This window comes from Metopolophium dirhodum, chromosome 3, assembly GCF_019925205.1.
Source record: "Metopolophium dirhodum isolate CAU chromosome 3, ASM1992520v1, whole genome shotgun sequence".
NCBI classification, from domain to species: Eukaryota; Metazoa; Arthropoda; class Insecta; order Hemiptera; family Aphididae; genus Metopolophium; species Metopolophium dirhodum.
In genome coordinates this window covers 37,121,368-37,397,455 of record NC_083562.1, presented here as the reverse complement: position 1 = coordinate 37,397,455, position 276,088 = coordinate 37,121,368, and the positions used below count along the sequence as shown (strand labels likewise).

General features: G+C 29.6%; 9 protein-coding genes, 2 long non-coding RNA genes and 1 pseudogene across 16 annotated transcripts; 5 read left to right on the top strand and 7 right to left on the bottom strand.

The window, feature by feature from the left end:
- Positions 1–10,138: 10,138 nt before the first annotated feature.
- Positions 10,139–13,220, top strand: LOC132940443 (coiled-coil domain-containing protein 43). The gene is made up of 4 exons (XM_061008060.1): positions 10,139–10,599; positions 10,883–11,116; positions 11,961–12,109; positions 12,806–13,220. Exons 1-4 carry the CDS (start codon positions 10,438–10,440, stop codon positions 12,882–12,884), a joined length of 624 nt encoding a protein of 207 aa, XP_060864043.1. The 5' UTR covers positions 10,139–10,437; the 3' UTR covers positions 12,885–13,220.
- Positions 13,221–14,162: 942 nt separating this feature from the next.
- LOC132940442 (protein spire) lies at positions 14,163–33,271 on the bottom strand. Of its 2 annotated transcripts, XM_061008058.1 has the most exons (16): positions 32,409–33,271; positions 28,135–28,202; positions 26,732–26,849; positions 22,064–22,200; positions 20,849–21,037; positions 20,551–20,580; positions 19,966–20,217; positions 18,452–18,563; positions 18,238–18,309; positions 18,039–18,172; positions 17,850–17,958; positions 16,352–16,530; positions 15,345–15,464; positions 15,181–15,282; positions 14,893–15,098; positions 14,163–14,807 (listed from the first exon to the last, which is right to left on the bottom strand). In XM_061008058.1, exons 1-16 carry the CDS (start codon positions 32,671–32,673, stop codon positions 14,675–14,677), a joined length of 2,226 nt encoding a protein of 741 aa, XP_060864041.1. In that variant the 5' UTR covers positions 32,674–33,271; the 3' UTR covers positions 14,163–14,674. The 2 variants fall into 2 exon arrangements, with proteins under 2 accessions (XP_060864041.1, XP_060864042.1); XM_061008059.1 differs by lacking the exon at positions 20,551–20,580 and having other exon boundaries at positions 32,409–33,269.
- Positions 33,272–40,973: 7,702 nt separating this feature from the next.
- Positions 40,974–44,198, bottom strand: LOC132941770 (cytoplasmic 60S subunit biogenesis factor ZNF622). Of its 2 annotated transcripts, none has more exons than XM_061009929.1 (5): positions 44,110–44,198; positions 42,588–43,288; positions 42,336–42,519; positions 42,103–42,219; positions 40,974–41,195 (listed from the first exon to the last, which is right to left on the bottom strand). In XM_061009929.1, the coding sequence occupies exons 2-5, from the start codon at positions 43,282–43,284 to the stop codon at positions 41,084–41,086; spliced, it is 1,110 nt and encodes a 369-aa protein (XP_060865912.1). In that variant the 5' UTR covers positions 43,285–43,288; positions 44,110–44,198; the 3' UTR covers positions 40,974–41,083. The 2 variants fall into 2 exon arrangements, with proteins under 2 accessions (XP_060865912.1, XP_060865911.1); XM_061009928.1 differs by having other exon boundaries at positions 43,959–44,160.
- A 3,923-nt stretch (positions 44,199–48,121) lies between these two features.
- LOC132942156 (eukaryotic translation initiation factor 5) lies at positions 48,122–57,563 on the bottom strand. Of its 4 annotated transcripts, none has more exons than XM_061010466.1 (12): positions 57,011–57,563; positions 56,657–56,759; positions 51,666–51,780; positions 51,321–51,589; positions 51,153–51,256; positions 50,886–51,066; positions 50,666–50,823; positions 50,209–50,355; positions 49,353–49,496; positions 49,128–49,265; positions 48,871–49,056; positions 48,122–48,732 (listed from the first exon to the last, which is right to left on the bottom strand). In XM_061010466.1, exons 4-12 carry the CDS (start codon positions 51,475–51,477, stop codon positions 48,616–48,618), a joined length of 1,332 nt encoding a protein of 443 aa, XP_060866449.1. In that variant the 5' UTR covers positions 51,478–51,589; positions 51,666–51,780; positions 56,657–56,759; positions 57,011–57,563; the 3' UTR covers positions 48,122–48,615. The 4 variants fall into 4 exon arrangements, with proteins under 4 accessions (XP_060866449.1, XP_060866450.1, XP_060866452.1 ...); XM_061010467.1 differs by having other exon boundaries at positions 51,321–51,573; XM_061010469.1 differs by lacking the exons at positions 56,657–56,759; positions 57,011–57,563 and adding an exon at positions 52,289–52,552 and having other exon boundaries at positions 51,321–51,573.
- Positions 57,564–57,759: 196 nt separating this feature from the next.
- On the top strand, positions 57,760–65,575 carry LOC132942155 (putative lipid scramblase CLPTM1). Its single transcript, XM_061010465.1, has 11 exons — positions 57,760–58,146; positions 60,031–60,249; positions 60,333–60,500; positions 60,573–60,758; positions 60,926–61,043; positions 61,116–61,215; positions 61,276–61,526; positions 62,561–62,736; positions 62,816–63,062; positions 63,171–63,338; positions 64,919–65,575. Exons 1-11 carry the CDS (start codon positions 58,102–58,104, stop codon positions 65,110–65,112), a joined length of 1,872 nt encoding a protein of 623 aa, XP_060866448.1. The 5' UTR covers positions 57,760–58,101; the 3' UTR covers positions 65,113–65,575.
- A 7,611-nt stretch (positions 65,576–73,186) lies between these two features.
- LOC132942124 (uncharacterized) lies at positions 73,187–114,018 on the bottom strand. The gene is made up of 9 exons (XM_061010435.1): positions 113,528–114,018; positions 106,542–107,408; positions 105,805–106,357; positions 77,476–77,691; positions 76,299–76,754; positions 76,112–76,210; positions 75,290–75,480; positions 73,743–74,040; positions 73,187–73,667 (listed from the first exon to the last, which is right to left on the bottom strand). Exons 2-9 carry the CDS (start codon positions 107,354–107,356, stop codon positions 73,452–73,454), a joined length of 2,844 nt encoding a protein of 947 aa, XP_060866418.1. The 5' UTR covers positions 107,357–107,408; positions 113,528–114,018; the 3' UTR covers positions 73,187–73,451.
- Positions 85,438–87,118, top strand: LOC132941040 (uncharacterized). The gene is made up of 3 exons (XM_061008889.1): positions 85,438–85,672; positions 86,146–86,349; positions 86,940–87,118. Exons 1-3 carry the CDS (start codon positions 85,453–85,455, stop codon positions 86,948–86,950), a joined length of 435 nt encoding a protein of 144 aa, XP_060864872.1. The 5' UTR covers positions 85,438–85,452; the 3' UTR covers positions 86,951–87,118.
- Positions 90,046–102,351, bottom strand: LOC132942125 (uncharacterized). The gene is made up of 4 exons (XR_009664229.1): positions 102,337–102,351; positions 91,465–91,678; positions 90,743–90,946; positions 90,046–90,223 (listed from the first exon to the last, which is right to left on the bottom strand). It is a non-coding gene; the product is annotated as an uncharacterized LOC132942125 (long non-coding RNA).
- A 1,786-nt stretch (positions 114,019–115,804) lies between the features above and the next one.
- Positions 115,805–218,986, bottom strand: LOC132942123 (FERM and PDZ domain-containing protein 4). The gene is given in 22 exon segments (XM_061010434.1): positions 115,805–117,609; positions 120,014–120,166; positions 121,108–121,188; positions 121,190–121,288; positions 121,290–121,696; positions 122,303–122,516; positions 122,609–122,806; positions 122,897–123,230; positions 123,326–123,411; positions 123,501–123,637; positions 124,185–124,314; positions 124,381–124,485; positions 124,849–124,926; positions 125,012–125,231; positions 125,358–125,497; positions 125,586–125,705; positions 125,779–126,027; positions 126,359–126,472; positions 126,543–126,711; positions 149,707–149,850; positions 170,327–170,452; positions 218,286–218,986. Coding segments are annotated over 22 exon segments (3,780 nt in total). The 5' UTR covers positions 218,417–218,986; the 3' UTR covers positions 115,805–117,264.
- An 11,353-nt stretch (positions 218,987–230,339) lies between these two features.
- LOC132940917 (large ribosomal subunit protein mL37) lies at positions 230,340–231,819 on the bottom strand. The gene has a single exon (XM_061008723.1). The coding sequence runs from the start codon at positions 231,655–231,657 to the stop codon at positions 230,398–230,400; it is 1,260 nt and encodes a 419-aa protein (XP_060864706.1). The 5' UTR covers positions 231,658–231,819; the 3' UTR covers positions 230,340–230,397.
- Positions 231,820–239,330: 7,511 nt separating this feature from the next.
- LOC132941018 (uncharacterized) lies at positions 239,331–241,066 on the top strand. Its single transcript, XR_009664119.1, has 2 exons — positions 239,331–239,559; positions 240,601–241,066. It is a non-coding gene; the product is annotated as an uncharacterized LOC132941018 (long non-coding RNA).
- Positions 241,067–246,628: 5,562 nt separating this feature from the next.
- Positions 246,629–272,366, top strand: LOC132941635 (uncharacterized; annotated as a pseudogene).
- The last annotated feature ends 3,722 nt before the right edge of the window (positions 272,367–276,088 follow it).

The window sequence follows — 276,088 nt, the reverse complement described above, 5'->3', positions numbered from 1 at the left end:
CGCTGCACTGTCTCAAAATTATTTATGTTTCATATTTTTATATTGGTAATGAGTGTATAGATTGTAACAATCTCATCTGTATAAAAATCTGTTACGGATTCTTTATCGGAAGTTTCTATCTTCAAACGGACAGAGTAATAATAATTATATATTATGTATATACAAAATATAAATGTGGTTTAACACTGTTAGGTAGGTACTATACTCTGTTCACAAGCCGGGGTCCAACCAAAATCGGGTTTTCTGCTCATCCCCGCGAGACACTCTGCCATAGGTAAACCGGTATCGATAGCAGGGTGACGTGGGAGGATGCGCAGACCTGACATATTCTCTTATGGAACAAAGTTTATGACGTGTTATCAATTTAATATGAAATAACAAATAATATGATCAAGCTGTATTATATAAGACGTGTATCCTTCATTTTCGTTCTACGTAGTAGAGACGCTTGCATTGTTTCATTGTGATAAATTGTGATAATTTGATTAACTAGTGAAGCAAGTAAATAAAGTGACGAAAAAATGAAATTTTTAGAAAGTAAAAGGGGTGTTCTTTATAATAATTGTACGTACAATTATTTTTATATCGACCAACAAAAAAGACAAATCTACCCGTTGAGGATGTGTAACGTGATCCATAATTAAACACAGATAAAAATAATGCATTTGCTTTACCTAATAGGTGGAGAACATAACCATAACAAATATTATGATAAATCGAATATTTAACACCAAGTAGTAAACTCGGCGTTTAAACGAGAAAATCTTTAGAAGACCAAAAAATGTTATTAAAATAAATTGTTTGAAACGCTCTGGATAATGCTTAATGGCTTTATTAAACTTATTTTAAAACAATGTTTACCAAAATATTGAACGTAAAACAATGAGCAAGAATAACGGAATTATTTTGGTCGAAAAGAAGACGTGGGCCAAAGTAGTTGCGCCCTATTATCATCATAATAGTGCTGTAAAGGTATATGTATACCTACTAGGCTTAGCAGTGCACCACACAAACAGGTACAAATAGGTGTCAAATGACACCAAAATTAAATTAGGGGGTGATGGTGGTAAAGGTAAGAGGTGGGTCCGGGATGCTATTGTAGTGATTACAGCGATATGTAGCTAAACAAAATGAGTTGAACATAACGCCACTGGCACGTGAAGATGGTGAATATATAAGTAGGTAACTCTTGTATATTTTTATAGTTGTATGCGTATAATATACGTATTGCACGTCTATTGTATATACAACTATGTATTGTCCATCGTTCACGCCGTGCGTTTGTCTATCCCGATTAGTGTTCGTGTACTTTCGATGTATCAGATGTCGCGAGCTAGAGAAGAAGCGCATTGTGTAGGTACCCACGCGGCCATCCATTTACATATTATTGTATTATCACGACATTATGCGCTACCGCCTGTGTCGTATAATAATGTGTGCGCATGTGAAATATCACGTATCGCATTTTCGTCGAAAGGTCAATGAGGACCGTGCGTGTGCATGCTTGTATACGAGGTGCATACCTTTTAGAAATTTGGTTTCCATTCGGGAACCTTGCCAAAACCAAAGGGGAAAAAATAAAAAATAAACTGATAAAATACTTTAGGTGCCCTCGAGATTCGCCGTACCCGAAATAGAAAACGAATTGCACTTTTTGGCCGACCGATAGACCAGCGAGATTCTTTCTTTTTTTTCTTTTTTTTTCTTTCGTTCGTTTGGCAAACGGCGGATGAGTGTATATAACGCACAATAATACGCGTACGCACAACGACGCCGATGAACACGCCGCCGAACGAGGAATGAATGAGACTTATTTTTAAAACCATTGTTTAAAATGTATTTACAATTTCGTCCTCCCGCGTTTCAATCATCTCTTTGTCCCTTTTAAATTGAACGTATCTTCATCACCGAATAAGAGAGAGAAAAAAAATTAGGTACTTACTTATTTAAAATAGAATCGTTGACGCGCAACGCGTCGTCTTGGGTGTTCCGGCGAGAATTTTTTATTTTTTATCATACGGCCTGCACCACTACTATTTATATATATATATATGACATAGGTATCTAAACTATAAAACACAACGCCTGCAAGCAGATGCTAATTATTATAACATCGGGGATGATATTATATTTAAAGCACGCGGTCTGCGTGTTGACGGCACTTGAAACTACTAAATACGCTATACCGAAGTTAAAATATTAATATTATCAAACGCTATATAACATACCGCAAGAGTGTTCTGGTATTAGAGTCCACATATAGGTGGCACTTGGCCGAAAACACGGTTTATACTTTATAGCCACCTACCCCACTCCACAAACACACCGTACAACTATGAACTATACCTTAATTGTAAACTTACCATTAAATTAAAAAAATAACTGCATGTGACTAATACATATGTATACTTATGAATATCCTTTAATATAATCTATATATATGTAAGCCAAATACCACTCACTCATTCATCGTTACATCTTCACTGATCAAATCGATTAGGTACACCCTTTTTGGAACGGGTATCTCAGCTATAATATATAATATTATCGATCTTGTCCTGACTGACGAGTGACGACTCACTGACAGATCAACATAGAGCCCAAACAATGATAGCTTGAGACTTCAAATCATCACGGTACCTTCGTACCACCATATAAATGTGCACTAAAAAATAATTTTCCAAAATTGACAAGTGTTTGCACAAGTATTTTAAGATTTACAATGGTCGATGGAAATCAAAAAGTTTTTTTTGTTTATAATTATAATTGTTATCATTGGTTATACAGATTATAAATGAAATAATAGAACATTTTTAAATCTTGAACACCATTATACCGAATATTAAATAACGAATTGAACAAAGTTTGAATCGTAATATAGAGTAAGCATTTTTAACGGGCAACAAAGTGCACAGGGTCAACTGGTATATTCGAGTAAATATATACGAGTAAAATTATGGCTATTTCATTATAATATATAGATTATGATTTATGGATGACTATAGGTATATCTATAATCACGATAGGCCTATATATATAATATGTTGTATTGTTGTCGAGACATAACCATTTTAAATTTTAATGGGCTTATTGTAACCACACACTGATTTTGGCGTGTCAAATAAACACAAACGTTTTAAAAATTGTTAAAATAATTGTTGTTGTATAGGCGCTATATTTATCACATTTACCACTGGCCACTGGGAACTAGCAAACTTAAGTTTTATAATTAATATTTTATTTACGTAGGTATAGTATTCATTGATCATGCATTATAAACGTCTATAGTACTTATACACCATCAATCAATAAAATTACTAAAAAAAAGGTAATGTTAATATCTAACTATATTCAGAATTGTCCATAACAAATAAATTAATTTACTTAATATAAGTACCTATAAGCTTTTGGGCTTTAGGTTATACATAATGTTAGTATTAAAGTATTAATTGAATGGTGTTATTTCATGAAATTACCTATAGATATTTATATACTCTATTGCTCTAACCAGTCTATAAACAAATAAAACCGATTAGACAATTTCATGTATTACACAATATTTAACAAGGTGTTTATAATATTTATGAATTCCATATTATTGTTTAGTTACATTGTGATTTGTGATCACTGTGTACATCATTAAATGTCTTTAGGATAAGGTAATATTGCATAAACTTGTATAGTTGTATTATACCGTAATATAATTGTGATACACTCGGATAGTGGATACTCATATTTCTGTAGCCGTTTTATCATATTTCGAGTTTGTTGCAAAGGCGGCAGAGTTCGGATTTCGTATATTTTTGTCCCTCGTCATTACATACATTACATAATATGTACCTAGTTTTTTTTTAAGTTCATCGTCCATTTATATATAATTGAATGGACCATTAATCGATTTAATATGCGTTGTAAAATCGGTGTGTTGTGCAATTAAAAATGCCATCAAAATCTTTCTTGCATTCCTGCACTAATAAATATGAAATAATAAAATTATTAATCATAATTATAATTTTGATAAACATAGGTGGGTACTTACTTTATTTATAAAAAAATTTTAAAATGGTAAATATGTAAAAGTTAACTAACAAGTCTTGAGTTTTGGTATTTTATAAAGGGCGTTGGATGCGGCGATTTGCTGTCTTTGTCTAACACACGTGGAATATAAGAATAACGACCTATGCGACTGACAAAAATTAAGGTACTTCTAGTCGTTCGATTTAAAAAATGTAAAGATGTTTGAATTGGTAAACAAGTTTACTTTGCATCGGTCGAAGTACTTTTTCAATTGTAGCAATATTTTGATGACTAGTAGGTAGTAGGTACCTACATATAAGTATATAACTAAATATAATAGAACCGTCTTGTCGAGTATGGTCGTGTAATATTAAACATTTAATATTTAGGTAATTTCCTAAATATTATAGACAAGTATACTGAGGAACATGCAAATGCAGTAATAACAAAATAAGAAAATCGTTGGATGAGATGGGTTCCGTTATTTTACGACGTGACACGGAATACATCGACATTTAAACATCAGACGTTAATTTTTTTATCCTGATTACCTATTTTAAAAAGCATTTAGTATTTTCAATTTCTACTTCCCAAAAGTACTAACTATATAGATCAAATTATCTTCAAAAAACCTCCATCGAAGTCGATAATCAGAGGATTTTTTTCTACTTGAAAAATTGTTTTCAGACTTCAGACACAAAAATAAAAAATATCTTTGTAAAAACAATACATTAACCGCTTTGCTCAGAATCTTAAAATTACTATCATAATATGTATAAATCTAGATAATATTTCATTATCTAATCATTAAACCCGCGCCCTATTCGATATTTTCGAATGATTATTTTCACGACATCACGTAATCTGTATGATTATGTAAAACTAATCGGTGGAAGTACAAAAATTCTAGTCGACTTTGTAACTCAAAGTGCCATAATAGTTGTGTATGTGATAATAAATAAAGTAATATAATGCTATCATATGTGTCTAATATTACCTTTTAGTAATAATTAATTTAAATTAAACTATTAAAATAACTATAATTTAATAATAATCAATAATATTCATCAATCATCTCATTCATGTCAAACCACTTTTAGATAAAAAATATTAATTCTTCAGTAGGAGGTACCATATGGGATAATAGATTTAAAAACTATTAATGGGCTACTAATATTTGAAGCATTAAATATTTCAAGTTATTTTATGATTATTTAAGTACTCAGTAAGATGTTTAATATGATTTTTAATATATTCAATATTTAACCTACAGTGCCCAAATATAATTGGACAATGCTCAATTTCCTACTTTGCCGTGACATATATAAAAGATCACCTAAAAGTATAAATCTAGTGACAGAATAAATAAACAAATCGTAATACCAGAAACTATCCTCGTTAAAACATTAGGTATAATAATATTATATCAATACCTACCTAATAATAATAGTCTTTAGAAAAATTTAAGCGCTCAAAATTCTTCTAATATGCTGCGGGCCGACGAGAAAGATAAACATACTAGCTGGCTAGTAGGTAATACACGTCGTCGTCTGGGAGATTTTCTTGGAGATCGGTCTCTGCGTTGGAGTATTTGTATTTAGTTCAATATCAATTCTCAATCAAATCCTAACGTGCACGTACAAATCATCTTCACCCAAAATATAAAAATGGCAACTATAACTATTATAACATCGACCGCGACGCGGCAAACGTCATATTACTCGAAACCTTAGAAGACACCGTAGTCAACAAAATGGAAGCCACTTACGCTGACGAAAGCGACGAATACCTCGTGCGTCTAGGTACCCTTCTTCTGTCTGCCATTGATACGGGCGCAACTACTGCAAGTGGCGACGATCAGACCCCGGAGTCGGATGGACAAAATCCGATTCTTGGAGGCGCAGATGGGAAGGAGTGTGACGAAAACGTCGAGGAGTCTGTCTCCTTGCACTGCAGTGATGCAACGCCGAGCGGCGATGCGCTGTCGTCTGCAGCAGAGTCGGAGCTTGCACCGATCCCAGAGCTGACAGCACCGCTCGGCAACGACAACACGGTCCAAGAAGTGGACGATTCGAAAATTTCGGAAGCAGAAGAGGACCATTCCGTTTTGCTGGTGTACGTCGTCGTCGTCGTGTGGGGACGCGCCGTCCTCGGAGTCGGGGCCTGTCGATCCCACTCCGACTCCCGAGGGCGGTCCGCTCGACGACGTTTTGCGACCAGACGACGTGTTGGATGATGAGAACATCGAGCCGGCCAGGGGTATAGCCGTGAGGAATGGTTTTGTTGAGCTGGTCGGTCGGCTGGACCCGGCGGCAGCACTCGGAAACTGCGGTTAGGTCAGACGCTTTTTCCGCGGTCTGTGCTGATGCCGGTGAGAAGCCGTCCGCAGCTCGCCCCTGGGCCGAAGACGACGGACAGGATGACGGCGACAGAATGGGGGGGGGGGGGGGATGCGAGAAAGAGCACGGACGGTGCGCGGCGGTAAGTCACCCGCGCACGTTCTCCGACCACCCGCGGCGCGACGGGTTCGCTGGCGTAGCACGCTCGGTCGTCGTTGACGCGCGAGACCCTCTGGCGGCTCGGCGAGCGCCCGGCTGCGGTTACGGTCACGTGGAGCGGCGGCGACGGGAGACGGCGACGACACATCGGCTATAGCAGAGGTACCGTCGCGGGCAACGATTCCGCCCCGACGGTACACCGACTCGGTACGACGGCAGCGGCGGAGACTTCGGCACGGGGTGAGTGATATGGAGATTTGCGTGCTAGGAACAGCGGCGCCGGACTCGCGGAAACTTAACTGTTTCACAGGGTCTGGCGGCGCGCGACTTCACCGCGGCGGCGGAACGAAGACGCGGCCGAAGGGACAACGCCAGGGCGAAAATTACCGAGAGTCAAGGATCGCGCTGTAGTCCGCTGACCCTCGAATTTTCGCCCAGCGGTAATCCTACATCGGCCGCTTCGCTCGTCCCCACCGGTTCCGCAGCACAAAATCTCACTTCGCTCGCTCCGCGTGATCTTGGTCTTCGCCGTTCGTCGGCCGAGTCGTCGCGCACGACATCGCGCACTAGCCGCCGTCCGTCGCTGTTAACTGTGGTCGCTTCCGTGGCCGTCTCGGTCTGGCCTCGCCGGCTGGGCAAGGTCGTCAAGCGTCCGAGCAAACGTGCCAGCGACACTCGTCAACCCGCGGGACAGGTCGGAGAACGTGCAGAGGTGACCAGTGGCCAGCAACACTACATTTCTGCACCAAATCGCCATCTCGCATCTTCCCCCCCCCCTTGTTTATTGTCTCCTGTCCGTCGTATTTTTTTTTTCTTTAAATTTCATTAAATTATTTCAAATTGTTAATTGTTCACATATTATTGTAAATTTCTATTTTTTTCCTTTTATTATTACGAACATAATTTAATGTAAAATATTATATTTATAGCCAATGTGCTAATTTTTTTGAAAACTAATATTTATATATTTTCGTACTAATGTACTATTTTTGGTTTATAATTAATAAACATATTTTGATGTGAACAAAAAAATATCTTTTTTTTCGTTTTGTCGTGTGTATAATCAATTGTTACAGATTTAACGACTAAAAAATTCGTTAAAATATGTATTTTAAATTAAAAAAACTTGTTTGAACCATTAAACCCTCATGTATTATACGCGCATGAACCGATGTCATATTTTCTACATAATTATTGACTCGAGTTGTAATATCCTAATCCGTACAAAACTTGGTACCTATCTTTTGTACAAGGAAATCACTTTTTGACGGTATATGAGTTTTGACAGTTGTACAATAATATATTAATTATAAGCATAACTAAAAAAATAGGTGGTTTGACCTTTATCGATAGTGGAAAATGTAATACATTTCTGTAGCATGCATATATAACATAAATACATGATAATAATATGAATATATAGCGTCTACGCGAAGTGTCAATAATAATAATAATAATAGGATTGTATAATATTAAGTATAATCATTCATTGAAATGATGATATTTTAAATTTAATAAATTTGTCAATTTTTAATATTAAATAATATATTAAAAATATGCTTCGACAGGTGCAAAGTAAACTTGTATACCAATTCAAACATCTTTACATTTTTTAAATCGAACAACTAGAAGTACCTTAATTTTTTGTCAGTCACTTAGGTCGTTATGCCTATGTTCCACATGTGTTAGACAAAGACAGCAAATCTTCGCATCCAAAGCCCTTATAAGTAATCTCGAAACCTGAAATACCCAAATAATACTAAATAGAAAAAAATAGAAAAAATGTTCCAACAAAATGCGTGGCAAATAACGTAAAAGATCCGATTAGGTGTAGAATACCGGATTCCAGACTTTAATGGTAATTGAAATTACTAATTATAATTATTATGCACATAGGTATACCAATAATAATTTATTATATTATAGGTGCTCAAGTATAGACACAAAGTACACATCAAATTCGAGGAACTATACCGGCAGCTTATGTGTCAACAATATTATGAATTATGAATTATTTGGTATATATAATTTAAATTAATTGTAAACATTTACTTAAGGATAAAACATCAAAGATATAAAATTGTAAGCAAATAATTTAATTTATTCTTATTTACTGTTATTATACTTACATAGGAGTTAGGAGGTACGCTAGGAGGTACACTTGATCAAAAAACTAATGCTGAGTTTAAAACTTTAATTAATATATAAACATATACCTACGATTTCTACTTGGGTATAAATGGTACCTTCACAGCACCCACATATTAATAGTTACATGACTTTATAAATATTATTATTTTTGAGAGATATATTATATCGGAACATTAGGAAGTATCAACTATCCCTTAATGATCCTGTTCTAATTAAAAAATCTCAATGTATTTTGTCTGACAATATTATCGTCTTTTTCAATTCTTTTAACGGTCTAACATGAACACTACACATCGACTATAGGTATGTCCAAATTCGTCTACATAAAATATGGATATTAGTACGTAAATACTAAATAGTAAATAACATATTATTGTTAATAAAACCTCTACACAAAAACATCCCATTAAACATAAATCATCAATTTTGATTCTATTATAACTTTCATAAATATACCCGATGGTACTTCTACATAATATAGATTAAAATTATATAATATACTAATATTAGATATTATTATTAATTAATAATTATGATTATTATTTTTCTATATGTTATAATTAAAGCAATATTTTGCTATAGGTATGCTGGAATCTTTAAAATATTTTAATATTTGAACGGTAGTAAATACTAGTAATAAAAACAAACTTTAATTTAATGAATATTGATTGAGAATAGATGATTCACTAGCAGATACTCAACTATATTATAATATAGTTATACTGATGTAAGATCTATTTTTAATTTTTTAAGGGGCTTTATGTAGCCAAATTATGAAATATTCCAGACATTTTGAAAATAATTATAAAAGATAATATACATTATCTCTCTATAGTCTATATTATACTCTATTACTCTAATCATTTATGGAGAACCATTATAATATTAATGTAAACTTGTAGTCTATAGAACATAAGATATACTGTGGTGTAAGCGTGTAACAAAAATAAGTACCTATTGTAAAATAATACCAAAGAATCCTAATTTCAAATTATTTCTCATTCAACGTTAGCGCCATACTCAATTTTCAAATTCCTTATTATACTTATTATAACTCTATATTATTATTGCAATATCTTACTTTGGTTTATTGTGGAAAAACCTCTTAATAATATTAAGCCGTGTAGGTATGCGATGTATTCTTATTTTTTAAGGCAACAACACGTTTCCTATAATAGATAATATTATATGAGTTCCTCGTCCGTGCACTGCAGCTACAGCCTACAACTGCCTACTCGATTTCCATGATATATTATTAATTATTATACACCTTTTACAAACCATTGCTCTTTTATGAGGTACTTTTTATACAACTTATTTTTGCTGCATCCGCATTACGGAGGAACCATTCGACCATACCAATTACCAGCCAATAACCATCGGGGTAGAATTCGTTATGGTTGATGATGGCCCACGGCGCGTTATCTCGTCGTGATGTGATAACGGTATATTATTGTGATAACGGTTGAAGTTTGAACCGTGATAGTGGCAACGGGTTCGTCACAAACTTCGTGCTTCCAAAAATATTAGGTATATTATTATCTTCACGTCGAACAATCCGGCCTACACGCCGTCCGGTGGAGCTGCTCGATTCGGACCCGTTTTGTGCGTAGCAAATCTGGCCTCGTCGCAAAAATCAGGCACTTTCGGTCGCCCGTCGTAGAATTTTCAAAGGGCCGAAGCAACACGGGTTCGTCTGGCAGCACCTCGCAGGCGCCTTTTCGACCCGTGGTGGTAAAATTGGTCGTCCGTTCCGCGGACCTTAAGAGACATGTCGGCCCAGTGCACGAAGACGGCGTGGCTGTCGTCGAAACTCAAACAATTCGCGCTGGACGAGGAGATCTACTTGAACTACATCGAAAGCGTGTTGGACGGCGAAGAAGATCGATCCGAAAAAATCAGCGCACTGGAGGCGATTCTCGGAGAAGTGTTGGTAAGCGCCTTATAAGGTTTTTTCAGCCTATATTATATATTATGTTAAACCTATGTACCTAATTATTAATTATATACATTTTTAAATTTTTTGATCCACAGTTTAAAATCATAATAAAATGTGTATATTAGACTACGTACTGTACTTTTATAGGCAGACCTCATTATATTGGATGATAGCCAATATGCATTGTGACTTGCGTCAAAACAGAAATCTCGTTTTAAATGTGTAAAAACATTTAAATCATAGGTACAAAACTAATGTTATTTTTACTATTTCACAGAGCGAGAACGAAGTGAAAACCCAATGCATGGAAATAATTGACATGTATGACACACAAGACGACAGTGGCAATAATGAAATCAAAATACCCATAGAAGACACCGAAGAAACTTTGGTTAAAATGCTAGAAACAAATATAAGGACTGTTGTGACAGTTCCCATTAAACTAAATTCAGACGAGGAAGATTCTGATTTAGTTAAAATTAGAAAAAATATTTTAAGTCAATATGCACAGGTATGACTAGGGACTAGGGTTTCTGATTTTTAGGTTTTGCACATCATTATATAAAAAATTTTGAACAATTTGTTCAACACTGACTACCTAAATGAGAAAAAAAATGTTTATATTTTCAAGGGTTAGTGAGTATTTAGTGTCTAGAATATTTTTTAAACTGTGGGAAGCTATATTTACGTATATATTTTAATTTTGAGACTTACCTTTATTTTCATAATTTTTTCTTTTATGGTGCAATGAATTTTCGTTATATTTTTATAATTACTATCAATTTTTTGTTTTATAATTATTATTACATTTTTCTAGAATATTTAAAAAAAATGCATATTAAAGCATGTTTTGATCATTTTTACATACTATTCTCATTTTTAAGAGCTTATAAGAAGGATAGGACAGGGGCAGACTGGGCCTGTAAAAGCCTATTAACCTCCAATTATAGAAAGACCCACATTCAGGAGAATTCAGAAGAGCAATTATTATTTTTACCCTAAATATAACATAATTCCAATCGTAATAATTACACCAATAATATATTATTATCAAGGAGTATCAGAAATTACAGTTGAAAATAATAAAGGTTTAAGATGTGCTATCCTTAATTATGGTCCATCGGCATATATTAAATATTAATTAAGGACCTCGTGCCCCCATAGTACAAGGGCCTACTATTTTACAGGACAGTGGGCCAGTCCGCCACAATTAGATATTAATTTAATGTTTTGTCAGAAAATATTAGCATCATCTCTCAGTTTTTTTAACCTAAAAATCTGGACGCTAACTATTGTATTAACAATGTATTCAGACCTATTACATTAAATGTGTTATATTAATTTTTTTGTTTTAGAAAGAAGCAAATTCAGAGGAAGAAGAATGTGATGATTTAGACATAGAACATAATACCAATGCTAGTTCTGTATTAGCTTTAAAAAAAGAACAGAGGGAAAGAGCTAAAGAACAGAGTTTACGTAAAAAAGAAAAAGATAAAGAAGACAGGTAAAATTTAGATTTCATTATGTTAATGATGCAAAATTCTGGTAATGCTTTTCGTTACTTGAAAATCACATGGTCAATGGTTCAAACAGCTTTTGAAAGAGTTTATATATATATTTTTTTTTTTTTGGGTCTTAAGCATTGGCAACTGTGGCCATTAGCCTAGTTGATATTTTTGATTTTATGGTTATCGTCAGGCCTCCTGATTTGCCTTCCTCCTATCAACGTATAAGTCTCTCGCCCTTCTTTGCAAAAATGTTTGAAAGACTAAACCTAAACTGATCAATCTACAAACACAACTGTACCTGAGTTTTCTTATAATAAGGCAATTATAGTAATACACTAAGACCCAGTTACTGCTTCCCTAAATCTTCAAAATCACCTTCGCCTAGTGTTTAACTGGTACAATAAATGGCGAGTTAATGTAAACCAAACAAAATTCCAACACACTACCTTCATTCTTTGCCTTGCTCCCTGTCCTGAAGTCCCCTTAGCTGATACTCCTATCACATATTCCCATTGGGTCAAGTATCTAGGGCTAACCTTTGATCGGCTTCTCAGCATGTCGAATAGACATCATTTTTGTTGCACATATTCTTTATTTTAAGCCCAGTTTGTATATTTCTAATAACAAAAAAAAAAGTTGTTATCATCACTACATACAACCATGTTAATTACGATTGATATTACACTTTATAGAGAAAAACAAAAGCAATTGGTACAAGAAAAAAAAGATGCTAAGAAGAAAAAAGCTCAAAAAGTCGAGAGAAAGCGTTGAATTATTACAGTAACAAGAATTCTCCGCAGTTTTACAATACGTGTTTTTCCTTCTTATGTAATTAGAATTTAGTTGGCATCCAATGTCGACAACAATTGTATTGCCTTCACATTTTAAGTACTATGTTTGATTACTTAAAACAAAGTTGATATTATACATTTTGTATAACAGCTGTTTTTTTTAAAACCATGAGCGCCCAACTTATAGAGCTTTATATTAATATAATTATAATTATAATATAAGTTACTTAAGAGTTTATTGTATTTCTGTGGTAATTAATGTTAAATTGTACTAACATATGTATTAAATATTAATAAATAATAATTATTAAAATTAGTTCCTTTTTAATAGTTGACATTTTTTATAACTATTTCCTGTCTTTATTTCAAATTCTTAGTAATAGGTTGGTTAATTTAAGAAGGGAACCTTGCAGCAGTATGGTGGGCTCAAGCCAGCCTGTGAAAAGGAAGTTGACCAAGGTAGGAGTACACATCAGTCTAGAAGACCCCATAAAGAGAACCAGTTAAAAAAAAAAATTGTACGCCCACGGTCGCTTTGGACTGCACTAGCATTTGCTAGCGTAGGTTTTCTCCAATCCCCTAAGTGTGCCATGATTGCTGTATTTTTTTTCATAAACAATGCTGTATGGCAAGTCTTGTGAATACAATTCACCCCAGTGGTTCCAAAACTTAAATAACAAAAAAAGGTGGTTATATAATTTGTACACATTATAAATCTGTTTTAACACTGGTTAACTAAAAAATAATTAATTGTCAATCCAATAAGATTTATTGGAGACATCTAAACATTGTCTTTTGAAAATTTTAAGAGATTATTTTCCATCATTTTTCATTTATAAATGGTCAATGTAATCCTTAATACATAAATGTCTGGGTCGCCATAATGATGTTTTCTTGATAGTCACTAACCATTGACAAAAAAATGAATTGTGGGAGTCAATGATCTTTTTCCACACAGTAATTAATATTCATAGTTCACATAATATGTAATTTGTATGTTAGGCGTTAGCTATTGTTTAGAACAATTTTAAACTACTACAATACAGTTTATAAGTTAATGTATTATGAAACTTTGTTCTCTGTACAATCTCATTAGAAAATATTTTATAGATCTGTGACCTCATTTTTTTTATACATAAGTGTTTGTTAAGTGTTAGAACATGTCTTAAGACAAATGTATCAGATTTTGGAAATGTAGAGAATCTATCCAATGCCCAGAGTCCAAAACATTTTCTAATCAATTTCAAAAGAAAATAACTCAACTGTCAAAAAAATATATTGCAATACATAATAAGTTTAAAATTTTAAATTTCAACATCGATCTTTTCATTTACAATTACACTAATTAACATTTAAGATGAATATCTAGAGATGACAATCAGAGACAAATCTACTGAGATTCGGGGACAACTGCAGTAGCAATATCAAAATATAAATAGCAACAATAATCAAAATTATAACTAATTCTAAGACAAAAATATATAAATTATACATTATCAATTATTATTTTTACAATACAATTAAAATTATACAATAAATGTTTCATTTGTGCTACAATGGTGTTTATTAATTTAATTTCAATTAATTAAATACAACTATCAAATAGAAATGACTTTTAGTCATTGAATTAGGCGTTCAATACAATTATCATGAGTTATAGTAAATATTCACTAAGTAAATTAATACTACAATTCCAAATAATATTTAGCAATCAATCAACAATGGAATGTTAAGTGACAATGAAAGGAATACATATCAACGTGCAATTGACTAATAAACAGATGACAAGTCAAGTGTTAAATGGCGAAGTAAATTTGAGCGATTCACTCTAGACGTTTTGATTTCTTGCAGTACCATTGTCTTACAGTCCAGGCAGACGGCCATTTGTGCACTATATTTGGTGCTGAAACATCAAATATTTATTTATAAAAAAATTCAAAATTAGAGTTTATTTTCTGTAATGATGGATTTAAGTAAAAGGTTATTACCGAGTGATGTTTTGTGTAACTGTAGATGAACCATGGTAACTAGCAGACATACTGTTATTGGGACAACCAACTGTTGTTTTTTGAGGACTAGATGGAGCACTGCCCCAACTGCTCTTCGACCACCAAGGATTTTGTTCAGATATTGCTACATTTGGACTGAGTGCTACAACTGGGATTTGGGACAAATGATCAGTTGGCATACGCATCTATATTATAACAAATAGGTATTTAATATTTATTTTAAAATATAGTCAAAGATTCTGAATAATTTTATTTTAGATTTATTACCTTGGTACAACATTTTGAACACACTGTACGTTGGCACATTTTGCATTCCTGTCCCCAAGGTCCAAAAATTCCAAATCTGGTTTTCATGCATAAGAAGCATACCTACAACAAAGAAAATATTTATAAATCCATTTCAAACCTTTCTATACAAAATAAATATGTACTTTTCGATTTTCAACATCTTCTTTAAAATTTCCTTCAACTGGTAAACTTTCTATCTCTGCTTTGGTAAGCACACTACGAATATGTATAAGCTCTTGCAGAGTTAAGGTCAAACAATCACTCTATAAACATATTTATTAATTTAATTGATTAAAACAATTCAACATACTTAATTTACTACAATATAGGTAAATTAACATTTTGTAAATAAAGCATTATTTTCAAAAGTATTATATATTTATTATTTACTATTTGGTAAAAAAAATAATAGTTTCGGCCTGGGATATCTTTAGGTTACGCTAAAATAATTACAAATACAAATAAAAACTTAATATGTATTAATAATATATTAAATACATAATTTTTGTGTTAGATACATAATAAAAACTGAGATGAATATTATTTTTAAGTAGAAAATAATGAATATACAATATAATTTAACTTATCAATAAAGTTATGAAATTATGAAGAATTTCAACTGAACATAAAAACATTAAGTGGACCTCAAACCCGCATATTGTGTTGTCTCAGTCTTATAAACTTACAGCATAGCAAATTTGCTTCTTATTAGATTTTAACAATATTTGAGTAAATTAATCAATTTTAAAACTTTAAGTTAAGAATATTACTTCATCGTAGGTTTCTACTTTCTAAAGATATTTAAATTTGAAATTCATTTTAATACTAAAAGCTAACCACACACAATTTGTTTACTAGATCCAAATTTTCTATGTTGTACATTTGTTATTTTGTTAGACAGAGACACAACGTGCAGGTTAGGTGTCCTTTTAATACTGATAATAATTGTACTAAGAAAAACATTTAACTAATACCAGTTAAATACCAGTAATACTTGCAAATACCAGTTTAAAAGTATTATGATAAATACATTTTATAATATAGACTATGAAAATAATTTATCAATATGCATTTTGTTGTATAATAACTTTTGCCATCCACATATACTGAATTTAAACTTAATAAAGACATAAGGAGAGGAACCACTTACAGTAGGTAAAGTGTTTTTGTACATGGATTGTCGGCGAGATTGCTTCCATAATCCACCCATTGGTTTGATAAAAGACAGAGATGATTGATCAGCAATTGTATGCCTTCGTTGCTGTTTTCTTATAGCATGGATATTTTTATTGAATTTTGTTTCTGTAGGTCCATGTTTTTCTTCTCTTCCTACAACCAACAATATCAGTATCAAATAACAGTAAATTGTATTAATATGTTATGTTGCAAACAACAAAATATCAAATATTTATTTCAATTTACAATTGATCAATTAATACATTTTGCCATTTCCCAATTTATAAGTTATGTAAGTAGAACATTTATACATTCAACATTAATTGTTAAGTAAGCGGTTTACATTTAATCAAATAAATTAAAACGTGAATCATAGAAATAATTCATATTGCAAAATTAAATTGTTTTAACACTATAGAATATAACAGAATTCTGTAATAGAATTTGTACAACATTAAAAACATCTATGTTATTATTTATTGTTAATAATATGCAGATATTTTTTTAATTATGATAACAATCGTAACATGAATAAAAAACTAATTTGTTACAATTACATACATTATTTTGATTTATTAAGTATTATATAACAAAGGATTTTTATATACATAATAACAATGTGTTAAGAATGTAAGAAGAGTATTAGTATAAAGGTTAAATGTTATTGTGGCAAGCATAGAAAAAAACCTTAAGATTTATTTTAAGTATGATCAAGTAGACATTTACCCAAAAAGGTAATTTTTAATAAACTCACCTGGATTGTGTACACATAATTTTATACTATTCTGTTTAGAACATACATAACAGCTGGTCTTATAAATTTCAACAGAATGTTAAATTCTATAAAATAAAATTCTGTACCTAAATAAAATAATATTTACAAAAAAAAAAAAATCATAAACATAAATTACCAAGACAGATGAAGCAAGTGAAAGTGTTGATCGTGGTGCAGTCTAAATTATGAATGTGGATAGTAACTTAATTAGAAAAAAATAATCCTTAATTTCATATATCAATCACCTCATATTTATGTACAAAATATAATACAACAATTATAAATATTTTTTAAGATATGCATGAATAATTATTCAAGATTTAAATTGTAACAATATTTTTTTTTCTCGCTTGGAATTATAATTTGTAATATAATTTATTATTCAGACTGTTCGAAAGAAAAATTTAATTTTCATTTATTAATCAGTTTAAAATGTCTTATAATGTTGAAAATATGACTGGGTGGTACAGTGACAACCATAACACAAAATCACAATGGTTAAATGGTTTTAACATAAACAATAAAATGATGAAATAAAAAACAAAAACAAAGATTTAAATAAACATAAAAAAAAACTAGGAATGTTACAAGAACTTAAAGCAAGATAGATTATTTTAAGATATCACACAGGATGAGGTTGGTGACAATGTTTTTAATCGAAAGTGCAAATCACAGTTGTTGGGTTGGGAATCACTACCTTGAGTGGACACGCCCAAATATGTGGATTCTTCAGTTTTTTCCACTGTAGTAGTCTTAAATTTGTTATCTTCTTCATCGTCATCAAAATCGTCTTCAGAATCAGAACTCTGAAAATTTAGTGTGAAAAACACACATGAACAAAAAACAAATTCCAACAAAATAATGTGCTATTAATATATTAACATACCACTAAACGTGCTAATGCAGAAAAATCCACTTTTATAAGCTTGCGCTCTTTACTTGGATCAAGCATACTTTTTATCGATTGGTTTGGCATATATTCGTCTTCTGAATTGTTTATAGATGAATTGTCATAGTGAACTAAAAAAAATTTAAAAATGATTTGTTTAGAATCATTAAATTATTGAACAAATAAAATAAATTACTTTTTGATTTATTGGAACGGTTTGGAGGACTCGACATTGATCTTGATGATTTTATATTACGGAAAGGGCTTTCTAAAAACAGAATTGTAAATTAAAACTGAGCACATATAGAACAATACTGAATAATTCATGTACTAATAAATAACAGTATGATAAACAATGTTAAAAAATAACAAAAATGTATTACATTAATTTTAAAATTCAATGAGCTTACTGGTTAATGAAGTAGAACGCAACTTGACGTTTCCACTTTTTATACACTCCAATAGATGTTCCCTTGGTGAGAGTTTATCTTGTTGACGAGGAGCTAATTTTCTTGCAGCAGCCTGAAATAATCATTAATTCTCAAGTAAGTAATATAACAATTAACAACTTATAATTATTATTCATATGACAGAGTATATTGAAAAACATTTTAATTTATTATTAAACATAAATACTATTTGTAAATACAAATACGAGGGGAGTTATGTTAGGTTTATCAAAAGGATAAAACATTAAAACATTAAACTTATCTAGAGTTTTAATTACACTAAATTAAATTGAATAATTATTATTTGTTATATTCTTAAATAATAATATAGGCACTTTAAAAAATCAAAAATGTACATACATTTTAATTTTTCTGCAAATGAAATGTTTCACAATATAATATAAGAAACAAGGTTATTAGGTATAGTATATTTATAGTTAAGTTATATATTATATAATTTTACAATGACCATATTAACATTGATTAATTTTAGGAATGTTCTTGTAATAACTTCTAAATAAAAAGATTTAAAAAAAAACTTTAAATATCTATTAAAACAAGACCAGACACAACACTATTTACAAATGTAAATAAAATAGTGTTGTAAAAATATACGCAAAGGTTAACCAACATAAAATGCGCTGATATTGGGCAGGCGCCACACATAGTTGTTTAAACACGCAGGCAATATGCTGCATGTTGCGTTGATCAGCGGTTGAAACACGCTGTTCGGCACTACCGGTCTATTTTTGTTGTTACAATAATTCCGCGGTTTTACCGAGTTTCAACCATTGTGTGCCACAGTCCTTATTGAGTATTAATTTATATACAACTTCATGGAAATTAATTTATAACTATTTTAACAATATTCTATGGGTATAAAATACTTGACAATTGTCTAACATGCGATCTACCAAAATTGTAGGCTTATATAATATATAATAAACCACAGAAGCTCCATAATCTCACAGTAATAGGGAAATAAAGCATTTAAATCAGTGAATGTAAGCAAATTGTTTGCTGCACACAAATTTAATAAAACATTTGGAATTCGTTTTTAGGACATCTTAGTGAAATTTATTGTTTGTTACCTCCATTTGAATTTCTTTTTTAATGTTCCTCAATACTTCTTCAAGTTTTCCACTACATATAACAATATTTTTATTTTTGTATATTTGTATATATTATTTTTATTGCCTACCAAAATTCTTACTTTTTTTTTTAATAAACACATACAGTATAGTTTCACTGTATATTATGTATTTATATGTCTACATAAATATTCAATAGTTTTAGACATACCTAGTTAATAATTAAAAATGATAATATCACATAAAATCGGTATATCGATAGATCGCACATTAGACCCGTGCCAATTACTTTATTAGAATGCAATAAAATTCCTAATACATATTTTGATTACCTATATTATTATCTTATTTAGTAATTTCTAATAATTATTGAAATTTACTCACGCTTTTTAATGGCGGCCTTGATCTAATAAATTCAAGTATTGCATCATGAGCATCTCTTTGAATTCTGGCAGGAATTTCTGGAGGAGTAACTCTTTTTAAAGTATATCTTCTGGACCTTATGTCGTCCATTAACATTTCATAGGGAGTTAATGCATATTCAACAAATTCATCTCCAGTATGAGACCTTTGATCAACTTTTTTTAATTGCACACCACGTCGTAGTTCTCGTATTAATTGTATCCATAAACGTGCCTACACATTTTTTTTTTATAAATTATACTTTGATTGTTAAACATACACCATAAACACATATTATATATAATAAAAACTGTGATATAATAATTAATATTTGTATCATTATTATTTAATTTACAAAATATGATAGTAAAACTATTACAATATGTATCATAATATAAAAAAAAAATATCTCAACTAAAATGTAAGTTAAAATGTAGTACAGTTAAAATGATAAGTAAACTACAACATTCCTCATAAAAACCATTTTAACCTGTATAATTTATAAATCAAAATTATTTTTTTGAACTATAATAAAATGTAATTTGTTTTACTATAATCTAGACATACTTGTAAAATACTCCACTTTCTGCGGTTGGGCTAACAAAAAGTAACACAACAAATGTGTTAGTTTTGATGCCATAATAAATATAAACATTACAAACTTACAAATTCACTTCCTAAAGCCATAATGCAGTAGATAATATTCACAATTAAACATAATTATGTGAACACAAATATTAAGGATCAACGTTCTACTATTTAACATAGGCTAATAAAATTATAATTTTAAGATGACCATAAGAAATTAGTTAATTTATAAAAATCTACAAAAAATGAATATTCAATTCAGCACTTTATAGCTTACCCAATCACTGTAATCCAATGTACTTAATTCAGCTGAAGTAGAATTTCTGTGTCTTAAACTGACAGTTCCATCAGATAATTTATCTAAAAATGACGAAAGCTCTAAAGCCTCTGCCACTAATGCCCTGCATACTGCTTTATAATGAGTTTCAGAACCCAATCCTGACACACCTATATGTCTACTGCATTCCTAGAATAAACATGTTAACATTACCAAAAATATATACATAAAAGTAAGTAATATTACCTAACAATAGAGGTGCTGGATATACAATTTTATGAAGTTGGTATGGGATCGGAAAATATTAAAACCCAAGAGTATGGGATTTGGGATGAAGAAATTGTTTAGACATCTTTAATAAATTTATGAATTAACACAAAAATAGATATTCAATGAAGAAATTTGAGTGTATCAATATTTATCTGTTCAAAATCAAGTGTTTAAAAAGTAATATTATGTATGATATATCAGTTATACGTATAGACCAGAATCAACTCAGACCTTAATACAAATCAGAACAAACTACTATGTATTTATACATACATAAATGTTTGTCTTGAAAATATTGAATCTTAAATAATTAATAATAACTATTTACTATTTTTATAATTATTATGTATGTAAAGAAAATTTTTTATGAAATTGATAATAATATTATATCGTTTATGTATACTATATTAAAACAGATTTCCTAAAATTATATTTATTTTTAATTAACGTTGTACCAGCATGTGGTGTCTCTGTTTTACACACGGACGACATAGTACATATTTGTTCGCCAGTTTCAATAGTGTGCTGTTAGTTTTGATATTAGAGTTTATTTTAAACTAACTATAGTAAATTTACCTATTAATTATCAAAGTTTTAGGTAACAACAATACTTGTGTTCTCTCATTGGTTTTTTACGATATTTTAATTTTGAAGTGATTTATTAGCATTTTCAAATATTAATGTTTCACATACTCATAACTCACTTAAAAATTAAAATATCGTAAAAAACCAATGAGAGAACACAGATGTTGTTCCTTGAGGGGATTGGTGGCGGTAATTTAATAAGGGGTAGCGTATAGGCAATTCGATGTCTAATACTCGTTAAATACTCGACGTCCTCTCAAAGACCCCAAAAATCAGGAAGTTGTTATTTAACAAATTTCAAAATCCCGATCACCTTTAATAAAAATTAAATAACTATTATTAGTAAAAAAAAATATTTACCTCTAACACATCATCAAAAGTAGCAAAATTATTTCGTGATATTTCTTCACATTCGGCAGAATCTCTTTCAATTCCTTCATCATCAGTTTCACCTGATTGCCCATGGTCCATAGATTGAGCATGTAAACCATATTCAACTGAAATTTTAAGGTGTACATAATAATTATTAATATAAAACTAAAATAAGGACCCTATAAAAATTGATCTATAATTGATTGATAAAAAATATAAGTAAAACATAGAAATAGTTAATGATTAATTAAAAAATAAAAATTTTAAATGAGTCAGTCAACAAGAGAAATTAAAAATATTTAAATATTTCTAAATACATTTGACAGATAATATTTATTTAAATAAGCCTCATAGAGCGTTTCATTGTGTCAATTAACTTATTCGAGTCAAAATACCTTTTAGATTCTGAACGGAGCCATGAATGTATTTTTATTTTTTATTTTTTGTCAAAATTTGATTTTTAACTTTATGGGGAGGTTGCTTTCTGGTGGCAAATTGGATCTAATTATTAATTTGGGGAGTCAGAGGTGAAAAATTCCCAGAACTTATAATCAAGCAGGAAAAACTTACATTTTTACACAAAACCTCAAAAATGAATAACTTTTTACCAACATCTGTACCAAATATTCATATTAGCATTTACTAGACATGAAATAGTTTACAAAATACTTAGGACCATTTGTGTGCTATATATAGGTATTTAAAGTTACTTTGACCATTCTTTTATTTTTAATATTTTTCAAAAAATTAAAATTAGAAAATTACAATCAGAAATCTACAAAAGCAATAATTATAATTTATGATATTATTCATAGGTCTGAACTAAAAAAATTATTGTCTCTGTGTTTCTTATAAAATAGAGTTAGCCAATTTCAATAAATAATTTATGTCAATATTTTTATAGCTGGATAACAAATTTTCATCAAATATTCAAATAGTTATATATATTTTAAAGTTTTGGCCAAAATCAGGTAGAGTGAAAACAAATTTATCAAAGAAGATAATATTTTATGAAAGGTTTATTTTCGATAATATAAATATATATTAATTTTAGCGCAGAGATAATAAATATCATATAGTTAAATTAATTTCTATTTGAGCAAGTACTCAACTTCTCAACTTCAACAATAGTACAAGTACTCAACTCAACTAAAGTATTTAATACTCGAAAAGTCAAGCACTCAAATGATTTATTGGAAAAATAATTGTATAAAAGGTGACAAGTATAGCTCTGCTCTGTATATTAGGTGTCGTGTGGGTCACTATAATGGATGTAGTAAATTTGAATTCAATGATTTAAAATCACTGTATAAAAAACAATTCAGAGTGTCTGTCTATATTACTAAGTATATTTTATGATGTTATTGCTATTCAAGTGATTTGCATTTGTAAAACCCCATTGTGTGTACTAAATATAAAAATACATTTTAAAAATATTAAGTACCACAAATAATATTTTTAAATTTTTCACAAATTCACTAAAATCATTGTTGGTTAAAATATCTATAAAAACAACTGTGTGTATATACTATTAGATATTTTGGTTCTAGTAATATGAGAATCTTCATATTAAATTGTCAAATATTTTGACCCAATGGAAAAACTTATTCAACATTCATAGCAAAAATTAAAAAAAAATTAAATGTCTTAAATAGTTCAAAACGAGTCAGAATATTTCGAAAATTACATATAATATATATATATTATAAATGATTAAATAAAAATTTGGTGAAAACTTAATACCAAGCATCTTCAGCCATTCATTTTTGAATTAAAAGAAAATCGACCTAACGAGAAATAGTTAGATATGGGTGAATCCAGATGTCAAAAATTTGTTTTATGTCATTCTGATTCCAAATAAGCTAATTTATTTTTGCTTTTTGTTATGTAAATGCTTTTTTGGCTTTTTTACAATTAGGTATTCCATCCTTTATTATGCTATAGAAATAAAAATTTTTAATTTAATGAATAAGAAATGTAAAAATCAAGAATACAGACATTTAGTGGATTATTATTATTTTTATTCATAGGCTTGATTATTTAATGTATTAAACGTAATATTATCGTCGATAGCCTATTGACCTACAGATAGCCTGCTATATTAGCAAAATACAAGGTCGTTAAGACTTTTTTAAATTTAAATTCATTTTTCAATATTTTCATTCAATTTTATACCTGGTTTAAGTTAATTTTTGGTTGTTTTTTTTAAATGCCTTTTTTGTTATTAATTGTGCTTTAAAATCCGAGCCCTAAACGTCATGTATGTAAAATTGTCATATAAACATTTGGTGAAAATTTAAAGTATCTAAGGTTATTAATTTTTGAGGTACACCAAAAAAATTAAATTGGTTTTGTCAAAAACTGATTCAGTTTAAAAATCACTGTTTTTCCTTAATTTTTTTTTTGTTTTTTGCCTGTGGTTTTTAAAAATAATAAGAATTTTTACTTTTATCCCCCCTTCCCACCCAAAAACAAAAGTATCAACTAGATTTACTTTTACCAGAAAAGATTTTTATTGCCCCAAAAGGTGATGACAGACACACAGCAAAAAACACACATCATTGTAAAATCAATACATTCATTGCTAAGAATCTAAAATTACAAATATCAAATGTATAAGAAAATTGAATTAAGGTCATAATTTTGTGATGCTCGCAAATTGTCTAGTACTCTGAAAATTGGTACTCAAATTTTAGATTAGACTCAAAAAAACAAAAACCGACCCATTTATTCTATAAAATAAATATTGTTTTAATTAACAATATAAGGAAAATCAAATTTTTCATAACAGAAAACCTTAGAAAATAATAATATAAATGTGCTGTAATTTAGTTAAACCTTACACAACCAAAATTATTTATTAATAGGTAGTTTTATGTCAACTATAAAATATTGATGAATATATGATGTTTTGAAGGAAAAGAAAAATAATCATCATTGTAATGGACTACTTTTCGTGGAAAGTAGTGGCAATTTTAACATACTTCTTTAAAGTAGTCAGTACTAGGTTCTAACAACTGCTAGAATAAGTAGAAGTGGATAATAGTGAATGGAAAGTTTGTACATTTGAAATGCCATGGTTACATTTATCAGATCATCAACAATAAAAATTACCTTATTCATCACAGAAACTATTATAAGTAAAGTAAAACTTTTTTCAGTATACATTTAATTTTTTTTCTCGGTCAAAGAATTATTATTGATAATTTAAAAAAAAATTATAAGTATCATCTTATTGATACACCATGCATAGTTTGTGTAGTAGCTTACTTGAATATATTTTAGAATTTTAAAAAACAATAAATAACAAATATATTAATTACTAAAATATAAAAATTATGATACAACAGCTTGAATATATTTCAAGTACCTACTACATAAAATAAAATTATTATACAAACTCTAATTATCTAAATACCTTACATCAAACTAAATTAATTATAAGAAGATTATGTAAGTTTAAAGTGGTGTTTAACTATTATTATTTATTATACTTAAGTGACATAACATAAATTAAACTGTTTTAATGTTGATGAAAATCAACATTGACTTAAGAAATATAAAATTAAAAAATCTTATAAAAAACTATTTTGCAATCAACAACTCACTAAATTTGTAGTTATATACTTATTTAACAAAAATGAAATAATGACCTTCATAACATTTGTTTTGGTATATTTAGAAGTGATATCATTTCCAAATGTTATTAACAGAAGTCTTAAAATATTAATTTATTTTGCATACATAATTTGTTGTTTTTGTCATATTAATATGAAAATTTCAAACGTCATGTTTTGTTTGGATTCTGAGTTGAGCATTTTTATTTATGCATGATACAATAATTGTTTGTTAGTAAGAAAAGCTTGAAAATTTAATACAATCAAATACATGATAATATATTGTTCATACAGCAACTTTTTTAGTAAAGATTTTATATTTTTATAATTGAGGCTTAAAAATGAATTACTAGGTTCCATAAAAGTAATTCTTCAGAAATCTAAAAACCTCAAAAATATAAATGCCTATTTTTATTTTTAGTCATTTCAAGTTAAAACTTTAACGAAATATTATTAAATTATATTTTGTTGTAATTTCCAAAAGATTATTCGTATGGAGTCGTAACTTTATGCCACTAAGTATATTATTATGCGTATTATTAAGTATATTATTATAACACAATGAAATGTTCAAAATGATATAGATTAATTTTAAACTATTCACATAGGTTTATAGTTTGTTGGTAATTAATTACATATAAAAAATATGAAATTATTTTATAATTATTATTATATGCAATTTGTTTTTTCCAATAATTAGTTCAACTATATATATATATATAGATAGATAACATAATATCCTTCAAAATATAGGCAACTGACTATTGCTCAAAAATGTTGTTTATATACAATGATTTATCATTGCATTCAATTGAACACATCCATTACAATGACCTACTCAATGATAGAATACCATAGACACCGACTACACAATAGAGCAAGTTCCCTGATTTTTTTTAGACAAATTAATGTTTTGATAAATTACTTACCTATCAAAAAATATAAAACTCATACCTACCAATAAATTAATTAATAATTCTACTTATTTATTGTTAATTATGAAAATTTTTGTTATTAGTTAATATTACTATTTACTTACATGAAGCTATCATTCGTTTAATTAATGATTCCAACTCAGGATTTAATGACCTTTCTTCATCTTCATCAATTCCAAAATCTAGTACTTGAAAAACAATATATCCTAGACTGGCAATCACCTATGTAAATTAGTATTATGAAAGTATATGACAAAATATAATTTTTTTAATGTGACATTTTAAAAAATTTAATATTTATAATAATTTTATCTTATTTATAGATGTAGATACAGTAGATAATTTTTAACAAATTTAAAAATATCATATTGTGTTTTATACATTTTGAACAATTTTATTTACAACACAAATTGTATTCAACAAAATGTATTTAAAAAGAAAAAAATTAAAATATAGGTTATTATTAGTTTGAAGATTATATTTTAAATAAGGAAATATCCGAGTAAATATCTTAAGAAATATTGATATATTTTTCATCTAATTTTTATTTATTAATTTTAAGTCTAAATATTATACCTAAGTACAATTAATATAGATAATATAAAAGGGCTTTTAATTATTTTATGATATATTTAAGGTATAAAATTGACAATTTATTCTAATTTAAAAATAGAAAGTATATAGGAAATGAACTAAGGAAATGAACTCTAAAACTAAATAAAAACTATAAAAGGACTACCGTTACTAGTTGATTTAAAAAAAAAAAGAAATTATTTTAATTATTACCTACTCATTTTTATGTATTAAGAATTATGTTAATTTGTATAACAATACAATACAGTTCCCAGAATACTAAAATGAAAATGTAGGTATTTATAAAATAATAACCGACAAAACATTTTTGTGATTATACATTTTTAATAATACCTATTGAATTTAATATACAATGTACATAAATTTAATATACAATGTAGATACTGTACAGACTATAGAGTATTGTAAAATTAAATGTGTGTTAAAATAATATTTAACCAAATTACCTAAACTAGGCAAATATTTATTACATTAATATGTACAAATAAAATAAAGAATTTTCTAAAATTGACTTGATTGTTCGATATCTGTAACTACTAGATAAAATAAACAGAGCTAAGGGCTGTTCTTACAATGTCTGGTTAAGTTAACACTAAGCGGCCGATAACAGATTTTTTTATAGCTGAATTATACCGGTTAAGTGTCTGTTAACTTTAACCGGACATCGTGAGAACAGCATTAACTAATTATATTTTAAAAGAAACTTGAAAATTAATTTAATGGAACCACAATTAGTATATTTTTTAGTAATGTGTATTAGACAGGTAACAACTATTAGTCAACAATGATAGTCAACAATTTATCATACTAAATAGTCAATTAATTTAAATCTATAATTACTCGTAATCATAAATAATTATAAATTTGCTAATGCTACATAATAAAATATTAAAAATAGGTACTTAATACTTACATGATGTTGAAGTATATTTTTAGTATCATTTTCATTACTGAGTTTTTCAATATTTTCCAGAGATTCAGCTGAAACAAACATAAAAATGTATACTGATATAATTTTCTAGTTCTTAATTATACAAAAGTATTATTTAGTTTTTGTAACAGTGTAAATGATGTAGTAAGTAGTAGGTCAGGTGCATAAAAACGATAATTTTATTTAGAGAGAGGGAGTGTTTAATATCTTTATTACAAATTGATAGTTTTTTTTGGAATGCATTAAAATTTGTATAATTATATAATAAAAATTATTTAACCCGTATTGAAAGATCCCCCCTCTCCGCTCTTGGATATTCCACTATAGCAGGTCATAAATTAGATATGAATATCTAGGTAGGTACAATAGTTAATTTATCCAAGACTATTTAATAGCATTTTTGTATGTACCTAAGTATTTAAATACCTTAGCTATTGTTGAAACAATAGTTTTCCCAGACACTCTGAAATTAAGGACATCCAAGGCAATAAATAATAATGATATTAAGCGGTATACGGGTTGGACTATATATAGAATTATTTAAGATTTATAAATAATAGGTTTATTTGCAAGGAAAATGTGAATACCTAATATACCTAATTGAAATACTTGTATTATCCTTGGAAATAACTTATAGGGAATCAATACATAGGGGGCCAGATAATATATAATATCTCATATATAATAATATGAGAGGTATGTATGTCTAATTTTACTCTTTTTAGGTACTCATATTACAATATTACAATAAAAAGTAGATTAACCTCAAAACTAGGTAGCCAGGTTGGTATCTATCTATAGAATAATAAATAACAAATAGGTATATACGAGGGTATATATAACTTAAATATATTACTTCCATTATTAATTATAATACTTAATGACTAAAATACAATATATTATAACTTGTATAAGTTAATGACTTAGCTTTAAAAATGAAGATATTTAAAATTAATTCACGTACAAAAATAAATGATTTAGTAAACTACACTACGTAGCTGTCAAGTTCTTAAATATGAAAAAAAGTAAAAAGGAAATACAGACATACTAGGATGTACCTACAATGTTATGTTATGTACTTATGTATAATGCAATAAAATATCGTACTATTAACTTTAACAATAATATATTTTTATATATTGTATATTATACAATCATTAATAATACATCATGCTACAAACATAAAATTCATACCTTAATAAAATGAAGTACCTACTTAATTTATTACCAATTTAATTTTCCCCATTGACTTAAATATTGTATTATCTAGATAGATACTAAATAATAAGAATCTAGTTTCAAGACTAAACCTCAACATATCCTATTTTTACTGAAGGCACGGCGCTAGCATTCTTTTCCAGTGGTTACTGAGTAGAGCAGATACATTTTGTACATGGACTAGGGTTTCTTCAACAACTACATTGATTAGGTACTCAGATAAATAATTTCATTTATTTTAACATAACATAACATAGCTATATGTGTGCTACACATTATATATATTTCACTTTTTATAACATTTAGTAGTTTTTGTATGTATTCTAAGTTCTAAATAGATAATATGTAGGTTATGTAGGTACCTATGAACTTTTAAATGTTTAATATTAATACTACCTATAACCTAGGTATATGGCTATGAAATGCTTTTTTTTATTTGAATACGGAAATATATTATTAACACATACTTTAAACGATTACATTAACAATCAATTAACAATGATGTACAAATTTGCCAATTTTGTTGGGAAATTTTTCTGGGGGGGGGGGGGGGGGCTAAAATTGTTTCGGCAACATAAACCCTGATGATTAATATTTTAAACTAAAATAAGATTAAGAAACTGGGGGGGGGGGGGCTACTGATAAAACTGGGGTGGTTTAGCCCCCCCCCCCCCCCAAGGTATCAACCCCCTAATTACACCTATGGCTACTTTTAACTTTTGTTTCATAAATATATAGATTAAAATGATTGTATTTGGTATTGAGCAGATGAATTTGATTGACTGTATTATATTATATATATTATATAATACATGTATTCCGGTCCCCTCGATAATTTGAAATGTCTGTTGTGGGAGAGACACTCTACAATTCAAATTTTTTTCCACGAACCTCTATAATTTTAATTTTCATAAACGCGATTATATGTAAGTTCATATGTATGTACATATAAAGATTATGTACAATCTATTTGACGTACTCGTAATGAAACTAATAACGAACTAATAACTAAATAAATCGAAAACCTCTATAAATCAAATTTTTAACTCGGTTCCTTGAATTACGAATTATCGAGTGACTACTGTAAATATAAATTCATAAGACATACAACATTTTGTAATTCATAATTTTTAATTTGCACTTGTTTAATATTCTATAAAGTGTATTTATATTTTGATGTCAAGTTATATAATATTGACCTAGGTAATGCATTGCGGATAACCAATTAAAGGCTCTATTCAATCAAAATTAAAAGTTCATTATGCAGGTAACTACCTCTAAGGGCATACTGCTATGCCTACCTATATTTTTAAAAAGTTGAAATAAGTCTTTTACACTTTTATTAGTAATAATAAAAGAAAAATAGTAAAAGTAAAAAGTAAAAATAATTATTTTGTTATTTATTATTTTTTATAATAAAAATAGGCTATGAATAGGAGAAAAACATCTATCAAGTTACTTTTTAGGAAAATTTATGGAGGAGTTTCCGCCCCCTCCCTCCAAGATTTTTGGGTTAGTTACAACACAAGTACTTATACCTAATAAATTATTATTTAAGTTAAATCATATAAATTATAAGTACCTATATAGGTCTTTAACAATCTTTAGTAAATTCATAAGACATGGGTTTAAAACCAATTAGATAGAATGTTTTTACTACTAATACATACATTGCAAAATATATCTTATGTACCTACCTACCAAGTACCAACTTACGTAATTATTCGAATTTATTGTAACATGAATAAAAACTAATATAAAATAAATCAATGTCAATTTTTATGTACCTATGTACATAAAATACACATCTGACTAATATTACTTTTAAATTAATGTATTGTGATACAAAATTAACGATGTTTACTGCAAGATTTACATTATACAGTATGGTTTTTTTTTGGACGATAATAAAAATTTAGCGCACTTGTATAAATAAACAAATATATATTTAGGAAAAACAAAATGTTTCCTATGCTTGCTCTCATTACTCATTACTTACTCAATCGCTAGGTACTCTAACTACTTATACTATTTGAGTCAACTCTAAAATATTAGGTGGGTACTCGGGTGGGTAGGTACCACAACTGCTAAATAAATTTAGGAAAAAAAAGTTTTAATGACTTAGGCAATTTATAATTAAAACTATCTATATTAGATGTTTTACAGTTATTGAATAAGTATAAACCTTGCTATAAACACAGGTACATATAGGCGTGATTATCTGATTAACCGTGACTACATAGTTTTATCCTCGGTTTTATCACAGTAATACTTTGAAAACTAATTATTTACTTTAACTAAGTTTAGTTTATACCCCGCATTATACAGGTTAAGACAAACAAAAACATAACACATTTAAACAATGCATAATACAAATATGATATGTACCAACTAGCGTTTCTAAATTCAGAGGTTCAATTTTTTACCTGAATGTGTAGGTACCGTTACTTAATTGTAGTCCACAAAAGGTGCCCAATGCTCATATTATAACATCATGCAAAATAAAAAGGAATTTTTCTGATATTTAAATAAAAAATAAAGCCTGGGAGCAGAAATGGCCAAAACAAATGTGTTCTAGCCTAAAAGGATACAAATATTACATATTATCTTGAACGGTTATCTACAAGGTCCGGATCTCGGTACAGACACCAATGAATGTAACTTAGCTACAGCCCATCCAACCAAACTATAAATTTAAAATAACCCATAGGCGGCTTACATCTAAATCAATAAGAAATATTTCGGGGGGGCTAAATCACAGTCAAGGGGGATAAGCCCCCCTAGTTGTGCCACTGGTTGGTAAGTCTCCATGTAGGTAAGCGGTAAGCCTAAATAAATTCAAAATCAACTAGTTGATACAAACAATTTGAGTAAAAATATATGTAGGTAGGTACTTAACAATGTAGGTAGACACACTAATTAGAATTTGTAGTTTTAAAAACTAATGTGAACTGCCTTAATATATAAAATAAAAATTTCACCCGCAACATTAATTTTCATTTAAAATTAAAAATAGATAAACAGTTCACAAGACATACCTATTTCTTCAGTGTTCAATATGGTACTGGGGTGTATGAATCCATCCTTGTGGATACGGACTTCTTCCAGATTCTTGACCACTCGACACCTGTTTGGTTCACGTTCAAAGGCATTCTTGAAACACTTGGCACACTGATAGCACAGCGCCCACGCATGTTCCTCGCTGACAGGTGTATTGAACGACTTGATTATGTTGACGAGCGAAACACAATCATTGTTGTCCAACTTGCAGAGGTACGGCTTGAAATTGTTCGGCACGTCCATGTCTGTTACTCACATGGGACTGGTATAATCACAGGTTGACAAACGATCCTTCAGGAGCCGACGAGGAACACTGACGTCGGACGAGCGCGTCGCGGACATCAAGGGAGATCCGACGACGAATAATGAAACGGAAAAAAATTCTAGTCACAAAGTACGGACGCACTACCCCATAAACGATCGTGACGTTATTGAGGCCAGTACGGGCACGGAATCGTTTCGCAGAACGAGGGTTGACGAAAGTCGAACGGGATCGCGACCCGCGAAATCTCGTAATGACTTTGGGTAATAGGTTATAGACGTACGTGAGTCTCAAACAATAGGTATGCCACTTACGGGGTATAATTCTTTCGGAAACGAGAATTTCCCGAAACGACGACGCTAACGGTTTTAATAATATACCACTCAACAGTAGTTGCGTCTTGCGTTTGGAAGTCAGACGATCGCGCATACGCACACGACAAAAGTTTAAATTATGATGATAAAATTTAAAAAAACAGGAAAAATAGAATAGGCGAACGAAAAAGACGGACCTACGGCGATGGTTGCGGCGGTGGTAACTGGTAGACGGTAGTGTTGTCGGTGGCTGCGGTCGCGGTCAGTGTTTACTCTGGTGGAATTTTTTATTGTTATTAGAAAGGTTATTACGGTTCGGTGTTAACGGACGGGCGTGTGCCACCTGCACCGCCCACGACAACGACACAAGTCCGACGCTGAACTAAAAATATATTGTTTACCGGTCAGCCATCAATATTTTATTTTAATAGATTATTTTAATATATATATTGATATTTTTGAGCAATTCAATACTGTATGAAATAAACACGATATACGAACAATAATACAATATTGATTTCATGATCAGGAAACTTCTAGAATACAATTAATGGTGATGTTTGTATTTTTAATATATTTATGCTAAAATAATATTCTGCTGTCCGGGCCACCGGCAGCGGCGTACGCAGGGGTAGGGTTCTAGGGTTCTGACCCCCCCTCCCCTGAAATTTCTCTTTTCTACAAAAAAGTCTTATTTACCACCATATTGATACACACAGATCAATTGTTGGTAATTTTTAATAGATATAAAATAAATTGTTGAATATGACAAAGACGTCGATGATAATCATGGTTTCAGTTTTTTTTTTTGACTGATTTAGAACATTGCTAAACGTCTGCCATAATCGATGGTGCATCATCGTCCATCGATTATAACCACGTTTTTTATGGCCCGAGGTGGCTCTATAGATGACCAAACAATAATATTTGTTATATAAAAACTTTTAAGAAAAAGATAATATTTATTTTTTACTCAGGTAAGACCCTAACCGAACCAAAATCCTGCGTACGCTACTGGCCACCGGGAAATTTGATTAATCCTTCGCATTTACCTATAAAACCTAAAACCATACTACGACTTTCATCAATTTTTTGGCCAACGTTCAATAATTTTAAATTAATACAATTAATTGATTGACTATTATGGTTATATTGAAAAATGTTGTACATGTACCTCGCCGGCAGTTAACCTTGTGGTTATATTGCATTTATAAACGTAATATCTACGTGACTACGTCTTTAAAATAAAATATATTAAATGTTGACAAATGTTGCAAAATATACCTATTATACACAATACAGTAGGTAGATAGGTATTTAATTCATAATTATAAAATATGCTTAAATAAAAAACAAAATATTTTGCTTCGTGTTTTTAAATAATTGATACAATTTATGGTTTTCTTAGTGTTATTCTATACAATATATATTATATTATATTAAATAATAATAATAGTATTTAATATTTAAAATTGTAGGAATCTAGTATAGTGACCGTATATTATGTTAGTTAGTATCATACCAAATAATTGTATACAACAGTCAACAATCGAACTAAAGTAAAATGGAAAGTATATAGGTACTTTTAACTTAATTTTTCCCAAAAATAGTTGACATTTAACTTAAAATGAACAATTTCATATTATTAAATAAATGCATAACTGTAGAAAAGTTTAAAATTTCCTAGAGGACCATCTGTAGACCAGCTGTTTTGATGCCTATCCTGGCTACTACCAACGACATACGACTTACCCATATCATATCTACACTCTACGCATTATATATTTTATATAGGTAGTATCCATAATATTATACTATAGCTAGGCAATGCATCATTTCCAATTAAACAATATTATTGGCATAGTCCGATACTCCGATAGTAGTATGGGTATAGTATAGCCAGCTGCGCTGTGCGGGTACGTGGGTATTATGGCCTTATGGTATAGCCGGTATAGGTATTGATGGTAAACAAGGTCTTACACAATGTTTGAAATGTTATTCTTAATTCCCTACGCAAGTGCCTACTAGAACAATATTTATTTTAATTAATATAAAAAACGTAGGTGGAAAAAAACATAATTGTAGTAAAACTAATAGGTAGGCACCTATAATAAATTAAGTACCTACAATTTAGTTTCGCGGAACACTGTTATATACGTGCAATTTTGTATTTTCTCGTTATCACATAATAAATAATAGTTACGTATTATAACTTAAATTATAAATTATGTTAATTATAATTGTGAATAAGGATTAGTGATTGCCGCTTGGTGTTGTGGAAAAAAGGGGAACATTTGTAGGATGTTTTTAGTTTTAATTATTATTGTGATGCACTGACGCACTTTTATTTATTAACATAATATATTATTATAAAATAAGTATTAAGTACAAAAACACAGTATAAAAAGAAAGTAACAAAATATATTAAATAATAACATAGTATTAACACTATATTATATAGGTACTTAAGTATACAATTTGAATGAAATTATTGCGAAACCTTATAAATATTAAATATAATTTAAATTTTTGTGTAAAAACTCGTAAAGATGACATAGTCGGAACTAATGGGGGCATGGGATCTCCCGGGTTAAGCCATTCTCAAAATATTAATAATTAGCTTCCCCCAATGTTTTTCATGTCTTTTCTAATATTTTTTTATTTTTTTTATGACTTGATTTGCTATTGAGTACCTGTTGATACGTTAATAGTTATACAATGTGTGATATACTGATATAAATGTATACTTATATTTATATAACTAATTTATAGTAATTTACTAATGAGACAATATAACGTGTCAAATCATCGATGCGAACTTCAGTCTTCAATGGTTCAAAATCGTTTCAACTATCATTTTTTTATCATCAATATTTAAACACATTTACCAAACAGAAATAATCATGAATACGTTATTAAAAAAATAATAAATAACTAAAAAATTCGAAAATTTTCAAAACCCAACAATAATAGCTTAAAATCGTGTAAATATTTTGAAAATTTCATTGTAATAGGTACAGATGTATAATTTTATTAAGACGTAAAATATTAATTATATTATACATATACCTATTTATATGAGCTATTTTTTAGGAATGTAATAATTCGGAATACCAATGAAACTAAAACATAATATTTTAGTATTATTTATTTATAATTTATATGCTTACCTATGTAATGTTTTTTTATTTTTTAACAAAAGTATAGTTACAATTTATGTAATATTATTTTATACAATAGGTACCTAAGTAAATTTGGTATAGTTTAAAATATACAACAACGTGAAAAACGTGAGGAGAGAGGCCCACTTGTGTGGAAACCCCCATAAGTAATATAGATACTATATTATAGCATTATAGCCATACAATATGTTAGTATAAGCTAAATTTATTTTTTTTTAAAAATGTAAACTTTATATATACCTATTTATTTTTGCCAATTAATTTATTGTAATATTTATTTATCTATTTTTGTTTCTTTCTTTAATGTTCATTTTATGTATTATTATCAAGGACTTATAGGTCCGTTAAATTATTTATAAATAAATAAATATATATATTTAAACATTATTACTCATTAATTATAACATCTCTAACTCGAATGTGTATTGATTTAAATGACAAAAAGCTCTTATAGTTTAATATTTTACTAGAAATGGATTGTTCATTGAACTGATTCAAAATTTTAGATAGAACGGAACCTAACCCAAAGAAAAGTGGTTTCTCGCAAAACCGAAGACAATACAATATAATATAAATATATAATAATATTATATTATAGGCCATCATTCATTATAATCATCATACATATTAGTATATTTATATGCATGGATTACCTACATATATACATATTATATAAGTTTATGACACCATATTACGTCCATCGGGTGCTACCATTGAGTATACATAGATAGTATATTATCCTACCCAATGGTACTACCCATATTTTAATATCATATAAATATAACATAATATTACAGTATTAGGTACACATACAAGTATCGGTACCCAGTAAAATATAGTATCCAATAGAATAATAATTTAATGCGGTCCGGAAAACGTTCCGTCTCGATAGGGCCGCTTATTACACGCGTGCTTGGTGCGAGCGTAATTATTATGTAACGCGCTGGTGCATTTTATTATTAAACTCGATTCATAATAATATTAACATGTAACGACCAAATTGTGCGATAATATTATGCGGTTATGCAAATATCGAATACCGCCTACCTACGCTCGCAGTCGGCGCACATACCGCAGTAATATTATGAGCGTTGTCGTTATAATAATATTATAGCCGTCACTCGTCGTCACCTACTTGTTAGTCGTTGTGTGGGTGGTGGGGTGGTATTATAGGTGTGACCGACCGCGAGTGGTGTGGCGTAAACACGTAACAGCGGAATGTCGATCGCGGCGTGGAAGAGAACGACTGACTACTATCCGACGACGGTTGGACAAAAACAATTATTCAACGGCGAGCTTACATAACAAATACATATAAATATACATTATTTAATAATAATAGGCAATATCTAAATAAACAATTAAGAGTATTCGTGAACAATATGTCGATGTACCAATCCTTAGATAAACATGTATACTTAGCTCTTCAAAACCTTTTTTTTTTCTGGATAAAATAGATTTTTTACAATCTGTAATATTTATATACAATACTACAATAAGTAAATTTGATAGCTGATATACCTAAGGTACATAACATGAAATGGCGTGAGGAGGCTGGAGGGAAGCCCAACAGTGTGGATACCCTCTGACTTGGGGTAGATCTCTACAAGACTTACCTATTCGATAATGATAAAGAAAAAAGTTTCACAACAACAGCGTTAAAACCGTTTGACAATAGTTATTGTGAATGGAAATTGATAAATCATCCCTATAATTTTACTTATATTAATTATAATATATTAATATTAACAATGAAGGTAATAAAGTTAGGATTATTCTTTGTATGCTGACGGCATTTAGTACATCATCAAATATAACAACATCACAAGAATTCAAGAACATTATAATATTGTTTTTATAGCTTCAGTTTCAGTTGGTAATCAAACTGGTTTTAAATTTTGAGCAGAACCGGTGGGTTTACAATCATGAATTATTATTATGTGTTGTTATTTTTTTTGTTCGCTTGTTACGAATTGAGTGAGTATGACGTCATTTTTAGGAACAATTAAAGCTTATTTTGAATCTTCAACTTTAAGGGTCACTTGATACTTTCAGCAGAACATTGGATCGTTTGTACCTTAGAGTTTGGATGATTAAAAGTAAACCTTTCAGTACTTTTTTAAACAATCAGAAAAAACGGAACTTTTATATTTTATTTTAACAAAATCATATTTTGTTTTGTAATTTTAGAATGAATAACTGTGTAGAGTGTAGACTTGAGATTTTCCCCATATTTTCATAATAGCATTTTCTTAACATATATAGTATTCAAAATGTCTTGGCCTTTTTTGTATGATATTTATATGGACATTTGATATTTTCAACTTTTTTTAGTACAATCTATTTCGATTTATGTATAATGCATAGATATAATATATAATAGAAGAAACTCTGAGGTAGTGAGAACAACAATATCATCGACACAAGAACACTGTGGACTGTGGAGCATTGGCTTAAGCCTACTCTTAATAAAGTTTTTTTTTTTATAGCAATATAATGTATAGCAATATAAAAATACTGTAAATATATAGTCACAATTTGTTTATACTTATTTAGTCATTTAAAGTTTAAACTTGACGATATTGGAAAGATATTTAACGCGATCACTACAGATGACTCCTTAAACAGCCATTTCTACATTTATTTTCTATTACCTACCTATAATACTAGTTATTACCTACCTAGTTTTATTTCAGTCTGCAGACGTCAGCGTTAGGTTTTAATCTTTTTTTCTTCGCCAGCGTTGTTCAGTGATTATTACTATAGGTCTGTACCTATATATTATGTGTGTGTGAAATTTATATCGCAATTTTTTTATTTTTAGGCCTAGACTAATAGGCATGTAAAAATACATGATTTAAATAATTCAAAATTTGAACTTTTACCAACACTAGTATTTTATCTTAAGGCTTACCAAAATACCAAATCTCGTTTGTAGAAGTCCAAACTACAAAAATCATTCGGGGTTTGACCAAACTCTTTCCTGTATCCTAGATTTTACTGAAATCTAATGTCCGAAAGATTTACCAGTAAATCCTAGATTTCACGCACGGTATTCGTACTTTTACCGTAACATATATTTTACAAATTGATGCGTAACGAGTGTTTTAAAATAAAAAAATATTTTCCGTAAGGATTTAAAACTTTTTTTCACTTCATATTTATATATTGTAATTGTATATTACTAATTATATAACATACGCGAGTATGTTCTCGAACATTCTCGTAGACCGCCATCCGCCATGTACGATGTACATAATAATTAATGTTACAATTTACAAAACTACATTAGTATATTAAATAAAAAACCAATCACTATGCCAGACAGCTACTTTTGATAGTGAACACACATATAAATCAGAGTGACAACAAATACACAATAATATTATGTCGATATCCCAAACATAATATCATATTATGCAGAAATAACTAAAAATAACGTGTTTAAATTAATAAGTAAAAATGTGGACAAGTGGCGGGTATATTGCTCTGCTGTGCTATTTAAACAGACATATAGTATAATAATATGTTGAATCTTGAGTGGGTCACTGTAATAAGTGTAATTACTAATTAATATGTTAAATTATCATTGCACCTATACGAAAAACGATTCTGAGCGAAGATGGTCTATCAGCATAGGCGTAGCGTGAGTGCGTGATAAATTTATATAACCTAACCTAACCTTTTTTCTTTTAGGGCGCTACAGTCTACTATGTTTCTGGTACACAACATAATATTATATTCTAAAAATTTAGGTAAATAAAAAAAAATTACGAAATGAGGGGGGGGGCTTAACAAAATTCCAGTGGGGCAATAACCTCCTAATTACCCCCCCTCCCACATTCTATGCTGATATAATATTAAATATACTATGATGATACCTATACTATTTTTTTTATAGTTTATTTTATGATATATTATTGCTAATAATTAATAAAGTATAGGTAATTTATTTTACTATTATAGTAATAAAATAGGTTGAATACACATTACATTTGAAAATGTCATAAATCATAATTGTGTGTATAAAATATAATATTTAATTGATTCTTAATTTGAACAGAATATAGATAATATTGATTTGTACATTGTATACTAACATCAATAATTATAATATTATAGTATTCGCAAGAGTATTCTTCACTCTCAGTAACTCGGTGATCATCCACCCCCAAGTAAAATATAATTGCATAAGTAAAATCCTAGTGCTTTAATCAAAAAAAAAAAATGTATAGTGTGATGATACCCGAAAGGTTATGCATTTTAATTACACACAAATTAAACATACAATGAATACCTACTTAATTTAATCATACAGATTAAACATTATAATTTTTAGTAGGTAATCTATGCCAGGGGTGGCAAACAGGTCAATCACAATATGTGTTCAAGTTGAACGCAACTCCCTTTCACATTATCTTCATTTTTTTCCGATAAATAATCAAATATATTAAAATAAGTACTGTGTAAAACTGTGAAATTAAACATTATTGATACTTATTTATATTCTAAATAAATGAAATGTAACATGCATGTATATAAAATATATTTTTATTTATTGACAACCTTGTTTTTTTTTTTCAATCGCGACAAACTGGAAAAACTCAGTTGATCACAAGTATGTTAAGGTTGGCCCCCCTGATCTACGCTACATGACTTTCGTCCAGTTATCATAGTATGTTTTGTCTTGAACATTTATTAAATACTGAAAGTTTACTCTTAAATATGTCTACCAAAGCATTTAAATGGAAGGGTATAAACAATTAAATTAAATTAAAGCTATAATAATTAATTGTGGTTAATTTATTTAAAAATTAGCATATAAAAATAATATTTTAATGCTATTTATAAAAAACCAACTTCTATTAAGTATTTTGAAAAATATAAAATCAAATCTAAAAATTGACTTGCTGGCGGAAATGCTTTTGGAACTTGTTGGCTTTAACTCCTAATTGCATGTACATTTTTGTTTGGACTTGCTTCATAACTTTCAAATCTCTGGCTTTCCTGTAAAAACATATAAATATAATTTTATGAAATAAATTGAAACCAATTGTAATGTCTTAAAATTTAGGAGAATATTCCCTAAACTAGTTGAGAAATAGAATGTCAAATTATAGTCTAAATTGCGGTACCTATTTTTCTACCTCACCACTGTGTTCCATACAAACAATGTGGCACTGTGGTTTATATGTCACCATAATTACACCAAACAGTTGAAAATATTTAACTACTTTACTGTATGGCTAAGTATAGGTTAAGTATAAATTAATTTGGAAAATAAAAATATAATTTTTAATATATCATTACTTTTAAGTTACACACAGAAAGCAAAAATTGTATCATTAGTTTTATTTAAAACTGTAATCATGATTTTCTTATTAATGTATAAGACTAATAATTGAAAAATATATATTTATTATTTTGTTAAAATATACTGCAGTTGGCTGTGTTTTTAGGAAAAATATAAAGTTTAGTTAATGATAGTATATTCTGACTTTGGCGACTAGTTAATGTATGCCAAGTTAATTGCCAACATTGATGCGTGTGTCACGAATGAGTATAATTTATAAATTGTATTGGGATTTATTTTTAATAGGTGAATATTAACGGCCATCATTAACAAGTCAACTATACTTAAACCTAAGTAATTTTTATTATTTCAAAAATTGTTTGTTCTAATAAAAATTATTATTTTTAAGTTCATTGATATTTTAGTTGAAAAACAAATATTAAAAATTGCTTTAATTGACATATAATAAATAAGTTAATAAATATAAATCAGTCTAAAATAACGAAAAAAACTAGTTTTATCAGGCAATCCAGGTTCTAAATACAATATTTTTTGTATTATGACAGTAGTTAAAATTGCCTTTATTTGACTAGCTGTATTTTAATTGAAATCAATTTTTACCTAGCAGCAGCAGCAGGGAAAGTTCCTGTCCATCCAATATGTCTGTAATGATTGATTACTTTGTTCAGCTTTGTTTCCTTCATGGCTTCCCAATCGTGATTTGGATTCAAATTTTGCCTAAAATAAATGAATAATAATTTATTTTATTTTATCAATATTCTATAAAAAAGACTAATATATGGTGATATATATTGATCAACATGTGAACATTTATTTTATTCCCTTATCTGTACCTGTAGTATCGCATTAATGATCGTTTTCCAATTCTAGCTCCAGAAGGAAGAATTAATTGAGAGGTAACATCTTCTATAATACGATAATCATCTACAGGTGTGTCTGCTGGATAACTCGATGAATAGTCATAAAAGTCTGAGTATTCAAGTAATGCTTCACCTTCATGAATCATTTTAGTATGACCTAAAATTATTTAAAATAAAATTGTATTATTTGCCTTGTTATAAGACCTTATTATTTTGCAAAAGTACCTTTATCAATCATGTGTGCTTGTGCAGACTCTATCGAATGGAAATTTTTTCCAGAATCATTACACCATAAGCACATAAATCCTTGACATACCTTTTCGCCTAAATATACCAATAATCCTTTCATATCAACCAGATACTCAACATCAGGTATGAAAAATGAATGAACGTCAGACATGTGTTTAATATTTTGCAATAAGTTTTCACTGCCCTGAGGGCAGAATAAACATATATTGTTGACTATGGGATTGTTTTCGCTGACTACTTCACCCCATTCTTCATCATCATCTACATCCTCATACTCATCATCACTCTCTTCAACAGGTTTATTTTCAACTGGTTTAACTATTTTCTTGGCAGCTGGTATACCAATATCTTTATGTTCATTGTCTGATTGCAACGCTAAAGTTTTATGCTGTTTAGAAGATAAGTGGCTATCGAAGGACTTTTGCGAATTATAGGATTTCCTACAAATGGTGCAATAAATCGAGCTCTTAGCATTTTCTTCATTTTCCTTGATCTGTTGACTCAGTATTCTGGATTCAAATGTGGGACGGTCAACAGGAAGAAGATTAATGATTTTTCTTTTCAGATTATAACGATGCCAGTCTGTTTTATAGTGTACACGATGTGCATCACCAGTTTCAAACACAATTTGACATGTAACACATGTCAATGCCCCTTGGTACGGGGAACTCATTTTTCTAAAAACAAAAAAATTAACAATCATAAATAGTTCAAATACATTAGGTATAACGCAATAAAAAAAAATTATGTTGTTTAAAACAAGTTTTGAAGTACTAATATAATACTGTGCTAACTGTTTAATAATATAGTCAAAGGCACTGTATTAACAATTTAGACACAAGCACGTAGATTTAATCAAATATTCTAAAGATATAAAATTTAAAAAAAGTAAATTAGGGTCATCTATTTCATTAATATTTTTACGTGACATAAGATCATACTTCCATTAACAGAAGCCTTATACAGTTGACCAATATGTAATTTTGGAATTATAAGTGTACCTAGGTACTAATAGTTATACCGACAGTGACAACAGGTCATTGGAAAAAAATTATTTGGTCACAGTCCTCCTTTGTAATTACCTATGGGCTATAGAACATCAAGATTTTAACACATAAAAATGTATAAGAACTAAGAAGTATTTAATACTTATTATCTACGATTAAGACATTAAAACAGATGACGGATGTCGAGCTTTTGTTCATCCGACCTACATTGAGCACGTCCATTAGTGCTATTATACAGGAAACGTTAAAAAATAATATATTCTTCTAATAATTATTGACAATTTGTGTTGGACGCGAGCGTTTCCAAGCAGGAGTCTGAACACGATCAAGAATCACTTACTTCAGTAATTAATTAACAGACGTTCAGCGATGTACAACGATAAATTAGATAATTAAAACTTTATCAACAATATTATAAGTAAAGCTCACGAATCCAATTATAAACTTATGATACGTCAATATAAGCATACAAGTCGATAGGCACAACCTACCTTAATGGCTTAATAATTCTACACGTGAAAAACTTATAAGTAATTATTACTATATTCAATATATTGACTAATGTTATCACAAAGTGCAAAGCCAGTTAACCAATAGATAACAGTATAAGAACCGAACTCGATCTGAAAAAAATACGTACACAGTAACACCAATATCGAAAAGAAGAGAAAGACTGACATTTCGTTTCCGTACAGCCTGCAACTACAGCTGTCGTATCGTCGATGAAAGAAACCCGCGAAATACACGCGTGTTTTTTTATACCAAAACTAAAGATATATAACTCAAGTATGTCTTGGTTCGTGACTAAAATATTATATTGTTAGCCCCCACGAAATAAGTACCTCTTGCAGTAAGTTTGTCAATATTATACGGGCCCTGAGCCTGGACCCGGCCCTGGCCACCGGCATTGTTGATATTTTAAGTACTCAGTGTCTCTGCAAAAGTATATTTCGACTTATGATTGATGCATTTTTTAAGACTAGTAATATTTTGAATGAGTATATGACTATAAATTGTAGTATAGTATTGGAATTATTGAAGTGTGTCTTATAACAGTGATTATCTATATTAAATACGTGATGAATAAATTATTTTTAATTTTTAATTAGGGTCTGGAATAGTGTTATCGTTGATTAAAAACACTATTGTTTATAATTTATTACAATTAATGATAGAAATATCAAATATGGCCTAGGATATAGTGGATACCGACATACCGTTCTGCTTTACATTTTAAGTGTCAAATTAGAATTCAATATTTCAATTATATTATATCATTGTATACAAAAGACGATCCTGAGCGAAAAAGATCTATCAGCGATCAGCCTATATAGGTATTACCATTGATTATTAATACTAGTATTTATAATAATATAATTAATACGGTATTACTAAGTGCATTTTATGATATGATTACTATTTACTAAGTTAAGTTATTTTACTATTAATAATACAGTACCGGTAAGTTGGTTGAACTAATTATTGAAAACATTGCATTTATGTGTATGAAATATAATAATATACTTGAAAAGTTGCACTGGAAGAGTCGATGTTTACGCGAACGCGTTGGTATGTTTTCATATTATCTTAGGGTTTAAATTTATTTTTAGACTTAAATTAAATATTTATTGTCACGCCACCATGGGCAATCTGACCTAGAAGCAATAAGCATATAACTACATTAAATACATTAATCTGAAAAGCTACAATTCGCGAGTCCGAACAATCCAAACCCCGTCTTCATTTCACCGCGACAAGCTTAATATGTACCTTATTTGCCTATACTATACGCCGGGTAACACCTTAGGTTTGCGAGAGGTATATAATATAATATTATTATTTATTAATCTTTATAGTTATTATTATATTATATACAGTATACGCCTCATATTTATTGGTGATTACACCTATTTTAGAGTAGTGTCAGTAGTATATATTTATTTTATTATATTATGTCTAGCCGTCTATGATCACCGGTGGCAAGGTGATAGAATGCATTTTAAAAATTAAAAATATAAAAGTAAATATTATCAAATAATATTGTAGTAGAAATTGGAAACTTTTTTATCCAACAAAATGAAGTTTCATTGACATTTATAAAAAACAAAACAAAAAAATTGAAAATTGAAAATGACCGTAAACAACTCAAAGCTAGTCAAAGTATTTTGAAAACTGTATCAAGTATATGAATTGATAAAATAAACGTATGCTGTAAATTTCAAGTATTTACAGTTATTCGTTTTTGAATTACAAGAAAATAAGAAAATCTCTTCAAGAGAAATCAAGTGAATATCCTATGTTGTAAAAATTTGAAGTTCAAACGCACATAAGGATTTAATTTGATTCTTCGGTAGACATTTTTTTTTTGTTGATAAAGATAGGTTAACTTTTATAGTCTAACTTAAGAGGAATTTTGTATTAAATGTTCAAATATTAGATTTAAAAATAATAATTTTTATGAATTTCTAACCCAAAATAATTTGCACATTTTCGTGATTTTATCTTTTTATCAAAGTCGAACTTTAAAAGCGCAAATAAAAAAATGTGACTGTATTTTTAATATTTTCAACTACTCACCATTATAACAATATATTAGGAGCTTTGTATTACATTTTCAAGCGATTTGACCCAATAACGAACACAATTTTATTGACATTTATAGGGAAAAAAACTTAAAATAATGTCCGTTAATATATCAACACAAGTCAAAATATTTTTTAAATTGTATGATGTATAGAAAATGATAATATAAACATTAACTACTGGGAATTTTGACCCCCTAGAGTACCAACTAGATTCAATTTCCTATCAGAAGAGATACTGTTAAAGAAAATTTAAGCATTTTAACTGACCTAAGAGGCGATGACAGAGACAACTTGAAACCATCCAATTTTAAATAACTTGAAGATTAAATGTATATTGCAATATTCATATAATGCATGCATAGCCGAACCAACTTTCTGTTGATAACTATAATAATTAGGTACCCAGATCTCAAACTTAAAGGTAAGCATGTTATCTGAGTTTAAGTGTCTGCAGGATTTAATGATATTGAAATATTTAAAGTGTGTTATGAGCATAGATATGTACAAGAACCAAGGTGTATTGATACACCTTGACAACTAGATAGCCGTCTTTATACTACAGTTGTGACCAATGTTGAAATCGGCCGCCATTTACATTTATTTTTATACATATATATTTATCTATACATATTATATACTATGATAATATTATTATTTTGTAAACATTGTCTGCTTTGTAAACGGCGGCCGACTTCGATGACAAGAAGGAGACGGCTATCCACAGATATCTGTGCGGCTATCTAGTTGTTGTATATATCTATGGTTTTGAGTATTATTAAATTGAAATTCTTATCACCATTATCTTGGACAGGGGGTCAAAATGGGTTTGAACCCGGGTTATCCGCAAAAAATTGTACCCGGTTTTGAATACGAAACTCAAAACCCGCAAAAAATTATACCCGATTTCGACACGGAACTCGAAATATTTTAACCCGTTTTGACATCCTGAATTCTTGGATAACAAATTACGAAAAAATTTCGTAAAATATAGTTTTAAAAACTCAGATGATATTCATGTTTGATAATAATAGAGCAAGTCATTGCTTAACTTAACCTAATGCTATTTGTTTTGTACTTCCTAAATATATAACATGTCAATATGTCATATATTCTTAGGTCACATTGGAGATTTAAAAAATTTTCCAATTCGTTGTATTTAATAAATACACTAGATCTCCGAGCTAGCGGGGAGAACCCTGGACCCTCCCTCACGAGTCACCATGTTAGCTCAAAGTGGGTAACAAATTCGGAAAGTGAGTCGATTGAATTATAAAAGTCATGTCTGCACCCGACCTGGTCCATTCGTCATTTTTTTATATAACTATATAATATTGACAATGACTGCTATTAGTGATGAAAAAAAAATAATTTATATAAATTAGTTTATTTTTTGTGAACACCGATCACACTGTGTTGCCAATTAAATTAGGAACTTTTAATTTTTACCTACCCGGTCCAAAGAAAAATACTGCGATCCCACCCATAACCAACTCGCAATATTTTTATTATGGCACACAGCCTGGCCTATGCTGATCTCTTCTGTATACACAATACACAAGTTTTTCTTTCGGATACTTAATTAATTAATTTAATACCACCATATGATCACGCATATGTAAATGCAAAAATTACTTTTGATTATTCTAGGATCTACATTCTACAGCAACCGATTACAATAACATTTGGAAATACTCAGAAAGGCTGATGACATAGATATGTAAGGAAATTAATATGTCTACGGCTGATGAATGATGATGGCTATCATTATACATTATCATCTATGATGGTTGGGCATCTAGACACGTTGTTATTCTACTATCAACTAAATACAGTAATGTCGTTTTAAAATATTTTGTTTTCTAAGTTTAATAGAAGTTATTTTACATTGTAAGATGATGATGACCAAATAAAAATAACATTATTATGTAGTAACTTCATCTGTATTGAATCAAAATATGTTTAAGTATTTGAAACATATATCCATGTTGTACAAATATGTTGTGCTGATTAGTGTTACAATATAATTTTCAGTGTCTGGGAAGTAAAAATTAAAATAAAGTCACATAATTAATTTTTAATTACTGGAAATCTTTATTAGAATGGCTACTGTAATTTAATACATTTTTAGCTTGTGGCATCATTCACTTGTATAATAGTGAATAGCAACTTAGTAAAACATATTTGAAGTAACCTACCAATTATAAATAAATAATAATAAAAAAAAAAAACAAAGGATACAAAGAAGTATTTTAAATGTTACCTAATATTCATATATATTGTAAATTAGAATCTGGTAAATGAAATGTTTAACATTAATTAGTTGGTTCTGCAGTGTATATTTGATTATAGAATATTGTAAACTAAATTTATTTGGATAATTAAATTTTGCATGTTCTGTCCACTAAGATATTTTTAGATGGCATCAATATCAACATCATCTTCATTATCATCAGCATTGGATTTGACAGCAACTGGCAGTACGGGTTTTGCTTTTAATGTGCTAGTATGCACACGGTCATTATATTCAATCTGAAAAAAAGTAATTTCAATAAATGACAAATAACAGGGTTTGATAAAATGAAAATCGTTCATTAACAATATCAATAAAACAAAAATTCAAATAAAATATATGAAACTTGTGCTAAATTTAAATAATAAATGTTTTACCTCTACATCATCATCACTGTCATCTCCGCTCTCTTCTTCTTCTTCAGCTTCACGTAACCATGTAATGAACTGATTAGCATAGTTATGTATTTCCTGGCTAAGTTCTTTAGAGACATATTTCTTGCTAATCTTACTAGCCCAGTCTAATAATATAGACTCCTCCAAAATGTCGGCATCGTAGAATAGCTAAACATTAGAAATAAATAAACAATTGATCAATTCAAAAATAATAGTGAAATTGGGTAGAAAAAAAATACCTTTAGTATAGCAGAAACTTTTGGCAACAAACTACTTTTATGGAGTCCAATCACTTGTTCTATTCCTCCCAAAAGATATCGTTGAGCCTTTTGATCCTCATGACAAAAACGTAAGAACAAGACACGATGTTTTTTCAACTAAAACCAAAAACAACAATGATATTAATCTGTACATAAAAATTTATGATTGTTATTAAGACTTCATAATATTATTTGCTTATGTACCTGCAAATGGATTTTATCATCAAACAATAGTTCAGCTAACACTAATGTAGCTTTGCTCTTTACTTCTAAGCGCTCAGCTTCAGCCACAATTTCTTTGATTGTAACTGAATCTGAAATTAAACCGGAATCACGTGCTTTTTGAACCTGTAAAATATGTATCGTATTTATTATGTTGTAATAGGTATAATATATTTATAAACACAATAAACTAAACTTTTAAACTCAATTAATGTTATTCGGCTTTTTTTTTTTTAAACATTAATAAGAAATATAACAGATATAAACACCGATATCACAAATTGTAGGTCATTATTTATAAAAGAAAAATGTGTGGCCATATTAAGAATGACCAATTGTTATTGGCTATGCATATCGTTTTTATAATTGGGGCATTTGTAGTGAAATTGGTCCGAAACACTGGTAACTATTAAGAACCTTGTTGCCTTGGACACAAATGCAAAGTCAACAATGTGCATCAATGTTTTTAATCAATCTAAGAATAATATATTTTTTTTCTAATTGATAATATCATCATGACATTCACCATTAAAAATTGCAATATACATTTATTTGGTATAGATATAGATATTAGATAAAAATTGTTAGTTTCTATAAATTGTCACCATTAATTGTGCTTATATTTATAATGCAAAGAGTAGCCTAAATTTTCAGGTGTCATTTTGTTTACTTTTTAAGTGCAAAACAGATTGGCTATTATAATATTTATTACTTCTTCTAAAAATATCTATTATCACCAAATTACATTTAATTATTAAATTACTGTTAAAATATTAGCCACTAACATTGTCAGTTTAATGGGTAATATTAATTTTATATTTAACTACTAAATTATTACCTTGTTGTAAAATATATCCATTCTTTCTTTTTCAGTCTTATCTGTATCTTCATCAATGGTTAATCCTTTAGCTCCGTCAGTTAAATCTTGCATACGAGCTCTAACTGCGGCTTCAGATACATCAACAGCCCAATTATCATTACTGTCCTAAATTTATCAAAAATGAAACGTGTTAATAGTAAAAATATACTTCACACGTTCAATATCACGTTGTTTATATTTTGAAATGGTATTAATAATAACACAGATGGTCTCAGTAAATTATAATATTTGATTGGCCATTCAGTTAATATTTATCAACTAGAAACAGCTTGGTTTGTTTTCTTAGCATTTTTATATGCATAAGCACATTATGATACAAAATATTAACGCGGCTTTGGCTGGCCAGGTACGACATATTATTATGATGTACATGTGAATATCAATGTGCTAAATTATAAAGAATTTTAAAGCTTACGTCTTCAGCTAATTTTCCTGGAGCTTCAACAATCAATTCTGAATTGTTGTCTTCTGGAGAACTAGACCTGCCTCCTTCACCGTTTTTGCCACCATTCTTAGAACGCTTGTTACGTTTTCCTTCAGTTAAAGATGATCCTTGAGCTGCTGGATTTAAATCTATAATTTAAGAGTTTAATATGAGAATGATTGCACAGATGTATAAAACCAAAAATCCTTACTTGGTGGATTCTTCAATATGTAGGCATTCAGTTTATGATTAGATTCCAAAGAGCCATAGTAACCACAAGCTTTACAACCCTGATGTATTGTTCCCTTTCTAGTACTGATCATCAATTCAGTTTCAGGATTATCACACTCTGGACATAATACATACTTCCGAATAAAACCATCCAAAAGATCCTTAAAATAATAATTTAGTTAACACAAAATTGTAATGATTAAATATTATAAAAATATGATTTAAGTAATTTAAATTGTACACTTACTTGAAGTTTGCCAGCATCATGAGCTCCATTTACAATAAATCTATCATGTTTAAAGTCAAATTGAGTTTGTGCACCTAATTCACAGCCAAAGAACTTAGTTGGATCTGATAAAATAATAAAAAAAAGTTCAATAGTGTTTATGAGTTAAAAGTTTTGGTTTTAAATTACATGTAGCCGGTCTTCCAATAGCTTTAGCTACTTCAGCCATATTGACAATTACGGTTTTGATGCCATTACCCTTGCCTTCGACTTTAGCCATAAGTCTAGGCATTTTATATCGATAGAATGCATCACTGACATTCCGATTAACGTTTAAGCTACCCATGATTGCAGCTGTATTGTTCCTATATTAAGTGTAACCCGTCACGTTTCCCTGAATGGTTGCGATTTCCTGTGTCGGTTGCAGCAGTATTTTGATGTCCTGTTCCAACAAATTTCTATAAAAATAAGACATTTAAAAAGTAAAATTTTGTTTCAATTTTCCTTCTTAAATGACTATTTTAAAATATTTACCGAAAACTAAAACCTTGGTATTTTAAAGAAATCATGCACCTTGTAGCTGGGCCAATGAATGGCTCTATGAGCTTTTTACAACTCCCAGACCTTGCTCTGGATAATGATGGCGATACTGGAAAAAAATAATTCCTTCATTATTAAATGAAAAATTAATAATTTAACATTTTATAAATAATAATTGTTACTATGTTTTTACACGGAAAAAATACTTATAATAGGTTAAACAAATATAATTGTTGTTTACAATATTTTTTTTAACAACAAACAATTTTTAAGCCATCATATTTTTTTCAAAAAGAAAAAACCCGAAATAAACAACATATTAGTGAATTATTTAGTGTATTATCCATACCCTTCATGTCCATTCATCCAATTTCTATTATATTTTACAGGTATATAAGGTTTAAGAATAAATAAGTAGGTATGTATTTTTTTATTTATCAAGATTCATAAATAAATAAAATATATTTAAAAAAAAAATAATAGATAATAGATATTAACTCAGATTTATTACGATCATAGTCTGCAACTTTCGACAGTTCATAATACGAAAACATCAAAACTGCACAGTAAAAATCGACTTCTGACCATCAGTACTTAGGGCACACACACACACTCACCTATACGAGATAGCACCACCATATGTTTACGAGAGGTTTTCGGTAATATAATGTTTAAACAGTGAATCGGTTTCAGACGTCTGAAATCTATTTTGATTTGCGACAGTTTAAATTATCGGAGACGACAAAAACGGTCGCGGTTACGAATTTTTATTTTTATAATTTACGAACGAAAAAGGCGAGCCACGGTGCACGACGAAAGACGACGACAGACAGACTAACTAACCGGAGAGTGTGCACCGTGCGGCGTAAAATCAATATACCTACTGGTGGTCTGGAGGAGGCCCGAGCCAGTGACAACTCGCGGTTCGTGGGCATGCCCGAACACGCCGCCGAGCGTCGTTTTGTCCAGGTCAATAAATTACCAGTGTGGGTCTGACTTCTGTCTAATGGGTACTACACTACACGTCTACACCCAACACTATTTACTCGCACGTTTCAGTAGAGACATTTCAAAAAAAGATAATAATTATATATTTATATGCGCCGTGTTCCTAATTTTTTTACTGCTTAACTCGGTAGATAAGATTTCGATCATATTCATCAGAATTTGAGAAAGTTTCCAATTTTATATGCCGGAGAATTCGTATTAACGAACAAATCCGGAATTAAAAAACAGATAAGCTTTGCCCGCGTCTGTTGTTAACTTCTTATTTTAGGAAAAGGGTACCTATTGCAGAGCACTCAGGTGTGTTAGAAACGAGTTGCATTTTAAAATTCAGCCAACGAGTTCAGTGGAAATTTAGTATGAATAATCAATAATTGAAAATACGATTTATTTAAAATAATATAAGATACACGGTGAAATTATAACTATAAATAATGAATTGGTTCAACTCCTAGAGGGTTTTCTGCGGAAAATAAACTCTAAATGCAAAACTTTTAGCATTTAATAAATTGTTTTACGAAAATTGCAGTTGTATTAAAAAAACGAATATTTAAACAATGCAGAATACTTTACAACAGCAAATAATCCAAAAATGAATTATTAATAATATATTATATCGTTTTTTTTTTTTTTTTTTTCTTAAGTATTATATATATATTTTAGTTCTGATCAATATTAAATAAAACCTGTTTTCAAGTTTAGTCAAATTTACACTACACTAATTACTAAATTATTCTTTACAATTAAAATTGCAAATGTTTTTTTTTTAATGTTTTGGTCAGCATAGATTATTCTATTTTTAAATGCCCGTAGAGTAAAAAGGTTTAGACCCCAACACTACAACATTAGTAGATGTGTATGCCGTATAGACAAACATTTTAACTACAAATAACAGTTAAATCTGTCATAAATAACTCAATTGGTATCGGTATGTTTGGTGCTTGTTTATATTCACAAGTGATTGTGTTATCATATACACACACTTTAAGTTAGAATCCACTAACGTCAAGTAAATGAAAGTGTTTATGAGTAAGGATTAAAAAATGTAAATTATTTACAAATGAATATGAAGATATGAGTACTGTCTATGTTTCATTTTAATTTTATCAGACCACTCAATTTAAATTATTATCATTGACAATCATATTAGCATTACCTATTAAAAGGATGTCAGTGCACCATTTGTTTTCTCTCTCTGACCCACAGGCAACATAGAAAATGTATGTTTAGCAGAACCAACTCTGTTGTTACTATTAATATTTAAGTGAATTCACCTCTCTAATTATCAAACTTTAAGCTAAAAACATAACTTGTGTCTCTACATTGGCTTTTTTTAAGATCTTTAAATTTTTATAAGCATTTTTAAATTGTAATAATTTACACGCTCATAACATACATAAAAATTAAAATATTGTAAAATAGGTATTTTAAAACAATTACTTATGATTATTTTTAAAGAAATCAACATTATTAAATTTAAAATCTTGGGAAAATATACACTATAATTATAGATGGTATAAATATATAACATCGACACAACAGTAATTACTGAGATAAGGTAATTTTTCTTAAGAATCAAATAGTTGTACAACTATTAAAGCTGTACAATTTCTATAAGTAAAACTCAGGAATTTAGTACCTGATCATGAATTATATTGTTATATCTTAAAACATATTTGCTATCTGAATTGTTATCTTAACATTCTAAACTATAAATGTATATCACTAATTTATATAATGTGCACTAGTAACTAAGAACCTGTGGGCAATTTTTTTTTTTAAAATAAAGTTAAATAGGTTATTATTTATTTTTAAATTTTGTATATTAATATTAAACTTTGTTAATACATTTATTGAAATCTATGAAAGACAAAAGGTACTTAGCAGAAACAGAATTCATGCATTCATAACAAGAAAAATAAAATCATACATTTTAGTCAGAATATTGACTGGTTTCATATTTAAATAATATCCTTGGGATAGAATAGATGGTCCATATAATTTCATTAATTTATTATTAGTAAGATTTACCTATGCTTATAATTTATTAATAACATACAATTATAAATAATTGATAAATTAAAAACCATAATATTGATGTTTATCCTACAACATAATATGCAAAATGTATAGGTAAGTGGTTAAGATTTATAACTTCTTTTAGAACTCATTAGTTAATTCAATTCTCGAGAAAGCTACCATATTGCAAGAAAATAAAATTGAATACTAAAATAAATATCATTAAAATTTGTCAAACTTCTTTCTTACTCGAATATGATTAAGTGAATAGGTAAAATATTTGTCAAACTGCATTGTTTAAAAATTAAACTAGTACCATTATATCACAAAAATATATTTTAATTGTAAGAAGTACTTAAGGCTATAGTATAATATAAACTCTATGGACTCAATTAAATATAATTTTTAAATTGTATGCCTAATTCAATATTAGGTACCTAGTTTAAATAGATAGTATTATTTTTAATTTTTTACTCTAATGTAATAATAACCATTAAAAACGCATTTGAATAGTTTTTTTTTACAGTATACAAATTATCATACTTTTGTTGTTTTATTTGATATACCTACTAATATTTTCATAACACTAAGGAAATACATTTCTTAATTAATATCAAACAATATTGTTTTTGTGTTAGGATTTATTATCAAAATAAAGATAATTATTTATTCAGGCAATCTAAGCAATATTTATATAAGCCATCAAATCAGTAATAATATAACCTATGACCTAATCAACCTAATGGCTAAAATTGCAACTATACCTACCTATAGTTAATCCATAAAAAATGATAATTACAACACTTCAAATCACACCTCAATATGGCTTAATGTTATATAAAACATGGATGAATTGATACCTAAGTATTTTCTAATTACCAAATCAAAATTTAAATATTCAATAGTAATAATACACTTAATACATAATTTGATGTGGATTATGTAGGTATATACTAGATACCATACTATTTTGTAGATGACTAGGTTATTATAATATTATCTGTGATAATTGAGCTGTATGTGGTTTCAGAAATACATTGGATGTTGGATCCCTTTAGTAGGTAATTAATGATACATTCTCAAATAATAAAATAGGTATAATACAAGTTAATGGGAAAATCATTGTTAAAAGCTATAAAGTGCTTATTATTATATTCTACAAATATAAAACGTATAATTAATATGCAGTGGGTAGTACAATTGAATAGTGGCAATTTAAATTAAAATATTGTAATTGCATCAAGTACCTATCAAAAAGTTATTTTAAATTACTAACACTGCAATGGAACTAATAATAGATAATAATTAGTACCTCAATTAGTACTTAGTAGCCTACCTGCCTTATACCTATTAACACTGACACAGTGTATAATATTATATTAAAACGTTAACTACCTATATAATATCAGGCGCTATAGTATTTTAAATTTAATATAAATTAGTAAATACGGGCTGGTTTGATTGAAGTGGGAAAATGTCACAGTGGACATGATATTAGGTAGGTACGATCGATTAGAAAGAGTGAAATGTGCCCTGGACGAAATGCATTCAAATTGGTTGAAAGTTAACCTCATAAATTTCGATCGAGTATTCCAATCGGCGATAGTGCCAGGAGGAATCAGGATTCAGGGGGAAAGGGAATATTGGCAAATCAACGTCTAGCGCGAAAGGAATAAGCTCCAAAACGATTGTACTGCTCTAGTCGATTTTTGGGGAAAGAATGCGTGAAACATATGGTCGCTGAGCAATAATTCGTAATTTGACCTCTATTGGCCCGTATTTATAGAACACGTTGGGCACACGGGATTTCAAGGTTATTATCGTCGAAATTCTAGTGACACGTCGTAGATAATGAGGAAACTTGAGGACGGACTTGCACTGCATCAGAACTTGGGGGGCAATCGTTCATTAATATTAATCACGAGTATTAATGACACGTGTGTGTCGCGTCGTCTGCTTACCCGTGTCGAGAAACTTCATATAAATGGTGTCGCCCTTCTGGGACGCGGGACTGACGGTGAAATTATTAGCGAATGTCGTTCGCTTCCGTCGACTTGGCCAAAGCTGTAACACAAAACAACAGAGTACACGTATTACAAACCATTATGTAGAACACAACGACCGGAAAACCCGTGGAAAACACCGGCGCCCCACACTATAAATACAACATATTTTATAGATAAGTCACTCGCGTCAATTCCTGTATCGATAATCGATTTATCGTCGGGATCGATGCGTGCAACTACTCGCACACGAAGTTGTCTAATTACAATGTTAAATACGGGCAATTAATAAAACGGTTTGTGCAAACTCACATCGGCGTCTTTGACAAGTCTCCAGACACGTCGCGTTCTTGTCGCGGGAACCGTGTCGTCGGCTGTATTGCTGCTGTTGCGGGACGCCGCAATGTTGCGATATTCGAATCGGTCGGACGGACGGCGAAATGGAAATGAGAAAAACTCGCGATGACGACGGGACCGCGTCTGATCGATGTGGTTCGTCCGGCGCGCGCGCACTAAAAAGCAGACTTCGGGACGAGCGTCGTGCCTACTTGTGGAGCGTTGGTGGCGAGTTGCGACCTGCGACCGAGCCACCGAGTGCGCGAAACGGATTGCGTTGCTCTATGGCTTACTGCGGGGGCGCGGGGTGGGGGCGGAAAATGACTTCTTTATCTATGGTGCGTAATGCACGACGAGGAATTCCGTGGAAGATTGGAACGGAAAACTTGAAACGCCGAAAACGATTGTTAATATGAAAGAAGAATAATTATTGTAAAAATAATATTATGCTGATTAACGTACGAAAAAGAATAGTCCAAGATCGATCCATACAGAACGCCGTCTGCAGAGGCGGGGTTAGGAAATTGCGAAAACGAGTTACGTGCCCACTACGTAGTCGTACGCGGTACGGTGGCGTGACCACGACGAAGGAAACGGCGCCGCCAACGCGACGGGCCCCGGGGCCTATGGCTAGGTTGGTCACTCTGCAGCCCCGCCGGGTTGCTCTTATCAACCGCGGACCCCCTTCTCACTGTAATACCGGATGTGGTATCTACGGTACGGGTCACGTACTTATAGTAGCAGTCGCCCCGATTATATTATAGGGGGATAAAAAACAAATCGTACGACCGACTACCGACCGAAGACCGAACACTTATGACACACACACGCACACGTACGCGCGTACCGCATTAACTATTATTGGATTTCGGTTTTTTTTTTTCGTTTCGTTTCGTCTGATAGGAAGACGTCTCGCGTGTGCGCGCCCTGCTCGCCGGACGTGATAATTCGCAGTTCCGCCAGCAAGCGGCACGACGTCGCGTACCGCTCGTCACATCCGCCGTTGATGGTGTTCTGTTGGCCGTCCATAATAATTATTGACACAGCTAACGTCTGAGGCGCACATCATGGCCGAAGTGGCCAGGAGAAACGAGGCGCCGCCGGGTGACGGGGTGAGACAAGTACCTATACCTAGTAAATAGTGTTAAAATATTTTGTTTCTGGTGAATGGGCATCGCAACAAAGGTCGCCGTTGTCCCGGTTTTTGACGGGAAGTCCGGCTTTTCCAGCGGGACCAGACGCGCGCACGGTTTCCGACCGTTTGATGGGTGCACCCGCGTGCGGCCAACGCCTTTTAAGCGGGTTCTTGATTTTCCGAAACGTTATTTTTCCGCATTCGACGCATCGATAAACTGCATATTATTGTCGTTTTCATACACCGAGTGTACCTAATTATGTGATCCTAATTTATCGATGCCGTGTTTGCGTCTTTTTCTTTGAATTAAAGAAATGTAAAAATGAATTATTTCGTTCTAGTAATTAGGGTCAGGCAACGAAACGAAAGTTTTCGCATCGCATATTATTTTTATGTAGCCGAGTATTTCTATAATAGGTACCTATAATAAATCTTTATCTTTTAGCTACAGAATGTTCAAAAAAAAAATGTTGATAACATTTAATTGATATGATAAAACGGATTTTTTAAATATAAAATATAGCTTGTTCTAAATAATATATTATAATTGTCTTAGATAATGTCTAATTCTGAATTCACTCAATTTAACTGATTTATTGAAATAATATATTATATTTTTTCCTAATGCTGCTATTTTGATAGCTCTTAATAGATAAATTGGTGAATTATGGCCATTTACCATAAAAAAACCTATACATATTCAAAACAAAAGGTACCTTAAAAATATTAAAATATAACTTCACTGTATCTTCCTAGTTCCCATTATTTAAACTATTAATTAGGTACTGTCATAAACTCATAAGTGATCAAATTTTCTATCACATAAAATCTTACTTATTTCATTTTTTACTGAAATTAGTATTTTCTAGACATGATATAGATACGTAGACAGTTTAAATAATATTTAGGCTCATTTTGTGGTATTTTATATTTGTAGACGTTTAAAATGTTTACAAAAAAATATTTAAACAAAAAAACACCATTTTAGGTATTCAGGTATTTGCTGTAACTTGAATAGTAGACGGTACCTATTATTTGTAGGATCTTGAAGCTTTTCATCATAACATAGGTATTATATTATCATTAACTATACATAGATATACAATAATATTTTCAAAATATTCATAATAATTTTGTATAGCGTGAACTATGTTATTCATAGCATCTACGATACGTCAGTAATTCCCAAAGTACTTCCTGTCAATTTGTAAGTTAATAATACCTAGTAATATTTAACGAAATAATACCTATTATAATTATTATTATATAGGTACCTAATATTATAATATGATATCTGTTTTTGGCAAAATAGTTTTCCCTGCCGTATTACTTATAGCAACATAAATACTAGGGATGGGCCGATACTAAAACCTATACTCGATATCAGTGGTATCGGTATAAGTTATTTTTTGAAACCAATAGTTGAACTGATACTACAAAAAAAAAACCAAATCAATCAGCATAATTGCATTGATTATTAATTTATAAATGTATAATCAATGAAAAATTACAAAAATTTGTACTATATCGGTTATCAGTTATAGCTGATATTGGTTGGTAGTATTGGTTATCTTTTAATATCAGTTCATGGCTTGTGTTTTCAAATATATCGGTTATCGATAGCATATATCAGAAAATCGGATATGGGTTAGTCATAAAATATCCTTATAAATATAGGCTTGTATTTTCAGGTTTCCTTCGAGAATTGTTTTTTGTACACAATTGTTGATTAATTTGTGTATTTAAATTTACTTTTATTTACTATGAATTGAAAATGTACCATGATTTTTTATAGTAAATTATCAACAATTGATATTAAGTTGATTTGTAAAATGTAATACTTATTATTGTATTGTTCAAGGCTGGTAATGTGGAACCGGCGCAAGGCGATCAACCACAACCCCAACAAGGACGGTTTAACATGTTCTTTGGAGTTGTAAAAACATTAATTGTTCGATCATTAATTATCTACTTCATTACATCAATGTTTAAAAAGTCCTCAAATGTACCTCCTGATGGTGTTGCACCAGTTGCTGATTCCATTCCAAATGTCAATTATTTTGAGTTTGGTACTAAATTTGTACGTACTTTATGATTATTATTTATTTAAACATTTTTGGTACCTAATAGATATCACACTAATAAAATATAATATATTTTCAGGATATGTATGTGTATTTATCAGAAGACTACATTAAGACTATAATAGATGATAATCTCGATGATAATGAACTTGTTTGGAAAAAAACAGATTTAGAATATGGAGACTGGTCTTCAGGACCTAATAATGATGGTACTTATACTATTCAAACATCTTTCATTCCATCACGGGTAACTGATACATGATACTAATTGCTTGTTAGATTAGATTATATTATAAATGTAACTTTTTTTGTTTTTTAGAATTTACAAAATAACGGATCAATTTATTTACATGTGTACTTCATTAAAAAGAATGCAAATTTAAGAAAACATGAAATTTTCATTGTTCATGCCATCAAACAATTAAATAAGTTTAAAAAAGTCAAATTCTTAAAAACCCATAACTTACTTACTGGTGAAACATCTGCCACTCCAGAACAAATTGAAGTAAGTGAAATTATTTTTAAAGTTTTTTGTCAAATTGATAATTTTTTTTTTTTAATGTTTTGGGTAATAGTTTGTTATATTAAAGAGACTATAAAAAATCTAGAGTAAAAACTAATTATTATTACTAAGAAGTTTTTCTAAATTTATTTTTTATTCTTATGTTTTAGAAAGCTGAAAAGTTTGAGACTGAAATAATATCACATTGGCATCCTAATCTTACAATTTGTTTAGTAACTGATCAAACAAACTGGACTAAAGGATCTCTCCCTGAGCCATTTTCTGAATGTAAGTTAACATATAATCAAGTAATTTCACCTATTAAATAGCAATATCTTAATTACATTATTTAAAATATAGATCTAGAATTCATGCCAAACAATCGATATAAGCCAATGGTGTTTTTTAATGATTTCTGGAACATGCTTAGAGACTATCAACCAATCAATAAAACTGTGAAGTAAATAAAAATAGTTTTTAATTAATTGCAAAATTAAGGTTGTGTTTATTAATGTTGCAGAAATTTGGATTTAACACTAACATTCCAACCATTATCATTATTTAAATGGCAAATGTATTCGGCTCAGACTATGCGAAGCAAATGGACTGCTGGATTTTTAGGTGATACTTTTGCCACAGATGCTAATGAAGATGATCAAGATCAAGATTCATTAAAAGAAGCATTGTTAGAAACGTCACCATATATTTTGGCAGCTACAATCATTGTATCAATATTGCATAGTGTTTTTGAGTTGTTGGCTTTCAAAAACGGTAATTTATTTATTTATTTAAAACTAAAAATATGTATTATCTATTACACATTGTGGTCATGGTTTCTCGTTCCCCAATAACTCTTATATTATTTAGTATAGAAAACCACTTTGCTCACTAGTGGCAAAGTGTTAATAAGCTGCTGAGTGCCTGCCTACTAATGTTAAATTCACTTACCATTAAATTATCAAATTTGCTTATTGTACTTAACATTGTACAGATTGTAAATATTTAAAATATAAAATTTAAAAAAAAAACCGTATGTTACACTATTATTAAAAGAATAATTGAATAAGCCATTTATTTTTAAAGTACAATATAAACCTAAAAGTGAGTTTCAAATTTACCAAGTTTTATAATAACTAATTAGTAACTATATTATTGTAATGTTATATTTTTCATTAAAGGCAAATTGTAACAATAAAATTTAAATATTTTAAAATTCGATCAATACCACCTCTGCTATACGATATATGCTATAATTTGTGGTCTCGATGCAAAGATTTGGGATTATGCATCATGACAAAATATGTATTAATTAATAATATATATTATAACATCTCAATCTTATCCAAGGCTATTGTTAATAATAACTAATACCTAAGCTATTTTAATGTATTGTCCACTTTCTTATGACCACATCTTGCAATATTACCTCTGCATTTGTCCATAATAAAAACAAAATATTATTTATATTTATTATTTTATACTTGTAGAAGATTGCCATGTTTAATGTTTATAGTTTATACATTATAAGAATTACATTTTATTTTTTTTTGTTATTTTTATGTTACGATGGAGTCTTCTACCAATATGATAAAATAAATATTTAGCAACGGTGTACATGATTATTCATATGAAAACAAATTCCAGAGTAAATTTAAAGTATTGGCCTCTTATTTAGACTGTTTGTCCTTATTTTTCGGATATTTTTTTCTTATTTGTCTACCTGTACCTATACACCGCACATACTACATAAATAATATATTTTGAATAAGTTAAACTAATTTTATTATTATTTAAATATTTTATAGATATTCAATTTTGGAAGGAACGTAAGTCGTTGGAAGGTTTATCTGTACGTGCAGTATTTTTTAATGTGTTTCAATCTGTCATTGTACTTTTGTATGTGCTTGATAATGATACAAACACAATCATTCGCATCAGTTGTTTTGTCGGGCTGGGTATTGAATGCTGGAAAATTAACAAGGTAAAATAAATAAATTACTCAAATACCTAAATATTTTTTGAATTTAAATTGATAGTTCACTAAATTCCATATGTTTTAGGTGTTGGACATAAGCGTTGATCGGCAAACACGGTATTTAGGTATTATTCCAAAACTTATATTTAAGGAAAAGGGGTCCTATGCTGAATCAAGTACAAAGGAATACGATCGAGCAGCATTTAAATACTTATCATGGGTACTATTTCCTCTACTTGCTGCATATGCAATTTATTCACTCGTCTATGAAGAACATAAAGGATGGTACTCTTGGGTACTCAACATGTTGTACGGTTTTCTTCTTATGTTTGGTAAGCATTATTTGTTTTACTTTGTCTTTAAAATTAGTTGAATATACATTATTTTTAACTCAGTTAGGTATCATATTATTTTGTGATAAATCCATAATATTTTTGCAGGTTTCATTACAATGACTCCACAATTGTTCATTAACTATAAGCTCAAGTCTGTGGCGCATCTTCCGTGGAGAATGATGTCTTATAAGTGTTTAAATACATTCATTGATGATATATTTGCATTTGTTATTAAAATGCCAACAATGTACCGTTTAGGCTGTTTTAGAGATGGTAAGTAAAATTCTTGAAACTACTATAACATCTTCTCTAATTTCACAACACTCATCCTTGTGCTGCATCTACTTTTATCTATTTGTATATTATGTCATTTATTTTTAAACTAACACTCAACTTAACTCAGTACTAACTATATTGCAATTCTACTCTGTATTTGAATTTCTTCTCCTGTATTGATGGGTACCTGTCAAGGATTCACCCTTCTTCTCCACTTGGCCAACACAAAATTGGAATGTTTGGTATGTTGTATGTTTTATAAAATGGAACAACACATATTGTTGATATGGCATCCTGTCTAATTTGATATAATAACAGCTGCAGCATGCTTCCTAATTTCATATGAGGTCATCATATATTTTATCACAATAATATTTAAACTACAGCTAAATTTCTATATTATACAGGGTGATTTATAAAGCGTAAAACACTCATTATCTCAAAAAGTATTAATGTTTTTGAAAATATTTTTTTACATAGTTTCAAGTTGTTAAGAAGACTATGTTTTTATTAAAAAATTATATTTTTAAATATTTTTTATCTATATAATTTTTTAAGTTTTTTACTTTTTTGAATGACAGCATAGAGTTTTAAGTTCATATTCCAAAGCAGAATATTTTTCTAAGTATTTTGATTCATAAAAATCTAATTTAGGGCGAGTAGTCTATGAGGTATAAGCATGGTACAAACGTGTGTCCACTACTCTGCTTGTCTAAACCTTAAATACATATAACTCATAAACTACTCGTCCTAAATTCGATATTAATGTATTAAAATACTTAGAAAAATTTTCTGCTTTGGAAAATGAAATTAAAACTGTCAATGCTGTCATTCAAAAAAGTAAAAAACTTAAAAAATAATAAGGATAAAAAATATTTTCAAAAACCTTAATACTTTTTGAGATAATGAGTGTTTTACGCTTAATAAATCACCCTGTACACTCATGCACACGCACCATAGGACAATGTAATGAATCTTTACATTACTATCTTTAAAACTAAAAATAATAATTTGGATTTAACAACTTAAATTATTCTAATACTTAGTTTTATACATTTGTTCAATCTCCATTTGAATTCGGATCATCTGATTCATATTACTATATAGATGTTTGGAAACAATTCAGACTTCAAAATAAAGTAGAAAAAGTACAAATACATTCCTTTGTATTATAGCATATTACTGAGATTGGACATCAGTATATTATAGTTTCATAAGTTTCATTTAAATGTAAATGTAGTAATGATGTTTCTTTATGTACGACTATAAACTATTAAATGGAATTTTTGAGAGTAAATTGATTGCAAATATATAATTTAATGGATTGCAAATCATCACTTGAAATTTGTATAGATTCTATATCAAATCTCAAGTTCAAAGTAGCCCCATATAGTGTTTAAAATTGTTTTATTGGCAATAAGGTGAAATTAAAGCATTGTTAATGTATTATAGGATTATAATGTTAATTAATATTTTTTTAATTCATGTTTATTTCTATATTAACTCTACCCTTCCTCTCCTGAGGGTATAAAAATTAATTAATCATAAAATAAATAACAATTTTTTTTTTGTTTTAGATATTGTATTTTTCATATTTTTGTATCAAAGATGGATATATAGAGTAGATCCGACTAGAGTAAATGAATTTGGATACGCTGCCGAGCCAGTTGAAGAACAGCCACAAGCTATTGAAGACAAGCTACAAGCCATTGAAGAAAAACCACAAGCAGTTGAAAAAGAGAAACCAGAAGATGATAAAAAGAATGATTAATACTTCTCAATCAACATTTTTAACAGTCAGTAGATGTATTTTGTTTCAATTTTTTTTTTTAAATATTTAAAATACCAAAACAAAATTATAAACATATATCAATTTACATAAAGTACTGCTTTAGTAATTTAATAATTTACAAAGATTGTTCAACTATTATTGTAATAAGATAGTAAGTTTGTATGGATAAATTAAGTTTCTTTTATTTTTTGTTATTTTAATTTTTGTTAAAGGGTGTGGCACCTAATTTTTAAAATAATATTTAAGATAAATGAAGTGCAAGTTAAAATATTTTGTTTTGTGTTTTGTATTGTTATGTATAAGGCTTGAGTGTTCATGCCTTTGCACACTTCAGTATAGCTATTAAAAACTTATCATGCATTGTATGAATGACAAATATGTTAATTAACCTATCAGGAATTTAATATGTTTTGTGTTACATACAAGTCTTCTCTTCATTAAACCAATACACTTTTCTTTTATGATAACCTTGGTCTGTTAAAATTTCTTCAATATATTTAGACCTTAATTATATAAAATACAACTGTTCAAATTAGCTTGTATGTGTTTACCTTAATTATTTTTGCATGATATTAAACCATATTATGGTAAAGAAAATACTAAAAGTCGTTTTTGAAGTGCAATATAAATAAAGAGTATGTCGAGGTATATGCATACTTCTTAACTGTTTTTAAATGCATGAACATCCATGTCCTAGAAAACAATTATAATTATTAAGGTTTTGTTGTAAAATTAGTTAGATTATCAAGACAAATTTGGTAAAACTTATTTAAAAGATTGATTAATTTTAGTAAGGATTTTAGTACTATATTCCGTTATAATATACTAAACATAATTTTAGACAACGTCCAGTTCTAGTTATGAAAATATAAAATGACACTCGATTACCAAATTACTAGTTAAATTTTAATTCTTTGATTACATGCTATTTTTGTGTTGTATTAGAACATTTTCTTGAGAGTTATATTAATCTAGCATTTTTAAATGAACAGTTGTTTTTGTAAAATATTGGATTTCATATTTTATATACCGAATTAAATTCTTTAAAATTAAATTTATTTAAATTTTAAATTTTGATTTTTTACTCAATATGATTTTATGAAGTATATGAATTAGTAAATTTAATATGTAGTACTAGCATCAAACTATAACATTAATAACGGATCATCTATTTGTAGTTCATAAAATGAATTACGCCAAATAGATCTGTTGTTGTTTATATAATTATTCCATTGACTTATAAATATTGCTCGCAAATAATTCATACATACAAAAACTAATTTTGTTTTTAAATAAAAAAAATAATATTGTAATAATTGTGAATATATTTTATATCTTTCAACGTTTTAAATGTTAAAGTTTTAAACTGAGTGATTTGTACTATACATTTATTCCAAATATTTATACAGTATTAAATAAACATTACAATAATTTTATATCTAAACATGTTATATTATTAAACATAAATTAATAATTATATTTGTGATATATTACTTTAAAATAAACTTATAATATTCTTAACAATTGTTTACTGTGTGTTATTTATTTTGTTTAAATATTTTTTATTCTAAATGTTTTTATTTTAGGTATGTATTAAAAAAATATATTCTATATTTATTTATTAAATTGAATAAAACTAAATGACTGTAGGTACTTTGAGATGATCCGTTTCGTGATAGAATATTCTCGAGTTATGATCATCTTAACTTTTATGTTTTATCTCTTGAAAGACAACTCTTCTTCATTATCAGTACCTTTGGTTTATAATTGTATAAAGCCAGTACTTGGTAAGTACTAGTTTAGTTAATGCCAACACAGAAAATGTCCCCCTGCAATTATGTAGTTATATCTCTTGAATTTTTGATTATACAATTTATACTGTATGTCTGTATGATGTACTTTACAAAGACTTTAGTTGATAAATTCCAGATAAATTATTTAATATTTTAAAACATATAATATTTTAATATAAAAGTATGACAAATTATACATACTATTATATATTATTGGTCTTTGTAGATACCAATGAATCGTCGTGCCCTTCATAATACATTTGTATTATTTTATTTTATTTCTCTACGGTATTCTCAACAGAATATTTCACTGAGTACGACGGCTAAACAATTAAGGTAGGTATAGGTACTCCATATACATATTGCATACGGTATTTCTGTTATATTATCTTGTATCATTAATATTTTACTATTAGAATTTTACCAAACATTATTCTTGAATTATCCAACAAGTGAATTTCACACGTACCTACCTATACAGCATACATGGAATAAATACCAACTTTTTATATTTTATATTTTTTTTCGGTATTACACGTTAGAAAGTACCTATATAATATTTTGAAATAATTAAATTGATTTGAACATCGAAAATACAAGAGGTATTATAAGCGGCGGATGTTACCTAAACCTGAGTGGTGGGTGAATACTTTCTGGGAGAGTGTCAACAAAACCAGTAGGTACCCTTTTATATTACAAAAATAGTGTATCTATTTATTTGTTGTGAATCATCAGTGAAACTATTGTCTATCATAATATGAAATTTTTATTTAAAAAAAAACTCAATGCCTGAACAACAGTCACGGCAAACATAAATACAATCAAAAAATTGTCCGTCTATATGAGTGTATGTGTCTAACTGTCTATTGACTATTGAGTGCCGCCTACATATTATTATTATATTCTGACTTGGTAGGTATTCTTGAAATTCAATCGTCACAAGAAGGACAAAAAAGAATGCATTTTTCGTGTGTAGGACAATTTTAATATTACCTATATTTTGGCCTGAACTAGTAAAAATGTCCAATTATGCCTATGGCTCGAATATTATTGTGTCCATTTCGCTTTCCAGTTTCGACGGGTCTCAAATTTCACGTACCTACGTGAAAGCATAGGCAGGCCCTTATGTTCTTTTTTTATTTTAATGTCCAACTCATGGATAATATAATACATTATAATTAGGGTTAGGATTTATATACTCTAAAAAACTATTAAATATTCCCTAAAAAATATGCTGATATGTTGTAAAAATTACTTAAATATGCTCCAAAAAGTTGGTATATGCCTTATAATTTATAATATACAAAGTGATACACTTTAATGTAAGACATTCGTTTTTTTTTTATATGTATTTTTACATAATTGTGCCTTTGTCGTTAAAGTGTTCACTATTTTTATCGTTATTTTTTTTAAATGTTTACTTTTTTTATAATAAAATGACATTTTTAACTCCTTATTCCAAAGCAAAATATTTGTTAGAGTTCTTTCATGTATAAAAATAGAATTTTGAACGGGTAGTTTATGAGTTATAACTTATACAAGTAGGTATTTTAAGTTTAGATGAGTGGAAAGTCTGCAAAAAGTACCCAGCTTAAAGTTGGTCTACCACTCTGCTCGTCAAAACTTTAAATAGGTAGGTACCTATACTTGTAAATTATAAGTTATATGTTATATCCTATAGGTAAGTTATAACTGATAAACTATTTGTCTGAAATTAGATTTTTATTGATCAAAACACTGAATAATGTTCTGTTTCGGAAAATAAAATTAAAAACGTATGTTGTCATTGAAAATAGTTTATATTAAAAAAAAAAAAAAAACGATAACGATAAAAATCCTAATTTTTTTCCAAAAACATTGTTTTGTAACGATTTATAATTTATTGTGTAAAAGAAATGTTTTCAATAATTTTTTTGTTCTGAAATAATAACAGTGACCCGCACGTAAATAATTTAATCACCCCGTCACAGTTGCTGTTAACAACTCATCAAATTAAGTTATTGACATACGAAAATAGTCAAAAAACTTCAAGGGAAATTTTCGAATATTTTCATAAAAGATAGAAAAATAATTTTCACCTTCTATTTTTTGGAATATAGACCGGATGAACCCGATATTTCCTTACTTTAGGAGTAGGAATAGTGTCGGTTCATCTACCGGCAGCCTCCGGTTCAGTGCCGTGGCAAACAGTAATTTCTGAGGCAAATTGCCTCTGAGATTTTTCTTAAATAGATGGGTGGCCGGTGGGTGGTAGCCGGTGGGTCCCCTAGTAAATGTAATATGATATACTCAGTACATGTACCTAGTAAATAACGATCTGAAATGTAATTAGTTATATTATATTAATGAATTATTATGCATACTTGGGATGTTTGTAACTTGCCTCTGGAAAATGTTTAGTTCGCCACGCCACTGCACATATTATCTATATTCAAAAGTAAATCAATTATCACACACGATTAAGCTGTAACAATCTGTAACTGTATACTTGACGAAAACCCATATCACACTGACCTATGACACTGACCTGCAGTGACATAAATAAGGAACTATAATTTGTAAGTAATTGTTTTATTCTGCCGCATCCCGCGAAAACGCATCGTGTGCACCGCCGATCGTAGTAGATTATGCTCAAGTCCGGTACTAGGGATTCAGCGGCGTGACGATGATTGCCGTCCGAGGCATCGGCCATCGGATATTATAGTGACGGGCGGTTATAGCTGAGTCCCTGGTACCGGATTTCGCCCAACAGACCAATCATCGATTCCGGCGACTAACCGTAATGATTCGTCCACATTTCGACATATTTTCGGTCACCCCGGGCAGCCGGGTGGCGTCTATAGTCTATACCTCCGTTTACCGAAAGTATAATTTTGTAATACATTAATTTTACTAAACGCAGCGGCGACATATTATCTATACTCGGGGATTTTTTTTAAGGTGTGTGAATTACTGAAATTATCAATGCTCGTTATAGTAATCACTCATTACTCTGCAACGATTATACTTTTTTATTTGGTCTCCATATATACATATAGGGTACAAGAATTATAGTCAGCTTCATAAGTACAACAAATCAGGAAATTACCTACCTTCATATTAATATCATGCTTTACGTGGAAAAAAGTTTGCAAATTTAATGTAGGTATTACCTATGTAATAATTAATGTGATAAAATAATGTCAACTTATCTTGCAGATAATATTTGGTGAGTAAAACGTAGTACCTACAAGAATTTAAAATAATGTCTTGTTAAAATATATTATGCTAGGGGTCTAGGAATAAATATTACAATTTTAAATATATATTAATCTGTGAAGACCCCGCCACCCGAAAGCGTTGTATCCGTCTTCTACAAACGAGTGACATAGTATAGCAAATTATACGTTTTCAATTTTCCTATTTAACTCTTGTTATTTTTAATATTTGAGTGAATCGACCTAATATGAAATAGAAATAAGAATTTTAGTGAATCTTATAGACTATTTTTTATATTCTAATTTTAAAATTGTAAATTGTTTGTACCGACATTCATAATCAAACCGGGTGCATATATGGTCATATAGGTGCAACCAGCCATCCAACAATATCAACGGTTCATTTTTAACTTACTATACAATATTGGTTACAAAATAAGTTAAGTTGATTATGTTACGGAACACAAATGTTATAAGAATAAACATAACAGATTTAAAATTAATATGTATTATAATTAATTGGTAGGTAACCTCTAGGAGGTATATAGATATAGATACCCTGTGTGCAAAATCTAGTTACATATCTATCACATAACAGTCGCACTGTGAAGTGAGAAGTTTATCATTTTTTCTCAGTGACCACTCAGTGACAACTCACAGACGCTTAACGCCCGGTTTTGTGAAGTTCATCTATGTGATGTCTCAAAAAGTATATAGAAGTACCATCACAATGTAACTACTATGTGATATCTATGTTAAGTGTTAGGGAATGCATTTTTATAATTCAAATGCTTATTGCAGATGTCACATTGATATCTCATTATGTGCAATTAGTCATCTATGGAACGTTACACCACTTAAATTACTATTAATAATTCAGTGAAAAAATTCAAAAAGTACGTTCGGACTTTGTACGATTTTATTGTACAAATGACCACAATTTATTTCCGCCGATCCGGGAATCGATCTTGCTATCCTAACCTACCTAGCCACAAGCCTAACCTACCGGGACACTACTGAGTTAATGACTATAGTCGAACCTCGTCTATTTAAATTGTTTCAAATTGCAATGATAATTTGTGCATTTCATATTATAGGTACCAGCTCTAAAATCAACGGTTGTGAGTTACATTCCCTTCAGTGGTATACGCAGTACGTAGGAGTTTTAAATTTGAAGTGGGAGAATAAAATTAGGTTTTAAATAACTAAGTGAACATACTATATTATATGATATATGAATGCACCTTGCTTATAAGACTAATAAAATCAATAATCATAAATTATTGATAATGTATTAGGTAGGTAGGTGAAATAGATGAAATGACACACAAAATTAGTATTATGCTTGGCCTCTCACAATGCTTACACCGTACTACCGTAGTAGGTACTCTTAAACCAATATAATATACTCTTGATGTAAGTACCTCGTATCTATGGCTTATAAAAGCAGAGTAAAGTACGGCCACATACACTACTAGATATTATACGTATAACATTGAATTTAATGTAGAAAATTTAAATAAACATTATTTAAAACAAATAATACCTTTATTAAATCTTAAAAACAATATATCAATATAAATTATTTAGATATTGAAATATATAATATGATGAACAAAGAATACAAAATAAATTCAATAGTACCTAAATATCATATTATACAAGTTATTACAGTTTATTGTTTAATGTTTATTATATAAAATATACATTAAATTAAAATATAGGTAATAACATTATGTAGTATGCAACAATGCCATAGCTATTGACTTATTATTACTAATTGGAAAAGAAAAACACTTGTACTTTATTGATTCTATATCAATTGATATTAAAGGAGGTTTTGGGATTATATCATGTATATAGTACATTTTAATTATATCTGATGAAATAGGATTTTGAAACATAGGAAATATGTTATATTTGATTGCTTCAATTTTAATTATACCGTTTGAGAATTGAATGATATTTATTACTTTTACTATGCCATGGTCTTTTATGTAAACAAAATTATCTTTTAAATTTGTTGAATTTAGTACATAGTTGTTTAAGATAATTTCTTTATAGTAAGTTTCATCAATTGATCTATTAACTAGAGGGTCATAATTTATTTCATTTTTTAGAATTGGATAGTTGGGTGCAATTGTGGAAGTATCAATATCAATGTGTTCCATTATACGATTATAGGTGTCTTCTAGTGGAAACCTAGCATTTTTACAACTCTTTTTTAAAAACTGTAAATAGTTTTCATATTTAAATGCAGAAAATGTATCTAAACTCCCATGCATCATAACAAAATCAGCAACATGAATTAAGCCATGTACATTGTAGCTTACATATTCTTCTCCATAATGTGTAGAATATTCACTAACAAAACGTTCAATTAACATTTTAGCAACATTGTTATAGGTATAGCATGTTTTAGGAGAAATTAACAGTCTGATTGCGCAACTTAATATCATAAAATGTTTGTACAGACTGTTTTTCAATCTTCCTTTTAGAACTATTGGCCCTGTGTAAATGAGAAAAGTTCTAAACTCAGTAGCTTTCCAATATTCGTGTATATTTTATGATATTATATAATTATACGTCATGTATGATATAATATGTAATGTTAATTTTTCTAATATTATTTAAACTATTAATAGTTTTTCGATAAAAACCCGGTGGATTCATAAATATCACATTATATTAAAATTATATATATATAATATATATATGTATGTATATATATATTATATATACACTGAGTTAGAATTTCACATATTAAAAGTCGTTGTAACTTCTTTGTGAAGTTACATATTCATATTATAATTAACTATTGATACCAATTAATAACTTCTACCAAACTATACTTATTGTATTCACATATACCAATTGTTGTGCGACGTAATATAGATATCGCAATATAATAATTTTTTCTCTAAATCTATATGATGGCACATAGATGTTACGGTGTGATGTCACTTTTGAGAACAAAAACAGACATCACATAGATTTCATTATCATCTTATTGCACGTAGGGTACATAAAAACACATAATTAAGATTGCTCACAGTCGTACTATACAAAATGTTTTGGAAAAGGTTGTAACTTGTTTAATTTAATTGTATCTTATAGTTTACTGAATTATATTAATTGATTGATTTAGGTTTGAAACATTTATTTTTTTTAACAAAGCAAATACAATTTTTGGGCCAATCGATAAAATATTTGATTTTAGAAAACAACATCGAAAAACGAGATTTAGGTAATTACTTGAGAAAAAACTATTGTTTGCCTACTTTTTATTGAGCTTTGGAGAAAACGCAAAGAAGTATCGACTATGAGTTTATTTTAATAGTTCTTTACGTTTTCTTTGGAGCTCTTTAATAGTAATTTCTCTTGTTATTATATCGCGTTTTTCGATGTTGATTTGTTTTCTCAATCTATCCATTTGTTCTTCGATTTGGATTAACACTCGTCTGTACATTCGTTCTTTTTCCAATATTTCATTTCTCAGTTCGGTTAACTGGTCTGCCAATTGATTATTCTTTTTCATTGTTGACTAATAAAAACAAAATAAATTATTATAGAAATTACCACAAGACAAGAACCTATACAGTAGGTTTTTAAATATTACTTTTAATTTCAGATGCGACATGTTTATCTCGTTTAAAATAACTGTTATGAATGATTCTGTCGAATCATCGTTAGAATTTTCAGCCGCACACAAACTGTCTTTAAAAGCCTTTTCTTTGTTGTAAGCATCGATAACTTCTTGGGCAACATGCCATTCCCAATGTGCTTCTTTATACTTCATCATATTTTCCAAAATAGAAGCTCCCAAGTCATCGAACATTTCATCTAATAACTTACAATATTTACGAGAGATATTGTTTAATGTCTTTTTCTTTTGGTTCATTAACACACAAAAATATCTAAAAAAATATAGAACAGTCATTAAAGCTTTTTAATAATTCAAGTGAGTTTGGACATATCAGAGTTTGGAGTTTCAAACTTCACTAGAAATTCAGATATGTCATAGAAATGTTATTGCTTTATTACTTAGGTATAGTTTGATCGGTATACAACCGTCAAAAATCAAATTAGAATTGACACAATATTATGTATGTTTTGGTACAAAATTATAATCGTGTGCTCAGTATTTTAGATTCTGAGCGAAGCGATGAATGTATTCATTTTACAATGATGTGTGTTTTTTTTGTGTCTGTCATCACCTTTTAGGACAGTAAAAGTGCTTGGATTTTCTTCAACAGTAACTTTTCTGATAGGAAAGTGAATCTAGTTGGTACTTTGGGGGGTCAAAAGTAAAAATTAGTCAGTAGTTTTCAAACGCGACGTGAAAAACAAAAGAAAAATTAAGGAAAAACGGGAATTTTTACGCAAAATATGTTTTCGAGAAAATCGATTTTGGTTTTTGGTGTAACTCTAAAAAAAATGACCGTAGGTACATGAAATGTTGACTGAACGTTTATATTAGCATATTCTATACACCATAACATTTTCCAATTATTTTGAGCTGTTTACGGACATTTTCAGTTTCCATTTTTTTTAGTTTTTTTTTCTATAAATATCAATAAAATTTTATCTGTTTAAAAAGCTTGAAAATTTAATAGAAGGCTCCTAATATATCGTTCTAATAGCAGTAGAAAAATATTAAAAATACATAAGCACAATTTTTTTTTTTTAAGCATTTAAAGTTTAAATTTTGACAACATTTATCAAATTTATAATTTATTAATTATTTTGTAGTTAAAAATGTATAAAATGTTTGACTTTTATGGCTAAGGATTGAAAATTTAAATGAAGGCTCCACGTAAATAGGTTATATATAAATTACTTTATTCACAATAATATCATCAAATATACTTGGTAATATCATAGGCTGACTGACAGTTTTCGCTCAGAATCGTTTTTCTTATACAATGATATTATATCATTGAATTCAAATTTAACAGTGACCCACTTGTAACCTACTATACAGCAGAGCGACATCCACTTACCCACCTTTTTATCATGTGTAATCAATTATCATTAAAAATTTATAGATCTTAAGATTATCTACATTTTACATAAAACAAAAAACAGTGTTGTACAATTAATGATCAGAAATTAGATTATCATGCATACAACATTTACACTGTAAAATTTTATGTAGGTACTTACTTTGGTAAAAAATATTGCGGATATTGATACGACAGTATATTTATATACTTAGTTTCGGGTCGTTGTTGGTGTAATTCATTCCAAAGAGCGGAGGATATAAAGTCATAACAACACTTCGATGGTAATGGATCCATAGGCGAAATCGTCGAGAACTTCCACGCGGTTTCCAGATTGTCAGTCCGTTTCTCTATCTAAAATACAATATTGGAAATGTGTAGGTATTTATCCTTATTTGATATAAACGTAGGTAAATCTCGCTGTAAATTAAGCGGTCTTAGCTCAGTTTATTGTATCTTTATACGAAGAAAAATTAATTTTCAACTACCAAAAAATCCAAAATAATAATTGGAAAACTATGTCAATGACCAGTGGAAATATAACGCATTATATTTAATTAACTTATAATATGGCCTTATTTTGATAGGTACCAAAGGTAATATTATAATATTCAATGAAACAGTTATAAATAGTAATACATAATTTGGACTAACTATTTTTCTTTATAATTTCATTAACACGTGTAAAATAATATAATCAATAATTATGTGAAACTTCAAACTACTTATAAATTAAATACTTTTAAAATTTAATTTAGTACATAATATAGGTAGAGGTACTTATCTAAACTTTGATATTTTATTTAAAATATGTTCTATTTTCATGTATACAATATTCTTAAAAAGCAGTGACTGCCATTCAAATATACCTATCAAGGTCAACCCCCAGTTTACTTTGGTTGGTTAAAAAATATTGATTTTAATCTTTAGGTAATTAATATATAATTTATAGGTAGGTACTAAAGACACGAATGTATATTCTTACTTCACATATTACAGATTTGATTTGCTTTTTCAATATGGAAAGCAACTTGATTCTATTAAATACTTGGAGATCAGTCATACCAATAGCTTTCAAGTCGACCTATTTAATCGGATACATATTTTTATAAACATTAAATGGTTGTTGGTTTTACTTGGTCATATTTTAAAATATCGTTATCGTCACTTACCACGAGGTATTCAAGTAACTTATTTATGAACGGATGAGAACATTTTCGGATCACACACGTATCTGCTTCAGCCACCATTTCTTGTTGGACGCTTTCGTACAGCGTTTTGTAGAAATCATAAAATTCGTTTCTCAGACATATTGATTTCCTGTTGTTCAAAACCATCCACACCTGTTTGGCGTCCGTCTCATCGTACACCAAACATTCTAGCTCGACATCTGTCTTAACTTCTTCAACCCTCAAATTAAATGGCACCGGTGTACATATCGGCTTGCCATTGCAGTCCAGCCATTGTGGTTCAACTCCATCGCCCATTGTAATAGCTATGTAACCAAACACACCACCACTATTCGGCAAAGTGCGGATAGCCACATAGGTTCGATTGTCAGAAGAAACCAAATTTTCAAATTCAGTAACTACCATGTCACGGTTTTCGGGTTCAGGTTCCTCGTCCAACTGTAATATCGACACAGTTTCTTAATAATATTGTTATAAGTGTGCCTATACAATTATTATACTAGACGTATATTTGCAAGTGTATATTATAGCCATATTGACTTTTAATTCAAATAAAAATAAACGATTAATGTAACAACTAACAAGTGGTCCGTATAAAATATTATAATAGATCCCAGTTTATGTCCACCCATTATAATATGTTTGCAGTAGGTACCTATTGCCAGTGTACGCGATTATAATAATGTAATAGGTAACGTAAAACCGGGTGAATAGAAACACTTTTGAACTTTGAAGTATCATACAAACTTTTCTATTGGTGCTTTATAGATTATCAATACATCAAAATACTGGTCTTTTCGAATACTTTATCTTATGTTCAGTCAAAATATTTGTATTATTAACAGATTATTTTATATAATTTTTTAAATGCTCAATTTCTGATTTTTGGATAATGGTGTCAATAGAAACATGTATATTTTTATTCAACGAACCAAGAGGTAAATAGAAATATAATTTGATAAAAATGCACTATTTTCTTATTAATGTTTGGCTATCATAGAGGAACAATAAAATAATAATCCTTGATTATTTTAAAACGGCACTATAGTTGATAATTATTGATTATGTGCATTAAAAATACCGTTTCTGATCACCCGGTTTTACGGTACTCTATATTATTATGGCCGTATTCATAAAAGTATAATATTATAATAGGTACTTCGCCTTCTCCTTTTTCCAAGGACGAGTTTTGATTCAACACGGTCTTCAACCAATCGACGAGCTCGGCGTAAGCTCGGCAGGACGGTCTCTCGTTGAACGGAGTACGCAGTTTGCTACTTTCGATGTCCATCAGCATTTGACTTAGCGCCATGTTCCGGATACGAGCCGAGTCCAAGTCGTCGTGTAAATTCTCGAGGATCATAAATAGCCATTCCTGCGCGTAGGTCAATGTTAACTAATGTTATAGTCCGTTTAATACGTAATAATAAATATTGCATTAAATTGTTTTGAACAGATTATTTCAAACGACGGGTACATAGTTAAGTAATTAATTGTTTTCGTGTTCACCTTATTCCTAGTTAAATTGTTTTACTTACAATACGATCTATCTTTTTATGAAATTGTTATGATTAAAAATATAAATTCGATCTACCTGCACGATTGTTTTCTCCTCCGATTCTTCTATGTGGTTATAAGAGTCCTCAAGATGTGATATGTACACCAGAAGATCTTGAGAAAGAATATTTAATTTTTGTTCGTCTATGGCCGTCATGTTTAAAATTTTGTATAGGTTAATATCATGAAATTATAATTTTTATAATTTTTATTTAAAACTAGACGTCTTGAATATTACTATGGTAACAAACTTACACAAGCAAGTTGGAAATCTACATGCAGCCATGTATTATACAATGACTTTTTTCACCAACTACTGAGAAATTCTACGAATTTTATAATAATGATCTATAAATACAGGTGTACTATAACATAATATTGACTATATGGAATACCAACTTGGAAAAGATATGTTGATATAACTAATATAAATATACCTACTATTATAAATATAATATGGTGGACATGTTTTTTCCACTCTCAAATAAGATGTAAGTATAAAAACCACGTTAATTATTCAATGGTTTTGTTCTATTATATAACGGCTGTAACGTAAACTATCTCATTTTTTTATTGAATGAATACTTTCATACAAAACATTACCATTTACAACATACCATAGACCCATAGACATAATATAAACTAATATGCAGCATGTACCTATACATTACAAATTAAGTATCTATATCACAAATTCATAATATGTATGGTGCCCCTCTATATTAAAACAATCAGGAACGCCACTAGCCCCTTTTTTTATAACTATACTACACCAAATGCACGTGTGTGTTAGTTATTAGTGTAACTCAGCTGTTATAGGAGTTGCATATTTTTCGATATCTTTTTTATTTATTACAGACTAAGCTAGAAACTCATACTACACAATGACGAAATTAAAAACAACAAATTTACAATGCATGTTTAACGAATTTTGTCAATTTTAGGGAAAAAAAGTATAGTCCTGCAATTATTTGCTTGTATAATATAGGTCTTTATTGTTTTCTAAAAAATACTTACCTTATGTATTTTATACTCAATTTTATTACAGTACAGGTATTTTATTTTTCTAAAGATTTATACAAAGTAGCAAAAAACAAATTTTTCCACTATATCAACATTAATGATATCGTTATGATTTTTTATGGCCTGCAGGTATACGGTATGACGACGTATGATCGAGATAACTATCATTATATTTTTGTCCATTTAGTTTTTCATTGAAATTCATTCATAATATTATAGTTATTTAATATTTTCAATAAAACAAAAAATAATATTTAATAATATACTACTATAATACTAGCAAATAGTAATACAATAAAACCTATACAATAATATACACTGTTGTGTAAATTATAATTAATAAATACAATATTTTTTTATCGAGTTTTGGATAATTCAGTTATTTATCCATTTAATGCAAATTTTATTTATATATTTTAGATTCGTATGTGTTTATTTTATTGCTTTTAACTTCTATAACTTCCGAGTCCTAGTTATATTATATATATTAATTGGTAATAGCTAATAGTAGTTAATATTATTCGATTATAGTGAGGTAGAGAAGATATAGATTTCATATTCATCGAACATCGTATGCGGTTACCATACGGCACATATTCACACCTAGTTCTTAGGGTCTTAGCATAGGTGCCACTAGAACTAAATTTAAGGGGTGCTAAAATTATGTTTACTAACCCACACCCCCCAAACATAAATTTAAAAATCACAAATAACAATGTTTTGTTAAAACTTCAACATTATTACCTATTTAATTGTACCTAAATATTGCATTACTAAGTAAACAATAAATAATTGTCTCATTATAACAATATAATATTTTACAAGTTAAGCCGAGTTCACACTACACCGTGTCGTGTAAAATAATCACGGTTACCACAGTTACCAAACGATACCGCATAGTTGAATATATTCCCCCCATTACCTACAACCAATATAACAAAATACAAATAACATACGTTTGATATTGGCTTATAAGAATATAATGTATTATTTTAAACCTATTTTCCTTGTTTTTGTGCTATAGGTACTTATCCAACACTGATTCTGTTTTTATATTAATTGCAACACCCTTATTAATTTTAAAATGGACGAGTCAGTAAACCATTGCTATAACATACTCGTCCTCAACCAATTTTCAATTCATTGCATATAGTTACTCGAAGAACTGCGTTCAAATGTTACAGAATTTATTGGAATTGTAACTGCAACTGTAAATAATTTGCAGTGTATGTTAGAAAAGACCTTTTTTTAGTTGTTTTTTTTAAATAAAAACGTCAAAAAAAAAAGTAATCGCTCTTTTCTCACATTATTTTTGGTGTTTATTATAATAGTGGCCAGCATCCCCTGCAAGCACGCCACCCTCTACCTGCGCTTATACTATAGGAGATATATTTACACGAGTTCTGAATTAAAATTCAACGATTGCAATGAAAAAAATACAGCCCACGGATTCTTTGTCATGCCGGTTGAATTTCACGTAAGTAACTATGGTTTTTATAAATTAAAATTAAAAAAATAATAAAATATTGTTTGACGATTTCAAATATTGTGTAATCATTAGTGTGACTGGTGTGACGAATATTTTTAATATTTTAATCGATCGCATTGCAACTTACAAGTATTCGTCACATATTCACATCTTGAAAGTTATTAAATTCATATTTTATAGAGTCAGTTTAAATATCTACCTATAATGTTATTTCCTATAGACAAACATACATGTTTAGTAAATATTATTAACAAGCGTTATTATAATATTGCACTATTATGTGTATTTATTTTTGACCCTAAATAGTGAAGACGACACCTATATCGCTTTCGCAACCATAAATGACGAATAATTTTAAATTATACTCGCCAAACAAGTTCTTCGATTTTTCAAGTTGAAACGACTGTGACATTATTGCCTATACAAAAAGTGAAATGAGAATAGTCATCGATAAAACCGTGCGGCGTTCGCTGATCGAGAGGCACATCATATTATTTTCAATTTATTGCACAATGATAATAGAATAGAGAAACTGCAATTCTATCAAAATAACTACCTATTTTAGAAGCACTGTGAAATGATACACCTTTAATCACCTATGCAATGTCCATGAAATCAAAATATGTACTTTATAACTTTCAAAATATGTTGACTCTTTTTGAGTTACCTATTGATAGACATTTGGAATTTTCAATTATTAAATTTTTTTTATTTACACATTTTGATAAACATTTTCATTTAGTCGAAAAGCTTGAAAATATTATTACAGGTTTCTTCATAAGTTGTTCAGTTTAAAAATTTGTAATTGCAAGAATTTTTTTTGAAAAATGAATGTTATTATCATAATATTGGTTGTGGCCCTCCACGAAACGGTTGAAACAGCACATTGAAAAACATCTATAGGGAGGCTTCAACCCCCTCCTTCCCAATATATTATATCACCCTACGCCTATGGTATTACCTGCAGATATGTGATTTTATAAAACGTATCAGTGTAAATATCAGCGTTGGGCAAAAACACTATGATTAATGGCTTAAGTTTTTAATGTTTACATTATTTAGGTAGGTACGTGTGTGCCTTTAGCGTAGGCAGAGTTTAATTTCAGGATGTGCCTATACAGTATTAATATAAGCCTCTCATTTAATTGGATTCTCTCCTAATAAGTCAGGTAACGTTAAAAATAACTTTGTAAGTACGTATAGGAATTAATTTCCCAAATAAAAAATAATAAAACTGTGTTTGTTTTGATGTAGGTATTAACAAAACTAATAACGCACATAAAATTATAAAAATATTTGCTCAAAACGACAAAAGTTTAATATTAGTTATGCACTTAAACAAGAAAAATCGTCAAAACATTATGCAAAAATGTGCGTATCTACAAATGATATATTTACATTAGTGAGACCATGAAACGATGTATTATATGAATTTATGTTTTGACTATATTATAAGACTATAAATTGTATGTGCTGAAAAAAATAAGATAATATATTAAGTTCTCAGCCTCAATTCTAGGTTTAGTGTTCACGTTTGCATTGTCTGTTATTTTTATATTTGGTTTTTCTTGTCCGTATGTAGGTTTTTATTTTTTCGATAAGACTATAAACATTTTCGAAACCAACTTTTTACATAAATTAGCCACAAGCAACTCAATGTCACTCGAATCGTAATTTATTCTCGGTATACTTTATACAAACGCAATAGAGAAGAAAAACATAGGTATATTTTTAAATGCAATAATAGCGAATAATAAATAATAATTTAATTTTCACATAATATTATATAATAATTGACAATATTGCACCACCAATCGCAATATAATAATATTTTATCGATCGTTTCTATCGATCTGTCCTATATCTGCAACACGGACACCCATATCCCGCGTTTATGGTATAAAAAACATTCTGACAAAAAAAACCGAAGAATCTTATACCAGCGAACCTATAGTACTTTATCACACCGAATCGATTGAATGTTTACAGTTGTACCCGCGATGCAGCTGTATACGGTATATCTATACAAACAGGTAGGTAAAGGTACTATATAGCCTATAGGTATATTAATATATTATTATGCCTACTTTACGACTGTATAATGGGTAGGCACGCGTATTTTATGACATTCGCGTGTACAGAACGTAATAAATTTCACGACCTACACAATACGACGTACCGATATATAGGCGCATAATATATTGAAAACGTTTGAGTGAAGTGACAAAAACGTTATTTAATTTTATAATATAATATAGGTATATTTTTAAACGATTATAGTATAAATTAAATTGTATGCCAAGTACATTATACGCAAGCATTATGGGACTCGTCCTCGGCGCCTACATTTCGCTGGTATATAAGTCTTGCTGGGCAGTCACCCGAGGACACGGTCGTAAAATAGCGTCTACACATCTCATACGCACATAAGTATATTATATAGGTATATATATATTACTGTAATAATATATTATGTGCAATTTATAGTTCCACGGATGACTTCGAAATGTCAACGAGCAATAATGTTTGTCCAAGTCCTGCAAACGGAATCGAAACGCACAAGGACGTCCGGTGCAGGATTTTTGCGTTTCCGAAATCGTCGCGGCACCTACGACATCGTCGTCGTCGTCGTCGTCGTCGTCGTCGCCGCCGACGTATAACAATATATTGTATTAATGTAATTATACGCATTATTATGCTAGTTACGTGATAGACCATGATGGGTGTTGTTTATAGCATGCGCGTATAATACGGACTAGGTCGACTAGGTCGAACTGGCACACAGAAATGTAGTTTTTTAAAGTATTTTATATACCTATACATATTATAATAATATTACTCTACAGGGTGTGTGTCGGACTGCAAAGTATAGGTGCGCGCCACGAGGTAAAGGTACCAGCTATACCGCATAATATTAATGCCAATAGGATATCAACACAAAAGTTTATTCGATTTGCGTTCACCGGTATAGACATATTATGAGTATAGACGTGCAATGGATAGAGGAAAAAGGGAAATTAATTAATTAACTCGCCGCAGGTATTTGGCGACTGGCGAACGGGGGAGTACTTGAGTAAAGCGGACTATTCACTGCCAAAACCAAATACGTTTCCACCATTGGTGATCATGCCGCGGACTGTTCTATATTATACTGAAAACAAAAAATGAATTATCACAATGTAATCAACTGATCATTATTTGAAAATTGGAGAATGCTGTATTGATTTTACTAACCAATCGATTCCATAAAAATTATTATTCTCACATATTAATTGATTAAGTAAGTTGATTGGAGTGTATTACACTATGTCAGTGGTTATCCGGAAGCTACTGTTTTCTTTTGACGCTACAACTACTTCCCTAAAAAACATTAGCTGATTACAATTTTTTTTTTATATACCGTGCTAGGTACTTCATACGCTATTGGTATAATGTATTAATGTAATGCGTTATTTTTTCTCTAGGTACATTTTTTTTTTAAAAATCGTCTTGACTAATTCACTTATTTATTGAGTATACTATCGGTTTATTCTCATTACTATTTCAGACGGCAGCCTTGTTTAGTGTACTTATGTATGATGTATGCCATGTATTTTCATAAAAATATTAAAAACTTGAAAAAAATAAAAAATTTGAAAAATGGCGAGGTCGGTATACCTACTAGCCCCTAATCACTGAATAAGATATGACTAGTTGGATAGTGGGCTAAATGGCTGAAGCATTTAAGTCAAGGCCGAAATCAGATCAAATGCTGTCATTTTCCCTCAAGACTCCGAGGCTTTTTTGTAATTTTTATATTAAACTATCAATAATTTATGGTTGTAGTGGTTGCAAACATTTGCATGGTTGGAGGGACTTATAGTCCTATTTCCGAGATTCAGTGGGCTTAGCCCCATGACTCAGAGTAGTAGGCGGAGTCGTAAACAAAGTGTAAGTATTCATATAAATACAATAATATTTTATTTATTTATTTAATTATTTAAAGGGTATAATGCCCAACAGAACCGTAAGATAGTATTGAGTTTACACAGTAATAGCAATTAAATAATACAAAACAGTTAAATAATTAATTACAAAAAAAAAAAAAATACATGAATTATCAATATAACAGATATTTAAAAAATACCCTATGTTGAACCTTTGCATAGTACATATTATCATCAAGATCGGTTCAGCGGCTGAGGAGCCCATAAGTCACAAACATCCTCAGGCTGAAATCAGGCTGAATAGTGAATATGTACCTATGTATAAAATTAAGATAATCTCGGCATCTAAGCCATTGGCTGAAAATAATATTTATTTTGGTTTTACAAGTAGTTACCTATATAAAACTCATATATAATATTGGAGTTACATTAAACGGAATTTTTAAATCTATTATTTCTAATTTTTTTTTATTTGAATAAAAATGTACAATTTGTATTTATTTAACACAATAAGTAAATGAAATAGTATTATGGTAATACTATATTATACATAAATAATATCTACATGATAAAAAATATAACAATAATAAAAAAAAATAATCATAATAAATAAAAAATATTTCCTTGACTTGGTGAATGGAATTTCGTCAATTTCGCAGTTTATTTGGAAAAGTAAGAGATATTGAACTGATTTAAGTTGTAATTATTGAATATCAGTCTTTTATCTGGTTTAATAACTGTGGTAGATTCCAGTTTTGATTGTACCTATTCTTTATTGTTAATTTTAATGTCCAGGCTCTATAGGATGACTAAATACCCATTTCAAAATGATCTTACACAATAATATGTAATATTATTCTATACAATTTGTATTATAGAATAATATTATACATTTTAAAGTTCTTGTGAAATGGTTATTTCTACCGTAAACATTAAAATTAACAACTTGGAGTGGATAATATTTATGGATTAGGTACCTATATTTCGTTTTGAGATAGTCATAGGTGCATATTGGTATACGATCTAGTATACCTAGTTATTATAAAATATAAATTAACAACACCGTCGTGCGAATATAAATTTCACGAAAAAATATCGAAATAATGTCGTTCGAAATCCAGTTTGTCGTTTATTTTTCAAAATGCGCAGTTCCAGCGCCGAGGTGATCGTCTTTACTCGCAACGCGTCTCTTTTAAAACAAACCACTACGGCACAAGCGTATAAATACGGGTCCAAGTCCGATGGATCCGGCACAACGCAATCAGCATCCACACTCGATCGCTCAAAACGGTCTTCAGTACTTCACTATTTGAAAAAAAACATCACAACATCCAAACGTCAACATGTCCGGAAAACTCGTCGTAAGTATATCATAACATAATGTAAACGCGAATTCTAACTTTTAAGTTTACACAAACCTCTGTCACTGCGAAATACTCGTTTTTTTAAGCTCACGTTATTTAGTAATATAAATATATTATGTATTTGACATAGTTATGGATTGTAGGCGCCGATGAAGAATATATATATATATACATAGAGGCGGCTTAACCTATACGAATGTTACTAAAATGTCCTATACACTGTTTTGAACTGTTAAATCATTGATTATAAATAGGTACTTACTATTATAATTAATGGTTAAATCTAGTACCTCCTATACCATAACTATAACTTAGAGACATATAGAGTTCATTTATTATATTTGATACATGGTTACACGCGCTTTCAAACTATTATTATTTAATATTTATAGAACATTTATTAATATGGATATAATATTATGTTATATGCTTATCATCGTCAATTACCGATTTGTTTAATTTGCTTTTAGATCTTTTTCTTGGTTGCCGTTGCTCTGGCTTTCATCGGTTCCGCCGCCGCCCAATACGTCGTCTACCCTGCGGAATCAGCCATCACTCCCTACTACCACCCCTACGGATACACCTACCCCTTGACTTACAACTACAGATTCGGTGGCTACCCATACCTCTTGCGTCGTTGATTTACACAGCCGATGTCACTTCCTTTCTAATCGGTGAGTAGGTATATATTATTTAAACGGAAATACTACCTAATTATTAACACTATATGTATATATCTCGCATATCCATTATATACTGCTTAAACTAGCGCCCTGTAATGGTTTATCTAATGAATTGTATTCGTAAAACTTTATTTCATGTTCCGATTGAATAGAATTACTAGGTACTATAAAAAAGTTATTAGGTAATCCACACAGTTTAACTCGTTTAAGACTTGTTCATATTATAATCATATTATACTAATTATAGCAATTACAGTACAGTCGCTACTTACTAATGCAGTATATACTTGTAATGTTATAAGATCCTTTATTCATTTTTTATGAACGTTAGAAGTTAGAAAATAGTATTATTCTATTAATTGTATTATATTATAGGTATTTATGAATTTAAAGTGGTCATTTTTTTCTACTCTGGATGTGCGATTGGACATTTTAATATTAAATACCTAGTTATGTGTCGCTCTTAATTATAATATTAAAAAAAAAAAAATCTTTATAGCAGAATTAGTTTTAATTTTATATATTAATATTAAAATATATACGTAGTATAAGTTTATTATAAAAACGGTTTCTGTTTTCAGATATGCCTTGAAGAAGAACGTACAGACTTCACACTAAATTATGTCTGAACAATATGTAAAACCTTTTATTTATTTGGTAAAAAAAAAAATGTAATTTATTTTGAATATTTATATTCATCTCAATCATAATAATTTATACACTTCATATTGAAATAAAAAAATATTTATACAAAACTGTACATACTCTTGTTGTTTTTATTTATGCTCTATATATTCTTGTACAGCATTATCACGCCACAGAATGTTTTCGACATTTGTTTTAAAAATATAACACCGTATATACTAAAAGGGACATTTTACTATGTGCCGCAGTCACATCCTAAAGAGGGGCATTATATAGCTAAGGGTTATAACCGAGTATTTGGGATGAGACGTGATGGATCTATACCCGTCGGCTATATTATTATATTTTAATAACATTATATCGAATGGCCATGTTCTAAGTATCTTTTATTTTCTTACGTCTAGACACATCATTTTCAGGGGTTTTTATTTTGTTTGAGAAAAAAGGTTGTTCTCGGAAGTATGGTCTTTGTGGAACAATATACGTGTATAAATATAAACTCGGCACGTGAGCCGTGATTACCTTTGTTTTGTATGAAAAAAAAAATAGTGAACTCGGTCCTCCACTAGCTGGTAATTAAAACGTCGATTGTCATTTAACCCTCCACTATATTTGTTTTCAATTCCATCCATACGCATAAGTATATTTTACAATACTCTCCTCATCCATGGTCGACACCCAAATATATTTCAGATGTATTACAATTTACAACTCACAAGGATTACAGAAATTACGGAAACCCAGAAACCGACAAAACCTATACTCAAAAACCGTTTTAACGAGCTATTTCAATATAAATTGACTAGAAAAAAAGTATTAATAGAAATGAAAAAAAAAAAAAAATTGCTGGTTTATGACCAGCGTAACTTCCTCTGAGACGTAGTAATGCTGAATAATTGTCAAAAATAAAAACAGTATAGGTACCTATTATGTTCAATGTATAATAGATGTCACGTATCAATACGAAACGTATATATAATATATATCCTTATATATATATAATATATATCTCGAATAAAATCCGGGTCCGGGTCCGCATGTGTACGTCTTTGAATTCATACTAACCAAAATATCGGAGTGGAGTTTACAATTATTGACCTTATTTTTACTACTATTGTGTTGCCGGTCAGAGTTTACAATAGCACCGAAATGTATACAATTCGTGTAGGTATATTCGTTGCACTCGTTACCCCGCAGAGAGACAAAATAAAATAACAACTGACCGTCGAAATACTCGCAGAACAGTGTTGATGTTGAACATAAATTCAAGTCTTTGTTTATAATAAATACGGATTGAAAAAATGAAAAAAAATACTCATTTCTTTATGTGCAAAGTTATTTACTACGGTTGAAATTTTCTCCGGTGGTGCGCTTGTTTTTCTGTACATTTTGTTGGTCAAGTTTTCAAGAAAAAACTTCAGCATTTTATAAACTGTAAATAATTAACAAAAAAAAAAAAAAAAGGAAACGTAAAACCACTAGGTGTCTCTAATGTGAGACGTACTCTACCATGTCATTATTCACTCTTAGTTTCTAATTCTCCCATGATTTTGTACACATATGTATGGATTGTAATATTTTCAAAACAGTCATATTTAAAAAAAAAAAAAAATTTTCAACTTTGGTTTACTAATTCACTGTACCAAATATTATAAGTATGTACCTATATGTACGCATATATTATTATCGATTCAATACCTGGGTAGTAGGTATTCATAATATATTATAGTAATTATGAGTATAATTAGAACATTGTGTTTCAGAAATGGATTATTTTAAAAATGTATAATAAGATAAAATAAAGACCATTTCTTTAGTTTAGCAAATAAGGACGTATAGGTATTTTGTATTCAAATAATAACGACCTGGACGACAGTTCAAAAGAAAATTTGAATTCAGAGTACTATAATATGCCTATAATATACCTACTACCTATATAATATTATGTACATTATAGTCTTAAACAATTTAATTTTAGTATCGGAAACCAATACAATGGCATATAATATTATCATTGCCCAAATAGGTTTTTATTTTTTAATGGCAATCATCAACTAAATAATAAATAAATAATATATAGGCGAGACTGTGAGAAACTTCTAAAAACTATAAAACGCATCGAAGTAGTGTAAATTTAATCGTTTTACATAAAAATACCTTTATTTAACCTTGTTATGTTTAACATTAGATTGAATTGTCATTTTCACGTAAAAATATTATTATCTAGTGAATCTTAAAAGTTTTTTTTTTGTATTTTAATTTTAAAGGGAGTTATGCTAATTTTAAAATGTACAAGCAATTTAAGACTTTTAAATAATCAATGTGGTCGTTTTTCGCGATATTATAATAATTATAGGTATACAGTATTATAAAATGAAAAAAAATAATATATATTTATAAGATAAATTCAGCTGCGTCAGCCGCAGTTGGATAACAAATATTATACTAATGTATTAAATGTATAATCTATTTACATATTTATACAGATTTACGGTCGTTTTATAATATTTTTCTTCACCTAAACCCTCGCTATTAACAAATATGGTTATAATATTATTATGTCTTATCGAATTCATCTAAATTTTATGCAGTTTTATACAAACGAGGCATGATATTATTATAATATTGTGTCACTCGTCTCGACGCGTCCTGCAGGCTGAAGCAGGAATATCTTTTTATATTTGGCCCCCTGCAAGAGACAGATCTAAATATTATGTATGTATTATGGGTAGGTACTTACAATATGTATATGGGTTACTGTGGCGAGAAGTCGGATCGATAAATAAATGATAAAATTTACGAATTTATTGTCACGTCCACACGTTATTGTGTTATTATAGCACTCTGCAGCGTGTACAAAATCTAATTAACGTCTCATTCCAAATACTCTGTTAAAACACTTAGCTACAATGCCCCTTTTTAGGCTGTGGCTGTGGCACATGGTAAAATGTACCTTAGTATATAATAAAGTGTCGAGAACATTCTGCAACGTGATAATACTATACAATAATATAGAGCATAAATAAAAACAACAAGAGTATGTACAGTTTTGTATAAATATATTTGTATTTCAATATGAAGTGTATATATTATTATTATTGAGATGAATATAAATATTCAAAATAAATTACATTTTTTTTTTAGCAAATAAATGAAAGGTTTTACACATCGTTTAAACATCTTTTAGTGTGAAGTCTGTACGTTCTTCTTCAAGGCGTATCTGAAAGCAGAAACCGTTTTTATAATAAACCTATACTACGCATATATTTTGATATTTATGTACAAAATTAAAACTAATCCCAACTTGTTTTTTAATATTATAATTTAGAGCAACAAACAACTATTTAAAATTAAAATGTATATTCGCTCATCCACAATGGGAAAAAATGACCATTTTCAGTTCTTAAGAACCTATAATACAATTAATAGAATAATACTATGTTCTAACGTATACATAAAAAATGAATATAGGAACTTATAAGATTATAAGTATATATACTGTAATAGTGAGTAGTGACTGCACCTCAATTGCTATAATTAGTATACTATGAATATAATATGAACGAGTATAGTACCTAGTTATTCTATTCAATCGGAACATGAAATAAAGTTTCACGAATACAATTAATTATAGAAACCATTGCAGGGTGCTACTTCAAGCAGCTAGTATAATAAATATACGAGATATATATAGTGTTAATAATTAGGTAGTATTTCCGTTTAAATAATACCTACTCACCGATTAGAAAGGAAGCGACATCGGCTGTGTAAATCAACGACGCAAGAGGTATGGGTAGCCACCGAATCTGTAGTTGTAAGTCAAGGGGTAGGTGTATCCGTAGGGGTGGTAGTAGGAAGTGATGGCTGATTCCGCAGGGTAGACGACGTATTGGGCGGCGGCGGAACCGATGAAAGCCAGAGCAACGGCAACCAAGAAAAAGATCTAAAAGCAAATTAAACAAATCGGTAATTGACGATGATAAGCATATAACATAATATTGTATCTATATTAATAAATGTTCAATAAATATGAAATAATAATAGTTTGAAAGCGCGTGTAACCATATATCAAATATAATAAATGTACTCTATATGTCTCTAAATTATAGTTATGGTAAAGGAGGTACTAGATTTGACCATAAATTATAATAGTAAGTACTTATTTATAATCAATGATTTAACAGTTCAAAACCGTGTAAGCCAAACCACATACGTTACGAGAAATGTATAACATAATATTACAAGTTATCCATTCGTATAGGTCAAGCTGCCTCTATGTATATATTATTATATATTATATATATATTCTTCATCGGCGCCTACCATGCATGACTATAACACATAATATATTTATATTACTATATAACGTGAGCTTAAAAAAACGAGTATTTCGCAGTGACAGAGGTTTGTGTAAACTTATAAGTTAGAATTCGCGTTTACATTATGTTATGATATACTTACGACGAGTTTTCCGGACATGTTGACGTTTGGTTGTTGTGAGGTTTTTTTTCAAATAGTGAAGTACTGAAGACCGTTTTGAGCGATCGAGTGTGGATGCTGATTGCGTTGTGCCGGATCCATCGGGCTTGGGCCTGTATTTATACGCTTATGCCGTAGTGGTTTGTTTTGAAGGAGACGCGTTGCGAGTATAAAGACGATCACCTCGGCGCTGGAACTGCGCATTTTGAAAAATAAACGACAAACTGGATTTCGAACGACTTTATTTCGATATTTTTTCGTGAAATTTATATTCGCACGACGGTGTTATTAATTTATATTTTATAATAACTAGGTCTACTAGATCGTATACCAATATGCACCTATGCGACTATCTCAAAACGAAATACAGGTACCTATTCCATAATTAATATTTTCCACTCCAAGTTGTTAACAATTGTAATGTCAACGGTAAAAATAACCGTTTCACAAAAATTCTAAAATGTATAATATTATTCTATAAAAAAAATTGTATAAAAAAATATTACATATTATTGTGTATGATCATTTGAAATGGCTATTTATCCACCCTGGAGCCTGGACATTAAAGTTAACAATAAAGAAAACAATATCAAAACTGAAATCCACCACAGTTATTGAACCAAATAAAATCCCGATGTTCAATTAATTACAACTGTAATCAGTTCAATATCTCCATTATAACTACTGGTATACATAGTTAAAAAATGAAAAAATAAAATATATTTATAAAATAAATTCAACTGCGTCCGCCGCAGTTGGATAACAAATATTATACTAATGTATTAAATGTATAATCTATTTACATATTTATACAGATTTACGGTCGTTTCATAATATTTTTCTTCGCCTAAATCCTCGCTATTATAAACAAATGGTTATAATGTTATTATGTCTTATCGAATTCATCTATATCTTATGCAGTTTTATACGAACGAGGCATGATATTGTTATAATATTGTGTCGCTCGTCTCGACGTGTCCTGCAGGCTGAAGCAGGAATATCTTATTATATTTGCCCCGCTTCAATATCCTGCAGCAATCGTTCCTAAATCCTTTCACGGGACAGACCTAAATATTATGTATGTACTATGGGCAGGTCTTATCCACTTACAATATGTACGGGTTATTGTGGCCGTCCGTGTGGGATATAGTGGCGAAAAGTCGGAACGATAAACAAATAATAAAATGTATGAATTTATTGTCACGTCCAGACGTTACCGTGTTATTATAGCACTCTGAATCGTGTATAAAAGGTCATCGGATGTATTAATAATAATAATAATGGTCATAAAATATTACCACCTGTCGACCGGTTTTTTTAGGCTTTTTTTTTTTAGTAAGCCTGCGATTCTAGCCGGTAGCCGTTCTTGGTGTCGTTTTGCGACACAAACATTATAGATACTAAATACACACTTACACACTATATTTTTTACATTGCAGAGACATCGCATACATATTAATATAATATTATTATAATTTATAATACGAACCCGTTTACCTATACAGAAGACGAAGCGTGTAAGGGGTAACCGAGTTTGCGGTTATGCCGTAATTATTATAAGTTTTTTTTTTATTGTTCCCTCGACCTTCTTGTATCATCACGGGCCATCGTTGTTTGCAGTGTGTATATTAAGATGCAGTGTCTTACATAAATAGTTGTGTCATTATCATCATCCCAATAATTTATCCACAGATGTTGTCATGTTGAGTAAACAGAATTTTTTTCTACAAATAATATATGAATTCAAACAGATGTCGGTACTTATATAGTTTTTGAAATTCGACATAAAAATATCAATAAATCAATTTTACAAGCATATTATTATCTCGTAATAGCATTTTTAGACTATCGGTTTTGACTAGTCGACCATAATAATACACTAATCGGTGTAAAGGATCTTTTTAAGTTCAGAATCAGTTGTAAAATAATTTTAATAATTGTAATATGTTATGCGCGGAACAGTTTTATATTTCAACGTTGTTTCTGTATTTAAATATTTTATATATTATAGTGTGTTGTATACAGTGTTGGGAAAAGATAACCAAAAAATCATCTGGATAAGATAACAGATAATTCATACAAAATGTATCTAGATAAAGATAAAAATACACATACATTTATTTAAGATAAAAAAAATGATTTTTTTTTTTTAAATTTTATTATAAATAATGTAATTTATTAGTAATTACTAATTCGATAATATTTATTAATTGATAAATCCTTAATGTCTTTTCTCAACTAAAATAATTTACAATTTTAATTTTTAACACAACTTGAATAACAATAAAATAACAAAATAAAACTGACAATATTTCAGTAAACATTTCTTTTATTAACTATAATAATATTGGAATTTGGAATCACTACCTACTCGGTTCCCGTAAATTATTGGCTATTTCAGTATTTAAAATCATTCTTATTATTATTCTATTTATCTAGATAAATTACCACAGATAACCATTACATTTATCTAGATGAGATAATTAGATGATTTAGTTATTTTTTATCTAGATCAGACAATTGAAGAAATAATTTTATCTAGATGATTCCCAACACTGGTTGTGTACCAAGATCAACTCTACCCACCCGCACTACCGTACTATAGCAATCGCGATGTCACGGCGGTCAATTTATTATAATATGTACTGGTCCACACACGTCTATATAATATCACGTGTTGGCCGACATTGCCAGTTGTATTATACATACTGATATAATATCATTATTATAAGATATAGTTTATTATATCATATTGTTGTCACTCGAGTCCAATATAGGGGCTGCTACGACCAGACATCACTGCGCCAGCCATGTATAGTACCTATATATTATGTAAGGCCTCTATATCGCAACAGTGATCCCTGTAGAGCACACCCTGAAGTGGCGACCACACAAACATTTCCAATTGCAGGGCTTATATATATGTGTATACGTGTTTTATACAACCGTCTTCACGTTTTTACACGGTGAAAAAAACCGTGTGGGAGGGGGGGGGGGGTGTACACATCCCCTCATGTGTGTGTACGTCACGGTACACCACACCATCAAGACGACCATCGTATAAAAATTGCCCACTCGTATTTATATGGCTCTCATTAATATATATTATAGCGTGATGTGTCGGTGAATGATGCGGTGGACCTATGTTTGTGGGTCGATACATCTTGCTGAGTGCGTTGCAGACTTATGTTGTTAACTGTTTGTTAAACGGCACTCGTTTCGAGGTAAATATTAATAATGTATACTTTATTTTAAAGTTTTTGAAACTCCCCACTCCCATAGCTTTTCTCACGGCAGAATTTCAAACAGTTTTATAGTTGTTTATATTTAAATTTGTTTTTGTTTTGATTTGCTAAGTATTAGCCTTTGCCTTATTTTTAATCAAATAATCAATATTGATAACAATAAATTATGCAAACTAATTTAATATGATCTATACACTATTTAAAATTTAAAGTGTGAATACGGAGGTTCTCCTATAAGAGCCGAGCAACTCCCTCTCTCGTGTATTCATTACTCGTAATATATATACAATAATATATTATTGTTATTTTTTGTCATTATTTATCAAATTTACCTATTCCCGAGCTATTATAAGTATGTGTTGTAAATATTCTCTACATTATAATATGAAGAATTACAGTGTAGATTAATCATATTATAATCTATAAAATTCCCATAGCCCAGTATACAGTTATTTACAGATTTACATGTATATATTGACATATTGTACACAATATAGGTTAGCCTATTGCTTGCACGTCTCTTCCCACAAGGCGCGCATTGCTCAAGACGAGCCAAACCTAACCTAACCCGGTTTCAGTCGGTCTTGCTCTTGAAAATTACCTTCTATTTCGTTGTATGGCGAATGTACGACGACGCACATTACGGGAGCCGGCCATGACGTGTTTATCATAGCAAATGGGACGACGGACATGCAAACAAATTTCCTGCGGGTGCGACGCAATTTTCTGATCTCCGTCGAACGCGGCTGTCTGCGCGACGCACACACAGACTTACATCGACAGTACAGTAGATTATACAATATATTACTATTACGATGCGTACCCCCCCCCCCCCCCCCACATACGTAATATCTTGTATATGCGCAGCGTACAACACTTCGATATAATATGTATCGCACACGATACACAGTTACTAGTGATATAATTATAGTAATAGATTATAGATTATAGTAATATTATCATGCACCACAAACGCGTACTACCACAATAAATAATATGCACGGCACAGACGTATAATGCGTATCGGTTTTCGTTCGAATCGTCTCACGCCACAATACCGTAATAATCACAATAATATACACATACGCACACCACCGCCGCCGCCATGGGTTATTTATTAGATTTCATACATTTCGTCGTCGTCGTCGTCGTCGTCCCCCCTCCCCCCCCAGGCGACCGCATATACATACATAATATATATATTATGGGACAACATGTGCGCGGTGTACACACGACGTCGTCGTCGTCGTCGTATATTATATTATTATCACATTATATTATGTACGCGGTGGGTTCGCAGGGTTCGGACACACGTGCGATTCCTCCTCGGCCGCATACGCATCCGTGTACAGATAATTTCCACACCCTATACACCACCCATCACCCGCACAATGCACTCCGATGGGTGGTTTCGGCAAACGCGGAAACGGGTTTACCGCGCCGCAAAGGGTCTCGCCGGGACCTATTGACACAGTTTTTCTGCGGACCCTTTTTCCGCAACCGCACCCCCCTTTCCCCGCCCCCACCCCCCGCACCGTCACCACCGACCGACCGACACACACACACACACACACAATACGACGACGACAATGCGAATACTTTAATAATAATATATATATCACATATATTTTATACCATTATCGGTCGTTGGGTATAGTCATTCGGTCATTGTGTCGGCCGAATAATGCGCGCGCGACGACCTGCCCCGCTCCGGACGAGGACGCGCATCGCATTATATTATATTATACCCACACAATATGTACACACACATTTATAATAATATATACGCTCATAAATATATAAGTGTATATACACAAAAATATACTTTATATACGAGGTACCAGCTACGATTCGGCGAGCAAAACACGTTCTAAATGTCAACCCTTTTCGCTGCGACTGCGACTGCAAACACTGTGCGCGGCCAAAGCACCTGTTTCTCAGCTGCTGCCCCGTCGTCGGCGACCGCCCGCGCGAAACACCCCACCGCACTTCGCTCACCCCGTCGCCATTACATTATATTATTATAATATGTATATTTTTTTTTCGCAAACAATTTAGGACCGTCCTGGGCAAATATCCTGCAACACCGGGCGTATTCGATACATGTACCTATATACGCATTGTACACAATAATAATATATAATACAACGCTCGTGTGTGCATGTGTGTGGGTGTGTGTGTGCGTGAACGCGGAATTCGACGAATCGAGGTTTCCTGATGGTACGCGTACGGGCAAATATATAAAACGCGGAGTGATGGTTTTTTCTTTTGAAAAAAATTGTTTTGTTTTTTTTTTTTTTTTTTTATAATTACGGTCGAAGTAACGAGAAGTCGTTAGAATAATATTATATAGTATTACAAGCCCGTCATATGCCTAGGGGTCAGGTTACCAATAGGATACAACGCGAGTTATAGAACGAGATTATTACTATAGGTACATATATAGTGAGTACACTGCCCTACTAAGCCAAAGTGCTATAAAAACCAATATATATATATGTATATGTATTAGTTTTGAGAAAAATGTAGTTTTGTATTTTTCATTTTATTATGCCTTTGTCCAGTATAAAACACAATATTATCCACCTTTATAGTTTTTTTTTTTGACGAGAAACGCAATGAAATAATAATTTAAAAGTATTATTCGCTTATAGTTTTACGAATAAAAGTTGCTTTTATGTTATTAGTTGGCAATATAAGCTGTTTATACTTACCAAGGATAAACGCAATAAGTAAATTTCGCGTTCGCGACAACCGTAAATATAATACGGACAAATAATAAACAGAACAAAAATGACAATACTATTTTATCTTAACATATATTAGACAATAATAAAATAACTAACTTTATACTGCAAATTATAATGAATATTACAATTATTAGAAGAGACTAATAATATAATATATTGCGGTTACTTCGAAAAAAAATGTTTAAATGTTAGGTAATAATACCGTAATACTTGGGTAGAGCATGGAACTATTCAACTTTGAAAGTGTTATGCGAAAACGCCGTACCTGTACAAACATATTTACGGCGTTTATGCTTAGTAAGTATGTAAGATGCGTTCTTACTATTAGTACTTCTAATTTTTTTTTTTTGTTACCAGCTAAGGCGTCATCAAAGAACGATGAAATTTTGTTTATAGCTTATTCCATGTTATTTCATATGTATTTTTTCTACAAACATTGTGTTAAATTGATAAACCTATCAGATTCCGCACCTGTATCCAACTCATTTTTAAAATTTTTTTCGTGTTAAAACACCTTAGCCGCAACAGACGCGTATTATAGTAGTGAGATTACACACTCCAGTTTGTTGTATTATAATATTGCAGTGTATACGACCGAAGCCACGTTGTATTATTTTAAAAAAGAAATCTACGTGCAATTTACTGACCGAGCCCTAAAATCCGTCGGGTAGGTAGGTAGATAATTGTGAGGACCCCATCGCTGCCGTCCTGCATATTATACACTATGCGAGGTATAGAATTCTTGGCAGTCTCTCGAGATGCCGAGTATAGTCGACCGCCTCCCCTGCACATGTGTTCGTTTCGAACCTTCGGGTCACCCGCACCGAAAACCGTCCGAAATTCCGTCCATTGTCTGGCGAGGGATGTTGCTGCAGTTGCGTCGATTTCTTTTTACGCCGAGCATGATATACGGGGTTGTGTTTTCGTAATTTGTTGACTTGTGAATACCGACAATGGCGCGAACAAATCGGGCACAGTATATTATTATGTACACGGTAAGACTATATTTTATAATATAGTACGAATTTATTATAACACGAATATTTTTTTATACAGCACATACCACGTATAGGTCGTATGGTATGGTGCACATAAACGCCGCAGTAATTTATGGACCGTTTATATACACGATGTAGGTACGCGAGCGCATAAGGAAATCGTCGTCATAATAATAATAACAATACGCGTATTCGATAAAACCAATATTTATGAAATAATACTTGATAATGCACCGACGCCCCCGCTGTGTCCGGGCTCGTTGTTGTACTCGTGACTTGTTTTACCAACGTCGGGGATGATGCCATTGTCGATTTAAAAATATTTTCCGAAGACATTTTACGTTTTTTTTTCCATCCCGCACCCCTATATTATTGTGCATGTTACTTGTGGCGTTTTATTATACTATTATTATAAAGGTTTGACTGGTTTGAGCGTAGCGGTATACCAGTCGTTAGATCCAAATAATATTCAATTGCAGTAGGTATACATTATGATTTATGGGTTTAAGTATGTATTGTATAGTTTTAAACTGACAATGCGTTTATCTGCAGACTGCATCTATAATATAATATATTCTAAGCGCACCACTGATGAATTGATTTTACGATGTGTAGTATTTTTTTCTGATGTGTATCTGACATCGCCTATAGGATCAGTAAAAAGTTTAAATTTTAAACTTTGAGGGTTGTTTCTGGTAATGAATTGGATCTAGTTGGTACTTCGGAAGTAAAATATTCACAGTGTCTACTTTTCAAATTAATCGGGAAAAACTAAAAAAAAAAAATTACCTACGTAAAATCTGTTTTTGACAGTCGATTTTGTTTTTTGTTGCAATTAAAAAAAAAACAACCTTAAAGCCTTAAAATTTTCATCAAATATTTGTATATTAGCATTTTCTAGACACGATTTAATTTTAAAAATATTTAGATTCTTTTTGAGCTATTTATACAATTGGCTTTTTTTCTCTTTCGATTTGTTCTTATATTTATTTCCAAGCTTGAAAATGTAATACTTGAAAGATGATACCAACTCATAAGTTGTTCTTACAGAGACTAAAATAAAATAAAATAAAACACGAAGATCAAAGTTAGAATTTAATTCGTACTTTGTAGACATAGGACATACAACCTCTTATGAAGTTAATATAGTCTTAACTATTTTGAAAACATTGAATATTTGAATGAAAAATAAAGATTTCCCGTGATTTCGCCGTAATTTAAATAATATTAATCACAGGAGCATGTACTATTTCACTATCAATTAAATTATAAATAATATAACATGAATTAAATAATAATATTGATAGTTAACTATATCATATTATTGTAATATATAATATTGTACCTATATGTACGATGTTTTTGGTAAAAATTAGTTTGACCTACTATACGTATTACTAACGGACAATTCAACAACTAATTGAAATAGAAAACAAATTATAAATTATACTTGGAAATAGTGGCTTACATACCGCATTTCTATATAGAGAATCGTTTTTCGTGTGTTCAATAATATTTAGCGTTAAATTCAAATTCAACGCAGTGGTCGCAGAGGGAAGTGATAATAATGCTGTCATAATAAATTATAGAATTGCGACCAGTCTCTAATGACGAGGATCATTGGAGGAAGCCTACTATATTATAGAGCATTCGCATGTACGGCATACACGTGTGAATACATTCTGATGTGTGATCACAAATTCACAACTAGCCAATGGTCATAATATAATATTTATTATTTACATACGGGGATGGGAATATAGTGTTGTTTGCTCGTAATAAACAATTTAACGATCCTTTACGCGTTTGGGAAAATTAAAAAAATTATAATAATAATTGATTCGATCGACCCGAACAGTTTACGCACAGTGCAGTTTGCCAGCTGTGTACGAATACGATTATAATATTATAACATACACGCGCGTTTACAATAATATTTAATTCCAAACGATGTACACAAATCATAATTTGGTTAAAACCAGTGACTTTTCATATCCGCCAAACCGTGATGGTAATATCATTATAATAAATATTACGCGCGTGCGAAAAACGCGTCATGTCGTGAAATTATTAATTCAAATATCTACAAAATGAATATTTACTGCGCGTGATACGTATTTAATTGTATTATATTATTTACACTGTGCGTTGCAGTTTTGTGTTTCTGCTAATGTAATATTATTGTGATTCGATTTGGCAGGACGCGCATACAACTATCATAATATAGTTGCTCCAAGTCGATAAAACTGCGCGGAAATCCAATTAAATCTCAACGAACAATTATATTGTTGCACGACGAACAGTATAACGCTGCAAAGTCAACATATCGAAAGTATTTAAGAATATAATATTTGATACAAATAATATTATTTATTATAACATAATAATTATGTTCAATGTCAGTTTTTTATCCGTACAACTTATATATATAACCATTCGATATAATAATACCCATCGCTCGCTGTATATACCTCTTCTCACCCCATCGAGACAAATAATTAAAACCTTTGGGCCGAAGACGCGGAATTCCCATCATAAAAACACCTAGACGATAACCATCTAAGAATATATTTGATACAAATAATATTATATATATTATTATAATATCGGTGGAAGACATGAGCGCCAAATTGAGATAAGAAAAAAAAAGTTGTATCACACGAAAGTGCCAAAATCATATGGTACGGAAGCGGCAAAATCATAGATACCTGTGTGTGCCACGAACCACAGTTAATAGATACCTATTAAATTTATATTATATTTTAACAATTTATAATTGACAATTTTTGATAAGATCGAAAAATTCAACCTATTTATTAAAATTATAATTTATTCATTTCAATTATATTTATTGGACATATTTTCTATAAGATCGACATTTTTAAATAACTACTTATATGAAATAGTAATTTTGGCGCAAATGATATGTCATTTTTGTACCTTTGGAGCTTATGTCATCTGCAGTCTATATAATATTATGTTCAATGTTGGTTTTTTATCCATTAAAACCTATATACATAACCATTATACCCATCGCTTGCCGTACCTCTTCTCGCCCCATCGAGACAAATATTAAAACATTTGGGTCGAAGACGGCGAAATTCCCATAAAAAGACCTCGCGACGATAATTTTGCACCAGGTCGCACCATGTTCGCGAATACAATGTACGTTTTTAACAGTCATCGCGCGGTCATTGTCGTCGCCGAGGCCGACGAAACTCAAAATTTCGGCGAACAACGACTCACCCTCCACTGACACACACACACACACACATACACACAATCACGTGCGAATATATTCACGATTTATATTCTTGATGTACACGTACGATAAAGCGTGTGTCGACGGGGATCGAACCGTCTCGAGTTGAGATGAGATCGATCTCCGTCCGCGCACACAAAAGAGTAAAGACCCAAAAATATTTGCCGCTTTTAGCGCACTTGACCGACCACCGCGCACCGCTTCAATATAAATGTAAAATAATAATATAATATATATTATTATTATTATTATTATTGTTATTTTGCTGTGTGTGTGTGTGTGTGTGTATAGTCCACTGACCATTGTCTCGTGGGAAGAGCAGGGGGTTATGGAGGTACATCGTACATATTATTATATTATTATAATACGTATACCGGAGATGCTGCAGCAGAGCGTTTCGAAAATCATTCCGCAACGTAAATAATATCATTTATGTATATATTATAGACTCACAGGTATACTACTCGACAGAATAATATAATATAATATATATAGTTCAAAGTACGCGGGAGAGGGGTGGTAGCGAAGGGGGCAAATAATAATTATTCGTATAAATTTAATACGTCCATTACGTCCTAGTAATAATATTAATAACTTACCCGCCGTAAACCGTGGTTGCCGATGACTATAATGACGTTTCGTTAAAATATATTAATTATTATTATTGATTAGGGTGGCTCATTACACACTAGATAATAACAGGCACGAACATTTAAGACGATCGCTCGTAATATTATTTTAGATCGATATTTCAAAAACTACGGACAACTTTATCGGATGGCTTATAATCACTGGATTTGAAATGAATTCTTTCAGTGCCGGACTGGGAGAATGAACCAGACCGGGGAAATCGCAGTTCGAGCAACTTTATTATTTGGCAACCATCCAAGTACCGTCACTTTTTTAATTGTGGGCACCTACATTTTTATTTTAAATCCTAGATTCTTACAAAGTGTCTTCGCTGGAAGGCTTCTTAAATCCGTCCTTTCCTCAAGCCACTTATTCTATTATCTATTTTACTTATTGTTCATTTTTATTGTAACAGATTGTAAATAAAAATTATAAAAAAAAAAAAAAATCCTTGATTCTCAGCAGTGCAATTCCCAGCACAATTCAGTTTCAAAGTAATTTGGGGAAAAAAATGTATGGAAAATTTGTATTTTTAGATAAATCCAGATTTCGACAGATTTTGTTTATTCGTTGTAACTCATCAATTAATAACTATATAGAAACTTGATTATTTTCACAAATATATTTATATTTAAATCAACAATAAATTATAGCAATTTAACATAATATCCTAGAAATTATGTAATTTATAAAATATTTTGATAATTTTCTTGTGCAATTTATAGACATTGAAATGATAGATTTTTTTAGATTTTTTGTATTTTCAAAAATAAAAATTTTTGTTTTAATTATTGTAGTTCAAAAAAGTATTTTCCCAATTAAAACACTATGAGTATATTCTAATTTGAAATCTATAATTGAATAAAAGTCCCTATTTTCGAAAAATATATAGGTACTACAGGTACTCATTATCAAGGCTCCGAAGCTGTAGAAGTTGCATATTATTCTATATGCTTCCGATTTATAGCTGTCCAAACTGGAAATTTAAGCTATACAATGGTGAGTTTAAAAATATAAAATTTAAAATGCATATTTTGTAAAGTATTTCGTCTATCTTAGAGAAAAAGTGCATGTTTAATATTTTCTTTCTTAACCTGTGTACCTATTTTAAATAATATTAAAAAAGAAACTCAATATTATTTAACGTAGGTATTTATTGTTATCGTCGCAGTTGACAATTAATTTAACGACAACGGCACGCGTTTAGTCTCTAAATATCTCTAATAATTTTTAAACTATTTTTTCAGTTCAATAAAAAATGTCTATTTGTGCCAACCACTTTTCCACCATATTTTAAATATAATAAATAAATTTGAATATATTTTGTTTTTGTGCGTATTTATAACAACATAAGATGTCAAATGTTTATGCATATTTATAAAGTTGTTTTGCTTATTTAACATTTTTTCATGCGCATATTTTACAAATTGTTCGTGCATATTTTGCATTTTTTTTGCTTCTATTACTTCCGAGCCTTACTTATCATATTATACATACAGACTATGCTTATACCTACCAGTTATGCCCCTAAGTATTTGCTGTAAAAAATGAACGGATATCGTTTGAAATCATCAAAATATAATATTATAGACATATACACAACGACGCCTAATTTATTAATCCAACATAATATGTATTTTGATTGTAATTTAACGAGTTTACAAGCAATTTATTTAATTATATCAAAACCGCTTAGCGTGGCAGCATTCATATAGTATTGTACTTGTACATTTTATACATGTATATTGTTCATATAGTATATTATTATGGTATTATCGCTTGTGATCGTGCGAAATTTTACCAACGGAAACTGCATCAAGAATAGCATATTATTATATTATTACAATAATGGTGATAATATCGTTTGAATAGGTTTTTGGTGTAAATAGCGATCGTTAATGAATATTATAAGTATATATTGTATCTATTTCGAGTGTGCTAAAACTACAGTTTATACACCCCAATATTAAGGATGTACCTACCGTACAAAAATGCCCATTATGGGATAGGTATTATAGGACCTATAGGTACATCCATAGTTCGTATAATAATAATACATGCGGTAGCTTACAAAATAAATAGTCCGTTTTAAAATCCAATTTGGGCAAATGCCACGTCCGTTCCCGTGCTGGATTTCGGGAGGACATTTTTTTTTTTTTTTTGTATACACGACAGTAGTATATTATAATGACACAAAATAACTCGGTCAACAGGCTGCTGCAGAAGTGTGCGCGTGTATAGCTTGAAACTCTATTATTCGGGGATCCTGTGCATTGAACATTAAGCGTGTGTTTAATATAATAATATTGTTTGCACAGGGTATTTTAGCACCGGAAATTTTAATAACGTACATGGGTATTATAATAGTGTCGTCGTCGTCGTCGTCGTCGTTAGAGAATAGGTCTGGCGATCGCATTATTATTGTATTATTATAATAATGCGTACGCCACTGTTATACTAAATGAATAGGTCGTAGTGTCGCACCTACCTCAATTTGAGTCGCGGGCACGGTCAAGTCGCCAAGAGCACATTTATCATTCGTATAACGCACGTCTTAAATACATCGCGCATAGAATAGACACAATTGAACAAAAACTTAGAACGTTAACACTGTCTCTGCAGCAGTATAATATATTATTATTGTGTATATTGACTATATTATATTATATTGGCGAAATGCACAGTCCTTAAAAATACCCTTCCGGCTTCCGCACAAAAGGCGTCGAAATAGTTTTCGTTATAAAGGAACGTTGGAGTGTACAATGTAGACAACACATTATACGGACAAAATAGAATTAATGTATTAAAGAGAAATTATATTGGCATCTGAAAACATCATAAAATCGTATACAAAATTCAAAAAAGTGCTTAGAAACCCATTATATTATATGTAAAATACCCGAAAAGTATATATAAGTACCCATATGAAAATATAAAATTTATAAAATAAATGTATATTTTAATATAATATAATCCTAAAATAGCCTATGATAGTCCTAAGACTAAATTCGCACTTATATCTAAAAAAAAACCATACATTGCAGAATGTTCGGTATACAAGTATGGATAAATATAATATATCAAAAATAATAATAATCAAATAAAGACCCACGACAGTCGTTTTTAAATCTAAATTGAAAAAAAAAACAAAAAAAAAAAAAAAAACGTCTAAATAGTGTGACAAAACATCAATCTTATAATCTCTTGATACTAAAAATAAGGTTTGAAAATCTATACGGAAAAAAACTCAAAAGTCACATTCGTTGTCGTCGGAAGCCTACAGATAGCCTACAGTTGTCTACAGCTCATATACTAATAAATAATATATTATTATATTATAAGTACATGCATAGCCATCGGCAATATACCTCCTACTCGGCAAGTATATTACTGTTGGCCTTTAGCAGCCGTCTCTTGATTTCCTTCATCTCACTCACCTTCTTGGTCAGGTACATGACGCTGATCTGGTTTTCGATGTACTTCTGCCTCTTGGCGTCCCTCGACCGTTTAGCCGCCTCGTTGTTCTTCTGCCGCTTCATGACGTACGACTGGTCGTACTGCTGCTGCCCGTGCGTCAACCCGTGGTCGTCGTCGTTGTTGTTGCTGCTGCTGCTGCTGTTGTTGTTGTTGTTGTTGTTGTTGTTGTTGGACCGCCTCATTTTCTCGAAGTTCCTCGGCGGCCCCAAGCTCTCTATGTACCGGTGACGGAACGACAAGAAGTCCGAATGTCTGTATATGGCTGCCACCTCCTCGGGGTCCACGACGTCCATGTCGTCCGTTGCGCGCGCATTGATGCGGCGGCGGTGCTCTCGGTCAAGGTCCCGCTGCTGTTGGTGATGGTGATGGAAAAGATGATGGTCGTCAGTAGTCGTCGTGCACGTGGTCGTTGACTCAGGCGACGGACAGTCAGACCGGCTGGCGCTGATGTCTGCGCCTCCGTACGCCCCACCGGTAACTCTGCCGTCGAGCATCCTGTCGTAGTAAGGGTAACTGCGGAAAGCACGAAAAAAATTTACAATTAATATTAATGTATTATTGTCGGACGTAAACAAACTCAAAAACAATATGATAACAAGATCATTTTTGAGGGTGGGACGATTTATGTCCTAAAGAACATAAACAAATACCAGTAATACATTATATTATGATTAAGTGTTGATAACGATTGTCGTACCCGAAACCGTAGGCTGGCTTGGAAAAGCTGCAGTCGAATCCGCCGAACGGGAAGTGGTTGGACTCGGACGAGGACGGCGACGACGTGGCCGTGTACACTGGGCTGCCGGACAACATCAACGCAGGGTCAAGCGGGAGACCGCCGTACGCGGCTTGCAGCTGGAGCGTTTGCTTGTGGAGTTTCTGCTGCTGTTCCTGGTTGTGTTGTTGCTGCATCTGCAGCTGCAACTGGAGCTGCTGCTGCAGCTGGATATGATGCTGCTGTTGCATGTGCAGTTGTTGCTGCTGGTGTTGGATGCTGTTGTGATGGTGAAACTGAGTGGCCGCAGACGTCGGAAGAACTGGCAGGAACGGGTTGTACTCGGGGACGGCTGTGGACGAGATCATGTGCCGGTAAGCGGCAGCGTCGGCATACATCCCATTCAGTGGCGCCAAGTGTTCAGTGGCCATCATGGGCGACGACGAGTCCGGTGCCCAGTAGACCTTGCGTTGCGGCTGCGGCTTCGTTGGTGACAGTGGTGGCGATGATTTGACCACCGGCACCTTCGGCGAAAGCACCACCACTGAAGCACGTTGAGCGACATGCGACGGCGGTGGCGGCAGCGGCAATGCTCTTCCGGCGCTCAAGTCCAGTGGCGTCGATTTAACGCCGTTCTGAGCGCTCGACTCGGCCGGCGGCGCGTCCTCCGTCAATTTCGCCGGACCATCGCGTTCCGCCTTCGCTTCCGAGTTGGCGCAGTTGTCGTCCTTTTTCACGGTCAAGTCCAGCGGTACCGCGTCCGTCGCGGGTTCGTCCAATTCCATTGGCACGCTCATCGCTTTTTCCGTCCAAAGATGATGCGAGTGGTTGTTGTATAACCTGCAGCTGCTGTAAAAATAAAATTGACGTTATAATGACAAACCTAAGACATGGTTCGCTCTAGAGTCGGAGAACGTTCTGACGACGGAGAATAAAATATCGTCACTGCTTATCGTGTATAAACCATATTATTTAATACGCGTTCGAATAGTGAAATCCACGGTCGGTGGTCTGCATGTGTATAATATAAAATATAGATTAATATCGACCATTCAGTTCCAAATAATGTATGTAAAAACTCGTTAACTGTAATATAATATAGGTACCGTATCTAATGTTCTTTTTTTCAAAAATAATTTCAATTCAAGAACGAAAAATTTTTTTCGACAGTTATCGCTGCAGTCCTATTCAACTGGGTGGTCGACTTCACGTTATTAAATATCTAAATAAATGCTATTATGCGTATGAATTATAGACATGTGCGGTCGATCGTCTGCTGCAGCGGCGATGTAGCACGGACACGAAATGTGTTGATAATTTACGCACCACCGACGATTTTACAAAAATACAACGACCTAGGGGCAACCACGGTCGTGTGGCGGTCTTCGCCGAATAACCAGCTCCGATTGGCGGGTGAACCCTTTGAGCGCGAGGGCGTGGGACCAATGGGACGACGGTCACTTCGGTCTGCGTGTGGTCCTCCACATGTGTGTCAATAACTCCCTGACGGACGGCGTAAGTACGCATCGCCGTCACGGATTACCGTCGACCTCGATTTTGGAATATTATATTTTAGTTTTTTTTCCTGGGTCGTCTATTTTGATGAAATTCAAACGAAATTCGATCATCATGTTTGGAACCAAAAGTGACTATTTTACATGTTATTATTACTATATCATACACGTGGTTTAAATGATCCGAAAACGAGGAAAATATGGTTAGACATTTTTTATCAAGCAGAGCAATCTCGGAATTCCGACACGTCGTTAGTTATAATAATTATATGTGATTTTTTATATGAGTGATGGCCGCAGGCATATATCATCGAACTTTCGGACAGAACAACCGATTATTACAAGACAACACTGCATTACTAATTACGACTACATTATGACAAAGGTAATAACGTGTTTAAAAAAAAAAAAATTGTTAATTAATATTTATAATTTTGTAATATATAATAAATATTATAGTAATAATAAATTGATGTATAGGATTTTAAAATGTGATCGCTATTGTAACAATAAAAAAAATATAACATTTTAAATAATTACATAGCGCGTGTACGTGGTTTGGTAGTGCCAAACGCGTATCAGATAATCTAGTTATCGTCGGACAACGATGATGGAAACTAAAAATTGTTAATTATAAAATGTAAATTCAAAAGCAAAAGTTTATGGCACGTGTGCTCTTCCCTTGTAATAAATTTGTGTAACCTGGTGGTGGGGGTGGGTGTCCGCGTAGAGCGTAGTCAAAGGGATGAATAATTCCGAGATCCCCTTGCAAATACGCCACTGACTGACGTTATGCGTACAGGAATTTAATCTGGCGCAAAGTTAATTCGCATAGACGAAAAATAAAAAAAGGAAAAACCAGAGAGAAATGTCGACTGACATAAAAACTAAAACGTTACACTAAAGCGTTTCGGAAAATCCGACCTCGCGGGTTCGTGTTCACCGCACGTATAATGTATGAACAAATATTTGACCGTTTACAAAATGTATACCTTTACCCACCATGTCGGTATTGTTTAAATTAATAACGATAACAATAATAATTATTGTGTTCAATAAATAATTCGGCTCCCATTCGTACGCAGCCGCCGTTTCGTATTTTATATATTTGCACGGGCGTGTATCGTCGCATCACTCGGCGGCAGGTCGATCGGTGCGGTACATATTGTGTTTACTCCCGAAAATCTGATTCCGTTTTTTTATGTAAGTACCTATAATATGCTACCCTACAGCTACCCCGCGCCCGTAAAATTTCATAATATTGTCAGAGGGTTTCGAATGTACTGCAACGACGACAAAACGAGTATAAAATTCCAGGGATCGCTATTTGAAAATAAATTACGGTGATGTTATGTTCCCAACTGCATTAAATATTTTTGCGCGCGCTATTAATGTATACAAATATAATATATTAAGCCATTCTAAATTCTTTGCGTTCTCCGACCGCTGTCGACAGCATATTTTGTTTATATTGTAACTATATACTAGGTAGGTACTAACGAGTGGCGCAAACGGGTCAAAAACCTAAGAGGGACGAAATAATTCATTCGCCAAAATCGAAACCTAAGGTACACAAGAGTTCATAAAAAAAAGTGCTACAACTTGTTTGAAAATAATAATGTGATGATAATCTTATGATCATAATATTCGCGAAATAATATTGATTGCGTTATTTTTTCAACCCTGATAATGCAGCGATGATGTCTACAATATATTATTTTACGGAGAAACGTAAAAAATAAACAATTACTTATAACATACAATAATTTGAGGATATCTTATAAAATATGTAAGTATATAATAAATATATAAGTATTTAAATGTATCGCATTCTTTTCTTATTTTAGAAGATTTCCCGCAGTTGGCATACCAGCAGTGTATTACATTTATCTAGAAGAGATGATATTAGATGATTTAATTATTTTCATGAGATTTTTTTCTAGATAATACCCAACACTGCATATTATCAGTGAACGGATAATTGAAAAATATTTGCCCCGATATGATTGCAGGGGGAAATTACTCTTCCTCGACAATTGTGCCACAGCTATGACAGGTAGTGGGTACTGATTAGGTACATTTTTAGTAACTACGATGGCCCAAAAGCGTGTTAAAAATAATATTGTGCCGGACACTGCAGCCAGCAGCAGGTGGGTAGGTATACCGTCCAGCGATGTCTGAAGACGATATCGAATTGCCTCGCATAATCGAATTTAATTATTAAATACTAGTCGTTATAATATTATATGACTCGTGAACCCGCACGTGCCGTACGCCGATAAAAGTTGACATGTTGTGTCATTACTAATAATGGGGTTTTTTTTATACGAACAGCTGAACGTGAATCGGTAAGTTGTTGCGTATTAAACACAATAACATTATTATCGTTGGTAAATATTATCATTGTAACAATAATGACATTTTTTGAAATAATATTTTTACCAAAGGTCGATATTGAAACAGTCTGATAACTGCTAACAGTACGTGAGCGAATATACTATTCTATATAATAGGTACCAATAATACATTTCGACGACATAATGATAGTATCTAGACTAGGACAGCGTGGCTGCTGCTGCTGGTTCACACGAGAGCAGATAGAACAAAGGATAAATATAATTGATATAAGTTACCAATTTCACTCGAGTGGCTAAAACACAAATCATGTATTCTAATAATAATACATAATGTAATATGTATGCGAACGAATAACCGCTGTGTTGTTCTATCGGGATGGAAAAATAATAACTTAGGGTCGTCGTCACTGCAGTTGGATCGAACTCGCGACAAATAAATAATTTACATATACTTTCGGTATTGGCTATATGCCTATATGGCTATATATATATGTGTGTGTCCCTGTATACAGGATGGTTCAAAAAGTCTGCTCACCTCCTTTTCTGCTTCAATGATGCGGTTATTCAAATTATGATTTTTATGGTTCTCAAATAAGTACTCTGCTCAAAGACCATACTTTAAAAGCTTAAAATATTTAAAAGAAAATATTTTCTTGACATTATTATTTTGTACTACTTAAAAGATGTGTACCTAAACTATTTAGCAGATGATTTATCTGAATATTTTTATGCGTCAAAATTAAAATTTGAACCAATAGTTTTTTAATTATTTAACTTTCTGTACACTAAGGATGATAGATCCATATGATAATGGATTTGAAAGATATAGGTGCTATAACGGTGATTTGAGAATTATGGTAATTAATATTAAACTATCAACATGCATCTGGTCTTAAATCTTTATATCTGTTTTATATTTTTGTAAAACCATATTTAAAGTTTATTAATCTTATTATAAACATTTTAATAAGTTAGAAACTATACGTTCGAATTTTGAAACGAGGTACATTAACATTTTTGAGAAAAAAATTATCCACTAAATAATTTATAGTTAAAAGAGGGGTTCTCATTTAAAAACAGAAGTTTGTATCGTCACAGCACACACTCCCTAAGCAGTATAAAAAAATCTCAACAATTTAAAAAAAAAAGGTCGTTATATTAATTTAAAAATTCTAAAAATCAGAATCTGAATAAATTAGAGGGAACATGGGGGTGAATATGCTTGGAGAATCACCCTGTACTTAACACACTATACAGGCACATACATATCGACGACCGTCGCGTGGGTGTACTGCAGCAATCCGGATATAACGTGATGGGCAATTTGTTATTATTTCCTAAAAGATTTATGTGACGACGTTTGCGATAAATTTAACCACGATCGGGGCGACGGAATCCGACTTTAAATCTTTTTTTCGACCCGGAAAAGGTCACAAATGTTTAATACATAATAGTTTAAATGCATATTATAATATGCGTATAGCGTATATGAATCATATATTATGTCACGCTCTTACGAATCGGTTGTTTTAGATTATTTTTTTTTATGTATGATGTCTACGTCTACGTCCGAAGTTAATATTTTTAATTTCACTGATAGCGTTTTATTTCGTCTCATAAATCAAAGATTTTAGTTTGGATACATTAAAAAAAAATTAAGGAAAACCGAGAATTTTTACGCAAAGCCAGTAGGTATTCGACAAAATCGATTTTGGTTTCTGGGTGTAAGTCAAAAACGAATAACTGTAGACACTTGACCTTTTTTTGACAAATATTTATATTAGCATTTTCTATACGTGACGACTTTTACATAATTTTTTGACTCTTTTTTAAACTATATATAGTCATATAGGCATTTTACATTTTTGATTATTTTTTTTCTATAAATCTTGATAAAAGAATTTCCATTACCTACAAAAACTTTAAAATCTTATAAGTTCCTCATAAGTTGTTCATATACCAATTGAAAATATGAAATTACATGTCACAATAATATATTTATAAGAATCCAAAATTAGCAGTTTTCAGAAAATTCGTCATAACGCGAAAATTTGCCGATTATTTTATAATCAAAAATTCATACATAATAGTCCATCAATACATAACCATCCTCAGACCATAATAATATATAATATGTCTATAATACGTATCAACATAGCAGTGTACGACGTTGAAGTCTCCGCGTCCCGCCAGTATAATAGATATTAGTCAAATTAGTTATTTAAAAGTATGTCTATATTCGCGTTATGTATTCACGTTAACCAAAATAAATATTCAACATTTAGCTAAAGGCGGAGATGTATGATTTCACATTTTGTGGTGTTATTCGACTTCGGTCAAAAGTGACTGGGAATATAGACTCCATGGTATAAAACAATGCGTTAGGTATTACGTTAAGTTATATTAATTTTGTTGTTAAAAAAAAAAAAACGTAGATGTTAAGTTAATAGAGTTGAGGTGCGGTTAGTTGTCGGCAATACCAATTATTGCTATGCGCCTACTGTAGAAGTTTAATGCGATGTGGCTTATAAAAGGATTAATACTCGACGAAAAAATGATAATAAATATTCGTAAAGATATTTCAGCTTGCATTGAAATGTTTATTTTGACTTTTGAATAATAATAATAATAATAATAATAAAAGGGGATATGGTAAAATAATTGTTTCCTAACATACAGTAGGTCCAGTATAATAATATGATACCCTCCGAAAGTACGGTGATTCGGTGAAAAACGATATAATATTATGATCAACTGGTGATTGCAATTTATATGAGAGCTATCCATAATTATATTACTTATCTATAATACTTGAAATCAACGATAGCTAAAAATATATTTTATAACAAATCAATAAGGCTAAACAAAATTATGATCGTGACTATGATTGGGCTTTTAATCATAGAATATCGCTACGAACTTCACTATAACTATAGTTTCTATCGCGGTCTAATGTTGTATTTATGTTCACATTAAGTAGGTGTAGGTACTATATTATGGGTACCGGCCGCACACCATCTCAATGTAAATGCGTAAAATAAAAACACCGCGGCGGTGCGCGAGTGCAGATAAAATAATTATTATATTACAGTCTTACCGGGCGACGCAAAGTCGGAGTCGGAGCGTTTGAAAGGGTTTTTTTTGACGGCGAGCGTTGCGCAGAATGTAGCCGAATGGACGAAGCAAAGCCGGTGTCGTTTAAAAGGCGTACAGTCGATGTCGTCGTGCAGACAGCTGAAGATCTGGTCGCGCGCACTGCCCGTCGAGGTGTCGAACCGATGTGGAGACCGGAGAAGGTTAGGACTGCTGCAGCGTGTACCACCGATATGACGCCGCCGATAATGCGGCGATCTCGGGCCTTTCGGCCGACACGTGTGGAGGGTGGTGGGTGGTGGGTGGTGGAAGGGACGGCGGCGGCGGTGGCGTTACCAGCGGCGAACCGGAGCAGTGATGGCCATCGGTCGAGATCTGTATAATGTATAATATACGTTACTCTGTAAGTCGGCACGTACGTCTATAGGCGAACGAAACGTGTTTCGAAACCCCGACCACCCCCCCGCCGCGCCGCCCGAACGACCCACGCCCCGACCGCCCCGCGTCGGAGTGACAGAGACGCGTAGACACACCCGGACAATACATGGGTCGGTACACACATACGTTCCGTGGTATCGACGATCAAAATTTTTTGTCACGTATAATATATAATTTAATAATATGAACAATGTACGTTTTTCGTGCTGGCCAGACGAGTGGCTGCGACTTCCAGCAATAGCACAATGGCCGATTGCCGCGAACCCATATTGTCGTTTGCGAATTTCCGCACAGGTATTGGAAATCGGTTTTCGGCGAAAAACCCGTTTCGACCTGTAAAATCCCATTTCGGTTTTTTTCCCACCAGATCCGCAGACACCGTTTACCGTGTACCTGTTTTTATTGTAGTACTGTCCTTTTTCGTAAAATAATAACGTTGCGGTTGAGGGGGGGGGGGGGCACAAGACGCGCACAACAATAATGAGAGGATAACGAGAATTTTTAAAAATCGAAATAAGAGACGCGGGACGGTGATCGAATGACATTTCAAAACGCACACGTGGGAACCCAAAAGTCATCATGGCCGAAGGGTTCGTTTTGGGCCAACGTGCGCACGCACGACAAATACGGACGATAATGTGAGCGCACGAATTGTCCAACTGTCCAACTGTGCGAAAACTTTTCCGGTGCGCTTCGGTCGGTGACAATACGAACGGACGGCATTAATTAATTTTTTTTAGTTTGCGCCGTATGGTCTGCGAAATTAAAATTGTTGTTACCCAGCAACTTAAATTCGCGGCGGTCGCATATTATATTATAGTCATAATGGTTGCAAATATTATCACACTGCGTTAACGTGAGACGATTATTATATTATGTTAAAATAAGTACTGATAATGCGGTACACACATTGTTATTGTTTCGGTTTCGATTTTTAAACCATTATCGTAAAATTGTATACGGCCGTGTGTGATCGATTACAATAATTATTTTTTTTTTTTTTTTTATTATGAGTAAGGCTTCAACAGCTGAGGTTATTAGCCTGGTTGGGTTTTTGTACTTTAGTGTTGTCGGTAGGGGGAGGAACACGTGTGTGTTGGGTTTGGCAGATTTTTAATTGGGCACCCGTAGGTATCTGCCATGCCCGGGTGGGGGACGGCGGCACTTGATTCTCCGGACACCGTGACTTGCCCGAAGAAAAATGCCGTTCCTGGCCGAGAATCGAACCCGGATCGGCTGCGTCGCTCGGCCACTCCGTCCCCACACAATAATTATTATTTCGTTTTTTACAACAATATTATGATTATATTCTAATAAAAATATTATTATCATCGTGCGCAATCGAACGATTATTATCAATAATAATGAAAAGATTTTAAAACGAATCCGTTTTTTTATTGTTGCCTGTTACAAGTGCGAAGTGAACACAATATTACGGCAGGGGTGCAAATACGGTAGCAAATACGTGGTATACCGGTACCTTCGATAATCCCGGATCGTCGTAGGTATCCGCGGTATGATCGAAATACAGTTTATTTTTTTCGCATTATTTCGATTTCAACAATATAATACTTCTGTTTGTATTTAGACTGCGAACTCGACAGAGTGCAACGTGAACCCACGTGGTCGTATACGAATGGACAAAATAAACGCACGTGCGGAGAGATAATTTTTTACAAATTAGGCGAGTCGAGTTTTCTCCGTGCATGTGTAATTTATGTCATTATTGACGTATTTCAATCAACAAGTCACCTATTCATTGCGTCTGTAAACATCGTGTAAATCGTTATATTATACCTATTTGGAGTAACACAAATAAAATAATCATAGTTTATGTTTTATTATTATATATTATTTTTCATCGAAAACCTGTTTTTAATCAAATACATTTTACAATTTTGTTCTCCGGTAAAATATGAAAATACATAAAAAAATCGTTTGTTTTTGGAAATAATAATAATAATATAATAAACAAATACAAATCCATACAGTTCGTGACATATTATGATAAAGGTTAAAACACTATGTCAATGTCAAAAAAAAAAAAAAAAAAATGAATGCTCTACGTACCGAAATTATACATAATATACAATTTAAAAATTGGTACGAGATGGTACATTGTGTAACGCATTGAAATAATATAAACAACAAAATAAACATTATAGGTACTCACAATAATTATGGAATGGAAAAATTAACAACGGCGTTAGCATTAAAAGAAAAAAAATCGATTAATTTAAATTTTAAATTTTATTAATATTTCTAAGTCTATATTATATATTATTATTATTTATTACTATGATATAATATATATTATATATATAATATATCGTTAATTTTTTTCACGTGAAATCGAACTATTTCCGTACTGTATTATTAAGTGCACTGCGAAAATATTAATTATTTTGATTAATTGACATGCCATTTATTTAACGTGGGATTAAAACTAGACATTTTTTTATTATTTTTAAAAAACAACCTTATTTACGTTTTTTTTACAAATCATATTATATAATATATTATCATTATGTGTCATGCGTATATTCGAAAAACGAACAGACCGAATTATATTCTAAAATTTGACTAGATTTAATGCTACAATTTTACAACAATAATGATAATGACAATTGATAATAATAATAAAAAAGAAACAAATAAAAACAATAATAATAATAATAATAATAATAAAAAATAAAAACATGTAGAGATACTATAAGATAATTCTCGGCGGGTACGACGACTGCGCGACGTACCCTAACCGACGGTACCCGTAAACCTGGATGCCCTATTTAATGTAATATTATTATATTTGGTCTTGGAAATCCAACGAACGGATTGAGTGCATATAAATCGATAACAATATATTACCATAATATAACAATAATAATATATCATATTATATTATAAATTATAATATATTGTTGGATGTATCGATGATCGATAGTACCTAAACGGACATAACGGCGATGTATTCTCGTGATCTGGCGCACGTACGACGATCATATACTGACATTATTATAATATGCTATTCAACCTAATGCGTAACCTATATATAGATATTATATTGTAATTAAAACGATTTTTTGGCTTCGACTTACACGTTAATAATAAAAAACAAACAAACAAACTCGAGGCTCGTCCTACCTAAAAATTATATTATGTACATAAAAAAATGAACCAATCGGATGAAAATTTCCCTCCTCGGCCGTTTTCCGGTTTTCCGTTGTACGCCGACGAGACTACGGCGGACACTCGTCGCATCGACACCTAGTCGGGACCCGCGGCCCCGACCGACGTTCGCCGTCATGGCGAGAACACCCGGAGGCTGCGCAAAAGTTTCGCCAGCACGTTGGCCAGGCCCTCGGCGTGCCTGGTGAGCGTTTCCGTGCACACGTCCGTGTCCACGAGGAGGCCGTGGAACGTGCGCAGAACGTCGGCCACCTTGAGTATGAGGTTGCGGGTCTGCAGCGGCGACGACGTGTGCCTGGTCATGTTGCCGCTGAGCACGGTCATCCGGCGCAGTTGCGTGACGCACTGCGACAGGTTCGCCTGGAACTCGGCGCTCTTCGGGTTCATGTAGCACCGGATCAGGATCTTCGAGGACGTCACCAGCTGCCTGGCTTCTTGGCACAGTATGTCCTTGGCTTCCTGTATTTGGGCCGCGCGCAAAAAAGAAATTAATGCCATGCCATGTTATAAGCACACTATCGTGTGCTGTTCGAGTTTGTGTCGGGGAGGAGAACCTTCCCCCTCTGCCAACCCGACCGCACCCTCTCCTGCACCCACCCACCCATCGGCTTCCAACTTTGGAGATTGCGTGTAAAAGGTATATAGTGCGTCTTATGCCTCGCCACCTGACCTGCAACTAATACACCGGCTCACTGATCGAGAGCTTGCCGCGATAAATGTCTTGGCGAACGTCCACAAACGCTTTTAGATGTCCCGAGTCACATATATATTTTACGCTCTACCGCGGTCCATATAACATTATGTGTAGGTGCTGTACACCTAGCTTATTGTACATGTATATACATACTGAAATTTAATTAATTTTTTTACACCTATAATGAGTTCGATTGTGTTTGATCGTTTCTAGCCACGGATATTATAGTACTTTATAATGATATGTAATTAGTTAATGTAATTTCTCATCGAGTTCCAAGGCTTAGGGATAAAAAAACGTACTATAAATTGTTATAAATCAAAAACAGTACTGTTACGCCATTTTGGTGTAATTATACACGGGGACTTGTCCAAATAATAAAGACAACATGTATCAACTCGACTGAAATCGGATTAAATTGACTCGTCGAGTTCATATTTCACACGATAACACAAAAGTGTCCCCCGACCCTATAGTCGTGTAACTCGCTGCGTTATAATTACAACAACTTTTTCGTTCGCTAATGACGCCAATCGTATTCTGTGTTTTTACCAACACCTACCTACCTATACATCGGATGTGGGCGGACGGGGACATAACAACAGTGCGACTTTATTATTATATTAAAAGTTTCGCGCAGTGCGGGCTCGATGATTGCCTAGAAAATTTGAAACTCGCGAGTGATGCGACACGAGCAAAACTTTCGAGCGGAATAACACGTAGGTAATGAAGTTATCACGCTGCAATAGGTGTGTACAGGCAGAGTGCTGGGTGACATAACCACTCGCACACATTTCGTGTAATATTATGAATAATGTAATATGTTTAGGCACTACAACCGCATACCGCTATTGTTATACACAGCTCGCTATTAACAAATCGAATGTGTGTACCTACCTGATGGAAATATTATCGTCAGCTCTTAAATAAAATACAAACATTATTGAAAACGGACACGTTTGGTTTTAGATTCTATAACCAAATACCCAACTGTTTTCAGTTTTACAATAATTTTTATTATTTAACAACTTTTCGACTAGAAAAGTCTCGTTCCAATTTTCAGTAAACATTTTACCCAATCGGTACTTTTCAGAGGTAGTTTTTCGATATTATCAACAAATGCGTAGCATTGTGAAATTACTGTTTGAAATAACTATCAGGGAAATTACGGGAAACGTGAAAACTTAATTTTGATCAATATACGAGTTTTTGTTATCTTTTCAAAATTCCGAAAATAAATGATTGTGAAATTCTGAAATTTACACAGAATAATAATACGTAATTTAGTACTGTACATTTACAGTTTTAAAATTATATTTAAAATGTTGTGATTTTTATTCACTAAATAATATTTATTCCTTCATTAATTGCAGATATCATGGTTTTATTATGCTATATCATAATAGACACATTGAATAAATAACTATGACATTAATAATTATATGTATATTACACCCACGATCAAAATGTTATTGTTTTATTGAACGCAATGAATTGAAATTGCTTTTAAGAGTACGTCACACCCGCATATTATGTTGTTTTACACACGTGCGACATAGACAAAACGTGTTTACGCAGTCTGAGTAGAACTCGCCTAATTTTTGGTGTTAAAACAAAAACACCTATCACAAAATTAAAAGACGATAATATTTTGATGGGCGAGTCGGTGAGTTTTTTAAAAAAAGAATTAATCCTTGAAAAGTTAAAGGTATTTTAAAAACGTTGAAATTTTTGCTATTTCTAAGCGATATTATATCGAACGTAATATCTGGTATAATGGAATTAAACGCGACGACAAGCCTTCAGAAATATTGTCACAATTCAATTTTATAATGGGTATTTTTACTCTAGAATTCAAATCGACCGAGTTCTACTCGGACTGCGTAAACACGTTTCGTCTATGTCGTACGTGTCTGCGTAATTACATAATACATAAATTACAATGACCTAGTCAACGACGAGTATAGGTTAACACTAACCTATACTTTCTCGAACTTACAGTAGATAGCAAGTTTCACGGTTTTTTTTCATTTTCATTTTTCGGTATAATAGGCGAGATATCATTTTCCGAAATCGTATTAGACTGAGAAAAAAATTACCGACACGCACGCCGAGATTGGATATAATATATAACCTAAAATATGATAGGTGCATAATGTGATTTGTTACCTGGAACTTGGTCTCATCCAGATGCGTGCCGCCTCCTTGAGCTTGGGCCGTGTTACACTGTTCGCCGAACTCGTTCAGTCTGCCCGTCAGTTCGTTGATGACAGCCACCGCGTCCCTGTTGGTCGAATAGCAACCGTTCCGCATCAGCGTTTCCTGTATTGCACAACATTTATTATGATATTATATTATTACAGGGGGTAACACAAAAAAAATCTCGGAAAGTATATTATTTACAGTCAGCTGTGAACCAAAATAAGGACTAAGTGTACGGGATCATAGCAAAAACTTTTTCAAAAAAACCACACAATTACGAAAGTAACCAAAATACTACTTCTTATTCACAAAGCCTTAATGTAAGCATAAATCGCATAATATAGTCGTTCTAAAATAATTTTGGATTCCTTATTGTCTTATCTTACTTAGATCAACAAGTTTGGACATTCAACTATCAAAATTTGACTTAAATAATGTAAACGTTTCCAAACCTATTACAACTAGTTATTCTTTTTCAGATAAATAAATTGGAAAAGTTGTCCGTAGGATCTTAAATAAACATAAATATTAAGACGTTCAGATACGTTTTCAATATCGAAATGCAAGAAATGTTTGATTTTAATATTTATAAGGATTTCATATTATGTAATAGAAGATTCTTCGTAAGTCGATCTTACTGGAATTAAATTAAAAAGTTTAACGTAAATTCACGTGCTCATATTTTAATAACTTATGTGGGGGGCAATTGTGCGCATACAGGTAGCGATTTTGCCTAAAAACACGATGTTTCCTAATAATCGGGGAACAGATACCTAATAAAAATCGTATGAGTTGCGTCTGCAACATTGGCGCAACTGAGGGGGGGGGGGGGTTGCAAGGTAAACCTGGAGCTTAAGCACCCCCTAGTTCAAATGCCTAGTTGCGCCAATGGTCCGCAACCTAAAAATGTGACATAATATACGAATTGTCGACATAAATATAACATATTAATATACTAAAACCAAACTTCTAAATCAACATTCTAAAAACCAACGAATAGCAATAATTGGCCTGGATTCAAAATTATAGATATTTATTATATTATGCATATAGCTACAAACCTGCGACGGCATCGGCGGCAGCGGCGGTTTTGTCGACAGCGTCGAGTCCACCCTGGGCGGGACCTTGGGTTTGACGCGGGGGTAGCGTCATGTTCTGAGCCCGGGTGGGCAGGCACGGTGGCTGTGAGTCCGGGCTCCGCTGTCTGGGCCTCGAACAGCACGAGAAACCGGGCAGCGTTTTTCTCACTGGTGGCCGCGCACGGACCGTCCGGCGTGGTGGCCGCGCTGACGGACGTCCCAGGGGCAGGGGTCCTCGTCTGGCTGACGCTTCGGCGGCGGCGGTCGTCCGTCTCGTCACCGGAGTCTGATCGTCGGTGTTGGTGTTGGTGCGGGTGTTCGGCGACGCCGTCCGCGGCCGTCGACATCAATACCGATGGCGGTACCACCGCTTTGGGAGGGGGTGGTGGTATTATGAACGACGATATCTCTTCGGACGTTAACACCACATTGGATCGCTTCTCTTCCGGCCGCCCGTCACCGGAAGTCTGTAGCAAGGGCGGTGGTGGTATGGTCATCGTGGCCAAGAACGACTCTAGGTCCAGGCTCATGAGATTCGTGTGGTTTTTGAACCCGTTATCCAGTACAGAGTCTATATAAAATAGAAAAAGCCACTTAGTACGAACTTAATTCGAGAGAGTATACCAGGGGATCTATTTAACGTACGGCATTCATTATTTCAAAAACTAAATAAACGTTTTTGAAAATATTTGTTTTGCTTAATTTCAATAGTCATTAAAAAACAAAATTATTTTCTAAAAAAATATATTTTTACCAGTTTTATCGTTATTCCGTACACTACACGCTCTGGCGTAATGCCACCTTTGCGGCCACATAACAAAAATGATGTACCTATCTTTATACGAGTGCTATTAATGGAAAAATACGATAGATATACAAATGTATTGTATTATATACCTACCCTACTTCGACGTAAGAACGCGTATAGAAGTTATTACGTAATATACATTTTCGTAATATTGTTATAATACGTGCTGACCAATACAGCAGTTTAAATTATATTGAAATATGTCTGACACATAATATAGCGTTTGTCTTCTAAGTTCCAAACGGTAAAAAAATTTTACAAATTTAGAAAGTAAACTTTTTTCACATTTTAGAAACTATGAAGTAGTTCATCACCAAATGTGCCTACAATACCTTGTACTATCATAATTTATAACCCACATACATGTACCTAAAAATCGATCCGCGTTTTGCTGGTGGTCGTAGTCCGCGAACAGCGTCGGCGGCAGACTGCACTGACTGCCAGAGTTGGAACCGTTCGTCTGGTTGATCTTCGCCTCTTCAATAGGTGGCGGTATTAACGTCAAGTCTATCAAGTCCGGTTCCAAGTACAAACTGCTCCTGGGCAACGACCGGTTGTCCTCTTGCAGGTTTTTCCACAGTTCCTGCGGTCACGATGATAATATTACATATCAATACACATCACGTCTAAGTGCCACTTAGCACACTCCGTCCATCGACCCGAGCAGTCACTCACCTGCAGGGCTTCGTGTCCCGAACTCGCGGCCAGCCCTTCCGGACTGTGCAGCCCGAAACTCATGTCAGAGTCCCTGTTGGAATTCCGCTCGCGGTGCGAAGGGCTGGTCGACGGCGTGTTGATGGACTCCGTGTCGCTCTCTAGATCTCCTAAGTTCAACGCTTGGACTGCGGCGGTGATGCTGTCCTCAGTGCCCTTCTATAATATAAATGTACACACACACAATCAAAAACGGAGACAATGATGGCTATAATATAAGACTTGGATCGACCGAAATATTTTACGCACTTGAGCTAATAAAAGTAGCGAATCGCTGTGTTTCAGCTGTCCCAGGTTGGTCGGAGGCGGTGGCAACGACACCGAACCGTCGGACGATATGTGAGAACCGTCCGAGTCGCTGGATTCGCGCTGATGTCTGTTCAGATATTGTTCCGAGTTTTCCACCAACTCTTGCATCTCGGCCACTCTCCTCAGCACCTCTTCGTTATGGGTGTCTACAAAGGTATTGTCGCTTTCCAATATTTCCATGGAAACCACGCTTTGAACGTCGATTCCCGATTTCTCTTTTATATCGCCGTTCGATTTGTACCCTAAATGACCGTTTTGATGTTTTTTCAAAGACCTATACGAAAAACGATATTATCATATTATTAGGTGGCATTGGTACGCATGTTTACCTATAAATTTGTCTCAAAAACTAAACGAATAAACACTTACATTGTATTCATGTTGTTGTCTACATTTCCGTTTTGCATACCAGTCCATATTGTTCTATTTAAAGATCCGTAATCATTGGGTTTGAGCTAAAAGTAATTATGGTTTAAACTTCTAATCATATACCATAAATATATATATATATATATATATATATAGATATTATATGTATACCGACCATTTCGTGTTTGAACGGAGTGTACATTGGACAAAAAGAAAAATTAGTCAATTTTTCTTGTTCCTTGGCGTACATGGTCGATGGGCCGTAACTCCAAAGTGATGGTTTCACAACATGATGAGAATAGTATTGGGGTGCTAAAAAAATAATAATAATTATTAAGTTAATTTTACTGACGCACGGTTACAATAGTCGGTTTTTTGGGATAGTAAAATGCATAATATATGTATATAAAAAAAAATTATATGGTTTTTCAGGTTATTTGATTTTAAGTGTGTATGATGTAGATACAATAGATACTAGTTATAAGATATAGGCGTATAGGTGACGTTTCCTACAAAATAAATTGCTATACTTATTAAATAGGTTTACACTTCTACTTATACTTCCACATTGACAAATTATATACTAATACATAATTATTATTAATCCTATATTAATGAATAATTCTTATATTTTATATAGGATCTAATATCACGTATTAGCAAAGCAAACATCATATCTAACACAGGAAATTGCAAAATAGATTTTACCAAAATACCTATATTCTAATAATATTTAATTATTTCGATGTGACTCTTTTCAGTACAATTCGAACAAAATGACACTTACTATTATAGGAACAAAATATAGGCATATTAAATAAAAATAATATGTAATAGTAAAACAGTTATTATTGCTTACCGCTATCCGTGTGTAATAAATCGCCTTCCCGGTCGATTGGCAAATTCATAGTCATCAAAAGTTTAAAATAGCCTTTTAAAACAAGTATAAATTCGTCGGTATCGCGGTCCTCCATACAAAAACTGACTTCCTAAAGGAATATTCATTCAACATTAATACCGAAATGATAAAGTTTTTCAATAGCTATTGTGTTTACCTTTTGTACTGTGTTTTGTAAATACAACGTCACCGTACTTGAAATTTGATCGTCTTTTTGTACTTTTACCATCGTTACTTGTTCAATATCTGCCAGAGGCACTGGCTGTATAAGGAAAATCAATAATATTCAGTAAATAAAGGCGATAATTTCGCGAAAGTTTATAAACTAATCCTTATTTCCACTTAACATCGATCGAACAATACGTAGAAATAAATGTAATTTTGTTCATATTGAGCAAAAACTGTTCCGGAACTCCGTCGCAAAAATTACAATACAACTTTGGTCTATATATTATATTATATTATATTATTAACGCGTATATCTCAGTTTATATTTTATACAGATACAGATACGAATAAAAGTATGCCAAGCGAAGCGAGGAGAATACTATTCTTTATTGATGGCCGACATATTTTTTTTTTTGTACGCAGACGATAGAAATTTATTAAATTATGAGACGCTTACCATACTGTTGCGGAGTCCCACGATCTGACTAATTCCCATTTTAGGGCTGACTAGAATCACCGTTTCCAAGTTGCAATCCTGCGGCGGCATACACAATACACCATTATCATTAATTTTATATTAAAATTGAATTCGCCCGATTCATTGTAAATGCGGCACTTACGCGGACGTTGGTGGAGAAACATTTTGCGCCGTAACTGGGCAATTCGGAAATTATGGTCAAGTAGTAAAGTTTCGCCTGTAACGCCGTAAGTGTTTTGTAATTGGTACCCGTCATTGTTTGGTTGAGTTTCAACAAATGTGTTAGTAGCTTCCGCAATTCCTTCCGTTTCATCGACTCCATGAGCGATATGGGCACAAACTTTTCTAATCCAAACTCCCGTCTACATAATATATTATTAATTTGTAACTACACATAATTGAAAGAATTGCATTGGATTTAACTTTTTTTTTTAAATTTAATTTATTGATGATTCATCTATATTAACATTATAGAACTATGTACTTACTCGATAGCTTTGACCGTGACCTTACAATAGGGGATATTATTGGCCATAGCATGTTGGTGGATATGTAACGCGGCTAACCGCAGAGCTATGTCGTACTTGAGTTCCGGCGCATAGCGTTCTTGAACCACGTCATTACAACACTTGAGAGTAAAGGAAAAAAAAAATGATATCAGTCACGAGGAGAGCGATCTCGAGTATTATACATCAATTGGATTGGGTGAAACTTACTTGTAAGTACAAGTACTCAAATGCGTTCAGATCTTTTTGAGCCAAATCGCAAGCGTCTCTGGGCACGAACGCCACTCGGAATAAACATCTGAGATTATGGGAGCCTGGCCTCGACGCAACCTTTTGACACGAAATTATCGGTGTATTCAAATTGAAATATATGTAAATAATATAAAATAATTGAGACGCTTACCCTGGCCAAAGTGTGTTCGGGGTCCAGTAACGTGAGCTTATGTCTACGGAGGCTTTTGACTTGTTCGAGAACCAACGCGAAGTGCTCCCCGGCCTTAATGCATAGTTTGTTTTGCAACGAAGCCACGACATCCTTTACTTTGGTCGTGGAGTCGTATTTGAATGATTTGGTCTGTCCGTTTTCCAGGAACACTTTGAGCACATTAGGTAACAAGGCTATGTTCGGGTCACCTCCGCTGAACGCAGACACCTTCATAATAATAATACAATATTATATATTAGTATATTACATTATGTTAAATTATGTATATAAACGGTTTTGTACGTTTTCGATAATATCACTGCACCACCGCTTTTATACATGAAATACGTATTGCAAAACGTAATATAATGGGTAGGGTACATATATATATATAGGTACCACGCCTATAAGTCATCCGTAAGTAATACGATTATAATAATATTATTATTATATTATTGTCGATCGATTTATTCAAAACGCGACTATACCGGATTTCACATTATAATCTGTGTGTATAAACTTAACGTTAAATTATACTATTGTAGCGATTGTAACTCACCGGGCATAATGGAGAACCGTTTACGAGAACTCCTTCCGCAAAACGCACCCTAGATGGATTAGATTTGAGTTTGGCTTTTTTTGCTGAACTCAACAAAGCCGACTTTCTGGCCGACTGCAATAAAATATAAATAGTAATTACCATTTGCCGTTTGTACACGGTAAAAATTGTGATAAAAACTCACATTGTCGAGCGGAGGCTGACACACCAGTAAAGTGATTGTCTCGTTACAAGACCTCACCAGTTGTATTACGTAATCCCTAAGACCATTTTGAACATCTTCGTCGTTTATCTGAAGAATTTGATCACCAGGTAAAAGTTTAGTATCACTAGGTCCTCCCTCAGTAACGAACCTGTAAACAAAAAAAAAAAAAATAGTAAGTATACATATTATAGTTCACTATTAATTTATAATGCAGTTAAATAAAATCAAACATAATAACAATAAGTAGGTTAGTAGGAGTTCAACATGAAATTAAAAACATGATTGAAATATTATAAAATGTCAAAATGGATAATATTATAGTATAATACTTTTTCGATTACATTGAATTCAATGTGTTTTTAATTTTAGTATGAAGAACTGTCTAACCTATTGCAGGGTAACAACTACCTATCGAATATCAAAAAATGATATATTATAATTAACAATATGGGTATGAATAATTATTTGAACATTTTTAAAATTAGAAATCAATTTTTTATTCCGGTATAAATGATAATGTAATAGACGAAACCAATACTTATTAAATTTGATTTAATAATATTATGAAAAGTCGTGTCTGTTTAAAAGTAAGCATAGAATATTATATACCTAATAAGATTTCACGCATTAAAATTCCGATCAGCTATCGCAAAAAAAAAAAGCAAAATAATTAAACGAAATTCGAGCTGTATATTTAAATTTCGAGTTGTCTCATAAATAATGTATAGGCACGCTTGTCCGAATTGATAAATATTTTTCAATGAAATACGTTTTTAAAATTAAAATCCTCCGATTGGACTTGCAGAAATGCACTGCCTATATTACAATATAGAAACAAACGGATAACAATATTATACAAAATCGACGCAAAAAGATGACGTAAAATACCTCCAACAATATATATCACGCACACATATTAATATATTGTATAAAATATATAAAATAAATGTATGATATTATAGTCATATACTCCTGCACACCTATGGTTTCATGTATAAGTGACTAAGTACATTATCAATTATTATTATTATCTCATATTATGAGTAACACACGGTCCTCAGCAGGCGGGGACGTATATCTTATGCACGTTTGGATGTTAGGCACCTATAATAGTATAATATTATTATGTTCTATGGTCTCCATAATTTTCCGAACCTAGCAAATTATTTTTTATATTCACAAAGCGTCGTCGCAATCGCCTGCAGGCGGGCAGCAATTTATATGTAAAGAGAACAGCGACAACAACAACAATAATAGTAATGATTACAATAAAAATATGACGTGTACAACAGGTGTTTTGGACATTTTAACGATTGGATTTATGACTTAGATATATAATAATAAGAATACCCAATACATATATAATATTATACATATAACATATTATAATATATATAATTTCAGCACAACAATATACGGTCGGGACCATATTTGTACGTGTTTAAATGGAAAACGTCACTGCAATAGTATTAACACCGTTTTTCTTCGGTCGAGAGCGTTTTCGCTTGTGTCGTGTTCGCGTTTGGTAAATTAATTGTTGTTCCTGCAATTGTGGATTCTCGAAAACGACTCCAACAGTTGTTCTGAATTGGATATTTATTAAAACGTGCGTATTCATATAATACGAAGGTATTACGGTATTACACATTGCAGAGTGGTGTGCGTTTGTGCGGAAGGTGGCCGCCACGAGCGGGGAAATCTATACATGCGTCGGAAAACTTTTTCATTTTATGAATATTAATAATATTATATTTTGTCACAATTTTGGCGCACATTATACCTATTTTTTCGTAAAAGTTTATTGCGCTGTTGTACTATCATCGATCATTAGACTTATTTACACCTATTCGATATACCTATATTCTCATAACATCTGAATAATGATGATACACTTTTCAAAACAAAAATATTGATTTAATTTTGCAAAATTCGTTAAAATTATTTAAAAAAAATATAAACTGTTGTCCGTAATGAATACAGTTATTTTTATTTTTAACACCAATCAACCAGCTATTACCTATTTATTTTTCGTATATTTTCTGTAACGGGCATTTTGAAATTTTCACCGAACGTTGTCTAAAATATCCCTTACTGGAACGTGGTATGAGTGCCGAGCAGTTGTGTTAAGTATTCGAATAAAAAAATGAAATTTTCGAATGAAAAGTATTTTAAATTACTTTTTAATTAGTGTATTTTAAATACTCTCAAAATATGTATTGTATTTTTAAATTTGTATTTTATCCCAAAATACTAAATACTTTTTTCTTTTTACCGTCGTAGGTATTTCAACAAACGATATTTTTGTTTCATATATTACAACTTAAATATTAGTCTGAAAATAAAATTTTAGAAATTCATAATGCTTTTAAGAATTTTTAAGATTTCATTAAATACGCGCAGATGACACAATACCTAAAATGCATATCTACCTTGCTCAAGTTTAACTGGGCAATATAATATTAGGTACCCATGTGACATCTGGAATTATTGAACTATTGAAATAATGTACCTACCAATCTGTTAATTATTTAATTAAAATATTAATTAATAATTTTAAGTATACAATAATTGTGATAAACGCACAGAACTACAAACATTTTAACAAAAAAGTACTTGTAAAGTATTTTTAATACTTTAAAAATGTATCTATTTGTATTTATATTCAAATACTTTTTAAAGACAGTATTCGAATATGTATTTAAAATATAAATTACACCAAATATTTAAATAAGTAGGTATTCTAAATACATTTGAAAAATATTTTTGTATAATTAATTTCTAAACAAAAACGAGGATATCGCCATATCGGCCCCGGAATAATGAAGTATCATGTAATTTACTAATGAAACACCGAGTTGAAAATATTCAAATATATTATCGGCTATCACCTATATAATATATATTATTTTTTTAATTATTTTAGAATAACGTCAAAAAAGAAAATAGTACAGTATAATAAAAAAATAAAAAAATTGTAATGATAGGTATAGGAATTAGTAGATTATTTTTTTATTTTCATTTATCTTCATTTTATTTTAGTGTAATTAAATTATAATACAATAATAATAATAATATTAAGAGTTGATGCGTATACCAACTGAGCTAAGCTCAATATTACTATACACATTATAAAATTTACAAAATCATTTTGACCTCAACTTGCTTTCAGGATCATAAAATAAATCGAATTCTTTTATTTTATTGCAAGAGGACAATAATCTATTGAGTGGTGGGTGACTTTAGTCCATAATTTCAACGGTGTGTCGGTGTATAGAACTAGCAGGTAGCAGAGCGGATACTTTAGCACATTAATTGGTACCAACTATCAAGGTCAATCTATTTTATTGTTTAGAAGATTATAAGTCCATAGTATGTCAATAAATTGTCTTCTTAACTCTACATTTTTAAATTTGAATTCACTAGCAATATACTCTAATCGTTCATCCTGTCTGTCCTGCAGCTTCCATCGTATAGGGCAGGTATATAAAATGTATTTTAATACGTTCAAGTTTTTCAACTAAACCTAACTAATATGGGTTCCAAATCATGGAACCAATTCACATTATAAGTTATTATTATTATATACTTCCAATACTATAATGTCAAATGTTTTCCTATATCTATACAATACACAAACTATATAAAATATATTACATTATTATAATATTATGCTGCATACAGCATACCAGGTTATAGCTGGTACAAATAATTTTTAACACAATAAAAAAGTATTTGATTTTCATTAAAATATGATAAGTTGGCTAAAGTATATAATAATATCGTTTTTTGTATACGTTTTGCTTATATTATTACTTTACAGTGGGTAGGTAATTTACGTTGAAATTAATTGAATAGGTTAGGTAGTCAGTTTTAACCGTCTCTAATCGATTTTTTCGTTATTTTAACAAACTTTTATAATTAAACTGCATAGTCAATTACAGTCTCTAATATTTATTATTTAGCATATACATCACGCCATCACGGTTATATTTATCTATGTATATAGGTATTATGTTATTATGTGCCTTTCAAAAATATCGTTTTTAATCGTAGGAAGAATATAACCCGAACGGCACACGTATTACATTTTTATATCGGACATCACTACATTATTTTATAATTTTTTTATTCAAGAGAAAAATAACCCTCGATATCGTGGTCAATTTTTTTTTATATTTTTGCATAATTAGTGTTTCTGACATTTTTTTTTTTAATAAATAAATAAATCGTTTATAATATTATTAATAGTAAAAGCATTGATTATAAATATTAGCAATATTATAATCAATGGTAGTAGTAATAATGACAAATGTACAAAGTTTATACATTATATTAATTTATCCAATCCGGTTTGCTGGAAGAAGGATAAGACGTTAGATATTGGTAAATTATTATGTAGGATTGATTAAATCGCAACAAATAACAAAAGTTACGGAAATAAAAATTAAACGATACCACCTTGTAGAATCAACCAAATTTCATAATATTTTTTTTTAATTGCTAGAGGGAAATATTTTACAGCCCGCATCGATCTCTGATTTTCAATATTTTATTCTCGAACTTTATAATAAGTCTAAAATCTTGTGTTTTGCAGATACTGTCAGAACGAGTTTGAAAACATTGCTACGGTGTTATATTATGTGCGTAGATAGCGAAAAAAGTGTGCGATACAATTAATCCTATTTTGTAATATTTTTATCTTTATTTTTTCGTTTGAATAATATAATAGTCGTGTTATTATTATTAATATTACGTTTTTATGCTATTTAATTATCGACTTTTGTAATATTTTTGTCGTGTTCTTTTCTTTTAAAGCATATTATAGTTATGTTATTATTATTATTATTATTATTAATTTTACGTTATTTATATTATTATCGAACGCTGAAAGTCTGCGATGAATTACCAACACGTTATTGTGTTTAACCCCCGACATCCGATGTTATCAATTTGTTTTAAAATATTTACGGTATGGTTTATCATTAATAATGATTTTCGTTTTGACAGAAAACAGTTGCTAAACGATTTTAGAAATTAATTGCTAGACCACATCGTACTTATACAATATATGCAGATAGTGTTGGTACAGATAATATAAGTATATACAAATTATACGTAGGCTACTTGTAAAAAAATGAAAAATTGGCTTTATCAAAATATGAACGATTATATTAAAAAAAATCATTTCTAATAAATTATTAATTTTTCTCTGGCTCTCAATTAATTTACACGGAATAAAAACATGTATATAATTTCTAGTGAAATGATTAATGTTTTCATACTTTAACAACAAAATCAATTTTTATCTCGGCAAGCCTCATATTTTTGGTATTATTTGACAAATATTTCAGTAGATTGTAATTTTCTTTCTCGTCTATTAGAATTTAAAACAAAACGAACGTTGAATCGTATTTCGACGCGTACGATGTAGATAAATAAATACCTTTATACATACACGGCTTTCGACTTTCGGTGACACATCGAATTTATTGACCAATTTCGTTGGTCCCGGCAGGTAATATATATTACCTAATCTACATTAGATTACTTTTCGGTACCTATGTTCATAATGATGACATATACCGGATATATCGGTTAAAGTGACCAAACGTCAATATGTATATCCAATTTATATTGTATGCATAATGTAAAATTGTAAATGTCGGTTAAAATATACATTTGGACATTGTGTCTCACGACCCGCGTGATCGTAAGTTTTAGCATATCATATTATTATTATGTATGTATCGTATAATATAAATATAGCTATAAAGGCGTCCGCGGCAGATTTAAAAACAAACATTATATTTTAGTAACGTATATATTATGGACTATGGAGACTTACATAATATAGAGCCAAAATAGAGGTATGATTTCCTCTACCTATAAATTTTCAATAATATTCTAAACAATCAATAATTTAGTTTGTTGCGAAGAATAAGTATGGTTACAGTTCTCGCCCCGTCGCCATAAAAACGTCAAAACTAACGACGATGTATATACGGCGCGCGCGTTTAATACTTGCGCCGAACTGGGTCAATCACAAATTGACATTCGGTTATTTACGGCCGTGTAAGCTATTATTTTGTCTACGAAATGTACACACTTGCACTCGCACGCATGCACTGACGCGTACAAAAATAATATAGATCCTTTTGTGCAAATCGAATTGGACACGGGGTATATACGGGGAAAAAAAAAATCCGAATCGTACACACGGGCAGAAGAATTTTTTTGACAACCGAGTGTGTGTTGTGGACCGTGTGTGTTTTCCAATTTTTTTTTTTTCATTATTATTTGGTAGAAACCATATAGTATATATAATAAAGATGATAATAATAATAATAATAATAATAACAATAGAAAATCTCTATTTTATCTCGCATGTCTTGTAGACGACTACCTGCTCGATCTCCTCAGCGTGGGGAGGGGGACGACCCCATTGTAAACACACAGTGCGTACACACCACACACACACGACTTATATATTCTTCTTATTATTCTTATTATTATTAGTAAATCTGACCGTCTACAGCACGTTGAGAGACGACGATATATTATGTCGTCGGGCCGATCGGCGGATTAGCCGCAGGATACAAACATAAATATCCCGCGGGTAAAAACACTACCTACTATAATATTATAATAATAATATATAGGTATACCATACATCATTTTAAAAAAAAAAATAATAATATTATATTATTTTAACCTTAAATCATAATATCATAATTGTAATTTGTACCTATATACAAATACAAGAAACATAATATTCTTTAATGCTTTATTGAATAAATTAAATAATAATGCTATATAGGTAATTATGTATATATAGGTACTCGAAGCCCAAAGGTCGATGAAACGTAAGTATAAGTACGTCTACAAATTATTATTCTATTATATAATATTTGACGTAGGTCAGTGTGTAGTAAATATCGCGCAATCACGTTTAACGGTACACTGACTTTGATGAGGTTTTTTTTCCATCTATAAATGTATATATATATGTAGTTATTAGTTACTCATGGATCAGGTCTTATAAGAATGGGATGATCGCCTTAGAACCCAAGGGGCTGGTGATATGGACAATTTTGGAAATGATTGTGTTTTATTTGTTTGTTATATGCTATATAATATGATTATTGTATCCATTAATATATATTTATAATTTTAGACTGGAGAACGAAAGTTTTTATCCTTTTCTAGTAAAATTAGAAAGAAAATAGCTAAACTCTAGCAGATATTTTAATTTTTATTTGTTTTGAGACAATTATTACCTACAATTGTTTTGTAAAATTAAATATTCGTCGCATAATAATATTATAATATTAGGTAAAATGTGGTATTATCTTCTACAAATATCGATATTATGATTTATAATCCTATTCTGCATACGGGGGTTCGTCACGCAATTTTCTACAAAAAGTATTATCCGATTAATATATATTAGTATGTATCTATGTGGACGAATCACTGGTATACTTAATACTTACCAGGGTTATACAGCAATTAGAAACTATACCGTGTATTTGCACCCGCGGAGATTATACACGCATATTATAGTCATCTATGATAGAGCCCGTTGTATTCACGTACCGCGGGCATAACTCGCTATGTATATTATCATAATAATACATCACGCCAACGTGTGTGGACGTGATCGTATTATAATACCTACGCATATTGTACACCTATATAGATTGAATCCCCGTCGTCGAGAGATCAAAAACACCGTATTAATAAAACATTTGGAATAGAAATAGATAGGTACACGGCGGCGGGTAATTGTTGGAGGTGGTGGTCGAACACGACATGAGGTAGACGGTGCGGAATACATATAACTATTGAAACTTTGCGAGACGTTCCCTAGAACTATAATATTATGTAGGCGGTTACGTTTTTTAAGAGGAAAATCAAAAAATACGAATTCTGGTTTCGTATCGAATTCGTACCTACGTCAGTCGTTCTGTGCAATTTATTGATTGAAGGCGTATGTATCTACTATCTAGGGAAGTTATAACTTATGGGTAGGTTCTTCATGTTTTAATATTTTATGCATCATCGTTCTGTAGTCTGTACCCATATAATAGGTTTACGCCAGCATATCGCGAGATTGTCTAATATTATCCGCGAACTGAATATTTAAACGAAATATTATATTATGCTTCTATTATTCTTTATTATACCGAACTATACTAATTTGACGTACCTATGTATTATTTGGTTTATACTACAATACCACATTGCTACCTATAAATTATACTATATACCATTATACATAAATATTTGGACGTCATGCATTATATTATTCAATTATTGATTGTCGGGGCAATTAAATCCGTATCCCGGTATCCGCTGTTACCATAACCTATACAAGGCTACAACTATTATAGTTGACGAGCGGCCACCCACTATTATACATAATACATTATAATATGATAATCAATGAACGTATCGAAAATTGGACTAACTTGATATTATAAATTATCATAATTTCCGTATTAACTACAAAACCGTATAAATAGTATAATATTACTATCGGAGAGCTAAAATGTCATTAAAATGTTAGATGAAATCGAAATTTAATCTCGTGATATTAACATAATACATATTACATACCTACATAATGTCGTATTAAAGATTTAAAGGTGCATACTGCATAGTTTACTCATAACGCCGACTTCGGTTTTGTGTACCATAATTGTATTATAGCTAGACGACCATGAAGACTAGCACGGAAAAGACAAATGCATGCATTTAATAAATGTAAGAATAATATCAGGCAACCGAAAAAGAATAACAATAGTTATTATGGCTTCAATAAGTATGATAAAGTTAAATTTTTTAATAAAACAATAATATTATAACGAGGACCTACCAGGTCATACGGGTCAAGTCACCCATATAATATAGATACAAACACACTGCAGGTTCTTCAGCATTAAACTGTACAAAATTTATCAAAATATATCCTTTCCCTCCAGGAATAAATGTCCAAGTTCACACTAACTTTAGAAAAATTCCAATGAACAGAATAATAATTGACAGAATAATTTCTTCGCCGTTCAATAACATCAGAAATATTATTTTAGGTACGAATAACTACCACGCACATGACCATCACGCAAAATTTACATCCAGGCCTATATACGGTTTAAAATCATAGTAACGATAAAAAAAAACTAAAATACACGTCTAAATTACTTTAAACTTTTTGGTGGAAACCTGCGACTTGAAACAAAATATTAATAATAAAAACAAAGTAATGCAATATGGTGGCGAGCACATATTACACTGCGCACACCCTGCGCGTACGACGGTTGGAATCACTCACATTTTATTCATGTCGGCGGAGAATATTAATATTCTGAGTAAGAATGTAAATTTTTTTATAGATACATATTTTTCACGTCTCGGCTCATTTGCCCATTATATAGAATATTATTTTTGGTTAACTCGTATAGGTATAACATTAATAATGGCGTATGATAATAAAACTTATGTTAGGCACTATATGTAGATATTTCTTTTGTATGAATATACATATTTTCTTATTGAATGTAATAACTCTATACCTATACAGATTGAAAAATATTATATTTGTCTTATAATAATAATAATAATAGTAATAATAATAAAGTATTCAAAGTTTAGATGAGCGGTGAGTAGTGGACCTGCATTTTGCGTGGTACTCCTGTGCCTGCAATCCCCTCCGCACATCTAAACTTTAAAAACTTATAAGTTTATATCTTATTAACTACTCGTTCGAATTTTTATATAATACAATTCTCAGAAAAATATTATGCTTCGGAGTAGGAAATTAAAAATGTATGTCGTCCATTCAATAAAGTGAAAAACTTAAAAATAATAATAATGGTAGAAAGAGGTAAGCATTATTTTTTTTTTTTTTTACCGAAATTTCGTGGTATAGTATAATGAATTCGAATTATGTTAATAAAATAATTTCAAAAACGATGGGAACCTAATATAAATTTTAAAAGATACACCTAGTGTTAATAATGTTAAAAGTATCACTCTCTGTTGTTCTTTTTTTTTGTTTTTTATTGATCTAAGCCGAGCAACTATGCCCATTAGCTGTTTGTAGGGGGGGGGGGATGGTGGTACAGTTGGTTTAGAACACGTGCGTGTACGTGTGGCAACGATTTGTCACTAATAACCCGTGTGGTCACCCATCCGGGAACTAATGACACCGGTCGGTGCTTGCACTCAGAACAGTCGTTTTTTTTTACTGACTGATAGCGACCACCACCAAGCCACACTCAATATTGTTCTATATGACAATATTACACATATATAAGTGTTATTTTGATATAAATATTTTTTATAAATCATATTTGTGATTGTAATGCTTTCCGTCATATTATACAAATCGTCTAAATAATAGAAACGTTTAAAATGATAGATTGCTTTTCATATATTTACGATGTGACGGGGGAAAGTAGGCATTTTCAGAGAGTTATGTAAACTTTATTATGTTTCCCATTGTTTAACACTTGAATTTAAACCCTACAGGGTATAGACACTCCACTGGAAATACTGTGGCTATATTGTCCGATCGCCATGTATATATTATTATATTATTATTAGGAACTCATACACACTGTTTTTGTTTCAAACAAACTATATGTACTATAGTTACTAGCACAAAACGTTTGTATGTTTAGAACCGTTTCGATCAAATTGTCCGAAACGATATGTACATAATATATTAATATACTTTGAATCTTTGAAAGTATAACAATAATATTGATATCAAATTAGCGCAATAAATCACGCTATGATATTATAGGGGTAGACATTATTAATTAATAATTATTCATCAACAATTTCGTTTTTGTTTTAGAACGATATTGGTGTAATATGACTTGACAAAAAGCGTTCCACAGACCACTGCAGTTTTTGTATTAAAAAAGCTAAAATTATTATTTTATTTAAAATTAAAAAAAAATTAATATTTGTCATTGCTATATTTCCTATGATTATACCATACAGGTTAGGCTAGTACACAAAAACAATTTTGAACCCCTAAACCCCCCTTGTGTAAGCGCCTGATACAGGTACTTATATCCTGCAGTATTTCTTGTTGGTTTAGGACACATAGTTTTTCTAAACTTTTTTACTCACAAAGAAATATCAAGTTATCCATACTCAAGTTATTTTTTCGATATATTATATTTTAATATTTACTATCAATCTAAATAAATTGTGTTAATTTTTCTCAGTTAAAATATACACCTAATGTCGGATAAGGAAAATTGATTATACGTAGGTACTATAATAATTAATAAAACATAAAAAGAATTTAATATAGTACCTATAAATTAATGTTTTTTTTTATATTCGCTCATTTGTTATAAGTTTACATGTAATATAAAATGGTTCAAACGCTAAGCTAAATAATCTCGACAAAAAATGACTTCAAAGTGATTAATTTAAATTGTATTCTGAGATATTTCGAATTCGTATTTTATCCTTCAAAGTAAAATTATATTAAATCTACATGATTCTGGATTAAGCTAATCAAAATAAGTAAACATAGCACGAATAAGAGATCTATTATGCTTTAAATAAAGCTAACACGTATGTATATTAATAGTTATTTATAGTTATTAAGTTGATGTAGGCTAAAAACCTTTGTAGTACTCATTGCTGCATTTTACCTATATAAAAAAAGCTAATACAATATTATGCGTTACTATTTATGATAATGGGTAGGTATATAATAAGTACCTATGTAAATTAATATTATTTAATGTTGCATTTTTTTTCTTTCGTATTTTAAAGGATTTTAATTATAATTAAATACGGGGGACCGTTTTACAAAAAGGAGTAAACGAGATAAAATAATAATCTCTAAAATAAACATACCTGTAAAAAACATGACTAATATTTTACATAAATATAGGTAGTAGCCGGTACTTTTCAATGCGAAAATGTACACTTAAATATAATGTATATATTATACAATAGTGAATGAATAAAATATGTACAAAGCGTAAGACAGATAAAACGATGCTGAAAGTGTATCTCCAATATTAATTATTAATAGCTTTATATTTGAACATAATTTGTAGTATATATATATATATATATACATATTGGCTAACAAATGCGATAATAAAAATCTAGCACCACGCTGTTGGACGTGCATACTTTAAACTATATAAAGTGATAAATACGCTCCATTTCCCTCTCTCTTTCTCATCGTAAACCTCAGTATTATACTATTATACACAAACGATAGTAATTATTAGAAGCAAGTCTCCATGATTGCATTAATACAATTATTACCGTATAGAAGATCAAAACGTTATAATATTATAATAGCGTATGTCCATACATTATAGGTAGTTAATAATTGATGTGTGCAAACGACACCGATGCGACGGTCGCAGTGGCGTCAACTACCTACATAAAATAGATAGGTTGAGGTAGGTAACTAGACATATTATTATACTGTACGATATATATACCTACCTATGGTGTATAACAGTCGTTGACGATATAAATTTAAAATCTAATTATAGTCTGCCAGATTTGAAATTTTAGAAGTGCAATACGCGCTCCTTTGTCGGTCGAAAATGGAAAATGCTCGAATTTCCCCTGAGTAACCGTCATAATATTGCACTTAACAAATACACGCACGTTATGCCCACACACACGCGTGAATAAATATATATATATATGTACATAGAACTCGAAGAAAAATCGCTTCAAGCAAACATAAGTGTGATACCGCGCGATACTAGCCACTTATATATACATAAGACATAGGTACCAAATAATTCAAAATATAATTTTCTTCAATATTGTTCTCGAACGCAGTGGTATAACCACGATTATAATGTACCTGTGTAATATATTTTGTATGTGTGCATATAACCTACTATATTAAATTCATCCAAGTGTACATCAGACGGACTTCGCGGTATATACCTACTGTATGTATGTTTTACTGCCATTACCTATATCGATTTTTAAATTATTATTATTATTATTACTACGACAACGTAAAAGGAAAATAAAATACATAAAAGTACAAAAATAAAAAAACAACTTATTATTAGGTACTATATATATATCATATTGTATAAAATATTAAAATGTGACTATTGGAGAAGGATTGTGTTTTTTCCGAACGAAAGAAAATTCGTTTTAAAGTAAAATATTTTTTCTTTGCGTCCGGGAGTAGGTACCTACTTGAACATTTTTTTTTCCTACGTTCAATTTTTTACTTTACCGCACACGGGTAACGGGATAGTAGTATTTACTTTTTATTCGTGTAGACTGTAGACTTATAAACCCGCCATGTTTATTCAAATATCCGGTATTAAAAATAATGCAGAATTTAATGCAGCTTGGAAAAATAAAACGCAATAATTTCATGAGCAAACGATTGTATAACTACTGTTTAAAAATTGCAATTAATTTCTTTTTCGTACATTTATATGAAAAATATAAATGTACCTACGACTCAGGTGTCCATGTGTCAAGATTATACTGACGAAATAAGCGACAATAAATTTAAATGGGATAAATATTATTTTTATTTTTGCATATAAGTAAGTAGAATATAATTTGCTCGGGTGTGCATTAACTACAGAAATGGCGTTAATAATCTGAGATTTTATATAATATTGTAGGACTGTTTGTTCGCTTTTAAAAAAAATCGACTTTGCTTCATTCGCTGTAGATTTAGGTGTTCAAATATTATAACATCAAATTATTGTACATTTTTTTTTATACCATTCCTGAAGGTTTTATTTAATTTCCTCTAGACATAACAAGTAACGAAACTCAGAACTAAGCTCTTCGATGTGAAAAGTAAACGTATAAATCTTTTATGCCTAAGCTCCTCGTCGCTGTGTGCGGTTAACATAAATAACGTAATTCATAGATCAAACTATTGTATGTACCAATGACGTTTCCGGAACGATGCAAATCGAAGTTGTACGTGATACACAGCGTATTATAGCTTTTGTTTAGATTAAATTATTATATACAAAATAACGCGTACATTACAATATATTATACAAATGCACTATGCGCAACAAGAGTGGTATTCAAACATGAAACAATAATGATAAAACGAAATGATGGTAAGCTAAATTTCGTTATTGAAATTCCGCTGAATGCAAACATAATATTTTCCATTAAGATATATGGACATATGGTTTATACATATTTATGAGCACCTTTACGCTTCACGGTATGTAGTGCTTATTTTGTATAAAAAAAAATTGTGATCCATACTCCTTAATCGTGTATCTATATATATTATGTATCTATATATATATATCTATATATTATATGTATATAAATATGCGTGTGTGTACAATACTGGTATCAAATATTTGACATCCGTTTTTATTTTTTATTTTTGTTAAGTGACGTTTTCAATGAAAATAACTGGAATGCACGAAGGAGAAAAAATAACAAGAAAAGTCAGTAAACCAATCACAATGTAATCATATAATCTCGAAAAATTGTAAAGGTTCATAGAACGTCTGTTGTTGATAGTCATAAACAAGTATAGGTACCTAAGTTCAAATAAAATCGTTATTTACAAAACGGTATATAGAAATGTGAAATAGCGTATGCCATCGGCCATTGGGATTTTATACTTTCCTCTTGTCCTAAATAAAAACATGTTACATAAAAGTATAAAACCGTTGATTGTATTGAGCACGGCAAATTTTCAATATTATAATAATAATTAATGCATCGTAAAATGGATAATAATGTATGACAATAATATCTAAAGTTAGGTAGGTACCTATGTTGAATTTAATTTAATTTTGTTTTGATCCATATACAAGTACAGTGGAGAAATCAAGTTTTTAAATGAAAACGAACCTCAATCCTCGTTTTGAAATTATAATTAATTGTTTGTTTAAATAATGTCATTGTAATTGATTAACAGAAGGCATATATTTTCACGCCCATAATATACCTAAACTAAATATTATTGAACACGGCAAGGTCGTCTCTCGTCATGTCTGTGAAGTCATGACGATAATAATTTTAATGATTGCGTTTTATATTAATTTATGAAAGCAGATTTAATGAGTATAACAATATGTTGACGATATCTATATTGACAGTATATAAGTATATTTTATATCCCGAGTGGATAATTATGGACAGTTATAATATTATATATTTTATACTTCATTGAAGATTATTTAGAAAAGCTTCTTAAAATGTTTAGAAATAATATAAATTAACAATAGTACAATAAATTGGTTTAATTATTTATTTTCATTCACAATATTATACAAAATATTATAAATATAAACCTTATTTTAATTTGTAACTATACAAATGTAACTATAGAGGTTAGTTAAGAGAAAATTAATGTTAAAGCTAAACAATATATTGTAAATAGAATTATTAGAAAATACTTTGTTTATAATAATCCAAATTAAACACAAAATACAAAGTCTACTACTTATATTGAAATAGTGTTCAGCTAGCTAGGTATTCATTTTTCTCGATTTGTAAATTACTATGTGATTTAAATACTATAATAATATGTTTCCTGACGTGTCTACTTACGACTCACAATGTTATGGCGTATATGTTTACTGTTTAATAGGCATTTTTTTGTCGTTTCCTAAACGACCAATGCAAATATACATCCTACAAGGTTAACCAATTACGGGTCGTAAATCAGAAATGGGTCCGTACACGTCAACAACTTACTGCCTAGGGAATATATTTTTCGTTCGAGTTTTTTGTTTTTCGACAAATTATCTGTGGCAAAATGTATTATTCAATGTCATGTCTATGGCATAACTCGCGTGCTCCACAGAAGCATTTAAACACACATGATATGCATTATGCATATTATAAAGGTACACACAAATTGAAAAATGGCTCTATCTGGGTTTGTTGTTAATTTAAGACAACAAAATCAAATCAAATATTAAAATGACGTAATCGGATGTCTTTTACGACAATTGTATATACGTTTTTAAGTTCCGTAGGTCTCTAGCACTTCATATTTTAATCGTTTGGTAAAATATGACTTTAAAATTACCAACAATAACAGCAGCTGCTGCTGCTGTTAGGAATGGAATAAATGGAGCAGGCGAACTTAATGATTCACAGAAAGCTTAACGAAGTGGAAATATAATATCTATTATACTGTACGTAATATTTTGTATATTTATTTTATTTCTTTCCATCGTTCAGTTATTTTTTTCAATAACAACAACATTCCATTTTATTGAAAATACAGTATCCTATCATTTGTTTTAATATATTTTGTTCGGCTCATATAACATTATAAATTTATATATTGGTTTTTCAACACCTAATTCATTTGAAGAACTGTCTCCCTTGTAACTTTATAGTGGGAGCAAATAGTTATCGTCTATAGCCCTCCCTCCGCTTTAAGGTCCAATTCATTGTACATTTAATACAACACATCTTTTTTTAAAGTATTAGTTTGTTTAACTTTATAAAGTTATCAGTTAATATATTTAACTCTAAAAGTTTAAAGTTGTTATGGAAAAAAATATGAACTTAACTCAGTGAAAATATAATAAATTGGTTTTTTTTTTTAACTGTCACCCGGCTCACACATTACAGTACATTGATCAACGATCATTGATTCATTGTTCCACTTTAAAATTGTATGGATATTAATTCATCCTACTATTTCTTCTTATTAAACGCACTGTAATGGTTTAGGGCAATTAGGCAATTATAAGTTTGTATATCTACTAAGTAATTGTATTATTTATTTGTTAAAAATTATTGTCTACGCTCAGAATCGTTTTTCTAATACAAAGATATTATATCATTGAATTCAAGTTAAATACAATCCATTATACATTGACTCACTTGTAACCTACTGTACAGCAGAGTGACATCCACTTACCCGCTTTTTTTTAATTTGACGTAACGACGCGTACCTAATATTTTTCAAATTAACAAAAAAAAGTAAAAGGTAAACAATTACAATGGGAATTCATATAGTTGAGTTATTTAGTTGATTAAGGAATTAACTTACTAATTAAGTTTAAAAGCTTAAAAAAAATAAATTTTTAACTTGTTAATGCTCAGATTTCCACGTAAATAAATTCAAAGCTACAGGTACCTATCCACAATATTATAATACGGACAGCACTAATTTGATAAATTTACACTAATGTTACAATTCTATAAAATTCAAGGACCGCTTTTCGAGTGTTTATATTTAAAGATTTATCATTTGAGGGGTAAACACTAAAACACTAAATGGGCATAACTTCCTCTCTCACAATAATTTTACTTTTTAAACACAATAGGTAAAAGGTATTTTTATATTTTATATTTTTATTCTCCCAAAAATTACTGATGGTTGACATGAAACGCATTATCTAAGTCTAAGACACTATTCAACACTGTGACTGTGTCGGTATTTTTACTTTGACTAAGACGCCCATCGAAAGAAATATTATACATGAAATGGAGCTGAATGGGTTCACAGTTCACACAGCTATTAAGTTTAAAGTAAATTAAAGAAATTGGATTTTTTTTTTACAAAGTTTAATTTTAGACTTTATAGTCTCCGAGTACTAGTGTTGGAACCAGGAAATCATTAAGAAATAACAGCTAGGTTAAAAAAAATGAGGCGCCGAGATAGAAATAAAGTTAATGATTATTATTACGATAAATGTCATTGCGAAGACTGTAGTGGCTGAGACTCATTATTGTAAGGTAAATAAAATGTTACCAATAGAAATTTGTAACTTTACAATATAGTATATTATTGAATAGTATCTAACATTTTATTTGATTTTAACGTGCCGTAAAAGTCCCTGAGAGTTCAAAAGGTTTCTGCTGAGAACTGCAGAGTGCAGACGTTTGCCGCACTTTTTTTTAAATCAAAATTAATGCATAATGGCATTACGTTTTTTTTATTTTATATTTAACAGATGATTTTTTTGTCGTTGTTGTTTCAAGCGTTACTCGAGACATTTTGTCAAGCGTTTGTACGAAACAAAAAAAAAAAACGTAAATTCTACCTCGGCGCGAGTGTGGTTTTGTATATTTAACAAGGTAAAAGAACGGCAGTGTATATATACGCGCCGCGAATGTTCGAAATCGAAATTCTTGCGGAAACTAAAGTCATTACTCTCCGGTGAGAAAATGTCGATATATATGTACACATATATAGGTACAATAAACATTCATACAAATATACATACAAACACCTATATATTACATAGGATGTACACGTATATAGGCGGGTACGCGGCGCGTTGAGATATATGTGCGTTGTATGTATAGATAAAGCCGAACAAATGTATTCGAAACCTTTACGAAGACTTTTACAAACCATTAACGTGTACCGACGTTTTCCATTTGAAAAAAATATAAATTATTTACGTTTAACGTGAACAGTAATACCGTTCGACCGTTATAATAATATTATATACGCGACGACGACACACGCACCTCGGATGCAAGTATTAATACTATCTCCACAATACCTCTCTATTCTCTATACGTATATATAGTGCACGCCGGGCGACAATAATATTATTGTAATGTATATAAAAACAAAGACCTCAGTCACCCCGCGATATTATTATAGATATCAGCTCGACTAAATACGAGGGACGCGAATTTCAGTGTCGGTGTGTGTGTGTGTTGGGGCGGGGGGGGGGGGCACCACCCTCGCGGGACGGCGCATTGCGAAGTGTGCGACGACATTCTTTTTTATTCGAAATTAATATTTTCGCGCTCGCCTAAACACACAACCTCCATAATATGACGAATAAAAACGACGAATTGATTAATACACACAATATACCTACCTATCATCTATATGGGTAGTTTTGTGTTTAATCGAAAACGATTTGCGACAGCCCCGCACCCTTTAAAACGTTCGTGCGGGGTGCGTATTTTGGATCTGTGCGCCCGAAATAATATAATTTATGCGTCGTTTGCTTATCGCGGCGGTGGATTAAAATATTATAATAATAATACGTCATTATCATGGTAATGCGCATTATATAACTGTCATATAATTTGCGCGTTTTTGCAAGAGCCACGCAGCAATAATTTCACCCCGCAGTGAAAATTCCATAAAATATGTACACGAGAATATTTTTCAAATATTGTTTGCACAGTATATTATAACATCTTTGTGCGCATATTATAATAGTGCATACTACTACAGTCGTATAATAAGTAATAACCGTCAGTACTATAATATATAAGTATGCATATATTTAATATACGTTTATTATTATTATTATTTGTATTATGCAAAAATCGCACAATCTGCATTACTTTACTTAGGATATTATTATTATACGCCCTTACACAAAGCAGGTGGTATATATAAATATTACGTCGCAAAAACTGTCTGTATAAAATACGTACGTTTTAAATTAATTAGATTATATAATATAAACCTATATACATTTTAATTATTTAATTTTTTATGTAGCGTTTTGAAATTAAAATTCGAGTGAAGTTTTTATACAAAAACGTTGTTGACAACCAATTAAATATCGAGTACAATTTTAAACCTTTGACAAATAGTATTTTGTTTTTATAATTATCTAGCTATATATTATAATATTATGTACCTACAATTATGTAATATAGGTAATTGCAGTTCTAATTTATTATTTATTTCACTTAAATTAATTAAATAAGTTGATTATCAATAGTGTTATATATTATAGTTTATTGATGACGTTCTTGTTTAATAAAATGTTATTCTGCGCATCAAGTCAATAATTGTATTATTTACAGTAATTTATACTGCAGCGTGTGCGTATGTGTATTTTTATTTTATACATTTTTAAACAGCAATAATACGATTTTGGAATGTGTGCGAGACATAAGTATACCTACGAATAATACAACTTAGGTATTTATATATAACGACGCATACCCTATAAGACAATAAAATCAAAATCTTGTTTCACGGATTTCGTGCACATCAAAAATTATCTCCCTCATCCGATTATTGTAGTTTTTTTAGTTTTATATATAATGACTATCTGGAAAGTGTATATAGAAAACTTATAGTTACCTAATATAGTAATATGTATATATTATACTCTCTCAGTTTAATCCGTCCATTACACGCCTTATAAGAGTTTCGGAGAGATAAGATTCGTATATATATATATAAAGGACGACGCACTGTAGAATAGAACGCACTTAAATCCTTTTGTTTCGAGTTTATAGACGTTTCTATGGAAATGATAACAAAAAACAATAATAGTAATAATAATAACAATAATAATAACTAATAAGAGGTCGTTGCTGCAGCGAGTATGATGGCGTTTTTGTGCAGACCGTCTCGATAAAATGTTATTACATCGACGAACGATGATGTACGCGAAAGCAATCGTAATAAGATATCATCTGTTCCATTCGTTATGTACGTTATAGTACTTATACTATTATATAGTATTATAGGTACTCTACAGACTACAAGGGTACGGCTATATTTATAATTGATATGTATAGCTACACGTTTTTCGACTGAGAGTTCGGATCAGCGCACAATAATAATAAATTATAATAAAAATATTGATATTCCCTTCTGTACCTTCCCCTCCTCCCCCCCCCCTCGTTATTATAAGCACCGCGTTGAAGCCGATTAGTTTGGCGTTTATAATATATTATCGTCATGTTGTTCAATTATTTTCGTTACCTATAACGTGAATAATAATTTTTTGTTATAATCCAATATAATAATTATTATTATGTCCGCTTTATTCACGTGCGACCACGGCGGTCGGCGACCCTTCGGGACGACCAGCGATGTGCAATCACGTGTGTATATTATACTATTACAGACACGTACGAGTGAGAGAGAGAGAGAGAGAGAGAGAGAGAGAGAGATAGAGGACTCGTGTGTGGCTGATAACCAGGCAGTGTGCAAACGCGGAACGTCGCGGAAAGCAAAAATATAAATCGGTCTTCAGGGATACTGTCAAAGCACGCTCCTCTCGCCGGGAACGTCTGCGGAATCGAGATAATGAAAGTAGGGGTAGGTAGACAGGTATAGTAGTTAGGTAGGTCCGTATTATTGGTGGGTCGGAGTATAATAATACGTCTGGGGCGTAGAAATTTGTGCGCGTATGTGTGGTTGTGTGTTGGGGGGTGATTACGGTTGTCATGATGGGGGTGTGGGGTGACAAATCGAGTCAAAAAGAAACCCCGAGAAAAATGCGAAGACACACGCGACCTTTCAGGAAAAATTATGTTCTGCTTTGGATATGATAAAAAATAAAAATAAATAAACCGAAGGTTTTTGACGTACGTTCGAGACGCGTGGTGAGATGGAGCCCAATCCATATAATATATTATCATATATACGCTATGCTCATCTATCGTATATAAATCGTTGTGCATACCTCATTGTTTATTTTTCTTATATTATTGTATTATTATTTTTTCTTCATAAAGTCAATTATTATTATTATTATTATTATTCTAATTTATACATATATATAGATAATATGTATGTATAGTGTATACAGTATACACACATATTATGCACGCAAAGGCGCATGCGGTAGGTGGATGGTGCGGCGGGTAGACGACGTTTCGTGATCGTAGAGTGAAATGTCCATAAAAAAACACACGTACATCGTGGTCGAGCTACACCTCGCACCTCGCACACACGATGAAACTGTATTTATATTTTATGATACAAACGCACATCAATGCACGATACGACGACGTGCATCTTATTTGTCGTCGTTATAAACGGTCGGATGGATTTTTCGTTATGATAATATAACATTCGCGTGCGTATTATGTACCGAACGCATGGAGGTAAATATGTTGCGTGTCGCGTAAGAGGAGGTATGTACATAATACTGCACACGCCTATAATACGAGGGAACTAGAAAACGCATTAGGACCGAGATGACTGGTTATTTGTACGTGACGGGCGAGAGAGGAAAATCGTGTGCTGACGGGAAATCCGAAGATGAATTGAACGTCGCCGAGACCGTTGAAGTGAAAAAAAAAAAAAATCCCGAGGAACTAGTCTTCCTGCGTAGTAAGGTTTCTCCAGTGTGTCTCGTCACTTTAATGGATGTGTGAAATTTAAATTCAATGATAAACAATAATATTGTGTGTACGAAACAACGACGGTCGTAACAGATGGAGGTGGGTGAGTCTGCTGCAGGGATTATCATCTATTTCTTCTGTCTATACTATTATTATAGTATTTTCTCGTTTCAGTAAGTTGAAATAATTGTTGCCAAAATATCAGGTACAACACTTATCGATCAATACCATAAAATGGTATGAATGGGGTAGTCCGTAATAAAATAGCTTAAAACTAGACTAAATATTTGAACATATACCAATGTACAGAATTATTTGAAATGAATCATTGTCGAAGCTTTACATCTGATTCCCTAGGTCACCTGATCTCTATACTACTTCTTTTGGGGATATGTTAAAGATACTGTGTGCGTACTACCATCATCATCAATACTAGAAAGGAGCTATAAAACTAGTGAAGCTAATCACAACGGACATGCATGGAATGAATTTGAGTTCCGATTAGATGTTGTTCTTATTGTGACCCAGGGAAGACACATATAAGGGTACCAGTAAATATTTATTTAATATTATTATTTTATTTAATGTATATAATATTACTTCTATAATTAGATAAATTCTATAATATTCTCTAAACCTAAAAACTGAAAATATATAAGCATTTAAAATTAGATGAATAGTAATATACATATACGTATCTAAGAAATAGTGGATAGTTTCATGTTTTTACGATAACTTTTTTTTTTTATAACATCGAAATATATGAAGCAGTTAGAGAAAAAAATGTTATTTTTCGTTTAAGTGTCTAATTATGTCATAATTTAAAAATCAAAAGCGCTAGAAAAAAAAAATACCCCTAAATATTTTCCAATAATTATACAGAAAATACTAATATAAATATTTGGTCATGTCAACATGTTTAATGCCATAATCCATAAATATTTGTTTTAGATTTTATCAAATTCTACGTTACAAGTATATAATAGTGCACAGATACATCTATTAATTAACTATCTATAAGTATTAAAAGTAGGTAGGTACCTATAGTAATCTAGTAACTGAATATAAACTGACTTACCTGACTATAACGGGTTTTTCACTGCCAGCTACAAATCCAAATCCTAGTTCGGAATGTCTTTTTAAAGTAACCAGTCTAGGTTTTGGGCTCTCCTCCACCAAATCGTTTCTGGGATCTTCGTAGCTGGTGGTTTTTGTGATATGGCTAGTGGATGAAAAAAAGTAATGTATTAGTACAACAGTAAAAATGCATATTATTATTATGTTATTATTTAGTTTGATAGATGAAAAATCGTCAAAACAGTAAAGGTCAAGCAACAAAGGTCGAGGTATCTAATGTATTAATCGACAATAATATTATAAACACAATTAATACATTTATATTTTATTACATAGTATAGTATTATACTATTATATTATAGGTACAAGGTACATTCATTTGAGGCATTAAAACATAAAACAAAAAAACGTTCACATCAAACATTTTAGATTTAAATTTGATTTTGTTTACAGTTCTAATGATACAACGCATCAACATAATTGCTAGTAATATATATATTAATTCTAATACATATTAATGAGCTAATAATGAAAGATAAATATTTTTTCATTTATATTTAAATTTTCAACTTAGCTTTTTTTATTAAACAAAACGATAAGTACCAAAAGAAAAATTACAACTTTATAGTTTTAATGACTTTTTAGTTGTTATAAAATATAACACTTCAATAAAAGCTAAGTATAAAAACATTGATTTTATAATAAAAAATATATTATAAAATCAATGGTAAAAATAAGTGAAATGAAAAAAAAAATAATATAATTCGATTTCAAAATCATACATAAATAATATTATAATTTAACTATTTAGATTGGTTTTGGATAACTTAACAAGATCAGTTGAAAGTTAAAACCAAATGGATTTATAATTTAAGTAAAATTTAATTTGTGAGTGAAGGAATAAATAAAAAAATATATTATGTAAATTCAAATATTATAAATGATCGAGGAAAAATAAAATTAATATTGATGAAACCATTTTAACAGTTTTATAAGCCACTATAATTATATTATACAAGCTAGGTACTTGAAGTGCTATACTCCCGTGTTTTTCTTAGTTGTCAATATTTAAGTGTCAACTGTTGAGTACCTACTCTGAATTATAGAACTATACGAAAATAATAAGACAATAGAAGAAATTTCCAAAATTGCTGAACAGAACTGCGAACAATAATATCTTGGTAAATAATCATAAATCATATACATATAAATAAGCAGAATATGTAATATTTCAAAGACAAATGTAAAAAGATCTGTCGGAGAAAAGAATGATTTAATATGCTTTACTTATATTATGTTTATTTGACGATAGGAGCGACGAAAATAAAGTTCAAAAATAATACAGAAAAATATCAACAAATGAAACAGAATGATGGCCATGTACAAATCATTTTGCAAAAGTGTTGGCTGGGACCCGGGAGTGCACAATAATAGAATCAAGATTTTCGTGTAAAAGCCCCTAGTCTAAGAAAAATGTGCCCGATTTTTCTTTGACATTTTCCACACATTTTCAGCATTATTTCAAATGTTGCGAAAGTCGCAAACACTTTATTTAGTAAATCTTTGAACGTCTAACCGTACGACTATTGCAATGCAAGTGTGCTACACTGCTATAATATATACGCTTAGCTACCTGTGAAATATAAATGATTTTATTGTTTTTTTATTTTCTTAAGCTATTACGATTACTCGTAAATCAACGGATTTCATTTTTATTATGATATAATTATTCACATTTATAATTAATATATTTACTGAGACGAATATCATTTTTTGTTTTACCTGATGGTTTACCAAAAGTATACTTAATTAATAATAATTAAAACTAATGATTAAAAATGTTACCTAAATAAAATTGTTATTAAATTATTTTTTGAGGAACTTTCTACAAGGGTTATTTGGTATAAAATCACAAATTCTAAACTATACTTCAAGAAATGAGGTGAATATTAAGACGTGTAAAAATCCTCATCCAATTTGGGAAAACTTTCAGAATCAAAATGCGTTATTAATAATATTATTATAACCAAACTATATACGATATTAAAATATAAATATAATACGATTATGTACAAACTATTATGTGTGTGGGTTGAACTCTGAATAAAGTTTATTAAAAATGCTTAATTAAACCCCGGCAATTTATTTTTCAAATTAAATTTTTTTTCAAATACCTACGTATAAAATACATTATGGTAGATATAATATTATTTAATGATTCCCACCCATAATGCAGTGTTTGGCAATTAGGATTACGTGTAAGATGAATCTATAATAACGGTTAAATAATGAAGCGCGATGAAACCAGTCAACCTAACCAACTAACCCATATATATCATAATATTATGTATTATATACCAAGCTGATAGGTATATAAAGGAATTATAAGTATCAAGTATAGGTAGGATACCTATTCTGAATTTGATGATTCCACACAACGAGAGTAGATGTGAATTCGATTTGGTAATTATTTTCTTTGACACATCCACCGTGGTATACAAATTTACAATGGTATTTTAGTATCTATTCAACGTTTTTATTATTATTCTTAATCCGCAGCTGTTTACACTCAACACACAATAATACACGAGACAATATTATACTATAACGTCCAAATAACCATAATAATAGTGTTGTATGGGTACCCATTATTTATTCTCATTCCTTAAATAGGTCTCATATACAGCATCTCATTCACTCATTCCGATAAGTCATGAAATACCTATAAGGTATATCGTGTATGATACAAGTACCTATATTTAAATATGCCCAAAATTATATATCAGCATATTATGTGTGTAACATTTCTGTCTACAGATCAAAATAGTTTGTGATATGGTCATATAGCCGACTTATCATTCAAGTCTATAAGATGATATATTGATATTGAACATTGAAAACGTGAAGGTACTATAATTCACTCGGGTGCCTATGTATCAGGTATATAATATTTTAATGTAACTATCAAATTTGTATGTGTACACATTTTACAAAATGTAAGTATTTATCGAAGACATGTATCTCGATTAATATACAAAATCCGTTACATTGTGATTATACAATATTTTGAATTATAAAGTAAAAATATATAACGGACGATTTTAAATTATTTGAACATTTCTTATAATACCGTCAATATTAATACTTATGTAGGTATATTCGATACAATGATGATACCTATATAAGGGCTATACGTTTTGTAATATATGTATCTATTTATCTTTCGTTATTAATATAATTCGAATTCTTTGAATTTATCTCTATTTCATATAGGTAATCATATTATAAAACAATACACTCCAGTTATTTTAAATCATTAGAATACTACTATACAGATTAAAGGTACCTACTATAAATACGTGCATTATTCACTTAAAACCACTATCCTCAGCCAGGGACGGATTGGGATATTATAATCATATAAACTCGGCCCGGGAAATCTGTACGCATGCTGGCCTTTTATGAAAACCTCAGCGCAAACGTTTGATCGTGTATATTAGAACCTTATGGCTTGTAACGATATTTATGTAAATACCAAACAGTCAATACCTAAACACTTGCATTATTGAATACAATAACGAATTGTCAAGTTGTTCAACAATTTTGTTTAGTTTGTTTATGAATCGAATCCGATCTCAATCTTGTCCCTTTCACCGAACAACGATACCATAACTATATTAACTAAACTAATTTCTATAGATAAACATGTGTCGTGTGTGGCTCTTTCTGTAAACAGTATAAAGTTATAACCTAAACTAATAATAACATAGTATGTATACGGTGTATATAATATAATATTATAATATTATGTATTTATATTTATTTACTAATTCCTACATTTCCTACCAATAATACCTATCCGTATCAATATTATATTATAATGTGTCTATTATCTATAGGTATATTTTATATAAGAGGTTCTTCATAATTAATTATGTGATTTTTCGTTACAAATCAAAGATATTTTAAGCTCAAAGGCAACATAGTATATCATTATATATTATAATATTATGAAAGATTATATCATATTCAGCCATTTTAAAATTACATGGTTCAGAACATTATTATGTTTATATTTAAAAATAATTTTTAACGTCAACCCTTTTAAATTATAAAGTCAAAGAAAAATATTATTGACAATAGTTAATTCGGTAGTTTGTAATATTATGTAGGTGATAAGGTCAATTTTTTTAACGACTTTTGTATAAAATCATTATATATCTTAAAGAAAAATTTACATTTAATAAAAACCATAATTTAAATACCTCAATCATCATAATATATTACAAATATATTTATAAAAAAAAAACAAATTTTGTCTCGGGCAACACCGAGCTAGATAGCTAGGTAGTATGCTATAGAAATCATACATACAGGATGATTTAACAAACATGCTCACCCCAACTTTTCTTTTAGTAGATTTGTAATATTTATTTAAAGTTTGATTTTATAAGAATTTTTAAGCATACAAAAAGACTTAATTTTCAAATACTTGGATATATTTTACAATATAAACAGTATCCTACTATGTCGATAAAATAAATACTTTTATTTTTCAAATGAAACCCTTTCAGTAAATTGTAAACAGATTTTTTTTAAAATTACTAATGTAGGTACCTAATTATGAGTATAATATACATCGAAATTTGAACGAGTAGTTTCAGGATTATTAAACTTTATGTACCTACCTATTATGGATAATGACACATGATTTTAAGTTTAAGGCATGGGAGCCATGATGATATCAAAATTATAATAATTATTATTAAATATCAATATATTAGGATTAAATGTTTGTAAAAATTGTATGAGCATAATAAGACGTATACACTATACATATACTGGACTGGATATTACATAATATTATATTTTATTTATTTTTATGTACAATCGTTATTGAGGATTATTATTACTATATGTACTATAGGAATAATAATTCTCAATAACCATACGTTTAAATTTTGACATAGATGCATCAACATTTAAAAAAAAAATCACGTACATAATATTTTACATTAAAAATAGGTGGTTCTTATTTGAAAAAAAAAAGAAGTTTGTATCGCCATGGTAAACTCACTAAATGTTATAAAAACCAAAGTATCTAACACATTTATATACTTAAGAGTTCCAAAAATCAGAATTTTGATAAATACATCATTGAAGGATAAACGAGGGATGACTGATGAGCATGCATGTCAATCACTCTGCGTGTATAATATATGTATTTTTTTTAATCATAGCTATATATAACTTTTATGTTATATTAAATATTTTTCTTTAGATAAAATGTAAAATTTTAACCCCAAGCTCATATTATATTTAAAGAGAAAGAAAGAGAGAGAGAGAGAGATACCTATAACAAAAATGCAACTTTTAATTATTATTAGTATTATCTTTTAAAGGTAGGTAACATAAAATAATATATAAAATAAATATGTTGAAAATGAGAAAAAATTGTATGATGATAATTAAAAAAGTATATGTTTATGCATTTGTTGGTGTGTGTGTATGTATTATTCATAATGTGAAACATATTATAATAGGTACCTATTACAAAATATGTCATTAAAAATAATTGAAAAACAAATAAAAAATATTATTAAAATACTTTAATAAGTATACAAAATATACGAAGAAAAGACGATTTATGTTATTATATTTGGTTGAAAAACGAGATGCCAAAAACACACGTCACTATAAAGTATGTAAAGGATTTTAAATCCTTTTGAAGTAATTTTTTACTAAGTTAAGTTTTAAATATTATAATATTACTTCTATAACCTAAGTATAAAATCTAAAAATATGTGATTATTTTATACACGTACCTATTGAACCAAAACTTTTAATATTATACTTTTATATTACCTAGATAAAACAAAAAGTACATGCAACTATAATTTAATAATTGTTATAATTATTAATGTCATATGTTGATACAACGTTGTTTTTTATAAACTATTCTGTTTTAAAATACTGTAATCATTGACGGGATAATGTTCAATTATTATCATTTATATTTCATATATTTTTTTTTACACAATTAATTGTTTTAACAACTGCCGCAGTCGTTGGTTAAATGGTAGTACCTAATTGTTATTTTGTTATAATTGTTTTTTAACTACTATATAGTTTACATTTTTTTCATAAAAGCTTTTAAGATTAAGATAAGCCAATCACAGACGTACACAAATAAACGAACAAATTAATTATAATAAGCACTTTTATTAAACCTTTGACGTCTAGTGGCGATCGAGTCACACGATTACCACCTGGCTCTAACACTGGTGGTCAGTGGTAATCGATTCACACGATCACCACCCACAGACCCCCTTTTTGTCTTCACATATTACTTATATATCAATTTTACTATCAAAGCACTATCGGTAATATCGATATTAAGTTTAACCTAGTTACATTTTACTTATTGACTATGCATAAAATTATACTAATTGTTGTTTTATTATATAATTGTTATCTTAACCTAATTTGTTGGAATGCATGTTTTATGTTTTATATTTTATACATATCGTATACCTAGGTAGTTAATTTTTATATGATCGGTTACATAGTATATATCTTGATGTATCATACCTACCTATTAAAATTGAAAACATTTAAAAATGTAAGTATTAATAGTATACATAGTAAAATACGTGATACGTATAGATAGTAACGTATTATAGAAACTAGTATACTATACCTAAATATGTTACCTTTTTTTCGGCTGGCAAGAAATTACTTCTGCAATTAAATATTATCCATTTATATGAAACATATTTTAATGGATTAACGCTCTTATCGTATCCACCAGAAAACAGCAACGAAAAAAAAAATACAAAATCTGTTCTCATTAACCTAATATATTATTGTATATATTATAAAAATGTAGTTCTAAACATACCTAAGTGATATGTTTGTACACGAAACTTATTTTGAAGATTAGTCGAAGAAAAGAAACACAGTTACCGATGACATCGTTTATATCTATGGGCGTATGATTTGAAGTTTGATTTAATATAAAAGTAGGTCACAAGGAAATCGCGTTTGGTTTTTACGAACCATACATTGTATAAGAAATATCGTTGAGAAAAAGAGAGATCCTTTTACCGAAACAAACTCGTTTACTGGTGATCAGCTGCGTGAAACTTTCAGGTTCTAAAAGTTTACCACGCGCTTTGTAAAGAGGATATTTTTGTATTGGAAAAGTAACTATTTAAGGTCTCTATTCTCCAAGTTCAAAATTTTAAAAATGTAATTTTCTTTTATATTTAAGATTTCCTGAAGTTATATTCAATTTGTAAGAATTTAAAAGACTAAGTTTTGAATTCAAATATTTTTAAATAATTATTCACATTGATATAGTTAGATATTAATGTTCAACGCGATGATGATAAGTTGTATTTTTTTTTTTGATCTTAAGCCCGGCATCTATGGCCTTTAGCTGTATTGGATGTGTACGTTTTTTTTAATGTCGGTAGGGGGGGGGGGGACACGTGTGTGTTGGGTTTGGCAGAGTTTTTAATTGGGCACCCGTAGGTATCTGCCATGCCCGGGTGGGGGATGATGGCGGCACTTGTTCTCCGGACACCGTGACTTGCCCGAAGAAAAATGCCACCCGTGACCAAGGAATCGATCCGGTATCGGTTGCGTCGCAATCGATGCCTTAGACCGCTCGGACACTCCGTCCCCCAAGTTGTATTTTCTATTGAGGTTTAATAGATTATTAATAAAAAGTAAATTGTTACTATTCAAATTGATATACAATTGAAAGGATCCGTTTGAGGCGTTATATTAACCCGTCAAACCGTTCACATAAAAATAAAATAAAATAAAGCGTCTTCCCGAAAAGTTTCCGTATTTTATATTATTTAAGTTTAGAACAATACAATGAGTATTTATACTCTTGGAAATCTTTTTGTATTACCGAGGTAAAGTTTTATAATTAAAAACGTAGAAACATAACTATATTTTCCACCACCGACGACGACGCTAAGTATTTAAATTTATTATGATATTATAGAATCTAAGTAATAAGACTAATTGTTTCGTTACAAAGTTTAAATAACAATAATAATATCAACAAAAAAATATATACATATATATATAAATGTATAATGTATATTCATAAATTCGCAGTGGATAATTAAATGTAACTGCGCTGGTTAAATTCTACGCAGTCTCGACAAATAACGATCTCATTTTCACCACGAATTTCTGGTAAAACAACAAAAATTCGTTTGAAATCGACTTTCAAAATATTATGCATAACAATATTGTAACATACCATTCTCGATTGTGCTGCAAAAATATGCGTATACACAATACTCCGCGCCGGTAGCTCAAGTGCTCAACATTTTATGTGGAGGTATAATATGTACCTATTATCGGTGGGCGACCCAGTTTTTGTTAATACAATTATTACGGTCGTATTATAAACACATCACGAGAAAATATTATTGTACATGGATACCAAAGCGGTATCGTATACCGTTGTAAATATTTAACGAACATAAATACCAAAACGGTTGAAATCCCGACCGTGATACCCGTGGCCGATGCGCGGGTAACTCACGGACGAGAGATACAATTATTTATCGGTGGATTTTTTCATTTAAATATAAGTACTTCAAAAGCGGTTTTCAAATTCATAATGTAGTACGTTAACGAATATGACAATATACGCATAAACAATGATGACTATAGTCTATAATTGCGTATCTGCCACGTCTTTCATGCAGTCTCCGTTTATGCATATTACGGTCAACGTGGCATAATATAAGTTATAATTATTGATATATTTTGTATTAGCATAATATACATTATATGTATATTTTATATATAGAGGCGTCCATATAGACTTGGCAGTTTCGCGTGTGCATCGTCATCCTTTGCATTCTAGGCAGTTTTCTGACTTTTTTTCGAACACAAGTCCTGGGTTATGACACGCACTGCACTTTTTAACCTGTTTGTCGTAGTCATCAATTTTCACACGTAATTATCATTAATGTCTCTGAATAATATATAATTATAATATATTTCCGTGTTTCTCATTTACAACTGATGCGTCATCATTGCAAGCGTGTTATGTCATTAATTAAAATTAAATATACAGTACGTTTAAAACCTAATGCCTGCAAATCCTCGCAAATGAAAATAATTTGTGACGATTTATAAAATATTGTACTGTGACAAAATTTACCATTGACGTAGGAAATCGATAATTGGCAACAATTTAAGAAAATAATTAAACCCGATTCAAGGCTTCATATTATGAATCATGATATTCAAGTATAAGCATAATATGTGATTCAACTCAAACGGTATAATACAATATATATATACAATACGCCCATCGCCACAGTATACCCATCTGGTCATCTATCACGATTAAATTAATTATTTGCATATCTTAAATCGTGGTATTTACCCGAACAATATAGGAGTATATCCTATTTATTATAATATACTGGAAGATGCATATTATGTTAACACTCATTATTATCTCGAAAGAATAACGATTGTAAAAATAATTTTTTTACATAGTTTAATATTCATTATACAAAACATCATTTTTGAAGAAAAATTATATTTTTATTATTATTATTATAGATATAATTGTTGAAGTTTTTACTTTTAGATTTTGAGCGGAGCGAAAGAATGTATTGGTTTTACAATAATGATGTGGTTTTATTTCTGTCTGTTAGCAACATTTCGGATAGTAAGCATGCTTCGATTTTTGAGATCAACGTCTTTTCTGATAGAAAAATGAACCTAGTTGGTACTTTAGAGAGGCCAAAATTGAAAATTCCAAGTAGTTTTAGAAAGCGTAGAGAAAAACTACCAACAAATTATGAAAAACCGCTAAAGATAAGATTTTAATTTCTAACGATTTGTTTATCACCATAGCAACGAATAAAAAATAATAATATTATAAGAATTCGCCAACCGCTTAGAATCATTTTTCGTATACAATGGTTTATCATTGTATTCAAATATAACACATCCATTACAATTTACAACTACTGTACAGCAGAGCGGTACCCACGTGTCCGCCTTTTTTTCAATTGCAATATACATTTTTTATTTCATATTCCAAAGGAGAAAACGTTGTTCTGAGAATGTTGATACATTTAAATCGAATTTAGAACGTGTATAGTTAATTACTTAAATCCATTTTAGAGCTAATAGTCAAAACGTTTTGTAATAATGAGAGTGTTACTGCCGTTTAAATAATCACCCTTATAAAGCCATTGACGTAGTATTACGGTAATACGTACCTACCTACCTATATATTATAACAGCGTACCTACGTCGCAGTGTTTAAAAAGTTTTTACCACTATAGTCCTGCAGGACTTTCGCAGGAGCGAATGCGTATTTGATACTCGCCCGGCGCGGCGGCGCACTCGTATAATAAAATTCACCGTTCTTAAAATCATTGTAAAGTTTTTACCAATCGTTTCCCCCGACAAATACAAAATACGACTGTTTCGACGTTCCGGTTTCCGCTGTCAAACGCAAATCCGCGATTACCGTTAAATGTCATTTTGTTTAACACAATAACACGCGAATAAATCCACCACAGCGGCTTTATAATTAGTGCCGGGGTGTACATTATATACATTGTATATACATACCCTCCTGTATGATATTATAATATACATTAGATATACATATATAATACACGTGAACGTGAACGTGCACTGCAAAAGAGTCGTCCCTCTACAAAAGCATATTATTACTATATTATATGAATACGCGGGTAAATGAAAAAAAAAAATGATATTCCGGTCGTGCCTTTATTTTTTTGAACAACTTCCGTTTCCAAATTTAAATTAAACCGTTCGGTCGGTGTGCCGTATTATAGTCCCTTGCACAGTTTACGCGCGCGGGTCCCCACCACCTGCAGCACTCGTCCATATGGATTATGATGGTTGTTTTCGGAAAATAATATACGCACATGCACATAAGGACCCCGAGCAAGGAAGAATGAGAGAGGGGGGGCGAGAAAGTGTGTGTGTGTGCGAGCGAGAGAGAGACGAGACGGAACTCATTAAAAAAAAAAACCCGCTTGTACCTAATGCTATGTGGTAAAGTGGACGGAAAATTGTGCCCAGCTGCACGCGGCGTCATGAATGTTTGATTACGCGAGGCGTATATACACAAAACGCGGCATAATATTTATATACGTGGTGCGACTATATTATAAAAATATTGTATATTTTATATAGCTGTATAGTCGACTGTCGTAAGAAATTAATGAATGACTATACATGAAACTATACATATTAATATATATTAATTATATATAAATTATAAATACATCTCATATATAAGGCCGCGTGACGCCACGGATATACAAGGTGTAACAGAAAGACCTGACCAAAAAAATGATGCTACTTAAACGTATGACAAAAATTGTTACAACTACATGATTAGTAAATAATTTAAGCAATATACTCTTGTCAGCAAATTCCCAAAAAAAAATATTTTGAAAAAGTTATTTTATTTAATCAAAAAAATAAACTATTTGAATTAGATAAATATTTTTACTATGAAAATTGTTCTTATAATCAAATTCACAAAATGGCTATTTTGAATATATCCAAAAAATTTAAATCAAATTTATAATTTTTTATTTTCAGTGTTAAAAAATAACAATAATTTTTTGTATAATATATGTGTAGCGCAAGTGACTATAAATTGTATATATATAAAAAAAATTTTTTAATATTGATTAGATCTGTTACACCTTGTATATATGTATATATATGAATATATGTGGGGGTATGAAAAGAGGGCAGAGACGGTTTGGAAAGTGTGATGCTTTTTCTCCGTCGATTTTTGCGGTCGACTATATTATTATTATTATTAGGTGCTTATATATATATTATGTTCTATATATATATATAATAATATATAGGTATACGCGTTGTATTATGATATTCTTTGGTGCGTATAATATACACCACGCTATACCACCACTCACCATGGCCAAACTGTAATCGATAGTTTACGACTTTGGAAAATATTACGAAAGGGTTGTTTGCGATGTTGTGGTTGGAGGGGTGGAAGAAATACAAATTGAAAAAATAACGCCGAACGATACGATACGCAATCATTAAATTTGAAGACGTCAAAGGTTCATGCGTGTGCAGAGGTTGAGCTATTATAGAGCTTTAATTTTTAAGTGGTTCGGGTGGCGTCAAGAAAACAGGGTAGGTTCTTATCCGCACCAGCCTAGGTTGAAATGTTTTGAACTCATTTTACTCTCGAGTACCAACATATTTTCTTATGTTTTTGATTTTTACTCCACCGATAGGGCTGTTTACAAGTTTTGAACCACCGTCGTTCTACCCGAAACCGACTGTAGGTGTACGAAACAAAAACAACATAGTCGCACTCCGCTCAAATTTATTGATATGTTTTCGGCCATTCCACGTTAGGCCAAAACATAATATAACCATATAAGTACGCTTCTTCCACAACGATTCGGTACTTTGGTATTAGCTTAAAACTATATACAGAAATAATTAATTTTTAATATACCGTCTGACGATTTTGGGAAAACCTTAGACCACGAGACCATCATCCGCTTGAGCCAGTTATATTGTTGGTCAAAGGATTTACGAACGATGATTTCCGAGAACGATAAGTTGAGGGGGGAGATAATACCTACGGATTAAATCTCGGATGGCCACGAAGTATAGTTAGAAGTCATAAGGCATGCGTGATAATATATAATTACTCAACGTATATACAAAAATATGCTACTTATGTGCGTGTGAGCTATATTTTATAGTGTATTGACTATAATCGACTATTAATGTATATAGGTATTCGAAAATTATAACGTAACATGTCAGAAACCGATTTTTTTTTAAATCACCACCTAATTTTTCTTTTATGAACATAAAAAATATGTACATAATATGGGAAATCCAATAATTCAACTCGAGTGGAAAATAAAGTTTGGCCTCGAAAACAATAACCCACGTGGTCCATTATGTCGCGTAAATAACGGCTCGCCGACACGCGCGCAATGCGAATCAATATTGACATATTGTACAGCTATGGCTGGTATACCTATATGTCGTTTTACATACTTTGATTTTTTTTTTTTTTATTATTATTTAATGGGAATTGTAACTTTTTTCGGGCCGGTGAAAATCGTAAAAGCCTGTACACGCCACACATATCCTCCACTCGTACCCAGCAAACCGCTTTATGCACGATAATGTATTATCGTTATATCACCGAGCGTGTCACGTCGCCGTCGTTTCAATAAAATATTATAAAATATGTAATATATATGCACGTCGAGTAGTACTCTGGACCGATATATTCGTCTGCGGATGCAATATCGGTGTATTTATATTAATAACGACGACGACGACGATGACGATGATAATAATAATAATATTAATAATAGTAAATAATATAATATTAACATCTGTGTGTGCCGGGTTCTGAGAAATAATAATATAACGTCAAAATAATAACGATAATTTGGTTTCTATATCGATCGCGGTTCTGCTCGGTTGGAAACAACTGTATAAGTACCTATACCAATATACCCATTTGGCCATTTATAATGTTATGGCGAGGCTCGAATAATCAAACGGCACGTTATGACGTGTCCTGACCCCTTTTTAAGTAATAGACCAACGACATCGGCGGTTACTAAACATAATATCATATTATATAAACTTAGTAACAATAAAAAGAGTGTAACCCACCCATTCATTGGATTTTATTTTTGTCTGAATATGTCGCAAATATTATTTATAGTCTGTTTTTATATGATTGTAAGACCTATAGTATATTATTATTATACGGATAATGCAGGTACTTATCGAATACGCTAAATAAAAGTAGACATAAAATAGTACCCCAATATAATACAACAATGATTATAAATTTAAAAAACATTTTTATCTATCGTTAAATTTTATATAGGGCGCTTCACTTTCATTATATATGATTACTTATATACATATAAAATTACTGAATCAAAAGTAAAAAGTATAATATAATATGAACGTAAATATTATATATTATATTATAAAATAAATATAAAGAATCATTTCTGTTGGAAATGTAAAAATCATTATATAATAAAAAAATAATATTAAACTCCCTAGGGTCCTATATTTTCCTACTGCAGTCGCCTTAATAAAACTAAATTAAAATTTATTATATTTAGTCTCACGTGGTGCTCATTGACATTTAATAAATTCATTAAAAACACTCCAATCGCTTGACACGGTCGTATTCGATTTTATTTTTATTTTTGCTGACTCTTATATTATGTTCCCCTTCCTCTGAACGAATACAGTGTGTACGTTTCTTTATTATTATTAAATATACAGGAAGCAATATGTAGTAGAGCTGTGAGAATGTGCGGAAGGGGGGGGGGGACGAACATCGTACTTGTCCGTCACCTCTGCATGCTTCAGTATAGTGTATTGCCTTTATATATATATATCAAAGGAGTCGAAGAGAGTACAAAAAATACAAATTATAATATAGAAATCGATTGATAAAAATATGTAACTATATTATATTATGTATTGTGTATTATTTGTATAAAAGTATACCTACATTACGTATTTAAGTATTTTGTTCTACAGTAGGTTTAATTATTATAAAAAGTTAATTAATTTTATCAGAAAACATATTGTCTATTTCTAATTAAGCACTTTATACCTATATATATAAAAAAATATTATTACGACTTGATTCATCGATGATGTATCTACCTATACTCTATAGGTCTCTGTCTCTGTCTGAGCAGACAGTTTTCTATACGAGGACGAATTAATACAATACACGCAAGATTTGTCGTTTGGTGAGTGGTGTACCGGCACATAATAATATGTACAATACTACAATGTACATCATACGGGAAACATATATAGCACACGCGTTACATATTATAATCAATACCGTTTTGCTGTATTTTTTTTTTATACAACAGGGGGTAAAATTGACCTGTTATTAAAGCATCAAATTTTTAAACAAAGACAAAAAATATAATTATGCGTCATTGCCATCGATTTTTCGTTTTAATATTTTAAAATACCTATGTATTTTTTACCACTTTTGTGCGCGCAGCCGTGCTAAAAACATTATCACGAGCGTTATTAAAAAATACTGATTTTCGGTAGAACTCTATAATATGATATAAATATCTAAATATATATATTTAAAAAAATATTGCACTATTATATAGTGCAGTTTAAAATAATTATAGAAGATTAGGTTAAGACCCGCTGCTGTGGCACGTCCACGAGCGGATATAGTCGCGGTTTACTGCAATATTTTCGACTGGACATTTTTTTAAAAAATTGTATGTACTCGAATATAATCAAGATTCAAGAGTATACCTATATAAAATTTCAAGAATTTATGACGTAGCGTCTCGAATACAAGTAATCGTATATTATAATGTATACAACGGTTTTTACACTTTATATGTACACAAATATACACAATAGTCAATAACACGAGACTTATTGTAAAGGATTTGTTTTGAACTTATGAAGTACACTATAGCTATTACATAATGCATTGTCTTTACGCGTTGCACAACTATTTATACACAACGGCGCGCTTAAGTATAGGCCTGTACGGAAATGGACTTAATTTAATGCATCCTTTGGGCACATTATTGCTAAATGAGCTTTATTGTCTACATCTCAACGACTTTGTAAAATATTCCGAAACTTGCAGGCTGGCCTGCACCCCGTGAACATATTATATGGAGTTTCAACGTCTACGCTGTTTTCAGCTGTATTCTGGCTATTGATCAATTATATAATAATATTATGATTAGAAATTCTAAATTATTTCAATATCTTGTTTGTGTAAATATCGAAAATCGTTGAATAATACATTGCTGTACAAAATTCAAGTAAACAGGTAGGACTGTACGGAAATGGCCTTAATTTAATGCATCCTAGGCACATTATTGCAAAATGAGCTTTGTCTACATCTCAACGACTTTGTAGAATATTCCGGAACTTGTGGGCTGGCCACCCCGTGAACATAATATTATTAACGGAGTTTCAACCTCTACGCTGTTTTCAGCTGTATTCTGGCTACTGATCAATTATATAATATTATGATTAGAAATTCTAGTTTATTTCAATTTATCTTGTTTGTGTAAATATCAAAAATCATTGAATAATACATAACTGTACAAAATTTAAGTTAACAAGCCCTGTAGGTATATATCATGAGATAATTCAGCGGGTTATTGTTTCGTGTTTGTACAAAATGCAGTATTGTGATTGTTCAACAATGTGGACAAGGAACGTGAAATATATAACGGTTTATTTCTTTTGAAACGCTATCCCGTAAACACGAATCCTAAATATTATGTTCGTTTTACCGATGAAAAAATCACTTAATACACATTATTACAGGTATGTGCCTTAGAATTATTTAAAATAGCCGGAAAGACTAACTGCCTTCAAGTGCGAAAACTCGTTACTCGTTAGTTATATGTCAAATACATATTATGCACATTCATAATGATTTACAATAATTATTATTAGTCTTAAATATAGTAATACGATACGTATTTAAATAGATACATATATTATTTTATTTACAATTCAGCATAATAAATTACCATAATATAGTAATATACTTGATTGTTATTTTGCCATTAAAAATAATAATATTACCTTCGTTTCGAAACGAAAATATGGTTCGATAACAGTATAAGTAATAATTGTATTTGTATTTTTGCATAAATATTATCTAAAAGTAATGGATGATATATGCCGGTAAACTCGTCAAATAAAAAAAATACTTTGACCTTTGATGAATAAATAGCTCTTTAATCCCCCCAACAGTACGAGGGTGAAATATTATTACGCTTTATTGTTTGTCTTCCATACTATATATACACTATACATATTATATAGGTTAATTTTACATCGCATGTCTCAAATTATGCAATTTTAATTGCATGTGAATTCATAAGCGATTTTACGAAAATCCACTACATACCGTGTTCAATTAAAACAGACTTCAACGACTAAACACGGATAAAAACTGATGAATATGAGAGAACATTAAATTCTTTTAACTCCCATATACAGTGTTTGTTGTGTAATATTTTTTCACATTATATAACATTTTACTACAATAATATACCTCTACTATGCACAATAAGTATAACATTTTAAGAGGAATATTGATAATGGATATAATAGTGAATATAAATTATGAATGGAGAAAAATAAGAAAAAATATCAAATGGTGTCACTTCGTAGGTATATGATATATAACTATGCTGACTCAGTGGAAAAAGCTCTAAATACAAAATGTCTCACAATAAAACCTCGTTTGATACGAATCGTAAATCATAATGCGGTTGTTTCAATAATTATAATAGTTGACTTTACACATTTCTAACACACGTTTAATTAGGCGAGTGACTGGAAATGTTCTTAAATTACTTAAAATACTTGCGAAATAAGTCATCATAACATAGTATGTCTATATAATAACAGTATATTAAGGATAAATAATAAAACAAGTTTCAAATTATTTACTATTTCTGTCACGTGATCTCCGTGTATATACCTACGCGTAATGCGTACTGTAACAGCTGACTTGGTAAAGAACTCTCGCATTGGGTACATATAATTATTAATACAATATATACGCATTATAATATTATACATTTAGTTATAGAAAAACACACACACGCACATCATATATTGTTATAAGCACAGTGATAATAATATTATATGGATGTACACGTAAAGAAGGCGCGTTAGTTAGGCAATTCAACGACATCACGGTATTGGGAACATTACAACACAGTTGAAAGAAAACGAAACGATTTTTTATAAATGAATAGTCTGTAGTGTTGTTAATGCTATGTTTACTGTTATTTATATTAGTCCATCACTCGGACAATTACATTAAAACAATTCCATACCTTCGATCGAATTGGTTTTTAAACGGATTACACAAGATATCTGGAAAACGATTACAAGTGTATAATATAATATAGTGTAACGATGATAGTACCTATCATGAATCCTGCAGCACGTGTAGATATCCCATAAATCGCGTACCTATAACAACTACTTTATACGGAGTTTTCAACCTCGGGTTTTTCGAGGAATGCACGGTAATCATTTGAATGAACATAAATTGAATAACGGAGTTTTGGTCATAGGTAATTAAATATTATAACAGTTCACGTATTTATGATCATTCAAAAATAGTTGTAGAACATTATGCATATTATTTTACTTCCCGCATAGACCCAATAGTATCTATTTATACTTTTAAAAATTAGATTTATAGTTACTGACTGAATTTATAAATCTGCAAAGATTTATATCAATTAACGTTGGGAAACATGTCGGGCCGTCGGGTATGAATATTTAGAACGTGATATATCGACTTGATGAATAAACACCTCCGCAAACGCCACCTGACCTGAATATTAGCAAGATGAATGTGTTAATGTTCGCACACAAATATTTCTTCTGCCTATCAACCATTTCATGGATAAATATTAATGGACAGTATATTTTTCATTTTCACTTTAAAAAATAGTCTACGCGTGCTAATATTTTTTATAATTTTAATATTTTTTTAAAAATATTAGAATATTAATTAAATTATTTTATTTTTAAATAATATATTTAACTTCAATCTAATAGTTCTAATAAAAACATAGTTATGGACGAACAATTGAGAAAAATTGTGTAGTTTTCAAACCAAATGTAATTACGTACCTATTTATAATATTAAAAAAAAGAGAAATTAATATTGGCAAAATAAAATCACATGTTTATGAAAACTATTGAAAAGACTAGATTGTGGCTAGACAATGTGGCACAAAATGCATAATATATTTATCTACAACTATTTTGGTAGTATCACATTATTGTATTTGAACACGGTTGGTATCTATTGCAGGTGTAACATAATATAAAATGCAATTTATATTAATTTCCAAACAATGATTTATGGTCAATTCTTGTTTTATGTACGGAAGTTATTAGTTATAGCTTTTAATTTTTACATTATAATTGAATTAATTAAATATGTAGATTAAAACTTTGGATATGAATTTATAAAGTATAAATATTATTGAAACAATGTACTATACTACAATAGTATCACGAGTAAAATAATAAATATACTATGCACAATTGCTAAAAAAAAAACCTAATAAGATAGGTATGATTATTTATATACAAAAAAATAATAAAATACGATACGATCGTTACTGTTTTTTGTCGGTGGAAAATTGTTTTTTTTTTTCCACGTGTACTTTTTATCGATTTTATTAGGGCACGACCTCGTAATAATTTAGGACAACGATACCATATATCTACATATATTATTATAATATAATGTGAAAATAAATAATAATAATATATTGAGCAAAGCGTACACATTGTTCTCGACGATTTTTATATAATATAGTTTATACGCAAAGTTAACGCGTTCGACGCGCAGCAATTATTCCGTAACATTTTTTTTTATTTTGTACTGTAGAATTAATGATGATATTATGAATAGGAAGATAAAAAAAATTACACTGTCGACTTTTCGGCGTACGATAAATTCCGTTCACTAATTATCGTTATATCGAACCGTTCAAACGACCTACTCACGAACGCTGTGGCAGATTGATTGGAGTTAGTAATATTATTATTATTGTCTATATACGTCTTCGTTTAGTACAACTATAACGTCATATACTATTATTATGTACCATGTACATATTTTGTATAGAACGTTTCGTACAGATATGGTGGTACGGACCATTTCGTAAATCTGTCGTTACGAACTTAACCTCCCAGGGAGCAACAGTCACTGTGTAAAATACGTCGGCATAGTAGAAGTAAGGAATTTTTTTTATGAAACGGTCACCAAAGAGACTATGCGGATTTATCGACGGTTCAGCGTAACTATCAAGATCGTAACCGGCTAAAAACAATTTCGAGGGATCGAGTTATCAATATTTCTTATCAATTTTTATCGCATTTATTCGTACGAGTTATATTTAGTTCAAAACGCGTTTTTAAAAACAAATTCTCCGATCGACTTCACCGTGCACGAAAGGTGCAGGTTGTGGTAATCGTCGATAGTCCATAATCGATCTGTATACAAAATGAGTAGGAAAATATAGACTTTTAGTCTCCGTGACTCGACCTAGATATAATAGTAACTGAAGGGTCAAGGGGGCAAAGGACTGATATGTAATACTGCGTATCACTCCAAAAAATCCTTCCCCAACGAAAAGGGTTGTTTCGCACTTGTTACCTATCCTGCTTGTAATAATAACAGGTCACGACGGTTATTTATTTTTACGCCGGTGGGTTGTTGAAAAAGGTAATATTTTTTTAGCGCTTGTATGATTATTGTTTACATTGGTTCGTTTGATGGGTTTGCGTTTGGATCACCTTTTTCGTTTATAGTACGGACTTCCGGGCCTATATTATATGCCAACCTAACATATTATACCTATATATACCTATGTATATATTATTATGGCCGAGAACCTTGCAGGTCAGCAACGGACAAATGTTTCGTTATGATAATAATATGGTATGTATAATAATATTATGCTCACTTGATAAAATAAGGTCTTCCATCGCCGTCAAGCGCCTGTTCCCAGCCGTAAGGCAAAGACTTGGCACCGGGATCTTTGGGCCACGCTTCTACGGGCGGCAACCAAGATGCCGTTTGTGTGACGTGACTGTAAAAACGAAAAAATCAAATTAAAATAATTACATTTCACCACTATTAAGTTTTGACCGGTGATTTCGATCACCGTACAGAATTCCGAACACCTTCGTAAATAATAATGGTACCTAAGTGTTACAGAAGCTGCACGAAACGTATTATTATTATTATTACTATTATTATAAATGCACCACGACTATATTATACTATGGCGTAATATTATATAATATCTAAATATTACATAGGTATATGTATAACGGGAACTTGACTATGACGTGTTGTCTATGCAGGGTGTAACAGATAGAACTGACTTTTTGAATAACTTTTGTTCTAAGCAAAATTTAAAATTTTTTTTTATATATAATGTATAGTCACTTGCGCAATATATTATATATTATACATAAATTAATTTTTATTTTTTAACACTGAAAATTAAAAAATAAAAATTTGATTTAAATTTTTTTTGATATTTTCAAAATAGCCAATTTTTGAATCTGATTATAAGGACAATTTTGATAGTAAAAGCATTTATCTAAGTCAAGTAGATAATTTTCTATAATTTTTTTTTAGATTAAATGAATTTGGAACGTAATAACTTTTTTCAAAATATTTTTTTGGGGAATTTGCTAACATTAGTATATTTTTTAAATTATTTACTTATCATATAATTTTAACAATTTTTGTCATAGTCCTTTTGTTACACCTTGTATATCGTTTGAATATTATATTATATATTATTTATAATCGTCGTTTGTTCAATTTCCGTGAAACGCATCCACAAATCCTAGAGGTCGTCCCAAAAGTTCAACGTCAATATTTGCTTAAAGTTAATTAATTGGGTTATCCAATTTATCTGGCTGTTTATGGAAAGTTTCGAAATAATGTACCTTTTAATCGTAATACACGTCGCGTTCTAGGGTTCTGCGTTATTTTTTGTATAATATATTTTATAGTGTTTTTCTTATTAGATGTTTTTAAAATGTTTTAGTCAAACATTAACAACAAGTATCAACAAAACTTATATAATTTAACAAAATCAACACAAACGTTTGATTTGTTTAATCTATTACATATATATTTGTCCGGCCCATGCAGACTTAAGTTTGTTCGGTGTTCTATAATTTAGTACCGATAGCCGAAACACTGAGTTAATGTATCAGATAATATAAGAATAGTATTATTGCTTATTAAATAAGTAGGTCAGACAAAATTAAAATGTATATTTCTAATGTAAATATGGATAAATATAGACTAATATAAAGACAACAACAAATTGTATACAACGTATAATAATAATATTAATTAAGAAAAAACAGAAAAAATAATAATACGAGTACCTATTATAATAATGATAGACAAACACAATTTAATCCTCTGCAATCATCGTACACCAAAATGTAAATTAATATTAATTAGTAGTTTAATATTTAATTACATTTTTTCATAATATCATGTTTTGATATAAACTTAAATATTGAACCATTAATTAATTAAAACATTGTTTTTTATAAAACATTTACGTTAGTAATTAGGTAATAATATAAGTATAGTATATTTGTATGAATTTTATGAATTACACTATATAATATGCATTAAATATATATTTACGAATATTAAACCAGAGACCTGAGATTTGCCATGTTTACATTAAATATTATGATCTACAAAAGTACAAACACTACGCCCCTCGGCTCTTGATTTAAACATTGAATTGAATCTTGATACTTACAAGAATATTAAATGTGTAATTAGAAGCGTTATAATGAATTATCACAATGACACGCTGACGAAATTTTAATTAAATATTTGACATCAAACGTGTTGACAAGATAATACTTTTAAATAGTAAACCCAAAGCACGTACACTTTAGAAAATATACGTTTGTCGAAAAACATTTTCATTTCGTCTTTTCTGCCAAATGAATAATACCTATGCGGTAGTCGCGTATGTTAAATAAACATAAGAATAGTTTTTTTTCTCTGTTGTGTTTTGTACTATTGTAAATAGGTACATACCAATATATTGTACCTATGTATCGTAGTTATTATATATATATATAGAAAAAAACCCGTTTACGATTGTGCTGTGTAATTCTCTTACATGATGAATGATGATAAATGATAGTACGTACCTAAATAACGTAACGTTTTGACTTAATCGCGTATATACCAGCCCAATACCTAAATATGTGCCTATTATGATTATTTTCTTGCGTTATTCTTGATATTATTCACAATAATTCCGAATACAGATTACAATAATAATTATTTACGGCCATGTACGTACCTACAGTATAATATCGAAACGATATGGTATTGCGTGCGATTTAAAAACGGAATCGTTTCGAGGGTTTCACGTCCGCCGTTTGGCCTGAACATTTCGAAATCGTAAAATACAACGCCGACAACGATTTCGGTCGATTCACGAGATCGTCTGCGATTATTATCACTAAGGCTATACTGCTAATTGCTATGGTGTTACAATATAGGTATTATATGCCCCGGCATGCGTTTTCCGAATCGATTCTGCGCCGACCGGCAGAAAAAAAAATCATAAAACAATATTATTATTTTAATATCGTGTGATACGCTGCACGCAATGGTTGAATTGGAAAAAAATTACAAGGGGGATGCGCAAAAGTGTAAAAAAAAAAATATGCGTATATATATGTTAAAAATATATTTCTTATCGATTATGATAATATGATTAGAAGGGGTAAGTACCTACGCATAAATATTTTCTAAAATGAAGAGGGACTCCCCCCCACCCCCACGTCGAGCCCATTTGAGCACTGGCTGCACGTAAGTATTATATATATTCTACAAGAGCCGCATCCGTGCAGTGGGCCCCGCAGCATTTTAAGTCCGGGGAAAAACTTTGAAGCGATGCACAACACCGTTTTATTGATCGCACACGCACCACGGCGGTGACATTACTATGCAAATGTGTGCAATTTACCTTTGAAAATTACTATTAAAATGTCGTTATACGCGCGAGAGGAGACTACGATGGCCTCGCCGACATACGAGTACCGTAATATTGTAATATTATAGGTAAGTACAGCAGAATGTACGCGAGAGTGCTGACGACGACGCATATAGGCCATATCCAGATTTCGGCAGAAAAGGGGCGAAAAAGAGTAATTGGGTATATTATGTATAGGTATTAGGTATAGGTACTTCTGCCGTAAGCACTCCGAGAAAGACACAGCGACTGATATATATATTACAATATTATAATAGTTTATGCGGATCGCATATGATATATAGTAAAGAATAAATTATTAATTTTACTTGTATAAATCAGCGAACCTATACTATATCTGCGGCAAGTACGTATTTTCTGTCTTCTTCGGTTTCGATATTTATATTAAAATGTCTTTCATTTATAAATGAATAACATATAATATTTCATATAGATATATGGAGTTACTGATCGCGATTCCAACCACACAATAATGCTTTCAACCACAAGTCATATATTATTATATATTGTACAAAATATATTATGAAATTTTAAACGTGATTTAAGATTATAATAATGTTATAATATTATAATACTGCAGGCAAATTTGTTTTACAGAAGACGTTGTAAGTACATACAATAAATTCCATTTACAATACGACGTAATTTTCCCTTAATGCGAAGAGTCCCGTGTATTTTTTATTGCATTAAAATACCTATGTATTTTATTTCCAAATTATTTCACGTTGAACTGTATATAAAGAGCCCATTTCCTTTCAGATAGTATTTAATCGTTATTTCCGTAGTCGAAGTTATTAAATACGAATAATAGCTTTTATGTGCTTCGGCTGATCGTTTATGATGCCAACGCTTATAAATTATAATATTATACGTCTTCTCCCCTCTGGATAATTATTGTTTCGCCCTTATTCATCCGGATTATTCGTATTATAAGACATTTTAGACATTGTTGCGCGCCATGTCAAATTAAACGAACAATTATTATATTGTACAATATTTAACTTTCTCTATAAATATTAGTACCTAACGAGTTAACATTTTATGTATCGCCTGACTCGTGCGGAATATAATATTATTGTTATAAATGCACAATAAAAATTAATACATACGACTTTATTATATATTATATTATGTTATGGTATGTTACTCACGTAGAAGCCCCGACAACGATAATATTAAAGACGACGCCGGGGTGGCTATTATTGTCACGTTGTTATAAAAGTCGTACATCATATTATAATATATGACTCGCGATCGACACGTCAAAATTGAAAAATTCCTATTATTCTTCGAGGCGATCGCAAAAGAAAAAGGCGGAAAGTATAGGTAACCGCTAGGATTTAGGTACAGCTTAGGAGTCGAGTGTACCTCGTCATAGATTAATAGCTCTGTAATGGATTTGTTAAATTTGAATTCGACGATAAATCATCGTATACGATGAAAAATAATGTTCTGGGTGAATTTTTTGGTGTTCAAAATTATTTTAAAAATAATATTGACATTTTATTAACTTCAAATGTTCGTATTATTTTGTTAGTATTTCCCGATCATTTTAAAAAGTACTTAGAATTTTCATTGTTGACCTCTTAAAAGTACCGACTAGATCTAATTTGCTACTAGAAACCTCTCCATTGAAGTTGATGATCAGAGCATTTTTTCTAGACTAGAAAGAGTGTCATCTGACACACAAAAAAACAACACATCATTGTAAAATCAATACATTCATTGTAGCGAAGTGCTCAGAATCTAATATATATATATATATATATCTAATGTATTCGGAAAAATTATATGGCTCGTATTGGACTCCAAATAAATGGATTCAGTGTTGTTCGATACATACATTTTATGTTTAAAAACACATAATTAGACCTACTAAATTGTAATTCCTTATTAACACGTAAGACTAAACCATTACCCAAGTCAAGTAAAACAAAATTATGAATTGAATACAAGATTATTCATAAGTTGTAACTATTGCAACTAAAAATAGAGTTGAGAGTAAATCCAAAATAATTCTTCATGAGCGTTTAAATTTAGAATTTTAACAAATTTCGTAAAAACGCGAACATTTTCAAATTATTTTCTAGTTTATAATGCATAAAATCTTTAATATTTATACCTAAGATTTTAAAATTTAATACTAGGTTCCTCGTACGTTTTTATAACTGAAATATAAAAAAAAATTGAGCATAAGTCTAAAAATATTTTTTATGAACGTCTAAAGTATATACATTTTGTCGAAATTAGACACACGTAAAATATCCATTTCTCATTAAACGATTTTAGTTTATTTTGTCGTAATTCAAAAATATTTTTCGTGGGGATTGAAACTTTAAAGTTTACCTATTGGCTACTATTATATTTTATGTATAGTGTATAAAATGTCACAATAACATGTTCAATATATTATTTAGATTAATTTTATGCTATTATACCTATTTATACCACGAACATATTCACATCGTTCTACGGATGACTCCCCAAAGTTAACAACAACAAAATATAATATTATGATGTAGATAATATTATATGGGTACTATTGTAATAATTAAATACCTATTAATGATTTTATACATATAATGTTTTTGGGAAAATTCATTCAACTTACCTACCGTAATATCCAATATAGGTATACTAAATACTAATAGCACCTATAATAGTAAAATAAATGTCTACAATAGCAATATATTATATAAGCTGACAGACCGTCTTCGTTCAGAATCTATTTTCGTATTAATGATAGTAATAATATGACATAGTTATCATTGAATTTAAATTTAACAAAATTATAGTGACTTATACTCAATGACTCACTCGACACCTTCAACGGTACAGTAGGACGGTTACTTACTTTTTTCAATATTATATGTAAATATAAATATATAATTATATTTATACAAATAAATAAGAACTACATATGAATGAAAATAAAAACATATATAGGTATACCCATTGGTATTTAGTTAAATTATAATAATGTGGAAAACTAATGAATAATTCAATCTGCAGCGGTACAATTTGATGAAATATTAAAAACAATACGCATAGGTATTATAATATTAACAAAAAAATAAATGTGCGTTTTAATCAGCTTTAGAAACTATATTAACACAAAAGATTTCCACAAACAAATGAACACATAATTAGGTATTCGAATCTGAAAACGGAGTAAATTATTTAACTGTTCTGAAATTAAAAGACCATATAAATCGTTTGTACAATATAAATGATGCAATGTTATTATAATTTTAAAAAGAAATATTTCAATGCTGCACTTTTGATTACGAACGACTATAGTGTTCTGCACCTACCTAAATCTTTAATTTTGGTGTTTTGTTTTTGTCAGCAAATTGAGTGGAAATCTCTTTCACGCTGAACCCAAAGTACAACAATATAAAGGTACATTTCACCCCAACATCGCTGAGTGCAACTGACCAAAAAACAGCCTTAATTATTGTAGTTTAATGCCAAACTCTTATTTAAATCGATGAATATACGCCATACGTTTCGTAGTTTTAATTTAATTTTTAATAGGGTATTTAAAATTGCGTCACGTTTAGAACCAAAATATATTCCGGTCTGGAAACCCGATGGATCTTTGCCAGATAGACCTTTCGTTATTATTATTCCTGTTTGTTTTTTAATTTTTTCAGACAAGGCGCCAATTTCCACGCAGGCCTTTATTTACGGTCAGTTTATCCGTCTACTGCTTAATAATAATTTATTACCACTAGTTGCTATTTTTTTCAATCTCTCTCCTCGGCAGTAAAAAAAAAAAAATTGGTTCGCTTCCAGATGATCTAAATATTTCGTTTTATTAACCAGTAGTGCAGTAGTTACCGGAATAATGAGTACGAAAAGCGACGGTGGCGGGCAGGCAAGGTCTATCCAAAAAAATTGGCACTGACAAAAATAGCCAAAAGCCTATTGGTAACGACGTATTCATTTGTTATGGTAATTATTATTGTAAAAAAAAATATTTTGACAGCTTGCTGTTTTCTCAATTGTTTATAAACCATTATATTAATGTTATGGCGGTATAATCGTTGATTTACGATTTTATCGAAACTAACGTTGTCGTTTTCACTTTGTCGGAAGTTGTTTTACTTAATTTAAAAGATAACCACAACAAAATCAATTAAATTAATTTGGTGAATATAAACTTTGTTGATCAATGGAATTTAAATTATCTGTCACAAGAACAACAAATACGCATAATCACTCATCTGTATGTAAATTACATAGGTATTATATTTATATTATCTATATATATAAGCCAAATACCACTCACTCACTCACTCATTCATTGCTACACCTCAAACACTACAAAATGTACGAAATTAAAATTTGGAATAGAACCCATCTAATGATCTATAGATGTACAATAAGGAAGGATTTTCCTATATTCGCATTTTAAAGAAGTGGTCAAACGGGGATCTTCAGATTCACGGTGGAAATTGAAACCTTTTAACCAACTGAACATACACAAATATCGATATTATTATTATTTGTATCAATTAAATTTTGATTTACCCGAATGTAAAACTTTAATATTGTGATGTTGCCTAACACGATATAATAATAATAATGATAAATTAATGTATTTCTGTTAGCTAATATTAATAATTATTATCTAAATTCTAATCCAAAATATTATTATTGTGTATTTTAAAATATAAATACAAAACACCATTAAAGAATTGATCAAACAGGGATATTTGTTTTAAACGGTGGAAATTAAAATTCTCTTGTGTTTATAAATGGTTGTCTTTGGTTGCAGATTATAATTAAATTGTAATAGTAGAAATCGGTATTATTATTTTTTGTTGTATATAAATGGTTGGCATTGTTTACTCGGGCAGATCAGGTATACAAGCATGCAACAAATTGTCACACTTACCATGGCCTCGAATAAAGAAACTAAATATCTTAAAATCAAATGTTTTAACTGTGTGTAGTAGTTTATATACATATAAAAACTACTTAATTGAATTTGACGAAAATCTCAGAGATTATTTTTAGAGATGCCAGAAAAGTTTAGACAGTAAATAGTTTAACCACGTTAAAAAATACACCAAGTGTTAAAACCAATCCGCAACTTGCGGTTGCTCATTTAGGTTGAATTATTTCACAAAGCTGGGTTATACACTGTCACACCGGAGTCCGTGAACGGAGGTACCTATACTAAAACTGATATACATTTAAACCGAGATGCACACATATATATCGTAGGTATTATATATAGAAATAGGATATGTCACAAAAAAAAACATCACACGGGCGAAAGCGGGATAATCAGTTAGTACAGTTAGTATTATTACCTATATAATATACAGAAACCTTTAAGTCCAGCCTCGTTAGTATTATTAAGAATCATAATTATTTCAGCACTCGGATTTTAAAACACAAACTATTTACATAAGGACTTTTTTATTATTTTTTTTATTTAAAAAAAAAATTGTATATTTACAATTTGTAATATTTTATATAAATGTAGGTACCTACAAGTAATTTTGATAAACATAAATACTCAAATGTAACTTAATTGCCTATTTATATATTAAAGTAGACGGAAATTAAAAATATATACGAAAACTTTTTTTACTCGTTATACGCGTAAGCGTAATAATAAATAAAAGTATGAAACACTTGTTATGAAAAATGTATAGATAAACAGAAATTTGATGGTAAAATATATTCTCTCCACGTGAGTTATCGTAGAATAGTTTGAATCACTGAAAGGTATATTATAGGTACCTATACTATTAAGTATAATATACTATATTCGAATAAACGGTAATGCTGCCTATGCCAAAACTTAAATCAAACAAATCTCGGGGACTAATCTGTGTCGTTGGAAAGTAAGTAAACTATAACACGTGGATTCAGGGTTATCGTTTCATATTTCGATCCTTTGTCGCTCGGATGCGTCATTTGATTTTCGTATGTCGTACGAGTAGGTAGGTACTATATATAATATAATATATACACATGACATACACTATATACAGCCACTAAAGGTATTTATATCTGCAGAGAAATAGTGAGAGAGTAGGTGAGAGAGAGGGAGAGAGAGAGAGAGAGAGAGAGAAAGGATTATTCGTGGAGCCTTGGAGGTATCATATTATTATGATAATATTATACATAGTAGGTATTTTAGTTTGCCGGGAATTTTAGAACAACTGCAGTGTGGTATCAAAACACACACACAACGTTCTCTCTCTCATTCTCTCTCTTCTATATGTGTGTGTGTGTGTGTGCGTGGCATGTCCACACTCCACAGAAGACTTACAGTCAAAAAGCATTCCGCAGACGACGAAGTCGTATAAAATCACGCAGCACACGCATTCCAACCGTAACCAAATAAACGCGTAGTGACGGACGAGAGGGTGAAAAAAACCACGGCACAGTGCAAATAACAACACATATATTATATATAAATATATATTATTTATAAGTGTGTGTAAGACGCACGCGCGAGGGTTGGCGTGTGTGAGTGTGTGTGTGTGGGTTGTTTTTGTTTTAATTATATATTTTATACGGAGTTCGAATTCGCGGATATCGCTCTGACTCGTCATCAGCCACCACAGTGTTGAAACTATTCATTCCGTCGGCGGCACCAATTAGGGGTGCAAATAACGTTTTCGTCGCGTTCCTCCCAAAGACTGGTGGTGGTAGCGAAACGGCTCATCTTGTTGCCGTGGCAACCAGAGAGCTTCAGCGTCATCGCCCGCGGAGGGGAAAACGCGTCAGCCGCCGCTATGTGTACAGTGTACGCTCCAGGGTAGCGGCGATATCGGAAGAATCGGTGGTGGCGGCGATTGGCCGAGGAGAGAATATTGTGGTCGAATTTAGCCATCTGCGGCGACTTAACCTTACCACCACCCGACGTTATGCACCTATATATTTGCGTTTAATGAACAAGCCGAGGCAAGCAGTATTCGGTGGATTATGCGGATCCGTGACAATCACGCGCGAGAAACACATTTTTGAAACGATCGACTCGTTGTTGTCGCATCAATTCAGCGTAGGATAAACGAAACGAATCGGAGTGAAAATATAATAATATCGGTTATTATATCGAATATTATTTTTTTTCATGAGTTATGATGGTTACATAAGACTTCGATTTGTGATTATTTATAATATAACATTTTTATACCTTTTCTCTACACAGTTAACTCGACCTATCATTGTTGCTCTTACCACGCAGACACTGAACACCACGATAATATTATTTTGTTCACGGTTTCTAAAATTCTAAAGTATCTCTGGTATATATACCTACGCTCTGTTGACCGACACGAATGTCCATCACTGCCATGTGGGTATACACTGTTATAAGTTAAATCGATGAACTATATTATACATAAAATATGACGTATACACCCCATTTTTTCAAACATCACGCACGTGCCTCACGGTGAGGCGAAAATCATGGTGATATATCAATACATTATAAATTCTCGATGGACACGATTTGTGACACGCAGCAGTTTGGAATTTTTTATATAATATGAAAGTATTACCACCTATTATTATCGTCGATGTGATTTAGGTAGGTAGTATAAACCTATAATACAATATAATAATTATGTGACAACTACAACTGGCAATGTAAAAGTAAGTTGTAGAATATACCTATAGGTCTTAGACATACACTATAATATTAGGTACTGTTGAGCACTCCACAATAATATACATACCTAATATTAATTATACTCGATGTATAATACATGATTTTCTGATTTTTTTTCTGGATTTTTTTTGAAATATAATAGTAGTTTCAATCTCAAAAAATCTATTTTTCAGGCTTTTCGAGATTAAAATGTTCATGGTCGTGTGTAAAATGTTGTTTTAGTAATAAATCAGTTCGTTGTTTACTTTTTAAGTAGGTACCTATTATACATACATCTTATATACTACCTCCCTAAATTAAATTCTGTTTTCTAAAAATGTAAAAGAATATTTACCTCGAAATATGAAAATAAAGTTGTGTTTTCATTATGTAGATTCGAAAGATATGGTAACGACTATTTTTATTGCGATCTCATTTTGAGGAAAAGAGATTGACGTAACAATAAATGAATAGTGATGCGACTCTCAAAGAGTCTATTATTTATAAGCCAGAAGTTAAAATATAAATTATAAATAGTAAATACGACTTAATTTATGTTGATTTCAAAATCAGTAATCCGCGTTGGCTTGAAATTATATGCTCAAAATTTGCGTTTTCATTAATATTCAGAATTTCCAATTAAAGGAATCTCGAATTTTATTATAACAATAATATGTACCCAACGTCCCAAACTTCAAAGAAGTTGTATAACTTTGTATTGTTTACCTCGTATATCGTTCTTAGCTATAACTTAAATGAAATAATAAAGCAATAAAATACAAATATTCATTTTATTAGTGTTTATTGATAACTTTTTATATTTACAACGATTCGTAAAATTAAAATAATAATTGATTCTATATACCCATACAAACTAAAAATCAATATAGGTTAATTCATTTATTTAGTAAATATCAATACTTCCAAAAAGAAGAAAAAAAAACTCTTAATAACGGAGCATATTCGATATTTTATTATAATTATTAAAAATAAATGTTAAATTTTTTATGGTTTGAAGAAAATGGTTTAATTAAACTCAAAAATAACATAGCGTTTTCAGTAAACGTACTACTAAATTTTAATATACTGAATTTTCGATTTAACTATAATTAATATGATATATTATAGTATTATTAGTGATAGGTAGCTCCTTTAATTTAAAAAAATAGTTTGTTTAATAGGCAAGTATCTAAATAACATATTCGATCGCAAAGCAAGTAATTTACTTATTTTAGTGAATTTTTTTAAATTAAATTTTTGTAATAGAAAAGGTAAAAGGTAGTAATATTAACGATTATATTCGTAAAATATATATCTGTATATTGACTGTCAACTCGCGTGTAGTATAGGTCATACAAATTACAAATAGTTTAATATTCTAAATTATTTTAATATATATTCTTATAAACTAGGATTTTTTTCACATACATACAACATTAACAAACTCATATTTAACTAAATTTTTTACATGATCTCGGAATTTTATAAAAAAAAACATTATACAAAGATTATTAAATATGAGTATGTAATATTTACTTAACTGTAAAAATATTTATTTAAGTCCATTTATAAACACTTAACAGTTTACTAAATCGTGATAATTTTTTATCAGGTTAGAAGTATCACATTCTAATAAAAGTAAGTATTTAGGTACAATAAAATTCATTCTCAACTCATTACTTAATAACGATATAAGATGAATATTGACCTGAATTTGTTATATGAATTATTCCGTAAAAATTATAAATAGTTTATAATAAAATGAATCACCTAAAAAACTCAGCCACTTGAGTAAACAATAAATAAAAGGTTGTTCGGTTTCAGTTTCAGTTTCCTTTTAGCCGAGTATAACTTATTGATTGTGACTTTTCAAAGACACAATTCATTGAATGAGCGACTAAGAAAGGTTCCAATTTCCAAGTGCAAGAACTTGAAGAACTATATATTATATAATAGAAATTTTTTTTTTGTAAAATTATATTATTCAAAATTATACGAAGCAACATTATATAATTATATTATACCTATAACATTTACATAACAATAAAATATTATAATACGTCATTGGTCATACCGACAGCATTACGACAGCATTACTTATATTATATTTTGTATAACATACCTAAGCAATTTAAATTAAATTACTAAAATTCAAAAAATTTAAATCTCATAAACGATATGAAATTGCTTAAAAATTTAAATTTAATACTTAATAGGATACTTAATAAATAATAATACCACAGTATAATGTTTAAGACAATATTACCTATTATTTGAATGCATATGCAAGTAAAATTTATACTATTCTATAGTTTTATTCTATTTTTACGTACCTATAATCACGTCTATAAAACATTCTTTAAAACACTTCACGTAATTTCATTAACATTAGAAAATTATCGAGACGAGAAAAATAAATTACATAATATGTGTAGCTTTTAAACTATTAGTTATCATTATCTATAAGTTAAATTATTATTACCTACATTTTACATGATTTTACATATGTAGTGTATGAGAAAAATAATATGTGAAATGTGAAAAACAATTATTGGACCTTTGTGCTTACGTACAAACTTAGTTGATCACAACTATAAAATAAAACACACTCAAGGACGCCGACGGTAAATGATCGACAGTGCTACATAACGTTGCCATGGCGACCAGCGGCGGCGGCGGACCACAATCTCACAAAACAAAGCAAAAACCTTCTGGATAATATTCGCCGTCCGTTGCAAAGGAAAGGCCTCTTATTTTCGTTCTTCTTTTTATTTTTTTTTTAACTTTTGTGGGACAATTTACTTTTCACCATAATTTATTATACTCGAAAACTATTGTTCCAAATGTTTTACCACGCGCCTTTCGTTCACCCTTTTTCCACTGTCTATTACACGTTTTATACAACACTATAGTATATACTACACCATTCCCTGAAAACCTTTGTTGAGATAATTTCGTTTACACTAATGCACTGATAACAAGAGAAGAATTCGTTTTTATTTCCTGTCCAGCTGATAAAAATATTAGACACGTCTGCGGCAATCCATAACGACTGCTATTTACTATATTTTTCGAACAACTTAAAAATCAAGTAAATGGAGCACTTAATTAAATTAAAAATATGTGATGCATATCATGTAGGTAGAAGATTTATCAATTCAATAGTAACAACAAATAAACAATATTAGCAATAATAAAATCATGTATTAAAAAGTAATACGCTTAAATGTTGTGGATTTAAGTTTGGTTTAAATTTGTATTAATATATTATACAAGAAATTGTCCCTTGGTACATGTTACAAAAAGCTTTCAGTCACTATAATAAGTTTTACATAATTATATGTATAGTATCCTTATATTTTTAATTTTCGGAGTAGTAATCGATTAGATTTTTTAAGTTGAGTAAGCTTATAGTTACATAATTCTTCACTATTTTTTTTGTTGTCTTTTATTGCTTTTTTCTTGGAAATTACTGAGAAATTCTTTTCACATCTTTTGTAAACTGTGTTTAATATATAGCTGAGTTGCTTCATGAAACTGTTTGAACATTATTAACTATATACTCCAAAAACTAACCAAAAAAAAAAAATAATCTTTATCAAAATTAAAAAGGAACAGTAATGTTCATTATTACAAAAATAAATATCAAAATTAATATTATTCTAATAAATATTCAATATTGAAGTTAAGTAAATAATTGTATTACCTTCAATGTTTCTGTTGCGGGGACCAATAATTTAATTATCATATCGTACATGTTGTAATAACTTAGATACATTAATACTCTACATTTTAATAGTTATAAGTTAATTTAACTTGATTTATACATTTTTTATGATAGTTATAATTTTTATATTTAATAATCTTTATTGAAGAAAATGTAATATTATAGATACTTAAAATATTAAATATTTCTAGGTAAATTAATTATAATAATGACATATTTTGATTTTGAAGACTTATGGTTTATAAGTGATATATTCTACATATATGGCTATATATTAATTTTATTTTAATTAATACTGAATCAATTATTTAAACAAATAAAAACAACAAATCGGCTGTACACTTTGATGTTTAAAATTATTATTTATTACGTAGAGGGAGTGATTATTTTTTAATTTGACTTAAAAAGTAAATTAATACAAATTTGGTTTCGAGAAGTATTTTATAATTTAGATAATACCAATACAAAAACTAAAAAATTTAAGTGCTTAAAAATCGCTTACAAAACAATCAAACTTCGTTTCTATGTTTGAAAATGATTGTTATTTTTTGTTAAAAAATCTGTTTAAGCATCCATACTTATAAGTTATAACTTTTGAAAATCGTAAGGGATTATATATACCTAACTAAATCAAATCATACTCCTATGTGCTAGTACATACATATTATACGATACCATAATGCATTGTTGAATTACACAGAAACTAAAATTTAAATCCGTTAGTTAATTGTATTTTACACTTATTTAATATATATGTAGTACCTATTACCTACCAAATTGTTCAATTACCTACGTAAATAAATGTCATTCATATTATACTACAATGCATTAGGTTAACGTCAAACTAATACGTGTATTAACTGAAGCCATCGTCTTTTTATAATATATTATCCAATTATAATGTATATTGTACCGCGGTTGTTTATGAAAACTCAGTAGATTCTAAAATAGGATTCTAATTAAAACAATATACCTAATGTTTTTTTTTATTAATATTAAGTAATAAAATACTATCTACCCGAGTACCTTTTATATTAGGATAATGAATTCTGTTTAATATTAGTAAGATTTTTGAAACTCTGCGTATTCATAGTAAATATAATGAGCACTGCGGGAGAAAGAAGTGGTGTCAGAATCAAATGAATTTGTATTAATTTGTTATACCGATGTTATATTGGACTATATTATACAATTTACCCAAATACATTTTTTTACGAAGTCATTTTCATACTTCCTATATTTTTACTCGGTGGTTATTATAACGACATTAATTTTTTTTCCCGCGTACAACCGTCAACACATACCAACAGACCGGAACTAGCGGTAAAATAATATTAATATATAACACATATACATATATTGTACCCGTATGCGCAGTATACATGTGCACAATTTTATGTCCATATGTCATTTGTCACTATGTTTGGAGACAACTTCCCGTCGGTATGAGATCGCCGTATGTTCGAAAATAATGACTTTAAAAGAAACTGATCAAAAGCACTCGTTATTTAAATCATTGGATACTATTTTTAGGACCCTGTATTGCGGATTGTTAACCATCGCGAGAAGATTGAAAACGCGAAATATTTTTTTATATTATTTTTTTTTTTTGAAGGTGGGGGGGGGGGGTATAAAAACGCGGTCGTCCGTTTCCGGTGAAGTCTGAAAAAGTTATCTACGACATGTGACTATGGAATAGCAGAAAAATACACTTCTATATAGTACAGACTTCTTAATCCGGAAATACGGAATAAAAAAAACGATTTCAAAATATTCAAATGCTGTGTGTCTACATGTTCAACTGAGAAACATCATAATCAGAAGGCTTCTGTAAATAATATAAAAATCCTTTACAAGGCGTATTTGATGGAAATGGATTTTGATTAAGTATTTTATTTTTAGGTAAACTTATAATTGCTTGGCCATTAATAACAATATTAATTACTTTAAATAAACTATACAGTTTGGTTTCATAAGACATAAATATGTAGATAAACTTTTTCCACTTCTAATTAGTCTTTGAAAATTGAACCACAAAAATCGTTACTACGTTGGGCTTGTATTTCCGTAAACGCTTAATATATTTTAACAAAAGTAAAATCCTTGATCCGTAGATCAAAAACCATGATAATAACTAATAAGTTTATATAATTTTATATTAAATTAAATTAAAAAAATATATGTTGGTCATCAATAGATAGTCAATCCATTCCATACTTCATTAGGTATACATAATATATTAATATGTATTTCATACATTTATTATTTTACTTAAAACTAAGTTCAAAATTGTTAAAGGAATAAATATGGAATCATAATGCATAATTGTAGTCTTATTAAACGAATGCTTTTATATTTATAAGTAAAAATAAATAGTAAGTTAATATTGTTAATAAGCCTACATACCTAACTATGTTTGACCATTTCATTATTAAAACCATTCATATGACTATGAAACTAGAAAAGTCCCAAACAAGTTGTCTATGGATATATTATTTAAAATAATATAAAGTTTAATCGACTCGTATTAGCAGTTATGTTATTTGAATTAAATTGTGTATATAATAATTAATAACCACCAGTAAGTTTCTAATTAAAAGATTAAGCAACGAGTAACTTTTAAAGCATTTAAACTAGGCGGGTACTTTAAAAAGTATTAAAATTGAAAAAAGCATCATTATGAAACCATTAACCTTCTTTCTCTGCATACAATAATCTAAACTTAGTAATAATAATGTAATTAACATTTTTTGCGTAGGATTGTACTTACTAATCATTTTCAAAGTAGGTACGTACAAATCCCTTTAAACATCTGCTAATAATAATATAAGTTTTTATTATGTTTTCATATTTTGTCTTACATAGTAATTTTATAACTGAAACTCAATAATACTGAATTTGTAATCTTATTTATTTTATTAACATATATAGCTTACTCCAATATCAAAATATCAAATTATGTTGTTTCACATATCACAATAATTTATTTATACAACATAATTTGATGCATTTATACGATAGGTATGAAAATATTCTAATTTTTGTGCCATAGAAAAACCGTTGAAAAAAAGTCTATCAAGTTCATATCTTCATAACATTATAATACGAAAAATTATGATTCTTATAGGAATTTTATAATGGTGTATTTATTTTTATAAGATAAAGTGTATTCTTTCGTAGAAGAGTAAGTAAATAATATTGATAGACAAAATATACCTATACAATATACATACATTTCTTATCTGTTTGTGTGTGGTCAATAATAGATGCTCGAAAAACGGACTGTGTTTATAGTCCTGTCCGTAATACCACACAAATAAATTAACATAATGTACACAGGGCATTTGGCAAGTATTACGTCCAAAACAAACATTTTTTTTTTCACTGAAATTTCAACAGTCATGTAATAACAAATCACTATAGTGTACACTTCAACCTTTCTTTTATGTAGGTAGTTTTGAATTATTTTAGTATGAGAAATGATTTTTTTTAAGTGTCCTCTATAACGATCGTTGTCCGTGACCCGTCGCGATGCTTCAATAGCGCACAAAAGTAACTATTTATTTGTCCCCTGAGCCGTCATGCCTCGCTGTTCGGATGATTTGAATTTTAAGATAATATAAAAAATACGAATTTAGAATCTCCTGTACATCAAACGGCATTTTTTAGTACATCGTAAAGAAAACCGTTGATAATCTGCAAAATTAGGCAAACAAAAAATGGAAAGAAAAAAGCATTTAATTTGGTTGTTATGATCATTGATGTAAAACAAACAACAGCATTTTTCAAAATTCCGATTAACTTCAATATGGTTCTCTCAGATATGTTTTTACAGTTCAATGGTATTATTCCGGTTGACCAAATTGAATCTACTATGGAATATAATCCCTTAACCGTTCATATAAATCACTGCATTTGATTTTTTATAAAAAACAGATTAGCTACGTATCAGCTGTATATATTTTAGACGAACACATTAAGGTATACATTTCGAGTAGTAACTATACTTGTTTTCCTTATGGAAAAGTTAAACAAACAAATCTACAAACTATAAAATTACAAGAATAATGAGTGTAAAATAGGTTTCTAAGAAGATAATCATTTAAAGAAAAATATTTTTCTTTATATCACAGTAGTATGATACATTGAAGATTATTTTTACCTAGCTTATTTTTATATCGCTTCCACCATTATGTGATGGAATCTCAAATTTTATTTTATTTAGAATACATTTAAGTTGTATCTCTAGATTTCTAAGCTGTTATCAAATATTAAACAGATTTGGTATAAACTGTTTATTATTTCTAATGAACAATTTATAACGCTTATTCTACTGCCAATTATTATTTACCAATCACGTTAGATCGTTTAAAAAGGTTAAAATAAAGAAATATATTTTAACTTTATTACCTATATAGGTATAGTATCAAATTAACTTCTACCAATGATATAAATAAAATGGATCTCATTAAAGCTAGTTTAAAGCCGAATTAGATTATAGAAATTTATAGAAATGTAGGAAATAATATTTATGATTCAGAAAAAATAAAATTAGCATTAGGTAATATAGTTATAAATTTTAAATTAATATACCTACCTACAACTTATTGATAGAATTTTTTTACATATTTTCATATTTTCATTATCTTAATATTCTTAATGATTAATTTTAAATTATCTAAATAACAAACAAATTATAAACCAATAATTTCTTAATCTTAATAAATTACCAGAATGTAAATTAATACAAATTAACCTTGGATAAAATGTTGTATGGATATTCTTATTCTATTTATATATTACATGATATGATAAATCATTAAACCAAAGTAATAAACTATAACAATATATTAAACAAGTATTATTATAAATTGAACTAAAGCAGTACATAATATCAAATAGGTTAATCAGATTTTATCAACTCCATTAACAGTGCCATCTATAATAACAAATACAAGGTACTTATAGTCTTAGTGCTATATAAAGTATCAAATAATAAATTGAAACGTACTTCAAATTTGAATAATATAAACTTTGACAGTAAAATGATTAATACTAACAAAAATAACAAAGTGATCAAACAATAACATATAGAATCGCGTAGTTCTTTAAAAATATGCAAAATATTTCTTTATGAATTAGCTTAGCTGATATAAATCACGAATCATTAACCGTTCAATCCTAAGTATCTATCCATAATAATACCATAAAAATAATAATAAACCCATGAATTGTCCACTGCATGCTAATAGGCCATTAGGGGCGCTCTCTATACACAATATAATAGTATATTATAACGATTTATGTTTGAACTCAGCATACCTGGTAGCTTGGATTCTACCTTTCAGCAAAGGACTCCTTTGATTGTTGACAGCCACACAAGCGATCGCACCGAACATCACCACAAAACATAACAAAATATAAACGGTCGATATTATCGATTCGAAAACAATAATTTTTGGGCTTTACGAACACCGAAATATACGAACAACAAGTGACCGCGACGCGAACGGATGGCCGACTAGCAAACCCGGTAGTAGTGGGAAACCGATGGGAAAACGGTAGCCGTGTCGAGTCCCGTTGCACAGCGACCGAGTGATGTAGAGAAGGAAGAACTCGTCCAGCACTCGTTGCGTTTCTTCAGAATCCCTAAAATGGACTTATCGATACCGAGCTGGTTTTTTCAATACATCCTTGTGCTAAGGCCGTTGTACTGTCGTTCAATGTTGGACACATATCTTTCTCGAAACTCTCTTTAGAAAGCCATTCAATTGTCTCGCGGCTTCCTTTCTTTTTGTCCGCCGTCGGTTTCTGGCAGTACTTAACGAACCGAAATCACACGATTTTAAGCCCTTCTATACGCAAGAAAACTCCAAGTCAAAATGTATTATTGATGGTCATCGCTCTTTCGTTTTAAATCTCTGTAAAGTACCTAAGTATTGACAGATATTTAAAATTCCTACAATGAAAAAAAAACCACGCGATTTAAAAACAAATGGCTACTAAAAGATCATTATAGGAGGTAAATTATGTCATTAACATTATATTATATATACCTTCAGTTTTTAAATTGTTCCCACGGTATTAAAAATGCATTAATTGGTATGAATTATATATTATATAGATGCATTAAATATTATATAGGTACGAGGTACCTAATGTTTATTTGTTGTAGTATTTTGATAATATATTAATAGATTTTATAAACATAATATTTCCATTATATTCGTAGCTAAACATATGTTTATTATTTGAATGATTATAATTAATCATTACAATAATAATTATTAAAATAAATATGTTACAAACACATCAAGCCTGAGCAGTTTGAAATTAATATAAGGTTATACTTGATTTTAAAAATTCAAATTAAGTCCAGTATTCGGTATTCAATATTCATCAATCATGTTACAAATAATGTAGGTAATCATTAGTTCGATAGGTAAGTGTATAAGTGTACAGTATTAATACAGTCACTGGGTGTACGCCAAATCGATTCAAAATTTGTTTGTCAAATATCGACTTCAAGTTTAAAAATAGGAATTTTTAAATTCAGAGAGCAATAACCTTTGTTTCTAAAATGAGTGTTACTTATTCAGGTTATACAAAAGGTACATAATATTACACCTCTTAGTAGCCAAAACCAATATCACACTATAAAATCTGATTACTTGCCAAAGCTACTATTCCCTCACAAGTTTACAATTTACTTAACAGTAGCCTTTGTAAATCAGCGGGACTTACGATTTCTGATTGAAATGAGGTCAAAACAACCGATGACGTGTTGACAATCGTCAGAAATAAATGTAGCTACACTACAGTATTATATTTGTATGCGATCACTAAAAGCATGTCTCTGATTTATAATTCATACAAAAACTGTATTTAAATAATAAATAATATTTAGTTTGTACGCAAAACAACCGCGATTAATTAACTAGATTAGTAAAGTTTGAAATGATTTAATCCTACTTATATTACATGCGTAGTGAGTACCTATTTAAAAGTTCACATGTCAAATTGTTACATAAAAATCGAAAATCAAAATAATAAATAATTTTTCATTCAGAACTTACGTAATTTATCATGAATTAGTTCATAATATAATGAATACATATTGTAATCACCCACACAAGAGATTGGCGCTAGGAAAATATTACAAGACATACGTTTGATTCAAATAGTACGACAAAGTTAAAAAAAAAAATGATAATTTATTAAATAATTTATTTAGATAAGCATACGAAATCATAAAAATCACCATATACAAAAACCACAACACCGTTATATTTTATTTTAACCGCTATCGAAGATCTTTATTTATTAAAAATGACGCATAGATACCTATATTATAATATTATTATTTAACTCCAATTTTAATATGTAACCTACACACTTCACGTAATGTACCAGTTACATGCACCTATATAATATATTTTTTCGGTACATACCTATCTATATGTAGCCAACAAAATTACTGACCATGCGTCTACCGCGTACCTTACGCGATTTCCAATTTAAAACAGTAGTAGTCTGTACGAATAACCGCTAATGTAACCCCTTCATATATTATGCCATTGCCACACGACTCTGCAAAACCGTGATCAATGTGTGCGTGGTACATATTCAACGGTCGTGTTATGGTTAATTCCCATTGCCCTCGGGGGACGTACACAGAAAATGCACTCGTGTCTCATATTATTAAACACGCAGGTCAATACTGCACACGGCGTTATGATATTATTTGCGTGTGGTATAATAGTGTAGTGTGCTGCTGTTGAACGATAGTAACGTATAGTGTGTACCGGCAACCACAAGTCCACACACAAACAAGTTTGAGCACACAAACCAATAAACACACTAGTGCAGTAGTACACAAACACGGTGCAATTTTTTTTCAAATTGATTTCTTATAATACCTATACATACTTTATTATCTTGACACCTAAACCTGTCATATTTTTTTTTATAAACACGTGCAAAATTATTTACCTATTGTAATATAACTTTTATGATAAATGAAATACTAATTAATACTTTAATAGAAATGAAATAAAAATAAAAAACGGGTAAGTGGATGTCGCTCTGCTGTACAGTAGGTTACAAGTGGGTCAATGTATAATGGATTGTCTTAAACTTGAATTTAATGATATAATATCATTGTACAAGAAAAACGATTTTTATTCGTTCGTCGTTCCTATGGTGATAAGCAAAGAGTTAGAAATTAAAATCCTGTTTTTAGTGGTTTTTTTGTAATTTGTCGGTGGTTCTTCCCGTGGAATTAAATAATTGTTGAGAAAATCGAAAAAAGACCTCTCTAAAGTACCATCTTGATCCAAATTTCTAAAAGATAAAATACTATATGTTGAAATCAAAGTACTCCTTCTGGTAGACATTTTGTATACAGGATAAAAAAAAATAAAAAATAAAATAAAAATAAACACCATTGTGTAAGACCACTAGCTTTCTCGCTCCACTCAGAATCTAATAGATAGGTACCGTATAGATTAAAATTATTAAAATTTTATTTTATTATGGTTTTCTTATGGCTACTTGCGATTTGTAAATGTAAATAATGAATTTCTGATTAATGTTTATCAATAATAATTATTCCGAATAATAAATATTGTATCATATTTATGGGCGCTCTCTTGGGAGAGGGTTTTGTGGGGTTCTACCCTCCCCCCCACTACATTGACCATGTTAGTGTATTTTTTTATCATTATTTATTAAATATATATTAACAACAAAATTCAACAATACCGTTTATCCCTAGGTAATCTTATAATCTAGTATAAGATGATCTTAGTTGAGAATATATTATAATATGTATGGCTTAGAATTTAGATTATAAACAATCTGAGAATTCTGATGCATAAAAATCGATTTTTGAATGAGTAGTTACTAAGTAGTTACTAAGTTCTAAGTATTTGGAGTTTAGATGAGCTGAGTGGCGTGAAACTAATTATATTAACTACTCGTTCGAAATTCATTTTTTATACAATAAAATTCTCAGAAAATATTCTGCTTCGGAATATGAAGTTATAAAAGTGTAAACTGTCATTCATAAAAGAAAAAACTTAAGATATTACGATGATAAAAAATAGGTAGTAAAAAAATATAAGTACATAAGTATAAATATATTTTTATAATTCCAATTAAAAAATTATATTTTGAAAAACGTTAAGATTTTTCGAGAAAATTAGTGATTAATTTTATACCAATTTAAAAGAATTATTATTCTAATCTGATAAGTTAAATTAATTTAATACCTACATTACATTTATATTGAATATAATTAGGTGATAAACATTGTGATTATCGATTATAATTTATGTTTAATCTAAATAAAAATTGATTGAGTTCGTTTGAGAATTCTCCGTTTTAGTAGATAAACAATTATTCCACCATATAAGTACGAGGTACCTATAATAGCCTATACCTAAAAGTATCTGGAATATTATACACTTTTAGATTCTGAGCGGAACTAGGAAGTTAGTGGTTTTACAATGGTGTTTTTTTTTTTATATCCTGTATACAAAATGTCTACAAGAAGAAGTGCTTCGATTTCAACATATATAGTACCTTATCTTTTAGCAAATTTGATTAAGATGGTACTTTAGAGAGGTCATTTTTCGATTTTCTCAATAATTATTTAATTCTAAGGGAAGAACCACCGACAAATTACAAAAAACCAAAAAACAATACCATAAAACAAATTTTATTTTCTGACTCATTGTTTATCACTATAGGAACGAATAAAAATCATTTTTCTTATACAATGATATGATATCATTGAATTAAAATTTAATACAATCCATTATACAGTGACCCACAGCAAAGCGACATCCACTTACCCGCTTTTTTAAATTTTAGATTCTGAGTAGAGGAGCGATGAATGTATTGAATTTATGATTTTACAATGATGTGTGTTATAGATTCTGAGCAGAGCGATGAATGTATGTATTTTACAAAGGTGTATGTGTTTTTTTTTAATTTTTCGACAAAACCATCTTTGGTTTTGGGTGTAACTCTAAAACAAATGGCGTCTGAAGTTCAAATTTTTACAACATTGGATATTCACTCAAAACTCAAGTAGGTAGCGATTTTCTTATTTTGATGTAATTCAAAAACGAATAACCGTAAACACTTGAAATTTATATCATATATTTATTTTTTTAAATCCTATACTTCAAAAATATTTTGACAGTTTTTAAGCTAGTTACGGCCATTTTCAATTTTCAATTTTTTTAGTTTTTTTTTCTATAAATGTCAATAAAATTGTTTTTGTTGGGTTAAAAATCGTTGAAAATTAATACAAGGCTCCTGATATAATATTGTTACAATAGTAGTTAAAAATATTAAAATACATAGGCATAATTTTTTTTAAGCATTTAAAGTTCAATTTAAGACAACATTCATCAATTTTAAAATGATTTTTTAGTTACCTAATAATTTTTAAAATGATCAACTTTTATATCTAAGGATTAAAAATTTAAATCAAGGTTCTGCGTAAGTAAGTTATTCTATAACATAAAAATCTCAAAAATATAAAACACAGGTTTTTTATATATAGTTATTTTATGTTAGGTTGGTTAAGTTATGATATAATGATATTATATCATTGAATTCAATTTTAATACCATCCATTATACAGTGACCCACTTGTAACCTACTGTACAGCATAGCGACATCCACTTACCCACCTTTTTTGAATTGCATTTAGTCAACTACAATAGTGTGAAATGAGTCTACGCTATATTCATTACCATTACAAATAATAAATTACGTGTAACTATGTAAGTTTAAGATACAAAGCGTGTAAAGTGCATAGACAAAACTACTAAAAATAATACTTTGAATATTTGAAATCAAAATGCTCGTAGGTATAATAAATAATATGTACCTATTACTAAAATAATAAATATGAATACTATTAAAACGTATTTGTTTGATCCTATTTAATAAAATGTCTAAATATAGATTATTTTATGTTAAACAAATGAATAGGTAATTGTCTACTTAAACTTAATAATTATGATGTAATCAAACCAACGTATTGGTATAATGTATACATTATGTTAAGATATTAATTTATTTAACTGAATTCTATGGGGTATTAACAATAATTTATATTGACAAATATTATTTAGTGGTTATTATTACTTATTAGTACTAACTAATATTATTAAGTAATTAAATAGCTCATAGACAATAAGCATGTTATAAGCATTGTTACTGTTTTCAGTTTTGCAACCTAAATGCCTAAAAAGGGAAAAATATAAATCTCATGCGGAGCCAAAATTTGTTTAGTTTGTATTAAACACTATAACTAATACTATACATTTTATAGTATATATCAATTTTTCTACCTAGACAACAAAAAAATCATTAAGTTATTTCACATTAAAATAATCAACTATTGATCTGACAATTTTTGAGTTGATAGACTTTGAAATAAGAACAATACATCTCAATAACAATAAATAAAAATTCTATTTATCTAGTTATTTTTTTATTTTTTGAAAATATAAAATAAAAATTTGACTATAACTGATTTATACAATGTCACAAAAATTGCTTTTAAACAATATTATCTTATTCGACCATTGAAGTGTTATGTGCAAATAAATATAAATACAATACAACCGTCAGTACTAACTATAAAACTATGTATAATTGTTATGAGTCTACTTTTTATGAGATAACTTAAGACTTAGCGAATAATTCTCGGGAATTGGGATTTAGACTATACCAATTTAAAATATCTATTGATTGCTTGAAACTTTATAATGTAATCAATTAACTAGAAAAAATGAATAATATGCATTTTTATTTTTATTGAGCAGGTAAATAAAAAATAAAAAAATAACTAGACTATCCGTGTCCGAATAATTATCATAGTGATCTTAATAAAGAATAATAAACTGCCGTTGATTTTGTTTAGTCATACTCATACGTCACGGTAATGCTTCTCAGTTAAATTCAATAAAACACGGTATCACGACTTATAGATTCTAATTTTCATTATAGCGTCTCCAAAAAATAATTTAATAGAACTATTAATGCACTATAAGAAAATTCTAAAATGTCAAAACCATATAATATATAGATACTTTTTTTAATTATATCTAATAATATTAGTCAAACAGAAGAACATTTAAATGCTCATTCTGTTATTAGTATACACTTTAAATGGTTTTAAAGGTTCAGTTAGGAACATAACCTAATTTAAGTTACCTAGTCAATAAAACAATATTCTACACTCATTTTTCAATTATTTTTTGGATTATTAGGTACCAAAACTTTTTTTAATCTGAAACTGAACGTTATATATAATTTTTTTAGTTTAATTTTTTTTCAAATTACAATATGTAAGGTCTAAATTTGGTTTGCCGTCGTCATTATTAAAAAAAGCTTATGTTTTCTTTATACATAACGCATACAGTTACAATGTGCAATTTATGATTTTTTCAAGTGTGTGTAAAATTGATAGTGACAATAAAACATTTTATGTTATCGCCGTCGGTGCATAAAGATTAAATATACACATCATAATTTAAAGCATATATTATAATATAATAGTTATAACAGGAGAAGCCTTATGTGAGTACAGATTGTAACATTTTCTTTACATTTTTAACATAACATCACGCTTTACTATAACTTTTTTTTTGGCCCAATTTCAGTGTCGGTTGCGAGTAAAATGACAACAGAAAAACACCGTTACAGGTAAAACACGTAAATTTAATTTTCGAGACGCTATTTAGTTTAATTTTAAATACATGTATCATTACCCTTCAGTGTTCATTTAACCAACAATTGTTTACAACTTCAAATATGCAATTTACTGTTGTTAAAATATTTTTTTAATATTATTTTTGAACATGTAAAAACGTGAAAATATTCATCAATAACATGAACTATGAACATCGACTTAGTCGATTCGACTACACGCATTAATATCTAGAATGTATTATCTGCCAATCCAATACAGAATTATAATATTTAAATTAGCACAGAATAATAAAATTTAGGTCATGATATATTAAATAGAAACAAATAGGATTCAAGGTATTATAGATACCTATGTTGTGTCATTTTATAATAGGTATATTACTAATTTTAACTTAACTAGTATTTTAAACTTTCAAAACAAATTACAAAACTAAATTTGATACATTTAAAATAAATTGAATTTTAGTAAGAAATCAAAAGATATTTTTAGTGCATTAAAAACTTATAGTTTCAAGAGAGCGTACTTATTTAAATTCCTAGTGGATAAAGTGATTAATAATAGTCCAAACAATATTTATAAAAAAAATGGTTAAAAACTTAACTACAGAAATTCTATAGATTGAATATTTGTTAAAAAGTTGTATCATTTAAAAACTGGTTATTTATTCAATCTCTAAGTAATTTCTTAGTAGGTATAATAGAGGGTAATTACCAAGACAAAAATTGATAGCATAAAAATTATATTACAAACTTACACATATTCTGGAACGTCATTCAGAAAATATAAACTAATAGAATAAAATCTAAGTTAGTGTATATGAATAACAAGAGTCAAGAATATGTATTAGTAAAGAAATCAGAAATGTCAATAAAAAATGTATAGGTACAAAACTATAAGTACTCTTGTTTTTTTTTTTATTAAAGGTACCTACTACTATTATATATGTATATTTGTAAGGCAATGACATTTTAAATTTGTTGCTTCGAAGATTTCCGTATAATTTCTTGTTGTGTTCTAAGATAACTATAATATATAAACAGAGATAGAACGTATTTTTCTTCATTAATATCCATTAATAAGTTATCATGTAAAATTAAATTGAAATGGCTTTTATGCATTTCTGCAAAGTTCAAAATATAAGAGATTTCTTTTTAATTTCCCCATAATAATAATATCTGCTTATGGACCGAATCAGAATCTGGTGGAAAGGAAGTTACAAGACAAACATAAATGTTTATATGTGTCGTGTAAGTGGAGCCCGTCGTATCCTTGTCTACCATTAGGTTCCGTATTAGGACGCACGGAATGTCACCTTGTTAGGAATGCAGATCGCGTTTCATCGTCGCATTATTATTCTCCGGGGTTCGCAATTGAACGCTCAGGTCTTATCCGGCCACGCGGCAATTGACAGATATCGGACGGTCAGCCCAAAACTAATTGTCAACCTGACCACATACCAATTTTAAATTTTTTTTTTAAATTTAATTTAAACGCAGAATTTGTATAGGAAAAAGTCCAATGATAATTTATTAAAGTAGGTCACGCAAATTATTTAGTACCTACACATAAGACATACATTTATGATATAACAATATTATTCTATAAGTTAACTCTTAAAATATGTTTCTCTCTCAAAACTATATGTCTATATGTGGCCAAAAACTTCAAATTATATAAAAAAATATCAATAATATAATTATTTCAAACACCAACCGGCATAATATATATATATATATTTATATTTATATTTTTTGAAAATATATGCTGGAAAAGAAATGTCAATAACCAATCAATAACATGTAGAAAATCACTTAGGACTTTAACATATCACTAGGTATAAAATATATTATTCAGACATTTTAATAGAAAGAAAATTGAGGAACGAATCCTTATAGTTAATAGAATGAGCAAGAAAATATGGTGGAGTATATGTCGAGTTAGAACTAAATAAGTTGTGAATAATGTCATGAATAATATACAATTGGTAAATAAGGAACATGTTAGTTGGATAATGTGATAAAAGCCATATACGAACGTTGGGGTTAGAGAGTTTCAATAAAAGGTATACTGTCGATTAATATAGAGTTGATACTTGATAGAGATGTCTTAGCTCTTAAGTTTGAGTCATAAGCTAAAAAATAAAAACTAGAAAAATCACTGTCCTATACTTACAGTTTCAAGTGTATCTATACACCTCGAATTGCTGTAAGAAAAGCTTAAGAGGAACCTATTAGTTAAAAATATTTTAAATCTTAATTAACAGATCAAAAAGAGCCAAAATATTTTTTAAAGTTACGATGTTTACATAATGCTAATACATATAAATATTTTGTAAAAATATTATGTCCCTAAAGTCTTCTCTTTGTGAATTACATGTAGTGCACTACAACAAAATCAATTATATCAAAAACTTGATTTGTGGAAATATTTCAGTCCCCGATTATTTTGAAAAATACATCGAATTTTCCAGTTTTGAATTTTGACAAACAACCAACTTAATTTTATATACTAATAAAAACTCCCCTCAATGTTGAAGATTGAAGCATTTTTATTTCTCTACAACGCGATGTCAGACATACAAAAAAAAAACAAATAATTGTAAAACAATACATTCATTGCTTCGCTCAGAATCTAAAAAAATAATAAACATTTTTATTTATTTTTTAATTTTTCTGTTAGAATTTAAAACCATTAATTTTATATAAATAACAAAATTACAAGTTTCTTTAAATTAATTTTCTCAGGATTCTGCCAGTAAAAAATTAATTGGATAAATTAAATATTACATAATGAATTCATATTTTATTATATATATATGTATAGGTTAAAAATATTACATAATGAAATTATATTTTATTATATATAGGTCAAAAAAATAGAACGAAACAATCTTAGAGCGTCTAGATCACATTCAAGGTTATTTCTAGTATTATATCCGCTATACGCATATTGGGGTTAAGATAGTTTCTGTATCCTTTTACAAAATAAGAGTAAAAGTGTAACCAGATTTCTTAACGAATACTTCAATTGGAACATGATTATTGATTTCTAGTTTATAACAAGGAATATGGATGGATGAATGGATGATTCTTCATACAATAATAGTCTTTACATACAACCATCGCACATTTAACTTAAAAAATATTACTTTTTATTCAAAATATTGTACTCAGATTAACATATAATAAATATTGGTAATAAACCATTTAGATTATATTTTTTATAAGATTATGCAATACACTATAAAATTTATTGAAGTTCATTTTTAGTTTACATAACATTTTTTTATATTACAAGTATTTAGTAGGTAAACATATTTTATCAACCATCTATAATTATAAAACCAGTTATTAATTTAATTTTATTTGATATCTACGTGTAAATTATTATTAACATAAAAAAGTATTGAATTTATTCTGTATCAACATCCAAAAACAATATTAAAATTAATACTCGTTCATAAACATTATTAAATGTATTATATTATAATTTAGAAAAATAATCAGGGGGACGGAGTGGCCGACCCGAGTTCGATACCTCGGTCGCGGGCGGTATTTTTCTTTGGGAAAGTCACTGTGTCCGGAGAACAAGTGCCGTCATCCCCCACCCGGGCATGGCAGATACCTACGGGTGCCCAAATCAAAAATTCTGCCAAAACAAACATACACGTGTAAACAAATCAACAGTACCCTCCCCTACAGTACCACAGGCTAATGACCTAGTAGTCGTAGCCTTAACCCAAATAAAAAAAAAATAATCAAATTTATACATCACAATTATTAATTAATACTTGATGGATAATGTTTTTAGCAGCTTATCCGATAAGGTACCTATATTTGAATTATTATAGCCACCTATATGGCTATATCCAATAAATATTAAATTTCCGACAAGGTAGTTTTACAATTATTTAAACAACTACGAGTGTATTTCGATTCCTATAGAATCAATTTAAATAGAATACCTAATCGAATTTAAAACAACGACGCCAATGAGAAAACGATAACAGTCTTCTGACTGTAAGGAGCTGAACTCACTGAGACCGAGTAAGCATACGCGTAAAGGTACTATAATACGTATTAAATTAATTTATCGTGGTAAATTGGTATCACAGAATAAATTGGATATTACCAGAGACAAAACGCTCATATACAAGAAACACAACACAAAATACTATACTAAACATAATGACCAATATTTTAAACTACCTACACTATTCTTGCATGCGAAAATTCTATTTTATTACGTAAACTATATAGAATGTAGTTACATTTAAATTTAGTTTTATTTTTTATTATTAATATATTATACCATAATAAGTAATATTATGTCACGTGCATTGAGGCACGCAAGTCCATTCACGTGTCATACCCAATTATAACGTTGCTGGCTACAATAATTTAACACAACTCCAAATCATTGCATTCTGATATATCCGAAAAAGTGATTGTATGGTCTGGCACGACTTTGAATAGAATTAATAAACTAAAAATATCATAGAATGTAGACTATAAACTATTGCTATTTACGGAATATTTATTTTGCATTTGTATAAGTATGAATGTATGCTAGGTACTGAATTAAACATTTAATTAGTTAAAGCTCGATACTTATAAAAACCTCGAATCTTTTAAAGTTATTAAAAATTTTTATTATTATTTATTTAATCATAAAACTTTTATATACCTACGCTTGATAATATATTACCTACCTAATGCATGTTGGTTTATTATTGGATTATTAAATATTACTATAAACAACCATGTTTTAATAAATAGGTACCTAGACATTTTTTCATGTATTCTCTTAATATTTAATATATTTTAGGGTTGAGATATCATAATTTATGCACAATTTCAGAGCAGGCCAATTTAATAAGGCCAAACATTTCAAAGAGTGCCAGAAAGGTGAAAGGGGTGGAGAGAGGGCATAGGTATAGGCTACACATTTTACGGCTAAACTATGACTCACCTTGGCCCACCCCTGGCACCTGTGTTATGTGTATACTATAAATACATTTAAATATAATTGTTTAATATAACACTCTACTTAAATTTGTCATTAAGTAATTTACTTTTTTTGAATGAAATTATATTAAATTAAAATAAATATGGTCTAAAGACAATAATGTTTGTGTTAATATTAATGATAAATATGAATAATACGGTTCAACCTCGATAAGTCGAAGTAAAATAAATGCCGTTCTCTTGCCTAATTTAACTTAACCTAACCTAGTACCTTAGTAAGTCGGAACAAATTAATTTCCATTGAATTTCGACTTATCGAGGTTCCACTGTATTATATAATAATTATAATTTATTTAGACAAATTTTAATAAGTATGTACCTATCTAAAGACAATTTACAATTTTTGTTAAGGGGGCTCTAGTCGATGAAAAAACAAGTGACTTTTAGCCCAAAAAACCGAACAAAACTGGAGGAATTTGGTTAGACGGATTTTAATTTTGAAAACTGATTATGATTGTTTGACAAGCTTACTAGGTTTCTATTGAAGTGATTTTCAATATTACAATTATTGTTAGTGTCATAATGCGTATTATTGTGTAAACATACCTAAATACAAAATTATCATATTTTTACTCATGGATATCACAGCTGAAAAAATAGATATTCAAAAATAGTCTCAATGAAAACCTAGTAAACTTAGTAATCTATGAAAATCAGTTTTAAAAATGGAAATCTATTGATCCAAATTCCTTCAGTTTTGTCATCTTTAAGATTTATTTTATGACACGAAATTTAAATATATTCAAAAGTATTAAAATAAACGAAATTTATGTTTAGATTGGTCAAATCTACATTACTTTTTACTTTTTACAAAACTGACTGGGGCCGTCTTGATGTAATATTTTAGAATCTTTTATGATTCTTGTAAAGGCAAACATGGTAATATTATTATAGGCATTATTATTTTTAAAAGTACCTATACGTGATTTGATTTATACGATAACACACATTATATACTTAGCAATTACATAATATTAAGTAAGTGTTAAGTATTTTAATTCACCATTCGTAAATTCATTCAATAATTTATACTCATATGTTAATCTATATTTTATTCATACCATATATACAAATTATTGACGACCGAAATAACATTCAAATGTACAACACAACTTATAATTAATAGTATTTTTGTAATTTTTTTTTTCATTCATATTTATCCCAATTAACAGAATAACTACTATAAATTTAACAAAATAAATGACCTTGCAATTACTATTAAAATTACTGACAATAATTTGCCAAATTAATGTTCAACACACAGACAATTTGATTATATATACTCTAAATTCATTACAATAAGTTATTCATCATAAGTTATACCTAAATATAAAAATTTGACATATTGTAATAAAAAATGTAAAACTATTATAAAACTAAAATAAAATTACAAATCGTGTTACAAATTAGACGAATTAAACAAAAACATTTACGATTAGTTTTTAAAAATGCTATAATACCTACACAGAAATCTAATATAGTGAAAAGTTGCACCTTTGAGACTGAATCAACATACAAATATGTCATCTAATCGAGTTCCCTACTGATAAATTAAAATATATAAGGTTATACATACAAATATTATGGTACGGTAATATTATGGTAAGAAAATAATAATATTACGTATGCACAAATCAATAAATAAACCCATAATTTCACCAAATGATTTATATTTATAATTATAAGTATTAAAAAAAAAAAAAACAAAAAAATGTAAAACAAGTTACTTACCTACTTAATATGTTTTGAATTAATATTTTAGATTAAACACAAAATTAATTAGGTAAATTTGACTGACTATAAATAATTCTTATGATAATTTAAATTGTGTACCGCTATGTCATTTTGAAATATTTATTTTATTAAGTATATAATGCGGAATGATCAACGATCATACTATTCAAATTTTCTAAGTAAATTATAATATTGTTATAGATAAGAATATTATACATATTCTAAATACCTACCTACATTATACCATTATATTATACCGAAATATTGTGTAATATTTTAGGTATAGCAATAGCCTCCAAAATTTTATATTAAATCAAATAAACCACATATAATACGTATAATAAAAATCTCTTCTTAGTCGTGTTAAAAAAAATGTACCTATATATCTTTAAAAAAAAACCGGGTAAGTGGGTGTCACTCTGCTGTACAGTAGGTTACAAGTGAGTCACTGTAATGGATGGTGTTAAATTTTAATTTAATGAAATAATATATATTGTAATATAATGTATAGGTACGAAAAACGATTCTCAGCGTAGGATCAGTAAAGCGTAGACGTTTGTCAACCTATAGGATATTTTATATTATATTTATGTTGTAATTATTAATATGGTATCCAGTAAGTTGAATTAATACTATATGCATTACATCATATTTCAATATTTGTATATAATAATATATTTTAGAAGTATGTATCAAGTACCCACGAATAATATTTTCAAACTTCAACAAAATAACCGAAATTGTTATTTTTAGTTGTAGATATTTCGTCCAAATTTTAACTTAAAATAACTATAAAAAAATTGTGTTTATATATTTTTTTAGACTTTTTGGTTACAGAATTTAATACTAACGTGGGACAATTGTTTTAAATTTCCAACTCTTAGCTATAAAAGTAGAACATTTTATAAATTTTAAACTACTAAATAATTTATACATTTTCAATTTGATAAATTGTTTTAACATTTGAACTTTAAATGCCTATAAAAAATATAAAAATTTTAATATTTTTAAATTTCTGTTGTAACAATATATAAGTAACCTTGTATTCAATTTTTAAGTTTTTTGACCCAAAGTATAACATTTTATTGACATTTATAGAAAAAAACAAAAAAAATTTAAAATTAAAAATGTCAGTAAAGACCTCAAAAAGAGATAAAATATTTTGAATCAAGTATAAGAAATGAAAAAAAAACATTTAGTGTAAATATTAGTTTTTGAATAACAACAAAATAAGTAAAATAATAAGTATAATAATAAATAAAATAATCGTTGTATGAGAATTTGTTAATTTACGGATGAATATCTATCCAATTTTAACTTCAAACGTTCGTAAATATTTAATTTGACTTTCCGGTAAAGTTATTTAACGTTACATGTAGGAAAACTTAAGGGGAATCTTGTATTACATTTTTAAAGCTTAAATATAAATAGAAAATTTTTTATAAATTTCTGAATAGAAATAATTTGCCAATTTTCGTGATTTTAATGAATTTTGTCAACATTTTAACTTCAGACTCTCATAAATATTATTATGGATTTACGCTAAACTTTTTTTTAAGTTCCAATAATAACAACTTATGAGGAACGTTGTAATACAGTTTTAAGGTTTTTGACTGAGCAAAAAATATTTTATCTACAGTAATTAATAATAGGTACTCAAAATTTTCTTATGCCTATAAATAGTTCGAAAAATGTCAATTTCACAATATTTATGGTGCATGGAAATTCTTAATATAAATATTCAGTAAAAATCGTATCTACGGTAATTTTTTTTTATAGTTAGAATAAATAACAAAATTGATTTTTTGTGTAAAAATCTCAGTTTTTCCTAAATTTTTGGTTTGTTTTTCCTGACGAATTTTGACCCCATAAAGTACCAACTAGATTCACTTTCTTACCAGAAAAGATTCAGTTGAAGAAAATCGAACCATTTTTACTGTCCCAAAAGGTGATGACAGAACAGACAAAAAAAAAACACACACACACACATTATTATAAAATCAAATAAATATTGTCATTCATATCGCTCCGCTCAGATTATAAAAATAAAGATTTTTATCATTGCTTGATTAAATATTTATCTTGCAAATTACATAGATTTTAGATCAAATAAACTCCAAATTCTTTTAATATGAACTACTGACTAAAATGAAAAGAGAAAATAAAACATATTTAGACATGGCAAAACTCTACCGGTAGAACTAATGAAATTACGCAAGATTAATGATCCTGTTCTCCGTATGTTGTCTTAGTATAATTCAGTAAATCTTCTATGACATGTACTACCTATATAAATAATGACAAGTTTTATTGAAAATGATGATAAAATGATGATGATTTTACAATTTACCAAGCAAATTTAATGCCAAACAGTAACATATTTTAATATCGCTAATACTATTGTATGAACTTAATTTTAATTTTTCTCCACTCATATAAAAATATGTATATTATACCAATATATGGAAAAAAATGCTGCAGTCACATTATACATTAAATTACTATATAATTAATAACTCAACGGTGTTTAATGTACCTACTTGAGTATATTAATATATCGAGTTTATAATATGATGGTGTTCAGAAGAAATAGACGCAAGGTTTCCAAAGTAAAAATTCAATTAACGTAATAATATTTGGTATTCAATATGGGTACATTATTTTTCATCTCAAAACCCTTTCATTAGATTAAATTTGTATACGATGTTATTTTTCCTCTCCCACTCAAAAACCGCAAAATGAAAAACGATATCTTTCAAGTATACACTCGTAACCAACAATCTATAACCCCTTTTATCATTCTAAGTTACAACAAAGACATTTTTATTGCGATACGTGCAATAACACGTTGCGATAACATGTTCGTAGATATATCCCTATACTGATGTTCAAAAACTCTTAGTAGGTATAATGATATTTTCAATACTACAAGAACAATTAAGGCGTATAATAATATACTTTATCCATTTATAAAATCTACAATGAACAGTCGATAAATAAGCACAAAATAATAATAAGGGAGCATATTAATATAATAAGTGAAAAATGGCATGTAGTAAGTATATGTGAAGTTTGCACAAGTTACAAAATTCAATTGTTGAATGCGATTTAACTTTCTAACATATAATGTACATCGACAAGGTTGACGAAATGGAAAGAAACCTGATATTTTCTTGTACTGTAATGGTGTGTTCGTGTATAGGAGCCACAGGATATTAAACTACAGTATCCCAAACTACCAACTTAGAGAACATATTTTTGTTAAGATATAGAAAATATTTTTTATTAAAAATCGTTCAAGTACCAGCTAATACCTAGTGAAATTCCTACTCATGCGATTTTTCCTTTTATTATATCAAATATAATATAGTAATAATATAATATGTTTACCACACGTCTTATTAACTTTAAAGTTCTAATAAATCTAACTCATTTAAGACATTTATACTTTAATTATTTCTTGAATTTTTAAACTGTTTCAATATGTTTTAAAATATAATTTCTTTTCTAAATATGTTTATTTAACATAAAATGCTGAAATGTTCCGAATAATGAATAATTACAATAAAAATATATATTATATGTTTGTGTGCGTAATACTAAAGTCATTCTGTACCGATCAAGTTAAAAAGATATTATTTATAGTGCCTCAATTTATGGCAAATATAAAATTGCAACTATTCTCACGCAAAGTAGGGTGTACATTTATACAAATAAAAATAAAAACACTATTTTTGGTTTAGTTAACATTGAAAAAAAAAATTAAAAAATTGCTTGATATTTTGTATGTTTTAAAAATAGGTATTTTGTAGATAACGACCTGTGTGGCTATATAAGACGAATTGCGTTGTTGGAAAGGGTGACGTCGCAATCTTACTGGTATTCATAATTACCTTCACTATGTAATATACGACATGACATTGTCTCAGGCTTATTGCTGACGATACTTTTCATCATCACTCTACGCTCGTTCCAAGAAATCTGCAGTTTTTATAACTTCAATTGCAATATTAAACTATAAAAATATTGTTTTGTATTTGTTTCGTTTAAGGTTTTTTTCTTTAACATACAAATTATTATAATATGAAGATAACGGGATTAAAATGGGACAAAAATCTCCATTTGTAGACTGTAGGGAAAACAGGACATGGTATGGGTTAGATACTTACTCAAAAAAGATATAATACCATTTTAAACGAAACATATCAACATTCGAAAACCTATATGAAAATAATTTATTATAAGCCTGTCACATAATATATTATAGTAATTATTAATTAGTAAAATATAATATTATACTAGACACTAATTTATGTTCGTAAACTTGAAATGTAGGTATACGAAAAAATATAAATTAAGCACAATAGTCAATTTAAAATTATCAATTTGCATTACTTAGCACATACAAATGTATGTTTTTTTTAAAAATTATATTGGTATTTTTCTGACTAGAAGTAATACAGTATAGTATAGTATAGTAAAACAATAAAAATAAGATAAATGTAACATGGATATATAATATATATAGAAACGTTATAGGTACATTCGTAACCGTCATGGTATAATCCATGAACCATCTCTTATCCCTGAAGTCATCAATAGTATTACCGCCAATGTCAACAATATTCTATGATATAACCCACCACATGATAATCTATCTACTCTTCTCTGATAGTTTTTGACCTCTGATCTCAATGCTTCGATGTCGATTTATAGACATTTTTCAAATTCCGTGCTTTACCACAGGAAATACTTATTCTTTAAGAATGCTTCATAAGACATTGGATGAATAAATAATAGTAGATATATACGGAGTACTGTTTTTATTAAAAAAATTACGAATACTTCCTACTCCCTGTACTAAGAAATAATAGAATACAATTAAGTATTTCTTCGTAAATACATATCAAAAGATCAAAGAATAATAAAACATTTGTTTGAATAGATATTAATCTTGAATATATTTAATATGAATAGATATTTTTAAATTAATAAAATTACAAAAACATTGATTATCACAGTATTGGGCGTACAAATATTCCTATGGTCCATGTGAATAAAAAACAATAAGAAATAGAAGAAACATAATAATATATTAGAAATGAATAAGGAAACTAAAACAAAAAAAATTTATAATTTATTAAATAATTAATCAATTATATTGAAATAGTATTTATAACTTAAAACATATTTTAATAGCGGATATCTCAACGATCGATTCACTTTTAAAGACCCAGAGAAGTATTTTCTAAACTACTATCCAATACATTTAGTTTATATTATTATTTATATGATAATCATAATAATATGGTATAGGTATCATTGTTCGAGTGTTGAAGAATTCAGTATTTTAGTACCTATATAGTTATATTTTATTTCATAGCAAATAAATATAATATAATAGCTACGTGTATTCAGTGTGTGTGCGTAGACACATTAGGCTGTACGGCGGAATAGACAGAAGAGAAACGACCTACGTGGATGTACCGTGTATACAGTGGAAACGAGCATATATTATTATACGTTTTCAATGGTCGATCCTCATCGTTCGCCCGGTTTAAACCGCCGCCGCCACTACCCCGGTACCACACCGGAAACCGATCCCCGGACGCAAAGGGTGCGCGGCTTTCTAGGTATTTTGGTAATTTTTTTTTCCGTCCCCGATATATCCCCCCCCCCCCCCCCCATGGGGACGAGGCGCAATTTACGTACGCGCGTATACGCATATATATATATATATATATTATATATATATGATATATACAAGTGTCACAGGAGTCGGATGCTGGTGCTGCAGCGGCGGCCGCGGTGTCACGCGTGTGATCTATATATAGGGACCATATGGTTGACACGTGCGCGGCGTTGTAGTATCTACGATAATATGTAATAATATTACACACAGGGAAAGACTACAGTCGAAACAGTCGAAACATGGCGAAAGAGACACGAACCATACGGGCCGCACCTTGCGACGGATTTTCGTCCGGACGCAACACCGCGCCGGCACACTTCCGCGTTCGCCATGTATGGGCGCCCGCGCGTTTCTCTACGCGTCTCCTCCTCAAACTCGCTCACTCTTTAGTATTTTTTTCTCGTCTCGTCACTCTCTCTCTCTCTCGACTCCCTTCACCCAACCCACTAAAACGTGAACACCGCCGACACACACGTGTATTTTTTCTCTCGTTCGCTGTTATTATTATTATTATTATTATTATGTGCATTATGTATCGTATGTAATACAATAATATAATGTTGAATATGCGGAACGACGGACTGACACCGCCGCTGCATCCATGTAATATGTCTATTGTCTACCGGACCGTTGGAAGAATAAAACATTAAATATAATATGATATCGATTATAATATTATTATATTGCAAATTTACAAGTGTTGCGCTCGACGGCCTTTATAGTTTATATTATATGATTTCCGTTTAGACATACTATATTATACACCTTCGTAATATAAACGCCAAACGTTCGTTTTTTAAACGTGTGATAAAACAGCTGGGTGGTCACGTGGGTGTTTACTTTCACGATTGCGGATTGATGAAACAAAACGACGAGGCGCAGAAATAATAGTTTTTATACGTACCTACACATAATATTATACGTGTTCATTTTAAAAAAGATAAAAATTTTATGAAAACATCGATATATTTTATTATAATATATTGCTCAAGATTTTGAAGCAGTACCTATATGCATGCTACGTCGAGGATAGAATATTTGAAAACAAAATCTCGGTCTTTTGATTTTTGTCATTCATCTTAGTTTAATATTTTATTTTTCACTATCTATACTTTGCTACCGTCACGCAACCACGCAATATTCCCTATCTTCGACATCAAAAGAGTAATGATTTTAGTTCCCAAACTTTTGTTGGAAAACATTTTCTTTATGACTTTACACTCATATTGAAGTTTAATGAAAAATTATTTTTTTATACAGATTACCAGTTTTTTTTTGATTTTTTGGATATTTTTGATTTATTTATAGTTTTATTTTCCATTGTACGCAGTACACACTATCTGATAATTTATTTATTTATTTTTACCATAAGCACTATCATTGATTTGTTTCTGGCATGGTAAACATTTTATTCAATTTAAGTGAATTTCCTAATTATTACAATGTTAAAAGTGCCACTAAGACATAATTTAAATTCAAAGGCTCGTTCACTTGTAACTGGAAGTAAAAAAAAAAATTACTTTACAAACTTTAAAAAATAATGAATTTATTTTATTTATGGTCTAAATGGGGATTACAGGAATAAAAAAATGTACTTTCAACTATAAAATAAAAATTGAAAATGGGATTGAAATAAATTTCAATCATATTTTCGTTAGATAGGTACAAGAAGTACCTATAATTGTATTATAGGTAAGCCTATAGGTGTGTATTTTTTTAACAGTGCGATTATATCATACATTTTTTTGGAAATTAATAATAATTTCTGACATACCTCTAATGTGTACCTCTCAAATACGAAATAAAAAATAATATTATTGAGTTTCCTTTTTCTCAAGAAGAAACTAAACCTTTGAATTTCGTGATTTTAAAATAGTGTTTGTTAAATTACATTTTTGATAATCTATAACAAAGTTAAATTAATATAGGTACCTACCTAATACCTACTGGTTCAGAAAAAAATGAAAACTACTGTTTAAATCCGTTGATATCAAAATGATGTGGATATTAATAACGATAAAATATAAGTATGAGTTCTATAAAAATATACATCGAAATAAACGTTCAGTGTCAATTTTCAATAACAACTTGTTTAAAAGCATATTTAGTTAATGATACTTACAGTTTACATTAGTTAGATTAGTATTCATAAGCCACTTCTGATTTTATTGGAATCATAATTACTCGTATTTAATACAGATACTGGTTATAGTAATATATTCCTCGATCTAAAGTATTGTAAATTGAACGCTTACTATTGATACAGAGTAAGAGTTATTAGTAACATTTAAATTTTATTGATTGACCATAATATTATTATATCTCTATTTGGTACATTTAGTATTTACCCAATTAATTTTTAAACTATAATAACTTTTGGTAAATAGCTTAAAAATATTTTTAAAAAACTGTTTTTAAGTTAACAAGTTACTACTGTTTTGTTGCGTTTTTTTAAAATAATTATAGTTGTTTTAATACTATATATTATACACTGCACCGACCTATAATAAATCATAGAAAACCCATAAAATCCTTTCAGTAATTTAATACCACAATACCTACAATATCTACAAAAAACCGTTAAATTACCTTAATTATATAAAAACATAGCTTATTCCGATTTAAAATATTAAAATGTGTTACATACAATTTTACTTATGGTATTTATGCAATATTTTAATGTATTATACATGTGTAGGTATTTATACAGTGGTACCTGGTACATATAATATCATTAGGACTTAGTAGAAGTAGAAACCATAGTTTTGACATATAAATTATATGCCTGTTTAATAACATTAACCAAAACTTAACATTTACAGAAAAGATTAATTTTATGTATACGTTGTAGACAGTGGCATAAATAGATACAGATTACAAGAAGAATGTAAAGTGTTTATCATTTACATCGTAGAATCTACATGAGTTAATATAAAAGAAATATTTAAAAAAAATTCTATACACAGTGAATTAATTGTAATAGTTTATAATTATTAAATGCATAAAAAATTGATTTAGAAACTACAACTAAAATACTAAATAGTAGAAAACTACATAATATTAAATTATGATAAAGTTACCCTATAACGGAATAAAATAATGGAAACTACTCTCATTCAGTATCAATTGGTATACTTAAAATATTATGTTTAAAAATAATATAAGTATAAATTAATCATTATCTTTAGATAAATAATAACTCGTATAAACATATTATGTGTTTATAATTCAATAAGTTTTATTCACGATAGCGTAAACTTTTTAACGAAATCTATAAAACCATGTTCTTTTTTTTGTAGAGATGCCTGTTGAAATATATAGAATGGGTCTCGCAGTTGGTGGTTTTATTAATCACTGAAAAGTCGGTAGACATGACAAATGATTATCACGGACAAGACTATAATTCAAAGTTTGAGTAAAAAAAGTAAAAGCGTAGAGATTCATTAAAATTAAATGAATGTCCGACAGTTGAAGTTCAATTTTTGTCATTGACATTCTACTTTTTTTTGTAATAAAAAAAATGTTTAACTCAATTTATATTATATATTATATAGGTAGGTATACTTCAGATAACGCAATAAACTTTATATAAAACGGTAAAGAACTAAAGAATGATTTAAAAATTGATCACAATGTTTTAATTTTATGTAGTCACATAATATTATAATAATCTCTTTAGATTATCATCATAATATCAGTATCTTAGACCCAATGGCCAATAGTATTTTAAAATAAAGACATCTAAAATTATTGTATTATGTTTGAAATAATAATCGAAGAATTAATAACAGACATGTTTCAAATATGTACATAAAAATATAAAATGTTTAATGTTGAACTGTTATATTTTTGTTGGCATATTTAATGAAATAATAGGTACCTACGAGTTTTTTTAAAGGGTAATTAAATGTTTAAAACATTAAATTCACAAAAATAAACAATAAAAAACATTTAACTCCTTGTAGATACTCTTAGTAATTATAGATATTATGGTAGAACTTGTACTGCTACAGGCCTATTGGAATAAATCAAGTTTATGTCTGTGTCAACAGCAAAACAATCAAAAGCGGTCCGCCTACACAATAAGTACTCACTTGGTCCTTAAATTTATCATTAAACCATATTTATACGTCATCACTCATCATACATTTAGTATTGATAATATTTATCTCGACTAAGCAAGACTATAAAATTGTTTAAAAGCAAAACACAACATTATTTTATAACTTTAAGGATGTTTTAGGTACCTAAAGAAATATTAAATGGTGTTTATATTATATACACAGAATATTAAGACGTTATTTCTTATTATACGAAAGATTTGATACATCATCAATGAGCCAGTATCCGTTGAATATTTTTTTTTATGTGTGATGTATGTATTTAATTAGAATTCAATAACAAATCATTGTATGTAAAACAATTCATCTTGAATTTAAATTTAACTTAAACGCTTTTATTTTACAAAAAAAAAGTTATTACATACCTATGTATTTTCGATCAATTTGAATTACGGTAAGAACAACTTATGAGGAACCTAGTATTAAAATAGCAAGCCTTTTTACTCATAAACAAAAGAAATATTAAGTACCTAGTACCCACGCATAAATAAAAAAAAGAACTAAAAAAGTCAATAATTTTAAATGTCTAAAATATCACCTAATTAGCTGAAATATTTTGAAAATTATACCTATTTTTATCATTTTTGAATTACGACAAAATACAAAATATATTTTGTCAAAAACTGGTTTTTTCCCTTATTTTTTTAAATACTGGAAAGAATTTTTTTTAACTTTTGACTTATTTGAAGTACTAGCTAGATCCAATTTTTTTCTAAAAGCCACCCTTTTAAGTATAAAATCGAAGCATCTTTACTGCTCCTGAAGGTGACAAGAAATTTTCGTCAAGAACCCAAAGAAAACACATCTTGTAAAATCAACATATTCATTCTCCCCACTCTAAATCTAAAACACAACCGATCAATTTTGGGACCCATAAATATTATGTAATATACCCAGTATACCAAATATGAAATAATATTACACATGTTCGTTATACTTGAACTTTTGAGCACAACAATTATATAATTTCTAACATCTTATAAATAATCAGTTATGAATTACGATCGTGATCATTTTGTAGATTTGATATTTATAATAAATTACAATAATGTGTTCATATTTACCTGCATAATAATTAATAATATATTAATACTAAATATTATTTGTATGACGTATACTGTTATAATAAAATATAAATATAATATGTAATATAGCCTAAAGGTATATGCGGGGGTATAGCCTGTAGTACCTATGTTGTATAATATATACTTATACTGTTATACATAATACACGCATATAATTTAATAAATACAAATATATTTGTAATAATTATTACACAAATTACAAAGTGCATAGTGCGTAGTGAGTCGCGTGCCTGTGTGACGTCTTTTCAACATTCGTACCCAAACATCATTTGATGTTCGTCAGAATACCACCACGACATGAACCAAATGATATAATTATATCGCATACCAAAATACCTATGTATATCTTGTAGTGTTATATTTAAGTGCTGTACTAAAACCATATGGCGCATTATCGTGATTATTTTACGCTATTACGAGGATTATTATATTATAATATGTAAATAAAATAAATTATAATTTATAACAACTATCAAAGAGGCGTATAAAACCGAGTATAAAACTGTCTATTCCTACGCTAGGTCCAAATGTCCAATGGGAACCTATGAGTACTGAGTAGTGTAGTAGTAGTGTTTTAATATGTATTCAAATACCTTTGATGCCTTGAACTTTTTCAGGAAACAGATATGGCGGTGTTATCCATGGTTATAGTGGTCCCGGGTCCAATAGGACCTGAGAATAACAAGATTTATTTCGTCACTGTACATCACTATATAATGACTGTACATAATATCACTTATTGATCTAAAATCACCAATAATATAAAGTGATCATTAGTATAAATATTTTTAATTATTATAGATCTTCATAAGTCATAACTCATAACGCATATATAGGTAGGTACCGTTTTAATCTTAATCAATAAAAGGTAAGGACAAAAGCATATGGTTTTATTCTTAAGACAACGGTGCATGTATATTGGTTATCTAACATATAATAATATAATATACTTTGGTAGAGTATAACACCGAACGAGATATTATGGGCATAGCTTTTTTTTATATTAATTGTAATGTAATAATTTGGCGTTTTTGTTTTAGTGCACCTAAATACTGCGTAACAATACTATAATATGTAATAACAAAGATTATTAAAAAGCCCTATGAAAAAAACTTTTAACAAATAATAAAATATAATGGATTGACAACTTTATAATAAATAAATAATTTTCTTGAATAAATAATTGGTCTAACAGGTCAATAAAATGTTTTTTAGTTGTCCAAATGTACTTTACCCAATTTCATTAATGCTGGCGGACTTAACAGTATAGAATATGGATATTGTGGTTACAAAGTTTATATCTTACTCATGTAGAATAATTTTCTGGGCGAGCCACCCAAAGGAATAGTTATTAGTTAAGTAATCTTCTATATTACATGTGTATTTGATGAAAATTTATAGAATTAAAATATTACTTTAATTCGTGACTAAAATATAATTACCGTAGGCACTAGGCACTTATTGATAACAGCCGATTGTAATATATTGCATACTTCAATGTAATAAAAATAACCAGTTTACTTACGTTCAAAATATTAATCAACGGAATAATCATTTTATGAAACAACGAATTTTTTATACCATGTGTCCAGACTTACAACAATAGAAAATAATATTATGTTTCATTAAACTATCGTTAAGGAATTTACATATACCTACCTAGCGAATGAGAATTAAAAAAGCTTATGTACTTTCTTAAATATTATATAATTTTAAAACTCGAAAATGTACCAATGTTATTATGTTCTAGTGCTTTATTTAAAACTACTCAATGAATGTTAAACGTTAGTCGTTTCCTAGTATTTATCTTCGTTTATCTTAAATATTCAAACAAATTCTAACAACTTTCAATCTATTATTAAACTTTGTGAAGCTATTAATAATAAAATATAATTCTACGTTGATGAAACTATGAATCATTTTTTACAAAAAAATAACCATAATTATAGTCATCAATAATCTACCTATTCACGCTAATTTTAATGCCAAAAATATTAATTAAGATGCAAGTGTAATCAATCACTAATTTCAACTACCTACCTTTATGAAATACATGAATCACGTTTGTTTGCCAACCATTTAAAAAATGCAAGCAAATAATCCATGTTAATCAAAATATATTGTCTTTAATTTAAACTATTAAATTATAGTAAATAAATAAAACAAATAGCAATACTACCTACCTACCAAATATTTCATCCCATACCATTTAAAAAATAAATTAATGCATGAAGATTGAAGGTCGTACTTTACGGGGATATAGGTAAACTCAAAACTGCAATGTGCGAATTTTTTTCAAAGATTCATTCAAACACTATTCCAATATGTATAATCATAACAAAACATTATCACATAAATAAGTTTACATCATTGCTGTATTATAAAACTAAACCTTGATATACTTATATAAAAAATTGGTAATTAATAAGTACATATTATTTTTAAAAGTAAACTGCGTAGACCTTGTTGACAGTTGTCCCCACGTTTTCGACGGGTTTGTTTGTTTGTTTTTTTTTTTTTTAACAATAAGGCTCTTAGAGAATTTATCTGCAGCGAGGTGCGAAACAAAACTAACCATTAAATATGCAAATCCTGGTCTTACATTTAGGGGTCAGCAATTGTCTCATATATACCTATCTACATCTGAACATCTCGTAATATTCGTTCACGGTCCCGCCAATTAACTCGAAGTCGTAATAACCAATTTAAAGTCGACCAAAAATCGACACAAACAAAGACGACGACACGAACATAACTGATTACAATTTATATTCGCTAATCAACAGTTTAGGCTTAATAATACTGTACCACAGAAATCAACTAATGAAAGTCCATTTTTTGAAATTTTGAGTTAGTTACATAATCAGAATATGCTTTTTGTGATATTTTCAAAGGTATACTAACTGAAGTCCTAAACTATGAGAGGAGTATGTCCAGCGTTTACACAAGAAAAATAATACAAAATAATATTTTTAAAGTATACAATAGTAAGTCCATAGCAACAAATATTTTTGTTTTGTCTCTCCTATCAAATTTGCGTTTTGTGACTTGCGTTACTCGACTTTTGTGGTACAGTATTGTATATTGTATATATGCGGATGCATCATCACTCACTTGCAATAGAACAGTCTATTGTCGTTGGCCAGGTGTACGCTCCATCCCGGTATCAGCCTGTTCTGTATGGACTGTAGGAGATGTGACGTGTTCTTCTGGCCATGCGCACCTTGTCCCTGGTGGAGCAACATGAGTGCGAAGGATCCGCCGTCGTCAACATGTCAACATCGGGCAAGTGGACCGCCCGTCCGGCAGTACCATAGCGGTGGTGATCATTGCCGCCGCAGCAGCCACCACCGGCATGTCGCGGACCGTCGTATAGCAACCCTTATAATATTTCAATCGGATGAACAAGAGTATAAAACGACGGTACAGTATAATATTTATCTTACACGCCGGGAAAACATAAACCGGCAGAACGAGTGATTATAATTTATACGGTTATTATAAGAAATGCCTCCTACCTATAAAATATTATTAAAAAATTAATTTTGCAATTTCGTGAGACGGCGAATCGTGTAGCCGGTTATTATAATATCTATTCGTCGCGGGATCGGAATCGGCGAGAACGACAACGACAACAACAATAATAATAATAATAATAATATTTATATTATTATAAGTACGCGACGGCGGCGGCGGTGGCGACGGTAGCACACGACGAACAATGCTTGAGCGGATAATGAGCACTACTATCACGGGGGACACACGCCGCGCACGACGAGGAGTCGGTATCGCGTACGCTCACGCACAAGCGCCGGTGCCAAGGGTCAGTGCAGACCGGGGCGTGACTATATGGTGGGCAACGTGCGCGCAGTGCGGCCAAATCGTCGGCGAAACACTGACGAAAAGCTCCGAAGCGCCACGCCGCCACCGCCCCGGATAGGAAATAAAGTTCCGCCGACCCCGTCCCTACAACCGCCGAACGACGCCGAATTGTTTTATTACGCGAACGTACCCACCCGGCCCGCGAGTGCAATCACCACGACTGCCACCGACGCCGCCACTACCGCTGCTGACGTCTTTTTGACGAAAGAATTAACTAAATAATAATTCACAGCGTTCGTTCGTTAAATATTCAAAATTATTATAATTTTTTCAATCAATTATAATAATGTATCCAGAACATTTCTTAAGTCCCTGTTATTTTCACGTCCAGAAGTGAAAAAAAAATAAACGACAGCCCCTCGTTATTTTAGAAAAAAAAATCTAGAATATTTTACAGCGACTGAGCGTTTATTTTAATTTTTATTTTTAACTCCTACGTTCAATTTTAAAACTGGTATAAACCTACGTTATTTGCTGGCATTTAAACATTTACAAATAATATTCAAGTAAAAGGGAAACTATCTATGTTTGACAACCGTGCGTCTGTGGAAAATAATAATTTTCATTTGTCTAATAAGCAATTTACAAATTATAATAAATAGCTAACACATATATTATAAGATGTATTAAATATTTAATAATAAAAAAAAAGGGTAAGTGGGTAACTCTCTGCTGTACATTAGGTGTTAACTGTCTAGAAATTCACTGTAATGGACAGTGACATGTAACATAGGGTCCAAATATGAGTGGGTGGGTATTGATAGAAGAAAAATAGGACATTTTATAGATCGGTATAACAGTATTACGAGGGGCAGGTCACCTAAAATTATTTGAGCAACACCAATTTCTTTTTATGATACACGCGTATACACAATATACAGAATTTGATAAATTTTGTCAACATTTGAACTTTAAAATCGTGCCTATGGATATTTATTATTTCTTAACTACTTATGAAGAACCTTGTATTAAATATCTTTCATTTTATTTGACCCAAAGATGAACGAATACATTTTAATAGACATTTACAGAATAAAAAAAAAAACTAAAATAATTTAAAACTTTAAATGTTTGTAAATAACTCAAAACGACTCAAAATATTTTGAAAATTAAGAAAATGTACTGAAAATTATAAAAGAAACAGAATTAGAATAAAAGAATTAGATGAAAATGTCAAGTAACCGCGGTTATTAGTATTTGAATAACAACCAAATAAGAAAATCGTTGTACATGAGAATTAATTGTTAATTCACGGGTGAATATTCAATGTCTAACTTCAAACACTTGAAAAAATTGATTTGACTTTCCAGAAACTTTTTTTTTGTTAATTGTAGGAAAACTTAAACGGAATCTTGTATAAAATTTTCAAAGCTTTAATATAAATAGAAACATTTTTATTTTTTATATATTTCTAGCTCGATATAATTTACAAATTTTAGTGATTTTGATGAATTTTACCAACATATTAACTTAAGACGCTCATAAAAAAAATATTGTACGCTCAACTTTTTTTGTAAATTCCACTAACGACTCGTGAGGATTTTTGTATTACATTTTCAAGGTTTTTGAAAAATATTTTATCGACGATAGTTCAAAAAAACCAATAAGACTCGAAATTTTCTTATGCCTATAAATAACTCAAAAATAATCACAATATTTCTAAGATATTATGGTACATAAAAATTTCTAATATAAGCATTCAGTGAAAATGTCATGTATCTAAGATGTTTTTTTTTAGATTTACACTAAAAATGAAAAACGATTTATTTCAAAAACGGATGGTTTTGTGTAAAATTTCAGTTTTTTCTTAATGTTTGTTTGTTTTTCCTTACTACCTACTTTTGACCACACAAAATACCAACTAAATTCACTTTCCTACCAGAAAAGATGCTGTTGAAGAAGACCAAAGCGTTTTTACTGTCCCAAAAGGTGATGACAGACACAAATAAAAATAATAATAAAAAAAACACATCATTATAAAAGCAATACATTCATCGCTATCGCTCCGCTTAGATTATCAATCAATGACATAAACATATTATGATAAATATAAATTTTCTAAAAATATAATATGGCATACAAAACCTAAATTATATAATATTCTAATATTTTATAATTACCTACCGAAATGTATTATTCAGTGTTATATTATAATTTTATGATAACACTGCAATAAATAGAATAATTTAATTAAATTTTAAATAAAATATAGATAATAAAAACTGTACAACATAATATATTCATTAACAAAACGATATACAGAACGATTCACCAAGCATGCTCTCCCTTATTTTTTCTTTTAAAATGGAATTATTATAATTCTGATTTTTGGAATTTTTGAATATACTCGAAGATCAAATTTTCAAATTATTTAAGTATTTTTTTACTTCTTAAGGAGTTATGTGTGATACAAACTTCTGTTTATTAAATGAAAACCTTCCCACCTTTTTTTTTACTGTAAATTAAAATTGGGCAATTTTTGTGTACCAAATTCAAAATTCGATAATAGTCCTTAAAAATGGTTTTACAAAAATATAAAGTTGATGTAATATTGGGATAGTATTAATTATTATACTTGGACCATTTTGACAAATATTTATTGTTGATAGATTAATATTTATTGTTATAATTTAATATATATTAACATATACCAATTTATTGTTGGTGTGGTATTTTAATATGGCAATTAATTATAACATTAATTAAAATTTTTTTTTCATACGATTTATAAGATTTTAAATAACTGCATTATTAAAGAAAAGAAAGGGTGAATAGATACTGGTGAATCACTCTGTACATGACGATAAAATATAGTATGAGCATATAAATACATGTATGTTATATACATCTCATAGTAAACCCGGAAATTGGGTAAACTATGAAATGTTCAGAGAAATATTTCCAAACAAAAAATGAATCAAAAACTAAACATTTTCAAAACTTATGGGCCCAACTCCCAATTTATATCAAAAAGTTCAAAGTAAATGTTTTTATATTAAAACTTTGAGATTTGAATTTAGGGAAACAAAGTTTATAAATTGCATGCGTTGTTTTGAAATCTCCTACAGTCTTAATTCCATAACTTTTAATCTGCTTTGCGTTTGTATACATTTTAGGCTATCAATATATTAAAGTTATAGTCATTAATATTATACCTATATATGTTTAAAACATAAAGAAAAGTCTATAAATTAAAACACAACATGATAGATATAGTGTCTATATTAAGTCGATTAATACAATGTTTATTATGTGCAATTGCTATTTACGATTAGGTATTCGCATTCAACAGTGCCAATTCCACATTTCTGAATTATTCTGATATATTAAGTTAGGAAGTTGCTTCAAAACTATAGTAAAGAAGATTATGAGTAAAAAGTTAATAAGCACTGGCGTTTGGTATTAACCAACCTACCCCTCTTTCCATCATGGTGTAGTTTATGTCTACATATAGGTAGTGCTGAAGTTCTAAATGATTTTTTCGGATAACAACTTACAACAAGGTAGTTTTGACGTAAATTATTTTGTTTAAGTAAATTACGAGATTATAAGTATTGTCTTTTTCAATACAATTAAAATTCTTTAACAATTTTTGTGGCATTTAAACTGTAATTTTTATTTTCTAGTTTAGATGAGGTGTATTAATATTTCTAACACCTATAAAAACATAAAAAAAAAAATAATGAAAAATCATAACACCTGTTTTTAAACAGATATTGGCAATTTCTAGGCAAATTAAGATCTGTTTATTCTGTTCAGAATCGTTTTTAAAAAGCATTGATTAAAATGTAAAGACTTCTGTCCTAGCAGCTAATGGTCTACTCAAATTGTATACTATAGCATTGCCGCATTGGTTTGAGGCGTGCGTGATTGTTTACATATAAGGAATTATATGGGTATTATACCATTATCCCTATAAAGGATGTGCCAAGTTAGAGAAAATGTGAATACTAATTTATTTTTATAATATTATGTTATTACAGTACATACTTATTTATAATGTGGTATAAAGTATATAATACCATAATTTTATTGTCACTGAATATACCTACTTATTTTTGAGATTCCAACGCAGTTATTGTTTTAGGAACGCATTTTTTTTTATAATAGCAAAGAAGGTAACCTTGACCGAGTCTACATACCAACACTATATAGCCTCTACCTTTTTATACCTAACTAATATTTGGGCGTGCCATTGAATTTCAAATCTGAATTAGGCGTGGTAAATGGAAATAGATACAAATATTCATTATACAGACTAGTACATATTACTGAAAAAAATTACATTTTGTAGTTGAGTAGGTACATTATATTATAAGCAGTTTACTTGGGTTGAGTATAATATCTTAAAATTAAAATAATCAAAGCTACAAGTTTCAAACAAAAGGAATTTCATGTAGCAAATAATGAATACATTTTAATACTTAATAATATTAATACCTAGTTATTGTACCAATATCTATAAAAAAAAAAACTTAAATTAAAACTAGAACTAATTGTGAAGTTTGATAAATTATTTAATTGAAAATTCTTATTCAGTTATTACACTCGTATATCATAATTGCCAATTACCAAAAAATTGAAGAGTATATTAATAAAATCATAAATAAATAACATTTTGTATTGAACAGTATATTTTTTTTATCAAATGTTGAATATTAATAATTAATAGATATATATTAAATACATAAAGCTAACAAATGCCAATTGAGGTAAATTTGAAATGGTTTTAATAAATAAAAATGTTAGTCACGCTATTTCATCAATATAATATGTATTCAAAATAATTATTCTAAGACCAATACAACAAATTATTTTCAAAAAATCTAATTTAATTTACGTTGTAAAAATAATGATTATGATTATCGAAATATTTAGTCATAAATTATTTTAAACTAGAAACAGTGCAATATTATTAATTCATAAACAAAGTATAACCAACTAACTTTATTTTTAATTATATGTCACATATTATGTTTTATTGATATATCGTTATTCATTAACCCAGACAAATGTGCGTAGCCTACTGCTAAATTACTACCAAACCTACCTACCTAATGATTAAACGTTATGTTGTATTTTTTAAGTACCTAAGTACCAAAGATCCAAACATATGGTTATTTTATTATTACTGTAATAATTAATATTGAGTATAACTAGTAGAGATAAATTTAACATGTTCAATAAACCGAAAAGTGTATCATCAAAAATTATTACTGAATATTATATAGGTTATTACTTATTGATCATAATAATTGATTTTAGATTTTGAGCGGAGACACTATACTAAAGAAGAATCACGATTTTAGTTATTTTATTTTAATTCAAAAATATTATTCGTAGGGACTAGAAACTTATTACTTTTACGTATACATATCATTATACAATTTACAATTTCAAAATATTTATAGGTTGCTTTATAACTAAAATATAATAAAAAGCCTATGAGATGCCTTAGATCTTATCTTTACATTTTATAAAAGGTCAATTCACTCCAATTGTTAAACCAACGGAGCTAAACGCGATCTGCTGAACGTACAATTTGCTATGTTACGCACTTATAAGAAGGAAACAACAAATGTCCATGTAGCGTCCTCTTAACATAAGCTTTACTGAGAGTAACTAATTTGATTTACCGCACAAATAAAATTTTTATTGGCAGGTACACAGAAGTAACCAGTGTATACACAATACACATATTTTCTTGCAAATAGACTAAAGAATATTTTTAATATATATATAATTTATTTGTTATTTTAGTATTTTACCCTAAGTAGAGGAATGAAGATACTGCACATATCTACGGCATTTATATAAATATTTTACGATTATAGTTTGTAAATTTGTGATTAATATAATATTATGATATTATATATTATGTAGGTAGGTACTATAGGGACGCGACGGGAAAACAATGATCGAGAAAAATATTTGCAACGTAGGGTGTCAACTATTTCGTTAATTCAATTATTATAACATATCAAAGCTCAAAGTCGTTACACCGTACACCTATGACAGTATGACCTATATAACGCAATATCACTATATTATAATCATTGTTTGAAATAGAGCATTCAGTCTAAGTATCATATTATAGTTACCTACACGTATTATATTATTACTATTATTATTATTATTATTATTATTATTATTATTATAAATTGTACTCTGCAGTTATAACTCACGAGTCACGAACGTCGGAACGTTTACCCATATAATAAACTATAAGAGAGAAAAATCACAATAGCTGTATACCTGTATACACGCCTGGATTAGAGCCTAGAGGGAACAGGGGGGATCACACCCCTGGGGCTCACGGTAGTCGTATAAGCGGGCCCGTCAACCCAAAATTAAATCATTTGGTACTACCCTTTTTAATACGAAAATCATTAAAATGGTTGCAATGTTATTATTGTTATACAACTTATTTTAAATGCCTATTGGAACCTAAATAGAAATAATTTAATATCATAAGTACCAAATATGTACTTCTATAATATAATTTGATTGTCTCAATTGCAATTTGTTATAGATATAATGTTATATAAATTATAATTTATTTCACACATGCTTAGTGTATATTTTGTATAGTTACTTTAGGTGTAATTAGGTGTAGCCGGTGTAGGTATACCTACTATATATTTTTATAAAATTTTTCAATAAACAATTTCTATCTGATTTTGAGAATAACATTAAGTATATACCTAAGTTAGGTTATATAATTATTATACTAGTTATAGCCTATTGCCTATATATGAAGAGGTCAGTTTAAAGTAAATTTTACAATGTTCAAATCTTTAATAAAAAGTAATTACAAATTACAATACCAACATGACAGAAGCCAACATGACTAATTTTCATCGGTAGAGGCGTAAAGCCCTTTTATACTACCCTGCCAGAAATTCTGCGCACGCTTATGCCAGTAGTATCGGTCTATAAAGGACTTAATAAAGACTACTGTCTAAATTTCATGTCTATAATTATTATAGGTTAAACATTAATAAATTGTACCTACTATTAAAGCCTAAATGTAGGTTATCAAAAAAAAATTATCTCCATACAGTTTATAAGAGTGGGGTATTTCATAAGTATACTTGTGTAACTAACAATATTGTAAATAAGACAATTAATAATACGGATTTATATCTTTATTCTACAAAACGGTTATGATCGGTAGTACGTAATATAAAATAAAAACGCTTACCTTTGGTCGAGGTGGTGGCTCGAGGGACGTCCCGAGATACAAGAAATTCTAAAAGCTAAATTTGATCCATAATTTATCGCGTCAATAACGAGGAATTTTCTTAAAATATGCAGCTAATAAACCGCAACATTATGCTCGAAGTAAAAAAAAACCGTTAAGGGCCCAAAAAAAACTCGTAGTACCTAGGTACTATATATTCCTACTAGGTAATATATTTCATTGATACGTTGTAGATTATAGCACCGCACTTACTAATTAATGTACTAAACACATACTGAATCAATTATATTATGATATCTATCTATCTATAATGTATATTATAATGCAATAATAAAAAAAAAAAAATTTTAAATTAAAAAATTATTGAACCGGCATTTACCGGCACGGTTACCGCTCACCGATAGCTGGTAGCCTCCGCGCGGACCTCAATATACCTGGGTAAAGGTATGTTTTGTTTTCCCGTTGCGCGCGCGGGCGTTTGGACCTTAGATCGTATTTTTCATATTTTTCTATCTGTCCATAACTGTACAGTTATTTGTACATCAAACAACGGAACGGATGATGATCGATGATCAGTGGGACACACGCCGTCGGCAGTCAACACCGATGTCGTAATATACTCGTACAGCCCGCGGTATTAATAATTGTATGTATTATGCATAATATTATTAGCTACCATTATGACATTATCTATAGCGCATATTATTCATTATTGCAATGGTCGTTGGATTCCAGGGGCACAATAACAATATGTTAAATAATATTATATGCGTATTGTGTATAGTAAATTAATATTAGAACCGATATTGGCTATATTTAAATTACCAGTAGTGTTCAAAAGCACCGGGAAAAACGAAATTCTGTGGTTAAAAATGTTCAATTTTTGTAGTTAAGGGTTGAAAATTTAAAACAAAGTCCGAATTAAGTAGGCAGCTTGTTCTGTAACGAAAATCTAAAAAATATATAAAAACAGTTTTTTTTCATAGTTATTTGAAGTTCAAATTTGGTCGTAATTACAAATTATTACCGAGAAGAACAACTTTAGTTATTTTGTTTTAATTTAAAAATATTATTCGTGTGTACTTGAAACTTTTGGTTATAAGTGCTGTACTTATCTTATTATATCTTATACACACAATGACATTTTCAAACGCAATTTTTTCGATAAAAATGAATTTTACCTAGGTACTGTAGTAGGTACCTACTTAATACTGATGCCTAATAGTAAAATAAATAGATTTAAACATAATAATATCATAAAAAATATTTACTTGGTAATATTATAGGCTGACAGACCTATATGGTCTTTGTTCGAACTTCATATGTTGACAAAATTCGTCAAAATCATGAAAATGGACAAACTATATTTTAGTAAAAATGTAAGCTTAAAATTTTATAGTTAAGGTTTGACATTTTTATACAATGTTCCTCATATTTAAAAACTTCCAGGATCCAAGTGCAATAAATGCATAACTATAGATTTTTTGATTTTTCTTACATTTTATACATTTATTTAATTAAATTATTAGATTAAATATTTTATTAAGACATATGGAATATATACCTAGCTAGTATTAATGTATTTATGTATCATGATTTATGATTATACCATTGATTTTATAATAAACATAGGTATAAGCAATGGTTGAATGGTAGGTTATAAGAGTAACCTATATACGATACCTAACTAAAATAATGTTTAAATGCCAAGAGGTTTTTTAAAGTGTTGACAATTTATTTGACATTATAAATTTTATATCTATACACAAACTATTATTATTAAAATTATATTTTATTATATTTTATATTTATTATTGTCTATTTTTACTGGCTATAAAGAGGGTAGTAGCCAGTAGGTGCCTTTTGAGTTTTGAATAAGTACAATATAAAATATTATCGAGAATAGTGATACTTTTATAGTTTTATCATTGTCCAGTGATTATCTTCATATATTTAAGAATTGTATTATTTTAGTTTAGTGCATTGTCTTTTTTAAATTCATATAATTGTAATTATTCAATTTTAATATTTGATATTTCAATCACCTATAATAGGTACCTACATATTATGTTAGGTATATATGTTTAAGAAATTGAAAATCACAAATCCTAATAGTAAGATACAGTAAAAAATAAAATGTAATGACTAAAAAACCAGATGTTGAGTATAGATACCTACCTAAAATACTTATGTAATTATAATATTAATATAATCATTGATCGACAATGAAATCATCACCTTATATAGATTATAATTAACATAAAGTATAAACAATAAATCCATAACCATAAATATTATAAATTATAATTTTTATTATTTTTATTAGGTACTTACATAATATTGTTTTATAATTTAATTTAATTTTATTTCCAAATATGAGTTTGACACTAAATTTTAATGGCTAATTCTGTATTATAGTGTTAAATAAATAAATTGTTGTTTCTTTTGAAAGTTTCCAAAGTTTTTCATGCAATAAGTTAGGAAATTAAAACAAAATGTGAACATATTTTTTACTATATATATATTTTCACATAATGTTAGATAAAAATATACTTAAATCATTTGTTAGTTTTTCCTTTTACCTAAATATAAAGTTTATTCCATGTATTTTTTTTTTAGTTCAATTTTAAACCTGTCTAAAAATGTCTCATAAATAATACCTAGCTATAGTATATAAAAATAAAAACAAAATTTAGATACCAAATTCTGTGTTTACATTTTTTAAATATTACGCAATAGGTACATATTTAATTTTTTTGCTTCTTACTTCTAAGTATTACCATAAGTATTACTCAATGGTATTATACATAAATTGCTTGGTCATACGCACAAAGGAAATTAATAGAGGAGTAACTAAAATTATCCAACTAAAAAGTATTGTTCAAGCATTTAAATATTGAGCTTAAAATTAAAATACCTTAAACCTGTAAATCTAAATAGTCGTGGAATTTGTGTAGGATCCATGTGGATATGTGGTCTATATGAATCATTTTCTGTTATTCTTTTATCTAATATTAATAGACAATAGTTAAGGCAATGATATAATACCTCATACAATGAACACTGAAAAATATTTTTAATTGTAAGTATGCAGGAACGTAATGTTCATTTAATTTAACCATAGGTGTGTGCAGATTTATGTAGCAAATGTAGCAATTATTTTTTCAACCACCTATCCCTTTACACAGTTACCCCTCCTCAACAAAAAAGTTTATATACTTACTAAAATATTCATAAATAAAACATTTTCAAATTGAAAATTAAATTAATTCTAATGTGATGATACTTCCAAATTCCTGCAGTTTAGAAGCAGTTTTTAAGAAAGCCTTTTTTTGGCCCATATTTTAGCTAAGACAAAACACAAAAATTTCAGGTGTAGCTGTAACCCCTTACAAGCCACACCCGTTCACCCGCTTATGAATGTAACATACATATTCATATTTACTATAATATTACCAGTAATAAGTTATAACTTATAATGAATCTATGTGAACAATTAAATTATTATTATCAGCAGTAAGGAAAAAAAAACTACAGGGGCGTTCTTTTGCATCTGTAGACAGCATCTGCATCATGGCGTGTTCTGTAGTGTTTTATTATTATTTAAATGTAGATTCAGATAAATTAAACTATTTCTAAATGTTAATAAATAATAAACAATAAATATCGTATAACAAAAATTTTTAAAAATTAAGACAAAAAATTCTTCAAAATCTGTTGGCCCCAACTCAAATTGTAATTTTATAACCTATTTTTTAACTTATTTTCTTAATCTATTTTTAACTTAGGTATAAATTGTATGTTTATGAGACCTAAGATTAATATATATTAGTACAGTACCAACATTTTAATATTAATACACCCATTTCAGATTTGTGCATATTATAATATACTCATTACATTTCCATCAATTGCAAAATACCTAAATATTAGTTTTTTTATTTTATAATCATCATTCATCAGTTTTCTTATTTTTGATGTAGGCATTACTCACGTCTTTTTTTAGTAAAAAAGTTGTATCTAGGTACTAGATAAACAATTTATAATTTATAAACGATAACTAAATAAATAAAAAATATATATACTTTCAAACAAACTAATACATTTATTGTAAGAAAATTATTTATAAACTAATACAAACTACTTGATCTCATATTCAGTACCATTCATATAAAAGGACAAAACATTTTTGAATACTTCTGGATTGTAATCTTCTAGAACTGGTACACCTTCATAAAAACCACAGTTTTTATACACATTTAATAATGGCGTTTGCCAATAAATGTTTTTCATTCCGTTTTCTTCAGGACCGGCCAAACTATTCAATTGGAAAACAGAAAAATGGAACCATTGGGAATTTGTATGTACACATTGTAATGTAATAGGTTCTGGTAACTCTTTGACATTTTCACCATATTTAGATTTGGCATTGGCAACAGCAAAAGCATAACATTTCATCAATGATCTTCCCATTATTTGTGTTTCTAACACAGGGGTTTCGTATAAATTCTTAACTTCTGTCTCATTATAATGTATAAATGCTGTATGAACGTTGTTAAATTTACCTGAAATAGGTGAAATAAACTCATCTTTATGATAAATATTAATTTCATCTAATGATATCTTGTAATCCAATGGAGATAAGTCTGGCAGGTCTCCTTGAATGTCATCCATGATAGGAGCTAAAGAAGTGTCAGATAACAGCAATAAATCAGCTCTTAAATTAAGGCTTATATTTGCATTTCTTTGCAAAGGCACTTTAAAAAAAACATCTTTAGCAATTACTTTATTGGAACTCATATTTCCAACACTTGACTCACATAATTGCAACATCCTACTGACGATTAGATTATTACGTCTTTTGTCCGGGATACCATAATCCCTAGGGAATTTCCACGCAGGTCTTTTTGGATCTTTTCTAATGGGTAATTTCTCTTGGACTGCATCATATAGAATAGACGCAATGATGATTCGATGGATGTGTTCATCTTGATTAGGTAATCTATACGCTTCATAAAGTTCTTTATAGTACTTCGGTAAGCCAGGTTCTGGTTCAATCGCATTGGTAAAAACTTTAGCTTGTTCCAGCCCATGAACCAAAACGTTATGGTCACCATACACAAGACACGGGTCATCATTCCAAAGCGGATGTGTGTTGTTTAATTTAGGTTCCAATTTTATGGGTCCGACAATATTGTCAAATATCTCTCGGACATCTTGTTTTTGTGCTTCAAATAACGGTTCATGTAAAAACTGCTTGGCGTCTATAATAGGTATATTATGAGATGCAAGAACTTTTTCGGCATTTGTTTCAATTAGTGTCTTCTTGCGTTGAACACGCCATTGCCATTTTATAAGACGACCGATGTTTTGTTTGTACAGCACCTGAGTGATTTTCATCACGAAAGCGATACAAACTGTTAATACTTAATATTATTTTAGTTAATACTCTAAAGAATAATCAAGAAATAACTGACGTTTATTACAATTATATTGAAGAAAAAAATTAATATAAATCGGTACGGATTACGGAATTCAGTAAAAAATAAAAATTATAAACATAACCTTATCAGTTATCAATGATATACCACGACTTCGTTATCTTCCAATTTCGTACAATCATTAGAGGCGATAACACTGATAATCATGGAGTAAAAAGTATAAGTTAAAAATAAATAGACTAGAAACAGCATAGAACAATATTTATATAGTAGCTCCTATTCCTATATAGGCTTCTAATAGGTATAATATTGTTACAATGCCGGTTGAAAAATAAAAATACAGTCACAATTTTTTTTATAAGCATTTAATGTTCAAATTTTGACAAAATTACAAAAATGTGCAAATTTTTTTGAGTTAGAAAATCATAAAAATTTTTCTTTTTAAATTAAAAAATTGAACATTTAATGCAAGATTTCTCATAAGTTATAACCTTTGTCTACGTACATCAAAAAAAAAAAATGTATACTGGAGAGTCAAATTAAATTTTTATGAGCGTTTGAAGTTCAAATTATTACAACATTGTCACATTGGATATTCACTCGATTAGTCATGTAGGTAGAGATTTTCTTATTTTGTTGTGATTTAAAAACGAATAACTGTAGATAAGTACTTGACATTTATATCATAAAATGTTTATTTTATAAGTTCCTATACTTGATAACATTTTCAAAATATTTCAATATTTTGACTCGTTTTGAGTTGTTAACGGACATTATCAATTTTCAATTTTTTTAGTTTTTTTTCTATATTCGTTATTAAAATTTTATTTGTTGGGTTAACAAGCGTGAAAATGTAATACAAGGCTCCTGATATATTGTTACAATAACAGTTGAAAAATATTAAAAATACATAGACACACATTTTTTTTATAAGCATTTAAAGCTTACATTCTGAAAAAAATTTATAACATTTAAAATTTAAAAATGATTTTGTAGTTAAAAATTTATAAAATGTTCAACTTTTATAGCTAAGGTTTGAAAATTTAAAATATGGTTCCACGTAAATAGGTCGATAAACTACTTTATTCACAATAATATCATCAAATATAATTAGTAATATAATATACCTATAATAGGCGACTGGCCGTCTTTGCTCAGAATCATTTTTCGTTTACAATGACATTATATCATTGAATTTAAATTTAATACCGTCCATCCATTACAGTGTTCCACTTGTAACCTACTCTACAATAGAGCGACACCCATATACTTGCCCACCTTTTTTTAATAGTTGGTTTTTCTTATAATATAATAAAAATAAATGATTTTAAACCCCTCCCGAAATTTTTTTCCAGCTACGCCGTTACGGTTGAACTCAGTGATCTTTGAAGACGTTTTCTTTAATCTTTGAGAATTCTGAAAAATCTGAAGGTTTGAATTCTTCGTCAAGTCTACTTGAAATCGACTTTCTCACATTTTTGATATTATCCCCCAAAATCCAGAAAACGTCATATTAAAAAAGAGTATTTAAACATTTTTGTATTTCAATTTTTGGAGAAGCTAAAATCAAAAAATCAAAATTGTGGAAAAATCAATTTCAAGTAGACTTGACGACGAATTCAAACCTGTTTTCAGAATTCTCATCACTCCATTAGATCAATTGATATGTTTGGCAAAGAATCCGTCAAAAATTCTATGTCGCGCGTGTGTTAGACAAAAATAGAAAATCACGGTATGGAATCCCCTTAAGTAAGCTATTATATGGAATATGATCAGAATTTTTTGATTTGTCTAGGTGATTAAAGAAATTGCATAAATTAATGTATTTAGCTGCAAAGATAGAACACCTTGCAATGTCCTATATAATATTATAATTATTCATACATTCTATTATAAGTACTCCACAATTATTAATTATACGTTATCTTTATTTTTTTGTTATAGGTATTGTGTTATTATTAATTAATTAACAATTAAAATCAACGGTAGTAGGTAAGTAGGTATATTAACTAGTGTACTACTATTTTTGTACTGTATTACTAGTAGGTATCTGTAAACAAAGTACGTGATGTATAAAGTCATTGCATTATTTCAATGCAATAATTGTATTTAATTAATTATGATATTTCTATACGGCATGTAAAGTGTAGGTACAGACTATACACTTATGACTTATTACTTACATGTTTTTATATACAATGCAAAATACAAATGACGTCAATCATATTGTTATATTGCATAGGTAACTGCTGGGATTTGTAATAATACATGAATACTTTTGAACGTGTTTTCATAGTAAATTGACGACTAATCTGAAAATTATTTAAACAACGATTTTGGTATATTTTGAATATATCTTTTGTAGGTATTCAATAATTCTTTTCTGTAATAAATGTAAATTTTTAAATATTGACTATTTTATCATTTAAATTAAACCCTAAGGCCTAAAAGCTAAAATTCCAAGGTCGTTGAAGATCGTCTTGTGGTAATATGTAATTTTTTTTATTTATCATATTAAAAGAACATGATATATTTTTTAGAATACAATTGTAATAATTATGATTATCTATCTTTTATATTATGCCAAAGCTTGTGTTAGAGATACAGTAATTTAATCACAATAAAAAACAAATATTTACAAATAATGTAAAATTAACTAGAAACAATTTATTATTTTAAAGTTTATAAATGGTGATCCAATTCGGAAAACACAACGTCTGGTTTAAAAAAGACATTACAAATCAATAAATAAATAAATAAATAAAAAAATTAATATAAGTATTTATGTTGTTTTTATAGACATATTATTATGTTACTCAAATTACATTATTTTTAAATATGCTTGGTAAATGTTGTACCTAAATGGATCTAAAAACATTTTGACTTATGTTACTATTTGTGACTGAAATGTTTGAAATAATAATTTTTTTGTATATCGCCTGCTGAAAGAATGGTGACACAACTTAAAACTGCGTATTAAATATAAAAATAATAAACTGTAACAATATTATTTTTAATAAAATATGTTTAAAACTAATTATGCATTTATGTTAATTATTGTAAGATAAATAAACAGTAGGTATGAATACAAATAACATAATATATTATTTAAACAGTAATAACTATAGTCTATAATATTATCGATAATAATTATAAAAATGTGCTATTTTAATATAATTATTAAAACATAATAGTATACCTACTAGGTAACTTATTTGATGGCCTAATTAAGGGGCCAATTGAAACCAAACGCCTGGCTGTATAGGTATCACTCTTCGTAGTTATTTATTAATTTATTAGGTATAGTAGACACTAGGCAGTAACAGTAGTAATTATTATAATATATGAAAGTTTCAGTACACAACATAATATAATATATAAATATATAACTGATAAATAATTCATTTGGCCATTTGGGTTGTAGGATTAATATATTATTTTTGATCTAGAAATTTTCAATTTGTATTTTTACCACAGTTTTGAATGGTTATGATATTTATTATGTTTAAAACATAAACCACAGTACTTACCTAATATAATATATTATGAGGATGCTAAACCTACATTTGTTGTCCTTACTCTTTTTCTTACATGTACGACATAGCAAATTTGCATTCACTAATATTTCAATAGTGGGCTGTTATTTTTTATATTTGAGTGACCTATTATCAAATTTTTATGTAAAAATATTATCTGTGCTTAAGCGTCGACGATTTTTCAATATTTTAATTTTTAAGCAGGTATGAGAAATATTCCAAATTAAAAATGCTCATATCTCGCTTGAAAATGAATATATCGAACTGTATTACTGTAATATAAAAACTAACAGCATGCTATTAAAATTAGTGAACTAACAATATCGTACATTTGTAAGACGGAGACAACAAACGCACGAGTAGCGTCTTTTGAATAAAATTACGATTATCAAGCAGCTGTTGTTTACACAAATCTATACGAGGAAACAACAGAGATTCGACATATTAATATTATGATAATAAATATTAATAGATTATACCTATAACAGCTAGCTGGTGCTATTTATATAATTTTATATTATTCACAAAATCACAACCCTGGTGATAACGACTAACGAATAGGTACTCTACATAAACGTAGTTTGTGCCGTTTTGCTAAAAATACAATTGTACAAAGTCAATCAAGAATAGTGTCATAACTCAAAATATAAAAATTATTTTGAGTTGTAGGCTTGTGACATTGTTCATGCGCGAAAGTTATAAAAATGTCCAGCAAAAATAATCATAATATATTAAAGGTTTTTTGTCAGTTGTAGTTAAGTGATGAAGTTACAGAATTTTATTGCATAGAATAAAAAATAGAGCAGAGCAATTATTTATATTATAAATTATAAACAATCAAAATCGACAATTTTGAGTTGTGTCACTATTCTTTCAGTACCTAGTGCGATTAATAATACAAGTTCTATTCGCTCTTTTATTTTCAAAAAATTTCTCATTATTACTATTACTTTTTATAAAACTTTGAAAAATAAACATAAGAGTACTAAATATTTCACTGAAAATACACCCAAATCCATGTAGTTTGACTGGTTCGTCTTTATAAAGTACATTTATTAAAACTGATTTGAATTATTTTATTTTGATTCATTTGGGATGTTTTTATAATATTGTTACCTATATCCCCCACCACCATACATATAAACAACTATTATATAAATCGACTAATAAAGTGCAAAATATTATTGGTATGCAATGTGTGTTTAGGATCATATATTTTTAAGTTTAAATAATGTATATTATGTTAATGGACGTTACTTCCTAAATGATTTGTTATTTTATATATAAAAAAATATGTTCAATGTACAAGATATCAAGATTTTCGAGAATTATTTATCATCAAAATATGGATTTCACATTTTCATAGTTTGCCCCGTGTCTTGTTGTCATACGCAATGTACACTACACATTTGTTATATTAGTTACCTAATACGCATAAAAAACAAAATCATAATGCATAATAAGTATAACTGTATAAATAATATTAATTAAAATAAAACAATGGCGCTTCACAGATATAAAAATATAATATATTATATGTATATGTAAAATTACTTCTTCTAAAGAAAGTTGTCATCGACGTTCTTATGAATCAATAGCCAATAGGAATTGAAATGGTCAATTAACCAATGTTTTTCATTAGAGTTAAAAATACTTAAAATGCAATTGAAAATAGACAACTATTGCCTTCATACAAATATATTTTAGCTATAAGCCTATAAGAACTTAACAATAGAATTATACTTCGATTGATCATTCCATTAAAAATTATTTTTGTTTTATAATATACTGATAACTACAGGAGGTTAGGTGACCTAATCCAACTTAAATCTGGCGATCGTAGGCCAGACCTGCACGATAACGACGATAAAAATAATAATTATTACCTATTATTGTCGATGTCATAAAAATCGAATTAGTGGTAGACGGTAATTTATTGTTTATTTGTGTGTAAGGGGAAGTATAGGCCAATTTGTAAGCTCTCCCCCCGCACAAAAATCCCAAGTGCGCGCCAGGTACTATACAAATTATTGTTATTGTTCTGTAAACTTCATCGTTTAATAAGCAAACATTTTTTCATTAAGTCTATAATATATAATTTTAAGTTTTTTTTCATTTTCTTTACACAATTTTAATTATCAACGAGAATAATTTTACAATGACATAATACTCTGATGTAGTTTAGTCGTTTAAATAATAATTAATATTTCAATTTAAATAATATTTTAGTCATGATTGATACTATATTGTAATAATAATTAGTGTAATGTGGCCAAATTGTTATATACTTATACAGGTATAAAAAAAAAAAAAAATGTTGAACTTTAAAATAAAATATATTATTACGTCTAAATATTTCCCAATGGCTTTAAAAGTAGAAAAATTATAAATTACTTTTTTTAAAAAAAAGGTAACACTATTATTTGTGTAGAAAAACACTTACCTTGAATACCTATTACCTATATGATAGTCAATGAAAACTAGTAACATTGTATTATTGTGATGTATATAGATAATATTCATCTATAGTTCGTGTTTGGCTATTATTACGCATTAACGAGCATATATTATCTTTCCTGTACCTATATATACATTATAAATTATAATATTTATATTTATTATTTATATAATATTTCCCAACGTCTATACGTACCGATAATACAAATAATGCTAATGTACCTAATTTATATAAAATATATACATCCTAATGGCTAATGGTAACTAATATGTAATAAATATTATATATGTGCGACCCGCCGACCCCCAAATAGCTGTAGCCTTCGCGGTGAAGAAATAATATAACATCCCGCATTTGACAATAACATGAGTGTATAACTACGCGTGGTACTCGATGAAATGAATTAACTATAATAATTAATATTAGTACACACAATAATATAATATTGCGTATTCAAACACTCTTCGATGTATAATAATATAATAATATAGGTAACCACAGATATCATAATTTATAAATTAAAAAAGTTATTTTGTTATGCAAAGTGTGCGTGCAATCAGGGTATAAATCGGCGAACAGAAAATAAAATTAAATGTCAAGGGCCGGTTTTCGTCGACGTTTCGGATTTCACGATGTGTGTAATGTATACATTACCTAGCTACACGTATTGAAGTAAATATAACTATAAAACAGAGTCCACGCGTACTTAAGTATCTCAGCGGTACATATTAATATATTATAATAATATTAGGTATTATTGTTGTGATTTTATGACGTATCTGGTAGGTGCGTTATTAAAAAAAATAATGTGTTACACGTTATACCACCTCACCCCTGGACGACTGACCGTCTGACCCACTGCAGTTAATATTCCTCAAGGTCCGAGCTGTGACATCTGGTTGCGGCACAGCGTATTACGTGTATATACAACATGAGCAAGTGTATAAGCAACTATATAAAAAACAAGCCGATGCGACACTTAATGTCTATCATCGCCTATGAAGATCCCACCTTTCTTGTTATTGTTTTATTATTATTTGTATTTTCATATTATGTTGGCTACTACATAATATTATAGGTATTATTATTTATATCAAAAATATATCCACCTATTTTGTATTCAATAAGGGTACTACCCGGTGCCTGTTAATTATTTATAAATAAATATATATACACATATGTCTATTATTATATTATTGTAAACATAATAATATTGTATAACATATTATACCGATCTGATATAATACAAATTTTATGATAATGAAAATTCGTATAGATGGAAATTTAAACAATCACTGTATCACGATTTAATAAAAATTTCGAACTTTGTTCTTTCTGTATCATGTCGAATATGAAAACAAAGTTTCAAATGAAACGAGATTTGAACAAACGCCTTTTCAGATATTCTTTATTCTAGTCATAGATCATTCAAACTTTTGCTGGTCTCCTGAATAAATACTGTTTAATTGGGTAGATTGACAGTGATTTTTTAGTATAATTATATAATAATATTATATTAGGACCGTCAGAAAAACTGGTCTCGATGCACAAACCGGTTACAACGACATTGTGTGCGAGCCTATATTTTAAGTTTATTATATATTTTTTATCGTTTTTGTCATTGTCCTCTACCGCAAAATGTAGTTTTTCGATTGAAAAAAACCGACAAATATACCAACACATAGGTGGAAGGGGTGGTATGTCCCACTCGATCATCGTACGGACCATTGAAATGCGTGTGTATAAATACCGTCGGAATTTTGACAACGATACCAGTGATCCACGAGTTCTTCATCGATACACAAATTATTATTACTTCATTGAAACTCTTCGTGAAAACATATTCATCATCATGTACAAATTAATGGTAAGTTTCGTTATATTATAATATTACATTATTACATCGCAGTTCGTCCTTATGATGTGTCGTATATAAGTATAAATAGCTATTAGGTATACTATTTGTATATTAGTAGTAAAACGTAGTTTGAAAATTTTTCTGCCGTGTTGTTTTTATTGTCGTTTATGTAATTATGTTTATTATAATTTATAATCATACAAGAGTGAGTAAAGGTCCCCACACACTGGTGCGATGGTGGTGGCGGAAATGTCTATATTATCTTAGCTTTACCGCCGCGGTGAGCGGTGAAATGTGTCCTGCAGCAATTCGCCGCCACCGCTGCAGTGTGTGGGCACCTCAAAAGTTAAAAGTGATCGAGAGGTTGGCGATGATGTATATAAAAGTTATTTGACTATGATCAAGATAAAATGTATAAATATTATAATATTGTGTTGATCATGTTATATTTCCATCTAATTATTATTTCTGGTTAGAAGGAGTTCTCCGGAGATTTTTATTGCGCCATTTCATACGAAGTACGGCAATAACATCAATATTATTATTTATTTGTATTTGGAGAAATGTGTGATCTTGATCGATGTCCTTAAAATATTTTTTATAAATTTAAATTAGGTATGTTGTTTGTATTTGTGTTATTATTACATATAATATGTCGTATTAATTGGTCTGGACTCTAGTGAGCTGAAATATAAATAAATATAAACTATAGTAGACAAAGACTACCATACACAAATTAAATTATGTAGGTACCTTACCTGTAGACGGTAGTGTTAAAATGTTAAATAATAATAAGATAAAAATATATTAATAACATTTTTTTTGGATGAAGAATGTAATATTTTGAATATTGGATGGAATTTGAAAACGAACGAATTGGTGGGCACGTTGTTGTGATAATTTGGGGCAGTTAAAAATGTGATAGGGAATTGGGGAACGTCACAGACCGCGGGGTTGTTGTGTAGTGTGCTCATATGTTTTACAATATTATATATTATATTATAATTGTGTAGCAAATCAATTTTGATTATTATGTGTTATATAATATAGTTGTTGATTGTCGCTGCTATGGCTCTGATCGCTACCGCCACCGGTACATTCATCTACACATACCCTTCACATCACATCGCTACTTACCCGTCCGTCTACACTTACCCGGCGTACCACTACCCGTTGGCTTACTCATCAGCCTACCCATCAGCGTACACCCTTCTTCGCCGTTAAGTCCATCCACGTCGATATGAACTGCAAATATTGTGAACAACCCTTAACAAAACTTCGAAATCTACTCCTTGAAGATAATATACATTTCATATAACTATAAGTCCATAATGTTATTACGTATACAGTTTTTCTTCTTATATATTTATAGAATATCTCAGTTTTTTTTATAATATTATATATATTTATATGGGTACCTAAAATCGACACATATATTATATTATATTATATGCGGACATAATTCTGTTATTATTTATTGCACATTATATTATTATTTATATTTGAAAAAGAAAAACGCATTTGGTATTTAATTATTATTTTAATATTATCCATATATCCTATATATCCTGTATACATCATATAATATGTCTTGTAATTATTTCTTCTTGCTGCAAATATTATATATATACTAAATATACGTAACACGTACACTGAAGTATACAAATGATTTTTGTAGTGACTTAAACGATTTCAGTGATTTTACTACTTTTAAATCCACAACAGTTTATCGTTTGATACATCATCATGAAATTTAAAAATTAATTTTGTTCTATTAACAATGGCATAAATGTTTTTCATTTTTTTTTCAAACTAATTAGCTAATATAATATTCGGTTGAGTAAATTATAAAAGAATTTTTATTCTTTATATAATTATATCTGATAAAATCGAAGGTACCTATCTGAAATAAATATTTTGTCAAAAAGGGTGCTGCTGTTACACCAAGTAATTGGGTTGGGTGCCACTGGACTAGGTATGGCCCCCAAAGTTCAAAATGATCAATGGTAAGGCGTGTATTATAGCTGCCGTGTCAACGATGTTGTCATCTATTTTATTATAGGTACCTACTATAAGTACTATTGTCTTGAGGAAAACAATATAACACAGCGTAGATAAGTGCTTTAAAATTTTGTTTTGAATTGCCAAGCATAAATTAAAACATAACCATACGATGATTTAAAATTCAAATCTTCATAACATTTTATAAGAGAAAATGTTTTTTATACACGAGGAATATATTATAAAAAAAGCTTGTGTTTCATATTTTATGTGGTTATTAATAAAATGCTGACGCTGGGACTAGACTGTTTCAAGAATTGTATGGTGTTGTGACATTATAAAATATTAAATAAATTTTCCTACGTTCTATAAATTATACGGAAAAGACAATGGTTCATATTTAATTCTTAGTAATAAGAACAAGTCTACCAAAAAATTTACAAATTATTAATTACTCGTATATAAATATTTAGAGAATATACCTAGACTAAACAGTGCACTATTTATGAAATACGACTTTTGTGGTTTCTTATTAAACGAGTGATTCAAAAAGCATTCTCACCCCTATTTTTCCCTAAGTAATGAATTTATTCAATTTGGAATTTTCAAGTTAACTCACACAAGATTTTTTTTACTAAAGGGGTGTCCTGATTTCTGGAGATTACTGTTTTCAAATAAAAACCCTTTTTTACCGTAAATAATTTAGTGGATAATTTTTTTGAAAATGCTGAAGTAGGTACCTAGTTCAAAATTCGAATAAATAATTTTTTAGTTATTAAAATGTTTGTACGAAGGATTATAGTCCTTAAAAGTATATACATTATAATGTATACATAGTAACTATAATATAACATTATAGACTCCCATACACAACTAACATATAAATAACAGTAAACCATTAAAAATATTATAAATATTGAAAAAAATAATAACTACATTATTTAAAAAATTGAATCACAAAATACCTATTAAATTTTTTTATTTTGAAAGTAACGTATTGGGTTGACAATCATTTAGTGTTTATACTATTTTGTACTTGAAAGAGAGCTTAAAATGTGGCAAGAAACAACAACTTTCAATATCTCCTATAAATAATTATTATTTTAAGGCTTTCAAATTATTTTTAATTATTTGTTTCAGTATCTATACTGTATTAGAACTTTTAAGTATTTATCAAAACATTTTGAACTTTATTATAGATTCTGCGCATAGTGAATGAATGTATTGTATTTACAGTGTGTTTTTAAAAAAATATGCTCCGATTTTCGACATCAGAATCTTTTTTTGATAGAAAAGTGAATCTAGTTGTTGAATTCAAGAGATCAAAGTTGAAAATTCCCAGTAATTTTCAAAACAGTTGGGAAAACAAAAAAATAAATATTACGCAAACCAATTTTTCAAAAAATCGATTTTGTTGTTTTGCTGTAATTCAAAATTCAAAAAAAAAAAAAAGATACTTAAAACATCCACACCCAATATTTGTATTAGAATTTTCCATATTTATATGTTAACGTTTTGGAAATATCTTTAATTTTTTTGAGATATTTTTCGAATTTTGTACATTTTTTTAAAATTATTGTTAATAAAAACTATTTCACGTAGAAAAAAAGGTTGAAAATTTAATGCAAGATTCTTCATAAATCGTTTTGGTAGTAGTTAAAAAATATTAAAGATACATAGACATAGATATTTTTTATAATATGCATTTAAATTTCAAATATTGACAAAATTCATCAAAATTCTGATAATGTTCATGTTATTTTTGAGAGAAATTCAAATAAGTTTTTCTTTTTAATACATGTAATATGCTAGAATGACACAACGTCACCGCTCACTGCTTAGAATCATTTTTCGTATGCAATTATTTATCACTGAATTCAAATACAACACATCCATTACAATGACATTCTGGTCAACTACTGTACAGCAAAGCTGGTCCCCCTTTTTTATTTTACAAACCATACGTCATAATGTACGCACTATAATATACAATATTAATAGGCAAATTTCATAATCCTTTTCTAATTTTCATTTTCCACTGTTTTCTAATATTACCTTAACTATAATCATCACTATATCTTATGCCAAGATGAAAAAAGCATTGTGACCACTGACCAGTTCCCTAAAGATGGTGCAACACGGCGTATTGTATAGGCAATATAGGTACATTACTAGTCTTTACATTACTATCCACGAACAGAATAACAATCTATTACAACGTTCTTCATGTGTCATATGTGACACGTAATCAAGTACCTAGGTATGTTTTATTTCACTTCAGGAGAAAACGCAGTGGGAGGTTTTGGAAGTTCAACCTACCCCCACAAATATTGGGAAATTTTAAAAAATAAATTTTTCTTATGGCTATTTTAATCTTTTTTTGTTAAGAACCTGTTGTGAATATTATATATAATACTTTTTTAGTGTAATATCGAATTTCGTTGTAATTCCAAAACACAGAATGTGTTGGACGATGCTGCGATCGCGGGATCAGCTGTTTAAGGGTTTTTGTATGTGATATAGGGGACGGTCGTGATAACACACAAGGAGACTATTAGTCAGTTGTAGAATTATACCAGTGTTAGATCAACAATTTGTAGCTAGACTTATAATTTTTAACTACCAATTTTATAATAAATACATTAATTATTTTAGTATTCAATTGGTGCTTACGTTTTTTATTGTGTTGTATGAAAAATCCATAACAATTCAAACAATTCAAAAATAATATTTCAAAGCATCATAAAAAAATACATCAGAAATACCTACGCGATTTTAAAAGCAATTAATTACGTGTCGGTTCATGTTGAACGCCAATAATTGGCAATGGCCCTTTGGGCTTTATATGAAGCATGCAATAAATAAAAAAATAGGATATATCAATAGTGATAACGATTAGATAATATAATATTATTATGATAAAAGTGTTTTAACCTTAGGTTGTCGTAATAAATATAAAAATTATTGATATTGATGTCCTGAGTCCTGGTGATGGATTTGAATTGTTTAAGTACAACTTTAAAGTGTTCATACGTCCGTTTGCCTTATAATTCATTGGCGTGGACGTGCGGTTACCAGCTGTAATGTCAATATTGATAAATTGTCTATACTTTAATATACATATAATACTCAATAAATAATATATATACCTGTATATGGTGATAATATGATTATAAAAATATTTTTTCTTTGACTGTGCGTATAATAGTATTGGGTATAGAAATATCAGCTATAAATATAACGCGGTAGAAGAGTGTGTTTTACCTAATTTATTGTTTCTAACAAAAATATTGTATGGTTTCGTGTCGACAAGTCTTTCACTACTGTTCGTCTAAGTGCCAAGTTTTCACCTTTAAATCGTCTTTGTTTAAATTTAAAATGAATAATCATTTCAGTATGATTTCATGAACGTCATGATCCGTTCTTTCAAGGGAGCTGGAGCATATACCATGTCTTAAGAAGTATAATAGTATTAAGTAATTTCATTTGATATGTACATTTGGTATCAATGTGTGAGAAGTAGGTATATGAACATAAGTGTGTCGTGTGTGTATTCCGTTGCCTATCATCATAGGCGCAAATAGCGTTTGGGATTTGGGGGGGGCTTAGCCACTAAAGCCCCCCTATTTGCGCCTATGTCTATCATCTCTTTTCTCGATAACAAAATACCTATTCCCGGAGCTACGATAATGAAAAATTAAAATCAAAAACATTCTATCCATTTGTGTGCTCGTTCATCCTTACAATATTGTGTGAGGTAAAGGGTCTATGGCTATACTTTATATCTGAAATAGCGGGGTCCTTGTCTCAGAAAAGGTTAAGTGTGAAAACCCTTTTGCCTTAAACGGTCGCTCACCAGTCACCAGACGAGGTCCCGGTGACACGATTTGGGCGAGAAAGTGTCTGTGGACGATATAATAATGGCAGCGCTATCTATGGGAGTAGTTTTAAACTTTTCAATGCTTGTCGAAAAACTAATCACGTCCATTTCTTGACAGGCCCAACATACTATACAATTTTTGATTTTGATTGTTTTTGTCAAATTTTCTACTTCCGTGTACTCGCCGAGAAGATTCGATTTTGTCACTTAGATTTATAAGTTGGCGTTTATAAGATATTTAAATTTTTTTGAAAAATATGACCATTTTTGTCTTTTAAATAGTTACCTATATTTTTCATAACTGTAGCATACAAACTGAAATAATATTTAAATTTGTACGACGACCAAAAGCTGACGTCCAAACACAGATGAATACCTTTGTTCTTAGCTTAATATGAAGATAATAGGTGCTTAACCTATAGGTACTATATAGACATAGGCGCAATAATTACAAAATATTTTAACTTTGTGGAAACTATAATGGCATGTATTTTGTGATAACTGATAATTGATGAATAATTGTTGAGTATTTTTCCATATTTTTTTCAATAAGTATCAATAGTAGGTACTATCACCAATTTGAACAACTCATTTCCCACGGGTAACTTTGCAATCAATATATTGTTATTTCCCCCTCCATTAAAAAAACACGAGAACGACACGGTGAAGGTCTTACTAGCGACTGGCCATACCATATAATATTAATACTATAGTACTAAACGTCTACCTAAATACCATACAGCAGACTGAGAGCCACGACTTCCCCGGGTTTTTCTGAACAATAATATTATTCTATCAGATTCTGTCAATTTTATTATTCTGTTAATTTCAAAGTACCGCGACCGCCGCCCATCATCATCACGTCGTGACACTGTCTACAGCATAAAATAAATTGTACGTCTCTGCCGGCTAGAGTGACCAGTTTACGGATAAACGAGAAAGACTCATTGTGTGAAGCATAATTGTGAAAGCTGGTTAATACTTTACAATAGATGTTACTTATGAACTGTTGCACAATAATTTGTTTTATTTATTTTATGAACATTTTTATTATTAAAATTGAATTCATATTGTATAAATCTAATAATGTATTATAAAGAGAATAATGCATTTTCTCGGCTCTGTTGGCCGCACTGTTTAAGACCGGCCGATAGACCGAGATGGACGCTGCTGAATTCGTCGGCTGCGGCTACCCGGCACCGTTTCGGGTTTCGACGCTTTGTCTGTGCACCGTTGTCTCGTGACCTCATGGCCTTTTCTCTACTTTCCTAACTTTTGACTTATTCCTGGTCTGCTCATCTGCTGTCGCCTGTCATGATTACAAAATTGAACATTTTGCTGTTTAGCGCCGTTTCACCGCCCAATTGTTTGTTTCGGCTGTTAACTTAAGGATGTCTCGACAACCAAGTATTATTGTCGAACGTTGTATGAACATAACGTAAGCGGTGTCATTGAAATGAAAAATTATTAATACGAAATTCATAAACATGGATCGACTTCCTAGTGTCATTTTAACGGTACGTGCAAACAATGGAGTTGTGTGAATATATAGGTATCGGCTTTTTTTAACCTAGGTTTTTATTACCTATATTATATCAAAACTGTTGTATTTTGATTGACAGTTTTTTATTTGAACCCTAGGTATTGTTATTAAATATTAATTCCAAAAATGTAATGACCACGCGATGCCGTTGGTCCACATTATTGATTTTTTTATTGTGCAGTCCACATGTTATTCAAATAATAATTATTTGAAGTTTTAATAGATATTAAAACTGAAAAATACTGTGAAATTAATTATAATTACAGCGTATGTACCTACTGTTAAAAATATAATAAATAATATTTAGTTAGTAGGTACCTAGTTTATTGTAGCATTACTCACTGTTTACTTTAAATTTTAACAAAAATATAATTAAGTACCTAGGCGGGTATCTAAAATTAGTATTGTAGTTTTACTAATTTAGTAAATAATTAAAATAGTCGTTGCTGCATTATTACGTATAGTAAAAACTAGAGAAGGTGTACATTTTGTTATTAGTATATTACTGTAGTTTTACTAGAATATATTTATGCATATTGTGTAAATGTTGCTTCTTTATTTTATATTATACTGAACAGGCTAGACCAAAAATACAACCAAAGTAATTAAACAGTTACGTAATATAAAAAAACAAAAAGAATGCAAGTATAATAACTGGAAAAGTACACACTAATGAAATTCAGCGTTAGATGGGGTGGGTGAGGCAGGATCATTATTTCCATTGTTTATTACTCTCTAAATTAAAACTGTTGTAATGAGTTGACATTTTATATTAAAAGATATATTCAACCTTCTTTTATGTGGTCTACTGATATAATTTAGATTGCAATTTGCATATTTTTGAGAATGCATTTCATAAAAAATAACTTAAATTAACTTATATAACAAAATAACTTAAATCATGTACATGTATAGCTTTAAATATTTATAATGAGGGTTAAATAAAATAAACGTTGATAAATAAATATTTATATTATACATTTACGAGGTGTGATCAAAAAATAATCAAGTAGAACACCCAATCTAGATAATGTACAACCTGAAGACCACCCTCTTGTATGAAACTGTGGCTCGTGATTGTTTGAAATATCTATTGTTTATATATTAGAGAATTAGTAGAACATGTATGAATATGTAATGAAAAGAGTATTTGAAAATATTGGGCAAATAAATCAGAAAGTTGATTAAGTGGTTCTTAGATGCTATGTCTCAATAATATCCCATTCCAGTATTCCACAGTCCATTGATTAGTTTGTATTGAAAAATCAATCCCAGTAGTAAATCTAACCTAACTGTTCCACAACTGATCTAAAATGGCTTCACATGGTTTTTGTTTCCAAGTTAAAACCAAAGCTCAAAGGATATAGTTTAATAACAAATGTTGATATTAAACAAAATACAAAAATGGATCGTTAGGAAATTTGAACATGGTCCTTAGTGCCTATACAAGGATGCATTATATTGGTATCTTGAGAAGATGGGGATATTTAGGTATGATCGAGTTAGAAAACTGGAAAAGTATAGCAATGATTAACTTCTTAGGGAAGTTATTTTGAAGAGGACCTATGAATAATATTGTCTTAATACATTTTCATTTAGAAAATCTAAGTTTTTATTGATTACATATTGTATAATGTATCATAATACATAGTTATATTTGATGATCCATTAAGAGTTTTTCATTTATTGATTATTAATGAACACATTTTTCTTTATAATGAATCATTTATTCATTATAAACAGTATGTTTAATAGGTTTAAAGTTTTATATCACTAATAAGTAATAAATAAATACTAATAAGTAATATGCATTAAAGTTACATTAAGGGCCAGCTGTACCATCTCCGATTAAAGTTAACCGGAGTTTAACTGGCCGAATTTGCCCGGTTTAATATCTGTTATCAGCTGATTAAGCGTAATCAAAGTTTAACCGTAGACGGTACAACTGGCCCTAAGATACATTGTTTAAATCGTTCTAATCAACAGCAAATATTCTATTCTTACAACCTTTTAAAATTCTACTGAGTAATTATATTTATGCTATAATAATTGTATGTATGTTTATAAACAAATTGTAAACAGTTAAATGATTAAATAATCTATAACTGAATGGCAAGTTAATGATAATTTTTAATTGAGTTAAGTTATGTTAATAGAAAATATTTTAAAAAGTTTATAGTTAACAGTTATCCCAATTTTTTTTAACTCAGTATGAATTTCTTAAAAAAATGTTTTGAATTATTTTATTTCCCTATTTATTTTCTATATTATTTCTTTGTCTAATTTTCTGTTTATGAATACCTATAATTTTTTACTTATTATGTATTTTATCCTCATAATAATATGACTATTACTTGATAATAAAATATTTAATTACCAATGTAGTAATACCATAATATCAATATATAAGTTGTGAGGTACCTATAGATTAATTTTGTAAATTTAATATTATATTGTTATTATTTATTTATTATAGTAATATGTAATTATATCCCATTTTAGTCATTAATTCATAGTGTATGTGTTTTCATTATGTAAATTATTTATCTAGTATTTTTAAATAACTGGCATTATAAAACAAAAGCTGTTTACTCTTACCACATGTATGATTTGATTGATTGAATAAGTCAGTACATGTAGAACATTGTCAATAAATATCACTAAATTATTATTTTATTTTTTTAGGTGAACCTAATCGTGGAAAATAATTATCTCCATACAAATAAGGAAAATATTCAATGAATTACCAAGGTAATATTATATATTTATTACTAATTATTGATTGATTGTTAATAATATGATATTGTATATATCTACCTAATATATATTTTTATTGAATTCTCCAGCTATTGTATAAATAAGCAATCAAGTATCATTGTGAATGTTATGTCGTTATGGTGCCTTCTTTACCCTAAAGGACACGTAGGGCACAAGCCTGGGGGCCCAAACATTTTCAACATATGAATTTTTTCATCTTAAAAGGGTCGCCAAACTATATGTGCCTGAGGGCCGGCCCCCCTGCATAGCTAATACAGATAAAGTTATCATTAGGTACTAATTATTTCATATTTTCTAGTGCTCACTACTTTACTTGCACACTTGTGACAAAAATATTTTTTTTAGGTCCTAGGAGCATCTAACAAACGTTACCTTTTAAATATGGTGGTTTTCCCACTCTCAGCTATAGTTGTATAATAATAATTTAAAATCATGTTAATTACACATACTAATTATACAAACGATAGATCATTATCTGTAATTAATGTGTTATCGTAAAAGTATCTGTACTAAAAAGAAAAAAAATATAGACAGTTATATCTGAGTAGAAATATGTATGAATGTGATGTATAATATTATGTAAACCATTTAACCGAATAGCATCCATTTTTTAGCATTTATTGATACAATATTGTTAATTTTAACAACCTGCTAACTTTTTTTTAGAATTTTTAAAATAAATACACATAAATTATAATAATAATTATTATTGTTGGTATAAATATATAAAAAAAAGTATAAAATAATATTATTTTAACATAAATGGGCTCAAATATATTATGTTGAATAAAAAACAAATAACTTAAATGGTTTAATACAATTTATAACTTATTTTAGTTAAATTATTATAACATGATGTATTTTGATATAAAAATCAACACGAGAGCACGGATAATACTATAAGCTTAATTTAATCAAAAACTATCAAAAACAACAAAAGTATGTTAGGATTGTCTAATAATATGTAAATATTAGTTTTATTGTTAATATTAATGTTTTATTTGTAAATTTAGTATGTCATGTCTTTATCATTTGTCATTTCAATCATAACACAATTTAATTTGTTTATAATATTTATAAGTTAATAACTATTAGTTCTACTATTAGTAACTACTAACCACCTGACAGATCCAGAATATTAAATTGTTTGATGGGGAGGGAAGAATAAAAAACATTCTATTTTGGTTTATATATGTAGAACAAATTTTTGAAATATTAATATTCAAAAATATTAAATTGAAGATTGTTTTTAGTTTCTCGCGTCTATTTATACAATATAATTTATTTTCTATAGTTTTATATACTGATAAATTTAATATTTTGATTGCTATGTTTTGACCTTAGTCCTTAATGGTTTATATTTGTAACAAAAAATTAAGAATTTTTATATATTTTTTCTAGTTCAAAGAAGCAATGGATCTATTTTTACGGAGAAAGATTTCTTAGATGCAGTTATAAGATGTTCACCTTTAAACACTTGCCATTAAAGGTATGTTTCTACTTAATAATATCCCTAAATCCTTTTTTGATTTACTGAAATATAAATGAAAATCTGATATTCCCGAATTAGTACATTCATGCAAAAATATTGTTTATATATTATTATTTCTGATCCTATTATATTTATATTTTGTAGTATTTTTTTTTTACATGTCAAAGTTATTTTGTATATTTAAAGAAAATGATAAAAAATAATACCTACATTTATATTAATTTAAACAATTTATGATCCTATTTTTAAAATAGTACATAATATTATATCATAATGATCTTATTAAAAACAATTATGAATCTTAAATGTTCATTCAATATAAAATAATTGTTTTAATGTAAATATATAATGAAAATGCATTTAAAATACAAATATTATATACAAATATTGTTTAAATTAATATTTATTTTTCCAGTATAATAATGCGCATATATAATAACTAGGACAACCAAAATTTTAAAATATATTGCTTTCATATTTATTATTTAATTATTTTTGGTATTCTGATAACAATTTATTACATGAAAATATAACTTAAATATCTAATCTATTGCCAAACTTAACTATAGTATCATTTAAAATATTACCACATATATATTAGGTTATTGATAAGTATATAAAACTTTTAGTAATGAAATGTGTTTAATTATAGAATTTAAAAGAGCTAGATATTCATGGATACATCAATTTTTGTATTTAAAAGGGAGGGACATCCTTAGGTTTTTTGCCACCGTAGGCAAATACAATTTACACTGTCTCCCATTCAATAGTTATTTTTTGTAGTAGGTGGTACGCCCTGCCCTAATTTGTCACCCTTAAAATTCTAACTTATGACTTGTTACCGCATTGAACCGACCTGGATATTTAATAGTATTAATAGTACTGTTTGATGCCACCCATGTATTGTTAATCGTACCTCTACATTTCTTCTCCTCGTTTCACATATTTATTATATAAGTTATACTTTGTTGTAGTGATCACACCTTTTATCATTACTAGTATCATGCAAATTGTAACAATATTCAAAATTATTGTTGATTATTAAACTAAATCTAAATAGGTATATATTATATTATATATAATTCAGTTAGTTTTCAATAGGTGCAATATTACAAATAAATTGAATTTTGTAGTTTGTACTTCCCTTATTGTAATGATTATATAATATAATTTTAATAAAGTAAAATCTAAAATAATAAAATTAAACTATTTATTAGTTGCATTACAAAATTCTAAAAATTTGAAACTAGAAACTCGTGATTGAAAGCAGTTTGATCTTTACAAAATATGTATTTTATACAATTTTATAATATTAATCAACTTGAGGGTCCCGGTGCCAGTTTTTCAAATTTTCCACAATTCTATAAAATTTGAAAATAAAATTTTATATTTTAGTTGCCACCTCAGTTCTAAGACTTTTCCACTAATCTACTACCCGATACCTATTTAGGGAGGGTTGATAGTGTGTATTATATCAAAAAAAAATGACTACAGGAATAACTCTCAAGCTTTGTAGAATTATCGGATTTTGATGACTATTTTTTTATCTGAAAGAAGAAGACTTCCTACAACCCGCATCAATCTCTGATTTTGTATTTTATTTCAAATAAAAGTATTAAAAAAAATGCTTTTTGTCTTTTTTTTTTTAGACATATTATAAAGTTTGAAAATAAAATATTAAAAAACAGAGATCGATGCAGGCTGTAGAATATTTCCTTCTAGCAATTAAAAAAAAAACTATGAAATTTGATTGATTTTACAAGGTGGTATGGTTATGCCCGCAGAGTGTATTTTTGAGGACTAAATGCCATCGGCACCGGGCGCCTTAATTTATAAATTTGTATTTAGTACCTTTTGTTTAAATAACTTGATTTGTTTACAGTAGATTATTTATTGATAATGTTACCATTATTGTTTCCTTTTAAAAAGTAAGACACTTTCTAAACTTTTAAGAATTAGCGATACATGTTTGGTAATATTATAAAATATTTACTACTTAAATAATATGCTAATAAATCTTAGTATTATATAAAATTAGTTTTAAATTTTAACACTAGTTATTTTTAAGTGTATTGTCTACAAACTAGGTATATAATTATTTATAATATAGTTATAATAATTCTATCATGGTTAAAAAATAATAGTGGTCATTACCTCAATGGTAGAAATGATATAACTAAAACTATGGACATAGTAAAATATTTATTTACATAAAAATTTAAAACATTGAATTTTCATGAATGTGGGATAAAATGGGAGACAGCTTTCAAAAGGGAGACTAACTTCTGTCATGAGGGATGGTCTGTTCATACCATTGATAGACACATAGTAAAAAAGTATAGGCAATATAAACAGCTTCTTTCTGTACTTAGTTGCCTATTTTTTACTATCCAGTGAAGAATTACATTAAACAAGTAGGTATGATGAATGAATTAAGATTTTATATCCACTTACTGATGAAATTTAATTCTTCATGCCTGAATTCAGTAATATCAAAATAAAATTGATTGATTGGAGTATATCTTATTGAAGTTTTAAAAATAAAAATTTGTTTTGTTAAGGCTATTCATGTACTTGTTGTATCCGTCTTACACGCGTACGACATGGCAAAATTTCATTCACTAGTTTCAATAGTGTGCTATTAGTTTTGGTATTAGAGTGATTTGACCTATTATCAATTTTTTAGATAATAACATTATCGCCATTATATGTGCTTAAGCATTGGCTTTTATTCGATATTTTAATTTTCAAGCGAGATATGATCATTTTTATTTTTTGATATTTCACATACCCATATCTTGCTTGAAAATGAAAATTTCGAAAAATCGGCAACGCCTAAGCACAGATACTGTTCTTACCTAAAAGTTTTATTCTAGGTAAATTCTCTCTATTATCAAAACTAACAGCACACTATTGAAACTAGTGAACGACAATTTGCTATGTCGTGCGTGTGTACGACGGAGACAACAAATAAATGTATGGGTAGCGTTCTCTTAACATAATTTTCTTTGATAAAATTATATTTATTTTTTAATTTATTAGATAGGTATATGCATTTGGTTGCTTATACATTAATATGATGTTGCTCTTGAGTTAAAATAAAAGATAGTTTCTTTAAATAATTCATTACTATATGATTATAATTTGTAGTTTGCTCTATTAATATACCTATATGTTAATACCTAAGTACCTAATCTATATGTTTTGTATACTAACTGGAAATAAAAGATGCATTATAATGTTATAACATTCGTCGGAGGATTAGTCATATTCATATGTCATAGATAATTCGTAGTTAGTAGTAAAATTGAATTTTATTTCTACATCAGTTCCGTATAGTATACCTAATAATATGGCAATATAATCAAATATTTTAGGGAATTCATATATTATAATATTCATTAGAGTAGTGTTCAATTACATTTTTTTCCACAAAATGAGATTTTTGACATTTGTTAATTCGGTTTCATTTTTTATAAGATTATGAGATTATGAGATTGTTTCACTAATATTAAGTTAAACACATTTTAATGTGTACCTACACTTCCAACGAGTGCATAATATGCAAGGAAAATAATAAAATTAGAGGCAAATAACCTTGATGTAAGAGTGCAACGATCTGTACGATGCGAAAACCCGAAAATCAAACCAGTTCTTCTTATTTAATTTTAATTTTATTAATCACATTTTGTTAATAATGTATGTTCATAATATTAAAAATAACACTAGACACATTTAAAAAAAAAAAGTAAATTGCATTTACTACTAACCTATTTGGTACCGAAATATAGTAGATTTATTAACCTAACATGCATCTTTTATGAACATTCTCAAAATAAATACAATTCAAAATTATTAGTATTAATTAAGACCAAATTAACCTTAATTTTAATGTAATAGTCTGTACATTTCACTAAAGGTCAACTTATACGAAAATAAAGATTATCTGGAATATAAATTCTTCGTGTTACGCGTCGAGTTAATCGAGGCGTATTGCTGGAAGCGATTAGAGATTTCGCTATTTCTATTTTTAATAAATTGTATAAAAATTGACTCGTTAATCTAATTTAGTATTTATTGTTTACAAAGGATATCGATAAAATAACTTAAACATCTCAACTTTGTCAATGTTAAGATTATTATTTGTACCATTATCGAATTATATGTCGATTAGTACAAAAATAAAGACCAAATGGAAATTTCGAAAACTTTATCGAAAATTATTTTCAACCGAGAGTTTTGAAGGCGATATTATAATAATTTCGGAGCTATCACGTTATTCGTTTTGTTATAAAATCGTGTTTTGACTGCATGTGCATATTGTGTCTATCCCACAGTCGCCCCGTTGTGCGTGTGTGGTATTATTTCGTCAAGCTTTCGTGTGTGTGCTTTCTTACTTCTCGGCCACGGGCCATTTACGTCGACTGCCGGTCGGTCGGCTGGCCAAGACCGCTGTTGTGCGCGCGTGTGAGCCTCGCGGCGGAAACCGGTTTTCCGGCACGGTGGATTTTCTTTTGGTTCGTTAACCTTTTTGCGAGAAGAAAAAAAGATTGGAAAAAAATTGCATAATAATAAACGAATGGTAGCCACACGATGACGACGATGGCCGACGGTGATTGCAATGTAATTGCAATTTTAGTTATTCGCCATTTTATTTTTTTCTTCTCCGAAAATTATACTACCTTCGTGCGCCGCGTACACGTTAGTACCTATCTACAATGTCTCGTCTTACTCACAATGGCAAGAGGGGTGGTGGTTGGCGGGGGCACTTCTATTCGTACGTATAATATATATATAATAGTAATGTGTATGTGTACGTATGTGTGAAGTAGGAGGGGTGGTCGTTCGGGCTTGGCGGGTGGGCAGCGGCGGCGGCTGAAGACGTTGACGAGCGTCGTCCTCCGGACGTTCAACTTGGCCGATGTCAAGGGCACACGCTGGTGGTTCGGCTACACGAATCACTGAACTCCTTCGGATCGTTTCTTACACAATCTCGGCCGCGAATAGCTGGAACATAAATACAAGTTGCACACACATTAAATACGTGTATATTGCATATTATAAACTGTACCTAGTACATTGTTGTATGTGTTCATTTTCTCGTGTACGGCACATTATTATTGTGATTAACGCTGATGAGGTTACACGCATCCTTTTCGTAATTTGTTGAACATAATACACGTTTGGGCTGTTTTCATGTAGAGATATTTACAATTTTACAAAATATAACGAGTAACCTATAAAATGTAAAATAATTTTTGTCCACTCTTCGAACAAAACGAAACATTTCGTGCGTATACATTATCTTGATCAGCAATTTCGTTAGAGTTATAAATATATTATTATCATATTTTAAACAAGTAGTACTTGTTGAGTTTTCAACCGATTTACATTTTCTAATTGTAAACATTTTTATTATAATATGTTACTAATTGTAAAAAAATATAAAATATAAAATGTTACCAATTAATATTTAAGTACCTAATTCTTTTTTTCTGAAATCGTGGTATTTTAAATTTTGTTTTTATAGCTCATTGTATTATAATCAGAATATTTAATTTGTAATAAAACAAAATGTTGGTTTATCAATGCAAGAATATTTAATTTCGGTTTAAAACTAACAATTTTCTCTGATTTGATAGTAAAAAGATCGATTTAAGGTCAAATTCGAGGTTTTTTTTTTTGTTTTTGGCAAAAATCGTTATTTTATTCTTAATAATTCACACGTTTTATAAGACTGTATAATTATAATATTATATTCAGATTTCAAATATAAAACTAAAATAGACTGTAACTTGGGTTATATGATTATTTATGAAAGAATGTATTATAAATAGTTTGAGAAATATAATATTGGTGGCATATAATTATTTAAATTTTAAACCACAAGATTCCACAGAAATACTTGAGTTGTTATTATTTAATAGATTTTGGTTTATTTGAACTAATTTAAAGGTTTTTTTGCGGCTGCTTATAATTACAACAAGTAATAATTAACAACGAATGAATTAAATAATATAACAAAGAACACTTGGTAAAAATCCGGTTATTATTCGGCGTTTGGGCCAATTAAACAAATTAATTAATGGATTATTTAATATAGTTATAATTAGAACTATTATATAAAACCTGCAAATAGTGATGAGAAAATGATATAGATGAAATTGTACTTTATAGTATATTATATTCTTATTAAAGGTACCTATGAATTATAATTATAATTGACTTATAATCTCCCTTTGTATAATTTGTTGCAGAAATATTTTAACAAAAATAACCTATAACGATATCTCAGAAATAAGTATTACAAAATACAATTTTTCGGAACTATGTATGTAGTTGAATGTCCAGGTGTTCTTATTTAATCCTTTGTGAATTTCTCCTGAAAACGTTTCAACATCGATGCAACTGGCGGCTGGAAAGATACCTTTGTCAACGATCAAATTTGTTCTTTTATGGCGGTTTCAGGTAAAAATTCCATCCATTGTAGTAAGGGACCTTTTGAATCTGGGCGTTCAACAGTGGTGAATACTGAACATGTGTGTAGGCACTGGTAAAACTGAAATATTAAGGATACTTATTATTTTCATTTTGGGTTTCTTCATATTATTTCTTAAAATTGTTCGAAATCTCTATTGTATTGTGTTTTTAACCGCGTGGGCATAACTTTAAAATGCTTTGTCATTAACATTATAATATTATATAAACACTATGAACTCTTATAAAAAAAAACTTAAATTATTTCTTTGTAGTTCTATTTAGTTTTTCATAAAACTATTCTTGTACGTATTCGAAATGTATAGTATATATACTATACATATCTATATTGTGTGTAATTGACTATTTATATGATCATAATAATATATAATATATAGATAGTACCTACAAGGTTTCCATTTTTCTTTGCGTGTGTTATATACTTATATGTATTAGTATAGATTTTAATACAATTATATATTTTAGTTTATGATTTCTGAAATTGGTTGCATTTAATTGGTCCGTAGTTACTAGTTAGTAATAACTAATAACTGTTATGTTCGGAAAGTACAAAAAAAATATGTTTAAACTTAGTTAAAATTAACAATGATTTATTTAAAATATTATTAATATAATAGGTATATTATTTATATTTTATATAATATTAATAGTACAATATAATATTAGAATATACTGTTTAAAATATTTTTGTATAAGATAATTATTATAGCCTTACCATTAGTTTTGTAATTATGACTCAAAATAATAAAATAAGGAAAATTAAATATCTGACATAATATAAATATACATTTATTAGTATTTTACAGCTCAAAGTCTAATAGTTAATGAAATATAATTTATAATTTATTTAAAATGATTTTAAAAATATTTGTATCTAGGTGAAAAATATACTAAGTTATAAATTCAAGTTCAACAATTAATGTATCATATTACAGCATATCTATATATTATATGTTATGCACATATTATTGTAATAGTATACATATCTAATATCGTATATTCATATCAAATATAATGTTTTATTATTAGATAAAGACATTTAAAGAACTATAGGTATATACATAAAATTGAATACATTTTAGTTAATTTTTACGTCATAAACGGTTTGCCTAGATATGATATAGGTAATATTAAGATAAATCAATTTGAGATATTTCTAATATCTTACTATAGCTCCGACATATTTAATATATTGAATATTTCTTGCAATAATTTACTGTACTTATTAAATATTAATAAACCCTCAACTCTCAAGTCATTGCTATTTACATCATAACTATTTTCCGAAATATCGTATTTTTATCATCTTTTACAACCCTCTAGAATGTTTTTGGTACAACGGTTGTACTACAACCAGTTGAAGAACATTTAACAAAATTGTACCAAATCATATTATAATATTCTATAATTACATTAAATTGTTCGCTAGTGTAAGTTAGGTGTATTGTATTGACCTACCTATAATAGTGTGTGAATTTTTTTGTACATTTTATTGTACCTACCGATTCGTGGAATAAATAAAAATAATAATTAATAAATACACTATACATGAATTAATTTTTATTGTTGTCGCAAGATTTGGGAATTTTTTCTACGTAGCTATAAATAATGTTAAGTATATTCGGTATTATTGCATTAATACACGTCAAAGAGTTTATTCGGGTACTATTTATTATAATGTCTTGATACGCGATCCTACGAACGACGTCACGAAAATCCGGAAATTGGTAATACAATTTGAAATTAAAAGTAATGTGTTTCGGTTTTATCGTCATCGTCAGACAGATATAGCACCCGTGACGTAATTTCCTTCTACGATCGGTTGTGGTTGATGTGGTGGTGACCATAGAGGAGGGTGCATATAAAGTATAAACCTAACCTAACCGCACGTCCGTACGAAACATTCGTTTTGCGAAACATTCGAAATTATAATAATCATAATCGGTTGGTCGGTACTCTGTCTGTCCGTCCGTCGGTCGGTCGCGCGTCAATCCCTGGAACCGTCGTCGTCGTCGTCGTCGGCGTCCGTTCGATTCCAGTCCGCAGTCGTTGGTTGTGGCAACACTGCGAGCGCGACGCGTCCGTGTTGTGCGTTCCCTCGCGCGCGAGCCTGCCGCGCCGTTCGTCGTGTTATGTTGTTACCTGGTGCATGTGTGCGTGTGCGCGCCGTGTGTTGCGGGGCGAGACCGGTTTGGCGTCATTCGCGAACACTGCAGACAAGGAGCATTTGACCATGATTTGTGCCGGGCTGAGGTCGTTTCTTCTCACCCATTGTCTTCGTAGACCTTCAAGGACTCCGCAGCCGTCTCTTCAACCACCTGTCCGTCATAATATTGAACATGGTATATTTTCTTTTATTAGTATTTTCCATTTTTGTTACGTTTCTCTGCACTTCGTGCCTCCGTATATTATATTATAATAGTATTGTATGGTTTTATTTTATTTTTTCCACGATCGAAAAAAGTTTACATTACCTAAGTCTGTGCGCTTCGACGATGTAATTTTATTAATTCAACCCTTCTGAACGTTTCCCGTCCCGTCACCGGGTAAGTAATTACTGTGACCGTACAGCGTCAATATTTTCGTCCTACAACGTTCTATAACGTTAATTATTATTAAATTATCTATACGTATTTATTTTTTTTACATAAATAACGCGTTTCCCGATGTCGTTAATGTACGACCAGAGAAACCTTACGTTGCCCGAACTTATTATGTAATAGCAACAGTGGTGGCTCGACAATTTTTCCTCCCAAGGTCTGGTCGGTCGTTCGGGAAAAAAATTCTGCGTTTAAAAATAATCGTTTTGTGTATGTTGCCCTGTGTGAAACCCTCAAGGCTTATAGGTTTTTATCTCTAAACGCCTGAATGTCTTAAAATAATTAAATTACTTTTCCGTTTATACATATTTCTTTCGGTAGTATACTATTACTATTAATTATTATCTACTACTTGCGGCTCGTTGAATTTGATATCATAAATCTATCATTTTATATATAGGTGTCCATACGTTATCTATGTTGGTTAATTTTAGGTAAATTTTAATAACTAATAACAAGCAGGTAATATACATTTTTGTCTTTGTACAAAATTGGTCAACAATTTTGTTGTACTCTGTATATAATTTATAATTTTTAGGTTGTTTTCTTTTATAATTAAAATAAATAATTCGCATGTTTTCCTCATAAATTTGATTAAATTGAGTTGTCTTATAAAAACCCGTTAATTTTTATAATAACGACTTTTTAGTATAAAACATGTTTCTAGTAAAATTGAATGCGCTCATTTTGGGTTTATTCTGGTATTAATTATATGTTTATATATTTTATATGTTATGAAATGAATTAATTGCGAAATATTACAAATTATTGGGCGTATCATTGTACCTATATCATATATTATAATATTGTTGAATATATATATAGCTAACTATGATATTTTTATTATTCGACACAGATTTTATAATATTCATTAATTCTGTAATTCGATTTATTTATTCATGCATTTTATCTATATGAAATTTAAAAACATGATTAAATAACAATTGAATTATTATCTTGTATTAAATATTTTAAATACTATTTCCTTAAATTATACCTATGTATTTGTGACGTATATATTAATTATTTTAATATTTGGCAGTTATATAATTTTAACTTAATTTCCCTTGTTTTGGTCTTGGCTTTTAAATGGGTTGGTTTTAAAATTAATTCTATTTTAATACATTCTACTACTATACAATTATTTTTTTTTAATTATTACCTATATTTTAACAAATTGCGTGCAAGATATGATATAATTGAAATATGGTGCATAAATTAAAAACAATAATAACTAGTCGAGTATATAAAATCGATTCTTAAGTAAATAGGTATAATTTTTAGTTCGATGTTACATTATATTATTTTGATTTAATAACAATTTATCAAATCTTTGTGGTATATTACCTATAAATATAATATAAACTAATAATTATTATTAACGTACGAATTCAATAATTCTTTATTTTATTTTGAGGAGGAAATATCGTCAGAATTTTGTTTTCATCAAATAATTATTCTGAAGCTGATTTGAATTTTCGGTTGTTTATTATTAGTTATTTAGTATATCAGTTTTTTTTCTTTTGAACTATAATAATATTTTTACTGTATAGCCATGTCTGTTTGAAAGGAGATTACAAAACCCGTAATGATTAATATAATCGCCAAATTATATTATGCAGCTTATTATTGATATTTTCGTAAACACAATATAGTTATAGTGTGGTTGGGTGTACCTATTTTGGAAATTTAGTATTTTAAGATTCTCGATTCCCGGAATTTTATGTTTGTGATAAATATTAAAAGATATATTTATTAAATTTGATCCACTGTTATAAAGCCGCGTACAAAATCTACAACATAATATAATTTTACGAAATTTTTCCGATCGACAAGCCCCTTCTTTATAATATAATATTGTTAGCTCGCAGCCTGCAAGCCCCCGAATTTCGTTAAAATTGCAATGTGAATGTTGTTGTGTTTTCTCACAGCCGGGGCTGCATGCTCGCATTATTGTTGTCACCCCTGATGGAAAAAAAACGGTTAATCATATAATGGATATTGGCTGGTATAGAGGAGTGACGGCGGCGGATATGACCGAAAACGACCTACACCACCGCCGCTGACTACTGTGCGTACGCACGGGGACCATTGTTAAAATTCTTACCCTAGGTTAGTTGTTCACCCTTACCCATGGGCGTTGGCGCCGTATGGTATGATATTGCGCTCGTCGTTGAGAGGGGGTGTCCCTTCGTGCTCTACGGCCCCCCTCTCCACCCCTTTCCAACGTCGTTCGTTACCGGCTAGCAACGCCGCACACCGTACGTCCGTACCGCGCATACGCACCGGAGTACGCACAGCTCTCGGACCTCGGTTGCCGGCAGTTCGGTTCTTGTCTCGGTCTACGTCCCTTGCGATCCGATAGCTTCGGTTTTTTTTTTTGTTTTTAACTTAATATTTCTCTATCGGTGTTCAGTTTGTTTTGTGTATCGTTTTATTTTTTACTCACCTCCCATCCGCGTTTGTGGTGTAAAACCATTCGTCAAGGTAAGAATGAGTTTTCATTTATACTCGTGTTGATGGATATTGTTCCGCTTTCAACAACACGTGAATACATTTTAGGAATATTTAAGTTACATTCGATTTATTTGCGTCTTTTCAAAAACGTCATTCATTTTGATATCTAGGTGGTATTTTTAGGCCGTCTATCGTAAATCCTCTTAATACGCTCAACATTTATATTTTGTTTACTGTTCTCGGTTCGATTTAAGGTCATTGTGTAGTAGGCGTCTATTCGTGTTTTTGATGTAGATCTAATAAACGGATAGAAAATATACTAAACAAAAATGATTCTAATCTAGTGTGTGTTTAAGTTCAATACCACAGTGTATAAAACCATTCGGTAAAAACAGATGGCAAGCCTGTGTATGTGTGTGTGTGTTTGCTGTTTGAAGGTCATAGCCGGCATCGGCTTCCTACGCGACCCTCGCCCATCCCCCACAAGTCACCCTAATCGAATGAACAGTCTGTTTTTATAATATATACGTATATTATATACACACAAAATCATATATATATATACATTTTTCCTCTCTAACCCCCAAAGTCACGGTATTTCACGCACTCATTTTTCTTACACTCTTACCAATTCACATTTTGACTTTTTACTCTTCGGTGTATCTACGCATACTGATAGCATAAAATAATATTTTTCTTTTTGGCTTTTAAACGTGGTAATTTATTATCCAACTTATTTTCACTTTATACGAGCATTAACGAACGCAAGAATCGATTAATATTGTTTTCGTTCCCTTCATCCCTTTTGCGTGACCTATAGCATTTGTGCTCTTCCCTTTTATACATTCGAACATCTGCCTTGAAACCCTCGTAGTAGAAATATAATATATTATGTTGAAATGTTTCTTTTGTACAATAAACCTATTGGATGTGATATTAATAATCATTGGCTATATTTTATTTTATCTACCAGTTTATTTTTTAAACTTAGTAAACACAACAATCGTTGAAACTAACTTTTTTCTAATCATATGGATGACCGTTTTTCCTCTTGTTACAATTTATATTAAATTAATATTAATGTTATTAATACCTAGGCTAGTACATTGTGTTTTGTTTAACTAAATGAGTCAAGTATAGTATGTACAAATTAAATATATTATCTTAAATAATTGTAGTATTTATTTTAACTATTTATGGCTAATTTGTTATTGTTTCAAATTGTAAAAAAATAATTTTTTTTTAAAATTTATATTGTATAATTTGCACATTTTTCGTCAATGTATGATAACCTATTATTATACCCCTTTAGGTTATTGACTTCAAACTACCTTTTTTGTGTATTTCATTTCTACAATAATTCTATAAAATTAATTTTTACTCACTATGGTTACGACCATAAAAATAAAATAATCTTAAATTTCTAATCCTTTTATATCTAGTAAATTAAAATATATATATTCGTTATAAAGACTGTTACTGTTACTGCTGTTCAAGTTGCCACACGAATAAATAATAAATAAACTGCTATAGTATATAGTTGTTGTAAAGTCAATTATGATTGGCTGCTGGCGTGTACAGGTTACCAAGAGTTATTGAACCTGACAAGACAACCTTGAATCGTCGCTGAATTTGGCATAGCGGTATTCACCAAACATCGTCTCTCCTGGGTATATAATAACGTTCATATAAAAAAAAATTACTACGGAGAGGGGATGACTATAAACACTAGAAAAAATCGTGATTCAAGCTGTGGTAACTCCAAACCATTGCCGGCGTTTTATTTTGTATCCCGCAATGGTTGGAAGTTCCTCACTTTGGTCACGCAAACCTGCTCATTTGACTTCAAATTACATCAATCGCTGTGAATCGGTCTTCATTTCAACTATGGTTATTTTTTTTTGTAATGGGTTTTGGTAACTCCACCACCGATTGCGTTTTTAATTTTGTTCCGCAGCCGGTGGTGACTGTTTCCACACGCTGTTACAAATATTATCTTCAATCTAGCTGTGTATTCAGGAATAGCAATTAATGAGTTTATAAAATATTAATTATATATTATATATCTAATATTTATTTCATATATTAGTTAATACCTATTATTAATGTTTAATTATCTTATTTTAAAAATCATTGTAATTTTATTTCATTCCTATGTACTTTGTGTATAAATGTACATTAATATGAAATATCATTGATATTTTTATAATCTATGGTAATATTCAAATAGATATTGTAGTATTTCAAATATTTATATTAGTAATTTAAATCAACTTTTTACATAATCAACATATTATACGTCATACTAAAAGTATGTTATATGTTATAATATTAATATCATATTATTTTAGTGTAATCCTTACAACTGCTGATGCTATTAACGTTTTGCTACCCAATATTTATTTGGTGTATAAAAAGATTCAAGTGTCCAGGAGGGCAATCTTTTTTTGGAATCTTATAAAACACGTTTTATAATGACTCATGATAGTTGTTGTGATGGATTAACCTTATATAACTACTAAAATAATTCATGAATTGTATTTCGTATCAAGCTTACTCTCTGGGGATAATTTTTTTTCAAAATATTTCAATCGAATTGTTGAATTGTTCTTGATTTGAAATTAAATAATAAATAATTACTTTGGTGCCTATATAAAACGGCTTAATTTTATTTAAACATGATTTTTTTTTTTTAAATATAATGTGGGGAATGTTAATTATTAAATCCTACTCGTTTTGTTATACTGTGGATTAGTCGAACGGTGGTAAATATTTGTCTAAAACTGGTTTATTGAAAAAAAAATTATATTTTAGTCTCCTCACGAAGAATAATGAATATTTTTCAGACGAGCCACTCTATATATAGCTGCTTGAACTCATTATATATCCCTCGACTGTCGAGACGCTTGGTAATGTCAAAATTAGTTACACGCGTCTTTTTAAAAATGTTACAACGATAATTTGTAACGATGTTTTTATTTTTTTTGTACATTATTCGAATAACATACCTAATTATTGTTCGTACTAAAAAGTTATCCCAGGTTTTCCTTCTGCGTGTTAGATTTTTTTACGATGTTCTTTATTGTTAGTTCTTAAAATTTGCAAACATTGTCGAAAGAAAATTTAATGATTAATACTATCTATGCTATTTTATCATGGTTATAGTTTTATATTATTTACTATTTGTGGCTGTGGGAAATGGAACTTGGATAGGGTATTGTGTTACGTATATCCTTGGTCAATGATTTATTATTTATTATTGTGTATGTATGAAATCTTAACTACATACGAGTATATATATATATAATTGCACGGACATGAATTGCAATGGTTTAGACGATGAAAGGAGGAGTAGGAGAAGCTAGGCAGGTTTTGTTCAGGTGAATGGATAGAGTTCTTAGACCGATGGCCGGACGTTCAACTCTTCTCCACGGTACATGAACTCGTAGCGGTAGTAGTCTGATAGGAAACCAACCATCTGGGAAAATTCTTTATAATTAAATTCGCGTGCTAAAGTAGCAATTTTTTTCATGAAATAATTATACAATATTAAAACAAAAATTGCACAATTGACGGTAAAACACTTCATTTATGAAAGAATCTATAATTTTGTGTAAAATAATTAAATAATGTGCATCGCTGGGCTGGGTCCCGAGTAGGATGAACTATAGGTGCCAATGACCATGGTCCAAGGATAACCGTTGGTCGTTTTTTATTATTATTTTTATATCATTATCCATGGTTTGAGACCACGCCCATTTCGTATAATATGAACATTATTATATTATTACTAGTGTGGAAAAATGCTCGTATTAAATATACATCTATATCTTTTATAAGCAACCGATAAAATTGCCGAACCTGCTGAAGGTCGAGAGCCTCCTCCAGACAAAAGTTAGTTCCTGCACTTCCTGACTATTTTTTTCTTATAATTTAATTTTAATTATAATACATATGGTGATTTGCAAATGTTATAATTTGCTTAAGTCTGATTTATTCTAGTTAATTTACTACAATATCGTTTATGTTATTTAAGTGATTATGACACTTTCATTATATTCCCATACATTGCTTTTTAAAAAAAAAATTTGGTATGATTGATTATTTTTCTTCGAAATTCAATGTTATTAGTTAATTATTTTAATATAACTTGTCAATATAATTTCATATGTTTTTAGGTAAATAATTAATTTAAACTTGTGTTACACCATCTAATGGTAAATGTAAAATGTATTTTATTTATTACCTCATTAGTTAAAAATAACAAAAATAGAACAGACAAATTATACTAAATTAATGGTCAATTTGTTGATGAAATAACAAAGATTTATTTTATATATTTACGATATATAAATGAAAAATCTGTTTATATATACAAGTTAGGTTATAAGATAATACATTTTTATTTTATAATATGTAGAGCAGATTAAAATGTTAATATATTACATTTTTTCAGATTTGTAGAAAGTACAAGTAAATATCACCAGCATGGTTTATGGGATAGTAATATTATATTAGATAAACCAATTCGATATGTGTCGAAACAAATAGATGAGTATACAGGGTGATTATTTTATCAGTCAATCATAATTCATGAATGTTTACTGTTGATTTAAGAATCCCTTGTATATAATATTATTACTTAAAACTTTGTAATAAATATTTACCTTATTATTGTGACAAAATATATTTAGTTTTTATTATTTCAGGGAACAGAAAGCAGTTGAAGCTGTACCAATCGTTGATGAAAGAAGGAGTTGAGTGAAACCAAATTATTGGACAGTATTGGAAATTGGTTATAAAATCTCAACATACATTTTGTTATGTTGTAAAATTTGTAAATAATTAATTTTTGGTATCAGATTGGCGGCTATCTGCTACTTCTTTATTGTGAATTCTGAATCGTTTTTTTTTTATAGATCATTATAAAACACAGTTTAGACTTAAGTAGTAAACAACTTAAGATCATTACATTTGTGGTCAAATGTGTTGTGTACTTGTCAACATGTATCTAATATCATGAACAAAATGTTTTATGTACGTATGTTGTTGCTGTCACCCTAAAAGTCACTCAGTGTAAAATGCTAAAAAGTAGCATTAGTATTAAAATTAATAATTATTATACCAGCTGAGATAAACTGACATAGTCTAAAAAGTATGTAGTTGTTTTTCTTTACTTAACTAAACAATTGATAATTAAAAGCTTATCATTCTGGAGTAATTAGTCAGTATTAATTTAAATAATTTTTTTGATAAACTATTTTCAACTGATGATATTAAAGTTTAGTATTAGAACATTTAAAATTCATAAATTGTAATCAATCTAAACAATTTTTCTATGAATACCCAAGATTTTGAAATACTCTTGTAATACTCTTGTAATTAGTGGTGGTATTTCCTAATTAATTTTGTTAAGTTTTTTTGATTTTTAATTTGTATGTTGAACCGACCCCCACATAACATGTCTATTGGAAAATTGAATGTATATTTATTGATATTTAAATTATAGATGAATCCTTATACACTTAATCATTGTTTTAAATAATCATACAGTTTTTTCTAGCACTGGTTATTGCTTTATGATTTGTTAAGTGTTAAGTGATTTTCTATGATAGCTTAATCTAATCTCTTTCAAGCATCTATGTTAAATTAGGCCAAAAGGTTTCAAGTTTCATTTATTAAAAAAAATTCTATTATCAATTCTTGTAATTCAACAAAATTGTTTGTTTATTTATTATATCTAATTTCATTGCTTAATAGCATGAATACACTAAATATTAATGTTGGTTTGATAAATCATTTTTATTAATGTTATAGTTTTAAATAAATTATCTAATAATAGTAGTAATAGCCTTAAATGGATTTAGTAAACTTTTAATTCATTCAAAAAAAAATATTTGAAGATTGTAAATTGATTCTTGTGTAGATAATAATACTGTTGTATGTTATTTACACATCAACTGTAGTAATTTGTATATTGTATACATGTTATTCAGCCATTATACCTATAATATTATGATCAAACCTAATATTTTTAAACATATTATTTTCAAGTTGATATCTTAATTTATTTAAAACATTAATTATTTATTTATTTATTGAATCATCATTAATTACTAAGTATACTTAGGTACACATTATACAATATACAATAATAGGTATTTTGATGTTGCTCTCCCAAAAGCAAGCTTGTGAAAGGAATCAGCGAGTTAACAAAAACAGTTATACAATATAAATTAAACATAATTTAAAACAATACTAAAAATACATGCAATCCAAAAATAAATAGATAATTACTAGAAGTCAAGTTCAATGTAACCTATAAAATGAACCTTAATTCAAAAAATATTTAAATATAAATTATTAACATAGTTTAAAAATGTTTTTTTTACTATAAAAAGTAGATACATTAAGATTTAATCTTCTTAAGAGACTAACATATGTACATAAAGTATTTTTTTTACCTAAAAATGTCTTACTAACCTGTGTATTAAGGTTTACTCCAAGCTTTAATCTAGTATGATAGTGAAGTTTAGGTTTATAAACATCAATATATTTATCAAAACAATACGAAAGAACACTATATCTACAGGTGTATCTTATGTCATTGTACGTGGAGTTTTTTAACGATTATGGATCGATAACTTGGAATTTCGTTAAAACGAAAAAAGACGTGTTCCTTTATTTTTAACAGGCAATTTTTTATTCATAACAATTTCAAAATTTTTAAACACGCAGGTGTACCAATAACAAAATCAACTTTATATTTTCAAATGGCGCAACTACTATATTTTTTAATGGATTATGGTAAAGCTTTTTTTCTGAAAATGTTGATAGTTAAATCATCAGTTTTGGTTCGCTAGTTTATTAACGATGACTCTCTAAAGTTCAGTAAAATCTCCATTAATACTTTTAATTGAAATAATTGGTATAGGTTTAATTTACAAGAGCTTAATACATTTTTCTTATAACCAACTTTTATAACTTGAAATTTGAACCATAAGTTTCCTATATTGGTAGGTATCGCATGCAAAGTATGAATTTAGCAGTTGAAATTCTTTAAGAATTATTTAATAATCGTGATTTAAAATAACTATTTGCAAGATATTTAGATAAATAGTTAATCTCAATGTAGGTTTGTAACCTAACTTAGGCATACTTTTAATCTAAGTTAATTACAGATTTTTAATATTATTATAACAAGAATCAAATACCATTAGGTACCTATTACCTTAGTCCTTAGCTGCCTAATAAAGAATCCAAACTAATACTATTGTAAAAAAAGTATGAAATAAAATTTAAATTTTAAATGTCCAAAACTAATAAATAAGAGGGGCTATGAATCCTTAATTCCTAAATTCATACTTTGCATGTGATACCTACCAATAAGTATAACCTATATAGTTCAAATTTCAAGTTTATCCCACTACGAGAAAAGCACCTCAAAACACTGCACTTTTTTCATTACACAATTTTTTTTAACCCCCATACACATTAATGTCAACAATCGAATACCATTTACCAATTTACCATTATTACTTTAGCCACCTAATAAAGAATTCAAATTTATGATATTGTAAGAAAAGTAACTGTGAAGTAATTAATTACGATTACCTATAATAACAAATTAAAATAATAATATTTATTTTGATGATTGTATGTTAAAATAAAAATAATGAACTATGTTTGCCAACCATTTTGTTTGTTTTTTTTTTTTAATGTCATTAGATAGTAATTGCCATTTGAAAAAATAAAGTTGATTTTGCTATTGGTTAGGTTGCATGTTTAAACATTTTGAAATTATAAAAAAATTGTCTGTTAAAAATAAAGAAACACGTCTTTTTTCGTTTTAACGAAATCCTATGGCATCCATCCATAATCGTTAAAAAAACCCGCGTAAAATGACATAAGATACACCCTGTATATGAATTAGATATATTTTTGACATTTAATTAATTTAATTAATAGTTTCCACAGAGTTAGAATTATCCAAACTATAAATATTCAAAAATTCTTAAATTATTCTTAATTGTATATGTTATGTATATATAATGTATAATGTCTATTTATGTTTACACAGGTACTTAACATTTAAAGCATGTTTAAATCTTATACAATTACTATAATTGATAATAGATGATTTAAAATATGCACTGTTTCTTATAATTAATAATTAACATATTATTTTATATTTCCTTTATGAAAGTTTTTGTTTAGGATTTCTATACTCCATTCAGTTTAAGATAAACCACTCGGCCGACCAAAATATGTTTTCCTCGCATCCTTACCACAATCTGGACACCGGTGAGAGCGTTAACACGTTTAGCACGGTTGGTGAAGACTGTCGGCCAATCACAGAATGCATAGCCATCGCATGTGGGGATTCAGGCAGTGTTCGGCGGCTCAATCTGCATGCGCGTAAGCGTAAGCGGTTCAATCTTAACTTGATCAGAGTACTACTATCCTTTTAATTATTGATTTCAAATTGAAAAGAGTCCATTTTATGATTTGAACTAAATGTAATTGTTCTTTATATAACAATTCATATGATTTAACTTACCAGTGTGTACTGTATCGGTCATACCAACATATAACATTCACTTGTATAAATACCAAAATGTATGTTCAGTAGTTCCAATTTTGAGTTGTTGATTCAAAACTGAGTCTGCTTAACAAAAATTGTCTTGGTATATTTTCTATTTGTGAAACAAGACAACTTGCGGTTGTGACGTACCCTTAACATTTCCATATTTGTAAACTGGTGGTTAATTAGTTTATTATGATCATGGCCATATATACATATGCAGGTTATACACTTGCACAATATGCAATGCATACGCTGTTGGCCTGGGACAAAAACTTTTCATATTATGAACTAAGTCCCTAAATAAAATTTTTGAAAGAAAAAAGAACAAAATTTGTAGGACAATCTGTTCACGGATCTTATGTATTTATTTGACAAGAATTATGAAATTATATCCTTTTCAATTATTACGTTATTGTAAAAATATAATGATTTTAATATAATACATATAATAATTATATTATTTTTAAGTTACTTTTTTCAATGTTAAAAATGAATTTTTCTTAACTATTTTTATTTATAAGTGCATTAAATTGTATTTTTCTAAGGCATTTTACTTGTATTTTTAGCCATTAAATCTGCTTTGTTATCATGATAATTTAAATTAAAGTGTGTTTTCTATTGATATGAATTATACATTATATTATAGTAAATATAATAATCTTTAAGTATAATATTAAACAAATCTTTGTTATGACAGTATTCTTGTTGTCTGGTCTAAAATGACCTCTTTAAAATTATTTGAAATTGTTACAAAAAATTAATTTTTAATAGCTTATATGTTATACCTTCAATTAGGCCATAGATAGCAGATTATACAAATACCAAAAAGTGATTTAAATACTTGCACTGTGTTATCTATAGTTTACAAAAACTATAATAATAATTTATTATATTCATTTATAAATTATATTTTTATTTACTATTAATAATGACAATAATTGACATTTTGTTTAAATATTTCAAATTGATGTATTTGATGATGACAGTTATCAACCAAATCAATGAGTTTAAGTCATTAAATACTTTGAATTGTAGTTTTATAATAATCATTGGTTTTAAAATTTAAAATAATAAAAAATGTGTAATTTAAGAAATAAGATTTTAAATTGATTGTGTCTTAGACAATTTTTTTGTTCAAATTGTTAGTTTTGTTAGTTAGTTAATAATTTTATATGATAAGTAGGGTATTTGAATAAAAATTACATTTTCTTTTTTAGAAATATTGTATTTGATAACATTTTTATCTGTTATATTAAGGTTTGTAAATATTGGTACGACTCATTACAACCCTGTATTAATTTAAAATAACCATAACATTTAAAAAGAATTATTAAGATAACAAAAATAGTATTGGGTTACTTAATAACAATATTTGCTTTAATAATTTAAATATTGAATAGAACCTTAGTTATAAAATACTAGATATAATGAACTTACCATTCAACAATCTCATTCCCATACCTGTTTATTTTTTTAATGTATTATTTATTATTATGTTTATATAATAACCACACTTCACAGTTTTGCTACATAACTAGTAACTACATAAGAATAAATTCAAATATGTATATTAGATTCTGAGCGAATCGATGAATATACCTATTGATTTTACCCCGTGTCATCTGTATAAGTAATGAACTGTCAAAGTTGTCAAAGTTAAATATAAAGTCTTAAAATATAAGTTAAAAATTAAAGTTATATATACTATTAATATATAGAATAAATAATAGTGGACCTAGACCATTTCCTTATCTGTTTATAATTTATTATAGACATTTTCAATTTCAATTTTTTTACATTTTTATTCTATAAATGTCAATACAATTTTATTCGTATGGTAAAAGTAGGTAGGTATTTAAAGGTATTTAATAATCTACGACCAGTGTCGACCACTACAACTGCAAATTCAAGAAGCTCTGAACCCTAATTATATTGTATACAGTATACCTATACATAACAACATTTTCACATGCAATATTTTTTGGTAAGAATTAATTTAACCTACTGTAGTTAGTGGCGTATCCAGGGAAAGGGGTAGGGGGTTGTATACGCCACACACTATAGTACTAAGGCCTAAATGCCTAATAGTAAAATAAATTACTTTAATCACAATAATATCATCAAATATACTTAGTACAGGGTCCGTATTGGTTTTTCCAATTTTCAGATATTCTAAAAACATGAATATATATTTTATATTTTAGTTACTATGTACTTAATACTTTAATTATAATATACTTTTTCTCTATTTTACAGCTATACCTATTTAGTGGGGTTGATACAGTGTATTATATCAATAAAAATTACTTCACAGGATAAACCTGTGAACCAGGACCCTCCAAACTTAGGCATTTATGTTTTATTATTTTTATTGTTTAAAACTTATAAGCTATAATATATTTTATTTATATTTACCATTTTGATTGGAATTTGGATTTGGACCAGACATATACTGCCAATTACTGGATAGAGCATTTTGCGAACTTCTACTGATCTTTTGGGGGCACTGTTTAAAATATGATAGCTGATTTTATATACGATGGGTAATGTATTATACAAGTAGGTGCTAAGCGAATAGCCTTAGTAGCTGCGGCTCTAATAAAAATAATAAATAAAAAAGTAGGTACGCGAGTACGTGACATTTGGTTCCATTTGGTTGTGTAAAACGTTTGGCGATCCGAAGCGAAACAGACGTCATGGCGGATTAATTTGGGATGAACATAGTATTATTATAATATTATAAACTGCATCGATAGATTTCCCTAAAAGTGAATTATTATATTATATTTTACGGTTGTGTATACATTTTTATGTGGCGGGCGAGTAAAAAAAAAACGTGAGATGTTCAGTACATGAAAAATGGCTCAAAAACTAAAAATTGTTGGTCATTTTTTGTAATCGTAAAACCTTGTTGATGAAAAAAAAAACGTCATTCGTCATGTTATACGTCAACAAGCATTTACATAAGCGGGAATGGCCTGGATCATATACGAACGACTGTATGTCGTCTTATAACTTGTACGAAAGCATATTATACCAGCTGATTTCGAAAGATTTAGTGCTTCTTGCAGTCATATAAATTGTAGGTTCCAATACAATATACACAATATATAGATTTTACCATTTTTTACTTTAAAGGTCATATATTTTATATCATGCGTAATTATTATGGTATTATTTATTTGTATATTCCTTTTGGTGTTTGTAATGGTAAATTTACATTTTCCCCCGACTGTTTTCGGTCTAGTAGGACATTTCCCCCCCAATTTTTTAAAAGTTTATTATTCACTAATAATATTGAATTTAATAATATATTATTTATTATTTAATATGAAATTATTTGTTTTTAAATAAAATATAAAATAGTTTTTATTTTCATAAATATAATAGATTATAATTATAAATGTGTATGTTTGATCAACTGAACTACTTGAAACAGTAAAAATTTAAAATTTAAATAAGTATAAAATGAAATATTATTAATATTATTAATAAAAACGGCTGAAAATTCTGACATAAAAATGATACATTTTGTAAAAAACATTTTTGATTCTTTTGTTATTTCTTAGCTTATATTTTTTAGCCTTTGTTCATATTTTTTTATTTATTTTTTGTTAAAACAGTGCCAGTTTGGATATATAATAATTTAATAATTGCTTGTGACTGATTCAAGTAGTTCAGTTGATCAAAAATATCTATAATTTATTATATTTATGAAAATATTAGACAATAGACATAAAATTAATTTCATATTAAATACTAAATAGACAAATAGTAAACTTTAAAAAAATTGGGGGAAAAATGACCGCATCAAAAATATATCTGGGTGAAAATGTCCTACTACACAGAAAACAGTCGGGGGGGGGGGGGGGGGGGGAGAAATGTCCACGATTCAAAATATACAAAGGTTTTTGAACACGTGAGTGAATAATAATTTACCGGTGTGAATCTTATAAAATATGAAAGGAGTTATAAATAATATTATCCTCTTAATGTATCTAAACCTAAGTATACAAAAACACATTTTACAAAAAATGTTAATATTTTGCCTATACATCCTATTTAAGGCATAATTAATATAATTTTATAAAACAATATTACGCTAGGTACTTGTGTAATAAATTATTATGCTATAATAACAGTGTTTGACAAGTTCCTTATAAAAAGAAATTCGTTCCGTTCCTTGTCCTTAAAAAAAAAAAAATTCGTTCATTTTTTAGTTATAAATAAAATAAAAATTCTTATTTAATCACTGTATGTTTTTTTTTCATATGCATACCTACTTCTTTAATTTTTAATTATAATATAAGTAGGTACATATTTTATAATTCTATTTGAGATTTTTTTCAAAATTAAATTGTTGGCTAACGTATGTCGATTGTTTTAACGTTGATACTCGATAACGATCACTAATTAGTAGTATACGTTATACACATTAAAAAAAATATATCTTAATTTTATTTACATGATTATCCGTGTAAATTATTAGAACTAGAAAGGAACGAACAATTTTTTTATTTTTCCTTGAAAAAAAGAACTAGTTCATTTTATCGTTCTCTTTTTATAAAAAGGAATTCGTTCCGGGAATCCGTTCCTTCCAAACACTGGTCTGTGGACTGTGGTAATCGTCAGGCTTTTATAAGTTTTATAGCCTATCTGGCCAATGAGTAACTAAACCTATATAATATAATAAATTGTTAGG

Coding starts and splice junctions, on each gene's coding strand:
- LOC132940443 (XM_061008060.1), top strand. CDS start 10,438: ATGTCGGCCCAGTGCACGAAGACGGCGTGGCTGTCGTCGAAACTCAAA. Junction 10,600..10,882: donor CGATTCTCGGAGAAGTGTTG/GTAAGCGCCTTA, acceptor ACTATTTCACAG/AGCGAGAACGAAGTGAAAAC. Junction 12,110..12,805: donor GAAAAAGATAAAGAAGACAG/GTAAAATTTAGA, acceptor TACACTTTATAG/AGAAAAACAAAAGCAATTGG.
- LOC132940442 (XM_061008058.1), bottom strand. CDS start 32,673: ATGGACGTGCCGAACAATTTCAAGCCGTACCTCTGCAAGTTGGACAAC. Junction 26,850..28,134: donor AAAATATACTTCAACATCAT/GTAAGTATTAAG, acceptor TAATTTACATAG/GTGATTGCCAGTCTAGGATA. Junction 16,531..17,849: donor TTTGGGCGTGTCCACTCAAG/GTAGTGATTCCC, acceptor TGTTGGTTGTAG/GAAGAGAAGAAAAACATGGA.
- LOC132941770 (XM_061009929.1), bottom strand. CDS start 43,284: ATGAGTTCCCCGTACCAAGGGGCATTGACATGTGTTACATGTCAAATT. Junction 42,520..42,587: donor AGCACACATGATTGATAAAG/GTACTTTTGCAA, acceptor AAATAATTTTAG/GTCATACTAAAATGATTCAT. Junction 41,196..42,102: donor TTCCCTGCTGCTGCTGCTAG/GTAAAAATTGAT, acceptor ATGTTTTTACAG/GAAAGCCAGAGATTTGAAAG.
- LOC132942156 (XM_061010466.1), bottom strand. CDS start 51,477: ATGGGTAGCTTAAACGTTAATCGGAATGTCAGTGATGCATTCTATCGA. Junction 51,257..51,320: donor TATTGGAAGACCGGCTACAT/GTAATTTAAAAC, acceptor TTATTTTATCAG/ATCCAACTAAGTTCTTTGGC. Junction 50,824..50,885: donor CATATTGAAGAATCCACCAA/GTAAGGATTTTT, acceptor CTTAAATTATAG/ATTTAAATCCAGCAGCTCAA.
- LOC132942155 (XM_061010465.1), top strand. CDS start 58,102: ATGGCCGAAGTGGCCAGGAGAAACGAGGCGCCGCCGGGTGACGGG. Junction 61,216..61,275: donor CCAATCAATAAAACTGTGAA/GTAAATAAAAAT, acceptor TTAATGTTGCAG/AAATTTGGATTTAACACTAA. Junction 61,527..62,560: donor GTTGTTGGCTTTCAAAAACG/GTAATTTATTTA, acceptor AATATTTTATAG/ATATTCAATTTTGGAAGGAA.
- LOC132941040 (XM_061008889.1), top strand. CDS start 85,453: ATGCGCAGTTCCAGCGCCGAGGTGATCGTCTTTACTCGCAACGCGTCT. Junction 85,673..86,145: donor ACATGTCCGGAAAACTCGTC/GTAAGTATATCA, acceptor ATTTGCTTTTAG/ATCTTTTTCTTGGTTGCCGT.
- LOC132942124 (XM_061010435.1), bottom strand. CDS start 107,356: ATGAGCGTGCCAATGGAATTGGACGAACCCGCGACGGACGCGGTACCG. Junction 77,692..105,804: donor TCATGTACCTGACCAAGAAG/GTGAGTGAGATG, acceptor ACCTACGCGCAG/GAATGGCTATTTATGATCCT. Junction 75,481..76,111: donor TCAAATCTGTAATATGTGAA/GTAAGAATATAC, acceptor ATTGTATTTTAG/ATAGAGAAACGGACTGACAA.
- LOC132940917 (XM_061008723.1), bottom strand. CDS start 231,657: ATGAAAATCACTCAGGTGCTGTACAAACAAAACATCGGTCGTCTTATA.